The 243,793-nt window shown below is 46.4% G+C and overlaps 7 protein-coding genes and 1 long non-coding RNA gene across 20 annotated transcripts; 4 read left to right on the forward strand and 4 right to left on the reverse strand.

The window, feature by feature from the left end:
• Positions 1-89,982: 89,982 nt before the first annotated feature.
• Positions 89,983-130,226, forward strand: B3GAT1 (beta-1,3-glucuronyltransferase 1). 2 transcript variants are annotated; one of them, XM_005440217.3, is made up of 7 exons: positions 89,983-90,447; positions 111,155-111,289; positions 111,424-111,570; positions 114,450-114,958; positions 117,780-118,076; positions 124,997-125,114; positions 126,363-130,226. In XM_005440217.3, the coding sequence occupies exons 3-6, from the start codon at positions 111,459-111,461 to the stop codon at positions 125,081-125,083; spliced, it is 1,005 nt and encodes a 334-aa protein (XP_005440274.1). In that variant the 5' UTR covers positions 89,983-90,447; positions 111,155-111,289; positions 111,424-111,458; the 3' UTR covers positions 125,084-125,114; positions 126,363-130,226. The 2 variants fall into 2 exon arrangements, with proteins under 2 accessions (XP_005440274.1, XP_005440273.2); XM_005440216.3 differs by having other exon boundaries at positions 111,155-111,272.
• A 127-nt stretch (positions 130,227-130,353) lies between these two features.
• Positions 130,354-155,559, reverse strand: LOC102046487 (beta-galactosidase-1-like protein 2). 3 transcript variants are annotated; one of them, XM_055728565.1, is made up of 20 exons: positions 155,418-155,559; positions 152,501-152,560; positions 151,045-151,242; positions 150,377-150,445; positions 149,965-150,060; positions 148,306-148,414; positions 147,910-148,002; positions 144,925-145,006; positions 142,361-142,425; positions 140,046-140,130; positions 138,907-139,044; positions 138,181-138,261; positions 137,841-137,947; positions 137,315-137,461; positions 136,820-136,891; positions 135,833-135,911; positions 134,535-134,622; positions 132,601-132,715; positions 131,552-131,668; positions 130,354-131,066 (listed from the first exon to the last, which is right to left on the reverse strand). In XM_055728565.1, the coding sequence occupies exons 1-20, from the start codon at positions 155,498-155,500 to the stop codon at positions 130,980-130,982; spliced, it is 1,971 nt and encodes a 656-aa protein (XP_055584540.1). In that variant the 5' UTR covers positions 155,501-155,559; the 3' UTR covers positions 130,354-130,979. The 3 variants fall into 3 exon arrangements, with proteins under 3 accessions (XP_055584540.1, XP_055584541.1, XP_055584542.1); XM_055728566.1 differs by lacking the exon at positions 152,501-152,560; XM_055728567.1 differs by lacking the exons at positions 130,354-131,066; positions 131,552-131,668 and having other exon boundaries at positions 132,605-132,855.
• Positions 155,560-156,168: 609 nt separating this feature from the next.
• ACAD8 (acyl-CoA dehydrogenase family member 8) lies at positions 156,169-163,172 on the reverse strand. Its single transcript, XM_055695876.1, has 11 exons — positions 162,959-163,172; positions 161,807-161,907; positions 161,224-161,393; positions 160,384-160,493; positions 160,053-160,129; positions 159,637-159,774; positions 159,087-159,222; positions 158,887-158,984; positions 158,504-158,656; positions 157,851-157,953; positions 156,169-157,075 (listed from the first exon to the last, which is right to left on the reverse strand). The coding sequence occupies exons 1-11, from the start codon at positions 163,170-163,172 to the stop codon at positions 157,023-157,025; spliced, it is 1,353 nt and encodes a 450-aa protein (XP_055551851.1). The 3' UTR covers positions 156,169-157,022.
• On the forward strand, positions 162,758-168,506 carry THYN1 (thymocyte nuclear protein 1). Of its 5 annotated transcripts, none has more exons than XM_055695881.1 (8): positions 162,758-162,907; positions 163,927-164,008; positions 165,036-165,265; positions 165,735-165,803; positions 166,491-166,583; positions 167,273-167,368; positions 168,014-168,164; positions 168,275-168,506. In XM_055695881.1, the coding sequence occupies exons 2-8, from the start codon at positions 163,966-163,968 to the stop codon at positions 168,319-168,321; spliced, it is 729 nt and encodes a 242-aa protein (XP_055551856.1). In that variant the 5' UTR covers positions 162,758-162,907; positions 163,927-163,965; the 3' UTR covers positions 168,322-168,506. The 5 variants fall into 5 exon arrangements, with proteins under 5 accessions (XP_055551856.1, XP_055551857.1, XP_055551855.1 ...); XM_055695882.1 differs by having other exon boundaries at positions 162,765-162,907; positions 163,924-164,008; XM_055695880.1 differs by lacking the exon at positions 162,758-162,907 and adding an exon at positions 163,157-163,295.
• Positions 168,507-169,018: 512 nt separating this feature from the next.
• Positions 169,019-179,731, reverse strand: VPS26B (VPS26 retromer complex component B). Of its 5 annotated transcripts, XM_055695874.1 has the most exons (8): positions 179,088-179,224; positions 178,122-178,305; positions 177,452-177,519; positions 175,549-175,705; positions 174,552-174,716; positions 173,588-173,763; positions 172,767-172,909; positions 169,019-172,179 (listed from the first exon to the last, which is right to left on the reverse strand). In XM_055695874.1, exons 2-8 carry the CDS (start codon positions 178,196-178,198, stop codon positions 172,033-172,035), a joined length of 933 nt encoding a protein of 310 aa, XP_055551849.1. In that variant the 5' UTR covers positions 178,199-178,305; positions 179,088-179,224; the 3' UTR covers positions 169,019-172,032. The 5 variants fall into 5 exon arrangements, with proteins under 5 accessions (XP_055551849.1, XP_055551847.1, XP_014136232.1 ...); XM_055695872.1 differs by lacking the exon at positions 178,122-178,305 and having other exon boundaries at positions 179,088-179,731; XM_014280757.3 differs by lacking the exon at positions 179,088-179,224 and having other exon boundaries at positions 177,937-178,242.
• Positions 179,712-208,779, forward strand: NCAPD3 (non-SMC condensin II complex subunit D3). Of its 2 annotated transcripts, none has more exons than XM_055695870.1 (35): positions 179,712-179,841; positions 179,998-180,152; positions 180,838-181,000; positions 181,848-182,032; positions 182,906-183,085; positions 183,473-183,540; positions 183,802-183,889; positions 185,276-185,409; positions 186,116-186,188; positions 186,798-186,923; positions 187,106-187,358; positions 187,872-187,934; positions 188,105-188,188; positions 190,945-191,018; positions 191,955-192,089; positions 192,875-193,095; positions 194,623-194,814; positions 195,133-195,230; positions 195,362-195,477; positions 196,851-196,958; positions 197,473-197,587; positions 197,683-197,790; positions 198,788-199,026; positions 199,775-199,854; positions 201,176-201,313; positions 201,640-201,773; positions 201,928-202,127; positions 202,732-202,842; positions 203,262-203,420; positions 204,172-204,329; positions 204,564-204,697; positions 204,827-204,904; positions 207,710-207,784; positions 207,899-207,959; positions 208,052-208,779. In XM_055695870.1, the coding sequence occupies exons 1-35, from the start codon at positions 179,730-179,732 to the stop codon at positions 208,173-208,175; spliced, it is 4,542 nt and encodes a 1,513-aa protein (XP_055551845.1). In that variant the 5' UTR covers positions 179,712-179,729; the 3' UTR covers positions 208,176-208,779. The 2 variants fall into 2 exon arrangements, with proteins under 2 accessions (XP_055551845.1, XP_055551846.1); XM_055695871.1 differs by having other exon boundaries at positions 203,262-203,417.
• Positions 208,780-209,802: 1,023 nt separating this feature from the next.
• On the reverse strand, positions 209,803-242,344 carry JAM3 (junctional adhesion molecule 3). The gene is made up of 9 exons (XM_055695877.1): positions 242,240-242,344; positions 217,630-217,695; positions 216,634-216,747; positions 215,632-215,784; positions 215,205-215,407; positions 214,758-214,857; positions 214,281-214,410; positions 212,997-213,051; positions 209,803-212,382 (listed from the first exon to the last, which is right to left on the reverse strand). The coding sequence occupies exons 1-9, from the start codon at positions 242,283-242,285 to the stop codon at positions 212,347-212,349; spliced, it is 903 nt and encodes a 300-aa protein (XP_055551852.1). The 5' UTR covers positions 242,286-242,344; the 3' UTR covers positions 209,803-212,346.
• LOC114016114 (uncharacterized) lies at positions 221,507-242,232 on the forward strand. The gene is made up of 7 exons (XR_008729788.1): positions 221,507-223,677; positions 224,261-224,395; positions 225,024-227,414; positions 228,470-228,586; positions 238,260-238,550; positions 238,805-239,776; positions 240,688-242,232. It is a non-coding gene; the product is annotated as an uncharacterized LOC114016114 (long non-coding RNA).
• Positions 242,345-243,793: the final 1,449 nt, after the last annotated feature.

Below are 243,793 nucleotides of genomic sequence, written 5' to 3' on the forward strand. Positions count from 1 at the left end.
CGGTGGAAAGACTCCTGAATCCAGTGGTCTGGACACTCCCCAGGAAAGGCTAGTACTACCCCTAGAAGTGATGCCTGAGATGGTCCTTATCCCCAGTTACTGCGCATAATTATCACTTAGCATTTGTTATTTATGTTATTAACATTTGCATCTATTCAAGAGCACGCACACACAGAGCATCAGTTTCTAAGAAATACAGCCATGCTGGGAGGAAGGAACTTGGCACCTCTTAAGAAACGTACAGCAGAACTAGGCAACTGCTAGAGACAAGGGAAGGGTGCTGTACAAAGACAATAAATACCTCTGTACTAGCAGACATCACCACTGGTGTCAGCCAAACACTCCAGCCATCAAAGGGAATGGAAAGGCATCCTCTACCTTTGGCAAGTGCTGCACTACAAGTCTAAGTATTTCAGCCCTTCAAAACAACTGCTCGTCTGAATGGATGCAGCTGCAGAGAACAGCAAGAGCACAAGGGTCAGCGTGTCTGCGCCACATCTCTGCAAACCCCACGGGAGTGCCAGCGGGGGCTCGTCCCTCGGTGCCCGGGAGGCCTTGCCCAGTGCCACGCCAGGGGAGAGCCCCAGGGGTCCGCGGCTCCCTGGCAGACCTCCGCAGGTCTTGCTTCATTGACTCCTGGAGGCTGCTGCACTGCAGAGATAGGCAGAGCATCAATGATTCTTCTTTGAAAAATTCATTCAAACGGTAGCGCTGGGTGGAACTGGGGAGGCAGCAGCCAATTAAGGAACCATCAAACTTCTCTTAAAAACCTCCCTCAGTAACGCTCCCCCCTCCTGCCTCCAGCCAACATGGTAATTGTGTCTAATTTCTAAATTTTCATGCAGTTGCTGCATTTGCCTCCCCTTAATGAGATGTAAATGTGTTGCCAGTTTGTGGATTTGTTTAATTGCAGGGTAGCTAAACTGTGATTGGCCAGAAGGTTCATTTTTAAATTTATTTATTTAGCACACATGCAAGGCATTTTTAAGATTCTTTTCTCCAGCTAAAAGAGGGAGTGGAACATATTCTATTTCCCTGTTACGTTCAGGATTCTGTCGCAAAGAAACCATCTGCTTTTCCATGTGTTTGCTAGTGAACTTAAAAGACTTCTGCCACGTTCCATGTGTCTGAAATATCTCTGAGAACCTCCTGTTTGATTCAGGTTCCTAAGCTGGACTACGATGCTCAGGGATCTTTGGTTCTCAATGGGACAAGAAACATACCCAAAGCATTCTAAGTAGCTTTGCCACACAACAATACCCATTCACCGAGCTCTTCCTCACCCACCTCCCATAAAGGCATTTAAAAGAAAGGATGAAAGACTGAAATCCTAAACTGGGTAAGAACAGAGTCATCACTACCTGGTCTAACTCCAAATAAGATCCACTAAAGCCTGAAGGAAATACTAACTGGTTTTAGTACCTTCAACTTACTGCGACTTTCGAGTTTGCTCTAATAGAGGAGAGCTGTAAGAAATCTCCTAAATATCAACAAAACTTGGCAAGTGTAGATAAAACCCTAATTTGCCCTGCAGAACCTTTCCTACTGAAAAGGAATATAGAAATATATAGGACATAAAAAAGGTCCAGTTTCATTTTCAGACCTCAAAACATACGGAAGTGAGAAAAATCATCTCCCACCAACTGTGTCCACGTGGTGTCAACAACGTAAGCAAAACCACAGGGCCATTTCTGCAGGGGCAGCTTTCAACCCAGACCCACACAGGAAAAGCTGAACGTTCTGGGTTTGCTGCTTTGTAACCCAGAAATCAATTCTTCCGCTCTGCTGCTACTTAACAACAGTTTGTCTGCTGAGAAAGTATAGCTTTTTCAATACTAAGACCACTGTATAAATAATATATTAATTTTCAGAATTTCTTTAACATTATGGTTTCGATCAGTTTTAATAGCACCTAATGCTGCTTTTACCACTTACCTTCATGTAATGACTCACCCATATAATTCATTGAGACTTGCACACATAAATTTCCCCTCAACCTCCCTGTAAAATTCCAAAGCAGCAGTACTTCCCTTAGCATCAGACATCTTAATACAGTGCCTAGCAAAACGGATTCCGATTACCATCATCTCTAAGCTTCAACATCCAGTCTCAAGAAGCTAAGGGTCCCTTTCCCACCCTGATGTCCTACTGGAATATCTCAGGACATATCTTGCCCCCAAAGTACTGCTCCCACAGGAGCAGTAGACCCGTGCAGACCTGTATTTAGAGCTATATGTTTCTTCTTGGGCTAGAAGGCCCAAACAATGACCCTGGACCAGAAACACTTAGCACACTCAGAAAAGGTTCATGTCCTGGCAAATCTGTCTAGGAGACACCACAAGCACCTCATTGCTAGTGACAGATATCTCCATGCAAGCGCTGAATATCTCACTGTACAAGTCACTTCTATGTATCCTAGAGAAAAGAGTGGAAGTTGATTTCAGCTCCATCTGCCTGTTATCCCACCATGAACAGATAGCAACGAAGGTAATCAGCATGTCCCAGGGCCAAGGGCATCACTTCTCTCAACCATTGTCAGTAACAGCCAATAACACAAGCCAGCAAAGTAAAGGGAAGTGACAGCAGGGAAATAATTTACCCTTTAACTGACACTTTATCCAGTTAAAAGCCATTTACCTTCTGCTGCTCGGTGTGTCATTGCTCATTTTAGTTTTGAAGTGACATCTCCCCAAGTGCCATTAACATGCCAGTAGTGAAAGGGAATTTATAGAGTATGCACCCTGGAGAATTATAGCCTGGGTGGTAGTGGCAAAGGGAAGTACTTTGTGGACTCTGTTTATCCTTACAGCTCCCACCCCATCCAATTCTAAGCATCCATATGAGAAAGTATCAAGCAACTTCACTGTCGTCACCTTCTCCCTGCAGCACAGTATGACCTGATAATGCACTTCAGCAGCAATTATTGTCTGGGAGGATCCCCTAGCATTCAACAAAGTACAGCATTTAAATTCCTCTTTCTGGAGGAAGAAGGGATCTATTCTACAACAACTGGCAGGCCAACATGACTGAGACAACCATGATAACAACCTACCAGCAAATGTAACTGTCCTGGATAAAGCACAAAGAATTATAGTGTAAAACTGAAGGGAATTTTGTGCAATAGCATGACTGAAAGTGAAGGGTTTTTTTCCAGAACTAGATTCCTGCAGCTACAGATGCCTTACATGAAACTGGATGGCCATGCAGCATGTGAAAGAGAGTGCTCTGCTCGCAGCAACTTCCTTTCTTGTATTCAGCGTAGACCTAGGACTACTATCTTCCCTTCTAATCATCCAAGCCAGCCGTAAATAGCAATGGATTTCAAGCTAGCAGACAAACCGTGGATCTTAAAACGATCGAGTCAGGGCAAGGATAAAAGACACCATTTATCATAAGCCAAGGAGTCTCAGTAAAAGCTCAAGTTATCTTGGAAGCCAGAATTACTAATGCTATCAGTATTGATACCTACAAGTCCAAATTTGATGCCACAAACAGATACCAGCCTCTTCCACCGCAGTAAGGTCACCCAGGACTCAAACCACACCTAGAGGCAAGATCCACAGCAGGCTGCGCACCTCCAGTCGCTAAGTAGGAGAGGGGCAATAGTCACTAATTGAATTCACAGTTGCCCTTTACTCAGATATATTCAGATGACAGATGAATTTCCATTAGTTTAATGTGAATCATCACGGATAATGGAAAACAATACTTATGCTAATGAGAGAACAGAGCAAAAGCTTTGCAAATGAGATGCCATTTGTTCACCAGCCGGGGTGCAGCTGATTAGAAATAGCACCATGATTGATAGCTCCATCCATCGCCGCTTCTGGCATGCCACCTCCATGGGGCATCCCCACAGCACCCTTACTTCCACAGTGCTTTCCGGGTACCCCAGAGGTGCAGCCCAGCAGAGGAGTGACACCCCAAGCCTGAAGAAGACATTCGGGGGGGGGGGGGGGGGGGGGGGGGCAGACAAAGGTGTGGGCTAGGCCATGGGGGAGGGGAGCACCCAGCTAAGGTAAAACCCCCACGCTTGCCAGCATACCTGCACCTTCCCACGAAGCCACGCGTGTTCCTTCCACCGCCGATACCCGCTGGCTGCCGGGTATCGCGTGCTGCTGCCGCCGGCAGCCACGGGCTTCATGAGGAGGCGGCGGTGCTGCCTGGCCCCAAGGGGCTCTCCCGGGGGCTGCTGCCCCTCCGTGCACCCGCTGCACCAGCTTGGGAAGGGCGATACCTTTGAAAAAAACCACACAGACCCCCCCAAAACCCCCTTGAGTTTTGGGGTGTTTCTACCACATGGCGATGGAGCACAGAGCGGCTCCCCCCGGCCTTCATCTCCTGGCAGAAGCCATCACCCCTGAGGGCAGGAGCAGTGTCCCACAGCCCAGAGTGCGGCATGAGGAGGTGTCGAGGACCCCGGTAAGAGCGCGGGACTTTGGGGGACATGGGGTCCGTTGGGGAGGGGGTCTGAGTAGGCAGCTGTGCTGCTAGAGGAGGTACAGCCATCAGCTTCTGGAAATATTGCATATTAAGTTGCCAGGTGCTGCCCAGTGCCACTGCCTGATCCATACAAGCCTGTGACCAAAAGGGTTTGAGGCAGAAATTTGTTCCTTCTGCTTCAGAGGTGTTTGCAGCAATGTGACTGGGTGAAGATTGTTGTTTCTCACTCGTACTGAGCAAAAGCCCAGTCTTCGAGTCGTTGGTTTCATCGATAAATTGCCTGATGCCATGTGACATGCGTATATGTAAGAGGGTTGTCTGCATGAGTGACCAGATAACAGCTCGTGTGCAAGGTGAACTTGTGCGAGGATTGTCCTTTTACTCAGTGGCTGGTGTACGGTGTTTAGAGAGTGCATGATAGAAGGGAAGCCTCATGAACTTACATATAAGCACACAGCACAAGAAAACATTGCAGAAACCTGGAAAATGCTGCTTGGCATTCACTGGATATTTTGATACCTTGTGCTAGAATAGGTTTGGCACCCCAGAAACACGGGGGAGCCGGGAAAGATGAGTGGAGAGTGACCTCATCAGCAAGGGGAGAGGGGATGTGGCAACAAGCACGAGCCAAATATGATGCTGGTGCAAAGGTGTGGACTGAGCAGGCAGAGCTCTGAAAGGACTTCAGAGCCAGCAGGCTACCCACAGGCAAAAACTCCAGTACGTGGGCAAAGCTTTGTGGAATAACCATGTTGTGGCAGGACATGATTCAGAGGCACTGGCACAGCTGTATAGGGATTTATAACCTTTCATACTACTGAACTATAATTGTGTTGGACTGTATGATAGGAGTTTATTTTGCTCCTGCCTGTGTGAGCTCTGGAAATTTGTCAGTTCCTTAATTTTCACACCCACTAAGAAAGATTTAAAATACCTATGTTTTTAGGAAGGGAACAAGGAAGCGGGTGTATAATAGCATTGCTGGCTTGGCTTACTGTACCCAGCACTGTACTTTCATCATTTCTTGCACAGTTATTACCTTTGGCTTTTAATATGTTATTATATAAATATTCATCGAATACAAAAAGCACACCAACCCAGAACAATGGAAATCAGCATCTCCTGGAGGAGGACTGGGGTAGGGTGCCACATTATTTTGGGATTTCCTTGAATATTTGCATTTAATTCCTGAGATTTCTAAAGCAACTTAATAGCTCCAGACACGGGGTAGAACAGGAGCGAATCTGTTCTTCTGCTAGTTGTTATTTCAGCAGGGCAAAGATCCGGATAATTGCGTGCTTGAGATATGTCTGAACTAAGGAGGCTTGCCCTACCAGGAGATGCTGACACAACTCTTTTTAAGTAATGTAGCTGCATGTTTCCAAGGGTGGAGGGGTAACAGCTCAACAGCAGAGGAGGATGCTGCTGGGAAGGCTTGTCCTGTTTTGCCCAGTTCTCTCCTTTCCATTCCTTTCAATAGTGTCTCCTCCTGTGATCCATCACACAGGGTTAGGCAAAGCTTTTTTGGCTTCTACTCTCTGTGACTTCTTTTCTCACAGTAATAGAGTCCGGCTGGCATTGTGGCCTTGGGTGGGGGCATTTGGCAAGTTTTATGATGTTGATGGTTTGTGGATAAATGGCTCTTCTAGCAGTGTTTTGCTAGAGGCAGTAGTTTTGGAGGAATGCGGAGGCATTTGTGAAAGTTGCTCACTGGTGTTCAGACCAAATGATGCAGACGTATATAGCCCCTTCCCTTGGAGTTCTGCCAGCATACTCAGACCCGCCACTGAAGTCCCTGTGGCTCCTTGGAGGCCGTGAGCAGCTGCGAGAATATACCGCATTCATGAGCTCTTGCATTTGTTTCGTCTTGTGTCTACTACAAACATCTGCACCGGAATCTGGATCAGAAATGCTAAACTATACTTCAGGGACCACTGAATGAACCGCAGCCTTGACCATCACAAAAGCTTCTTCTATTTAACTTTCTGGATTTAAATTTTGAACAGTAGCTTCTCCAGTGTCTTGCTCCCATGCTCCTTCATAGCACATCCCCTCAGCAGCCAGCCAGAGTTGTTCTCCTGAAGCCCTTTACCCTCTTATCTTCCAAGGAAAAGTTATACTAGAATGGAATTTGCATTAATCTAAACACATGGTACCTAGGACTCTCCTGGGACCTTGCTTTTTGTTGAACCCATTTTTATTCATCCATCAAAAAGTATTAATTCTCTCTTTTGCGTTATGCTCTGCCTGGGTTTTTTATTTTTTCATTATCTTTTAAAGCACTGAGGAACCTCTTCCCCTTCTGCTCAAGCCACAAGATGATAAAGTTGTTTTTCCCTCCAGCTCTTTTCAATGCATCATTTAGCAGACCTCCTCTAACATGTTCTGAAAAGCCTCTCTTATCCCAGGTGGAGGGCGGGGAGGAGGATCTGTAGGCTGGTGGGACTATGGAGTTGAAATCCATCTAGGTTTAAATAGCTCAAGGTCAGCTCGGGATGGAGAGGACAACAGCAGATTTCTCGAGACTTCATTCAATGAATTGTTGATTGGAAACACTCTTTCAGATCCCTGTGGAGCAGAATCTGGAAGAAATGTGTTTTCCGAAAGGAGGACAGCGGGTTAGTTGTTAATGATTTCAATAAAGCAAGAGAAGGCACATTAGGAGGTTGGCCATAAGGGTAAAAAAGGAGGCTGGTGTATTGCTCATTAGTGGTTTGCTAAAATTAACTCCATTACTGTGTTTGCTTTCATTGCAAACCTTCCATTTAATTGCAATTACCACTGAACTGCGAAGAAGGGACCCTGCTTCGTGCTACAGGTCGTATCAGTATCAGGAAAGAACCCAGAGTGAGATGTGTGAACTGCTGTTTCGGGGACTGTCTCGGTGATATAGTTGAGCCTGTTCAGCCTGGTTTTGCTATGCCGATAACTTGGGGGGGAGGTGGGGATTTACCGTTGTTCCTTTCCAAAGGTATCACGTGTATTATGCACCAGCATGGGCAGGAAGTTTGAGTAAAAATACAGAGGACCTGATCCAGAGGGTGGTGAAATCACTGACAGCTGTGCTACAGTTTTCTTTCAGCCTTGGATTAAGCCCAAACCCCTAGAAATTTAGTTTCTGTGAGAAAAAAGTGGAGGGGTTTTACCTTTTTCCTCTCTGTATGCTTGCATTTCCTTTGATGTTCCTTTCTCTTTCACAAGCTATTGATTCTCGTCTTGTCTTTTATTTACTGCCAGTTCTCTCATTATGTCAGGAATCTTACACTGAAATGATGTTCTGTTTTCTGCATACACCATTCTGCTTTCTGCATTCATAATCTTTAAATAAAGAAAAGGCTTTGCTGTTCTCTGTGAAGGTAGCTGCCAGTTGGCTAGTTAGTGTTTCAGTTTATAATGCAGAATGAAAAAAATGGAATATCTGGAATGCTCTTCCAGCACTGGGAGGTATTTTGCTTTCATCATACAGTTATGCAGTCCATTCAGAAAATGATGACAGGGACACTTTTGGCTAAAGACGTTAGGATATGTTGGGCAGCTTATTTCTTTGCAGTAAAATCCATGAGGATTTCAGGAGTCGTATCTGCAGCATGAAGACAGGGCGAGAGTTAGCCCTGTGTTCTTAAGGGCTTCTCTGAAACCTCCGAGGAGGTCGGCTGCTCGTTTCAGCAAGTTCAGAAGAGAGAAGGGCTAAATTACGTATGTGTAGTTTTGAACTTGTGGCTTCATGGTGTGAGGTTGCCGCAGGTCTGCTGTTCCCCTCAGCCTCCAGTTATCCTCCTTCACCGGTCACAGGTAAGTGTAGGTCCGTGCGGTGGCAGCTTTTTCAGGAAACAAAAACCGGTTTGGGAAGGGAGACGCTGCAAAGGCTGCAAGTGGCAAAGTGAATGGAAGGAGAGAAAAAGAAAAGGAGGTGGTAACAATGCTTTGATGGAAGTAGGTCAGTCTTTAATGCTATGGCCTATCTCTTTGGGCTCCTTAGGAGCAGTTACAGCTACAGTTTGTGATGGAGATTGCACTACAAACAGAAAGCAGATGTTCTCTGAAGGCAGTTAGCTACTAGCAATAAAATGCTAAGCGTTCAGAAAATGCAGTAATTCAGTCATGTGATTTTTATTTCTGTACTTTGGTCACTGACCCTACCATGGCACTGAAAAATAGGAGTGGGTTGTATTTAGGAAGAAAATAGAAGATGGCTGTCAAAAATAAATAAAATGAAGTGGCTAGGCCCATTTTAATTAAAACTCAGGGTGAAGTAGTTATCTCATTCTTGTAGATGGTTCCAAAGCTCTGCTTCTCACTTCATGTCGATGCTTTGTGTCTGTGGATCTGATGCAGATCGAGTTAATTCATGGAGTGATACAAATATGAAGCTACTTCTGGTAATATACTGTGTAATCAGCAGAACTGGCTGCCAGGAATTATGTTGCTTCTCTCACCAATTAGTGCTAACGTGGGGTAGTCATAAATATAACATGAATTGTGGGATTTTGATTACCTGACTGTACAGGAATATGCTCAGGTAGCGTGGAGCTAGGACAGCATTAGAAGTGACTTGCCAGATCCCTGCCACAGGTTCAAGAGGGACATTAATCAATTGGTATAGCTCAGTAGGTAGAAAAACTGAGGAATGGGGCAGGAGGGAATGACCGTAAGTGAGTCTTCCTTCTCTGCTTAGCCAGGAGTAAAAATATTCTGGTTTTAGCTCTAACCTTGTCAAACAGTAGATACCCATTTTCAATTGTGAAAGCTCAGCTTATCTAGCTGGTGCCCTGAGAACGTGGAACATTTTCTCCCTGTGCTCCTAGGGCTCTGCAAATGAGCTTCAAATGAGCTTCAGATCTAGCACATTGTTTGTGGCAAGTGGATACGGGGTGTGTGGGAGAGATATGGCCAGGGATCAGCAGCTGGCTTGGTAGGCAGAGAGCTGCCACTAGAGAGGGGTGCTGGAGCTTGCTGTGTAGCTTTTTTTCTGACTGCAACAGGTTTGCCTTGCTGTGCATTGATTTCCCTAGCAAAAAAAGTAATAAATGGAGCTGCGTAAATAATCAGTGTTTATATTCGGCAATGTGCTGAAAAGCAGAAAAAACACTTTGGGGGAAATCAGCATTTGTTACTTTCCCAGGGGGTGGGGGGAAAACAAAGAAGGAAATATGTGTTTCAGGTTGAATGAAACATTGATTTGTTTTGGAGGAGGGGGAGGAGGTTATCTATTCTATTACAATTTGGCACATTTTAAAAATAGAAGATCCTGGTGATGGAAAAAGGAAAATGTTAGTTTAAAAAACAAAAATGCTGAAAATGTTTCAGTTTTTCTGATTTGTTTTCTTTTGTTGAAAGAATTTATAAATGTGTCATGTGCTAGTCCCTCTGTGTATATCTATCAATAAAGTCTTGAGCAGAACCACCTCCCCTTGTCTATTAAGAATGTTTTCTCTAAGGGGTAGTGGTTATTTAGTGCCAGCAGAGGTTATTCAGTTAATTTTTGTGTGTATGCGAAGTGAAGAGGCTCCGATGTTTCAAAGCACTGGCACAGATCCAGCTGGAATCAAAAGATATAAACAAGATCTGTCCCCACTGCATTTATCCCTGAGAGACCTGATAGCTGCTGGAGCTGACAATGGCTGTATCGTTATTAATGCTGAAGGGGACTCTTAACGTTGTTATGCAGGTCCAGAAACCACTTATTTTTTGTGCTTTCTGGGTGTTGCTCTTGAAGGACAAGTAGCTTTTGAAGCAGACCGAGGTTAGATCTGGCGACCTTTACTGATATTTTTTCCTGTTCTTTTGCCCCCTTCCCTGCCACCTCCTCCTCTCTTTTTTTTTTTTTTTTTTTTGCCTTAGTTCTGTGTTGGAGGCACATTGTGGGTTGAGAAAATCTCTGGGAAATTGTTTCTCAGCTGGGGAAGGATAAACAAGGGGCCCGCACATGTCAGGAGCATGAGATTGGCTGGGAGATACCGTTGGTTAGCTAAGACACTTGCAATTGTTTTCAGCAGCACTCAGACACCCAGGGAGAGAGCAGGAAGAAAAGCACATCTTGGGTTGAAGTGGGGATCCCGTGCAGGTAATGAAACAGAAGGGACCTGCATCAGAAGCAAATAAATGAGCTGTTAAGTCCTGCAGTCAGTAAATAGGGGAGTAGATGGGATCAACTGCATGAAGTTCAGTTGCATCTCTGCCTGTTTGCTTATCCATATGGATGAGATGAAGCGGGGAAGGGAATGGGTGGTGGTGGTGAAGGCAGCAAACTGCAGGCAGGATGGATGCAAATATAGGAATACAGTGGAACAGTGTGAGTGTTCATGATTAGGCCTGGCAGTGCTCTGCATGAAGTCCAGCAGAAAGACAGGATATATGAAGTCTAATTATTGACAAAACCAATGGAGGAAGAGTAAGGAGCTGTCAGCTGTTGACCTCACTGAGGTGGAGGAGCCTGCAGCATTGCCAGGGCGTGCTAGTGTTTTATGGCCTCTTAAACATGTGGGCACCCGAGGCTGTCTTGTGATGCTCTGGGTAGAAAAAGAAAAATGAGCTGGTTAGGAGAAAGAAAGAGGGACTCACAGCCAAGTTTGCACTTTGGAGCTTTCTGTAAATTTGCTTCTACCTTGACTAATGAGAGGGGAGAGGATGAAGTAAGCAGATGATTTAAAAGTAAAACCTTTAATAAGTGCAGATGAAAAGGGCAACGAAAGAGTGACCAGCGGCTTTGTAGCTGTTCCTAACTTACAACCAGACGTTTTCCAGCCCAGCTTGAGCAACAAACTGCTTATGCTTCTTGCTTCTGGTTTCCTGGTAGCTTTAGCTCTCTGACTATTACTGCAAATAAATGTCTGCAGTCCAGAGCCCATTTTAAAAAGGCATGCAATGACAAAGGTAAAATAATGGAAAGGAGGGAATGGGTCCTGGCAGAGAGAATTAATGGTCCACCAGGCTGGTCTCCAGTGAGCTCTGAGCCCTGCTTTGTGAGAAAGCGAGTGGAGCCTATGCACACACGAAGGGATAGGGGGAAGGATGAATATGCGCTATGTGGGAGTGATAGGACAGCGGGATGAACGTAAGGAGGCAATTGCAGCTGTGGAGTTGTACAGGGTCAGCATACAGAGAACGAAGATAAACATTCAGAGAGAAAGTGATACAGAAGGTGAATATACAACTGTGATTTCTAAGAAAGGTTCAGGGGGATATTTTAACAAGGCCTGAATATCTGTGTGTGTTCAGGCTGAGCCTGCATTCTTTCACTTCCAGGTCGTAGCCAAGCCCAGCAGTAACTAAAAGTTGGTGCCATCCTGTGCCCCAGATTGAAATGAGTCAGGAGGTGGTGCTCACATTCCCTAAAAGATTAGTTCTGCTAGGTGTTGTGTGTTTCAGCTTCAGGGTTAAATAAACCTGATGCAGTCTATTTCACTATGGAGATGGCTGCTGAAGGGCAGGGTTGGGTCAGAAAGGCACTGGAAGGCAAAGGGCTGCTGTGACAGGTCCTGGCTTAAAAAAGGCTCTAAAACTCAAGCCTGGCATTTCCCGTCTTTGTTGCTGGTTTAAACAAATGCATCTTCCGTGGGTGACCAGTGAGCCAGCTGGAAAATGGTTAGAAGAGAGCGGTGTGCGACGCTGAAGGACAGTTACCTAAGCTCCTCTGGTACCAGCTGGCTTTGATGTGGTTCTGAAATCAGCTCTTGCCGGGTCTCCGAAACAAGACACTGCTTGAGCCGTGCAAACTGCTGTTCCCTGCAGAAAATTAATAAGGAGACTTTGAATTCCACCCTGCATCTGACCTAAGCAGCTAAATAGGTTACACTAAGTTTTAAGAATCGCCCCAGTTTTCCTTTTAATAGGCAATTTTTCTGCTTAATTTGCAGAACAAGCAAAAAGCTATTATGTAAAATTTATCAGCGGCAATTGACTCTCATTAGAGATTGGGAGCAGGAGACTTTGTCGTAAGGGGGGAGGATCCTCTAAATTTTCATTTATCATCCTTAGTTTCCCGGCTTTTATGCTGACCCCTACCATGAACAAATTCAGACACTTGAGCCATCAACATTTCTTTCCTGTTCTCACAAGAGCTGTTCTCACCTTCCTTGACTCTGGTTTTAGAAGTCCTTCAGCAGTCAGTAACCGGTTCTGTTTGAAGCACACGATCTGGGCTGAAGAAGCGCCTGTAAATTGCAGTGCTGTCGTTAGAGTGTTTGAGCAGTGAAATCTGCCATGTTGAGCAAACTCAGCTCCAGTAGAAATACTCAGTTCAAGGACGTGAGTGTGCAGAGCTCCTTGCTGGGCCAATGGGTTGGGCCGTGGGTGTCTGATTGTGCCTTGGGACATAGGCAAGGTCAGCCTTTACACGCCACGTGGACTCCAGCAGCTTGGGTCTTGAAACTCATTCCCGAGTCTAACATCTTTGCCACAAGTGCTACAACTGCTGATACCTGCAAGGCTGCCTTTTCTCACCACTCTTTTCTCCTAAGTCCTGTGCTGGATATAGCAGACAAAGAAAGAGCTGCTGTCCATATTTTCTGGAGACGAAAACACATTGTGATCTAAAATTGCTCATGTTTTCTTCATGCTGCAGTAGCATCTTTTGGCTGCAGCTGAAGACTGCTGTGACTCGCTTTCTGTGGGGGGACAGGTAAACTGTAATACACCTTCCTATGAGAGACATTAGGGAAGTGGAAATTATTACTGACATTGAAACATTCAGATGGGGATTTTTCCTTTCCTTTTCCTCCTACAGGAAATGTAAATTATACATGAAGGTTCATTACAGCAGAAGGGATTATAATTAATTTATAATTGAACTATAATAGATTTCACTACAAACTGCATTTCATTGCAACAAAGTGTATTATGACTGTTGTTTGCTGCTAGCAATTTACATAAACTGGCCACAAAGCATTGCATCCATTAATCCTGCATTAAGGACAGCAGCAGGAAGATAAAACTATGAAAAAAAAAAAAAAGGAAAGACTGTTTAACTTGTGAACAGAGACCTTGTAGTTATTGCAGAACCTATGTAATCTAGCCTGAGAAATGCAAGGTGTGCATGGGACCACATGAATTTGTAAGGTAACATTTGGATCCAAACCCATGTCTGAACTTGCTTGGAAATCAGAATATATTTCTGTGTTCTACTTCTACTTTAAACTGGGAAAAAAAAAAAAAAAAAAGAATCCATCTGAAAGAAGAATAACCCATTGTTCTTCTTGGTGCCCTGTGTCGCTGGTCAAAGCAGTATGAAGACAGTTGTGACCTAGGGGACAGGCAAGCAAGTTTTTATTCTTGACCTGATGGAAAATCATTTCCTTTCCTGTGTGCCTCTCTCCTTTCCCAACGTTACCTACCTAGTTTTATACAACGGGATCTTCTCCAAGGCAGGGATTACACTTACAAAGGTAGGCTGGAACAACTCTCAGAGTCCCTGTCATAGTGTAAGTATTAAACCAGACAGAATATTAAAAGCATAAGGTGGCAAATCGATAACTTTTAATTGGTGCTTTCTAATTTATTACTGCTAACACACTAACCTCACAGTTCTCCCTCCTTGTCATCTTTTTCTGATGTCTCAGTGATATCAAGTCTTGGACCTCAGTGTCTTTGCCATCAGGCATACCCTGACACCTTACAGCCCTTCACTGGGGAGTGTATCAGATTCTGCTGATGCTATCTGTTGCACTGCATGCTGTCGCCTTCTGTCTCTGAACATAATATAACAAGCTTTCGTCCGCAGACAGGAGCTTCATCCCTGATGACCCAATCTCAGACTGTAGAAAAGGGCAAGACGGCTTGTCAGGGACTTCAACAAACAGCTTGACAGCTGTTGTAAACAGCCAAGAGGAAAGGTCAGAGCCAGCCCTCCTCTGCCACTGATGAATGTTTCCTCTCCTGCACTTCAAGGTTTGGCCAAGCAACGTGAACTGCAGCAGAAAAGGCCAGGGGAGAGAAGAGTCAGAAACAAGCAACACAAATAATGTCAGTTTGCCCAACAAAGAAGAGAATTTGGATTTTGGAACTGTGGCCAGCCTTTGCGAAAGGCTGAGGCTGTCTCTCAAAACAATGAAGACTTTCCAGAGGAAGGTTTGATGGCCGTTTCAATGAACGACCAGGTCACTGATCATCCCTTTGTCATTTATTTTTACAAAGTGCCTTGGGATTCATTTGGCTGTTACAACCAGTGCTCTGTGGGCTTCCCACTTCTTTTCCTGCTTCGTTTGAAAGCATTACAGAACAGCTTTGCCTGGGGAACACAGGACATGAATGAGGCTTGTGCCATCTTCTTGGGAGCTTGATTTCCATCTCCTCAGGCCAGGCACTCTCTCCTTTTGGGGTATCCAGTGTATGACTGGCAATAAGGAGTTTCACTGTCTGCTTTTGCTGTGCCAGTGTAGAAGCAGCATGCATGTGCATGGTTGACCCTAGTGTGGCATGACTGTGAGTAGCACTTCTTGGACTGTGTTGGTAGCCTGACCTAGGAACCGGTGTCAGGCTCTGGAGATACAAGTCACCCTCACCTAGAGGAGCTCAGATGATTGAGGGAGTTACATGTCAGCACTTCTGTCTTCCACAAAGGGCTATGAAAAGCTACGCTGATATTGCAGCTGCGGTCTGTGTATGGAGCACATCTGGATATGCTCAAGCTATCTTTATACTAGAGAGCTTAGGCACCAAAAAATCAAAACTGCAGGAGCACAGCCCTCAGTACCATCAGCACTGTCTGAGAGCCTGGAAAATTAGCTGCTATTGTCCTTAGCTCCCCTGCACTTCAGTCTACCTAGATGAAGCAAACCTATGTCACTGTCTTCTTGTGGCAGTGATGAAGCACACCCTACACTGTGGCATTCCTTGCCCAATCTGTTCTTTCTTTGCACTCTGGCTATTCCATGGCTATGCTGAAGGCACTCATGGCCACTTCAGCGAAGTCTGGTTTGCTTCCAAGAGCTTTCTAACACAATTCATACTTATACTCTAGCTGTAAAATTAACAGACTGTTTTATTACATAAGCTTTATTATTCAGGAGGACCCATCCAAAGCCTAGGAGCAGTTTTAATCCCAGCAGAATGACACCTTGGCAGTAAAACCATTTTGCTACTAAGATTTTGTTGGAGGTGTTTGCTGAGAAAGGGAGAGAAGTCCTGAACAGGCTACTCCAGCTCCACTTGACACAAGAAGATGAAGGATAGGGTGTCCTAATTTTGGAGCAGCGCAGAGCAACGAAGCTAGTCCCTTCCCAGAAGATGCAGTGAGAAACAGAGAAATGGAACCCTGTTGGCAGTATTGCAGTGCCTACCGTGTTGAGGAGAAGCCAATGCAGGGATTGTCATGATGCTGCGCTTGTTAAAGACCTGGAACCGTTTCCTTCCCACACACCCCACAGTGTGACCCACGGAGTAGTGAAAAATACCCACAGAAATTACTGTTCCTGTGCTGTCTGAACATGTGCATTGTCCTAAATTGAAAATTGCTGTAGTCTGAGGTGGCTCCCAGAAATTCCTTCTGTGCTGCAGTGAGACAGAAGTGACAGTTCCACAATAGCAGGCTGAATGGGAGCGAGTCATCTGCCCCCTTACTTGCTTCTGAGTCAGCCTCTGAGATAAAAAGACCATTTCCAGAAAGGACTCGGGGTGAAAATAATTCAGTTTGCTGCTGCACTTGCCAGTCTCACTAATTTCTACTCTGATGTCACCAGCGGTAGCCCTGTTAATGTTATTTATAGTGTTTGTGCCGTGGGCTTTGGTTGTGCTCAAGGCTCTGTTGCTGGTCTGCAAGGAAGGGAAGAGCAGCTCTAACACTTCCAGTGCCATATGTTTCAGCCTGGAGTGTATTCCAGGTTCTTCATATCACACCTGGGCTGCCCAGATCTACCCCACACTCCTGTCTGTACCTTGCTTTGCTCCAGCAAACTGAGCCATCGTGGGGCTTATTTTAGTTATTTAGAACCTAGTTTAAAAAAATGCAGTAAGTCATGAGACCAAGCAAATCCGATAAAGATGCTTCAGGGGAAAGCAGTCTGCAGAGCCAGATGCAAATGCAGCCAACCAGAAACCAAAAATATATTAGTACTGAGAGAGCAGGCAATTATTCTCCTATCAGAGTTGCAGGATTTTCAGTGTGTATGACTTCAGTGCTACTTCAGGACAGCTGGGCATCCATTTTTGGCTCAAAATGAGTAGTGGCCATGGTTTCTTCAAAGCCCATGTCTTTCCCTGCATGACACCCATGAGCTGCAATTAACTGACGCATTTAAGATGCACATGAAAGTCTATGTGAGAAAGACGTTTGCAGCTGCTAACCTGAAGTGTTGAAAAATCACGAGTCAGGCTTTTTATCTGATCCCATTAATCCTAAATAAAAAAAAAAAAAAAAAAAAAAAAAAGTGAAGAAGCAGCCAGGGCTTTGGTATTTACCTGCAGAAGTTTAAATCTCTGGAGTTTGTGTCTGTAAGCTCTTCTGCCTGAAATTTCTCAGGCAACCTAATGACTCTGGGAGATAAGGCTTTTTAGAAAAAGCACCAAATATCACCAGAGACAGTACATCTGTAAGCACTGGAAAGTGCAGTCAAAAAATATGTCCCAGAAGAGCTATTTCAGCACTTAAGCTGATCTCCAGTATGACGTGTGCACTGAAGTCAGCATATAGGAGAGATGCTTGGGCAGATAACGTGTCTACAGAACAGGCCCTTGTATCTTTAAGACATCCCATAAACCACATGGCCTGGAATCAGTCCCTGGGTGAAAAATTTTTTACTATGAACTTGTGCCCTGTTCCTTATGCATTTCAAATTTTTCTGCAATATTTCAGCTTGTAAGAAGCCACTCAATGTATTAATGATCAGGAAATAATAATGTTCTCAACCCAGGGCCAAGTGTCCTCCGTCTCCCTGCCATCTGTAATAACAGCCTGTATAATGGATGTGTGCGAGATGGTCTCTTAGGAACCCTCAGGGAAGCGCAGAGCTGCACCGAAAGCACAGTTGTTCAGCTTTTGCTGGAGAATTTGAGACTCCTTCAGTTTTTCAGTGCTGGTTTGGTGACTTTCCCGGTGACGTGAGTCTCTGTTACCTGCAGCAAGTTCTGTGTTGTTTCCCGTCTGATCTGGGACCTGATTTCTCCGTCGGCACAAGGATCTTGTGCATGTGCTGTGAGCCTCCTACGGTAGAGATTGATGGCAGGCAGCAAGAACCACATGGTTGCAGACTCTCCAGGCAATTGCCATGCATGATGGAGGAGGCTGTCAATCAGCAGTCAGCAATATCAGTGTTATGCTAAATCAAATATACCAGAGTGGCTGCCTATGCTTGTAAATTGCCACTGGGTATCAATTACAGTTTGCCAGATCACTCTCTAACAGCCTTGCTCCACGCTGCTGTTATTGCATCGTCCATGCTGCATGCCTCTTGTGGATCTAAAGCAATGTATGATATTGTCTCCCAACCCAAGAGAAAGCCTGTTCTGAGGGACACTTTTCAGAGTGATTGGTCACAACCATTAGACCTAACACATAGCTTGTTCTGCCATATAATTCATCTTCTGTTCTTCAAGAGATTGGCACTAAAGAAAGCACAATTACTGGACTTGATCTAAGAATTGCAGACTTAAAGCTGATGGCCTTTTTAAGTGGTATGAACCTAACAGCCTCCATTAGGTATTAATCACTATGAGGCTTCGAACACAGGACCTTGGGCTATTTTTTGCAACCCTGTCAAGTGTGAGCCATGTGTCTTTGGGCATGTCTTTTCCCTGTGGCCCAAAACGTTCCCCAGCTGAACATAGCATGTAATACACCTGAAGTGTCCCTGACGTCCAGGTCATTGATGAATGAATTCTTACAGCATTTTTTTTTTTTTTTGAGATTTTTGGATGTCAACTGCCATTTTAGTGCAAAGTAGTATTGATTATCATCATGCATATATATTAGTTATTATTCATTTCCTTATTGCTTCTCTTCTCTGACATGATGCTTATTAGGTACCTCAGGGGGCAGGTTAATAAAACTGTCTATTTACATTAAATACTAAAGGAAACATTACCCTTAGTACGGTCCCACTCACTGTCCTAGCAAAACCCATCCATTTGGCACAAGGCTCCAAGGCACCATTCCAGCACATCTCCTGAGCGTCAGACAGGGATTCTGCAGTGATGGATGTTTCCTTTCTTTTTCTTCTGCTGTATTTTGTAACTGCTAGTCTGACCTGGCATTGCTACCTATCATAGAGAGAGGCTGCTTTTTTCCTGGGTAATTTCACAGTACTTATTTTTATAGCTATATTGAAGATAATGATCCTGCTTCTGAAATGGGAGATAAGAGTGAGACAAAGACAGAGCTGCTGGCTTTTAACTTGCATGAAAAGCTTCCGATACTACTGCAATGAGGACCATATATGAAGACAGGGCGGTGTCATGACTGGTAAGAGAGTGAGCAATGTGGCAACTTCGATATGAACAGCGACCTTATCAACATAAGGCATAGTGCATCATGTTGCAGGAATGTGGCTGAAGACCCAGACTCACAACGGTGACAAAGTGAGGCTCATTTCAGCCGCATTTGAGCACCTAAATACCTTTGTAGATATGGACATATATGTCTTATTTAATCTGCATTAATGACTGGAAAAGTGGAACCTTAGCACGGGGAAACATGCTCGGTCTGTGGTTGTGTCTCCACTTTCCACTGTAACTGCCATTCTGTATTACGGGTTGCACATGTTGCAAGCCTTGCCTCAGGCAAGGTTAATGAGTTGCAGTTTCCTGTGATTTGCCTGGCTTCAGAGAGCCGCACCATCTCTTGTTGAAGGATCATCACTGGGAAACTATCGCAAGGCAATCTGGAGCCATCGGCTTTGATTGTCTCTCAGTGGCTGGCCAAATGCCATGATCAACAGATTTGCAACGTGGTGATGCCAGTGTGGTGGGTGTCTCAGTCGCTTCTCAGCCCAACACATGGCAAAAGGCTGAACAGAGCAGGGAAGCCAAAAATTGTGAGCTGGAAGCAGGGCAGTGCAGGAGACAGGGCAAGTGGGATGCTGCCAAACCTTAATACCCATCAAGCTCAGAGTGACAGAGGGAGACTATTAATATAGATTTTTCAGATAGTTTCTTTCCTCTTTCCTTCCTTTTGTTTCAAGTATTTCCTATTCCCTGTCTCCTGCAAGAAAAAGGTTGGCAGAGCTGGGAAACCTGTCTTCTCACCACACCACTGATCAGATTGTGTCTGAAATCTGGAGTGAAGAAGCAACCAAAGCAATTTCACCAGCATTTTACCTACCTTATGCCAACTGTAGTGTGCAAAGGACTTGTTTTATGACTTTGCCATCCTTTACCATACAGAGAGGGAGAAGCATTCACATTTAATATTAATCTTCCCTCCATGGATTCAGGCTGCTTCTGACAGTGTATCAATTATTTAAAGTTGTTTAAAAAAATTCCAGGATTAAAGAGATTAGTTTCTTGTTGATTTTGGTAATTCCTCCTGCTTTTGCACCTCTGAGGCTGAGCGCAACTCTGCTACTGAGTTCCTACTTGCTCAGAGTTGGCCCTATCCAGGGGCAAAATGGAAATTTTGTTTCCATTTGTAATTGCCACGTTCATGTCTGAGAGGTAAACAGCTCTGGGAAACTGGGTATTAGCAAAGCGATTGGAGACCTTTTAGGTGGCATTGCTGGTGAGCAGTCACTTGTACCACTACACAGGGAATATTAATTGTATGTTTGTGTGTACAGTTAGGATCTTTCTGCAGAATTTTGCATTATGAAAGTAAATCCGAAAGGGACAACAACATTTGGAGTTTTCCTCTGTGATGGTTTGCATTTCTCAGCTACATGAAGTGACCAGTCCTTTCCAGCAGACAGTTGAGGTGACTCCACTGTCAGATCAAAGAACCTTATGTCCTACTGTCACAAGTTTAAACAACATCTAAAGATCATCCGTTGTCCTCTGCATAGTGTGTCTTTGTTAGCTGTGGAAGAACAGTTCACCTGCTTCAGCTGACAAGTTGAAATTAGGGCTGTAACTGACACTTAAAAAAGTCTAGAAAAAAAGGATTAAGGAGAATAATCAAAGAGCTTTAAACATCAAAAAGCAAACAGGTCTATGAAATATACATGAAAACACACTAAAACTTCAATCCCAGCATTATTTGTCTCCCATCCAATCATTAATTCATGTTTCTTTGCTACCAGGGGAGGTGAACTCTTTAAATGGGTTCTTTGACTAGGTCTTCCCTTGGCTAAGCCAGACTGCCCCAACAGTTCAGCTCCTCACTCTGGCAGAAGGACTGTTTGTGGCTTCCTGTGATATCCCATAAGTATACCTTTGCCTTAATTAACTGGTCAGACAATCTTGCTTAACAAAGAGAGGGCCTGGTGATACTCATATCTAAAACTAAGATTCCATAATCGCAAATTCATCAGGAAAAAAACTCAGAAAGCTTTTCTCACTAAATATTCACTGTTAGAAAGAATCAGATGGCACATTATTTTTCTTCCCAACTGTTTCATGCTGCATGATAGACTTTATCAATCAGCCCAGAAACCAATCTTCTCCCAGTCTCCAGCACAGTCACCATCAATCACATCCGTGAGCAATGGTGCTAGAGCCTCATCACAACCTTTCCCTTGCTAGCAAGCATCACAGCTCGGAGGAAGAGGTGGAGCTCTACGTTTCAAATATCGATCATTCTCTCCTGCAGTGAAAGGATGGTGGGAGGGGAGAAAAGAGAGATATCGCATGTGTTAAAATGTTTTATTTTTGTTGTCAGTGCCTCTGGCTAGAAACTGATAAGCTGCGGGAGCTGAGAGCACGGAGAGAGACTGGCATGAATGGTGTGTGGGAGGAAGGTCAGAAAGGGAGGAAAATGAAACGTCTTGTTACTACCATTATTTGTATTACAGCAGTACTACCAAGCTTCTAGATTGCACGTTCTGTCCACCTACTGTAAACATCTTTACAAAGGTCAGGATCATTATCTTTGTTTTCCAAATGGAGAAACTGAGGGAGATTTAACTCATACAAGGCAAGCAGGCCCCAGACAAAGGTGAGAAAAGAACTGAGCTTTCTCAAGATGTAGAATAGCACTCTGTCCCCCAGGTTGCATTGCCTTCCCTTTACAGAAGCGAGTGAAGCTGGGATCAAGGCCCCACTGGGCAGAGTACAGTACAAGAAATACAGATTTCTTGAAGGTCCCTGCCTTCTTCCAGTTTCATGAGCTCTCTCTGTCATAGGTCATTAGTCATCATGTGGTTTTCCATCTCAAATCTTTGTTTTGTGCTTTGTGTACACACACTCAAGAAATGTATTCCAGCTGTACATCATTGCAGTGGGAACCAGTGGGAACCCCAGAGAACTGATGTACTGCTTCAAATGTAATTAATTTCCTAAGGTGAGGGAAAGAAGAAAAATAATACAAAAATACTGATTTATTTTGTGTGTATGTTTCACACTTCATTGATTTTACTTGAGTTGTTCTTAATTTACATGGAAAGGTAAAGCTTGGTCCCCTGGGTCCATTCATCCAAACTGTATGTCTGTAAATCATGCCTGTAATCTCTGCAAGGGAGACAGAGAACAGGGTGTGTTTCTGTCTTTCCTGTGCCCTGTAACACTGTTGATTCCCTTTCCAGCACTGAGGGAGCTTATTCACTTGAGGTTTCTTTACGCCATTCTTAGATGCTGAGAATTTAATCTCCAAGTGTTTCTAGTTGTCTGCATTAACTGCTTGAGGAAGTCAGGCTGAGGCTACACAACCAGTTGAAATACTGCTCCTTCTCAGGTTGAAGGAGACTGAGAATTGTGAAGCATGCATTTACCATCTGCAACATCACCATGCTGTGGGTCTGCAACTGTCCCTGACCAGACTAATGCAACCTGGTTGCATGGAGCTGTACTGGATGTTGTACTAGCATTTGAGTTTTGCTTCAGGAACTTTCTGGAGAATGAATGATGCCTGCTGCTAACTGGCTACCTGTATTTGCAAAGCATAAATGACAGACAACTCAGAGCTGGAGTACAGGCTTTGGATGATGATATAGAGCTACAGGCTTCTGTCTTTGTCCCTCTGAATCACAGATGTTACATTAGGTCAAAAGAAATTGCTTGCATGCATACCTCTATATCTAAGTTACATGTATCACATGTGTCTTGTGCTGGAAATCCACTGAAAAGGGATTTATCAGCCTTTTCCAAACGTGTGCTTTGAGCAGTACTACGTGCAAGGTATTTCACAAGGCTTGTTTTTTGCATTGGTCAAATATTTGACACTTCTTATCCATCTGTTTGTTTCCACCTGTGTTGGTCTGGTTTCCTGCTGATCTCAATTCTGCAAAACCCCAGCAAAGCCCATTCCTTCTGTCATTAGGCTTCTTAATTACAAAGAATGTGTATTTTGTCCAAAATCAGCTGTGGAATTAGTAGCTAAGATGTGCAGACTTCCCAGTTCCTGCTTCCTCAGGTACCTGTGTATGATGCTCTTTGAATGACATCCCATTCCTTCATCATCTAAGCAGAATAAGCTTTCTGTGGGACCAGTGAAAAGCAATGTTAAGAAGAAAGTGCCCAGGAAGGGGATGGATGGAGATGCAATGGTAATTAAGCTGGCAAAGAAAGTTACGGGGAATCAAATCACCCCATGCTTCTGTGCCTTTCTGTCCTTAAAAAAAAAAAAATACTCTGGGTGCCAGTTTACCCTAATTGGCTCTTCATTCTGGCAAGCCAAAGAGAGATCAGCTTCTTTTTCACTGCCTTTGTGTCCCTGCTTCCCGTCCTAACCTAGTGTAGTCTTCTGTGAAATTGTTTTCTCTGCAGAGACGGAGTTGCCTCGTCTCTTGTACTTCCACTAGAATAATCCTTGGCTCTGTGCTAGAAAAGCGCTGAGCATAGTCACTGAAGGGAACTCTGGGGAAACATAGTCATCTGCACACATACACCTTAGTGCTGGGGGAATTCAGGCAACTCAGAAAACACGGAAGATGCGCAAATATCTCTTTCTTTCCTTTAATGTTTGCTTTGTGGTAAAGTTGCAAGGGCTCGGGGAGCAGGAGCCAAGAGGGTGTCTCAAGTGAGCAGAAATAGCGGGGCACTGGATGCAAATGCTTGGGGAACCGGTGCTTTGTACAGGACCTCACCACATATGGAGTGGGGTGGTTTGGGGGCAGGGCACGCAGAGACCTGGGACTGCTCAGCATCAGGGCTGCATGCAGGGCCAGACCGTCGGCATCATAACTCCACTGATCTTACTGCAATTAGTACAAGAGGTTGTGTCCCAGGGTGCTTATGATGTCAAGTGATGAAAATAATAACCTAAGACTTACCTGTCTGTGTAACTCCGTGCTACAAGAAAGTCTTAGTCGTAATCATTTAACTAAACAAAGGATCCTCATCAACATGCTTTGACCAAGATAAGCATTGCCCTCATTTTTACACAGACACGTGCAGAGGTAAAGCATGGTTCCTTTAATAGATCTTACAATTCTCAACTCACCATCTGAAGCCCTAACCGTGAGGTGCCGAACCAAAAGGAGGCATAGCTATTCCATGTGTGTGATCTACAGCCAGAAGGGAACACTCTGGTAGGCCTCCCTTATACAACTGAGGAATTCTTTTCCCTTGCTAGATAAATGATGACAATAATACCGAGCTTAACAATTCCCAGTTACGCTAGAGAGCATCTCTTTCTGAGAGTTAGCCAATAGCGATTTCAGATATTATTGACAAAGCCTACAGTCCCAGCCATATCACACTAGAGTCCCGGCAGACACTTCTTTGCTCCCTCTGGAAAGAATAGGACTTCTTTCAGAGTTATTGTCACTGTATCGGTATTGCGCCTCAGGTTATCAGCCAGCATCCAAATGACAGTGTTGAGGAAGATGCTTATCCTTGGTCTGATTATTCACTGATTTCCTGTTATTATTCTCTTGTATTTGCTTCTGAATCCTGGCCACTGCCAGCCAGGAGATTTGAGCTAGGCGTGCTCCAGTTAGTACGGCAGTGCCCGCGTTCATAACCGGGTTGTGACCCATGACACACTGAACTTTAATGAAGTCTGATAGGTAGTTGAAAATCTTCTGTAGTTGTATCAGCCAGAGTAGATTTAAATCTGAAATCAGTGTGTGTAGACATGTCTTTGACATGGTTCAAAGACAGAAGGATGTAGAGCAGGAACCCAGGAGTAGGGAGACAGCAATTGCCATGGAATTATGGGGTCTGTCACTTAACATTTACGTGATGGGTGTCCTAAAAGACAAGAGGTTGTCATTTGCATTATGGATATGCTAATTTGTTATGCTGACAGACAACAGAATCCCAACTCATACAGCCATTGTAACTAATTAAACAGACAAACCAATCAACAGACATGGCAGATGAGAATTTTAATGTGAAGAATTAAATGTATAAAGTGACCTTGCAACGGTGCTTAGTATAATTTTGTTTAATACTAAAGTTTTAGCAGGAAATTACCTTAAAGCACACGTAAAGCGTGACAAGGCAGTAATGACAATTTTTCAGGGTTCCATAGCAGCTTTCATCTGGAGGGATCTCAAAGCATTTTGTCAGCTGCCTAGATTCACTTCACGAAAATGAGAATGCATGAAAATGTAACCTGGATACCAGTGTGCTTGACCAGTGCTTACTCTCTGCTGAGGTCAGTTCAGTTTGTGTTTTACTTCAGGCGTTGAAGATTAACTCTTTCTTCCTTTGTTCATCTATCTGCTGGGTCTTTGTTTTGTTTATTGGAGGTGTACCGTACTATGTTTAAAGTAACATGAGGAAGCGTTTTGTACAACCCTCAATTTTTGTTTTTATTTTACTTCTTTATTTCCAAGCAGTCGATACGTGTATCTCCTGTTCAGGAAAAAGGATCCAGTGACATGAGGATTTACTTCTCAGCTTTGTCACTTTAAATGTGGTGAACTGGGCAATCCATTCCCTGTCTCTCTCATTCATAAAGCCATCTGGGTACATCAGCTGTGATGGATCATTTCAATATTATGCCTTCTGTCCTGGAAATGGAGCCTTCCCTCCCCTTTTAGATAAAAGCTGCTAATATTTGAGTCCTCATTCTAGTCAACCAGGCCATCAGACATAAGGCTTCCTGACAGCATATTTGTGTCTTGAACATGTGACACTGCTCCTTGCTTCACTAGCCTGGACAATAAATATTGTGGAGCGAGAGCAAGAAATGAGAAGGGGGATTTACAGTGCATAGCATCATATGGCTTGTAGGCTAGGTTCATCCCTGGGTTACTGCTGTTCAATTCAGAGGAATTATCCCAAGCAGTGAATCTGCTCTAATGGCAGACATGCAGGACTGGAATTTCAGCGGTATTTTTTTAACTCACTCTTCTCCAAAATACATAGAAGAAAGGATGGTGGTGCACCATCCTTGGGTCGAGGTGAGGATTTATAGTGAGCTTGGTTAATCCATTGCAGAGGCTGGGAAGAATTTTGAGACTGGGATTTGACTTGAACACAGGTGCTATTGAGCTTCTAAAGCTGTTCAACTTCCAGAGGGATTCGGGTTACAGCTAGGATGTGAACATTTTTACAGCTGATACGAAAAGGTTTTACAAAGCTAAAGGTTGAGGGAAACTGGGGGAAGGTCCCCAACAAAGTTGGGTGAGTGGGCAGATCAATCTCTCCATTGAGAAATTCAAGGTAAGTTAAAAAAGTTATTGTTCTACTTGCAAACCTCTTGGAAATTTAACTGAGCTTTAAAAACTCAGTTTGTTGTTAGATAGCTCAACAAAATGTTCTTTGAGCACTTGGAGCAGCCAGCCAGCCAACGCTTCTATGAGACATAAGGACTAGGAATAGAAAATAGTATTGGCAATACTGTAAGTCATTACATCCCTCAGCAGAGAATCTCTTTCGGTTGAGAAAGTAATGAAGCTGGAAGGAGTTAAATGTTCAAACTTTCTAATCAGCCAAGGGTTTAGAACCAATAGTTTGATGTATGATCTGCTCTTCTTTTTTAGTCAAGTATTAGTTTCTTTAGAGTCATTCTTATAATCTTCCTGTGCACATAAAAAGCAGCAAAAGCATTTAAGGTCTGTGAGTGTTTTTTATACAAGATGAAAGGTGTTCATGCATACAGTAGCTGTGCAGTGAGCTCCCAGTGGAATCTCAGGCTACGTGGAATTTACCCATTAGATTATATTTTGAAGAACACTCGTTCATATGTAAATCACTGAAATTTATCAGATTGTCAGTTTTGCTTGTTCAGAAGAAAATTAAACCTTATGATGTTTGCAATGCCTAGCAATTTGGACATACAATCCTACAGTAACATACACTCATGCACACCCGCACCCCCCTGTAACATGAAACCCTGTGCACTTAAAATTGGGGGTTCCTGAAATCAGAATTCAAAGGCAGCCCTTGCCAAAGGAGGTGTATGGAATGGGGAGTGAAAAGAAAACGACAGCTATCCTATCTCTCGGAATACCTTTGTGGCCTCTGTTACCATAGCATCTGAGCTCTTCCGAATTGCTAACCAATTTTGACTGCACAACCCTCCTGTCCAGGGTAGAAGCAGTTCCACTACTCTAAATTCATTCTTCCTATGGAGAGTTAAATGGAGAGGAAGGGAGGGAGAGAGGTGTGGAGAGGCCAAATAAATCAGCACCATTTACAAAAAGGTTGAAAATTAAAAGAGAGGGAGGGGAAAGAGGCAAGTGCTAACAGTAAAACGAAAAATGAAGAACTGCCATGATAAAAATGATACAGTGTCCAGGCAACCCAGTCCCCAACCTTGAAAACCCCATGAGTAAAACATTGCTCAGTGAAGATGAATTCTTTCAGTTAACCTTGTTCACAGCAACATCTTTGCAGGTCAGAAAATTATTACTTTCTCACTTTCCAGCTCTCAAGTGCATTCCTGAATATCTCTGCATATAGATGGGTAGATTGGATTGGCTTAGGCTGAACTGAATTGGCAGACAGATTCCCTAAATCTAGGAATACTGTGCAGTATCATTCTTTTTCAATAAGAATATAATGAGGAAAAAATCTTCCCTGAAACAAAAGGACCACAATACATTGCCATCAGGCTGTTTTTTAGCCATTGACCGGGTTGAAATAGCTGCACTGCAGCAGAAGTGCCTGGAAAAATTATGAGGACTTCAGCAAAACCACAAAAGCTATAGGAGCAAGTTGCTTGTGAGTGCCTGCTCCACTCCCATCCAAAAGTATTCAGGCACCTTCCTTCTTTGGAGCTCAACCCTGGCTGTGCTTTCAGCTTCACGCTGCAACTATGCAGTATAGAAACACTCGTCTTCCTTCCCCTTGTCCACTTTTACTTGGCAGTTGAGGTCTTTTGACCGTTGAGGCTGGATGCTTAGGTTCTCAGGAAATGTTCTCCATGGGACCCTAGATAAAATTAACAGCTTTATGCATTTTCATGTCACTGATGTCTCCAAACTGATGCAGTGGGGCTGTTGTACACCCATGAGTTAGGGATGGCACTCCATCCCTAAGCAAATGCAAACCGGTGGTATGCAAGGAAAGTGCTTTACAAGGCAGTGCGCTCCCCCTTCTCCCTCCAAGCAATCCAGTTGCTTCCAAAAGGCTAGTGATTTAGCCCAGGGAAAACAGAAAAATCTCATAACATCTTGCCACTTCTCGCATCCCAGGCAAAAGAGAGATGGGGGATAATGGAGTGTCATGTTTTTCCAATGACCTTATTACTACTTACCAATGCAATTTCATCATCAAAAGTAGGCAAAAATTGATAAAGAGATAGTGAACAGAGCACCGCAGCTTGGTGGTTATTGATAATCCTTGCCCACTGGATATGTTTTATCCTGAGGCAAACACGAGAGCCAGAATGTCCTTAGGCATTTGCTTGTAGGCAGATCTACAGCAGCTACTGAGGGATAAGGATTCTTAGCTACTCTAAACACAGGCTGTTCATTTAGGATAATGAGGTCAGCTGGTGAGACCTTGCAGATCCTGGCGTTTCACTAAACTGGCTTTAAAAGGGTACCAGTTGTTCAGGTCTCAGAAAATTAGATGGTTCTTTGCCACAGGAAAAACAAACAAGCAAAAAACTGGTCTGCCACCAGTGTCCAAAGTGCTAGGGTGAAAACTGACAAGAAAAGCCTGAGTAAAGGCAACAAGAAGCAGGAGAAATTCTCACTGATCCATTTGGGATCAGATTCTTTACCTGAAGAACACAGTAATAGATTGTAGAACCCTAGCAGATCACTGGGGGAAAAGCTAGACAGAGAAGCAGAAACATATGGCAATGAAAAAGCCTGCCTTAAGAAATGGAAAATAGACCTATTCTGTTTTTAATAATGTGCCAGCCTTTGTATGAACTGGCCTAGAGCCCAAAGAAACGGACTGTTGCTTCCATTTACAAGAAGACCAGGTCTGGCCTTCTGATGCCTCTATAAGTAAATGCTCCATTATCTCTTACAAATATCCTTCCAATATTTTACCTGACCCCAGGTTTATTCATTCACAAATTTGGTCATCTTTTATAGCAGAAGCTAGTCCCTTACTTTTATCCAGGAATTTCAAAGTGCTCCACACATATCAGTGATTGCAGCTTGTTAAATGTTACCGAAAAGGAAGATGAGGCATGGAGAAAATGAAATAAATGTATCCAAAGTCATGCTGTGAGTCAGAAGCAGAGCCAGGAATAGACTGGCAATGAACATTCCAGAAATGATGAAAGGTCAGGACAAAACCCAGGACTCACTAGTTAGATGAAGCTGCCTCTTTGCAAGGCAGGACACTTGCTAGAGCTGGGGTTCTCTGTGTGCATGAAGAAAAGCTGATAAAATGGGTATTCTTACATTGCTTACACTGTTTTTGTCTGTATTTTTCTCTAATTTCCTAGTCTATATATTTGTATCTTTTCCTCTCATCACAAGGTATGTAGCACTCTGTAATAAGTATTTCGCTGATAGCTTTGAAACACTGCATTAATTTTAACCTTTCAAGATCTGTCATTCAAGTGAAGGAAGGAGATGCCTTAGATGGTCGTTTCACTTTATTTTTCTTGCAGAGGTTTGTATTGTGGGCAAGCATATTACATAAAAGAGTCACTGCTTGATGCAATTTGTGTTAGTTCATTAAGCACAAGACATGATTAACATGAATACTTCTTTAATCAACCAAAGATGCTGTTACAGACACTTAAAAGCCCTGTGCACTTTTAGCTGTTCTTTTCTCCATATTGCTGCTGTGCCCAGATTTGTAGGACAGCAGGCAGTTCACAGTCTCTACACGCCAGCATAGAGCGATTTTGAGCCGTGGTAGTATAGCACTTTCAATACTGGATCTGAGAAACTGCAAAAGAATCTGCCTCTTCCCTCCAAGTAATTCCCTGGCTTTTGCACTTAAACCATGTATCTGGGTTGTTGGGCACCAGGAAAGAATTATTAAGCAGGATGTGGAAGGTCAGATTACCAAGACCCCTGTTTCACCCAGGAAGCCACTACAATGCAGGTGTGTGCAGGCTGACCCAGAAAGAAACAAAACAATCTTTATTATCATCTTCTTTCTTGGTTCCCTCTGCCTTCAAGCCAGTTTGACATGCCAGTTACTGTTTCCATCATTAACTCCATAAAGATTTGAACAGACATGGTCTTTTCTTGCATCTTACCTGGTGCTAGCTTGTCCATATTTCAGTACTCTTTTGTTAACCAGTCTTGTTCTTTAAATAAAGAATGTCTGTCTCCTTGCCATTTCATTCTTCTTTTCCTAGGCTTAGACTAGAGGCCAACTGCATCCGTCCCCGGCTGCAGTGGCTCAGACGTGTGGCTTTGTGTCGTTGCCACAATGGGAGTTACTTGGTGCCTCTTTGCCCAGCCTGGTATTATCAGACCGTGGAGCAAGCTAAACAAAGAGACACAGAAGCTGCTTACAATTCACTTTGGCTACTCACTGCAGTCTGGTGATTCTCCATTACATCTCTGCTCATTATGAATACAGATAACAGACTATCATAAGCTGAGTAGCCTTATCCTTAAGAGATAAAACTAATCTATGTGCTTAGATCAGCAGCCTTGTTCTTGCCTAATCTCACCTTGGGAAGCACAGTAATTGCAGAAACATAGAAAAGAAGTAAGGAGTAAGGGGGTGAGAAATGCAGTGAATATATCCATCTAATTCTACCCTCTGAGCCTGTGGGCTTGCACTTGTTCCTAGCCACATCTTTTCTCAGTATTTGTGCATTTACACCATGCATCATAAGGAAACAGTCTTTACAAGAATTCTTTTGTTCAAATAAAAACAGAAGTAAACCTCATGCATGCCCCCAAGAATAATCACGCTGGGTAAAAGAACCCCTTGTACTCAAACCTTAACTGGTACAATGGGCACCATGTGCAAAACACTTCGCTTTCATACTAGATTTCCTCTCTTTCCCCTGTTTTGGCCTTCGTTTGTTGTTGGTTTTTTTTTTTTCTCAGAACAAAAACAACATCCAGATGCTCTGATGGCCTTCGTGTCAAACAGCTGTCTTTGACCCTAGTCTAATGCAAACAATGAACGCAATAAACCCAGGGTTGTTCAAGATGGAGTTCAAGCGCTAAACCAACCAGGTTCAAGCAGGTGCACAGTCCCGCTAATGCTACTTGTAGCTTGCGCAGAAACGTGTGACCCAAAGGTCTGCATTCAGCTGCAGCAGACAGATCTGGGTGGATGTTTCCTAGATGAGTTTCCCTTCTTACCGTGGCCTAGGCCAGACCTCTTAATCTTCCTTTGAGCTTGTTTTTTGGACAGAAATCCAATATGATCTGTAATCCACATTCAAATTTCCTTCTGGGCTGACTTTGTAGTGGTTATCCTAAAACCCCGGTGATTTGGCCATTCCCAAAGTCAATGCCAAAAACTGTCTTTTGCCTTTGGTGAAAATTTATAGCAAAGCTTTTGAGACACAGTCTTCTCCTTTCAAGTCATGCCATTTCAGCCTCCAAATGTGAGCTGAGACTGCAGAGTTATAAATGAAAAAACAAAAAGGCATCCAGTTTGTAAAATCTATGACTTGATATTGATTTTGGACATCCCATGAATTGAAACAAGCCTTCTGTGCAGAAATCCTCCAAAGATGCCATGTTCACCTCTCCTCTTGACACAACATTCTATCGATCTCCATGTTTGTGCCACATGAATGATGGATTATCGCATATCAAACCTTGCAGTATTCATTTAATGCCTTTGAATAAAACATTTCTCACAGATTAACTGAGCAGTTTTACGTGAACAACCGTTTTCATCTGTTTTAAATTTTCATGGGTGCTTTTCTGGAGAACAAGTACATTGTTAATTATTGAAGGGAATGAGACCTTACTAATCTCTTTGTATTTTAATAAAGTCCTGTTGCACCCCATTCACTTATTTTAAAAATACCAGCATTTATAAAAAGTAATTATTTTTTACTTCCCTACCTTTAAAATTAATAATCCTGGGATTACATGAAAAGAAGTGATTATTTATGTACCAGGAAACTGGAGTTGTTGTGTCCAGATAGCCATAAATGTGGCTTGTGATGGGTTGAATGGATGAGAGGAGGGAGAAACACTTTTCAGTGGAAGCAGAGATGCACTGGAAGAGCAAGTTTAGAAAGAGAGGAAAGTGTGGAGAGACAGAAGCAGGAGGCTAGAAGAGAAGGAATAGGGAAGCAGTTTGGTCATAGAGAGAGATGAGCGTATAAAGACAAGATAAAGTATGGGGACTTAAATATGTGTACATGGATGAATGCATACTTCTCCCTGATCTGTTTTTTTCTCTTATTCTGTTCTTTCATCCCACTTTCTAGGATGCTATTCCAGTAACCTGTGTGACTCTTCCTCCAGTTCACCTTTGTCTTCTGTCTCTCTCTGTTAATCTTTTTCTGTGCCTCAGACTCCAATTCAAATCTTCTCTGCCTGGGCCTAGAGCTTCTCAAAACTTGACTTTACACAGTCCCATTTCTCTTTTTCAAATACAATTACTTCTTTACACACAGCCTCAGGATTACGTTTCAAAGAGAAAACCCAATATGTACATGATCTCTTTTATCACTGTCAAGACATGTCAACCCTTAGAATGCCAGTCTCAAAAATATTTCATTCCAGCAAGTATCATTGAATTCAGTGGTCAGATAGAGCCTGTGTGGTACAGAGATCTGATAAAGAGTCCTGAAGGCTCCCAGACATGCTGTACCTTAGTCATGCATGGTCAGAACAGCAAGTGAGTGAAAAGTCTTTGGCAGCAGTAGTGAAAAAAACAAAATAAATGGATTAGGTGCCCTCCTCAGAGGATGTTTGTGCACACAGAGAGAAGGATTAGTTCTCTAACTCCATGTTAGCACAGATTTTTGTGATCAGTAAATTTTTGCTGATTCCAACCACTCTTGAGCTATTCCACTTTTAGTTCTACATCTGGTAATTGTCTTCTGGTCTGAAGGGGCTATGTTGAGAGGGTAGTAATCAAACGCTCATGCCATAACCTAAGATCTCTGCCTCCTCCAAGAATCTTTTTGAAATGTTGCTTGTAAATTGCTTGTTGATATTTGACCATGAGTCACCTCTGCATAAATCTTTGCCAGGTGTTAAAACCATTGAAAAGATGCTGGAATGCTGAGAAAGGTTGATGTATTAGTGGGAGGAACAGAAATTGAACTGGGCAGCACAGCTTGCATTTAGATTGACAGCTTTTCGTGTGAGTGATTTCAAGCAACAAGTTGTGAAAACCTGTTGTGGGAAGGCGCTTAAAACAGCTCTGCATTAAATCTTCCTGTAGAGGAGAAAATCTTTTTTCACATTTTTAATCAAGTTTCTGCTTAGCTGTTTACTGATGAGCTCGTGGTGGGGGATAGAAAAGGCAAAATCAGTGCATGAAAGATTTTTAATGGAGCTGCTATTATTTAGCTAAGCAGGTTGAGGTTGATCAGTATTTAGGGTGGGACTTCTCCAAAAAATTGCTACTGTACTGCTAGAAAGATGTCGTTCAACAAGAACATCAGTGTATTATGTACCTCTAATCAGGTCCTTGGCAAAGGAGTATGGTCACGGAGGGTGGTATCAGTCACTGCCATTTGGTTGGATATAAAACTGAATGTCTGAGTACTAGTGATCTGGGACGCCTTGCCATTTGCAGACTAATATTGTTCCTTTCTGTATTCCCCTTGGATTTGCACGAGTTACAGCTCCTTTCACTTCCTATCCCACTGTTTAGCATCATCCTTAAATAGCTGTCATATTCCATCCAAGGTGGAATTTGCTGCATTTCAGTGGTGGATAAAGTGCTTTCAGTTTTCCTGTAGGAGAGAGATCACATGGAAACTGGGCTAAGTTCTGGGCCATGCACTAGCAATTTATGCTACTTCTGTGGCACAAAGCAGTTGGGAAATTGGATTATCCATCCGCAGACAGGCTCCCAGAAGCACATGCAGCTGGCATAGCTATTTGTAACACCCCATGGCCCTGCAAGGGCACATGCTTGAGATTCGTCCTCAAAGCATTCCTGACTACTGGAGTGCCTCTGGGTCATTGTCACTCATGCCATGGGCTGGTATCTGGTTGCAGCCATCACAATGCAAAGATTGGATTTTTACATCAGTTGGAATATTATCATTTACATTAAATGCACAGGACCAATTTCATCTGGGGCATAAGCTTCCCTGAACAGCCAGGGAAGAAGGATACAAGAGCAGTTAACTGATGAGATAGTTCACACATTCTCAGTGTTTGTCCATTTCTGTTGTTTGGTAAATCAGTTCCAAAACACAGTCAGGCAGCACCGAATGCCCGGGGAAATGCCACCTACTTTGCATTTATTATTCCTGCTCTACCTCCAATTATGGTCTTTGGCTCATGCATCTACAGACAGTGAAGAAGGAGGTTCTCTCTTAGGGCAGTAAGTAGCTGGCTTGTCCTCTCCTTGGAAGTGAAATAGGGGCCAGTTTTCATCTTTCCATTATGAATTTGTTTAGAGCAGTTGCCTTTCTGCAGGTCAGCAGTTCATCCCTATGTACCTACTTGTCTCTAAAAGATATGGACTGCCTCTTTCCTGCAGTCCAGGCCCAGCTGACCGTGACTGATGGCTTTGTTTAGACCTTGGGAACTTCAGGCCAGCGGTACATCTTAGCAGAAATGAGGATTTAGCCTTTTTAGAAAACAAATGTCTGGAAGAGACTGCTGCACGCATTCCCTGTGACCACAGGCTGGAGAGTAAGGCAAGCCAAGGCTCAGCTGCAAACCCTTTGTACTTCAGTGACATGGGCTTACTTGGGCTTGAACTGCAAGTGATGTCACTGCTCTTGTCACTTGAAGCTCTGGCCTCCTGATGATCCTATTTTTGCGACTGGCTCGTCCCAAGCCGACCTCCTTTAGCTGCAGTCACACACACCCCGTGACACCTGGGCATGCAGTCACACAATCCAAAATTCATATGAGCCAATTCATTCTTTCTTGTTAGACTTATATGCATTTTTAAAATCTTACAAACAGAAGCATGCGGGTTAAAATCTCTCCAACACACAGGCTGTTGTGGGCACATGCCTTCCTGCTTGTAGATGCAGCCAGACACACAATCCCAAGTTTACAAGCAGTTAACATTCAAAATACAAATATTCATACTTTCCTTTCTTGTGCATGTTTACACACACTTATATAGCCCAAACACAGTCACATTCATCCATATGCACTCTGCATCTCCAATTTCCACAAAGTCTCACAAGCCCTCAGACATTGTCTCGCAGAAGCAGAGACAGTCCCTTGAAATCAATAGATTTATGTGAACACCAGTGCACAATACGCACGCTGTATGACAGGTAGCGTTACCCAGGCCACCCTCCTCTGCATCACACATCACACTGTCAGTGCAGAGATCACATGAAAACATGTTTTTATTTTTACTTTGCTTAAGATTGACGGAATTAACGAACTGAACTTCACTCCAGGATCAGTAAAGCATCTGTGGGAATGTTTTGAAATCATGTTACACTGAAGGTCTGTTATTTTTTAATATCGCGATCTCCCCAGGTGTATGTTCAAATACCATCTATGGGTGAATATGGAGCCAGTTGTAACCCTGACAACCGTGACCCAGGTGGTAATCAGCAAAATGGACTAATTGAATAATGTTGAGTTAGAACCAGTGCTTTGCAGATCTCTGTTAGACCCTGCAGTAACTCAATATAAATTAAAGATCTTTAGTGAATTTCACATTCTCCATTGTGATCCCACACCTGGAAATGCTGGAGGGGACTTGCATATGGACAGCACAGACAAAAGAAGAGAAACAGCCCAGTGCGGCAGTGTGTATCTGGGGAGATCTTTCTGGAATTGAAAGAACTGGATTTATGTATCCCCATAAAACTCTTTGAGGCCCTTGAATAACCTAGAGACACATCTATTCATTGCCAGTCAAGTCATAGTCAGGGACAGATCTGCCCTATCCCTCAGCAGAGTTACAACACCGTGGCTGCACATTTTTTAGGGCTTTCTGTTAGGTTGTGAGGCTTACCTGTGCCCTGTAACAGGAAGGCCATACAGCAAGTTTGTGCCTGATTTTTCTCTGCTGGAATACTAACCCAGATTGTCAATGTGAAACCTCATTTTATATGTGTAGTAGAATGAAGCTGGGTTAATTAGCATTGATAATATACAACTGTGGGCTGGCTTCAGGGGTGGTGGGTTGGTTGATGTAGATGTGGTGCAGGTGTGGCTGGTTAAGTTAAGACATTGGGCAGCCAAGGAAGAGAGAGGAGGAAGAAGCAGAGAGAAGAAAGAGAGTGCGCACGTGCCTTGGGTGAGGAGGGACAAGGAGAAGGCAGCAGAGGGACCGGCATGAAGAGTATGTTGGTATGAGATGGTAAAAGACCTTGTTGCAGCTTGATAGTTTGGAGAGTGCTGTGACATATATGTAATGTGCCACAGCGCTGCCCAGGCTGGAGGTGTTGCAGGGGCACTCTGAGCATCGTCAGTGCTCGCAGGGGCAGGGAAGGCTGGTAGGGTGAGGTCCCTGTGGAGCTGATCGCATTTATACTGAGGGCCACCATACCTCTGACAGGACACAAGCTGGAGAAGATGTATTAAATGAGTCAGCCCATCTAGAGAAACATGACAAATATCTGGAGGGAAATAGGAGTCAGAGTGTCAAAGCGGCTGCTAAAAAAAGGGGATGAGGTGCTAGGTCAGACCTCCCTGCCCATTGAGGCTGTAGCAAGCACACAGAGCTGAAAGGCTGGGCCCAGTGTGGAGGGAAGAGATCTGCTCCTGGTGTGGACTGGGAGGTCTGGGCTAGCAGTGAGTGTGGGAGGCTGTGATTCAGCCCCTCCAGGGAGTGTGTTTCTGCAAGCTTTGAATCAGCCTAAGCTGCAACAATGGAGAGGGATGACTGGAAGCAGAAAACAAAGCATCTGGGTATGGGAAGGGGCATTGACTTTCTGTCATTAATCTTTGAGACCCTCTTTGGCAGCCCAAGCAAGAAGGAGAATAATGAGCAATGGCCAGTGGCTGGGCAGAGACCAATCCAGCCAACTGATTTATGGGGCAACTAAGTAATTCAGCCTCCCCCTGCAATGCTGTATTAATTCTTGTTCTGTCACCAGGACTGAGGTGGGCCTGGGACATATGGGTTTAGGATGGTTGCTTGACAAGCTCCTCTTCCTCACTGTACCCGGGACACTAGAGCTGAGCCAAGACGGAAGGGTACAAAAGAAAGGGTCAACTGGAGTAGCAGCCGAAAGGTGCTGCTGGTGGGGAGTGTTGAAAATAGTTCTTGGATGAATGGGAAGCCCAGAGTAATGCAAGATAGTTGCCAAGAGCGAGACCAGGTCAGTCCAAGCCTGGAGCATCCATCATTTTAGCCATGGTAATTGCAGCAGACATGCATAACTTTGTCCCTGCTTGAAAGCGAAGTCCGAGGGAACCTCTTAGCTGCAAAGGTCTTAAGAGCTTTCTCCTATACACAGTCATTTCATCTGTGGTGATTGCGTGCCACTAACTCCACAAAGTGTAGCAACTCCAGGAATGCTACAGCTGTAATAGTATGCTACCCCCAGTAATGAGTCCATTTGTGAGAACTACAGTCCCCAGTGTGAAAAATGTTTTGAGACCACATTCATAGGTCCATCAGTGGATAGGGGGTTGGAGTGAAATGTCGGGAGAGGGATGAAGACACCCAGGTATAGAGGATGTATGTGGGGGAAGGCTGATGATGCGCTTTTGCCAAGATAGTCTGGGTGGCATCTGACATTTCAGAAAGCTGTAAAAAGCCAGAAAGTAAACAAGCCTCATTAATTCCAAGAAAGGGCAATGTACATAGCTGCCAGCTTCTGCTTTTCTCTTTAGCTTTCCCCCTTATTGTTAAAGGGCTTCATTAGTGTAAACAGCTTCACAAATTGCATAACAAATAGAGCCTTAAAATATTTAAAGAATAGTCAAATGCTAGGTCATATTCCACAGAGTGAGTCTTTTTCTTCTTTCCTTCTTTCTATCACCATAGATCCCTCCTTTTCTCTTTCTCCCACTTCACTTTGTGTTTCTGCTCCCTTGATCTCTTGCTGTCTGCTTCTGCTCCTCTCTCTGTCTCCTTCTCTCTCAGCTGCTCGTTTTGCCAGATAGCATGCATGTGTTCCTAGTGGTTCCAGTGTTTAGCACAGTTTTTCTCCTAGCTGTTGGGAAGGAAGAGATTTGGGCTAGAAAAAATAATGAGGTGATCCATAAGCCAGTTGTTTCCCATTTGTATTTGTTTCTTGCTGGAATGAGCTAATTTGTACGTTTACTCAGCATACTGAGGGACAAAGTGTCAGAGTGAAGCTCTTGTGACACGCTCAGGCTTTCATGTGCTTTTGCTCCTGCAGGATTTGGGAGATGCAGTGCTGCAGCCCAGGGTCCCAGCTAAACTCAGGCTAAGCTCCACCCCAGGCTATGCCCAGCATGAAGCTGCCCAGGAAGAGATCCGTGGGCAGGGTGCCTTTCAGGCAGAGGAAAGCAGCTTGAGAAAGCAGCTGACATCGAAGAGCACAGGCAGCAGTGACAGACCTTACTTGCAGAAGTGCCAAATCGTTTCTGCAGGCTATTTCGATTCAGGGTAAATGTAGCAAAACCACACTGCCTCATAATAAGCCATCCAGCACCCAGATACAGATGACAATTCATGCAGGGGTGCTCTCCCTCTCTTTTCTTAGGGCAAGTCTGTTGGCCCACATGTAGTATTAGAATACGCTGTATTGTTAGATATGAAGCATCATATCCAGACATGAATTTATTTCTAAAAGTGAAGATCTGTAGTCTGTTCCTCTTTGTGGGCAAGTCCCTTTTTGAATGACCCAAACCAAAAAAAGGTAAGAGACTCACCTATGGGTACTAGAGACCACTCTCCCACTTGAGAGAGCTTGGTTTCTTTCTTACTGCTAAATTCTGTGAAATTCAAACTGGGCAAAAGTTAATATTGCTCAGCCAAGGATGGTTTTATTATTTAACAAGCCTACCCAAAGTTATAATCAAAGTGAAGAGCAACTTAGGAGTGTATGTTTAATATCATGCTCCAGGATTATGTCACACTGTCTAAGGCTAAGATGGAGGTTTGGTTACTCCATATCCACTGGGGTAGGAGTTCATACTCTGGGTGATCAGAAGAGACAATGTGACAGTCTTAGCTTGTGGCTGTTGGCCTTCTGCATAAAGGAAAGTAGGTGCAGAAGTCCAGCTGTTCTCCTTTTAAATTAATCCAGCACAGATATGTGAGATGAGAGTAGCTGCACAGAAGGCCTGACTCCTTCCCTAGGGTGCAGGAATGGTCTTCTCTGTGGCCTGCTTGCCTGGGCTCTCTGCTTCTGCTCTTGTCGTGTCAGCCTGTGACACTGAGACTATGCAGCATGGAGGAGCTACTTCTTTGGTCCAAGGATCAGCCTGAAAGCAATCTCCTGTCATCTGTGGCTCACCTGCTACTGCTTCAGACATTCCCTGATACACGAGCTTGGAATTCATTCTCTGCTACCACAGCCTGTGGATAATAGTGCTGCTAACTTCAGCACCACTGGGATCTTTCCTCCAGCTGGAGAATCACCATGGAGACCCCTGATGTGACTGTGCACCCAGCACACCTCTTGGCCCTAGCATTAATCCTTTTGCAATGTACCACAAAGTCCGCTTTAGCTTGGAGGAGCGATCAAATAAATATGAAAACTGCTCCCAGAGGAGGTAAATATTCGCTAGAAAAGCAGAAAGAAAAGCAATAATATACCATGTAAGCTACTGCCTTTTATTAGCTCAGCTCCCTTTTCTCCCCTTGTAAAGTATTGTTGTATTGTTATATTAATCTTTACTCTGAAGCAAATTAAAGCAGGGACAGTTGTCAGAGTATTATTAAGAACATCTGTTTAATTAGGGCTGCCTTTGCATCCATTTGAGAGAGAAATGTAACACCCCTGTTCATCCACTCCTGCTGTCTCACTCCCCCTTCCTACCCTTCCCCAGCTACGTTGCGTGCCAGAGGAAGAACGTGTAGTGAATACAGGAGCACCTGGGGCCTTTATTACCTTCCATTTCCTCTGCCCGTAAGAAGTGTCAGTTCTTCCTATTAATGCTGGGGAAGGAGGTGGGGCAGGCAGGGAGGTATAGCTGTCATGGGGATTTTTAGTGATCTCTGTCTTGAGAGCACCTATCCCTACTTTTTTCCCTTCAGAAAATGATTTGGAATTCTGTAAAGAGATCATGAACAACTATTAATTATCATTAGCAATTTGCCATTCCAGGCCAGCCTTTCATCTGGGAATCTCAGAGCAGTTTTACAAATGCTAATTAATTGAGACTACTTCATGAAGTAGTCTGTTAAACTCATTTTACAGGGGTAAATCAAGGCCAAGAGATATGAAGTGACTTGCTTTGCGTTGAAGATGATGCTGCCAGTCGAACCCAGTCTTCCCAGCTACAAATAATGTGTTGCAACCACCCCACAAGCGAGGTTCTCAAGCTCTCCCACTCCCCTGCAATGCCCCAGATAGACAGTGGCAGGTTTGGGGTTTTTATCATCAGATGATAATGACAGTCACCAGAGCTTTGGCCTTGTCCATTTCTTTGTCTTCATGAGATGGTTCGCAAAATACAGGTTCATTAATAGCGATGAAATACGATGATCTAACTGCAGTCAGATTGCCAGAATTTGAAGGGAGGTACGAGACGACTCTGAACATACTCTGCTCATCCTTAAACACTTGCTACTGGTCTTTGTCAGGGCTGTGATCCAGCAAGGCTTTTGCTCTGACCCATTCAAAACCGTTTTTACAATCTCATGCCTGTCTGTCTCCCTTTTTCCATGTATCTCCGCGTTTCTGTGTCTTTCCACATTGCAGTATCTGATTGTTGAAGCACCATTTCTTCTGTATTTATGTAGCCATTTACCCAGGCAGCCAGCAGTGAATTAATCATTATGTCTACAGTCTCGGCTGGGAGAGGTATTGACTCATAGATTCAAGTCCAGGAGGCCAAGAGCTTGTTTGTTACCTGATAAGACTAAACTTCATTTGGGGCTGCCCAAGATGTCACGGGTGGTTTAATGAACTAACTTCATGAACTATGAAGGTCGGAGCTTAGCTCTGCGCCAGTGCACAGGAAACACAGTCTGTGCGTCTGATCGGTCCTGTGCTGTGTGCAGCAATTCGGCGTGCTGCACATCGCAGCAGCGCAAGGAAGCGCTTACAGCAAAGAGCGATTATGAATTCATAAGGGTTGAGAGAAACAGAACTAACCGCTCCTCCACAACCCTTTCTCTTCTCCATGCCCTATCTGTCCCATCGTATGTTTTTGAAAATTAGAAATTTCAATTGAGTCAAACCTTTTTCTCCATTTAGCACAGACCATTTTCCCCTAAGAGTACATTCCCTCAAAGTTCTGCCTGTTCAGTCATATAAATTATCCACCGACTCAGACTATCTGGTGAGTTAATCACGTTCAGAGCCATGTCAGGTCACTCAGAAGTTCAAAGCAGTCCATACCTACATGTGAGTCCAAATTCTAGTGAGCAGTCTGAAATACTGTAGCAAGAGCTGTTCTACATGCTCGAAATAGTAAAAAACTCATAAATCCTAGCTCAATTTGCAAGTGCTTGGAAATATCTGGGATAGTCTAAAAAATCTGGACTCTAAGTATTTGAGGCTTTCCCAGCATTGTAAGTATTAACCCTATAATTAGGTATTATCTGAGAATTATCCATAAATACTCATCACAACATGATATTTGCTAAGTAATAATTAGGCTATGAAAGGAACTCAAATAATACCTTTGTCTAGAAAATTAAAGGCCCTGCACTGCATTTATACAGCACCATGCTGAGGGGGTAATAGGGTTTAAAATTGCAGAAAATGACAGTTAGGCCAAATCTCAGCCCCCTTAAGTGTAGAGATGCTACAGGGCAAAAGAGTGTCAGGCCTCCAAAGAAATTTTAGAGAAAGCAATGTAGGTTACAGTTCTTTATGGCAAGTTTGAAATCCAGTCAGTGAAAGATGCCAGGCATCACCGTGTACTTTCCCATCGAGCTCCATGTTCATGCCGGTCTGATGCCAGGTTAGACGCTGTGCAAGAGTTTGTCCTGCTGTACCCAGCTCCCTGGGCACCGCACGGAGCCACGCACTGGCAGCTCTAACATCCCCCATCGATGGGTTGACCATATTACCAAAAAATAGACAGGACAAGGCACTAGGACTGTTCACAGGGGCAGCACCTGTGGACTCCACCTCCTTCAACATTTTCATTTTAATTGAAGTCCCCATTTTCCAAACTCAGGTTCTTTTCAGAAGCACAGGATTTTTATTCTCTAAACTTTCACTGGTTTAGATTGGGTGAAATGAGAGCTACCAAGGGTGGAAATTATTTTGAGGGGATTGAGTTACATTTTGCTTTGGTTTGCAATGTTTCAAAACTCTCCTGATGAGCGCAGCAGAACAGCATGTATTTGTTTATCATCATTAGAGATTTTGTGTTGAACCTAAGGAAGAAAACCACATAAATTTCATTGAATTTCTTATTCCCATTAGCTTCATTTCAGAATCACAGGTCACAAGCGTATTTAGGGCAAGCCTTTGCTGCATAGTGTCTCAAAGCAGACTACAAAATTAAAGGAGCATTTAAACACTGGATCATTTGTATTTCAACTTTGCCCTCCATCCCTCCCTCTCTGGACACAATGGAAACAGAGATAGTAACCTTCCAGATGAACTCCCACCTCAGTTTTATAAATATAAATCCACTCATCTTTGTGTAGATGTGTATAGATAAGCACTTCAGAAGAGATTGGGAGGAACTGAACTGTTCTGTGTGCATAGCAGAGCTTGAAAAACAAGCTGCAAATAAGCCTTAGGGCCACAAAAAGAGCTTTAGAGGTAAAACAAAACCCTGAGTAGCTGCTCAGTTGAGGGGCACCACGTCTGCTGGACAACGACAGAATTAGCTTTGGATGAGGAGGATGGGGTCACAAAGATATAGCGGGACACTAGTGACAAACTGATCATAGTGCATCTGCAAAGAGAGCTAAACTAAACATGGCTGGGTAAGCTTGGTTCTGAAATTGTCTAATGTTTGCATGCAGGAGCTTAGAACTTGACCATTAAAGGTAGTATTTAAGGTTTGGGTTTACTTCTCTTTCTCAGTCTGATAGGATCTTTTAATTTTAGGATGGGTGATCTCTATGTAGTAGAAAAAGCCTTGGTGTACTGTCTGAAACTCAGGATTTACTAAAAGCTCATTGTGTCCTAATGGTTGGTGGTTTATGACTTTTTCTAGAATAAAAAGCAGCATTTAACTTCTGGAAATGGAAAAGAACACGAGCGCACTGCTTATGTGAGGCTTCCTTACTCCTCTCCCTGCGTGCTTTGCTTGTGGGATTACAACACATTTACATTTCCTTTCCTGTGCAGCCAAACCTATAAATGGATACTTTGGTATCTGGTGCATTTTGATCAATAATACTTGCTGTCTCTTAGTTACTTGTAGAGAGGGGCTATAAATGAGAACAAGCAATACAACAGGGTGCTCTAAGCACTGGCATAAGTCACCATCTGCAGCAGCTGACACGTGTCCCCTTTTGCCCTGAGGATGTTTGCCTGGGTATAGTAGTGCATTCCTGGTCACTGCATTCTGAGTCGTGATTTTCAGTGGGTGAGACCCAGCTCTCATCTTGTTTCTTGTTTGATGGCTACTTGAGCTCTCTCCTTACGCAAGAGAGAAAGAAAAGACATTTTCCAACAGAGATGTCTGCACTGAATGGAAATCTAGCCTTTATGTGTTTTAACCACTTTCATAAATAGAAAGGTGCTGGTGCAGTGGTTGTAGTGGTTGGAATCCTCAGCCGGAGGGGAACAAAGTGAGCAAATCCTCACTCCACACCTTGTACCATCACAGTGCCTCAAACTGCCCCCTCTGGTCTCTGCATCTGAGAAACGGCTCCCATTTCTGGTCAGCAGAAGCCAGTGGGATGGAGTTAGTGCGACCTGAAGGGGGGATTTCTTGGTATGGGGACATGCCTGTTCACGCTGGAAGTGAGCCTCACCAAACACAATTCATGCCATTACCCAGCCGCCACCAGTCAGTGCCAGTCTGGATTGGTACAGGATTGGGACCTGGTTATCTCTAGCTTGGAGCAATGACAGCTGGGATGCTGGCATGTGAATTTAACGTTAATCTCTTTTACACTTACCCTCTGGCAAAGATCATTGGCTTCAGGAGATCTGAGTTCTGCCCTGGTCGTTTAGGAAGACAGGCTATGAAATTTTCATACCATTAGGAAATAACAGAGCTGAAGAAACAAGACAATTTGTCTAACAGAAAAAAAAACTGTTTGAGGGCAACAGTGGTGCTTAAATCTGTGTAGAAAGTGCAGTATAAACATTAGCTGCAGTGCAGGAGGCTGAATCAATCGAAATCTCAAACAGATTAAAAAAAATGCTTTTATTAAAGTTCACCTTTCAGCCTTTTTATTGTAGGTTTTAAATTCTAATGGGCAGAGAGGACAAAGTAGGTGACTTAAACCTGCCACTGCCTGGTGAGCTCTGGCTCTTTATATAGGGAGTCCTCTGCCCAGAAGGCTTTGAAAAGAAAATATGTTTTGGTGCTGTGATCCATGAAGGATCTGTGCTATGTTTGTTCACTTCACCAAAGTAAACACCTGTGTGTTGAGGACAGAAAATATAAGGACAATGCCATGTCGTTAATTTAAAACACTTCTGAATTTTGCTCAGGCTGTTTAGAAAACCCAGTCCATATTCCAGTGTACACAGTTATACCAGTTGGACTGTTCAGATCTGCATCCTTCCTAAGTTTTGGATGGGAGGCTGTAAAGTAAAGCATATACGTATGGTGGGACCCTACAGTTAATAGCTGTTCCTCAAATGTCTGATGCAAAGGGCTTTATGCTGGTAAGCCTATGGCTTGTTTATTTTGCAGAGCTCTGCAGGTTTGAATGCTGCAGCCCTGCCCCAGCTGTTTGTAACCCGTAACTCTACCAAAGATTACTGTCTGCCTGTCTGTGGGAGCAACGTTTCACATGAGTGCTCTGTAAGCTGCTTCCATCAGCCTCAGCCAGGTTAGTGCAAACATATCATTTATGCTATTTGAGCTAAGCTGACCGATTATGACTGAAGTGGATCAAGAAATGCTCTCAGGAAGCAATCTGGCTGCTGAGCTGCAGGAATGGTACCTTCTGACAGCAGGGCAATAACAGTGCCGTGAGGTAGGGAGACATCATCTTAAACTTCTCCAACTGGTCTGTAAAAGGGCCATCTTTTGGAAAAGGCATTCTGGCATGGATGCCAGCCTGCTAGCTGAAGTTCCTCTGCAGATGCAGGGCCTCCCAGCGTGGTATCAGTATAAATCCCATAGCAAGTTTTCCAGGTCTTATTTTGTGAATTTCTGCTATCTCAGACAGGTTTCCCCAGTGAATTCAGGTAGATAGGTGAGGGTTTTTCACTTGCCATTGCAGAATTTTCCATATTGCAACCATCTGGGCTTTTGGGAAGAAATTCCACAGCTTTGCAGTGGCATAGCCCTAGTTCAGCATCCTCAGTAACCAGTATTCTTTACTCTGTGGCTTCTCACAGCCCCAGTGCTGGGAGATGGGATGCTGCACTCTGCCTGAGCCTCGGGTCTCAGGCTGTAGAATCAAGCAGCTCTGAACTCTTATTGCCAGAGATCCCGCATGGCGATAGTGAGCAATCAGCACCATCTGCCACTGTGCAAAGCCTTGTAGGCTTTTCTATAGCTGGAGGAGGTTTCTCTCCACTGCCACCTGTATGCCATTTAAATTATGTGTGTGACCTCTCCCTGATATCTTTGTTTCCGAATGGAAGGCAGAGATGAGACAGCAAGGTATTGCTGATCTGCCTGCCTTTCAAGCACTCTGAATCTGCCATGAAACATCTGAAGTGGTTCGAGCTTGGTTCTTGCATGGTTCCCACTGGGGCAAAAGCAGCAGCATCCACCTCGTTGGGTCAGACTGCCATTTTACCACATAGGCCGTTAACTAAAGAATGACATTCACTCTGCAGTGCATCAGCCTGGGTCAAGTCCCTTTATAATTTTCCATTTCTTGAAATCTTCTTCCCCACCTTATCTCTGATTTCTTTTTTTTTTAAACTTCAAAAAATCAGGACATGGTACTGAGTTTTGGAGTCAAGAGTCCCTGGTGGATTATTAACACCAATAATGAAGAGCACAACTCTACGAGGATGAGGAGATTGTTAAACTCATTAATTTTATTCATAATAAGGAATTAATGTGCAGAAAGGCAACGCCAGCCTGGCAGTAATTGCTTTTTGGTTTTAAAACGCTAAGTGAGAAAGTTAAAAGTCAGTTCCAGCTGCTGCTTCCTTTCTCTTCCCCTTCACTCCCCCCTTACTTCTCTTACTCTTCCTGTCTCTTATTTTTGTTCCACAAGAATTGGTCTTCTTTTTTTTTTTCTTCTGCCTCTTCTTCATTACGAGTCATTATATTTCATCGTTACAAGACTTCGGTCATATTTCATTGCTTTCCCATTATGTTTTCATAATTCTTTCTCCCACTATTACCATACAGAGCCGAGCTGGGCAGAGAATTAAAGCAGCTCAGATCTATTTCAATGCCTGAGCTCTTGTTGGAGTTAATGAGCAGCCATATCTCTGGCCACTTTTGGCCTTTGAGCAAGCAGGTGCAATTTGTTTTCCCTCTTTCCTCTCACTAAATACACCACCTCTTTCAGGCAATGGGATGTCCTGTGCTTCAAGGTTAATGCTTTCTGAAAATGTAAATACTATTTCGTATTTCAACTTTAAAGTTGAAATAACTCTTGTCTTCTGTAGACTTAAGAATGTGGGAGGAGGGAAGATTATTGAATAAAACAATTGAAGAGGAGCACTGACCAGCCTAAAGCTTGCTTGACATGGTCAGGCATTGTGATCTTTTGTGCTCTTGGAGAGGAACATCATTTGATATTTACACTGCAAGGAGAAAATCTACTGTGTCAAGCTTGCTGCTGTTGCAGTGCTGTAGCTGTGGACTAAACCCTGGACTTTCTTTTAGGTTTGATATCACTGTCATGAGTACAGTTTAGTCCTGAACTGAGCCCAGAAGTTCATAGTCTTTATGGTCTGACTCATCTAAGTTTTATATAGAAGATGTGTGATTTGGTCGTCAACGTTTCACATACACGTGTACCCAAATGCATGCAGTCAGCTTCAGCTTTGCTTAAAGACAGAATGGAAATGGTGTGAAAAAGGCACACTTCAATTTGAAGAGAGGAAGGAAGGAGTAAAAAAATCAGCCTTTTTCATTCAGTTTTTATTGTTGTGCTACATTTTATCAATTGCCTAAATGCAAGCAGATTCTGAAAACCTAAATGCAAAGTTCCCAGAGCCTTACAGAACTGGATACTTTAAAGGCAGCTTTGTAGCACTTTTCGTCCAGGGTGGTAAGGTGATTCAGAGGAAGCCTTGAGAACTGTTCTCAGTCAGACGCAGTCTCTGCTAAGGAGTCTCAGTTTGGGCTGCTTTTAATTGTCTAGACCAGAACATTAATTCTGAAAAAGTCCTGTGACCCAGTTCCAGGTTCAGACCTTGTGACTCATCTCAACTGCACCAAAATACAAGAAGAATCAGTTATTGTCCTTTTCTTGTTCTCTCCCTCTTCTTCTTTATTATACCTTCAGTGTGTGTATGGCTTAATTTTAGTTCTGATAAAAGCAAATGACATTTTAATTTTTATAGCATGATTTATTGTCATTTGGGTTTTAATTTATGAAAAAATAACTGAAAAGAAAGACAGATTTAACCCTGACTGGCATTTCTGATAGCTATGAGCCATAGCTATGAAACTGTAGCTATTTCAGGACATATTTTATTCACCCAAGCAGGGCAGGGATGTATCATTTTCTGATACTAGTTCTATGCAAAGGCCTAATTGTTTGCTTGCTGTCTGAAAGAAGATTCGGAAAGAAAAATAATCTGATGATCATAGTGCACATTTTTTTTTTTCTACTCCTTTTCTGCAATCAAAATGAATTATCAAGGAAATATACCTGGGTTTTATCCTATTTCTCTGCTCCATCACAGACCTTCTCTGTTGCTTTGTGGTATGACCGCTCTGTCTGACTGTCACTCCATCTGATAGTCAAGAGTGAGGAAATAGATGTGTTTCCACCCAGCGAGGCCTACTACTGGCCTTGACCCATATGAAGATATCCTCACCTGCCCCTTGAAGGCTGCACTTCTCCTTTTCTACTCCCTGACACATCCCCATGACTGCAGAGTGCCAGGACAGAGAAGATAAGGGCATTGCCCCTCCTCATCCACCCTCCAGTCATTTGGGAAGGATGGGGTCTCCTTTTTGTTCCTTTGGAAATGGTAAATTCTGTTCCTTATCACCAAAGATTTGTGTCTGCTATAGTTATAGCCGATTTAGAGAACTCTCTATCTTCCGTCCCTCCTTTCATGCCCTGGTCCTGCCAGTACTATCTGGCAAGCCGGTAAGACTTCCATCTCTGGCTGGCTGCAAGGACCGCAGTTCTGTCCAGGTCCTAAGCAGACGGTGGCAGCCTCATTGTCAGGAGTCGTCTACGCTTCTGCCACGAGCAGCCTGGCCGGCCAGAAAATATGGTTACCAGGCTGCCTTTCTAACTCCTGCTATGCTCCTGCTCTGTGAACTGCAACTGGATTCCGTCTTCTGCAGGGCTATGCCTCTCGGAGTCTGACCAGGACTTGGTGGCATCCAGCAGTGCCCTAGAAGCCCACAAAATAGCACAGACACATCTACCGGCACCTCTTTTGGTCTGTGGAGACTCACACGGTGCCTCATCAGAGGCCAGTCGTGCACTGATGCAGGGTCAAACCCTGATAGCTTGCCAGGGATCCAGTCTCTATCAAATGGGGCAGAAAGCTGTGCCCCCCAGCCCTTCTGCATCAGCTTGCTGCCCTAGCTGGCTGCAGGAGCATGTGCTCCGCTCCCTCTTAATGGAAGGTATCACTGTGGCTGTGCTCCATAGCATGACCACAAGGCACTTGGCAGCCGGAGAAGCAGCATGAGTGCTTGGACCCAGCCCCAGTGCGTGCCGGGGCCTAATTGGCATGGCTGGGCCTTAAATATTAATCAGGTTCCTTATTAGCATCACCCAGCAAAGATGCTGGGGAAGGAGGGGGAATAGTAGTAAAAAGGAGCATAAGGAGCGCTACCCGAATCTATTGGAAGGGTCTGGCTAATCCTGTCCTGTCTAAATAGCTGGCATGCACTCAGCTGCCAAGAGGGATCTTTCCTGTAATGCTTTTCTTTATCTTTTATAGTAGCTGAGGCCAAGCTCAGTATTTATATTAGTTCTTTTCAAAATCCTCTTGGTCTCTATTTTATCTGGTGATATTCTACAGCTTAATTATGCATTTGAAAAATGTAGCGATTTACCTGTATTCATCATAAATGTGATGCCCTTTCCTTGCTCCCCTCCCCCACGACTCTATTTTATGTAGCCACAAGTTTGCACGTCTTTGCAAGATGCTGTTGCACGGTGGATGTGATAAGAGGGTTTTCTTTGGTGCCTACTGTGTATGGCGCAGCGCGCACGTGCCACAGTGAGAGACGAGTATGCACAGGGCTGCAGCTTCCTTTTTTCCTCCTGGTAGATGTGTCTCTGTGCACTTGGTCACTGGGGATTTATGCATTGTTTCCCACGTATGAAAAATGCAACTCCAAAGGAGCTTGGCTTCTCTTTTGCCTGCAGAGGGAGTCCCGTGAGGGCCAGGGAGATGCTAGCTCTGCCTTTTCTGTGCAATTCTGCAGATTTATCACGTTTTGGTCCTTAGGCTGGCTGGCTGAGGCCTTTCACCAGGACTAAACTAATCTGAAGAATAAAAGCCCCTCTACATTCATTCCCAAGCAAACTCTCCTGCTTTTCTGTGCTTTCAACATCTTTGAGTAAACTGCTATCAACAGCATCCTCTCCTTCCATGAGGTCTGTCTTGTGAGCACAGCACGGGTGAAGAAGAGCGAGCAGATGTTTGGATTTCATACGGCACCTCTCTTCCCTCCCCATCTGCTAGTCCTGGAAGAAGATTTTTCACCAATAACTGCAATGGGGATTCTTAATGAACAGCCTCTGCTAAGCTATACAAAATACCCTGTGACTAGCAGGGGAAGCTGATGGATGTGTGCTGGTGTTGAGGGCAGGATGCCGGGGAGCTGCAGGCATTTCTTGCTGGGCAAACCAATTCTGAGTTCTTCCAGCCTTGTCCTTAGCAGAGCGGGTAGATCAAGGACCACCGACCAGAGCTTTGCCAGTTCTGTGAAACTTAACACGACTGTCAGTCTGTGGCCTCCAGTGTTGAAGGATTGGTGGTGTGAATCACAGTCCTGGTGCCTGATTGTCTGTGGTCTTCTAAGTGGACGAGAGGAAGAAGCTTTTTGTTTCCTTTCTGAAATGCCCACGTCCTCACCTAGCAGGAATTAAAATCCTGGGCCTAATGTCCTGACATGACACTTATTGCATTTAAATGCTGATATGTATTTGCGCAAGGAAGGAAGGAAGTGAAATCCTAACCTACATAAGCAGGCTTCTAAAGTGCAATTCTAGCAATACAACGCAATATTCTAGCAATAGATAAAATCACTGTGCTTTGCATATATTAGGGATGTGGTGATAAACCAGGCATTTAGATAGCCTGAAATTCTCAGTGGATTATGCTAGGAAATGCAGCTACTAAAATGGGATCTGAAAATGGAGTGCATTTTTCCAGCTAGTACATAGCGCAGACCTGGGATGATCTAAAGCCATGGGCATGATTTCTTGTCAGTCTGGGCATGTGTTTCTTCCCACAGAAAGATTCTCCCCCTTTGGAAACATTTTCTCTGATTGTGATTCCTCTCAGCAGTTTCTTTCTGACCTTTGAGTTTGGAAAGCCCTTAAGTACCAGAAAGAAGGAAAGCAAAATATTTGTAGTGATAAATTTTCACCCTTGCTGGCAAGTCACTATTACCTCTATTTTTGTGACATTGTGAGGCCTCTAATGGATTAAAAATGAACCTTCTTTCCAATAGCTTCGACTCCCCAAGCAGGTACCTGTGCAGTAGGCCATATTTTGTCTCCAGAATGTAATAAAATTATATAAAATTTTATAGATATTCCGTGTTTTGTTTATGTGCTTTATTTTATACATTTCAAAGGGGAAAAAAAAAATGACAGACACAAAATATGGTACTTTTGCAAACCTGCACCAAATTGCCAGCAGGATCCTAAACTAGAGTACGTGTGAATAGGCAGTATGGCATTTGGAGAGCCTTGCTGCTGGTCTGGCTTGAGTGGTCGGTGGTGTAGAGATGTTGTTTGTTTAAACAGCTCCCAGTTATGCAGCTCTACAAAGTGGCAGCTGGGACAGCCTAAGCGTGGGCACTTGGACACAGAAAACCCAGTGACTCAGCAGGCGAGTCTTGCGTGGAAGGACACCCTAAGTCGCACCCATGCTTTTCCACTAGCAGGTGCTGTGCCTGCTGAAAGTGTCCTGCATGTGAGTTAAAGACCTGGCTTGGCCAGGTGGCATGGGTCACCTCAGTGAGTTTGCTGTGGTCTGGATGGATTCTTTCCACTCACTTTTAAATCAATCCTGCAGTTCCAGACAGATGTGGCATATTTTACAGTCTCAGCTGAAGTGCTTGGTTGTCTGGCAGCGGGCTGCTGCTTGCCATGCCAGTACTGGCTGTATTTCAGTGACAGATGACATTTTCCTAGTGTATGCATAGTTTATAACCAGCTTTTATTAAAGCTTTCTCCTTGAGCAAAAGGACGTGTATTAGGAGGAGAGACTGGCAATGGAATCAGGGGTCTTTGATGCCGTCCTGTTGATTGACTAAGAACATACCACACCCTGCTCCACAGAGCACAGCAGGAGGCAAAAGCCCTTGCATCTTCAGGTCTCTCTCAGCCAGCACTTGGCCCAATACTCTCTTTTCACTGTCTTTCAGAGCCCTGCTGCTGCTGTTTCTGCCTGTGCATAGCTTCCCTCTTGGCTTCCTTAGCCTTCTTGCTACTCCTTTGCAAACATACGAACCATCACAAAAAATAGCCAACTACAAGTCTTCCTCTGGGAGTACCTTGCATGTGCATTTAGTTTCGGCAGTGATTTTTCCGTTTGACTGATGAAACTGTTCTCTGATTCCATGTGTATCTGCATAGTGGCTGGGAAAGGTAGTGTGGCCCGTGAACATACACAGAACCTGGATTTTGAAGAAGTGTAGATGTCAATATACATTATTTTTGTATGCATGCCTGCACATATCTTTAGATGCCTCTCTCAGTCTGTGCCAGGTGCAGTATATGACAAGACAATGATTTTCTACATATTTGATGCATTTCTGTGCAATGTCAATATGGCTTGTTCTTCATGTGAATTCCTGTTTTAAACAACCTTGCTTTCCTTCAATCAGCTTACTGTTTTAAGCTCTGCCTCTCTGTGAACTATGAAGGATAGGTAAATAGGGAGCCAGAGAATGGAGTGAGGCAGCTGGGAGATTATTAATATTGAAAATATCAACAAGCACCAGCCCTTTGATCACAAGGCATGTTTACAAAAGGACCTTTCCACTGCATAAGGACACTTGTACACTCTACCAAGCTAGTTGGCATTCAGTGCATGCCATAGCATCTGGTTCTGTCTCTTGCTCTGTGGCTATCCAGAGAGATATTGTAAAATGAGTCGACAGGTAGATAAATAAAGAGAGAAAACTGGGCTATCATCAGAGACAAATGCAGATTTATGTAGATGCAACTTGACAGGAGGTGGGGAGGGGTAAGTCACGTTCGCAGACTGTGAACTCCATTGCAACTGGAGCCTGTGGTCTGAAGGGTCTGGGAAGCTGGTGGAGAAGCCTGGGAAAGGGGAGGGATGAGGTGGGATAAGCACTGTCGGTTAGCTGGATGTGGTGTCCACTTTCAGCCCTTGTGCCACACCTGATGCCAGCTGTGCCACATCACTGCTGCAGAGCATTTATGCTCCCCCCAGGTCTTGATTTTTAAACTAGGAATCAACAATATCCAGCAAGGCAGTGGACCCACTTTAGCATTTCAGAGCCTTACCCCAGGTATGTTGTGACTGGTATAAAAACACCTGTAGCAGGAGATGGCATAGTGGAATCTGTGCTCCCTGGCTAAGATTGCTGGATGCTAATCACAGTGTAAATAATAATAATTAATAATAATGTATGAGTAGCTATCTGAAACTCTCCCTTGCTCAGTGCCATCCACATTGGCAGGCAGTGGCAGGAGATGGCTCGGTATTTCATAAACAGCATTTGCACGCTTTTGTTCAGACTTGGTACAGATGTTCGGTTCAGCCATGTTTGTGCCCTGTTTTGTTCACTGTTGGCTAATACACGGGGAGAGGCTGGCTGTTTGGGGGAAGGGGTTCCTTGTTGTTCAGGGCACATTTAGGAAGGCAGTTATGGGCAAGAGTGAGAACAGACCTTAGATCCTGAGTGTTACGTGGAACCTTTGCAAATGGAGAGTCTCAGGCCCTTCCAGTGTGCTCATCAATGCATGTCTGCCATGCAGGGCTCGAAACTGCACGCTCCCAACATCCCTGCAGATTAGAACATGTTTGGAAATCAGTGAATTTCTAACAATATATGAGAGGAAAATACCCCTAAGAGAAAAAACATCTTAGATTTCACTGAAGCGATCTACGCACCAAAATGATGGGACTGGAAACTAAGGAGGAGCGACAATTCACCTCTCCTAGAGGCTGCTAATTTCCTGTCTCTCTTACGACATACGGAAGAAAGGTTCCGTGTTTGTACTTCTGAATCTCTCTAGCCCTCCTTCATTCACACAAGGTATTTTTAATAGATTTAACCCGCCCTCCCCATGTCTTTTCCTCAGACACAGAGGCAGTGGTTTATAGGTTTAGGTCCTGTATCTTTCTCGCACATACAAATACCCATATACAGAAATGCGCACACAAGCTGCTTTTATAGATTTAACCTTATAGTTGAGAAGGTTCCTATAGCTTTAGTTTACACATATATAAATAGTCTCTCACATACACATGTACATGAAAGCATGCTTTATATCTTTAGTTCTGCTGTCACGCAGAAGCACGTTTTGCTCCTTTTGAAAAGTAGGAAGTGTGGGGGGAGGTTGCCTAGCTTTACATTACTAGAAATCAAATTAAAAGGCCTGCGCAACTCTTTGCCGCAGCAAACCACAGTTTAGCCCTAGCAGATGGAAATGCTTTAATTTAGCTGAACTTGCTGGACAAAATAGAGGTAAATGTCATGTGTATCGTTGTAAATGTAACGTTTGTGATATACAGGAGATCATCCTAGATAATCAGCTGGCTCCCTCTTACCTTCAAAGAAACATTGCCTTTTCTTTTTTACTGCTTATTCTGGAAGAAAAAATGCCAAAGCAATAGAAGAATGTATGGTTATAGTATTTGTTTCTCTGCTTTCCAAAACTAGAAAATGGTACTAGAAGCCAAATGTTAACAAGAACAAAGAAAAGTTCATTTTTTAATAGTAGATGACATTTTGCTTTGCAGCAGCTTTGTTCTCTTCAGGGGGTTCAATTTTCATTACACCAGAATTAGCAAAACTGTAAGCAAACAAGTGAGAAAAGTATTCAAAGGAAATCTGAGGGGGAACATATTTTCCCTTCAAAGTATTTGTCAAAAAAAAAAGACTCTTTTTTTGCCAGCTTATCCATAGACTGTTGATTTAGTCCTACATTTTTGGACCTCTAGTAATGACCTGCCGTGGTAGAATCACAACAATTTTAAAGTTATATCTCACAAATAATTGTAGGGTGTTTGTATGTCATTTCCCCCTTATACTAGCAGCAGTCTTATCCACAAGAAAAGGAGCCTTTAGTGGGAGCTACTTGCATCAGGAGGGAAGATAACTGCTGCTGAGTGGCTGGACATGAATTAACTATAAATTTCCTCAAGGGTGAATGTTATTCTAGCAGCATTTTTAGCATCCTTGCCTGACAGAGAACAAAGCTGAATAAGTGGTAATATTCTGACGTCATTTTAAATATTCTTAGGGCTATCTCTAGTCACACTGTTTATACAGTTTAAAGGTCTGAAATATAACAGTTACTGTTATCCCAAGATAAGACACAATGAAATGTAGCTGGTAAGGGTTATTTCTGTATATCAAATTATTTCATGCTACTAGGTTTTCAAATGGACTGTAATTAAATTAAAGAGCTTTTTTTTTTTTTTTTTTCCCTTTATCACCACAGGCAGATCGAGATTGTGTTGCAATTATGGAGGAAGATCTATATTTATAGTCTGGAAAGAATTTGTACAGAAGCCACAGTTGTCTCACTGCCTGGCATGACATTTTCATTCTGCACTAATGTTGTGTAACCTTCTGGTAAGTAAAACAAGCACAAAGTATTTACCACCATTGTAAAGGCAAAGCTACAGGTCTTCTCTTCTGCTTAAAATATGATAGCAGATGCTAAAAACCCTTTCTTTCTAACATGTTGGTGGTTAGAGGTTGAAAGTTGAATTCACACTTACATGAAAGCAAGAGCTAGGGCTTCAAGAGAAATATCAGGTACCCTTGGTTGCAGCAGAAAAATACAGAAGAAACACAATACCGGTAATAATATTTGCTGTGGAATTTCAATTACACTTTGGCTTTCATTTGCTATCTTACACGGTTGTATCTGAGCATCTTATATCCTTTCATGTATCTGTCCTCAGAACATCCCTATGAAAAATTGCTGACCTATTTTCCCAGGATTCATGGTAGTGATTGGCAAAAGAAGTAGTTTGTAACTTTTCCAATATCAGCCCCTTATCAATTCGCTGTTCACAAAAGTTAAACTGGAAAATTGGTTTCCCCCAGCACAAAACCAATGCAACTGGAGGCATTCACTATTGATGAAGGATGCTCTTTTTGTAACAGGCCTTGGCTAGGGAGTTGTAAAATCTGAGTTCAGTTTGTAAAAATCTGAGTTCAGTTTGTAAAATCTATTATAAATCTGAGTTCAGTTTTGGCTCTGCTAGAGACTTCCTTAGTGTATGTTCTTGGACAAAGCAGTCTTCCTCTGCATCGGTTTTTCCTTGTGAAATGCCCAGCTCTGTCTGATTAAGCACTCTCATTAGTGGTCCAGATGTACTGGGATATTCAGGGATGGAAACTGCATCAGATAGTAATTGTGTGAAGTCTAGCAGTGCTTTGCAAATAGCATTCAGGCATACAGGCGCTGCCCTGGGAAGGTTGCCTATCACTGGGCTGTCACTTGTCACTGGGCTTTTTCATTACCATAATCAATACAATTTATGCACAAAATAATCAATGAACAACTGTCAGGAGAGTTGTGTATCTAATCTTCTGCTCCAATTCTGTTCACATTTTTCTCTACTATTTGTGCTACAGCTTGCACTGTTATAAAAATTTCTAGAAGTCAAGCATAATAAAATGGAAGAAAAAATCAGATTCAGAGTTTAAGATGCAGTCTCATTTAAGGTTTCCAGAATAGCTCAGCTTATACAGACACTTGGTGTCATCTTCTGTGGCTTATGCTGTTATTATAAAAATACTTTGTAATAAATTTTTAAATACATAAAAATTAAGATAAGTAGAAATGCAGAACCCAGGTTCTTTGTGACTTTCTGGTGATAACAATTCAGATTAAGGAGAAATGAGAATTAGCCACTGAATCTGTTGCAGCAAACAAATTATATTACTAAAACGTGCCCTTTTTTGCTTTGTTAGCTTTGCTTTAACAAGCTGTGTTTTTTAGCCTTCTGCCAACACTCCACAGTTTCTCAGCGAATTGCTCAGTGGGCAACTGGCTGGTCAGCTCTCGGATCGTCTTTTAACGGCAGGAGAGGAATGTACACCAAAGCTCTCCATGGCTGCATAAGCAATATACATGATCTGTGCACACAGAGAAGATTTGATGTATCCCAGCGGTGCCAGATCCTCTCTGTGCGCGCAGATCAGCTAAACTATCCATGTGCAGTCGAAAAGCCTTCATCCTGTTCCCTGTTTGGATTCAAGGAGCACTTTGCAAAAGAAGGCTGCTAGGGGTGGCTGCTGCTCCTTGCTCGTCTAAACAAACACAGGCTCATTATGCAGCAGGAGGGAAGATTGTGGTTCACCATGACAGTTCATTTACTCTGACACCTGAGGGACCATTTAGAAAGAGGGACATCAGAAGCAGGCTTTTTGCCCAGAAAATTGTCTCTCTGTGATATATGGCCTGCATTCACAGGTGGAGCATCTCTGCCTCAGGGAACGGGTATCTTTGAAGAAGAAAACAACCGTAGTTTAAAATCATTTTAGGCTTGGCCCACAAAAAGACGTAGGGATCACTCATCTGATTTTCATGCACTGATCTCTAGGAGCCCTTGTTCTTCTAAGTGACTTGCCCAAAGTCTCGCAACAACTTCTATTCAACACTGGAAGTAGGAGTTATGTGTCCTTGGCAGCTGCTGTAACTACGAGGCAGAGCCATGCCTGTGGTTTGATAAAACCAGGGATGCTAAGCAGTATCCCTGGCACTGTGCTCCTGAGGCAGCCTCTCCTGTGTTTTCTGTTCAGCACGAGTGATACGTGGGCAGAGATGTAAAAGATCGGCTGGGTAAGAAGGTGAAGGCACCGGCTCTCCTTTTAACATCTGGAGATGGGGGTACTTCCAGATAGCTGTATGAGCTTTCCAAATGGAAGATTCATGGTCATGTTCAACTGATTATTTGCATCCAGAGAGGTCTGGGACATCTTTCAAATGCTGCCCAGATAAGCAGTAAATTAAAAAACAGTTAAGAATGAGAAGACAGAGGGAAATTATGCCAGGTGTGGAAAGCAGTGGAGCAGTGGTCTTGATCTGTTTAAACTTGATACTCTGCCTGTCACACTTCATCTGATTGCCGGCTGTAAAAACAGTGTGCTTGTGCTCGGGGGCCTCAAGGTAGCAGCACTGTTGCATGTCTGAAGCAAGTGGACACCTCAGCACTTGCAGGCAAAGCACTTCTCAAAAAGCTTCTCTCCTGCCTCATACCATTCATCACAGAGCCAGTTCTGTCCTCCCTTTTAACATTATTTTCCTTGCTATGCATCCATTGAAGCTCTCCTGGCTTGGGATTTCCTAATCAAGACAAGTCACTAATTTTATGAATCCAGTCTCATTATTTGTGTGATTTGATGTGGTCATTTTTGTCATGGTTGTGTTTAGAAGCCACTTCCAAATTCCTGGTTGTGTTCTGCATACCCAGGAAATAGAAACACCTTTCCAAACTACAAATATCTCAGGTAATCCAGATAAAGCAGGTCACCGCTGCAGCATTTTGCATCTTTCTAGTAGTCTAGTCCATCTAACTGACGGAGTCTCATGCCAAGCCCTGGCCCCACTGAAATGAGCAGGAACTTTGGCACAGGCATCAACTGGACAAGGATTTAATCTCTAATGTACTGAGTGTGATCCAGGGTAGTTAACGACACTTAGGTTTCATCTTCGTTCAGAGGGGATGAATTTGTTTACGTATCTGTTTATTTATTTGGGGTTTTGCTAATGAACAGGTGGCCTCTGGTTCCTGACTCCTCTTTGTAACGAAGCCATTTGCAAATGTGCTGCAGAATTGTTTTCTAAACACAGTCTACCAAGCTTTTGGAATATAAACTACTTAAGATGTCCAAGAGCTCCGGCTGGTGATATGCCTCATACGATCTGTTTTTCAGTAATGGATTATAATTCCAAACACGACACTACTTATTCCACTCTGTGGAGTCTAATTAACTGTCAGAAATGCATTGTTGAAGGGATGATGGATTATACCAAGGAAAACATTAATGAAGCTCATTCTGGGCAGCCCACATGAAGACCACAGCTGATGTCACCGGCTGCATGGAGAGTCCGTTCCTTTTGGTTTCCAAAGCCTCAAGCAGGGAGTACCTCAACTGCCTGTCAGTCCCACCCAATTAAAAGCCCATTAGATGCACCCTTTTCCTTCACTGTCATGATCAAGGTGATTTTTGCCTTTGCAAGTGGCTAGTAGCTTTACCGCAAAACAGACGGTGGGAAGTGAGCAATGACTAGTAGTCACAGTATGACTTTATTATTCCTGACCTGACAGTGCTGCCTACTGGCAGAGCCAGTAGTAAAGTGGCCAAGGTGAGAGAATTAACTATGCTTGGCAACACGCTCTTCCTAGAAGGTCAGGACCTGCCACCGTTTGCAGAGCTGGGGACAGCTGAAAAATCGGAGCTCTGAAGAACAAACAGCATTTGTCTTTTTGTGCTACTGTGTGTATCCTCCTGCCTCAGGTAATGTTATGCCACACGGTGACATCCAGCTCTGAAATTGTCCTTCTGATCTGACTGTGGCTTGAAGACAGCCACCTCCAGTCCAGGAGCAGAAGGCCAACACTGGCATCCCCTTGCTGTTTGTGCAAAACTCTTGCAGGATAAGCTTTCCTCCACCTCTCTTCCTGCTGCACCATCCCCAGCAGAAACAGTACAGACCTGGTAGTGGCCCGCTGTGCTTCCTCACGCAAATCGGGAAGCTATTTGGTTTGAGATGGTACTGGAGAACAGTCTTCCCAGCGGCGAGAGCTCCAGTATCGCAGACAGCCTGCAATGCCTGATCCCCTCAGCAGGGAACTACTGGAAACAGGACAGAGAGCAGCCGTTCCGCACTCACCACAACTTGTCTCCTGCTGGCCAAGGCTGTGCCATCTGCTGAAGAGAGAAGAGCATTTCTCTCCAGCCACTCTCCAGCCTTCGGGTGCCAGTTCAAAGGCAACAGCAGTAAATGTGACAGCATGTAATTAACTGGGAATGGATACCCGTGTGAACCCAGCGGACAGGGGTGAACATAAGATGCTGGCAGAATTCTTCTCACCTCATTCTGAGCAGATGGCACCAGATTAGCTTTTTTTTTTGCTTTTTTTTTTTTTTTTTTAACCTTTTAAATAATGAAGCAGCAACCTGGCTAAAATAGCCCCATCTGGATCACATAATCCTAATCTTCCGCAGGGTTAAGTGCAGGTTATCTCACCATGGGCTGAGGTAAGCGCATGGTCCCTAGCACACAAATTGCATGGCTGGAAATCAATTCTGTTAAGTGACTTCATTTCCACCCATGTTAAATCCGGGGTTAGAAGTGCTCCCTTCTAGCCAAAGACCTTTGACCAGAAACCTAAACTAGTGGATATTCCACTGCTGCCTGTTTTTTTACCGTTAACAGTTCTGTCCCCACTCAACATGTCTGCAACAGGCTGAAAGAACAAGAAAGACCCTTACTCTAAATTTATTTGAAATCACATTTGCCCATCCTTGAAGCTGGTCCTAGGCTTGCAAGAGGTCGGCTCAGAGAGCAGGTTGTGGACTGTTCTCTGTTTCTACTCAGCAGCTTGTCCAGCTACTTAATTTCATATAGTGGGATGCCCTGGGGATTTGAGTCTAAGACTTGAGCCTTCCAGTTCCTCCTTCCAGCCTCTGCAGGACCAGCCTGCGAAAGGCTGTGGCTACCAAGATAGGAAGGGACTTAAGGATGATGCAGTAAAGTCTGAATAAAATTAGTGGGATTGAATAAAGCACAGAGAGGTTTACACTATCAGAAATTATATCCTATTAGACTACAGGATAATCCCAAGAGAGGTGGCAGAATGCAGCAGACAGTCTAAACCAAATTGCTTATACAAGCTTGTGAATACCGAAAGATAAAAGGCAGCAGGTAAATTAATTAAAAATCCATAATTCAGACATGCCTTGATATGCCTGTTACTGTCCCTGGAATTCATAAGGAGAGAGAACTGTGCAAAGCAAATGGAGTAGCACAAGGGCAAGGCTACTAGCCTGGCATCTGATTATGTCAGTTAATTTAAGCCAAAGACACTGCAACACAGAAAACATTCCAGAAAACAAAAGTCTTATCTGAACAAGTAATTTTTCACTTTTTTTATGATTGCGTTTATCAGACAATCTGTGAAATAAAGTTCACCTCACATCTCCTCATGAAGACTTGGTATCTGCTGAAATGAAAGCAATTAATTGAGGCCTTTTACAGAGAGTCACATTACTTTCTGTCATGCATCATTGAGTTAATTATTTAATGACATATAAATCCTAACAGTTCAAAAGGTCTGGGGCTGTGCTGGAACCATATTGCAAAGCTGTCTTTCATCTATCTCTTCTCACGAAGAGTAACTTCCACTTTCTTGTGAAGAAGGAGCTATCTCTTTGAAATATTGTTGTGGCAGCCATCAAAAGGTGTGACATGAAATGTTTATTCGCACAAAGATACCAGATATTAAATGAAATGAAACATATGTGATTGCCTGTTTGTTTGTTATTCCCCTGTTAAACCCTAAAGACATTTTCCTATCACTCTTTCTTGTTGGATTAGCTGTTGAATAATATGAGTCTGTTTGATGTAGTGTGCTAGTTTCATTAGATATTATTTCTCATTAAGGAAATATCACAAATTAATTTGTAAAAAGACTGAACATTTTGTTAATGCTTTGGATTTATTTGGTATCTTTTATGTAGGAATCTTGGAGTGCTCTGCAGAACTGAATTAATTAATGATGAAGTTGCATTTTCTATCATACAAGTGTGATCTTGGCACCTTTGGGACTACAGCTTTTTGTTTGTCCTTTAAACAGGGTGTGTGGACCCACTCCAGGCAGATGCTGGGTACCTTCATCACTGAATGACGCAGGAGCTTGCTGACTGTTTCATGGCCTTGGGCACAGCATGTTTTCATCTCAGCGTAAGTGTACTGACCCTTATCATGCAGAATCTTTCTAGGGACGCTTTCTGAGCCATTTTTCTAAGTTCTTTCGCTACCCAGAAATGTCTTCTTTTTGTGAATAGCTAGACCACTGTGAGGGTATGGTTTCTGCTAACCCTACCTGTTGCAGTGATGCAAGACTGCTGAGGAAGTGGACTGGAAACAGTTGAAGTCCTAGCTCCCAAAGTAATAGTAAATGCCCAGTACTCAGAAGTGCCATATCAGCTCTGTATCCTTGGTCTGAATGCTGCCATGCGAGTACTTTCCCCTTCTGTCCCTAATTATGAAAGATGCCTTGTGAACAGTTTGCTTGGGCCCTTTGGCCCGTGTTGTTACGCTTTGCTAAGTATGTGAACAAGATCTGCTAACAAACTGAGCCCACAGGTTGAGGTTAGGCTTGACTTTGCTTCTAGTGAGAGAGAGGTGCTCTGAGCTGGGAGCAGCGTCTCGTATCCTGCTGCCAAAAAAAGTGGAAAAGCACATGTGGTCAGTATGAATTTCCCTGAGATAATTTTCCTTCAGCTGACTCTGGCTTCTTCTTATTTGTGGCCATTTTGCGAATGGGATCGAATGCCTCTGTTTCACGAAAAAGAAATGGCTGTTTCTCAAACCCTTACTCCAAAGGCTAGAATCAATCATTCTTCATTGTAGACCAAGCTTTGTAATGTGTAAATTATCTTGTGTCCATTACAATCAGTTAAAAATCTAGCATAGATATATCCACTGTGGCTGGGGAAATTTGAACACATTTGCAAACATCCCTTGTCTGCAACTGAAACAATAGGCTGAGCACAGCTGCCTGGAAACAGCTCAGCCACCAGTGAACAGCTGCAGCTTTTGCGATGCCTGCTTTTCTGAGAGATGACATCTGTGAAGGTACTGTGGCAGGGCATCCAGGCAGTTTTATGTGAGGAGAATACCCTCTACATCGAAATGATGCAGAAAAGCCCAGGCACCTTTAGGAGCTGCTCTGGACCTTTACCAAAAAGTTAAACGTGTTCTGGAGATCTGTTGAGGCCATGTTGTTCTGTCTTGCATGATCTTGGTAGCTCATCTGTTTTGGAGCCGCAGAGGCACTTCAATACACAGGTTGCGTGCAATGGAAATTGAAGATGAGATGGGAAATCAGCCAAACAGCCAAAGTTTCCATATGAAAAGCACCCGGAATTTCAAATGCCTACCAGAGCAGGATTTTTTCTAGTGCCAGGAGTGTGTGCTTACATGGGGGTAAAATAATGAGAGAAATGGCACTTGGAAGAGGCTGGCCCTGATTCTTTTCCGACTTGCATCAACCCCTGTGCTGGAGTACACGTATTGCTCTGGGAAGGATGACTCCAGCCACACAGCATTAGTGTGTCAGGGAACCAAGCCCACTGTTCTGGCGTACAGGGACTCCTCGGTTCACGACATTTCTGCAGTGCATTTTAGTAAAGAGGTATTGCAGCCTTGGGGGGGGGGCTCTGAAAAGCCTTCTTTTTAGGGACTGTTCTGCATGCACGTCAGCTGGCATTTCTGTTCCCTTTGCTAACTGTGCTGCAGAGGCCCTCCACATGAAAACAGGAGCTGTTCATAATTTCTGCAAAATCTACTCCCTCCTCCCTTCCCTACCCATCTAAAACAAGGGCTTTCCACAGCAGCTGGAATCATAAAGTACTGGAAAAGAGTCTGATTTGCCTCAAGTGTCTCACTCAGGTCAAGACTTGGGAGAGACAGTGAGAATCCAGGAAGACATGCAAGATTTTTGTAGGTCATTTGTACCTACTTGAAAATGACAAACCACACAGGTATACCTGCACAAATTAATGGGTAAAAAAAGGAAAAAATCTTTTGTGGCTTATGAAAGACAAAGATGCCACCTGTGATTCAAAAAATCTTTTAAATGCCTGGCTCTGGTTGCTGTGAGATTGTGTTGGTGAGAGGTATGCTTGCCCTCTGGCTATACTTTTTCCTTCATGTTTTGTTTTACCCACTCTTGAGAGAAAGTATCTTTGGCAAAGTTGATTTTTAGTGGTATTTGGTAAGGGTCTGTGGACAGATTGAACCCTTCTTCTTCCACTAGAAATGCTAGCAAATCTCTCACAGTCTTCAACAGAAGTATCACGCTTTAACCCTTGCTCAGAAAACTGAGGCAGTGATTGCCACACCAGGACTGATTTTACAATAGAACATTTTCCAGGGCATGTTTTTTAATAAAAATACATTTCCGAGGACCCCTGCTACTAAAGAGATCAAAGAAAAAGCTTAGCTGATACAAAGGCAGTTGAAGACACACATGTAAAAATGAATATGTACAGAAATTAGCAAGGAGAGCAAGGACTACTCTGAAAATAATTCATATGCCTGATAAAACAAGAGCTGTGCAGTTTTAGTAATTATTCCTAAAGCGGTTTTTAGGAAACACCCTTTTGTACCTACTTGCTTTCTGATTCCTTGTTTCAGCCACAGCTAACAGGTTCTCTTTGGTTTCCTTTCCTCAGGGAAGGGGCTGTAATTGAAAGAAAGAGGAGAATGAATTAAATAGATCCACTTTGAAAGTGAATTGTAGCTTTTCAGGTTTCCCAAACTTGTACAAGCTGCCCATGAGATAAAGCTTTTGCATCTGTGGCCAGGAGAACCACCTCCAATACATTTCAGCCACACTTTTTAAATTAAGTGTCTTAAAGATTCCATTTATATTCTGTCAGGCAGTTTCTGGGTGTTAATTAAATACTGCCTGATTATGGAAAACATATTTATGGTGATATGAGACCTGCTGATGCCTCTAGGTGTATTTTATAACACATCCTACTTGGAAATAATATTTTTTGCATTGATTTTCTGTACTCTTTTTTCACTTATTTTAAGAATATTATCATGAAAAGAAAGATAGTTCATTCTTAGAAGTTTTCCTGACATAACTTCTAAATTCTCTGCTTCTTTGTGGATGAGTAGGAGGCCACAGTTAGAAATATTCAGACTGTGGAAATCTAGCAATTGCAATGTAAAAAGAGAACCATGAACATTTTCTGATCTTCTGATTTGTGGGGCTAGACACACATTTTGCTATGAACAACTGTATTTTTATTGTGAGTGCCAGCAGGTTAAGAGTTAAAAGCTGACAGAGAGGATTAGAGATACGTGGCTCAAAAGATTTGCAAAACCTCCTTGTGGCTTCCCTGTAGGAAAAGCATTCACATAAATGCAACGAGTGTGTGTAGAATTCTGGCAATTTATCCTGAGAATATAACTCCTATGATTGCCACTGTGATGCTTCACTGTCAGTAAACAGCTGAGATAACTAGCTCTTCTTTTAAAGCTTCTGCATAATTTCTGTCTGTCTGTGGGTAGAGAGGGAGTCTTTGCGTGGCTGATCTTATAGAGGGCTCCTGGCTTCGTGTTGTGCTGAACTAGTGGCGCTGCTCATGCTGGACCAGTATGCGAGATCCTTGCACAGCCCAACCCTAAGGAGTCTGTCTAAATAGTACTGTGTGATATACCGTACCAAGGCCATCCAGATCTGACTCATACGTTGGAAGTCCAACATAGCCCCAACATTTTGCTTGAAACTATTAGAACTGAGATTAGGAACACACTCCAAAAGAACAGGAGTGACAAACGAGTATGACCAATAGATCAAATACAGCTCTTTTATGCTGGCACTTGCTCGAGAAAAAGCTAGATGAACAACTTGACTTTGCAAAAAGCATCAAAGGTCATCAGAGACACAGTTTAATGTTGTATCAAAGGAAGCGTGACCTCTTCCATAAGTACAGGTTTCTTGAATGTCACGTTGCACTGCAGATGGCCTGGTTCTGGGTCTAGATGAGTGGTGCAACCGACTGAGTAACAGAGACAACTTGATATATCATCATTTGGCTTTTATTTAATACACAATAACATTGCCTCTAAGCCTAAATTAATTGCACAGTAGTACATATGAGTCACTTAATTGTAATTGTTATTACCTTAATTTCTACAATTACAGTGGATAAACAACGGCACTTCATTTTCCAAGTGATGTGGTTTACATTTATAGCATGTTTTCTTTCTACCTTGTGCATTTCTCATAGCAATTCTCCACAAAACTTACATAATGTAAATTCTCCCTAGCAGAGGATTATGGAGCATTTTAACACATTGTGTTAAGCACTCCCCCTTCACTGTGGCCACCTCCTGGGTGGGACATGGTGCCTGATTAACACCAACCTGCCCTACTAGGCACCAACTTCAGCTAGCAGCTGAAGAACCAATGTCAGTACTTTACGCTCTCTTGTCTTCTTTTAGTGGCTGTACCCCACAGAGAGGTTTATAAATCCACTGTGCCGCTACAGTTACAGCGTTTCCAGACATTGTCCTTTTTATTTTTATTTTTTTAACTTTGAATGGCAAATACGTATTTTATAGATTTCCTGGTCCTGGATTTGGTTCTAGTAGATTATTGAGCCAGGAGCGGTGTTTCCTTGTGACTGAATGAGACAGCGCCTTTCCAGCAGCAGAGCTCTAGAGATGCATCAAGCTGCTGCACACATGCAGATCTATAAGAGAAGAGTTCACTAATAACTTTAATTCCTGTACTCTCCCTTCAAGCTACAATCCTTTTAATTACAGGCCTGTAACATTTTTCAGTAGTTCTCGCTTCCCAGCAAATAGTTTGCCTAATAGTAGCTGTATTGATGGACCCATCTACCAGAGCAGAGAAAGAACCAAAGCTCATAGATTTAAAATGAATGGAGTGTTTACCTGTACATCATTTTAATGGATGGTGAAATTCATTCTCATGATAAACCCATAAATGTCACTTTCTGTCTGCCACAGCAAAATACTTGTGTAACGAATGGCATGCTGCATTAATACCCAACAAGAGGATGTTCAAAGCAGCTTGACTTGCATTACACACGCTAATAAAGGCTCAACCTGGGATTTTTATTCATTCCGTTGGCTCAGGGAGCAGCAGAAACACATGGGTGGAGGTACAGCAACAAGGAAGATGAATGATACAAAGGCAAATATAAACCAGTCTGGCTTCCCAGAAATAATATCTCTTTGTTGAGCTTGGGTTTATTCCAAGTGCTCTGGTAAAAACACTTTTATTATTTTTTTTTTACCTGTAGCTCCCTCTTCAATTTCTACACCACCCACTGTCAGTTTGCTCAGCTAGCCTGTGCTCCAAGAAAACTCTGAGGCTGCTCAGTTTCTTACATTCATCAGTGGAAACAGTCACATCTCTGAAATCCCAGTGTCCAGGGAGGCAGTGAAATCAAAGCCCTTAGACTGACACAAGTGTGCATGAAAGAAGAAACACAGCCCTTTGTTTCTTTACATCCTGATTTGCCACAGTCTTTTAGGACTGCAGCATTGTCTTTGTGCATGTCTGCAAAGTACTTTGAACACCGTGGGCACTGTGCAAACAGTAAGCATCAAAACATATTCAGCCTTCCTTTTGCTTTCCAGTTTGTGGGTGTACATTCTGTCCAGGAAAATCTTTTCTCCATTTCCCTTGACTGGATCGCCCTGAATTGTGCAGTGGTACAGGTATGAAAGCAGCAGCACTGCTCGCTCATCAGCCTCTCCCAGGCTCAGGGGCTGGCGTGCAAACAGCAGCACTGCTGCTCAGTAGGGAAACGACCACAATCCCTGTGCCAGTACTCAGCTCTCTTTATGTCTCCCTCCTTTTAAATAAATGCTGTCGGCCTCACAAGTCTGTACTTAGGTCTTGATAGAGGCCTGTGCAATTTCAGAAGGCTGAAACCAAAAGAATTCTTTAGAATTAAAAAGGCTTCTTTAGCAATAACTCAAAACCTATGTAGTTCTATAGACATCAGGTCCTTTGTATACCACTAAATCATCCACTAGACTTTAACAGAGAATAATGTTTCATATAAGGGACTATAAAAGTAGGTTCAAAATGTAGAGAAAAATATCCTCTCTCTCTATGTCTCTCATTTCCTATAAGCAGCTGTCTTCTTGGTATTTTTGATGTACTTATTACCCTGTGATGGAAAGGACTGGATGTTTCATGAGCTATAAACAGTTCCACCACCACTTTGTGTCTGAGGCTCATCCTAACACAGAAGTCCTGTGAAAGCTCAGGAAAGGTTTTCACTAAAGATGCCTACCTAAAGAGAACGCTCGCCCTTTGTTGCATCCAGCCTTTCTTTCCCTGGCAAAGCAGGTGACAAATTGGGAATGGGGATGGATTAGGAGTCCCGAAGTGTGGGTGCCCAAACTAATCAAAGTGCAATGCTTTCCTGTCACTCAGTAACAGGATTAGAACCCAGGAGAAGTTTAACAGGACCAGCGTGACTGAGTTGAATCACTGAATTCATAGAAAGCTCCCTCCTCCCATCCCCTGCCAATTTTCTGTTATACCTTTGGTTTTGTCTTTCCTTACTTTGGTTTACTTTCAACTCCCCTGTACCTAAACTTTGAAAAGGTAGGCCTCCTCCTATTCCAAAATGCTGCAGCTCACTTTCCCAGACCTGCTCAGCTCTGTCAATCAGTCTAAATAGTTAACTGGGCCTGGATGGACTATTTGCTAATTAGAGTTTTCTGTGTTGGAGAAATGTTCCTTAATTTGCATCTTCCGATATAAATATTCCCTGGATACCAGAGCTTAAAGCTACCAACCCTTTCACAAGAAGCTGCTAGGGACAGAGCTTGTGTAAATGCAGAGTAGTTTTCTCCTGCTTGCCAATTCCCATGACCAATGGCCATCTTTCTCAGCCTTGGCTACAGCTCAGATGGCCCCAGACGCATCTGAAAGGGCGATGTTGCTCAGTATTTGGATGGAGTCGTATCTTAGGTCTCCATCAGAAAGCCAAGAGCATCTGTTAATCTCTTCAGCACTGTCATTGGATCAGGACATATGGCAATTGACAGCCCCTCAGCGGAGATGCCATCCGAAGCGTTCATCTGCTGCTGCTATTTTCTCTTGCTGAGCTGTTGTGCGAATATGTTTAAGGCAAATACCCATGCTCCACTCTGATGGACTCTCTATCTTTTGATGTGAGGAGAGTGGTAATTCCATAGTGTTATTTCAAGAAAGCTGGTTCTCTGTATTTAAGAGCTTTGAATTGTGAAGAGAAAGGGAAAATATAATCTTCTTACATTATCGTTGAAGGCATCAACTAATCCTGCTGCAAAAGGTGTGATTTGCTGATCGGAAGGAAAATATTTCTGCTGTATGGGAATACATATTGCCAGCTAATGAATGCTGGTTCCCTAGTTCCTTGAATGCTTATCTGTGTCTGATAAATTCCATATCCCTGCCTAGTTAATACAGAATCCCCACACAGCAAATGCTATATCCCCTTCTCAAAATATTTTCTTTTTTTTCACTGCTGTCTAAATTCAGCCTGTGTAAAACCAACAAACATTATAATGATGCTGGGATATAAACATGCTGCACATCAGACAAGAGGTGGTGCAGTCAGGTGGGCTAATCATCAGACCGTCAAGGGTCACACACTCAGTTTTTCATTTTGCTGCTGACTTGATCTGGTGCCTTAGGCAAATCACTTCACCTCTTTCTGCTTCATGTTCTACCCATAGGGGAAATAAATAGCAGCATATCCAGCTTTGCCCCACTCCTTTTAAAAACAGAAAAGAAGAAAAGATCTGGAAAGAAACATCTAGGCATAGCTGTGTGGCGGTGATCTTTATCTGCCTTCTTGTCCATGGCAGGATGAAGGAAAGCCTAACTCTCATTTTTGCAGAGAGACACCCCAACGAGTGAGCCACGAGGTGAGACTCAGTTGTGCGAACTCCCCGGAGAGGAAGAGGGATGTGAGCAAGGCTAGTGAGCTTCCGGGCAAAAGGATTTATGGTGGAAAGGAGGACAAGAGGTGGAAAGAGGTGCCAGTTTGCTGACAGTGTGATTTTTTCCCCATTATATGTCTTGCTACTATTGCAGGTGCAAATTGGCTAGATTTACCTTGCTGCTATGTGTTTACAACACTTCTGTCTACGGACGTGCAGCAAGTTGGCTCTGCTGGTAACACATGCTGCTTCCCTTTCCTAGTGTCCCAGATTTTTGTACAGACATCAACCGTTCTCTGGGCCTTGAGCGCTCAGTTCCGCAGCAGCTTCAAAAAAGTGTTCCATGATTTGGATAAGGAAAAATCTGAGCTAAAATGCTGGGGGATGGCTAAAATGCTATTAATAGAAATGGAGTTCCAGGTTTGGTGCAGGTTGTGCAGAAATGTGAGTCAAAGAATGCCTGTAGAGGTGTGTGGGCTGGGGACAATAACAGAGGATTGAGTTCCAGGAAAAGGAGGTTTCACAAGCAGAAGGTACATACAGGCAAGATGAATGCATAGGGACTATTGCTTGGAAGGCCAGAGGAGCTGAAACATATAATATGCAAATAAGAAATATTATATTAAGAAGCCTGAGGCTCATAGGGAACAACAGTTCTGCGACAATAGCTAAAATTGTCTTAGACACGTGGGTTGACCATCACCAAGTGCAAAGACACAACCAGCTTCTGACATTGCTGTCAGTAGACTTGGATTTTGCAGCCAGCTGGCAGCAGAGGGTAAGTCTCTATTTTAACATTTATTTTGTGCCAGTGTTTTGCAGTGCATCTGAGTGATTGCAGCACTATTTGAAAATGAACAAAATTATTTTGGATTTCCCATTCCTTATCTTTTTTTTTTTTTTCCTTAATGACTTGCTTTTAGTTAATGAAACATCTTGCTGCTAAGGAAAGAAAAGAATAGACCATGATTTCCAGCCAAATGTGTATGTGTTTGCCAGTGCCTGTCAGCAAAATATCCCATTAAAGTTTGTGCATGGATCTGGGCACAGGCAGCTGATTGCAGGATCAGTACCTGAGACTCTTCACTTGACTAGCCTTCTGTGTGTGTGAGCTGGAATTCGAATTTGGGGCTTACTTCTTGGCTTTTTATCAAGATGTGTGAAAGTGTTGATTACCGTCAGTAATCTGGGTGGGCATGCCAGGAGCTGAGCTAAGAACGCACGGAGAGGAAATCAAACTTTCTATAGCTTGGACTGCACACCTCCATCTTCTGTGGGTTGGACACAGATGACTTGTGTAATCCTGTTTGAAAAGTGGGTAGCAGTTGTGACTTTAAAATAACACCTCCTTTGTTAGCTTTTGTGGGTTTTTTAAAAGTTTTTTTATCCCATATGTGGGGAGAAAAAGGGGAAAGAATGCCTTTGAATAGCAACTGTGTCTTGGAAACAATTTTAAGATCCCTTTAAATATAAGCTACAGCATATTTCTAGACAGTATGAACTGCTATTATATTAAAAAATGTAGCAGTGGTGTTTTATGAAGGGGAAACATTTTTAATGCAAAAGTAGTGCTATTGTAAAGTGAGTTGCTTTTATGAAATGGATGGAGTGCTTTTATTAAAAAAGACCATTTGGGAGGGAAAACTGGGGCTGTATTTCTGTCCTACAGTGTAAGGCAAATCTGCGTTTTCCCCCCACCCCTTTTTTTGAAAAGCAGGGGCTAGGGTCTGATTATGTGGTGATCATTTGGCTTTTCTGTGGAGCGAGTTTGGGCTCTGGCTGCACACACAGGTGCTCTGCCGTTTTACATGAACAGCAGGACAGTAGCTGCTGACAAAGGGAAGGTGTTTTTTGGCCCAAATGTAGACCGACCTTGTGGAAAACTGTGCTTATGCAAAGTTTGCATTTAGGATAATTGTAAAGTCTTCCCCTTCTGCTCTGCTGTGCAGAAATTGCTGTGACAGCAAGTACCCAGGACTCCAGGGTAAGGAGGAGAGCAATCAAATGTCAAATACATAGCCACCACCTCTCTCTGGGAACCGCTCTGTGTCACCATTGCTGGGGTCATTACCAGCGTTCTGGTAGCAAAGGAGTTTGTATCAGCCCTGAAGGGGGAAGCAGCCTCTGGTGGCCCAGACCCTGAGCCACGCAAGTCGATATCATTGCTGATAGTCACCTGGCAATGAAGCCAGCACTGCATTCTGCCTGCAAGAGCCATGAGGCCAGATGCTTTCAATTCAGGCACAGAAATTTGCTATCCTTGCTATTGCACAGGAGGAGAAAGATGCACAGCAGGTGGTTGGTGCAGTTGAGGTGGTTGGCTGCAGCTCCCAGTCTTAGCCACACAGTCATCCTTCCTGCCAAAGGTGTGCTTCTGCTTCAGGAGAGGAAAGCATCACCCCTGTTTGGCCTTCAGCAGGCGTGCCAGCTTAGTACATCTCCACAAGAGGATTGGCAACGTAAACACTGTGTAATTCGGTTAAGTAAAAGAGAAGGCAAACTCATCATAATAGCTCAAAATAAGAAACCCAAAACCAACAACCACCCCGAAAACAACAAATAACAGCTGCTTTTTGCAGGAGCAGCAACGGCCAATTTTCCTTCTCATAAAAGAAAGCAATGATGTGTGTCTCGGAGCGTGCTGCAGCTGCAGCCATCTCTCCAAGCACAGCTCTAAGCAAGTTTCCGGAACAATATGATAGATTGTATCTGCATAATCAGAAGAATGCAGGATCCTAACCCCGCCGAACTGCTAACAGGCAATAAAGCCAGGGCACGAACACGCTCACCCCATAAAGCACCTAATCAGTTACCTTTATATTTACACAAGTGCACTGCTTATGGGTATATTTTTGGTTGAGTATAATGCATTTGTGCCTTTTTGAGAGTTGGGGTTGGAACTGTTCTGCCCAAAGCTAGGGGGATGTATACTACTTCTCTCCTGTTTCCTGAGAGCACTCCACTGTTCCCAGCTACATTTCTGTCACTTGAGACCAGCCTGCTGAACTGGGATTCGTAATACTGGGTTCTCATCTGCATCGCCTGAGCAGTTTTTCTCATTAAAAGCTCTTGTTCCTGGAATTGTATTATTTTCCCAGGATCTGTGTGCTCCTTTCTCTTCCCCACCCCTTGTCCCCCGTAGTGAGTGTCACATCTTCATGGTTTGGGGCAGAGGGAAAAACCTTGGAAATGCACACTCAAAAGATAAAAAAAAAAAAAAAAATCGAATGCCAGGAAAATATTTTTTTAAGTGCACTTTGTTGCATGAAGTTGTGAGTGTAGAAATAACCGTGTAGCTATTGTACGGAAATGTGACGCAGATCCAGGCTGACTCAGAAGGATCTCAAAGACAAACTGTGGGTGGCATAGGACCAAAGACAGATTTAATCTTTGGTTCCAGAGGTGAAATTCTGAAATTCCTCCTTTTCTAAAGTACTACCTTGGCTCATCTTGGAGTATGCAGTGGCTTGGTCTATGTCCTAGAGAGATGTTCCCAGAGAGGTCAGTTTTACCAGTCCTGTGACTGACAGGTGTTACTTCCATGGTTCTGTTATTTATTCCAGGAACTTTGTGTTACTGAGCAGAGAAAGTGAAACCACCAGACCTTTCCCGTCATCATCCCCAACACATTCCACGTGGGAACTCAGTCTCCATGATCATCTCGGTTTCCAGCAGCCAGTACTGCTGCAGTCAGTGTGTGCAAGGAGCCTGGGCTGTCGGAAAGCACCTTGTCTGCGACGAGCCCAGCAACACGTGCCGGGGCAGTGTTACACACACTGTACACATGTACACAGCACAATTGGCAGGATCTGAACCCTCCAGAAAACCCATGTCTGGCAATTCCCTGACAAGGAGCGCAGGAGAGAAAGGACACTCAGGCGCCCAAGGAAATAACTGCTGAATATACACGATCTCTCCTGACTTAAACAGCTGTGTGCTGTTGCTGCAGTCATATCACTTGTATTTCTCCCTGTCCCAGTGTCTTACGGTTTCAACAAACACTGGAAGAGTCATGAAGTATCTTTTTTCCCTCCACAAGTCTGTTTCTAGCACTCTGCAGGTATATGAATTTCTCAGCTTTCCGCTCAAATTAAGAACGTAGTTATGTGTAATAGTTCTGTAGATCAACTGGTTGCAGATAGAGTGTGCTTCAGGTTCAGTTTCTATAATTGCTGGAGTTGAAAGGCAAAGGAAAAAACTCCCAAGTGTTTGTTTTGTCTTTAATCATGCCTTTACAAAGTCAGTTTTGTGACTCCCTGGGGTTTAGCTGGGTATTTTTGCATATCTAAGAGAGGGCTTGTTGCCTTCCCTCTTCCCTCTCCATTATTTGCCTATTCCTTTGTGTCAGGTCCAGCTTAAGTTGTGAGCATTCTCTGGGCTGTGGTGATAATTATATTTATTCCTTTGAGACGGTTTTGATTTGGTTTGCGCATGAGACAGGACCTCTGAGATCCTGCTGTCTTTGGCCCTCTGATAGCTTTTGAACCATTTGCAAATTTCAAACAAATTTCTCCAGAGTGTGTCAGTCTCAAAGAGAACTCAAAGTGAATGTTATTTTTATTACCCAAAGGGACTGGCAGAATCCTATATTTCTATAGGCTTCGTAAACACAGGTGGGTAAAGAAAAGACTCTGTTAATCCCACTACTGGGGGCTGCACTGGAAGGTCACCCTTATTAGAAACCAGGATCTGCGTGGGAGATGTTGCAAATGTCCCAAGAACAGGAAAAGCTGCTTTGTGAGCGTGCATCTCGCTGAACAACAGTGCCTAAACCCTGATCCATTTCTGTACAAAATTCAGAGTTCTCTGGTTCCGCTGCTTACAGAGTGACTGGAGTGTTAATAGGCTTATATATTTAGCATATATCTTGACATGGTATTCCTTTCACTGTTTAGGCAATGTAACTGACATCACATTATTTGTTTTCCCCTGCCCTGAGAAAGGAGTACCTGAGGACTGGAAGTAGTACAATTTTGCTGCTTTTCAAATAGAAAAAGCAATAGCCAAGAAACACACCTTGTGGTTGTTTGGGAGGTGCTGAACACTCTGATCTCTCTTCCCTTTCTGGAGACAGAGATGTGTTTTGGGTGCACGATTCAAGTTAACTCAATGTTTTAGTCTCTTTCCCATCTAAATGAGCTGGTACAGCGTACCCTCTGGGATTAGCACGGATGACCTCATGTCTGGAGGAGCACAGTGCACCCTGTTTGTCTGCTTCCGCCAGGAACAAATGCACTTTCTGCATGTTTTGAGATTTGATTTTCAGTGGTGCTCTGTCCTAAGAATCTTCATCTAAGAAAAAGATGTGCAGAGCCTTATAAGTCCAGTTTTCAAGGGATCAGGAGGGTCCCAGTTTCCAGCGTGAGAAGGTGGTAGGCTCTGTGTATAGAAAAATTAAATTTAAATACTCCGTTCCTTTTAAACACACATCTAAACCAGTGAGATTTCTCGCTGAAGAATGCTGGAATGTCAGTTGATCAGCTCTTTCACCACCTTTCAGTAAACTCTGAGGGTAGACAAAAGGCCTCTTGCAGTGTGAGCTGGGAAGGGACCTGCACCCTTCCACCCGCAGCTAGCCTTGAAACACAAGGGCAGTCATTGCGCTTCTCTGTCAAAAACTCTAATTCCTAATTTAGGAGGTAATTCTAGTGCAAATTAACACGCCTTGCAGATAGAATTAGAGTCTGTGTGATGATTTGGAAAATACAATCAATTTACTCCAATTGTTTGTACATGTCAGATCTCTCCAATAATGAAGAATTTACTCCTCGTGCATGAATACAAACAATGAGCTATTAGCCATGCGAGATGAGAGAGCCCGTCAGAAACAACAATCCCAAGATGCGATGTGCTACATTTGAACATCCGTGAGGCTGTGCCCAGGTCTGTGCTGTAGCTTTTCGTGCAGCAAATCCTGCTGTGTGCCGAGGCTGGAGGTTTGAAGCGCTGAGTGTGTGACGACGGTGACTCCTCCTAGTTAGGGGATAAAAACCTACTCCCCTGTCCAAAATGGTGTGGGAGGAGGGTGAAGGGAAGGCTCTCAATCCTGCTGGCCCGTCAGGGAGGAGAACCCAATGCTGGGTTCTGGGTGGCACTGCCTCTGAAAGGGGGATCATCTCCTACCCCTGGCAGTGAGCTCTGCTCTCGCAGCGTGGCTGGAGTGGCCCTGTTACCCAGCCGCGGGCTTCCCCACAGCTCCCGTGTCCTCGAACACTTGCTCTGCCTCTGGGGCGTGTAAAGAGTGCCACTGTGCATCATCTTTTGAAGTCCCATTTGGGACTTCGCCAATGCAACCATTATTAAAAGTGTAGGTATGGTTTCTCTGCTGCAGTAATACATTTTTTGAGATTTTGGCCTGTGTGGAAGACAGACTGGATCTTCAGCCGGTTTGAAGAGCTGTGGACTATTTCTCAATATGGTGATTTACATCAGCAGAGAGTGTGTCCGGTACTCCTACCTCTTTTAGAGCTCTTACAGGCTATCCCTTTGTTCCACATCCATCCAAGGCTCATTAGAAGGTAAATGGAGAGTGACTGTTGATCTAATCCTTAATTTCTGGTCTTTTCATGGTCTGATCTAAACAGCTTTTTAGGAAGCAAACAATATGCATATTTCATGAAATTCATTTCAATATCTGTTTAATTGTGAACGCTTTCTGTGAGGCTGTGAGATGCTTACTGCTCCTTGTAAATCATTTCAGCAATCAAACAGGGAAACTGAGAAACTGATAATGAATTTCTGAGTACTAAGCCTTCTTCAGCCTCATCCTGCTCTCCCTCTTCCCTTAGAAACTAGCTTTTTTGCCCGGGTCCAGGAGCATAAGTCTGACAGCCAGACCCCCTGATTTCTTTCCAGCACAATTTCAGGTCTGATTTTTGGCTTTGGCCAGTTTCTAGCCCTCTTTCTGTCTGATACTTCCCCATAGTTACTGCATCTCCAGAGTCAGGAGGGTAAGTCAGTCATGTAAAAGCTCATTCTTGTAACATACTGAACTGCTTGCTGCCTGCAACCTGCAGTACTTGCTGTTGTTTCCAAAAGGGCAGTTTGGCCGGTCAGTTCTTTAAGTCAAGTGACAGGGAGGAAAAAAAGAGATCTCGGGTCTTACTGTCTTTCCCAAGTCCCAGGCAGTTACTGCACAGACTTCCTGCCACGCTGGAAGTGTTGGTAGTATGACAGCTTGTAAAACGTGCTCAACCATCCTCCTGTTCAGAGACAACGCGGAGGAATCTTGGCTATGCCAGAAAAAGGCCATTCCCAGAAAAAGGTTCCCTTTAATCCCCATTATGCCTAGCAGGGGCCCATGCTGGCTTCTGGGGCTGGAAGCCAGGATGCAGAGATCGACTCTGTGCTGAATCCAGGTAGGAGATTCCTCTGGCTGTGAATTACTTCGGCATGCAGATGTTTAAGCATATGTATCCTATCGCTGGGACCAGCCTTAACGCTGTGGGAAATGTATGAGATGGTAAAACCTACATTATCTGGGATTTAGGCTGTTTGCTTTGCAGAACAAGGGATTAGAGAATAGAAAGCTGAAATGACCATCTGTCTGCAGAAAAAGGATCCTGTGAATTAAAATTTCCATGGTCATTCTCCCTAATCTGCTTGACTTTATTTGATACCTTCTATCAGAGCTGATGTCCTTGTGCCCCAAACCGTAACATAGTTCATTTTCCATACATGGAAGTTTCCTTCTACTTGTCTTTCTTACAAGGACTTGCAAGGTATCAGTAGAAAGCATTTACTTATCTGTTGCTCTTGGAGTTTCCTATTGTTTGCAGCCCTATATAATCTTAGTGCTTCCAGCATCTTCTGTCTTCAAAGAATGACAGCTGTGAGTGTGCACCTGGTTTTTCTATTGCTTCTACATCTAGTATTGAAATGCAATTGCCTCTGGGGTGGAATGACTCACGCTGTTGAACCGTATCACTACACAATAGCTTAGATCAGGAAGTAAGTAGTAATACAGTGTACTTACATACTAGTGTTGTCAATTTTTGCAATGTGATTGTGGATCTAATGGTATTTGATGTTTCTCTGTAGAGCTCTGTTCCTGGAATCATAGGAACCTTGAGCTTTTGTTTTTAAATAAGCTTCTAGGCCTTGTGGCTATTGAGAAGAAATCAGGAATTGTGTTAAAAGTGTAGCCTACAGGTTCAGAATCCAGAACGCTGAAACCCCCAAGTTTATTAATTATAAATCTCATTATTTTTAAGAGCAAATTACTTTTTCCTTTAAATAGCAGAGACATAATACCTGCAAAGAGCCAGCAGATCCTCAGTTCTGTGGTGGACCTGTGCACTGTAAAATGCAGAGGCCTCTGCTCACCTAACGTAACTGATACAGGGATGCTTCGAGTCTGAATGAAATAAGGTTCTTTGTTTTTAAACCTTTCCTTGCTCTTATTCTTTGGTGGATGTGGTTCTGAAAACAGAGAGCCTGCCTGTAGGAGCTTGATTCTGGGTGTCTTCAGCCAGACAAAGAGGCTGCTGAGCGCTTATCAGTGCTGGTGAAATGACTTGCAGTTGTGCTGGTGTTAGCATGTGCTCTCCAGAGGCTCACAGGTGTCTTCAGAGTAAAACACACAAAATAGATTGGGTTCTCACCCTTGTGCAGGCTGTCTTGCAGCCTAAGAGCTTGAGGGTTTTTTTTCTGTACCGTGTGTTTTTCTTTTCTTTTCTTTCTTTCTCTTTTTTTTGGTTTGGTTTTTTTTTTTTTTAAGCACAAATCAGCATCGCCACTTAGCGTTTCCTTGTTTACAGCAAGGTGAGTCATATTTACAGTGCTGGGGAATTTGTCAGGAGCTGCATTCTGCTCGTCATCTGTTTCTTCCCCATTTCAGAAAGCAATTAGCAGGCGGAGCATGTGAATAACAAAATGTGCTGGAAGGGGCTGTTCACCCAACTGTGCGGAACGAAACGGCTGCCTGTCAGTCGCTGCAAGCCACTGACAGCTCTGACACCAGGGTACAACCAAGGTCCTGTAGACAGAGATGCCCTGGACTGGCTAGTCAGCAGAGAAGAGAGGAAGGAGATCCACATGAAAGAGCAACTGGACTTTGGGGTGCTTAAGGAGATCGTCCTGGGGCAAATAGCGGCGATCAGGGGCATATAGTGTAGAGCTTGGTCCTTCCTCTCTCCATATAAGCTGATGAATTGTGCAACCAGGCTTCTAGCAGCGTCCTGAGCTGTTACTATCCTAGAAAGGAAGAAGAGAGGAAAAACCTTTTGTACTAACTTCTGCTACTTCAGATGCAGCCTGGGCTGAGATAGCATGCATGAGTGGCATTTTAGCGAGGGGAGAGCTAAAACATGCAGGACAACGGAGTAGTGTTTTACCGACATTAATAAGAAATCCACAAATAGAAGTTACTATTTTACTTCACTTGCATGGGACGATTCACTGCACTTGGAGTTGGGATGCTGGGTTCCATCAGGGAAGTGTGAAGCACAGGGATTTTAGTTTGCTTTAAGCGCAAACGTCTGTGCAAACTTAAACATGGAGCTGCTACAGAGTTTTGAGTTTTCCATTATTCATGTATTAGATGTCTCGCTCTGAGTACGGGCTTGGTATCTCCAAAACTCATCCTCTCCTCTATACGTGTGGCTTGGGAAGGGATGAGATTACCCCTCTTGTTTTAGAAAAGGAGCGTGATAAGGCTTTTGGAGCTGCAAGGCTGAAATATGTGTATGTTCTTTGTCCAGAGCTGTGCAAGTCTCAGAAGAGCAGGTTAGGGCAGTGCCTGGCAACCATGAGGCTTGAGTTTCATTACTAACCTACTCTGGGAACTTGAGCACACTGCAAATCTAAAGCTTGCACTTCTCACTTTGCTTCACAGAGACAGGTCTGGGCAATAAAATTAATTTTTTTGCAAAACACTCAAGGTTTGGACAGGCCCTGGTCTAAAACAGAAAATACCATCTCCCCAGGGTGAAGGACCAGAAGACAAAGAAGGAGAGGAGAGAAAGAGCATCTTCTATCCCAGGCATCTGGATACTTCCAAATCTTTTCCTTCCCTCACAGATTTGTTGTGGCATCCTTCAAGTGAGTAGGTTACCTGAAAAGCAGGCCCACTTCATAAAACTTTGCATCCATCCAGCTTACTATAAAATAATAATCATACCATTTAGAATACGAAACCCGTCAGTATCGCCTGAGGGTAGACGTGCCCTTGAAAGGGAAAGTGAAGAGTGTTTGTTCAGAGCAAGAAGGCAGCAGGGAGGATGGAGCTGAATGCAGGTGACAGCTCCTGAGCCTGATGCTTTCTGACGGGCAGTGGCTGCTCCCTCCATCAGCCAGTACCTGTGGGAATCCATCAGGCTTCCCACCTGAGGCCGTGGCGTAAGGGTGAGCGAAGGTCTGGCCGCACAGGCAGCACTGTGAACAACCTGGGCACAAGCTGGCTTGTGTGTGCAACTTTGTGGGTAGATCAACGGCTTGGTCTCCGGAAGAATATGGACTGAAGAGCAGCATTCCCAGGTGTGGCAGTGGGCAGAAGCCCCCTTCGTTAATCCAGATGTGTTTATGGCAGTAGCTACCCTCGTGGGAACGGCGCTGTACATCATACAGATTAGAAACGATTGTCTTCACCGGGCCGTTTCCCAGTGGAGCATTGCACTTGCTCCTTTCATTGCAAGGGAAAAATGTTATTCCTGTCCTGTCTGTTTGTTTCTCGGCTGCTGGTGGAGGATGCTCACATATATCAGAACTTATCAGGGCAATATTTAATTTACCTGAACAGACATGAGTTGCTGAACTGTCACAAGCAACAAAAACATATCATGGTGTCTTGGTGGTACAGCTTGCAGGCCTGAAGTGAAGCATTGTGACCAGCCAAGCCTCTGAGCCCTGCTGTTTTGATTCTTTGTCTTATGCTGGCATTGAACAGCTGCATTTGTTGGAACAGAGATGGGAGGGAAAACTGGGTCAGCATCAAACACAGCACTAAACTGGATGTTTGCAGACCCAATTTTATTTAGTTCTAGGGACACTTTGAGCCAGTTTGAAAATGTCCTCTGCAAGTGGAGCCCTGTGGCCCAAGCAAGAGTCCAGATCCCATTCCTGTCTCTGCCGTCATGCCCGTGTGAGAGAAGCACTGCAGCAGCTGTGCAAAAGGGCTTTGAGATTCAGCAACAAAGTAGTTATTTAGAAGTGAGATGTTTGTTGTCTTTATAATAGTGAGTTCCTTTGAAATGATGGGCTGAGCTCCTCGGCAGCGGATGCTGCGGGATGTGAATGCCACGCACAGCCCACATGTCCGCAGACACCGGGGACATAAATGCTCTACGTGCCTGAGATGGCCCAACTTGCAAAGCTCAGATCTGTGTTCCTGCAGGAGGAGTGCACGTTTGTGCGTCTGTGCTTGAGTCCAAATGCTGTGCCTTTTCCTGCCAGTGCGTATGTCATCAGTGAATGCTGTGAATGAGATTGCTCTCAGTCTGCGTGCTCCTGCAAGCACTGTAGTTCACAGATGGAGCAAGACTTTAGCTCACTTTTGGCTGCTCTGCTTTAGATTTGTCTCTTCCTTTCTAGATGGGAATGAGTAGCTGGGAGACAAGGGAGGAAAGAGGAAAAGAACATCAATAATGAGCAAATGTTACATTTCTGTTTATGAAAAGGCTGTTCGATAAGTTGGTAGCCATTTAAACAACACCCTTAATAAAATACAGTTTCTCAGAAAGGCCAGCTTATTTCTGTGCCGTACATGGATTCGCAGTATCTGAGATGGATGAGATCTCTCCTCTGCTTTCACAAGCAACAATTTATTTACAGGGTGAGGCTGTCATACCCGCACGAACACTGCCAAACCTGGCAGGTCTGCAGAATAAGCTTTTGTTTGGTTTGTATTTCTAGCTTCTTCCTTCAGCCAAAGTGGTCCTGCTTGAGCTACAAGTTTTGTTCTGAGAAGTATTGGATGGTCAAAAGACAGGCCCTGTTCTCACCTGCCAGCTAGTCTTGACTGATGCTGCATGTGTTTAGCAGTGTGCTGTGTGGGATGGCTTGGAGCAGAAATGAGTACTGCAAAGGTGTTTTTGCTTGAACCTTCATAGAGAATCAAAGCCTGATTTCTTTCTTGAGCTGGGAATTAGTGTGGAAAATGACTCACTCTGCTGTCGAAGTAGCTAATGCTGCCTGCAGGATTATCCTGGCCACTCAGCTTGGACTCCCGACTCACATCGTTCCAGTTACACAAGTGGGTAACACTTGGCCTTACTTGAAATTTGTAATCATAGATGCTTTTCCTTCACTACTTGCTAAGCTAATGAGGTGATCAACAAGAGAGGTGGGAAGATCCACTGGGAAAAGTCAGAGATCTTTCATGGCATTGCCAGAATGCCAGAGCTCAACCTGGTCTAGCTTGTGGCATCGTTTTTTACCAGCAGAGATCAAACACCATGAGCTTTGCATCTACTGTCTGTAGGAGATCAATGTTTCTGTTCCGCTGGAGCCTATGGCTCAAAAATAATGACCTGATGAGAGGCACACCAAAATAGTGCATGGAAAGGTCGTGATAACAATTACAGGAGAGTAATAAAAGTAATTAAGTATTCACAGCAGCTTACTCCTTTGTAAGGGTGGAGATATCCCATTTTAGAGAGGAGTAGAGGTCATGCTATAGAAAGACGATGAGCATATTTGATGTGGCAGGTGATGGATGCCCTGACTTGAGCAGGGTGAGTGTCCTTTCTGTCTGTGTTCAGGGTGGTGCAGGAGCAGGAATCGGCATAGATTATGAAGAAGCCTTCCTTACACCTGCTCTGAAGGCTGCAAGGCAAGAAGCTGCAGAACTTCCTCATGCTGTGAAGGGGATGCAAGCATCTGCGCCAAATCCCCACGGTGGTACCAGCCCTCTAGGGAGAGAGAGCAACCGCAGCAGCATGCTGGAGCTTTCAACATCCTTAGTGAGAAGATGTACATCCTCTGTGCCTTCAGCATCTAAGTCTGTGGCTGCGATGCCTCTCCGTTCCTGGGCTGTATCTAGTGGATTGGGAACATTCCTAACACCAGAGGCTTTATCTGCCACGCTGCAGGCTTGTTCCTTTATCTCTGCCAAAGGGATTGCATCCTCCACTATGCAAAGGCAACATTTTGCTGCCAAGGTGATGGTGTAACTGAGATTTAAGGCCTGCGTGTGTGCAAAACCCTGCAGTGTTTGAAATGGGAGTAAAAACACAGTCATCCTCAATCTGTTTTTTTGTATGATTCACAAGGGGCCTTCTAGGCCTGGAAAATAAGATGCGTATCCCATGCCAACAGGTAAATGTTGCAACACTTACTGGTGCATTAACAGTGTTTTCAGTGCAGGATTGATACCAAAGCATTGGGTGAGTGTGTATGCACATCCCACACCAACTTTATCAGTGACAATATCGTTACTGTTGAAATGGGTGAGGAAGCAGGCGCAGAATTAAGTGCCTCGCACATTTGGAGTCAGCGGCAGAGCTGACTGAAATAGGACCCTGGTGCCTTGGCTCTCAATCCTCTGCTAATCACAGCACCGGAGGTGAAATGAAAGCCTTCGCCAGTCTTCTACTGCTAGTGCCCAGGGCTGGGAGGCACGTCTCCTCCCTGGCGGAGCAGCTGGAGCAGAGACACGGGTGGAGGGCTGCCAGTGCTGTCTGGGGCTGGAGAAACTCCTGGTGCTGCTCATCTAGGGCGCTGTGGGGATGTCGGCTGTTCTTGCAGAGTTGGAGGGACTGGAGTAACACCCCCTGCTATCAGCCCCGGACTGCTTTTGTTTAGTTCTCGGAGTCTATCAGAAAGCAGTGCGCCTGGCTCCCTTTTTGTTGTCAGTGCTGGCTGGGGTTTTTTTTTTGTTTAACAGCAATTTTGCCTTTGTTGCCAAACCTGCAAGTAGGGCTGGGCCGAGTGAGGAAGTGTAATTAAAGTTTGCTTAGACAAAGGCGTTTGGTGACGAGATGCAGTGTTGCTGAATCCACAAGGGGCACAATTAACTGATAAGAGTAAACTAATTGTTATTCATATTAAATTAGGGCACAGGTGATTTGGAAAATCTATAGACACTCCCATATGCTTTGCAATTTTGCATTGCAGATTATGGTTTTATAAAGCCCTTCTGGGATTCGGATTATAGAGGCAAAGTGTGGAGCTGTATCTAAACTGAACATACTCTTTCCTGATTAACTACATGATAAAAACATAAATGTGCACATCAGAGGATTTATCACTGTGTTTGCATACTAATTTTTCTTTTCCAGGCATGAACAGAACAGTTTTTTATAGATCCAAGTGATTCTGTTTAGTGGCACCCAGACAAGGTGAGGTGATTCCCGTGTTGTCCCGTAATAGTTTTGCGGTGGAGGTTAACAGCAAGGAGCGGGCATATGGCAGGGACATGAGCGCCACAGGAGCGGTAGGAGACACGGGGATACTTGCTGCTGGTTCTTTTCTGAGGTGCTGTCATGGTCTGTGAGTATCCATAGGCAAGAGGCAGCGGGGCCGTGCTCCCCCGGCAGGATGGTGAGGCAGCAACGAGGTGCAGTTTGCCTGCACGCTGACGGGAATGGCAGGTTGCTCGAGCTTTTGGAGCAATTCTGCATCAGGCTCTGTTTGTTTAAAATGAATAATTATGAACGGGACGTGAAAAAAAGAGTCTAAATTGCTTGTGTGATCTTGGGATATGTGAGATATTATGATTATTTATGCGCTTCTCTGTCTCACTTTATCAATTCATTGTGTTGCAATCCCAGAGTGTCACAAGCTGCTCTTGGAAAAGGTTCTCTCTCAGTGAGATCCAAAGCTGCCTGGTGAAGCGGTGGTAGAAAATGTGGGGGCAACAGAGCAGGAAAGGGGGCAGAGCATGTGTCAATGGCGTGGCTTCAGTGTTAAGGCAGAGGGAAATGCGGGCCTTTGGCTTGGACTCGCTGGTAAGTCTCCTGAGCCCTAAAACCAGAAAGGACCTGTGACTTCTGTCATCTGGGAGCCCCCATACGGGGCTGTATCACTTAACACACTGAGAGACCCAGCAATAATTCCAGCAGTGCACACATGGTTTTGCTTTCCTCTCCTCTCTTCTGGTCTCGAGCTGTGGCATCCAGAGCAAAGACAAGTTTCTGACCCCTGTGATGGGCGTGAGGACATTTGGGTGGAGAGTTTGGAAACAGAGCTTAATTACAAAGCAGTGTGGAGAGAGCTGGATCACTGTTTATGTTTGTTTGCTGAGAGGGTGCTTCCCAATAAATTAAAATACCTTAGAGAACAGTTTGGATATTGTGATTTAGCACCGTCTGGGTTGTGCTGGTCTCTGAACAATCTCTGCCTTGGATTCTGGCCAAGATAATGATCGAAAAAAGGCTGTAGCTGGACAAGGAGTCTAGGGGTTATTGAATCACTCCTGCCAACTCCCAGCAATGTGCTAAACCATTTCCTTTTAGATGTTCCCCTGGGTTAGGTTTACCTACAACGGGGTTTTTAGCCCACAAAGAGTTTCTTCCAAGATGTTAAGAAGCACCACTGTCCAAGGGAAGCTCCGTGCAAAGTGTGGCTCTCCTTTTCCTGGGCTCTGAACTGATGCAGGCTCTGTCTCTCCCAGCAGAGCAGAGAAGACGGGTCTGGCGCTAGGCTGAGGTATCTTTACTGGAGGAAATTCCAGTGGTAAAATGCCAGGCTAGGGCTTAACTTGTTTGCCGATTTGAAGGAGAGAGCACCACCTGCTGATACATCACCACGGCTTTTCTTTTGGTCTCTCCCAACACTTGCTCTAACCCACTTCTAAATCCGTGGAGCATCCTGAGGGCACGCTGAGACCCACAGGTCAGGGTGTGTAAATGCCCTTCGTGCATGAACAGAGCCTTGATGGGGAGAAACAGCTCCTGACAGGCAGTGCTGCCAGGGAGGACGGTATCTCCTGTCTTGGCTTCAAGGTGAAGATGGGCTGTACTCAGGCAATGGTTTTCCTCCAAAGACCCTTTTGGACATTCATCGTATCAGGTGGATCAGTGCCCTGCCTGTCTTCCAAAGCCTGTTGTTGGTGTCCAGCTCCTTGCGTCTGCCTGAGGGCCCTGCCCAGCTGGGGAGTGCTGCATGGTGAGTCTCTCTGCCTGTTTGTCACTCGCTTGAAGGCTGGTTGCAGAAGTCCAGCTGGGTGACGAGAAAGCATCTCTGATAACTTGTGTAGGTGAAGCCCATGAGATAGACTTTTTGAGTGGAACATAAGGAGATTTTGGATGGGATGACAGCTTTTATTGTTGCTTGCTGTACCTTTACTAGAAGAAAAAGAAACCTTGGCTTCTGAGTAGATTTGTCACAGAACTATCTGCCAGTTTCCCCCCCACTAGAAGCCCAACAGACTTAAAGACTGGTAATTGCTCTGTAGCACAGCAACAAGGGCAATAGTTGCTGGAAACAGTCTGTGCAAATAGCAGAATGTGTTGTTCCACCCCATAAGGTGCTTACGCTCTGCTTGAAAACCTGTTGGCCTCTGTTTTGCCCTTGGAGAATAATAACTGTGCTTGCGGGTGCTGGCTGGAGGATCTTTTTGCCCAGTATGCACATGTCAACCAAAGTAGGAGCAAGGATCCATTCCAGAAAGTGAGATGGACCGTGGTGCTTAAAGGGAGCACTATAAATAGGTTGAGGGGGTTTGTTGCATGGAGAGTAGCAAGTGGTTAGTCTGATTTGTGGTTATGAGCAGCTACCTCTCAGCCTCCCTTGGGAAGAGGGGGATTTATCTTAGTTTGACAAAATGGCCAAGCTGGGAGATTTTTTTTTCCTCAGTAGCCTCTCCCAGAGCCTTGGATCCCTCTCATCTGCATGACAAGTGAAGTGGCACTATCAAATGAGGTTCTCCCTAGTGTCAGGGTTGGCTCTGAAGAGTCTGTCATTTCAAGAACTGGCCCATCTCTTTCCTCATCCTGTTTCTGTAGATAGTCATATCTCAAGTCGGGTACCACAAGGTGGTAATAATCTGGAACCCAGCCTATGAGCTGAGAAAATTCCCAGAAAGCCTGAGGCAAGGTAGTTCCCATGTTCAGGCTGCCTGAGGCCTGAAAACAAGACGGCGCTTGCTTGGGGTAGCAAGCGAGGCTGCCAGCCAGGTTAGACAGAAACGTGGAGCGCATCAGCCCTTGGGCTGCTCCAGCTGGTACGCTGCTCCCTCCCCGCAGCCCAGCACTGTGCCTGCGCGTGCACCGCTGGAATGTACCCTGCTGTTTGCTCAATATTTGCCCTCACGCTCTTCCCTTTGCCCTGCGCTGCCTTGGTTAATGAGGTTATTGTTTAGCCGGAGAGAGGCATCAGCTTGTGTTTGTGCCTGGCTGCAGCACAGTTCCAAGCAGAGATCCTCCTGACAGTGCCAGATGGCAGCCGCAAGCGCAGGGGAGAGGGGGAATGGGAGCTGTGGCTCTGCCCCCTCCCAGGAAAAAGGCTGGTGGAGTGTGTCTGCCCGGCTCTGCTGCGGCGTGGCTTCGGAGTCTGGAGGGGCAGATGGAGCACGGTCGAGGAGAGGGCCTCAGGACGGTGGGGCAGGCAGAGTGCCGGGCTGTGAGCCTCTAGGTTTGGTTTTCTTGTGCCTCCAGGCCTGTGGTAATAAACCTTACATAAACCTAGCCGGAAGCCATAGCATTAATATTTAAAAAATGACATTTAAGGTATTGAATATATGATACATTCTCCAGAATTATGTCTATGTGTGTGTGTGTGCATGCACACGCTCGGGGCTTTGTTTTCCTTTTATAGTGGATTGTTTTGTGTATGTATTTTACTCGGGGTATTTTGTGCTATAATAAGAAGGGGGAGGGAGCAGGAAAATACTGCTTTGTTTATATACACTGCTGTCACAGCGATGCTGCGTGTTTCAGACTCGCATCCTCTGCGAAGCACTCTGGATTCCAGGCAAACAACACCCTTCCCCGCTTCATCCCGAGAGCCTCTGGGAGGACTTCCTGAGCCTCTCCTCCGTACCCCTCTTGCTGGCAGGCTTACCCTCTCCTGCTAATTTGGCTCTGATGGATGTGGCACACTGTACCCAGCATGCAAACAAGTCGATATGCTAAGGTTCAAAGGGACAACCTTGGAAAATGTCAGAGCAGCATCTCTCTACACCATTGTTCTGCTGCGCTGGTCACAAAAAGGAGCTCTGACTGAGGCAGGCTGTAATTTTCAGTCGGGGGAGCAGGGGAAGGACACAGCAATGCCTCTCTGTATGTGTCTATGTCCCTCCTGAGCTTCCTTGATACTTTTCCCAATGCCTTTCACCTTTGTGAGTCTTCAGAGGCACTGGTGCAGGGCTGAGCCTGAAATGTTACTGCTCATCTATAATTTTTATAAATCTCAGGTGCAGCACATCTCCTTTCCCTCCTCCCTGAGTTTTTATGTGTTTAGGTTTTGTGGCAGGACTGGTTTTATATCTCTTCTCCCTTGTTTTCTCCCCTCTCACGCAGCCCTGAAATAGTCAATGAATTTGCCGCTTCTTAGCTCTTGATATAGGCCTCAAGGGACAGTTCTTTCCTACCCATCTTCTGAATGCCATAGCAGCAGGTAGCCTGGGACACGCTGGAAAAGCGCTGGGTCTGAATCCGCCCTTTTGATATAAGTGGACATTATGCATTTTTAATAGACACGGAGTTCAGTGAAACCTTTAGTACTAGCTGAATTGGCGCAAAATTCCCAGGCAAGTAGTCTTTGGAGCTGATCTCTCCCTAGGTACCTTGCAGAAAATGAGACCAAGGACAAAAAAAGGCCATGTTCCCTTTGATTGCAAGAACTGTCTTGTTTTGCAGAGGAGGTGACTGAGCAGAAGCTAGCCTGGCTGTGCAGGCTCTTTAGCTGTGCATGAAGGATTCTGCACTGGCAGTTCTTGTTCATCCTTGTTTATCCACAGAGCAGGTGCAGCTTGAGGGGAGAGGCTGTTATAAAGCACCTTCCTTCAAGCATCGCCCTCCATGGACAGTCCTTCAGCACTGGCCTGGAGGCATCATTTCCCTGGTTTTTCCAGTATAGGCCTTGCCAGTCTCAGCAAAGCTCATTTGCACCTGAGGCGGTGGCTTGGGGCCATGCGTGGAGTCCTCCAGCTTCCTTCACTTCAGGAGGAAAGGGTATGGGGCCTCCTGCCCCTGGCACTGTGGTGTTGCAGTTAGGATTTGTCAGCGTGTCTTGATGGTTGCTACTTTGCAGGTAATGTTTTGATTTGCAAACTACGTAGCGGAAATCTCTGCTCCCAGGTTCCCCTCGAGATGCACAAGTTGAAACTGGGGTCTGAATGCTATAGGTTCAAAAAAAAAGCCTGGTGGAAATGGTGGGAGTCACTGGTGCAGATCACAGAGTCCTTCGCAACATGGACCTCAGCTCCCTGAGTACTGAAGCTTTTCACAGTAACTGGAAGGTTGTGGGTTTTCTTTGTTGTACCTTTTTTGGTGAAGCATAAGTAAATCTGTCTGCACCTAGAGGTTACCATGGCACTGTAACCTTACCAGATCTGGAAGAGAAGGAGTAACAAGGGAGTAGCTGTAGCTGTGGATCTGTGCATGTCCATTTTGGAACATATAGCTGGCAGAAGATGGTGGTATATGGAGGAGGTTGGTCTGGCTGGAAGCAGGCGAGGAGGCAGCAGTAGCAGGACAGGTACAGGTAACTCACCCCCAACCTCAGGACTGACTTCTGGCTCATGTTAAACCATCCAGCTGTGAGCGTGGCATCCAGAGACATATATACTGTGGTGTTCAGCCATCTTGGAGAGATCTGCTGCTGAGCATGAGTCAGCCGTGCCTGGGTTAACTATTAAAGGGCAGTATCAGGAGATAAGATCTCTACTCTACTTCCTCAGCCCCTTCAAGCCCTGTGTCCTCCCAGTGGTCCCTGTGAAGGCAGGGAGTGCACCTAGGGTCCTGCTGCATCGTTAAAGGTCAGAGAAGTGTCCTGTCCACCCACTGGGCTTGGTGCAGTTGTCCCCAGATTAAAGGCAGCCCTGGTCACATCCAGAGCCTCCTTCCTGGGGGGGAAGAGTGTTCCTGCTGTCCTTTGCCCAGTGCCAAGCCCCACAGTCAGCTGCCAGGGTGGACGTGGGCGTACCTCGCTTTTGGGTAGGGATGGCTGAGTGGGGCCGTGGAAAGACATGGTGCTAGATAGAAGGGGAGTTGCATGAGATCTAACGAGTGGTACCTGCTGCTTGCAAAGCCCAAGTGGATTCGGCTGGGGAGCCACCAGTCCGGGCACGGAGGCATGCACAGCGAAGAGTGGAGGATGCTTCTGCTAAACCGTGTGTGCAGAAAGTGGAGCAGAGCTCACTCCGCCTGCCTTCCTGAGAGGAACCTTGCTTCCCACCTAAGCATATGGTGACTGCTTTCTCCCAGAGAGGTGCTGAGCCTCCTCACCAGCAAGACCCTTCTCTCACGTCCAGCCCTTCCTAGCCTCACACTTTGCGTTTGCCTGCTAAGCTGGGAGATAGTCTCCCTTAGCCTGTGGCTGCAAACTCAGTGGGTGATGCCGTGGAGTGAGGAGAGCAGGAACCAATTCCTTAAGGGGCCATCTCAGAGCCTTCCCTGGCTTTTCCTCCCATCGCAGGGAGAAGTGCCCCTGCCTAAGTGGAATAAATTGGTACAGACCATTAGCAGCGCAGGTCCTTCTCTGGTGGGGGGGAGGGAAGGGGCTGTCAGCACTGCTTTGGATACAAAGCAGCCAGCCACGCTCTGGCTCCTTCCTCCCGCACCCCGTTGGCCTCCTCCTCCTCCTCCTCCTCCCTCTCCCTGTTTGCACGCTCCCTCCCTCTTTCACTCTCTTTCTTTCCCTTAACGCCACGCTGCAGAAAGGCAGACCTGGGGAACTGGAGGTCCACAGAGGCAGTGGAGGAGGAATGCTGTTTCTTTGCGAGTGAAAGGAGGAGGCAGAGAGACAATGAAGGAGTGTCTTGGTTGCTGCCTGGATTAAGAAAGCATACATAATAATAATAATAAAAAAAAATCTGGACCCAACAAACGAGGAAAAAGGGAGGAGAGGAGGAGGAGGAGGAGGTTGCTGGGGGGAGCCCACTCCAGTGGGTGAACAGCCGCTTTGAATCGTGCCTCTGTTCCCAAGGATTAAAGCATGAATGGGAGCAGCTTCCCAGCCACGATGGAGAGAGAAGGCGGTTCAGGCTATGGGAATAAGGTAACTCTTGCCTCTTGCCGGCGTTGCATGGCTGAGCTGAGCAGGACAGAGATCCTTTATGCACAGGGCTGGGTGTGTGTGTGTGTGCATGTGTGTATGCAGCGGGCAGAGAGTGGGAGGAAGCAGGAAAGACTCCAAAGCGATTTTTCTACCCCTCCCAGCGTATTTAAAGAATGCAGAATGGGTCCCGGGGCTGCAGTGCTGGAGATCACTTGGCCCCCGCTTTTTCAGGCTGGGTGCCTGAGGACACCAAGCTGCTTTGCCTGGGGAGGGCTGGCTGGGTCGTGGGGAAATACACTTGTGCCTTGCCTCCAGGAGCACTGTGCTCCCAGCCTTGCCCCCCCAGACCTGCACCTGCTCTGGGGCTCCCCTCGTGGGCTTGAGCGCAGCTCTGGGGGAAGCTGCGTGGGGACTACAATGGCCCAGCGCCCTTCCAGCCCGCCGGTGCATCCGTGCAGAAAGATGGGAGGGAGGTGAGAGGCATCTGAGAGAGTTGCTTTTCTCTTCCCGTGGTCATCCTCTGTCTTTTCTTTGCAACAGAAAGGGATGGGATTTAGTAGGAGGGGGAACTGAAATCCCTTTCATTCGTGCCAGCAGTGGCGAGAGCCAACTTTGAGGCTGCTTAAAGAGAAAAGCTTTCAGAGTGCTATCTTTTTGGAGGAATAGGAGATGGCTGAGCGATGCTTTGCCATCTGAGGAGTGATCTCTGTGTTGTGTTGTGTTGTGTTGTGGGAGTGGGTGGAGATGAAAAATAGTGATTGGAGGGGGGGGCAAGTCTGTGGTGATCGATGGAACTACCCACAAATGATGCTTTCCTTTTCCCTGCTGGGCCTCTTGCTGACTCAATTCCTGGGTCGCAGACCTGAAAGTCCTGATTTCTCTCAGTCAGACCAGAAGGTGCAACTTCAAATAGTATTGGGAGGTGGCTTGGCCCAGACGTTTGGGAAAGCACCGTGGAGAACCTGATGTTTACAGCTGTGGAGCCCATATCCTGTTAATCCCAGCACGTAGGGGTCTTGGCTGGGCAGCCCTCACTATCTTTGGCAGGATCTTGCTGCTGCAATATCCATTTGTTCTGTGCTCTCCATCAGATACCCTCTCCTCCTCTTGCTTTCGGGGGGTTCTTGGTGGGTCTTGGCATGGGGCTAGGAAGCATTTGCTTTGGTTGCTTATATAATGACGTGTCAGAGGTCCCCAGTTTTGTGCACACGGTGCAGAAAGTCATGAGCCCCAGTGTGCCATCAATTGACGTAAGAGCTTGTATGCACATCTAAGGAGCTTATGGTCCAATGTTCTGGACTGGAAGAGACTATGCAGTCTGTTGCATGGGTCCATACGTACTTGTCTAAATTGTTAGTGTCCCTGAGCATCTACAGTGAGGTGTCCTTAACTTGTGTAAATGAGTGGGGCTGGGTGCGTTTGTGTGTGCACATAAATATGGAAGAAGGGCTGTGTAAATGTACAGGGGAGCTTCAAAACATTCTTTTTTTTTTTTGGAGTAATTCTCATAACTCACCCAAGATTCATCTTACTTGCCTGGTTCGTGTAATTAGTTCTTCTCTGTACAGAGATCCCTAATGCAAATTAATCAACAAAGATTTGGCTAGAAGGTTACATTAGCTGGGATTGCTTGGCTTACCCGACAGAGTTAGGATCAAAAAGATGTAGGAAAATGGAGGCACTCGGGGAAGGAGGGTAAAATATCTTCTTTCTGTATGTAGCACCCAACTCTGTTTTCTGTGTCAGCTTTAAAGTATTGTGGAATATGGAAGATGTTCTGGTAAAAGAATTGAATAATTAGCCAGTGAAAAAGAAGGATCTCTCTCCCGGGAGGGAAATAGGGGCCAAGAGCTCTGGAAATGGCCAAAGCCAGCAGGACAGTGCGCGCTACTAGAATGGAAAGGTAGCTGATCAATAGTTTTATTTTCCTGGCTGATTATGTATGGGCATGTGAAAGAGGAAGAAAAATGAAATCTGTGATGTTGGTTCTGAGTACTTTCCCATTTCAGGCAGCTGAGTTATAAATCCCTCGCTGCACACACACACACGCACCCCAGACATTCCTAGTGAAACGCTGTCAGCTTCTCTGTTGGAGTACTGTGAACTTAGTCGTTAGCAACGTAGCAGCGGATTTAATGAGAGCTGGCTCACTCCAAGCAGGGCTGACCAGAGGAAGATGCAGGAGAGGGGACCCAAGTCTCGTGTCGTTTCGATTCCCTAGGACAGCAGAGTGAGAGGGCATCGGTAAAGGTCTCCTGCCACATGCATATGTGGGCAAAGACACATTCTGTTCTCCTGTGGCTTTGTGCTCATCCCAGCAGTGTCTCGCAGAGCTCCAGTCAACTACAGCAATGCCTGGATTTGCTCTTTCCTCCCTTGACCTGCAGCGTTGTTCTGCATCTTTCTGGCTTTTGCTTTGCAACTGTGCACCTTCTGAGGCAAGAAGAACAGTGTGTGCCTCCAGCATGCAGGGCCTTGTCGGTTTTTAGCATGCTCACAAATGCTGCATCTTTCTGGCAAACAATTGCTGTAGCTAGGAGATGTGGCTGACCAAGAAATCTTCCAGTAACTAAGTGGAAGCACATGCTCTCCCCTTGCGCGAAGCTAGCTGCTCAGTGTCAAAAGAATACCTTCTGAAAGGAAAACCGTGCATCTGCCCTTTTAATCTTTTCCAGCACCCTCACGTTGCAACAGCAGAAACCTTGGGAAATGAAAAGAACTGTCTTTTAAGGGATGCTAGGGCAAATGTTGCAATTCATTTTTTAGTGTTTCTTGGAGACTTGCCTTTTGCAATGCTTTTGCTCTCTATTGCCCTTGCTTTATTTCTACTAGCCCAAAAAAAAGTTATGCAAAAGCAGATTTTTCTCAAAACCCAGTGGACACCCTTGAATCCATAGGAAGACAGGGATATGGTCCTTTCTTGCATCACTGCGTTTTGTCTTGCAAGGATGAGCAGCACCAGAGGCTGCCTGGCTTCCAGGGCTTAACAACAAGATCTCTGACTTCTGAGGATGCAGCAGGCCTTGGTCAGCATCTTTCTCTGTGGGTGATGCTCTCTGTGGCTTTCTCACCCTCCACTTTTTCTACAGCCCTCCACTGCATGCAGCAGCCTTGAAAAGTTAGGTGGGCTGTAGCTGTAAGTCTTGTTTGGGGTTAGGGCTGAAGGTGCATTTGGAGGGGCTTCAACCCACCTGAAGGCAAAGTGAAGCAGTGGCATTGGAAGGGCTCTCTGCAGTGTCTTTTTCATGGGTCCCTGTTCTCTGTGACATGTTGTCTTTTATGCTTTGCTTGTGGAGATCCTGAATTGGTTACCTACCAGTGTTTTGCTTCTCTGGTGGCAAGAAAAGTGATTTTTGCCAAGCCCAAGGTCTGAAGAGCAAGGGTAGATTCTCCCTCTGTCTCCTGTGAGCCCCAGCTGTTTGTGTTTGGGTTGGCAAGTTGACATCAGGGATGGATTCACCTTCAGAAGTTAATAAGGGCTTTGCTGAGTGGAGATCATAGGGTGTGGCCCATAATTAATCTTCGTATCCCAATCTAGACACGTGGACCACCCCCAAGTGCTCTAAGTAATACAGCATATTAGTCACTATTGAATATATCCTCCTACATTTTTTAATGGGAACTCCACGCCTCCAGGGAACCAAGGCACCGAGAGGCTGAGGAAATAACTGAGAACAATTCGCTGCGCTAGGGAGCAGATCCCTGTCCCTTGCAGTGCTAATGGCTTTGTCCCACAGATTCAGCCAGTTTACTCCTCCTCCTGTTCTTGACCATCTCCATCTGCGGATATGTTAATTGTACCAAGTGACACTTTTCAAGGCACATTGGTTCAGAGGCTCATAAAATGACTCCTGTGCAGTGAGCTACCTTATGGCTACCTGTGCTGTGCCTGGAGCACGCTTGCACAGGCAGCTTTGTGAATCTGTGGTTTCCATCCTGGCCGGTGTATAGAAGTGTGTGTTCTTCCCCGTGTGCAGCTGTGTGCAGATGCACACGTATCTGTGTTTCTGTCTGAGAAATGCCCTGTCCTGCCTGAGTACCACGGAGCCTTTAAGCAACTTGCCAGCTGCAGCAGTACCTGAGAAACCCCTCCAGCTATCCTACCCATATGAGCCATAGGGAACACAATGCGATATGCTTGGCAGTGACAGCAGAATAAATAGGAAGTGCTCAAAATTCCCCTCCTGCCTTGCTCTGTGCTATTTTCCTAAAGACGGGACAAGAGCTAAGCTTTTGTACAAAGCTTCCTGCGCTTCTTGTGCTGTTCTTTAAGAACAGGTGATGTATTAGCTTTCAAACGGTGTGTTACTGCACTGGTCACTGTTGGCCCAGCTCCAGCCTGTATGCTGCCCTGGAATGCTATTTATTGTTAGTTCTTGAGACGTGGTTTCATACTCCAGAGTCCTTGGTGCTGTGAACATCTAGTCTCTGCGCTGGAGCATAGCATGTAAGTAAACAGGATAGACAGAGAATATGCTGCATGCTTGGTTTTGATGGAAGGGTAGCCAAATGCTAACAAGAGAAAGGTGATTGGCCTGTGATCACGTAGGGAGTCCCCTGGCAAGGACTGGGAACCCGAAGAAGAAATTCTGCCAATTAGAATGGGACAGTCATCAGAAAGGCACTAAAAAAACCTGTCTGAAATCTCTGGGGAGGGGATTCACATCTTCACGTCATGATTGAGAATTCTCTCTGTTCAGCTCTGGGCTGTTGCAAAGACATGCATCCACTGCAGAACCCACAAAAGAGAGATGTCCGCTGACCCCTGAGTTCCTTCCACAGTGTCTGCTGGAGACTGGTTATCCTCTCTGAAATTGCAACAGCTGGTGCCCTGCTAATGCGATGTGGAAAGTAGAGTTCAGACTCTCCTTCCATTCCTGCCCTGTGCACTCTAGACCAGTGGGCTGGGCTGTCAGAAAAATTTGCTCTTCTGCACTCTCTGCCATCTGGGAACACTGTCAAAGCCCAGTGGACAGGGAATTGAAAGGTGTAGCTTGGAGAACAAAGTCTGCTTACCCCCCAGAAAGGTGGGAACCCCTTTGCTTAAGTGCACTGAAGATGCAGATGTTCAGCGGTATAGGAAAGAGAAACAGGCATTTCCAGGGTGCAGCACATCTCATCTGAAGGCATTCAGCTAAAACAGGCCAAATGAATTCTCCCCGTTAATGATAAAAAGAATCTAGCCAGGAAGCTCTGCTCTGGGGATCTACCCCTATGGCACTGCCCGAAGCAGGGATGGGTGTCTCCCACCCCAGGTCCTTGCGGGTGGACCCTGCAAGGCCAGCGCAGCTCTCATCTAACCTGTTTTGAGTGGGAATTCATCTGGAGCCAGATGTCTACAACTGCAGCTGCAGCACAAAGGTCTCCTCCTGGCTAGCTGGAAGGTCTCCCTCCTCCAGCCTCTTGAATGCCACACATTATGTTGTGTGGGTGGCAGAGCCCCAGTTTCTCCAGTGCCACAGCCCACTGTGGCTGTGGGGGCCAGAGTTCATCGACAATGAGATACACTTCACTTTCTGATGGGAAAAAGGGGCATGGGATTTGTCTCAGCTGCCTTGCTGGATGTCATTCTTAAATGCCCTAGCAGTTTCTTCCTCCGATTTGGCATCTGAAAGACAAAAGAAGGCTAATCCAGAAGAAATACCTCGACTCTGCCTCACCTTCCATTCAGCTGGAAAGAGACCAGGAGCAAAAGGATGGATGCTGAGGCTCTGCTCTGGATTTCATGAATGGATGAATGTAGAGACGCAAGTGGGGATTTTGAGGGGATTTGGAAGCCTGCTTGAGGATTTGTCTGGCATGCAAAGCATTTATAATACTTCCAGCATTATCATAACATAATGCCAGCATGATTTGGGGCCCACTCCAGCTCTCAGTGAATAAAAAGCCTAACTCCTATCACTATCAGTGGGAGAGGGATCCCACTTTTGATAAGTTGTAGTTTTGCATACCCTGTCCTCTTGTCCTGGTGGCACAAAGCAAAGACTAAGACGCTTTTGTGTGCTGCTGTAAATGAGTGGCTCCGATTGCATATGTGTGTGGGTGCTGAGCAAACTGCACAAGTAACACTGCCTCGGAGCAGCACACCATGGCCTCTTGCAGAGAAACACAGTGTGACAGTGGAGTGGGTGCCTGGGTTACCTCCCCCTGGGCTTGTCTATAAATACCACCTTGGTGCTGAAGTGTTCTGGCTAAACTCCTTAGACTTCATCCTTTGTTTTTCCATCTGTTTAGCAGCTTCTGAAGCTAAAGAAGAAATGTGTTCCAATGCATTTCTCTTTACGCAGGTGGCCTTGTGAGGGCCAGGACTGTACTTACTGGGGGCTGCATGGGAAGGTCCTTGGGGGAGTCCACCTTCTCAGGGAATGAGCAAAAGCCAGCAGGTGCTGGGGAGTGACATTGCTCTGGCCACACAGGACCAGACTAGGTGACCATCTATGATTATTCCATCTGAATCCCACAGACGGTGAGACGGAGAGTAAACCTGGAGCTTTGTTGAGACACTGGTGGCCCTGCAGTGCTTCTGGCTAGTGCATCCAAGTGAGCTTTTTCCAGCTTCAACTCATGTCTTCCCCATCCAACCACAAAAACGTAGTGCCACCCTTGTATTGATGCAGCAGTCCTATGGTAGGCAATAATACCACTGTCCCAAGGCCCTCAGCTCATCCCCACACAGAAGCACCTCAGAGTGCTGAACTTTTTTTTTTTTTTTTTTTGAGTGTTTTTGAGCACTCCAGTGCAGTATTTGAGGCCTTTTTTGCAGTCTGCACTGATGTGCTTTGCTTATTTTTAGAGTGGCTCACAGTGCAACAGGAGATACACTGAGCTTGCACGTTTCCTCCTGCTTCCTCCTCTCTCTCTGTGCCTGCCCATCCAGCCTTGCACGTCGTCAGCAAAGGAGTAGCACTTCTGGAAGGATTTTTTGTACGTGTAGATGAGGAGCAGCACTGAAAAAAATCATTCATACTGTTTCATTGGATGTAGGAGCCATCGTCCAACCCAAGGCAGCTGTTACACAGTCCTGAGCAGTCCAGCACTTCCACACTCAGATTCAGACTGAATGGAAGGGAAGCATAACTTTGCTATTTTGTGTGAGCCCCTGCATGCCTGCTGTAGCTAGATGCCTTCCTGGTATGTGGATAACTCTGCGGGGGCCTGTGACAGCATGCTAGATAAGTCACTGATCCTGTGGGCACCACGTCACTTCCCATGTCCTCCTTGCCCTGCCATCCCCCTGTCCCTGGGGGGGACTGTCACTGCAAGCCTAAAGGAAAGGTTGGAGTTTGTGGAGTGTACAGGAAGGAGGTGAGCGATATTGTGCCGTAGCCATTAACGAGGTACATTAACCAGATGATGAGGGAGCGGCCTGACAAGGTTGTTAACTCCTGTCCCTCACCGTAACAAAGCTGTAAAGCCCTCCAGAGGGATCGAAGTGAGAGCAGCACTGCACTCTTCTCGGTTCAGTCCAGGCTAAGAAAAGAGCAGCTTTGCAGGAGGAATTTTGTTAGAGATTGAGTGCAGTACCTGGAACCTATTTTGATTCATGAATAAGTTGACACTCCTTCTGAATAATAGATGCACATGATGGTTGCTGAGAAGCAGATCTGTGAGTGGGCTGGGTCTCTGAAGGAGGGAGTGAGACATACGGAGCAAGCTGCAGTCCTGTTCTGGACTGGGAGCGTGCTGGATGCTGGAAGCCTGGCAGGACTGTGTAGGGATGGTGTTTGGATGGTGAACAGGCATGACTAACACGGGGGGGGTGCTTGTTTGGTCTTTTCATGTCTCCTACAGTCAGTATAGACCACTGCCCAGCTCGGGCTCCGGGGCTGAGGAAGATACGTGTTTGTAATGATGCCACTTATCTGCCTCCATGAAGGGCTCGGTGTGAATATGTGAACGGGAGGAGAATGATGCTATGACTAAATCCTACCGCAGTTTCTGCTGGGGGTCAGCAACCCGTGATGTGTGTCTGCCAGGGCAAGCAGGCAGGTTTGGGACAGCACAAAGCAAGGCTGGACGCTGAGAGCTGGGGCTTTTTGGGGGAGGCATCAGCTGTGCTTAGATTAGCAGGGTGTTTTAAGATGCTGCCTCACGCAGTGGTACTGAGAGGCAGCCTCTTGCTTCCTTGAGAGACAGGTTTCACCTGACTTTCTAGTGGCACGTTTTGCTTCTAATTTGGGAGAGAGAAGTATAATCTGGCACAAGCCTGCCACCCTTGAAAGGCTGCCAGACAGTTTATGGCACTCTCTGTCTGCATGCTCCCTACAGCCTCGGTGAGGTACAGGAATATTCTCTCCTTCCTATCCTCAGCTCTTGCAGTAGCTGCAGGGATGTAAAGCCCCAGGAGAGGCTGACTTTGGCTGTGTGACGTGGGGTTGTATGGGCATTCAAAGGTTTATTCAGATGGGCTGTGATCCACTCGGATGAACGGCAGCTGGTTATGGAGATTAGAGCTACAGAAGTCACTACTAATGAATAATTCTTCCAGTGTCTTTCTTATAATAGTGACACATCCACAAGGCGTGACTCTAACATATTCATTTTCAGAGTGTGCAGCTCCTGGAATGACCTTCTGTGAGGGTTTGAAAGTATTTGTTTCTGTTTGTCAGCTAGATGAGCTCATTTCTGGCATTATTTTTACTGGGGAAAAATTGCAAATGCTAGAATTAGGAGCACTGACAAGATTGGGCGGAATTTGAGTGGTAAGGGTGGGATTAGGAGCACTGACAAGATTGGGTGGAATTTGAGTGGTAAGGGTGGGGGCCAGGACAACTCTACCTGCATGTGCGTGAGGTGTCCCTGCAGTGGTAGGCTCTTTGGGCGGTGGGAAGCTAGAATATGCTAGCTTGGCCTGAGCGGTGAGATTCAGGTGTGGCAGGAGACAGTTCAAAGAGCCTGTTGAAGCCACCCTGTTCAGCCCACCGTTGCGTGGCTCGGTTTGAAGGCACATCTACTTTAGACAGAGTTAGTTACTCTAAGTTATTAGTTCAGCTCTGAAATTCTCCAAGTGCTCAGCCAAAAGCATTGAGAAGGGGGCCTGGCAGGCATAACTGTGAATAAAATTACTCTAAAATGAATCCCTTGGCAGCAAGGTGGAGCTGTCTGGATGCTGGAGGTGTGGATACTATCTCTGCCTCCAGCCTGGCAGACCAGCCTCAGGAAGAAGCAAAAACGGCAATAAAAGGTGCCGTTCTATAAAAAAAGCCCAAAGGACAGCAGGAGGGGGAGCTGCCAATTTCTGCCCTTTGTGCAGGAGCAACTGTCCATGGCACTGTGAGGATACCGGAGTTATTGTCACCGTAATCGTGTGAAGAGGTGCTGGGGTCAGGAAAACAGTGCACACAGTAAACCTGTTGCTGCTGAATACTTCTGGGGTTTGCACCAGAAGGACCTGTGTGGGGGAGGGGTGCTTTGTCCTGTAGAGCAGGGGCGCTGAGCTGTCCCCCTGCCACTGCCCCGTCCCCTGGCTTTGGGAAATCTGACAGCCGCGAAGCCTGTGGTGGCAAAGGATTTGTTACAATCCTCCGAAGCCGTCACCCCACACATACACCTCCTTTCTTCCTCCAATTTATTTTTTAATAATGCTGCCAACATTGTTTCTCATCCCTGTCCGTGTGCTCGGTGCTCTGCCTGGCAGTCCTTTTTGTCTCGCCCAGGCACCTCGTACCATACCGCTCTAATGGGAAGAGACTCTGGCTGCTGGAGTAACAACTCATCCAACAGCCTGAATCACTCTTGTTACAGACCAAATTGTGAACTGTGCAGCAAACCCAGGGCTGAGACCCCGGGTTGTCGGGGGAAAGGGGTTGTGGGATAGGCGAGTGTTTGCATTCAGGTTGGGACCAGCACATGCACTCCTCAGCCGCTAACGCTATGGCGCACGTTCAGCTTGTAAGTCTTGGGATGCTTCCCAAAGCAGCGTTACATTGGGTGGATGTGGGAAGGTGGAGGATCAGGGAGTCCGGGGAAACCGGTTCAAAAGGGAGCCTGCAGAGGAGGCAGAATGAAACGAGGTCTTCAGTCTGCGCTGAGAAAATCACCACAGTCAGAGAGCCTGAAAGAGGAAATTCTCTTTTTTGTCAACATGACAGCGACTCGAAGGAGCAAGTGTGTCAAGATGTCCTCACACACGTGCTGCATCCCCCATTTTCGTAGCCTGCATTCTGCATTTGCCAGGACGCCCTAGTCCCTCGAGCTGCAAAAAGGCTTTAGAGCTGCGTGCAGCTCTGAGTCCTTCTGAGTCCCGGCAGCGCTGATTTCTCCCTCTCTGTCTCGACCATCGTTACTATTCTGGCTCATTATCAACATAGTCAAAGAGTTTAGTAAGTCTTGTTTTTAAAGATTAGTCATCTGCAGGAATGACATTTGAAAGACTTGACAGTTCCAATCAAATGACAAGGGCTGCTCTTGTGCTTGAAGATATTTGTTTAATTAAAAGAAGGTAAAGTCAACCTGACTAATTAAGTGTTGTACATTGAAATACAGCCTAGGAAAGTACAGATGTGGTCCTAGTCACTTGAGGAAGCTACCAGGCTGTCGTCGCATGGTTGAACAGGCCTGAAGGGAGTGTGATGGGTCTGTGCCGTAGCTCTGTTGATAACCCAACGTAACTCTGTTCCCTCCGTGGGCAAGGGATGGCCTGCCTCTCTGTCCCTGCCAGGCAAGGTTGGTGACAGTCGTAATAATAAGGATGTAATTTACCTGGTTGATTTGAGATGCACCATAATTACTGCATGATTACAATATTCTTAGAGCAGCCATTACAAAACCCTCCAGGTTCTCAGAGCTCCCCAAGGACTTGTCTCGCTCCTCACCTTGCAAGTCAAACCCTGCAGGGTAGTCTGTCTGTCCGTCAGTCGTGCCTGTGTCTCTCTTTGTGACAGATAACGCGTGCATGCTTTCGGCCACCTGTGGATTAGAGTTCCCTGGCGCTGAGACACTCTGCGGGCCAGAGGGAATATTTCCTTATGTCCCAACTAGTTTGGTGGCAGGATGGTGCTTGGCCAAGCCGGTCAAGCTTCTGCAAGTGGTGAAGATGGTCTTGGAAGTGGCAGGGGCTGGTGAGTGGTACAGGTGGGGAAGCTGGGCAGCAGGGAGAGGCACTCGTAGGTGCCTGTTTCCCTGTGTGAGCTGCTTGTTCACTGCTTTTGTGAGTTGGGCTGTGAAAGTGCTGGCTTAATTCTGTCTCCAGCTTTTGTTTGGCTTCTCCATTTCTTATTCATATGGAAAAGATCTGGGCTGGGTTTGGCCCTTGGGTGATTCTAAAATTAGGAGAAATGACCTTCCCCAGGCATGCACACCAGGCCGCCAGGTTGGTGTGAGCGTGCTTTGCCAGCACCTCAGGCATCAGTGCCTGTGCCATTTCTGTATTTAGCCTGTGAGCTACTTGAGCCTTGTGATTCCTGTCCAAAAGCAGGCAGCTATTTTCATCTCACCTCTAGAGCAAGCTGAGGTGCAGGTGAGCCAAAAAAACTAAGCCACGGGGAAAGCCAGAGTCCGAACCAGGCTTAGATTGGAAGCTGGACAAACTGGTAGATTTAGCCCGTGCCTTTCCCACTAAGAGACAAACCAGGAGCCAAATCTCACCTCCTCGGGCAATGCTGGAACAGCCCTGGGTTTATTGGGTTGGCATACGGGATTTTTATGCTAGTAGAAGAAAAGAAATAGTTTCCTTCCAAATGCCTCTCAAATGGAAGACAGGCCGTGTTATTCTGACACGTCAAAGGTTCCTCGGCAGGCAAGAGCCTCCGTGTTCACTGTGGCAAAAGGAGGTGAAGGAAGAAGGACGAGTACCCCACCGGAGGCCCTGTGCGCTTCCTTTCAGCAGGCACAGTAGGGTTAAGAGACCCTGGAAGGGACCAGAAATTGAAGGGGGATAATTTTAAAATGACCTTCCTGTTTTCAAGGAGAAGGTTGTGTAGGTTTGTGGCTGTACTAATGGACTGCAGAACTGCAAGCAGCGATTGATTGTGTTGTAAGCTGCTGAATTATAGTTGGGCATTTGCTTTATCATTCCTGATCCACCACCACCCCCCCTTCCCTTTCCATGCCGTAGCATGAAAGAATCAATGTTAATCCCTCAGTCCCATTAGTGACTTTTGCAGAGGTCACGGGCTGTCGGACTCTCTGTGCCCTGTTTGACCACACAGCACTGAGTGGGGCTTAGGATTTGAGCCTCATCTCTTTAAAGAAGCCCTCTAACGGGGATGGAAGCTGGGGATTTTCTCCGTAGGTTGGTGTAATGGTTTTGGCTATGATTTCTTGACCGACTGCTAACCAGGGAACTGAGAGCAATGAGTGCCATGCTGCGTCTTTGCTAGATCTGTCCCGCAAGGCCATAGAAGAGAAAACCTGCAAGAAACACTTCTGTGACTGTGTCCTGCCAAGCACTGATGCTACGATATAAATATATTTCTGCAGCCTTGGGGTATGCTATGATGCTGGAGTGTTTGTTGCTAGGGCAGCAGCTGACAAGGACTCTTGAACAGGCTACTTGAGTAGGGTGCAGCAGCTGACCTGGGAACCCTGACCCTGGTGCAGGCTTGTCTGCAGTGAAAAGGTGGTTTGCAATAAGGCCGACAATTTTATGTGAATTTATAGCTCAGAAGCTCTTCAGCATGAATTACCTGCATGGCTGCTCTTAGTGCCTCTGAAATACAAAGGCACTAATTCCAGGCTTGCACAGCTGCCTCACGAGCAGCACGTGTTGGAAGTGGCGTTGTGGGGAGGAGTGCGGAGGAGAAGCCGTGTGTGAATTTGCAGCGTGCTAGCAGCACTCTGCCTCCCCTAAGCAGGAACAGCACCCTTGTGCTCCCACAGCAATGGGTGCTCCTCGCTGCCTGTCCCAAGCACCTTGAAGCCTGGGCATTGTGCATGCCGTCAAACAACTCTGACAACAGCTCCTGCAAAGCAGTTTTTACTTCAGTGGCATCTTCAGGCACTTGTGCTTACCACAGCTGGTGTTTTCAAAAGTAACAGAGAATTTGGGTGCCTGCATATTTTTTTCCTCAGCCTTCAAAAAACACATGTTTAAGATACTTGATGTTTGCTATTGCAAAAGAGAAAAAATACACTTTTAAAAACTAAATCCCTTTTTAAGGTGTTCAAGGTGCCCAGTGGTGGCGTGCTGCAGGGGCAGAGGGCTAGCTCGCTCACTAGCTCAGCAAGGCTTCTTTTTCCCCCTTTTTTATGCATTATAATCAGGTTATTAATAACTCTATAGCAGGATTAATTTTTTTTTTCCAGGGTAGGGAAGAACTCAGTAATTAAAAGTACGTACTGATGGCTATGAAGCCAGGTCTCAGGTCCAGAGCTGATGAGCTACCTTCCAGCTGATGCTGAAAGGTGTGTGGCACCTGCTCCGTGCCCTGCCTGCAGCCGAGCGGGGAGGTGGGCTCTGCTGCGCTCCCCCAGCCTCATCTCCCCAGCCAGTCAAGAGGCAACAGCATGTGGGAGGTGAGCAGTCTCATCTCCGGGTCTGGGAACGGGAACATACTGCAGAGCCAGCTGGGAGATAAAATAGGGCTTGTGTCTTGCTGGGCACAGCCCTTCATGTTTGATGGCCATACTTGTGAACTTTCCCGGGTGCCAGTGTAATGGGAGGCAGCCCCAAGCATATCCCACCAGCCCAGGGTTCTAGGTGCACCTACAGAATCCTTACACCCTTAATTCAGACAGTATATAAAAGCCTGAGGCTTCTCTCAACCACTAACAACAAAAGCTGTGAACCACATGGTGGGGAGGTAATCCTTACTACAGCGTTAGCAGGCGTCACAGTCTTTCTTCTGACAGCTGTGCCCGTTCCTTCATCACCCGGGTACGTCACACATTTGACTTATTAGACTTCCTTGGGTGGAGAAAGGCAAGTCCACAGGGAGCCTGGCGTTAGCTTGCCATGTTTGGCTCAGTGATTCAGTCTTGCACATCCCGAAACAGTGGCCTTCGCTGGCCTGCTGGTGGGACTCGCTCCGTACGGGCTGCTGCCTCTCTTCCATGAAGCACCACATGGAAGCATGTGTCTTCAAACCCTTTGGACAAAGCATATGCAAAGCCTATTATGGAGCTGTGGAATTTAGTCCAATCACGTTGAAATTGGGTCAGCCTTTGTTAATGTCACTTTTAAAAATCTATAGAAGTCAGCGGCGCACAAAATATGCAGTGCAATGCAGACCACAGAGGTGGAAATGGAGTGTCTGGAAATATGGTTGTTTCTGACAATGCTGGTGTGGCCTGAGCTGTACGAAGGAGATAATTAAGGTGTCGTGTCACCAGTTGGAGGCAACTTGATGGAGAGGCCCTTAAATGAGCTATTTGTTGGAGCACTTTTTTCCCAGCGCTCATTCAGCATTCACCCAGAAGCAACCTTAAAGGAAGTTGAACAACTTTCTGATGCTTGTTAAAATTTGGCTGAAGCTCTGAAACTCAAGGGTTTATATGTTTTCCAAACTGGTGGGTGGTTCATTCTAATTCTGGATATGCAATTTATTCACATACACAACTAATCCTTTTTCGAATCCTGTTAAGTTCTTGTTCTTCTTAGTATCCTGTGGCAATAAGTTACAGAAGCTAATTGTGCTTGTGTTGAGCTCCCTTGATCCACTTTGCTCATGCTTGCTTTAAATTTTAAGTGTTGTTCTGAGAAGCTTGGTTAATATTATTTTTTTCCCGTGAGATAATCTGTGTTCTTGATCCCATTTGTTGCAACAGGGCTCAGGGCTGGAAGGGTAGAGTAGGTCAGGTTTTGCCTCAACTGTTGCAAGGTTGGGGAAATTCTGCAGTCTCTGCGCCTCCGTTTTTCTAACAGCTTGCAAAATGCAAGGTGGCCCCTGCGTGTGTAGCCAAGGCAAGTGTAGTGACAGACCTAGGGTTTGCAGGTGAAGCTGGACAAAAGTATCGAGTGGAAGAACAGCCTCCTAAAACTAAGCTTCCTTTCCAGGCTTTTCCAATATTCCTGAATTTTCTAATTTTTGTGTTTAAGAAAACAAAAGAAAGAAAGAAAGAAGGGGAGAGGGAAAAAAAACACAACAACAACAAAAAAAAACCACAAAAGCAACTAACCACGTTGTTATTTCTCTGTTTTTGGCCACAGGAATTATTCTAATTTTTTAAAAGAAGGACACAAATGCTGGGTGAAGAGTTGATGCAAACCCTCACCTACCATCACAGACCCAGTCTGCATTAGCTCATTTTTGATTCCTGAGGATGAATCCGGTTCTCCTCTAGCTGGCAGATTGGTAACGGTGGTCTGAAACATTTCTGAATCATTCTCACTCCCTTTCCTGACTTGCAGTTCAAGCTTCACGTTGTACAGATGAGCTGTAGCTCAAGGATGGTGCGTTGCCTGTCGCGGCGGTTGCAGCTTTCTGGGGGGGGGGGGCTGGGCTGTAAACCCTCTGTCCTTTTCTCTCGGCAGTCGGGAGAATCTGAGGTTGAAATTAGCACCCCTGATTAAATCCTCGAAGAACAAGCAAGTCTGCACGCTCATTACTCAGTTCTGGCTACGTTCTGCTTAATAACTAAACAGTAATTAGCTCCACAGTTTTGCTACTACACTTATAATAGCCCCCATTAAAGTTATGGGGGTTTTAGGCAGTAATGGCTTACAGAGTAATTAACGAGCAAGAGGCTTTTATTACTACCTTTATTTTTAGCCCGTGCTTTACAAGCCTTTTCTGCCAAACACCAAAATCTTAGACAGAGGCTTGTTGTGCCTGTCTCCTGCCATGCGATGTATGCATGGAGCACCAGGAGCCACCGGTGTCCCCGCGGGGGGGGAACCCAGCACCCCCAGTGCCTGCTGTGCCACGTGATTGCAAGGGAGAGCCGTAATTACCCCGTGCCTCAGTTTCCCCATCTGAAGAATGGGCGTGACAGTGGCACGCTCACATGCCTGCAGTCATTTTTTGCAGAAGACAACCAGCTCAGGTGTGAGCCTGGATGTGAATTCAGGAGGGTTTGTTGGGTCGCAGGGGCTGTGGTCCAGCTGCTCGGTGCACCGAGGTGGGCGAAGCGGAGGGACCTGCTGTGGCTCGTGCCGCTCCTACATCAGTTTCCAGCAGGGATCAGAACCTTTGCTATTGCAAAGGTGAAAGGAACCCTGTGTTTAAGTTTAAGGGGTGCTTTGCCCAAGGGGAAAAGCTATTAGTGAGAATATACTTTGTATCCTGAAGTACAGGTGTTTATTTTCCTTGTAAAGCTTTTGTTGTAGGATTTGGCTGTGTTTGTTTGTTATTTCCTGGCTGGTTTGTAATACAAGTGTTTGGTATGTTTGTTTGGGTTTTTGGTGTGTGTTTTTCTTACATCAAGACAATATTTTTACTCCAGCGACAGGTATATATATAAATTCAACTCAAGCAATTCTTTAGTTTCACATGGTCTAAATCACTGCTGCTTAGAGTGGGAAAACCGAGGAGTAATGATGCTGGGGCTGATCAGCCCCAAAGGAAGAAGGTAAAACTGACTGTAAGCCATCTTGCAGATCAAATCAGTGTTCCCTACGGTAAGTGTGCGAGCTGACGCCAATTAACGTGATTTAAAAAAAGAACCTTCTCTGTTTAATAATCTACTATATTAATAACACGTGGCTCCAGGATTTATTAAAGCTTTTTTGTTAGATGGGTGCCCTGTTAATATTGTCATGCCTTGACAGCATTGCCCTCTGCCGGAGGATGCGAAATCTTTCACCATGTGGCATCGCCCTTCTGCTTTCAGCACATCGAAATACATTTCTGCCAAGGAAAGTCTTTCCAAACTAGGCAAAACACTTTTGGTTTTAATATTTTAACCCCCAGAGCGCTTACATTCGAGCTGGTGATTTGTGTCTTTTGCCTGATTTTTCAAAACTTGAAAAAAAGAAGCATACTTTCTGAGGTGGAAAATAGTTTGGTCTTTTTTATCAATTCGTGCTTAAATTTGTTCCTCCTCCTTGTTTTCCCTGTGGAGGAGAAGACAGCAGAAGCCTAAAAATTGACAATCTGAACAAAGCCACGTTTTGTTTTGAACATTTTCCATGGGAAAAGGAGAGTGGCATTGTGATGGGACAGGGCTAGAGTGAACGCCTTGAGGAGGGGCATAATTTTCCCCAGACTAATTTTTGGCTAGCCTCACTTGTGCCATAAACAGCAACAAAAATCATTGTTTGGCTTTGATAGCAAATTTTTTTGGATGCAGGGCAAGCCCTCTGTCTTGGGCTGTGAAGCCGTGACTTCACAGCCCAAGTGAAGTGGTGTAAACTCACAGGCAACCATCTATTTCCTATCTGATGATGTTCGCAGGAGAAAACAGATTTTACCTGTTGCAGCTTTAACACGTGACGGTTGAGGTGGGGGCATGGCTTTGTTACACTGAGAACTGGCGTCACCCTGCACCCAGGCCCTCAATTGCATTAGCGTGTTGAGAGGGAACACACTTGCAATACTTCATCGGGATCCAGATTTCATCGAGCTCCCAGCAGCCCCAAGTGAATTCTTATGACGTCCTTCAGTCAGGCTTCTCAGGGTCATCAATAAACTGAAATCGCTTCAGGGATTAACAGTGAGAAAGTGTCTTTGCTGCGGAGCAGAGTGCCTGGGATGCTGTGGGTGCCATGGGCGGCTCGGTGTGCAACAGGGGGTCAGGGCACAGCCTGCGGCTCCGCATTCTCCCCCCAGCCAACCACCGACATCTGCGATTCGGATCCACGCCGGGGTTGCGTTTCTTTGGGCACGTGGAGCACACCGTGTATAGGGAAGGGAACACTAATTACGGCCACTGCGTGCTGGGTACCTGATTGACATCTGCAGCCCACAACTGCCGACGGTGCGAAAGGAGCTCAGTGTTCAGCCAGCCCCGCGAGGACATGGGTGCAAGGCTCCTCACGGCAGAGAGCACCCACCGTCCCTGGGAGCTCCCTGCTGCCAGCCCAGCAGGGCTGTGGAGCAAAGCCGATGGCTGTCTCTGCTGGGGCACGAGTGGGCTGTGCTGGCCCTTGGCAGCTGGAGCACCAGTGACAGATGATTGACCAGGGAGCTGCTAAATGCTCTGTAGCAAATTAAAAGGAATCGAAGCTGAAGAGACCAATGCATAAATCGTTGGAGCCTGCTCGTTTTCCCCTGTGTGGAGGGGGTAGACAGCAGAGCAGCACCCCAGCTCAAAGGTGCCCGTTCTCAATCCTACAAAGCCGAGGGTCAGCCTGTCCTACGGGAGGATGCTGACAATTTGAGTCTGGATTGGCAGGAGGCAGGGAAAAGGTGTCTTAAGGTAAAAGCACTATATCTGGAGGAAGCTGCCCTTAACAAGCAGGGCAATTGATGGGTGCCAGCCCACTGTGGCAGCTTGCCAGATGCTGTGAATTGACTCTTGAGAGGCTTTTTTGGCATGCCATTTCCTCCCACCCCCTCTCCATCCATGGTGCATTTGCAGCAAAAGCACTTTCCTAGGCAAGGTGTTCAAGCTTTTCAGAGCTGCCCCTTACGGCTCTGCCCTGTAGGAATGCTCAAGGGGCATGTTCTGGCTTTGTTAGAGGATTCAGAGGATGCCAGCGCTCAGTGTCCTCTGTTCAGGCACTGACAGCAACTGCAGGGACAGCAAGGATGAGGCCAGATGCTCTTTCCTGAGGGCAGTGTGTGCTTTGGCAGTGCTAGGCCAGCGGGATTTCTCTGGCTCTCAGAGCTGGACAGGGATGTAGCAGAAGGCTGGTGTTTGCTGGAATAATTCCTCCTCTTCCTCCCTGGTTTATTTTGTCTGGATGAGGCTGCTTTCTCCATTTCTGAAAAAATAGGGACAAATCTGCGTAGCTGGGAGATGTTTCCTTGAAAGTCTGCACAGCGTCCAGCTTCACGTAACATATCCTTGGGCTGTGAAAAGGTGTTTACTGCTGGTTCCCTGTACTTGACTGCAGGAAACCCTGCTTTCCGTAGAACCAGATGTGTCTGGTGTAGGTGTTTGTTGCTGTTTCTTCTGGAGAGCCTTCCAGAAGACTAGCTCCCTCTTACCACCCTCACTAGCTGCGGCTTGCCCTGATCCCCCACAACCTCCTTCCACACCGCTGGATCCTGGCATTTCCTAAACGCAGTTTGCCCCCATATCTGCTGATTGCACCCTCTGCATGGTACTGGAGGAGGGTAGGTGCACATGAGGAGGATGGGTCCCCAGCTCTGTAGATGCTGGCACCATGATCTCTGGCACTGGCTGTTGTATGGGAGGCGGCAGATCTCTCGCTGGTGAGAGATGTCTGGGTGGGGAACTGGCTGTTTGCTAGAGTTGGCTGGAAAATTTTTGACAGGTTGGGTTTTTGTACGTGTGGAAAAATGGATTTGATGAAGCTTTTGTTGAGGGACATTTACATGTCCCTTTTAAGGGCAAAGGCCAACCCATGTTTTCCCTACCCCTTGTTTTCCCTGGTAAATTAATACCTCTGTGATTGAAGTGCTAATTTGGAAGAACCAGGTTCTGTCCAGCCACTTGAGTATCGCTTGCTTGCACTTTAAAACAACTGTGTATTGGTTTGTGGAGCCATTTCGCTCCAAGTCCTCCACTGGGCTCAGTGCTGGTGGCTGACTGTACAGCCCAATGCTCGAGGCACGGCCAAGGGAAATTCAGCTCAATCCAAGCTGGGCTAATCAGGGATTTGAACCTGGATCTCTCCACGACTGCCCCATGCAACCAAGCAGAAGCAAGCTCCGAGGTTCTCGGGGGCGGGGGGGGGGCGGGAAACATTTGCAAAGTAGGGTCGTAGCTACAGCCCAGGCTTGTGGAGCTCCCGCTGATTTAAGGAGAGGATCTGATAGTTTCCAGGGCACCACGGTGGCAGTGAGTGACCAGCCAGCCAGCGGCTGTGCTGTGGGAGATGGGTGCTTTCCCCCAGAGCAGACTGCTACCCAGACTGCGGTATTCTCTGGGCTCTCCTTTGACTGCAATGCAGCCCTTTTAGCAGCAGGCTTAATGCGTTCCCCCACATGGGAACAGTGGTACTAAACTGCTACCCATGTTTGCAAACTGTCCACCGTGCGTGTCCCTGCTAAGTGATGTACTTTGCTTGCCAAGATACTAGGATAAAATACAGTCTGCTTAAATCTTGTATGTGCTTGTCTTGAATCAAACTAAGCCATTGTGGCACTTTAATATACTCCAGTCGCAACACCTCTGAGGTGGAAGAAATGAACCTGAACAGGCCACTGGAAGCCTGAGTTAAAACTGGCTGCGTCAAAGATGCCAGCGGGGGGGTCTGAGCTGAGGGGGTTACAGTGGTGGGCAAAACACAGGGTCACTAGCTTCACTGGAGCCGTGTTCCCAGGAGCATAGGTACAGCGACTCAGTGCTGTGCCTGGCGGAGGGAGGGGGTCTGGCTGGGTCTGAGCACTTGCTGATGTGTCAGACAAGTAACGTCGTCATTATGGTCCCTGCTTCCTCCCAGGGGCTCGGGCCTGGCGCGTGGTGTTGTGAGGCTTGGCCAGCGTGGGTGAAGGGTGCTTTTCTGCTGGGGGATGGCTCAGACATCGTGGCACTGAGCAACTTCAGCTTGGCTGAAGCAAGGGCCTTGCTTGACAAGTGGGACGCAAAGGAAAGCAAGGCTCTGAACGCCCAGGAGGCATCTGTCCCTGGTGGGTGGGACACTTTGCTGCTGTTCCCTGTTCCAGTTGATTTACTCTTCCTGAGGAGGATTTGTGAACTCTCTTGAGCAGCTCCCCGCTACTTTTCTCTGCCTGCTCACCTTTGCTCTGTGTTACAGGTTTCCTTCAAATGAGTCCCTGAAGTTCCTGCTGGCAGCTCCAGCAGTGTCCTGTAGAAGTGCCCTCCTGCTCCTGGTCTCAGCGGCCAAGGCCCCTCCAAACCTGCTTCTGCAATGGGTGGGTTGTAAGCACTGGTAAGACCTACGAGTCGTGTCGCCTTCGTTGCTCTCTCTCTCGCGTTCTCTCTCTCTGTCCTTGTTCCTTCTTGCCCATTTATTTCTGTTCTCCATGTGCTCTGCTGTTCTGTCTCTGGGGTTTTCACTGTCAGGTAATGAGGAGCTGTGGGTCCAGTCAGTCTTGGAGATGCCGAAGAGACGAGACATCCTGGCTATCGTGCTGATAGTTCTGCCCTGGACACTACTAATCACCGTCTGGCACCAGAGCACCATTGCTCCACTGCTTGCAGTGCACAAGGGTGAGAGAAATCAAACCAGCCCATGCCAAGTCTGTGCATCCCTCCCTCGTCCTCATCTCCTCTCTCATTTCATTTCTCCATGGCAGCCATGCTCATCTCAGCTCCCAGTCCATGCTCATGCAGAAGATTCCCCACTTCTGCTGTAGGAACAGCCCAGCGCTCGTAGGGGTTCTTCAGAGGCATCGGTCTGCAAGCCATGAGATATTGGCCACACTTGGAGGGTTCTTTATGACCTAAATCCAGAGCACTGAAGGAAGATGCTTTTCCTTGTTCCCTGATGATGCATAAGAGAGGAGTACCTTCCTGCTAGCCTTTGCAGCGTTCTCCACACAAGTTAGTCCAGCAGGAAAGCTGCAAAAAAACCAGAGAGCAGAGCAAACAAACCTGCCACTTGAGACAGCTGCTCTGGGAGACGTGAGGCAAAGAACATTTTTTAAGTGTCCTCAGCAAAGCAGCAAACTGGTGCTCTTACACTTGAAAGAGAAGGCAAGAGCCAGCATCTCACCTGATTGTCTGATGGAGTTACAATGCTGTAAGAGTCAGCTTCCACACTACCTGTAACACAAAGCATTAGATCCCTGGCCCAAATCAGATGAATGCAGGAAGTTCTGAGGGATCCTTTCTGGCCAGAAGGGTCCTAGTTTTTATTGTGTTCTTTGCATAGCAGCAACACCTAAGGGTGTGAGAGCTCTTGGAGGCTGGAAGAAGCCAGGCTGCCTACTGCTGTCTTCATTCTTGGTTCTGCCCTTCTGCTGAGTGCCAGGGCAGGTGGGTCGGTTTGGGGAGGCTTGTCTGTGGGGAAGAAGGCCAGCTCATTTTCTCTCCCACTTCCCTTTCCCTGGGAGGTTCTCTCCCCTTTTCCTTTTAATGTTTGCACCCATCCTCCACAGTTGCTTATCCTTTGGCTGAACAGTCTGATGTGCAGTTTGAATTTTCAGAGTCTGTCCTGAGCAGCTTTACATTTCTTCCTGGAGTACTGACAGCCACCCATGAAGCTTTGGGCAGTTCCTAAGGGAAAAATGACTGTGATCCCCTCTGGGAGGTAGACAGTGTTTCAGAGGATGAGGGATCTACTGGGCTCTAAAAGAGAACTTGAAAGACTACTAAGAATACACCGTCTATAAACCAGTTTAATTCAATGCCCTGAAAACTAGGAGCTGTTTTTCGTGAATGGCCACGGACACTGAGGTTAGAGCACAGAGATTGCTCTGCTCTGACTGTCGTGAACTTATCAACGATGCTGGTAAGACACATCCTCTGCCACTGCTTCTCTGAGCCCCTAGTGGAAAATGAGTGGTGATAGAGACCAACCTGAAAGCTCTTGGGAGAAATTGTTTTGTTCTTTTGTAACAAGTTTGTGAGATCCTTGGCTAGCAGGTGCTAAAAAAGAGACATGCATCTATACGCTAGCGAGGGCAGAATGGCAGTCCTTACACATGCCAGGATTTACAGCTGAGGGTTTGACCTGCAGGGGTTTGCAAACTGTCTCAAGCACCATCCTGGCTAATTACATTTGTGTCTGTGTCCAATGCATTCTGCAGATTTATTTTGGAATTGATTCCAGTGTTCTCTGCTTTCAGAGAGCTCTGCTATGTGATGCTGATGTGCTTTGCCTTACATAGGGCCCGACACAAACGTGTGCAGGACACCTTGTCCCCGTCCACCCCACCAAATCCAGACCCTCCCTCCACCAACGCTATGGCGTACAAGGCCTTCATTCGGTGAAAGGCTGGTATCAAAGTCTGTGCTGCTGGAAGAGTAACATGCTATGAAAAAACTATAGGTAGTACCCTGCTGGGTCAGATCTAATGTCTGTCTGTTCCTGTTCTTTCTCATCTGAAGTTCCCGGTAGTAGCTGGTTTTGCAAAAATCTATGGCTCAAAGTATTACATGCCCGCTAGAGAACAGCTGAATGGAGGTGCCCCTTCATCTCTGCCAGTTCCTAACTGTAGACCATGGTATTCCTGCTGGTCCACAGTGGTACGGAAGTGTGAAAGTCGCACCCTGGAAAAAAAAATGACAGCGACAGGTGCATGAACGTTTGGGTTTTTTTTCCTTGAGCTGATTGTGAACAAGTCTCTATTTGCAAGGATTTTGTATGTTTGGATCAGTGTATTTTATATATGTGATGTTCATTGTTCACACGCACACTACTGAATGGGCTGTTATTTTCAGAGACTGGTAGGATCTTTTTGAGGAGAGGTTAGTCAGAGGCAGGTGAAAGCCTCTGCAGGAAAAAGCCTACAATTACAGGCTTTAATTTCTACTCTCCATTTCTGGATTTGGAGAGTGTCTTTCCCCACTTCTCTGTGCCCCATCCCAGGCCTGTCAGGAGAGCAGTGGGGTACTGCGGTATTCTGGCCAGATGCTGCTGCTGGGGGATCTTTACTGACTTGTTTTTTTCCACCAGTTAGTTCCCTGCCTCCCAATCCAGGCAATCCAGTGCTTGAGTGCAGAGCCATGAGTCCTGTCCTACTGAGCATGGTGCCCAGAGCTCTGGAGCTCTACAGGAATGACAGATTGTCAGTCCTCGTTGCTGTTTTCTTCATCTAGATCTAATTGCTCTACAAGGCTGTCTCTTCTGGGTGCTTTTTGAAGTTGCTTATTCTGAGCACTCAGCTGCAGCATTGTCCTGGGCTCTCAAGCCTTGTTTGATGCTGGTTTTCTAACAGCAGGAACTTCTTTTCTCATGTGTGTTTGTCCCTGATTCCTTTATTTATTTGTGTACTTATTTATTAAAGCCTCCATCTGAGCTTGTTTCCTTTCCTCTGAAACCATGAGGGCGATCTACTATTAGCAAGCAGCCTGCTGGCTCACTCGGGGGGTGTTGGAGGACTGAGTCCATGCGGCTTTTTCTTCTCTCTCATACCCTTGCTCAGATGATGGTGGTGACTCCCAGCGTGATCTCACTGCAGGCTTGGACTCCAAGGAATACTGCTTGTCGGACCGGGACATTGTGGAGGTGGTGAGGACAGAATATGTTTATACCCGCCCACCCCCGTGGTCAGACACCCTTCCCACCATCCACGTCATTACACCCACCTACAGCCGGCCTGTGCAGAAGGCAGAGCTGACGCGCCTGGCCAACACCCTCCTGCACGTGCCAAACCTGCACTGGATCCTGGTGGAGGACTCCCAGCGGCGCACACCTCTCATCACCCGGCTGCTGCGGGACACGGGGCTGAACTACACCCACCTCAACGTGGAGACACCCCGCAACTACAAGCTGCGGGGAGACATGAGGGATCCCCGCATTCCCCGGGGGACCATGCAGAGGAACCTTGCTCTGAGATGGTTGAGAGAGACCTTTAACAAAAATAACAGCCAGCCTGGGATTGTTTACTTTGCTGATGATGATAACACCTACAGCCTGGAGCTCTTTGAGGAGGTAAGATGCTGCTGGGGAGGGCCCTGCCGGCTCAACACAACAGATTAGCACGTGGGGTGTAAAAGGTGCCGTGTACTGAGCTGACGAGATGCTGTTGCACATCCTCTCCTGAGCTCGGGATCAGTCTTGTCTTTATAGTGATCCCACCACAGCTGCCCTGAAGTTTTCTCTGGGGGTCGGTTACCACGCTGCGAAGTGCATGTTTCCCAAGGGCATCCTTTGCGAAGTAATGGGACCCCCAGTTTATCCTGTGGCATGTGAGCAGGAGGCAGATAGTTTTCACTGTAAAGGAAAGTAATGAGGAGCTGCCATCCCCTGTGGGGAGCCTTGTTAGGGTTGGAACGTCGCCTGCTGTCTGACATGCATGTGTGGAAGCACAGTGCCTAGCAAAAGAAACCTTGGCCGTCCTCCTTCCATGCTCCACTCTGGAGATTGCCACCTGGTTCCTGATCTGATGTTATCTACCTTTCTTCTCCACCACCCCTATGTATTACACTTGGCTGGCTGCTAATTCACGTTTGTTCTGTTTGAGGAGTCCCTGGGGGGACTTGCTTGCTGTTTGCATTTGTTTGCTGTCATCCCAGAGTGTCCACTGGTTAAACTCTGCAGCTGTCAAGAGCCTGGTGGCTGCTCTGCACAGATCCCCAGCTGAGGTAGCAGCGCCCTTTCAGAGTTACGCCTGAATGGTGCCAGCACACTCACAGCGCTTGCAGGACATCTTGTTCAGAGATACTCTGGGCAATTGGCTCTGGCTTGCTGCACACAGGAGGAGCGTGCATTTATCAGCGTTTGCTTCTCCTCCCAGAAAAGTGGAGCCCTTCACGCACCGCCTTGGAGAGTGCAGCGCTCCCCTCGGAAGCTACTTTGCTCGCAGCATCAGGGGATGGAGGGTCTCTGAGGCTGTTTGAAGTAGGCGATGGGGCCGAGACCTCAGCCTGGAAGTTTGCAGCTCCAGGAACTGTGATGGCAGGCTGAATTTCAGCATGTCCTGACAATCCTGTCAGGCTTGAGCAGGGGAAGGTTCCCATGTGATTTTCCCATCAGGGGCTCTGAATGAACTCCTGAGCCTTTCCCTGTCTGCAGGTTTGCAATGGTGTTACAGTGCCAGGTACCTGTACCTCAGCTGGCTTCCAGCTCAGAAATTCCTTGTTCCCTTGCTCTCCTGAGGCCAAGCTTTTGCAGCAAGGAACAAGAAAAGGAGGGTTGCTTCCTTCCCTACCAGTTGCCAGGTTTTATACCAAGGATCTCCTATTTATTTGCGCCATATCTGGCCCCCTTCCCCTCCCTGGTGGTTTCCCTTCAGCTTGGACAGCCACAGGAATATACATGTTTTTAAAGGTGAAAGGAAATTCAGACCGAATGTCTGTCTTCCACAGTCCCCTTTGAGGCTGGTTCTGGCAGCATCTTGAGACAGACACTGCACATTAATAAAGCAGAAAGGGTTCCTTCCTTCACCTGGTGTGCTTTGCTGGTAGAGGCTTCTCCTCCTTGATGTGTAGCTGCAGTTAAGGTCACATGGAGCCAATGAAATGTGCTGTGAAATGCAGAAGACGTGCACTATTGTTCCCTGTGGACAGGGCTGCCGTTAGCATGTGTATAATGCAGAAGGGCAAGTGCCAGAGCTCTTCTGGTCTCGTTTGCAGTAATTAACAGTGATGAGATTAGCTCTGGGAGATCCCTGATCTAAGAGACTGGGCTGAGAGCAGAACGTGAGGCTGAGCCTGCCAGCAGAGCAGGGCAGGGTGCTGGCGGGGGCGAGCAGGCAGACTGGCATTCAGAGCATCTGCATTGGCAAGTGCCGGTATCTGAAGTGTCCCCTGATGGCTCCTGTCCATTTCGGTTGGCTCTACAGGGAGCAGAGGCATCCAGCGTCCTTCCACTGGGTAGCAGGAGCAGCTACGAAGCACCGTCCTGCATGCTGGGAGTTTCTGAAGAGGCTGTGCTTCGCAGCTGTCCCTGAGGTTATGGGCTACGGCTGCAGTGCCTCGCTCTAAAGATGCTTTTAGCCTTACTGCAGCTCACAGGCTGAAACTGCAGCTCAAACTACTTCGCGTTCAGAGAACACACCTTTCTTCCTAGATATGCCACTCCTGCGTTTCCAGGTGGCCTCGGGCAAAGTGCTTCTCTGTGTCCTTGTTTCCCCCACTGTCCATGTGCAAGACTGATGCCCCACAGCTCTAAAGACCTTTGAACAAAAACCCCCTCCTAAATCTCAGTTAAGTTTATAACTGGCAGCTTTGTTTTTAGCGCTGCACTCATGCTTGGCTCCGTGGCTACCCATTACTATTGCTATTGTTAGCTGCCACTTTCCAAAGCACTTTGCTGCTCAGGCTCCAGGGTGTGCATCCTCTGAAACCCAGGGCCATCCGTGTCCTGCAGGACATCCAGTGAGCAGGGTGAAGTCATTCTGCTGGGGTGCTGGTTTGTGTCTTGGAACTCGTGGTGCTGGTTTGTGTGTTGGCACTCATGGTGCTGGTTTGTGTGTTGGAACTCACGGTGCTGGTTTGTGTCTTGGAACTGGTGGTGCTGGTTTGTGTCTTGGAACTGGTGGTGCTGGTTTGTGTGTTGGAACTGGTGGTGCTGGTTTGTGTCTTGGAACTGGTGGTGCTGGTTTGTGTCTTGGAACTGGTGGTGCTGGTTTGTGTGTTGGAACTCGTGGTGCTGGTTTGTGTCTTGGAACTCGTGGTGCTGGTTTGTGTGTTGGAATTCGTGGTGCTGGTTTGTGTCTTGGAACTGGTGGTGCTGGTTTGTGTGTTGGAAGCCGCGTGCGGCCGATCCTTCTGTGTGCACCCACCGTACCCTTCTCTTTCCTTGCCTCCAGATGCGCAGCACCAGGAAGGTGTCAGTGTGGCCAGTAGCCTTCGTCGGTGGCTTGCGCTACGAGTCACCCAAAGTGAACGCCGCAGGGAAGGTCTATGGCTGGAAAACTGTGTTCGACCCCCACCGCCCCTTTGCTATAGACATGGCAGGGTTTGCTGTGAACCTCAGACTGATTCTCCAGCGATCTCAGGCTTACTTCAAACTGCGAGGAGTGAAGGGAGGCTACCAGGAGAGCAGCCTGCTCCGGGAACTAGTGACCTTGAATGACCTTGAGCCGAAAGCTGCCAATTGCACTAAGGTACAGTCTCTTCTTCATACATCGGTTGTAAGGATCCAGAGGTAGCAGAAGGCCCGTTCAGCCCTACCGTTCAGTCACTTGTCCTCTGCGTCTGATGAGGGCAGACCCCCATTGCAAGGGGGCTGAGAATGGGTCATTAGGTATTAAAATGTGTGGAGGGCAGTTGTCTTTCTCAGTTTTGGGCTGCTAGCAGTTGCCATAGGCCCTGAAATATGGAGTCTTCTCTGCCCTGTAACTACCTCTAGTATATATCCTTATTATTTTCAAGATGGACTTACCTATGGCCTTGCTAAGCCTCTGGAGCAGGGAACACCATAGGTGAAATGTACGTTGGCTGCTTTATGCGAATTCCTGCTGCTTTTGATTACTGGTACTCCTGGGAGAAGCTAGCATCACATAAGATATGGCCCTCTGGAACCCATCTGAACTGTGACCCTGGAGTACCAGCCACAAAAAGTGGTTTTTGGCTGTAGGGGAAGACTGCTCACACAATCACTGCCTTAGTGCGAAGTTGCCTTCTCCCTCTTGGCATCTATGCAATATCACTGTAGTTGTCCACAATAACCTGGATCTTTCTGTGTCAGAGGTAATGTGGAAATGTTTTAATGCCTGGGATATTGCTCTGAGCTCTAGGAGGCTTCCAGGAAGTGTCATTTGGGGGGGATGTTACTGCTGTCAAAGTGACTGCTAATTATTTAACTGTACACATTGCTTAGGAGCCACCAAGTCATGAAGCAGGAGCCCTATGTACTAAATAACGTAGAAACTCAGAACACAATGATGGTTCTTGCCCGAAAGACTTCCCAGTCTAAAATAAGAGACAACAGACGGATATCTATCTGGAATGACAGGGAAGTACGAGAGACAATGTTGGCTAGTGTGACAGGCATCAATCATAAGACAACAGCAAGAGAGGTGCTGTCAAGTGCTTTTGAAAGCTTCGTGAATGGGTCTGCTGGGCACTGTAGGTGTGGAGAGGGTCCCTCTGAGATCACAGACCCCTGTATAGCACTCTCATGGCACCAGGCAGCCTGACTTAGGGAGATTTTATTGCTTAATTATCCCAGGAGGACCATTCTTTTTTTGCAAATAAGCTGTTATTGGCAAAAAAACCCCAGTGTTTGATCAGATCTCCATCCCTTTTTGGGATAGGAAAAGATTTTGAATAATACCCTTTTTCTCTGCTTTCTATCTGCACTGCTCTACAGCCCCCAGCCACGTAAAAAAACAAGGATCTCAATGTTCGGCAGTGCTCAGGCAAGGAGTCTGGGAATAAGGAAGAGGAGCTGAGAGGGAGGAGCAACTCCGTTTATTATCTGATACCTGCTGTGCCTTGTTTTATAAAATCTACATGTCTGTGGTTATGGCTGTCCAGCACTGGGATAAATAACACAGATGGTCTCCCAAGGGTGGGAAAAGAGATTGGATTAAAATTAGATGTCTGTTCTTGGGCACTGCGTGCCCTGCTAGCTAAGAAGAAAGCACCGGCTGGAAACAAATGTGTTTGCAACAGGCGGAGGGAGTTGCACGGGTCACTTCAAGGCTGGTGGTCAGAAGATTAGGGGTGTTTACTCCGTGGCCACTTACGCAATCTTCGGTATATTGTGCCTGCTGTAAATAACTATTGGAGAGACCTGCGTTAGAAGTCTGGGGGTAGGAAATGACAGTTGTGGAGGAACACATGGAAGAAGGAGCAGAAGAAAAAAGTTGTTTCCAGGCAGGAGGAAAAAAAATGGTGCTGTCAGACAGGCTGCTCTGCCAGTGCTGTCACACAAGAGCTGCAGGTCAGAGATGGAGAGGAAGCAGGAACTGCTGGCCAGGATTTGAAGCAGACTGTGTTTCTTTTTTTGGCTAGGCTGTGGAGATCTTACAAGGGTCCTTGTTGTGAACTGAATGCTGTCTGCTCCTGGCAAACTCTGGCTGCAGCTTTGCAGGTTGAGCTTTGCATTTCTGCTTTTAGCTGATGCCAGCAGCCTCCATTTCCCAATTGCTGTTGTGCTTACCCATTTTATGAGGAGGAGAGTCCAGACAAGCAGTAGAGAAGGACAAATCTGGCCTGTGGTCTGGGGTCCTCCTGCTCAGAGATCAAAGCACAGACTTTTTTCTCATTGTGCTAGTGCGCTTCCGGCAGCTGGTGGAGTTTGCTTCTGTTAAACATAACCATACTCCTTCTTTGCAGTGAGATTTACATTAAAAATTGTGATATGCTCAGATAGAGTCATTAAGGAGCGATCAGAGAAGTATGTAAGGTAAGCACAGACATCTGAGCTCCATAAATGCTGCCTGCCCCGTGTGCAATGCTGGTATTTGTAGTATTTATCAAAATTCAGCCCACAAATGCACACTCCTGCAAAAAAAGCTTAAGCTTTGGCCAAAGACATATATCCTGCTTATTTTCTTTGATTTGGGAACTGCCCAAATGAAGGAGAAAATTAAGGAAGTCAATATTAATTGCCAAGGAGAAAGGAGAGAGTTATCCCTCCTTATCAGGAGGGAAGGGTTAGTTTATACTGGAGTTGTAAAGAAACAAGGCTTTGGAAGCAGGCTATGTATTTCTGTGTAATGCTGCTCCTGCGTTCCCCCCCAGCCTGCCCCCCGCAGCACAGACTACACTCTCTTCAATCCATTGACACAGATTAGAGGTCTGAAATTCTGTATTCCCACGAGGTCGATGTAACTGGGACATATTCTGCTCCTCATTTTCTGTTAACACCTGAGGAAACAAGCCGCAGTATGCTCAGCCAGGGAGCCCTTCAAGGAGAGAGACTTTGAGTGGCCCCAGCTATGGAAAAAGCTTCAGCTTAAACTGGCGCAAGAGGACAGACCACAAAATACAAGGTCATTGGAAATCAGATGTCTTGTTCCAGCTGCTCCTGGAGCCGCTTGTTTCTCCAAGGAGATGGACATAGGTACATTTCTTTGGGTGAGGCAGGCTTTTGTGCACTCGAGTGGTCTTGGTAGCAATTCACTGGCATTGAAGTGGTGGCTAGAAGTAGTCATTCCTCCTCTCTCCTTATCTCTTGGCTGAGTCAAGTCTGAGATTAAATCTTCGAGCTAGAGCTTGGTGTTTGGGTGGGTGTTATGGAAGGGAATTGGCTGCCTCTGAGCCTTAGAGGCGAGGTGCTCGTGGGCACTGTTAGATGCCACGGTCGGTATCTTAAATATATATTGCTGTCAGACACAGGCAAGAGGACAGGGGGAAAAGAGAGCTCTCCCAGCAGTACCTGAGCCACATACCAGCACGGTGGCTACTGTGGATCTTGGAACTGGCTCTGGGAGGGGAATAAATCCTCGTGCAGATGGAGGAGGCCAAGCCTTTCAGCCCAGCAGCAGCCAGGAAACTGCGCAGCGAAAGGCAACCCAAACTGGCTGCTTCGTGGTGTGTCACAGATCTAAACCAGCTCAGACTGGCTCAGAATGGGCAGAAGAGAGAGGAAACGTCAGCCGAAGGCAAGAAGGCTTGAAAAGGAGGACTTTGCTTCCTCCTGATTTTATCCTGGGGCGTTACGTATGGCAGGCAGGGGCATCAGCTTCGTGAGCTCTTTGTGCCTTTGAGGGGCTGAGCAGCAGGGTACAGACGGAGGAGATCTGTCCCCTTTTGGGTTAGATTGGGTTAAATTCCTGAGACTGGGTTCTTCTTCTTGGGTGGGTTTGTGAGCAGTGGTTGGCAGTGAACTTTCGGTACCCTGGCTGCTGTGTGACAGCACTCTGTCGGTTAAGCTTCACACGTGCACCAGTGAAGACACCAGTGCTCGAACTGTTGGTTTTTACAACCGACATGCAGAACTGGGAGGCTTCTTTTGGCTTTGTCTTGACTTGATTAGTCACCAGAACTGCTGTGCTGACGCCATTCCCTGTACCAAAGCTGCAAACTGTAATTTACATCGGAGTGGTGTGGGTTTTGCAGCGCTGTCTTCCTGCACTGCTCCACAGTGGACCTTCGGATCTGTGCTGCAGCTGCAATAGCTCAGATTAGACCGCTGTGACCTTTTCTTCTCTTGTGGTCTTGTCTGTTTTGCCTGTAATACCCATCACAAAGCACAAATCTTCAAGCTGGTGTAATTACACAGTTGAAGATTACTGTCAGAGCTCTGGCTCATTTAATAGCAGTGGCATGAGAAAAGCAGGAGTTATAGGGAGAAGCAATCTTTATTTGTCATACCAATGGATGTGCTTTTGGGAGAAGAGGGCCTCCACGGTGCCTAAGAGAGCCTGCAGAAACTTGGTTTAGCAGTAGTTGGGAGGAAGCAAATCTGTCATTTCAGCTCAGTGTCTCTTTTTCTTCATGTTGTGTAGTCTCCATTTCAAATAAGAACTATTGAAACCCTCCGTGGAGGGTCGGTGTCCTTAAAACCCTGTGGTCGCCTCCAACTGTAGGTTAACCTGCCTGTTGGGTTTTTAATTTCCTGTTAGAAGACAGTGAAGAAGTCTGCTATGGAGATGAATTCTTATAATCTCTTAGCTCTTTTTTGAGTCCTGTGATTTTGAACGGCAGGACTGGAAAGGATTGGAAATGTTCTGCAGCAGTAGAGGTTTTTAAAGGGGACTCCCTCAGGTGACCTATGTGAAACCACTGTTCAGGGAAGGGCAGACACTTGGTCCTCCTCACTGTTTACTCCCTTGCAAGTTGTACGTTTTGCGCAAACCGAAGCTTGGGGCATAAAACAAACACACAGCTTGTGGACAAAATCAAGCAATTAGCTGAGAGGAAAAGCAGGTGGTTTTGCGCTAATCAGTGATTTCCCTCCCAAGTTAAAGAACACAGCATGAAAAATGGTAGAAGCTGCTCTATCAAGCTGTGAACTCTGAAAACTGGTCCATTTTAGTTAATTTAGTATAGCTGTCTTTTACTGCACTTGGCTTTAACAGTGCAGAAGTGGGATCCAGTTTAAAGAAAAGCTAATAATGTGTAGTTGTGGTCTTCTGTTTATGGAGTATGTGGTTAGAGTTGCTGAAGTGGGAGTCCTGTTCCTGGCAGAGTGCAGCCCTTGGCCTTCAGCAGGGTTGAGTGTTTATGTGTCAGAAGTAGAAAGAGCTCTTACCTGCTCCTGCTGGAAAGGAGAATTGGCTACAAGGGTTTTCTAGCACCTGGACTGCATTAAGGTTTGCACATTCTGTTTATTGGATGAGAAGCCCATAACTGATGCTGGTGTAGCCCCGAGAGCCACTTGTACAGACCTGTTTGGGTTTGCCTTTTCATAGGAAAGTAGCGCCGTAATTGCAGCAGCGTTGCTGCAGTGGGTGAGCAGGGCTGTAATAAAAGGCGAACTTTGATGAGCGGGCTCTGAAGTGGTTGTGGGGGAGCGATTAAATGGGTTTTTGGACCCACTCCAGACAGCAGTTGGTCTCTCCTGCCTTAGTACTAACAGGCAAGATTTAAGCCCTGCACGGGAGGTGACTGCTCACATCAGAGACAAATTTGGTCAAACAGCTTCTTGGGAAGGTGTGGGTGCTCTTGTTTAACCAGAAGGGTTTGAAAAGTGCTTTGTTCATCCTTTAGAAACAGAACGTGCCCTCATTTTTCAGAAAAGCAGGGACTGGGTATGAAATGGTCTGCAGATACTTGGATTAAATGTGCGGAGTATTGTCATAGCAACCAGAGGGAAACCCCCGCAAGGTAGGAAATAGCCCTGCGAGCAGGTGAAGGGAAGCAGGAAACTGTAGCTCTGAAGGAACGAAGCTGCTCCCAGCAATTCAGCTTCCAGGAGCAAAGCAGTAAGTATAACTGAGTCTAGTGAGGGGAGAGTATTTAAAACAGCTTCCAGAGCTGTCTGTGCCAGCAGTATAGCACAGCTAGTAGAAACTGTTTACCTACAATACTACCCCCCCGCCCCTCCAAAAACGTCAGGCCACCTCTTCAATTTATATTTTTTCCATTTCTTCTCCACAGATGTGTTCATCTATATTAAACTCTGCTGCTAAGACTGAGGGAGGCTTTTAGTAGAAGCTTCAGTTCTGTTTTAAGCAAGTTGGAGGGGGGCTTTGAAGTGATGCAGCGTATTGTATTTGGTACGGAATAGTGGGTGGCAGCGTGGGGCCAGCATTTCAAAGGACCTGCGTGGGGGGGGGGGGTGGGGTTGAGGTGACGTGGTGGACTAACGCGTGCTGGGTTATGAAGGGGCCATGTACAGCCCAGAGTGTGTGTGGGAGGAAGGGAGTGTTCTGTAACCAGCTCCTGCATCTTGCAGCTCTGAGGCAGCAGAGGCTGCAACAGAGAACTGTAGCAGCGGTAAGTACTTCTCCCATCAGTGTCACTCTCATCTCTTTTTAGGGTCTTGAAAGAATTTAAAAGCGAAAAAGAAGTGACTGTGAGGGTAGGGAGCAGACTGATGTCTTCCCTCCAATAATGGATTTTCAGCACTGAAAAATCCTTTTTAATATTTCACACAACCAAAGGCAATGGTGACACCTGGAGCAGCTGGCGGCACTCGCTGTAACTGCCTCTGCCCTCCAACACAAGAGGCACAATGTGACCCAAAGTGGCAAGAATTTGCATTTCCACTCTGAGCCTCGCGAGTAACTCCACACTGGCCAAGGATGTAGTCACATAATAACCAAGAACCAGAGTGAGGAACTCGGTCTATGGGGAAACATGCATGTGATTCTGTGGTTATAAAGGAACTGCCTTACCTCATTGAAAAGGTTGATGAGCCTTTTGAGGAAGATGGTTGATAACTACATGGAAGGAGCAGGTTAATGTCCCAAGACAGTACACTGTAAAATGGGTAATTTCTGTGCGCTGTGCATTTTGGATAGCGGTAGGCCTGCCTAAACGAAGTTTTATGCAAACCTCCTTTCAGCTGTGAATGCGCCATTAGGCTCCAGGGTAGATGGTTAAATTGCACTATTGATTTAATGTGCAAGAATATTTGTTAGTGCAGTGAAGAGGTGCGGCTAATGACTGCTGTTGGCTTCTTCAGATTTTAGTCTGGCATACAAGGACAGAAAAGCCTGTGCTGGTGAATGAGGGGAAGAAAGGATTCACAGATCCCAATGTGGAAATCTGACTGTGCATGGCTGAACGGACACCAACACCAGGTAAGACCTCTACATTTTTGGACAGTAATGGGAAGCAACAGTAAAAAAGGAAAATACTTGACAACAGCAGGAAAAAGACAAAAGCTCTTGTAAACGTGCTTTTTATTTTCCATTTTTCACATCTCTGACCTTCCCTTACTGCAAAACTTCTCGAGACCATTAGTTAATCTCTCTTTTTTATCTGTAAGACAAGCTGCTAAAGGGAAAATACCTGGTGAGAGGTTGCGGGGAAAAGGTATCTCCGGGGAGTGAGAGTTTAGGCAGAAGTTACATGGTTAAAAAACCAAACCCTTGTCTAAACAAGAAGGTTGCCTTATCAACTGTACTAATATAGCTAAAGCATGAGGGTGAAGGATGTGAATTCATCCACTTGCAAACACCCGAGGAAAGCTAAAGTAATAACAGTGAAAGCATTTTTAAGTCAGGCAGAAGCTTTCACTGAGGGAAAGAGTTTAATTTATATCCCCATCAAAGCCACCCAAAGTCAGTGACAAGTGAGGGAGAGCGTGGATTAAACGCCACGTGAGGTGTTTGTTTACTTAGGGTGAGCGTGGAGTGTCTTCTTCAGTGGAAAGGAGGCGAGGCGGCGCACACTGATGGCTGACCTGCTCGTTTGTTCACGCCCTGGCTTCTCACCCTTAATTACCCCAGCACCCTGGTGCATTTAATCCGCTCTGTTTCCAGAGTGCACTCTGCGGTTGGTTTGCTCGAGTGGAGGATGGGCTGTATCTGCATCCAGACTCTGTTGCTGTGCTTCATTATTGTGGGGGGAAAAAATAAATGGACAACTCCCTTTAAGTGGAGCGTAGAACCGGGCTTGGAAGGGAGAGGCGGTTGCTGCTTGTTCTCTTTTCCTTTCAAATACAGAGAAGTAAGAGCAGCAAAGGAAAGGGGTAGACTTGCTCAGCAGCAGTATATTTTTAACAGTAATGAGCTCTCTTATAGCACATTCCCTCGGGCTAGCTGGATGGAGCCCTGCCTGCTGCAGTGGCTTGCCTTTGCGGCCCGTTGGCAGGACAGCAGAGGAAAGCCTGCACTGCATATTATCTGTGCTATATATAGCGGCTTTGCAGAGGGGCCATAGCTCTTCAGCGCTGTCACAACTGCTTTCCACCAACACCCAGTTGCCTAGCAGCAGCACTCACAGATCTGCAGTCTGAGGTGGGTTTTGGGGTAGTTCCAAGGGGTGGCAGCTAACTGCAGCGAGGCAGAAGGGTAATACACATGCTGGTTGTGTCTCTGTTGCAGGAGATTTCTTCGTGCACAGCCTGCAAGGTTCCTCTCCACAGCATACAACCAGCCAGACATGCAGTAGCCAGGACCTCTGCTGACTTCCAAGAGTTTTAGCGTACTGAAAACAAGCAACACTGCATACATAAACTACCCGGATTCCCCTGCCCTTCCTCCTGGACTCTGAGCAGAACCAGACGCTCTGGAGGTGGAGAAAAAGCACAGAAAATACAGGACTGACGTCAGCTTCAGTACAAGACCAGCTGCCTCGTGAGGTGCTCAGTTTGGGAGAAGTGCATGCAGGGCATGACGCGCTGAAGACGTGGCCCAGCTGGAATGGCTGTCTAGACTGAGGGGGCAGTTTTACAGGACCTGAAAGCAAGGGTGAGAATGCCCGCAGGAGTGTGTTGGCCCCCGATGACTCGTTTTTCCTGAGACACACGTACCTTGCGGCTATGTGTGCAACAGCCTAAGCAGCTCTCTGTTCGTGGAGGGGACAGCTGCCTTCTGAGATGGCACCTTAGCCCTTAATTTTAAACCTACTTTAATCAGTGTTTATTACGCTGCACAAGACAGGAAGGTTTCAGGGAGGGTGAAAAGCAAGGCAGGTTAGAACAAACCCGTTCAGTAACTCTGTTCTCTTTGTTCTCTTTTTTTTTTTTTCCCCCTCTGTCCTCTCCCTTCATTAGTTTCACGGTTTGGAGGGCACTCTTGACATACCTCTGTGCTCACAGAATCACAGAACGGTTTGGGTTGGAAGGGGCCTTTAAAGCTGATCTAGTCCAACCCCCCTGCAATGAACAGGGACACCTTCCACTAGATCAGGCTGCTCAGAGCCCTGTCCAGCCTAACCCTGAATGTTTCCAGGGATGGGGCATCTACCACCTCTCTGGGCAACCTCTTCCAGTGTTTCACCACCCTAATTGTAAAACATTTTATCCTTATATCTAGTCTAAATCTACCCTTTTTTAGTTCAAAACCATTACCCCTTGGCCTATTGCAACAGGCTCTGCTAAAAAGTCTGTCCCCATCTTTCTTATAAGCCTCCTCTGACTACTGAAAGGCTGCAATAAGGTCTCCCCGGAGCGTTCTCCTCTCCAGGCTGGAGAACCCAAACTCTTTCAGCCTTTCTTCACAGGAGAGGTGCTCCAGCCCTCTGGCTCTCCTCTGGACTTGCTCCAACAGGTCCATGTCCTCCTTATGTTGGGGGTCCCAGAGCTGGACGCAGGGCTGCAGGTGGGGTCTCACGAGAGCAGAGCAGAAGGGCAGAATCCCTTCCCCTGACCTGCTGGCCACGCTGCTTTGGATGCAGCCCAGGGTACGTACGGTTGGCTTGCTGGGGTGTGAGCACACGTTGGCTCGTGTCCAGCTTCTCATCTGCCAGTACCCCCAGTCCTTCCCAGCAGGGCTGCTCTCGATCTCTCAATCCCCAGCCTGTATTGATACCGGGGGTTGCCCTGACCCAGGGGCAGGACCCTGCACTTGGCCTTGTTCGGCCTCGTAAGGTTCACATGGACCCACTTCTGGAGCTTGTCCAGATCCCTCTGGATGGCGTCCCATCCCTCAGGTTTGTCAACCGCACCGCTCAGCTTGGTGTGGTCTGCAAACTGGTGAGGGTGCACTCGATCCCAGTATGTCATCGATGAAGATACTAAACAGTACTGGTCCCAGTATGGACCCCGGAGGGACACCACTCATCACCAATCTCCACCTGGACGTGGAGTTGACCACTACTAGCTGACCACTGTTCCCGGATGGAGTTACGTTTACAGCATGTGGTTCTTTATTCATCCATGCTAAAATAATTGGAAGTGGGTTTTAATGAGATTGTTGTGGCCACACACCATAATACTTCATCCAGGCTCAGATCTTGGTTCTGTTTAGCTCTGATTGGGTTCACATGAGCACTAGGTGTGGGATTCTCTGAAGGGTGCTCCTCCATAAAGCCAAATTTCCATTCTTAAAACATAGAGTTAATTGCTTAAAACCAGGGATTGAATAATCAAAGCCGATTTTAGTGCATTTACTATTCTACTGGAATGTATCCTTCAGCCCTAGCCCCTTTTTCAGGGCCATGCCATATTACTGCAGAGCTACTGGCGTGAAAAGCCACACTGGAGCCGTTTGAGAGTTAACTTCTGATGGGTCAAGCAGCACCCTTGTGAAGGGGATCCTGTGCTTAGTGCTCTGTTTCTTCAGCACCTGGCTTGAGGCAGGTTGAAAAACCGTCTATGTAGAACATTAATCATCTCATCCCTGTTCTGTAACATCAAAGGACCTGAGATAGCGTTGATGAAAGGGTGCTCTCTGACGAAACTGTATTTTGTTTCTCAGTGAGAGACACAGGACTGACCAATGCAGAAGAAGAACCTGGGTGCTACTACCTTGGTTGACTCTGTATTTGAGGTGACAAACTTGCCTAGGAAGAAACTGAGGTACAACATACCCCTTCTCCCCACCTCCAGCCCCTTAAAAAACAAACAAAAAACTTACCTCCCCGTTCATAGTTGTCAAAACTTTGATCAATCCCCATTATCCCAGTTCTTTCAATCCCTATTATCCCAATTCTTTCCAAAAAGTCTGAAGCACAATTTTATGTTTGAATTGAGGGAAAATGTAATCCTGGAAATAGACTTTGTTATCTTTAGCCCTAACACATAGAACTATTAAAATGCTATAGATCTGATTGTTAGTTTCACAGTGCAGAAGTCTCCCCTTGGACTAATGACATTGTGTATTTCATATATTTAAAAAAAAAAAACCAAATTTTTTTTGGTAAGTTATTTTCTCTCAGTGTATATCAAAACCATTGGGGAAAAGCTGCATTCTTTAGTTCCCAGTCACAGAAGCCTTGCGACGTAGCCTTTACAAAAATGTTCCTTTTAGACGTATTGGCTGAAGCACGACTTGGATAGAAAAGCATTTGATGCTACTGGCTGCTCTATGGGAACGGGTGTTGTTATCTTGTATTAAATCAGTAGCTCTGCACTCCAGCAGATATATTCTGTTATTGTACTAGCCTTCCAAGTTCCCTTCAGTCTGCAAACCCTAGAATGGAAAGAGACATTTTTCAAGGACTACAAAGTTTTCATACCATTTAAATAGTTGCCAACTGCTGTCCTCTCCTAGCTGCATGTTTTGTTTCACTAATCTTAATTCCAGTCCCTGCTCGGTTGCAACCTTCCCTCTTTGGAAGGAACATAACTTTCAGGAAAACGTCAAGGATCGAGTCCTGAACACAACCCTGCACATACACTCCACTCTCCTCAAGGCTGGTCACACGAGCCTGGGCCCTTCCAGCTTGCATAGAGGCTACCGTGGTCCTCGGGAGCAGATACCCATGGTCAGTAAGACCAGCTCTGGCCAGGATGGAGTGTATTACAGCTGCACTGTCTGTTCTCAGTTTTAAACAAACTGTATTTAAATTTGTTAAATAAAATTATGGTTTCTAAGAGCCAGAATACCCTGAAACTCCATTATCAGAGACAGTGCACATGTTTGGTGTTTCCCTCATAGCCTGAATCCTCTGGTTACTGGAACAGAAAACAGGGGCTGAGTGACTTCTTGGAGATACTGAGCAGATCTGCAGCTTGAATTTGAGCTCTTCCTCTCCCTAAAGACATGGCAGCTTCTCAGTGTCTGTGGAGCCGGTGAGTTAAAAAAAAAAACATGTGATGTTTTCCTAAATCCCGTGTTTCTGTTTTGAGAGACAAAAAGAAAGAAAACAGGACCCAAGTTCCCAAGATTTCACAGCAGGTTTAAATAGAAAGTATGGGTGTGCTCTCCCATTGCAACTATGTATGCAACCCCTTCTATCCCAGCCAAAATCTGAGCCCTGCTCATTTTACAAGGGAAATTTCATCTTAAGGTGCGTCCCAGTGAGAACAGGGAGGGGGTGGATGACTGGAAGACTAACTTGTCCTTTTCTGCTCCTGCACCTCCTCCTTGGACGTTCTCATTCCTGCCTGGGCTGAAACACCATGGTATCTTTGATAGAGGACAAAACACGTTTGACTTTTTAAAACTTTTTTTTTCCCTTTTTGAGAGAGACAACCTCCGTAGTAAAACTTAGTGGAAAAAAAGCTTAAATTAAAGTAATTTGACAACCAGCTTGGCTTCCAACAAGTGAACAAGTAATGACCTTTTTGCAGAGTGAGTTGCTAAATTCTGCCTGGAAGCACAACAAAATGTTTTTCCACACCTGGTTACTCACATGTTCACCAGCTATTTTCTCCCTATCTAATTATAAAAATGAGGAGGCCAGCAATAACACATTTTTAAAGTCACTAGAGAGCTGAGCTCAGCTTTCAGTTCAGATGGCTCCAGTTCTTTCTCTCTCCTGCCTCCAGCACCTTTTTACTCCCCCACATTCATCAGACAGTCCGTAACATCATACACAGCCATCCAAGCTGCGGGTCCTCAGTAGTCCAGGGAGACGAGCTTCTGCATCCATCTATGAAACAATGGAGTCTGGTTCCTTCGGGGCCCGTTCTCTCTTCTGAACTTACTGCCAAAGAGCAAATCCTTTACCTGGGTCTAGTGGAAATTAACATGCCCAAGTGCCTGGGCCATCGTGTCCCCAGACATGCAACCAGGAGTATTCAAGATGAACCAAACATGGGAAAGAAGCTCTCGTCAGTCCACATACTGGGTCCTTCCTAAATAAGGTATGTCGACAGATTGTATTATCCGTCCTGCAGTGCGTTCTTCAAAAATTACAATCTGCAGAAAGAGAGAGACATGAAGTTTCTTCATACAAAGGCTAAGTTACTTCAAATATTTTTAGGAGGAAAAGGCATACAATCACAGCAGGGGAAGGAAGCGTCATTTAAAGACATCAATCAATATGAGTCTGAACAGTAACTGTGATTCTTCTTCAGCACCACATGATGCAGAAAATGAACCAGCATCTAATCAGGTTTGTCTTGATTTTGGACTTGATGCAGTGCTTTGAAGTTTAGCTGCCATCCTCATCATGTCTTAATGGTTGTCAGAGCCACTACAGCAGCAGCTTTAGAGCAGCACCTTCCCTAATTTTCACAGATCTTGGGAGATAACAGTCTCCTTCCTCTCTGCTGTGCTGGTTTTCAGCTAGAGATAGGCAAGTAATTTACTGCATTAAATCCCCTAGCTCTTTGGGACATGACTCAGAGCAGGATCTTTAATAATACCAACAAGCAAAGAGAAATCCCACCAAAGCCTCTTACCTCATTGCTCCCTTTCCATAACCAGGGGCCAGGAAGGTAGAGTGTTTCCTGAGGTCCAATTTTCCAGTAGCGGCCCAGGTTCTGACCATTGACAAAGACAACTCCTTTTTCCCAGCCCTAGAATCAAGAGTACACCGAATTCCTGATGCAGCTGTATCACCCAGTTAGCACTCCCCCAGGAAACTCGCATTCTTTACGGCTGCTTTCTGCAGGTTTTCTGCTTGCTTTCCCTGTGCCACTCCCTGAAGCCATGAACATTTAAGCAAGCCCTGCTGAACAGGAGTTACCTTTACTGTGCTAATTAAAAGGATAAAGCTTTCCAAAATGTGCAAGTCATGATTCATGCTTGTACAGGAAACTTCATCCTTTTGAACAGACATATCTTTATTTCTTCCCAAGCACGGAATATCTCCTCTCACCTATTTCCCAGGTGACAGAAATACCGTATCGCTACTGACTAGCGTAATTTACAACAAAACATAAATGGAAGAGTGAGCAGTACAATAATGACTGGCATGAACCTTGGCTCTAAGGGAGTGAAATCGGAGGAGGAAGTTTAATAGCATTTAATATCTCATCTTAAGTTCTATGCAAAAGCAGCAATCTTCCACAGAAGGAAGATGTGAACGCTAACTCTCATGCCATGTCTACAAAGAAGTGACTCCACATCCCATTGAGGAGGCAGGAAGAAAACTAGTGCCTCCTTTGTTCTTTGTGCCCGTTACTCCTCTGCAACTAGAAAAGAAATAGCATTTGTATGTCAATAAAAAAAAGACATAACTGTTCATTAGCAGCTCTGCAGGGTCAGTATTGCACATGTTTTCTCATCAGGACCTCTACAGGCTGAACAGAATTACCTGCCAGCACGAGAAGACTTCTACACCCTCAAAATAATTCTTTCTGCAAGATCAGAGGAAGACTACAAAACTACAGACTGTAAGTCAGAGCTCAGAGCTACTACACAAGTGTGTTTTAAACCAGCTTTTAGAAAAAAACCCAAGAAAATCAAGATCAAGAAAAAATAGGGGGGAGAGAAAAATAGGACTTGCCTGTAGCTTCAAGAAAGTGTCCTGTGGCTGATGCTCTATCCACAGCCTTCCACGAAAAAAAGCTGGACCGACAAAGTAATCTGGGACTGCGCTCCATCCAGCAGTATGTTGCAAGCTGTAAAAGAATGACCAAACACAGCAGGCAAGCACCAGGCAGCACTGAGAGACACCACACCGATGTCGAGACCATTTCAAACCACTGCTTACATCGGCAGATGGATGTTGTTACAACAGGGTTGCTGTCCCCTTGCACACCTGAAATGTCAAGCAGTTGCTTTCTAGTGGTAGGGCCTAAAGGTAACACTCTTCACGCTGGAAAGGGGTGAAGTGTTCATCTCCTGTAAACATTCAAGGCAAGCACCTAGCTGATCTGAAGTGTACGGGTAGTGCGTTTCAGTCTTCATTATCCTAGGCTTGCCACATCACTGACACACCAGTTGCTGGTACAAGAAGGGGATGTACAGGGCTATCACCGTCTCTAATATTTTACAGCAACATAAAGATCTCTGCTTCACATCAGCTGCTCAAGTGCCTGTCCTCCTTCAGATATGACGGTGCCATCGTGTATGCCTTAAATGCACGTGGCTTACACAGGCTAAAGGAAAACTTGCAGAATTGATAAAATTCAAAACAGCCGTTTCTGCCCACGCTCCTACCGAGGAACACGAACACATCCTTGGGAGTGCAGTAATGAGGGGCAATCTGGCTTTATTTCTTACTTGTGGCAACAATTCGGGAGCAGGGGAAAAACAGAAGAGAAAATAAGCGTTGTAGGAGTCCCACAAAAGCCTTCAGCTTCTGGCAGAACATGTTCCTTCCGACCCTTACAAACTGCATCTCTTGCATTCAGGGAAGTTATTGATCCAGTGCAGCTTGACTGCTACTGAATTATTCAGCTAAAAGCCTGCGACAGTTCCTTTCACAGTACCATGTGCTCCAGCCTCCTGCACAGTGACTGGAAGCTGATTGTGTCTCATTGCTGCTGCTCAAATTGCCAGTAACTGATTGCAGCGTTGACTAATCTCGCTTTTGTCTGTGCATGGCAGTTCGTTTGCTTTAATATTCCTCACTGAAAATATTCTTCTAAAACCCTGCAGTCAAAGGTTACGCGAGTTACCCTGTCAGTAAGAACCCTTCAGGTAGCCCCCCAGCACCTGTTGAGATTGTCCTTAGAAATTTCAAAGTGTAGACTTTTTTTTTTTTTTTTTAAAGCCATTTCAGTTTAACATGGCCTCTCTCTCCTTCCTACACAAAATGCAGGATTTGGGGGATATCTTGGGGGATGCACATGTGTTACTTTGTGGTATTAACAACATCACTGAAAACCGTCTGGATGGTGGCCAGCGTCCGTAGGGCATCTGTTGCCTTAAACGCTTCCTAAGGTTTTCTATATCTACTAACAGGCTCCTTGGCTTACCCCATTAGATTTCTTTTTCTGTCTTTCTTGAATTAAAGCAAAATAACTTAAAAGAGAGGAAGCCATCTGGACTTGTTAATGTACTATTAGTAGCTTCCTAGAATTAATCCATCCCTTGTGAGTTTAAATAGCTAAATATATCAGCCATACTGTGAACTTCAAGAAAGACACAAATTTCTCCAACATGTGGGTGTGTTGGGAGCCACCCCTTTGGGTAAGCCATGCTTCCACCTACCCAACTTAACCCTGCTGGTACAGGCTGCGAGGAATTCTTGAAATCCTCCACAGTGGGAATACATTTCATCCCCAAATAATGGTATAGATAAAGCAGCACCATTTTCTGCGCTATTTCAGGCAAAGGCATCAGCAAGGAACCTAGCAGTGCAAAAATCCACCTCCCTCGTTTTACCTTGGGTTGCCTTTCTGATAGATTTAACTGCTACCTATTAGGTTTTGTACTGCTGGTAAACAGTTTGTTTCAAATGAGGAAAAAAAACCAAATTTAAATCCAACAAACCTTTTCATGAAGCCAGGTTTCATCTCCAAACTGTAAATCTTGAAGTTCCTCAAGGGGGTTTTATTCAAGAAGACGTCACCAATTAAGCCTGCAAGAGCAATGGGGGTAATGAAGAGCCGAAAAACAGCTAAAGCTGATAGATTTTCCTATCTGAATGCGAGGAACAGCAGGAGATGGAAAGCGGCCACATTCTGCAATGGAATTAGAGTCCATATGGTCCCATTGCTCATCCAGATTGAGTGGGGAACATTACTATACCTTGGCCTCTCCACTCTCTCCTTTGCTTCAACTCACCAAGTTGTTAAGCACCCTCCAAGCAGAAAACATTGCTGGCACACGCAGCAGATGGGGTTTTGTTGTTATTGTTGGTTTTTTAGTTAGCTGACCATGTACACATTTTTTTTTAAAGTAGTAAATCAGTTACTTCTCTAATAGGCACAGCAAAATACAACATGGGCGAGCACTGATGTCCAGTGCTGATCCCCTGCTTGCCATCCAAGGATCTCAAGACACCTTAGCAACTAATTTACCTTTAACACTCTCTTGTTAGATAAAGTTATTCTTCATGTAGCAGGCAGAGCCCAAGTCCTAATCCAGCCTCCTAACTATAGGACTGCAGCTGAGCCTGCCTAAGCAGTGCAGAGGCTTTATGCAGTAAAGTCTTCTTCTGCAGTAAAATAAAATTAGTACAGTCACGTGCCTAACTCCATTAGTCTATTTTGTATAGTTTTTTGCATACAGTTCCCCACTAAAATAGAATCCTGGGGTTCTGACCTCTTCCAGCTCTACAACTGTGTGTGATAGACTTGAACATTTTAGTAAATTCTGCTCAGCAGGATGTAAAATTCATTCCCCCTAATACTGTGTCAATTTTAAATGTTGCGATCCTCCAATATCAACCCCCTAAGGGAAAACACAGATTAAAAAAGGTATTTTCCTTCTCTCCCTGTGAAGTAACATGCTCACAGAGCAAGAGAAAGGGTACCCTAACATCACCGGGCAAATCTAGAGCAGAGCAAGACCCATTGATGGCCTTGGGCGTAGCTGTCCCCCTATAAAATAAGAAGCCTTAACACAAGCCATCAAGCAGCATCTGTGATTGCTGCAGACAGGGAGTGATGAAATGGGTTTTTTAACATTTCCTCCATCACACCGTTTCCCACCAACTCCAGACAGTAATCTGGGCTAGCACTACGATAGCTGCATTGGGTCTTCAGTTTGGTTCTGTGTAAAGCACACGAGAAAGGCAGTGCCGCAGTGTTTAAACTCAGAGAACTATCTAGGACAGTTTGACTTACCTTTCCTCTGTTCATTCAACGCCAGGCCATAATTGACACGACCGCGGTTCTCTACCAAGAGTCTTAGCTGCCTGAATCCCTGTTAAAAAAAAAAAAAAGGAAGAGCATCTGCCTGGACCAGTGCGCAGTACGTGCTCTATCAGCCATAATACTTGGTTAACAGAGGTCAGTAGAGGTGTTTTAAGAGGGGAGGTGGCACCGATACCTTTGGCAGCTGCAATTTATCTGTTCAAAGTTCTAGATTGTGTGACAGAACAGTGTCCCCCTACCTTTCAGCTGTTACAAATAGTTATGCCACTGAGGAACTCTCAGCCTTTTTATGAAAGTCTTTTTTTCTGTTGTATTTTTAAGTACCATCTTGATATCACCCACAGAGCCAGAAATGAAGTTTGACATAATACAGGCTTATGTCATATAGCTCTCCCACAAGTCATAAGAACAATTAGTGTATTAACCCACCCGCCTACTCTGAGGAGCCATGCACAGCGCTGTTGACATGCATTCAATCAATATATGAGTCTTATTGCCAACTTCCACCAGGGTAAGACTACTCTCAGAGCTAGAGGCATTCCCCCTCATTTCATTTGAGACCCAGAAGGTGCAAAAGCCCCCAAAACCCTTAAAATATGCGTTGTGCTAAGGAAGATGAAGCCTACACAGACTTAATCTGCACAAGCAGGGTGCCAGTACTCGATCTCTCCAGTTGTGGGTGTGGCAGGAAAGCTGGCAAATTTTGTGCAGCAAGCATGACAATATGAATTTTCTCCGTGCAAAAGTATTCAAAAACCCCTTCTCAATCACAAATAGTAACTTGGCAGTAATTCATGCTGTATTTCACTACTGAAATAGGGTTTAATGAGGGTATATAACAACTGCTCCCTGTGTCAGGCTACCGTATCAGCTAGTTAAATGGAATAGGTGGGAGGTTGGGCGGTCTTGGTTCTGTTATCCACATACTATTGCCGTGAGCAATCTCCAGTTATTTACCTGTCCTTCAGGAAGGGAGAGCTCCACTGTGTTGTAGTCCAGCTCACCAACGTACATGGTGTTAACAAACACCTGCAGAACAGAGCACAAGAGAGGAGAGCAACTTCTCATCAATTATGCTGTAATCACGCGTTGCGTAGGTTACCGAAGTTGTATTTAGGGAGGAAATTGTCTCTACTTGAAACTAGAACTCAGCATCCATAACGGTGTCACTGATCCAGTCTAGGTGGGGAAAAAAAATAATCACAACATTTCTCAGAACATTCAATATTCTGATGTTTAAAGATATTGTAAGTTTTAGTAGACTGGAACCTCAAGCTGATTTATGATTTATGATAAGGACTGGAGTTTAGCTGAGAACTGAGAAGGGCAAATCACACTTCTAATCTAAAACTTCCCATTTTCCTTCATGGTTGACCCATTTCCTACCTAGCTGCCAAGAACAAAGCATTTACATCTGACTGAACGTAGTCACAGTTACCCTCTGCTCCTTACCTGTGCTCGGTCACGGACATGGTCCCTTGAATGCAGATGTCCACCACCGAATATGACAGTCTCGTAGAGCACATACCCATATGACTGCCCACTGCTGTCATTTAGATGCAGATTCTCCATGTTAATGGGAAACTCTGACTTAATGGGCTGCAAAGGAGAAACAAATGCAATGGCAGAAGTGGCCTCCCCGCATTGACAGGCCACGTAGGAGCAATTCATTTCGGATCAGTGTTCCACTCTGCCACAGGTCACATTTACCCTGTAAGCCTCCTGAGGTCTGTTCCAACCTGAATTACCTTACGACTCTATGAAAGCTACAGCAATGAAACCAAGGTACCAGAAAAGGGTGCCAAGGACCTGCAAAAGTGGAATTCCAAGAGAACAGAAGCACCAGTAAAAAAGGTGAAGTAAAAGATTTGCACGTCCTTGGCAAAACATGGGATAGCAAACCAGCACACTAATCACCTTTTCCACCTGTGAGGTGACACCTTTTACTACTGAGATGCATTACAATTGGTAGTACTACCTGTAAAAGAGATGGCAACACATCCCAGAGAGGGATATATTGATGCAACAGGATAGCACCATATGACGCCTTGCTTTCAATCATGGGAGGGAGAGGAAGAGGCTGGCCTGTGATGCAAAAAGAAAGAGAAAGATGGAACAACTATTTCAGATGCAAAAACCCAACACAGATTTAAGCCCCCTCCAGGCCTCCTTTGGCCCTCCCTCCCATCCTTTGCAAAAAACACCCAGCCAGTCGACCAGGCAGCTTCAGAGGGCTCCAGCAGAAGGGCCAGTTTAAACAAGTCTCTAATTTAACACTGTAGGTAAAACAGTATTTTGGTTCTTGGATTTATAATTACCAATGATCATGCTGAAGAGTTGTCGGAGCTTGAAAAATTTGGATGTATAGTCTCCAGCCTCCGTCAGCACAGCATCGTAATCTGAAAAAGCAGTACACGTGTTTTAAAAACATACAGCAGCTCTGGGACACCCTTCATGTATGCTGTCACCAAAGAAGTAAAAGCCCAAGACACAATTTTCTTGGCACCGTCTGTACTGTGGAAACCTGTACGCTTTTATCTGTGCAAATGTAGCTAGACAACCAGAGATGAGCTTAATTTGGAGACAAGGAGCAATGTACTTTTAGAGATCTAATTTGCATGTATCCAGAATAATCACAGGATAAAGTCAAAAATTAACAATTTTAACAAAGGGCTGTTGGGATGAAAAGAGCTTTACGGTACAATTAAAAACCAGAATTGTATCTTGGATCACCATCTTTCCCTAGAAGGAAGGGCCAGCATGGAGATAACATGAAGCAAAGTCATCATCTGCACCTTCTGTTTCCCGTTGGGAATGAGGGGATGCTCCACATCCTGGAAGGGGTCTGGAAATAGGAGACACTACTGTAAGCCCCCTTTGAGACAGGCATTTGCTTCTGAGCTATGCTCCAGCTCGTCTCTCCATGACAAAGTGGTTGTACTAATAATTTCTCAGTGCTTCTGCCAACTGTAACTAGCCCAAAGGGTAGTCTACACTGCACTGTCACAATAGGTGCATGGGCAAGGCAGTGACAAAAAACTCACCGTAACTGGTGACATCTGACTTGTACTCATCAGCCTCCAGAGCACCGTTCATGAAGCCAAAGTTGGTGCCTCCGTGAAACATGTAGAGATTGATGGATGCGCCTAATTTGAGGACGCTTGCGACAGTATTCACCATTTCTGCAAAGGAAGGGCAGTGCCAGGAAGGCCACAGACCAAGAAGCTAGGCTAACACTTCCAGTAATTCAAAGCAGACACCACAAACATTCTGGTGGTCCTTGTCAGTCAATCACGCCTGTGTAATTACAACAATTTGTATTTTGCCCTCAGTAAGGGCAGCACGTCCATTGACACATCAGGACATAGTAATACATTCAAATATATCTCTCCTATAGGTGAAAAAGGGTAAAGCTCATGTACTTGAGCTGGAATTTTGCTTTGAAGCACAAGAGTTTTAAGGACTACTCAACCAGACTCCTAAGCTCAACACACTAATGACCCAATTACAAAGACAATTGCAGGAGAATGAGAGAGTCATTAGAATAGTCTTATATAGCTCTGTTTTCACTGTACTTTAGATGCCCTAGAGGTTCTGGGGTTGTTGGGGTTTCTCAGTACTTGTCTTCCTTCCTAGTGAGCTTTTAAACTAGAAAAAACCTAACGCTTTTCAGAAGGTGCAATACTTGCAAAAGGCTTAGGTTCATCATCATTTATGAGGAGTGTTTATTGGCCAGACAAGTAACGCTGTTATGGATGCTTCACAAAACTTGTGACATCTTTACAAAATACAGATAAAGTCTTCACAAGATTTAGATTAGCTCAGGAGGTGAAACAGATGATTTAAGTCATTCGGCTGCATTTTTTTAAATCAACTTAGGCACAAGGTCTTAGGACATGTCACTAATATCTTCAGATGTTTGGCTCTCTGCACGCCCCACAGAGTTCCTCTTCAAGAATTTTTTTTTTTTTTTTAAAAAGAGCTGCTGTTTACTAACACTACTAAAGAAAATCCAAGGCACAGCAATGTGACCCACTCGCGGAGAGATTATTCATTTACAAAGAGTCACACAAAGCAAAGGTTACAGTGGGACAGAAATATGTAAAAGTTGTATCTCATTTTTCTGTGACCGTTTGCTGAGCACTAAGCCCCCCTAGCTACCAGAAGAGTATACGGTGCTCACCGTCTGCATCAAAGACATAGTGAGGGCCTCCCCAGTTATCAAACCATCCGGTCCAATACTCCATCACCATCTTTGGCTGATCTCTCTGTACCAAAACAAACCCAAAGAGTTAAAATGGAGATCAGTCTTGCCCTCATCCCTATTTTCTAGAGAAGCACTGTTCAACTGCAGTTTGGCAACGCTGTTTACAAGAGTGTTTTCTTCTCAAGCTGGCATAGAAAAGAAGCTAAGAAGCTCTGAAGAAGATGCTGTGGGCCAGCAAAGCCCAGAACCGGTAAGCAAAGCGGACTACTCCTCTGCTAGGCACAAAGCAAAAAGCACAGCACACAATCGGGTGATACCAAACAGTTCTGGATACTGTTGTTTGGTAGAGCTGTAGCAAAAAGACAAACCCACTGTCACTGTTTAGCTTCTGGTAGAAATACACATTTATAAATGTCTGCTTATCAGCTACACCACTGCCAGCGGAGGGTTTGCAGGTGCACCGCAGCCAGCGCTTGCCAAGGTAGGAACAGCAGACCTTAGCGGCTTAATGCCTTTTTAATGCCGCATATGGTGTTGGCAGGAAAGAATTAGCCTTTGCAGGAATTAGGTCTTCATTAAAAAAGCTGTGCACACAGAGCGATTGCTTCCCATTTGTCACCGCTTGCCAGCTCCCTCAGCTCCTGTAGAATTCCACCCAGCCCCATCACACCAGACAGGACAACATGTGCTCAGCCTGGCTGGCACTCCTTCCTCATGGTATTTATTTCTAGACAAGGCAATTTTGCCCTTTATTTGATAGGGGCTTTATCTGATGCCACGTGAAATGGCCGAGGTAAGTGGCATTAAAGAAACTCATGTTTCATTAGGAGAAAACAACTGCAGGTGCCTGTAATAATTTAATTGTTCCAGGTTCAGACCAGCTCTTGGAAATACATTTAATCAATCCGTCCCCAGTAAACTGCTTGAAGAAGGAGTTTTATCAGCCTCTGGAATAAAAGACCATAACAAGGCAAAGATAACATAGCTTCATAATCCTTACAAATATGCATGACAGGCTTCCTATCTTGTCATTAGTAAGTGTGGCAAAGGAGGAGCTGCTTTTATTGGGCCGTGTGGCATTCAGCTGGTGGGGAAGGTGCCACCTTCTGTTCATTTGCAGGGTTTGGGGAATTTTGTAAGACCTAAAGAAGGCGAAAGCACCTGCAGCAGAGCCTCTTTTGCCTGTACAGGAAAAGAAAACAAATTAAAGCTGCAGGATTCAACGTTCAGCATGCCAGCAGCAAGGTTTCCTTTCACAGTCCAGGCAAAAGACAAGGGAAGAGATCAGAAGAGAATTGATCACGGCCAGGGGCAGCTGTCAGTTTTTCACATCTTTCCAGGCTGACATTCGGAGCAAGCAGAGCAACAGGGAAGGCAGACGACAGAGGATGCAAGGAGAGAGAACCTGTCACTAAAACGCAAAACTTGTTATTCCCTCACTACTCCCTCAACGCAATCAAGATGCTTTTTGCATCAAGTGTTCATTAGGCAGTTCCCTGCCCCTGATTCACATCTCTGACAGCACAGGGGGTTAAAGAAGCTCAAGCGACACACAAAACTGGAATGTTTTTCTGCAGGGAGCACTGTTAAATGCCAGGTAGGCTGGGCTGCGGAGAAGGCAGGCAGAGCCTGAGACCACGCTGTGTGGAAGGTGTTTTGTGAAGTTACTGTGGAAGCATATGTGAAATTAAAGTGTTCCTCTGACTGAAACAGGACCAAATGCCTAGTGGAGCCAATCCTCTCTTCTGCACAGCATGCCATTAATACAACTTCACATATCTACACTGAATAGGAGGCACTGGAGAGGACAGAGACAGCCCTCACAGCGTACACTGAAAGAACCACAGCAGATCACACCCAGCATTTGAAGACTACAGTTTTCAGACATGCTCTTGACGGCATCCGCAGCATCAGGCTAAAAGAGCCTGGAAAAAAGATGACTGAAGTCCAAGAGAGAAGTCTGACAGTTCCAAGGTAGGATGCTACTGGGCATCAACACTTGAAAGCATGAAGAACTCAAACCCCCGACAGCTAAACACAGGCCACAGCTGAATGGAAAGCCTTTAAGAAGGTGCTGGATTAACAGCATGCTTAAAACCTCCCTCATTTTCCAGAGAAATCATCGTAAGTATCTTCACGGATTCCAGAAGGATTTGGGCCAGTGAGAAGGAAGCCCAAACATTTGTTCAAAAAAAGCCCCAAACCAACACACAAAACCAAAACAGACTGGCAGTGCTTCATTTCTAATGCTGACCGGGAAAATCTAAAAAAAAAGTTTTTCTGCATCTTACCTGTACTGTGTCCAGATATTTCAGTAGCCCAGGTTCCAGTTTCTGAAAGTTAACAGTGGCCAGTGCTATTGGGAAAAGAAAAAGGTTTTATTAATTCAGACACAAAATGCCCAGGAGACAGACTGCTTAGGCCTCAGCCCAGCACAAGCTCGGGGGAACTGGAACATCTTCTGAACCACCAATACAACCTCCTCAGACATTTACCATCAAAGTCTTCACTTGGCATGCAGAATCCAACCGGACCACAGCACACAGAGGAATACTTGCAGGCCATCATTTTAGCTCTAACACTCACTGATACTTAGAAAGAGAGAGCATCAGAGCAGCTCATGGGGTGTCACAAGCTTTAATTAGAGGCTGTAAAGCACTTGGAGATCCTCAGATAAAAGGCACCACATGAAGGCAAACTTATTATTAGAAAGTCATATCTGGATGCCACACTGATCTCCCAGGCTTTAGCTGCAGGAATAGCTACCCTGGCAATATCTTACAGCTTGTCATGTCTGTGGGGGTGGATGAGAGAAACCACAGTACAAGTGAACCAGATAGAAACTGTAATTGGAAGACTTATCTGTGCTTCTGCCCTGCACAGCACGGAGGAATCACCAACTAGTTTGTGTGTGCTGCATGTACAGCGAAAGCTGCTGCATGATCTTCAAGCACCGGAGTGGGAAAACCTGGCTGCAGGCACTGATGCACCAGAAGACCCCAACCCGGTATCAGTGCCCCAGCCCCTGCTACACGTTTGAACCATTTTCATACTTTTCTAGCCCTCGGTCGCATTGATATTTCTCCCAAGAAACCTGGAAAATGCAGGAGCAATGATATAATTGGGTATTAAAAATTGACTTCTTACAAGAGAGCTGGTATCAAATCCAGCCCCAGTTGTGTCAGAGCACTTCAAACGGAATATTTACATAAGCAAAAGCTCACTTCTCACTATTTATACCTTGATTTTAATAGGCTGACCTATGTAGTGTGCTAAGCTGAAAAATTTCACACAGGCAAACACAGTGGGAGAATAAAATAAAACGTGGGTTTAGCACTGATGTAATACATTAGCTGGCAATCTTGAAGGCAAACATGCCCGATTCTGCTTTTCATGCAGATTAGCAGCACACCATTGAAAACGGTGTAAAGGTGCGGAGAACCAGTCCCCAAAGCCTGATTCCTCGTTTCCCCAGTGGGTGGTTTTCACGCGCACACAGCTTTCCACTGTGGCGTTTCAGCCATGGCTTGGAGGCAAACCAGAGGTTTTATTTTGTCACCCGTGAGCTCTCAGAAGGGCCGTACGGGTCAGACCAGAGCCACCCAGGCTGGGATTCTTGCCACCAGCTGTGCCTGTGAAGGGAGGGGGATTGCAGGTGCTGCACAGGTACTTGGAGGCTGACTGTGATTTTTTTTCTATACCTATGAGCCCGAAGGGACCCACAACAACAAAAGCTTTCCTCCCTGTCCCCTGAAATGAAAAAGCTGCTGGAGAAGGGCTACAATGCTGTAGTCGCAGGTCCTTCTACAACAGACAGTTTTCTCTGCAGAGCACCAGGCTGACTGCTCCTGGCATTAACAGGAACCTCCAGATGCTTCTTGGAAAGGAATCAGTACACCACTGATGAACAGAATAAAAAAAAAAATAATCACAGAATCACTGCACTAGTTTTCAGCTCCAGGATGGAGTCTTCTCTCTATTTTCTTACGCATTTCGACAGTGGATTTTGTTCTGTCTCCTTTACAGCTTTTGTAACCACCTTGCTGCTATACCGCTTTGAGCCCTAGTTATTCCACGCATCTGATTACTTGACATGCTGACTCTAATGAGCAGATTGTTATGACATCTAAGAGGCAAATTGGTATCAAAGAGCTCTCAGCATGCAACACACTGGAAAAGACAACTCCAAACAAGAACGAGCTCTGAGGCAGTAAACATTCCCAGAGAAGATGGTGAGGGCTAGGCAGGGATTGCAGCCCAACCCTGCTGCATGTCAGCTCTCTGGCAGGGAGAGAGTGACTCTGTGTGGTCAAGGCTGAAAACTACTGCACATCAAACAAAAATACCATTGAGACCACTGCTGTACTGGTGAAGGGCCACGAACTTCAGCGTTACTGAATTTGCCCCTCTCACGCTGACATATGAAAACGGGAGGCAAAAAAAAAAAAGAGGAGGGAAAGGTCTTTCCCTTTAATCATCTCCATGCCTGAGATTACAAAATGAACAGTATTTATGACTGAGCGATGACAGGGGCACTCAAAAGACTGCACCCTGCAAACACTTAATTCAGGGAAGCAATTACTACTCAGGCAGGCAACTGGCAGAAACAGAGGAGAGAGCAGAGGCCAAGCACATAGTAAATCTCAGCTGAGCTGGATGTGGAAATCTGAAAATCAGTATACACGATGCTCCAAACAGTCAGATTTAGGGCCCAGTGAAACTCAAACAGCTGCACCTCCACTTCTTCACAGAGAAAAGCAGGAGGGGTGCTAAGCAGCATTTTTAAACACTTGATAGAATTACACTTTTTAAAAAGCAAAGGGAAAACGGACATTCTTTTGCATTATGCACATACCTCCTTCCACTAAGCCAAATGACAGCCCGTTCTTGTTGTCTGAGGTCATTAACAGTTCCACGATCCCTCTGTTTAACAGGGCCTAAATTAAAAAGAGGAAAAGCCATTGTGTTAACAGCCTGAGTTTAGTATTTGTCAGGATATTAAAGCATTAAAGTCCACGATCACCTTCTCTGGGGATAGCTTGAAACTGGCGGTGGCTTGGTAAGAAATACTATTCCTGTGACATCTCCCATTCCTGCTGAAGCATGCCTGCCTACTTTTTCCAGCTTAAAGACAACTGAAAAATATTATTTGGTTTTAGAAAGCTGGATCGGTTTCTCACTGATGCATCAAGCTTCAGGATTTTCTCTTCTTCTTCTGAGATAAGTTTAATAAATAGCTTCACAGCTTTCCATCAGAAGAGGGCTTCAGGTAGAAGAAGAAAAAGAAAAGCTGCTCGCCCTTCCTGCCTCAGCAATGGAAGCTGAAAGGAGAAAATAGCTGGTTTGCCAGTGAATGCCATCACAGGACAGCTCAGGTACTGATGTTCTCAAATAGTCAAGTCTGAACGCATCTACTGCTGCTTCAATATCGCAGCACTGTATGAAACAGCACTCTAAGGTTCTTAAAAAGCACATGCACACACAAGGTTCTTCCTGACAGGATTGTTCTCTTACAGTTGGTTTTTTATGGAACAGTGGCTGATGTTTGAAGGAGGGATTAGGAAATCCTAGTTGCAAATTAACCCCCCTCTTCACTGAACCTGCCTTGGAAGTCACTCCTTCAGCTTCAAGGAGCTTTGAAAACAAGCCTTCATTCTCTTAATTGTAAATTACTAACTGTAAAATGGTGGTAAAGATGCATCAGCTCGCACAGGAGTTACCTGTGTCGTGCACCAACTAGCTAACGCCTGCTGCGTGTCTGAAGAAACCTTCGCGTACTGCACACGCCTGCACACCCTGTGCACAAAGAGTAGACTTGAGCATGACACACAGTCTCCGTTAGAGAGGCGTTACAACGTGGAGTTTAAAGACAAACCCAATTCAGAGTTAGTGTTTAGCCCGGTTAGTCTATCAACATATCGTCACTAAATCAACACCTGAACAGATGCTGGTATCTGACAAAATTCAGCTACTGAGGGAAACGGAATTTCTAACAAATTTTATTGAGAGAATTCTTTGGGCACTGCATTAGTAATAAGTTTCTTCCCCTCCCTTTGAGTGTAAGTGCGGAATGGAGAAAAGGCAGGGAGCTGCCACACATTGAAATGCATTACAGGGTTTCAGGGTGCAGCAGAGAAACCAGGAATAGAAACAGCGTCTGAGGCAGACACAGGTGTGTGCTCAGCTAATCCCAGCTCCTGCATTCTGGGGCGAGGGAGGTGCCAATACACCCTTTCATGGCCTTCACGTTTTGGAAGGCAAAGGCGCTGCACCCAAAAAAGTGAGATAAAGACAGGGATTTCAGGTTTAGTCTTGAGTTGTGGGCGGGTTTTAATGGGTATATTAGTTCCAGGAAGATTGCCACACTTATATATGCTAGACGCAGATGTGAATTAATCAGCTTGCCACATTCAGAGCTCAAGACCCAAACCAGAACAAGACTAGGAGCTCCACCTCACATTAGATACCACTCCAAGCAAAAAGGAAGCCCTGTGAATCCTGCTTTCCCACATTTTTATCTGTAACCACTATAATAGGCTTCCTCAGCTGTAAGTTGCACGCAACACCACTATATGACGAAACAGCCCTGCAAAAATACACCCACGGGCCTGGCAAGGAGATCTGTTCTGACAAGTCTGTGAAACATCAGAAGCTCTTTCATCGCTGAGATATGGAAAAGCAAGCCCCGAGCTGACGTGCTGTTCAGGCACAACAGTGTCTCTATGCCCCATTCGTTCAGGGCTCTGGAAGCCATTTGTTTATAGGCTTGCCACTGGTGGGACACAGGGAGGGAAACTAGGCAGACAGACAATTCTGACATTACCAGTTCAGAGGGGCAGCTAACCCTTTAACTTGTTGGTATGTATGCTTCATATCTAACCTTCTAAGCAATGTTAACTCACTCCATGAGATGGAGTTAGTGCAGGACAGACAGCACTCTAAGCAGATGAGGACTCCTGCCACACGATGGATTTGAAGAGCCTCTGTACACCTCAAGCAATAGGACACCCTCGGCCAGAGCTAACCTCAGGCTGCTCAGGGCGAAGCTGAGGTACCCGAAGGGTTTCAGAAGGATCTCATAATGCTGTAGCAGAAGAGCAGGGAACACACAATTTATAGCACATAGGCACCACTGGATGGATAGCCCCTTCACGTGCAGCAACGCTTTTAAGCACTCAGTGAGAAGAAAAGAAACGACGCACCTTGTAGGACATACTGCAGATCTTGTTAACTGTCTGCCTTGCAATTGTGCTGGGGGCAAACGAACAAGTCAGACTCAAGTCAGATCCACCAGGATATTTCAGTCTCTTTGGGCACTGGCCAGCTCTTTTATCATTCAGTTCAGAGGCAGGAGCCAGGGCAAAGTCTAGTCTCTGTTTGACAAGGGTAAGGGAGGCATTAGGCAAGTTAACCTGCCTGATGCTGAGCTCCAGGTTACACAAGTTTAGGAGCGTGCTGGTAGCTTGTTCACATACACCTTCGCCCCAGGAGTGTCAACAAAGAGAAACCTTTCTCTAACATTGTCTAAGAGAAGCTAAAAAGGACCAGCTGCAGGCAGCTTCCTCAAGGCCAGCTGTGTGTTACAGACACTCTCCCATCTCCCTGTCACCCTCTTCTCTGGAAGACATAAGAACACAGGCTTATCAGTGCTGAGAGGGTCACATGCCATCTCTTCCACTCCAGGAAGAAACACCAAGGAAAATGCACTGGATTACGCACTGACACTTTCAAGAGTTTCTGAAGCCATGCACAAAAGTTTTTCAAAAGAAAGAAAATAGTATAAGGATGGTGGTTCATGAGAGAGATTCACCACAGAAACAAGTAAATGTGCCAACGTTACCATTTTAACATAGGTCATGTAGTTTGGGTCTTTGGCGTAGGAACCGTATTCGTTCTCCACTTGCACTGCAATGATGGGACCTCCCTTCTTGTACTGTTGGGAACAAAAAAGAGTTGTTCACCATGATTTCTAATCAGAGGGACCGAAATCACAGTGGCACTGGCTTGCAGCAATGATGCACAAGTCTCAGACGGACCCAGCTCCACCCTCTCGTCCTCCCGAAGTCTATGCCTAACGGTACAGCTAGATCTGGAGAGCTGACAGGCTACAGTCCATACTGGGTCCTGAAGGGATAGATTTGCTGGTGCTTCAACCTGCTGCCATTACACACAGCTCACACTCATCTGTGCAGACAGTCCCCACTTGGGGACAGAGAGGGCAACGGATTGTACTTGCCTGGAGAGGGACGACAAGAGGCATTAGATGATCAAAATAGGCATCCACAGCTTCTGTGAAGCCCTTGTACGTTGTCCTCAGCTGCATCTCTGGGTCTTGTAGTAGCCAGCTATGAGAAAAGCAGCAAACAGAGTCTGTTAAGAGTCTCCTCCAGTCAAGGCTGCCAGAGGTGACACCACCCACCGACATCAAGTCACTTCTGGGCAGGAATCATTGATCTTTCTGTGTCACTTGGCTAAGCTTGCAGCGCAGGTATGGACCACATCGTGAGCCAGTGAACGGCACCATGTGAGGCTATCTGTCACTCACACTTTTAAATGAGTCCAGACTGCACTTGCCAAACTGTTCCCCTTCTTTTTGCTCTATATTTTGTGCCTAGGTTCGTGTCATTAACTTTCCCACTAAGATTTCAGAGGCTAACCTGGTTACTCTGGAATACCCTGCATCCCAAAGGGCCCTCTATAACCAAGTGCTCCCTCATAACCCCCCAACCTTCGCTCAAAACAAAGCTTCTGGTAATTGTTCTCATGGTTTCTGTTGCTGATTTACAAGACTTAGTTTGCTGGTTTGGGATTAGCACAGAAAAGGGCAATTTGTTTAAGAGCAGAACAATGTAGTTCTATAACCACTTAAGCAGAGCGAGCTTGTACCTTCCTTGTCTCTGCAAAAGGAGACAGTAACTAACAGTGCTTCCAGAGGTCTGAAAGCTTCAACTCCTGTATGCTATACGCAGCTCAGTGAGCTTACAAAATCATGACCTCTTTATCTGTAAAATGAGAATAGTACTGTCACTCTTTATCAGAATTTTTATCCGTTGGATAAAAAGAATACACAGGTGATGTGGCAATGACTGACAATATCTGCACTTCCCATAATATAATGTGGAGTTAGCTACTGCCTCTGGCCACAAGCTCTCAGGAGTAACTCCCTGACACACCTTCACAGTTCTGCACCTGAACTCTCTGATGCCACAGGCAGGGCATTCTAAAAACTGAAAAGAATAAAAGAAATAATCCTCAAATTTTGTCAAGTGTCTCCACTGAGGTTCATGCTCTGCGATGGTAAGGAAAACAAGTGGTACGTAACCTGGCACTGGTTCCACTGGGATCTAGTAACCAGGCAAGTCTCAGTGCTGATGTATACAGCTCAGCTCTCAAAGCCGCTCACCAGCAAGCTCTGTGCTTTAGAAGAAAATACAACAGGAGGTTGGAGAAGTTATGGGTCTTTATTACTGCCAGCCATATAATATGTATGTTCTAGTAGGAGTTTTAAATGGACCCGAGATGAAGCAAATTCTTACATCGAGCTGCAAATTCTACTATTGATATTACAGAGTCGAGTTGCAACAGCAACGGAAGATAGGTTTCCCCAATTCTGTTTTCTTGCTGTAACCATTATGCCATAACACAATTATTATTTTAAAAAATAACCACTCAAAAAAAAATCTGGTTCCAGGCTTACTATCTGTACTGCTTAGGAGAGCTCAGTAACATAATGAATATTTGCCTGCTTTGGGGACGCAGAAAATAAATATTCCCACCTAACAGCCAGCCATTCTAAATTTTTGAAGGAGGCTCAACTGTATGATCAGAGGTTTTTGTTTGGGTTTTTTGTTTTCCCCACAGCCTTAAACGCTTGCCTCAGCTGAACAACACTTACCTGGGCAGCCCACCAAGGTCCCATTCAGAGCAGATATAAGGTCCAGGACGCAGAATCACCCACAGTCCATTTTTAGCTGCCAGTGAAAGGAAGGCCCTAGAGATACAGACAGCATAATTATTGTTTGACTGCAAATTCCTACTCCATGCACTCCCAATACACCAATCACCATGAAATTTAGGTACCAAAACCAGGAGAGAATTGTTTGATGAAGCAACTATACTGAACTGGTACTAAACCTGCAGGTTCCCAGGACTCCAGATAGCAGGGGAAGGAATGAGAGCTGCCACTGATGGAACAAGGGACGGGCTTCACTTCAGAAAGTGGAAATGACACCTTCAGCTGGAACCAACACACCCACCCTCCCCTCAAAACAGAGGTATTTAATAATAGAGCTGTCTGTACCACATACTCTAGATCCAGGTTGCGACTGAAGTCAAACTTCCCTCGTTCCTGTTCATGAAGGTTCCACGGCACATACCTGAAATGCAGAGTTAGGGCAGTGGAGGTAAAGGGCTGCAAAGGCCGTTGCATTTGTGAAGCACAGAAAAAAAACCTATGCACTGCCTTTGTTAGTCAGTAACAGATCCAGAGATGACTGCATGTAGACATTGCAAGTGTCTATTTACATATAATTTGTGCCTTCCTTTCGTTTTTCTGACAAGTCTTTACTTTGTTGCACTCTTTTCCTATGCTCTGCTACATCTGAGTTTCTCAAGATTGTCAAATGTGGTCTCTAGGTGTATCTTTCATTCTCCAAACCAGAGCAATTTCTAAATGGCAAGAGTGCTGAGCGACTGTTTCAGAGCGTGACCCTTCTGCACTGCGCCAGCATTAGGGTGGCACTTCCCCAGTACGTCTGACAGCTGCCTGTTCCGGCCCGTATTTGAGGATACTGCAGTGTGTGATGCTTAAAGAAAACCTGAGTCCCCACTACTCTTTTCTGTGTCTTTCTCATAATAAGTACAGAAAGACATTGCCATGGCCCGCTGGAATTAATGACAAAGTCCCACCAACTACTAGTGAAGAGGGGAGAGGCTGCAAGGTACGTGACAGAGCCTAGGGAGTGAGGACACTTACGTCGTGAGGGTGTTTAAGCCACACGCTTTCATTTTAAGCATGCGATCTTCCCAGTATTCCCTGGGGACTCGGAAATAGTGCATCGAGCCTCCAAATATACGGAAGGGCATGCCCTCCAGGAGGAACTGAGAGTTTTCTGTCTGCAAGCCTAGGGTCCTCCCCCATAACTGCAGAGGGATCAGCTCACTCCAGTTAAACCTAGAAAAGAAGGAGAAGTATATGAGCATCCAGGCTGTAGCGAAGGAGGAATCTGTCCCCCTGAGAGAGGCTGCTTATTTCACTCTACCTGGCAGGACCAGCTCTGACCTTCCTACTTCTTATATAAATCATGCTTTTTGTCATATAGAGCAGGTAGATTTTTCAGAAGACTATAAAACAGATGGAAGATCTGCTTAAGATGAGCATTTAATACTCATTTCACTAGTAGCTTCCAACCTGGATGCCCCAAGCCCCTCTGCCACACTCTACAACCAAGAAGTAGCACTGCTCAGGCACAGAATATGAAACCAACCTGCTGAAAATATAAGATGGGTAAGTTTTCACTCAGAGTATCAGCAAACACTTTCATAACTTATGAAATGTAAGATCTCCCTGTTTTGCAGTGGGATCACACATGCTGGCTGATTTCCAGCTCCCTGTTCCAACAGCAGCTGCATGTCAGCATTGCTACCCTGAATGCCTTGTGGTCTCTGGCACCTTCCAACTCAATGCGTGGGAAAAATAAAGACCCCACCATTCACTGTGAACAGAGAACCTTCCCCTTAAAGAACCCACCTGGATGATATTCATCACTCAGGAGAGACTACGCCAGCTGTCACCACAAACTTACCTCTGCCCGCATTGCTGCTTATACTAACTCCTTAATATGTTATTTGCCAAAAGAAACAGAACAAAGGAGATGGCAGGGTCCACAGCACTTACCAGCTGTAGTACTCATGCTATCACAGCCCTACTCGGGTCTGTTCCTGCATGCAAAAAACTACCTCTATTGCCTTACACAGCTCCCTGGTTTGTGTTGGCTGAACCAAGAAAACATTTTATCAACAAGTCCAGATCCAAAGCAGTTACACTGCCTGCACCAGACCATCCCAGTTCCACAACCCTGAATACACAGAAGAGTTAGACAATAGCGGCTTGTTCCTCTGAGACGTTATCACAGCCAGATGCGAGAAATGAATTCCTGTCTCAGCAAAGCAAGGGTGGCCCACACATTTGAGAGAAATGTCACATTCGGAGAAGATGGAAATATCTAGGCCTCCAGCTGTTTTCTATACTACACGTCGAGCGGGTATGTGCAGAGGGTGAGGACTTCTCAGAACGCAGAGTTTACAGGGATTGCTAACCAGGAGCCTTCAGCGATTAGCTGTCCTCCAACACAAGACAAGGAGACTACAAAGGAACTAAATCTAAGACTTCCAGGATACTGCACAGGCTGGCTGACAAGCACAGAAGGTACCTGTATAGCACAGCATTCTCACAGGGCTCTGAAACGACCGGCAGCAGGCATGGGTAATACCTGGAAAAGGAAGCCTAGATTAGATATTCACTGCCTTCAATGAGCACTCACAGGTATTTATTGTCAAACCATTTACAAAAAATAGTGCTGAGCGAGGAGAAAGTAACATATCCCATTCGGAAGGTGGTGCACTAATAACAGAGCTTTTACGACGACAGTGCAGCTCAAAGTAAGTAGGAAAAATAAGCACGAAATACCTAATTGTCATATTTAAAGGATGACCGCCTGAGTAGAAGCAGGATGAAAAATGCTCATCTACACAAGAAACTAGGTACAGTCAGAGAATGATGATGTAAGGCTAGGAAATGGTGGCATTGCTCCCAAGGAATTATTGTGAATTTTTCCAGCAGAGGAGGTGGTTCTCAGTCCACACACAGGATATCCTCTGGCTACTTGCCCTTCTATTGTCCTAGAACTGCATCTTCCACAGATTGCAGCTATTGCAAATCAGAGCTCAAAAGAGCAGCTATACCTGCTTCTGTTGCTTGGTGGCAAGCCTGAGGCAGGAAGCTCAAAGGGGTCTGGAGACACAAAACTCCAATTTTTAAAGACTACGTTGGAAAATACCTAAGTTTCCAAATTGCTTCTGAGCTAGGTACAGCCCTGAATTATCCCTGCACACAACAGTACTGCTAACTGCCACTGGTGCCAGAATGAAGGCTGTACTCAGGAAGCATACACAGGCAGATAAAAATAACAAATCACTTAAGCTCATCTTCTTAACCTTGGGCATAACTTAGCTGGCAAGTTTCCATCAAGTTTCCTACCTTAAAACTCCCCGGCTCCAGTGTTTTTTTTCATGAAGGTAGGAAGCTCCCAGGCTCCCAATGTTTTCAACATATTATCCTGGATATCCTGAAACCCACATGTCTCACTAGGATCTGTTCAAGTGACTCCTGAAAAAAACTTCTGTAACTCAGCAGAGCTTCATCCTGTTACCAAACTGGATTTCCACCGCTCAAAGCCCACCTGGGCCCTGTGCTTCCTCTTGAGAGCATTGTATAGCTTCCTGTTGATTTTTTCCTCACTTCTATAATGACAGCACAGGTTGCAAGAATCTTTTTTTGTCTTTGCTAAAGGTTACTGGCCTACTTTGGTCCCTCACTTCCTCCCTGCTTCAGGAAAGTCTCTTTTTTGGCAAAAAAATAGCATGGGATGACCAAGTTCCCCTAGAACAGCAGCTTCAATATTGGGTTGGACAAGTTAGTCCTTCATGAAATGATCTGTCTTTATAAGATGTAAGTTGAAGTGCAAAACACTCCAAGCAGAATAGGAAAGTCACAGTTAACTGCCAAACCAGCTACGCTAAGGCATCCATGCCTGTAAAACAAAAACCTAGCTGAAGTCACCTCTACGTGAGATAGAGATTTAGCTTTGATGCTGGTCTACCGCATATCCAGAGCGGGGAGAAAAAGGTAACTCAAAAGACAGACAAAACAGGGCAAAAAGCATGTATGGAGACCATTAGTTGCTTTGCCAGTACTAAAGGATGCACTTCAGAAGACCTGGACTTTACAGTTAATCCCTAAGCTCTACTTAGACCTGCCTCAGAGGGCTTTGCTGTTTATTCCGGGCTTCCTCTGGCCAGGGAAAAGTGAAAGCTTGGAGTTGCCTTCCCCCATGAGCTGCAGCCGAGGTCCTGTGCCGGTCAGGGGAGCCCCAGGTGCTCTTTCAGCACGGCTGCGCCAACCAGCACTGCATTTTCCAGTAGCATTTATTCTCCGGCACCCTGGGCCACCCAGGGAAGCACTGGATACCCACGGAGACAGTGTTTTATAGATACACGCTCACAGGAGGCAGACTTCCATGCTTTTATCAAGTATCAGCTTGCAATAATCCTCAGCTAACAATCTCCGTGGCACAAACCCAAGACCAGCTACAAAAGAACTTTACTTCTAATTGTGCAAAGATTTATCAAGGCATTTCTGTAGTTTTGAGCATCAGGTAACTTGCTACTATGAATTAAAGAACCCGTCATAAAATATCCAAGTTATAAAAGGGATCTGAGTGGTAATAAATAACCACATCTTCCCTTGCCTCAATATTATCTCCAGCACTTTGGGGACTTCAGGGACTGAAGAGCTCCCGTCACCTGGCACGGAGAAGCTCCCGGTGCAGACATACCCCTCCGGCAGCATCACGGGACACGCTTGTTGGGAAGAGCATCATCCCCCAAACGACCATGACCTCAACCACACGGGACTGAAGCAAGAACCTCCAGTAACTTCTTGTTACTGCAGGTGGGCTCCAGAGGGACGGCCCTCGGCCTGGAGCGTGCAAAGGGGCCCAGAAGCAGCAAGTCCAGGGGGTTGTGGAAGGCGAGGTGGCCCCCAGGCCTGACGCCACCGGGAAGAGCAGCACTGGGGCGAGCGGGACACGCGATGTGGGCGTCGGAGGCACCGGTGGCAGCCTCAGAGCCGCGGGTGTGATGGAGCCATCGCTCCGCCAACTGCACCATCCGCGGGATGGCCAGATGGAAAGGCCGGGAGCGCGCAGGCTGGGGGCAGCGTGAGCCGCAGGTGGGACGGGATGTGCGGCGCGGCCGCCTGGACTGCCCGCACCCGTCGCTTCGGATGGGACAAGAAGTTGCGGGGACAGGTGACAGGTGACATTTATGTGAAGCTCTCCAGCCCGCCCTGCGCGGAGCCAGCTCCCCCCCCGCCCTCCCCACGCCGCTGCCCGCGGCCAGCCGCGATGCTCCGCTCGCCGCCACCCTGCGGGGCCGCAAGGCAGCCCCCGCCCCCCCGCCCCATCCTGGCGCCGTGGCCCCGCACCCAGCCCCGGGTCCCAGCGGGGACCTGCGCCCAGGGGCCAGCCCGCCGCCCCCCGCCCTCGCCGGGGCCGTGCCGACTCTCACCTGCGCAGCACCAGCCACAGCACCAGGAGGAGGAACGCCGTGCCCCCGAGGCGGCGCTGCCTCCGCCCGCCGCACGGCCACATGGCGGCCGCCCGGCGCGGCTCCGGCCCCGGCCCCGGCCCCGGCCCCGGCCCCGGCCCCGCCGCCGCCGCCGCCGCGCCCCCCCGCTCCGCCCGCCGCCTTGGGCCGCTCCGCCCGCCGCTCGCCCGCCATTGGCCGCCCGCCGCCACGCTCCGCCCCCGTCGCCCCTCCGGCGCTTTCGATTGGCTGCCGCCTCGCCCGCCCGCAGGGTGGGGCGAGGGCGTTCGTGCCACTCATGAGGCGGCGGGGTCACCTGCATCGGTGGCAGGTAGCGCGGCTCGCTGAGGTAATGGTCTGTCCCCTCAGGCCGCCTCCCGCCGCGGCACCCGCGCAGGCAGCCCCGGCAGGCGGTTTTGCGCCCTGGGAGCGGGTCTCGCCGGGCGCCGCCTGAGGCGTGAAGAAGCCCCTTCGCAGGGCCTTCAGGTAACAAGGGGAGGAGGCGCAGGGGGCGGCCGGCAGCAGTCCAAGATCGACAGCCGTCCCTGTGGGCTGCTGATGCTCGGCCGGGCGCCGGGAGACAAGAGCAGCTGGCCCACCTGAGGCAGTGAACAGGCGCTAAAACCCATCAGAAGCTGAACGTTTTTGCAACCCCCGACTTCAAAAATCGGTTACCTCTGGTAAAATGCCCGAAATACCCCTTCTGACAGAAATACAGCTTCTGACAGGAAAGTTGCCGTCATTGCTTTATTGATTTCAAATCTGAGGGGAAAGAATAATTTACCGGTATTTTTACTCCCCCTATGTTGTATGCAGCAGGGAGTCCTGATCTGAGGCAGCAGTTCAGTGTGTCTGTGCAGGCCCTTAGCTTCTGAGATCTGTGCCTCTGGTACTGCAGAGGCTTTCTGGAGATTAACCACCAGTATGGGGGAGGGAGTGTGACGAGAACAAGCAGTTGGTACATTAGGAAAGGTGCTGGGGAAAGAGAAAGGAGCGAGTGCCGCTGGATAACAGAGAGGCATCCCGCTCCCCAGTTAAAAAGCCCCTGCACCCCGCAGGCAGTTAGACCTGCAGTACTTTGGGCTTCTGTTCCCAGGGGTGCAGTCAGCACCTAGCAGAGGTTTTTAAGCAGATCAACTAGTTCCCTCGAACTAAAGATTTCACCGATAGAGGAGGGATCCCATGGGATTAGGCTGTACCTCTGCCTGAAGTTCCCCTTTCAGTCCTGATTTAGCAGAGATGACCAACAGGTCTAGTGTTTCCGAGAAGGATGGGTGGCAAGCAGCCCATGATCAAGATTTGGAGACAGAGGCTCACATTCACAACTGCCATTTCTATCTTCACAATATCTTCACATATCTGCACAATACCAGCCTAGTAAGGGCTGCTCTGCCAGGCACAGAGTGCAGCTGTGGCAGCGTGTGGCTGGCGTCCAGCTGTGCTCCTGGTCAATATAAGGCAGAAAGGCTGTTTCCACTGGGGTATCCCCCTCTCCGCTCCCCAGGAGAGAGCTGGTGAACAGGGGAGGGAAACAGCCCAAACTGTAACAGATGGAGGAATTTTAAGGCTGAGGATTGGCTTCTGGCTTCAGCCCTGTAGCAGGCTCCTGGCCACAATCATCCGCATAACCTCGTTGGTACCTGCAGCAGGACAGATGGTTAAGGGATGGTCCAATTTTTCCCACAATAAAGGCAAAGAGAATTCTTCCCTGATCTGCAGTCTACAGCACAGAAAAGCTCTTCCCACCAGCTGAGGTGGCATTTAGGTGTTGGGCCAAAGCGCCAGCATGTTGCTTGGGAAGGCTTCAGAGTGGTAGATGCTGGTACTTCTTTTTATTTGGGCATTGAGAGGATACGGGCACCAGGCCTCAAGCAGAACTGGATACATACCAACATCTGAGTTTTCTGCTTTACTGTTTAGCACATACACAACACACAGAAAGCCTGTAGACTCACTTAGCATTGGAAAGAGTATATCCCTTATCAGGTACCCTGGCTGTAGGTGAAGGGATTTCAAAGGGGGAAAACTAAAATGGTTAGGAGGCCGAACTGAGATTAGAAAAGGCCAGACACTGTTAGAGACACAATGTCAAAGAGTGAAGGCAGACCAGAATATCTCAGGAAAGGAATTCTTGGGGAGCGGAGTCTGTAGGAGTACTGGGATGAAACTGGACAGAGGCACCGCTAACATGATAACTAGCTATCTCCCCCTGCTGTAAGACTCTTAAAATGCACAGTAACTGCTCCAAAACCAGGGGATTCACACACGTGACATCCAGGGACACCTCATGCTCAGAGCAAAACGGGATTCTGAAACCCAAGAATCAGAGAGTCATGTGGAAAGGCGGGGGCCTCCGGAGGGTCTGTTCTCTCCTGCCTCCACTGCTAAGTCACTGGTAGCAAAAGTGTCTTTTACCTTCCAGGATCTGGTGGACTCTGATGTCTCGCACAAACTGTTGCACAGCATAATCCTTCAGGTAGCCGTAGCCCCCATGCATCTGTAGAGCCTGGTTACAGATCTAAGGAGATAGCATCACTGGTGAAGTGACTTGCGTGGTGTGGAGGACAACTCGGTGACAGAAATTCGGTAAGAACCCAGGAACCTGGCCTCTTTTTTTTTCTGCTCAGCTAATCTCATGTCTTTAACAAAGCGTGGTGTGACAGCAAGGCACTCGCAGTCCCCAGCAGCGCAGCTCTCAGTGCTATCATGTTACCTAAGTGCTCTTTCATGCTAATGGTGCATTTATGTGAACATGATAGCATAGAAATACCCAGAAAATGCTATACTTAACTAAGGCAAATTTTGCTGCATTTCTGTGGTGCTGCTGATGCAAAACCCCAAATGCCAGATCACTACATCTACCAGTCAGGCAGGCAAGGAATCTGTTCAGGGCTCTGGTTTCTCCTGGAAAGCACCAGAAGCCAGGAGGCCTCAAATGACCTTTCTGGCTCAATGAACATGCTTGGATCTGGGTCACCACCATGTCAAACTTCTTTCTGACATCCTGGCCACCAAGAGGGGTCTCCAGGCTTCCAGTTATGCCACCAACTGACACTCGAGTTGCTTACCGCAAAGCATTCATCAGTAGCAAAGAGCTTGGCCATGGAGCACAGCACAGCCGCGTCCTCCCGTCCCTCCTGCAGTGCTCGCGCTGCATTGCGAACCATGAGCCGTGCTGCCACCAGGTGCGTCGCCATCTCCGCCAGCCTGAACTGCAGGTACTGCCAGCAGACAGCAGGAGAGGAAAAATTAGGCCAGCATGTTCGGGGGGGCCTGCACCCTGAACCACATCCCCACTACCTTCAGGCAGGTCTCAGGCCTGACACGCTTTCTTACTCAGGAAAAACATGTTCCTGACTTCTCCGGGGAAGACTCTGTGAAGTGAGCTGCCTGTTCAGCCAGGATCAGAAAGAGCACAGCTCTGAGAGCACAGATCTGATGGAGAGCTTACCTGATTGTTTGCTAGGGGTTCCCCAAACTGTTTGCGGACAGTGAGATGTTCCTGAGCCAGAAGAACAGAGGCATGAGCAGCTCCTAAGGAACAAGATGCTGGTGGGAGAAGCCAAGGACATAAAGTGAACATGAAGCTCATGCAGGCAGGTAACAAGATAATCCTGCCCTCCTCCCTTCGCTCTCAGATGTCTTTCTTACCAATGTTTATCCTGCCTCCATTCAGTCCCTTCATGGCAATGCTGAAGCCCTGCCCTTCAGCTCCCAGCCGGTTGCTGACAGGAACAACACAGTCCTCAAAGATCACAGCCCGAGTTGGCTGGGAATTCCAGCCTACCTGGGAAAAAACAGAGCACCTTCCAGACTGCCTGAGGAGCAGCACGCCCCCAGCTCCCGGCAGAGAACTGCCCAGCCTGCTCTCAATCCCTCAGTCCCACTGCCAAGCTGCCACAAAGCAATTGTGGTCTGTGTGGTTTGGTCTTAGTGTGCTGAGCTGGGAACTGGAATGCACGTGTTTGAGAAGAGGCACAGATCCAATGAACCTTGATGTTCCTGAGACTAAAACCCTTCACTTACTAAAAGGACAGACTTTGGGCAAACTTCACCAAAGCTGGACTTGGCTTGGAAAAAACATGCCAGGCTGGGACTCCGGTCCCATCCAAGAAGAGATCCCTAATGTTTTGCACAGACGAGCTCATCTCTGTCCTGCACTTCCCTCAAGCAAATGGGAAGTAAAACCAAAGCCTTTTACCTTCTTCTCCTTCTTGCCAAAGCTGAGCCCTGGTGTCCCCTTCTCCAGCACCAGGCAGGAGATGCCCTTGGGGCCTGGGCCTCCTGTGCGACACATGACCACGTATACATCGGTGTCACCTCCGCCACTGATGAAGGCCTGCAGAAGGGCATGAGAAGAAGGAAGCGGCTTTCGTGTGCTAACCCTGAGCCTGCAGCAGCAGCTGGGGTACAAAGATGGAAGGGCAAACACCCCACAGCCAGGAGGAATTTAGGGACCAACTGTACTAAGTTCTGGTGAACGCTCTGCAGAGCACATCCTACCTTGGGAGAATACACAGAGGTGAGGAGACAGTAGGAAATGGAAAGGATGGTGAGACCCAGGCCCCCTTGTGCATGCAGTGCCATCCAGCAGCTTTAGGAGGAGCAAAGAGGTACCTTGGAGCCATTCAGGATGTAGCTGTCCCCTTTCCTCTGAGCTGAGGTCAGCAGGGAAGCTGCATCACTCCCACTTCCTGTTCGGGAGGTAAGGAAGCAGCCAGTGAAGCAGCAGGTCCAGAGCCTACAAAATCTCTCGGGGATCGTACCCATCGACGCTTGAGTTTGTACCACAAGCATCTCAGCAATCATCATCTGGCCCTTCCCCACTTCCCAGTGATTGCCCAAATGAACATGAAACTTTTCAGCTCCAGCTCTGCGCAGCATTCATGTCCAGTTAAAACTACATTCGGAGTATGGGAAAGGAGATTTCTTGGTTGAGGATGCTCACCTGGCTCAGTCAGGCAGTAAGAAGCAAATTTTTCCATGCTACAGAGCGATGGGCAGAACCTGCGCCTCTGCTCCTCATTGCCAAAGGTGTCAATCATCCAAACACACATGCTGGAGCAGGAGAGAAGGTGCAGCATTACAGGAAGTGAACACAGCCCTGGGCAGAACATCTAAGAGCATCCCTGGCTAAAGAAAACAAAGCTCCATGGGGTTCAGTCAAAAGCACTGAGGCTTGAAAGCATATTGCTCTGCCTCAAAACAGAATGATATTAGGTGCCACAGAAACCAGAAGGAAGAAGACTGCCTTCCAGTCACCACAGGCTTGCTGCCTTGTGGAATAGCAGGTTCCTATTTAATAGCCTCAGCATTCCCCTCAGCGCTAAGCCCTACCATCTCTTCAGAAAACCTCACCTGGAAGGAGGAGGCATCACCACCGCACCTTCCCGTGCAAAGCGAGCCTGTCACTGAACATGTCTGTACAAGCAAGAAAGGGCCCCGGTATCAGCTGGTGCCTCTGGCTCTGTCACCAAAGCACAAAGGCTTTTTCCAGGCACGTTACTATCTATAGACAGCTTAAGTGAAACAGCAGGGAACAAAATCCAGAACTTAATCCCATCTTGCATGCCACAAAGCTAAAATTACTTCTTGGTGGCATCTCAGTTTTTGTAGCCTGTTTTGTTTACTGCCATCAAGAGATCCTCACAGGGACTTGTCTCCTTGGGGTGCCAACTTTAAGTAATAAGCAGCACCAAGAGAGCTGTCTCCAGCTGGATTTAGAGCCCGCAGAACAACTGTGTTTTTCAGCCAGGCTGACACCATCCACCACTCCGCAGACACTCACTTGTGGATGCTTATATAAGCAGTGGTGCTGGTACATCCTGTGGATAAAGCTTCAAAGATTATGGAGGTATCAAGGCGTGACAATCCAGAGCCACCAACATCTGGTTTCACATAGATCCCACCAAATCCTAGCTGGGCTGCCTTCCGCATTGTTTCCACAGGGAATATTTCCTGTTGGGACAGGCAGAGATATCACAGGTGAATATTCATGATCGCTTCAAGCTCAATATTCAATCTCTTCTGGGACACCTGGGCTACCAAGTCCAGTCCCAGACTCAAGCAGAGTTTAGGTTAACTGGGTGGGTTAAAGAAGATGCAGCTACCTAGACAGAGCCATACCATCTTCAGGGGTAAATCCAGGTGTCAAGATGATTGAATAGCCTGGCTATAGCCTGAAGCTATAGCTTCAGGGTCTTTCTGATGGCTTCCCACCCCAGCTACAGCAGCAGCTTTGGAGAAGATCTCTACAGATGGCATTACAGCACCGAGGCACTGTTGCAGGAACCCCTCTGATGAGACCCAAGGACCATAACATCCTAAGAGAGGAAAAACTGAACAGTACAACCCTTCTGAGGCTGTCATACCTTTTCATCCCACTCAGCCATGTGAGGAGCCATCTCCTTGGCAGCAAAATCAAAGGCAACTTTTTGGAATTCTTTCTGCTCCTCAGTCAGGCCGGCAGATGCTAGGGAAGCAGGAAGAGATCAGAATATGTGTCTGTTGCAGGAAAGCAAGCACCACCACCTCTTCCATACACCAAACAATTTCAAAGCATCCCTTAACTTACATGAACAGTTGAGGGTCTCTGCTGCAGAGACCATTCCTCTGTTCCTTGGGGCCACCACAAACTGCTGACAGGGGGCAGTGGGCTTTGGGAGGGGCTGCCTTAGGGGAAAACAAAGCCAAGGTCCCAGCTACTCAACACTTAACCACGCTGGAGGACCGGGGCAGGGGCAGCACAGCCCATGGCAGCTGTCACTTCATCGCACTGGGTCTGTGCTGCAGAAACACCAGGACACAGTCCTGGGACTTCAAGAAGTGATGCTCTTGAAGCAAGCAAAGAACACAGCAGCCCTTTGGAAACAGCGTCTGAGCCTTTAGTTAGATCCTGCATTTGAAATCTGCTTCCTTTGCGCATAGATCCAACATTGTTTTGTTGGTTCCTCTCCCAAAATTCATCGCGATGCTGCTGCTTCAATCCTAACATTTAAGCATTGAAGCAGTTCATCTGGGAAGTGTTCAGGAATCCCGTAGGAGGAGACCGGCTCAGACACAGCTGTTATCCCGGTCACCAGAGGCACGCTCAGTGATCCGAGTCATCTTCGGGTACCACAGGGTACCCCGGACATACAGAGGGGTACAGGCAGCCTGGCCGCCCTCCCCAGCGAGCTTTTCGCTATTCCTTGACTCACAGCAGAGCCTGACTAACCGTGAAGCTCTTGCGAAGGTACAGGGAAGGGGAAGGAGCTTCTCGCCGCAGGTGGGCACCGTCCCACCCACCAGCCACCGCGGGTGTCCGGAGGGCCGGGCCCCGCGCCGCCCTGCGCACAGCTGGTGACAGGCGACATCCGCCTCCCGGCCAAGACTGGCGACCCTCGCTCACCGACCTGCTTTCAAGCCTCCCCCGAGCCCGCCTCCCTCCCTCCGGCCGCAGGGGGGGACACGCCGGGCAGCCCCCCGGGCAGGTGGGTCCGGGGCTCCCCCCGCCGCGCTCGGCCGCCGCCGCGGAGCCTTACGGTCGATGCAGGCGGCGATCCCCCGGCGCCCCGCCGCCGGGCAGCGCAGCAGCGGCAGCAGCAGCCGGGCCGCCAGGCGGGGGTGTCCCGGCCAGGCCATGGCGGGGCCGGAGCGCAGCGGCTGCCGGTGCGGGGCAGGCTGGGAGCTGTAGTCCTGCCCTCGGTACCTCCCGCCCGCGCGGGGGCTGCGGGGAAGGAGCAGCCTGCAGGCCATGCCTTAGCTTTTGCATAACGGTCACCCACTTCCGAGGGCGGGGGGCGGCGTGTTTCCTCCTCCTGCGCCGAGGCGAGAGCATCCTTCTCCCCAGGACGAGGCGAGGGGGCTGCTGCGGCCAGAGCCGGTGAGGGGGAGCCTGGCGGGGGGGGGTGGGGGAGGGTGGGGGGTGGGAAGAAGCTTGGCACGGAAGGTGGAAAAGTTGATGCCACCCTCTCTGGCAGAAGCAGGCCAGCTCAGAGCCAAAAGCCTCCTAACGGGCTGCTGGCAGAAGGGGGCAGGGGTTGGACCAGCCAACTTGCTCCCTTTCGCAAAGGGACTTTGCACGCGTGATCTCTGCGAGCAACAAGCTGAGCCAGACGCCCCTGGCACAAGGCTGGCCTGAGCTCTGGAGGCAAGCCGTTCTCCTTCTTCCAAAAGCACGGCTCCTTTTGCGTGGGACGGAGGGGCCACACTTTGTCCAAGCACCTTGGGGACTTCCCTCCAACAGCTGCGCCACTGTGGAGAAAAGCAGCCCTCCTGCTGATGTCCATCAGAGCCCTGCTGTGGAGGGCCTGCCTGCCTCCAGCGCACCAAGGGTGTGGTCCTCAACTAGTGCCAGCTTTTGCACTGATAGAGGAAATGGCTGAGCTCAAGGAAGGAGATTTATTTACTTTCCACTTACTGTACAGCTTTTACAGCGCTCAGTCTCAGATATTGCTACTTTTTTCAGCCTGCCCGAATAAGCAGTAATTCTTCCTCTTTCATTCAGCAGGTGCTTCTCAGTGAAGAGAAGGTAATTCAGAGACCAGAGATGCCCTGGCCGAGCAGAAAGAGAGACAAAGGAGCGGTAGCAGGTCTGTGCTGACATCCTAACTAATTTAGCATCTCTCACTTGAGGTTCCGCACTATAGTGAAACTACCGACAGTCATCTTAACCATCTGTCTTTCAAAGCCACCTGTCTTACAGACAGCATTTCCTCTGTACAAATGGGCTGAGCATCCATGTGTGACTGACAAGTCTGCTAGATACACAATAGGGACAACGATGTCTTCTCACCACAAGGTAGCTAAGAAATGTAGTTCATTGCCATTTATGAAGAGCTTTCTGGTCCTGTGCATTAGAGATTGTCATTCAAAGTATACCCAGTGTAGTGGCAGGAAGCTGATGTGGTACTGTCTGCAAAAAAAACCCCAAAAAAACAAACAAAACAAAACCAAAAAAGCAAAACCCTTGCACCTGAGGCACCATGTATGTGGCGTTTAAAGCAAAAGATGAGAAATCGCACTGGGCTTATTGGTGCCACTCATCTGCTTAATCGAATCGACTCCAGCAACTAACCACCTTCTTATCCTTTAATCACTTCTTACTGGGGTTTTTTTGCTGTCTTGAGTGCTGGACAAACAGGGATATGGACCCCCTCTGAACAGGTAGCACAGTGGAGGCTTAATCTATGGTTTCCAGCTAATGTAGTAATTGAAGTAGCTTGCTTTGCTCCCAGATTTTCCTGTTACTCACCAGACTCACCTATATAAACTTGGTTGCCTGCAGCCGATTTCTTGGTGATAAATTAAAAAAAAAAAAATTACACTTCATGGGGGCAGCATGGTCTGTCCCGGCTTTCTGTATGATTAACTATGACAATTAAACTACATTTGCGTACACCACACAAAACCATATATCCTTATTCCAGATGAAAACTAGAAATACCCAGAAACAGTGGTGCATAATGCTTACCCCTATCATCTGGGGTGCACCAAACTGCTGCTGCGATCAAATACCAGTATGTGAAACCAGCTTGGACAACCAAAACGCTTCACCACCAGTCTGTATTGGAAACAAAATGTGTTTTACCTGAATATTCTTTTATTGTTTCTTTTAAGATAAAAAAGAGCCCGATGCTAAAATTGCCAAAACTGAGGAGGAGACTCCAGATAAGGAGGAGGAAGAGAAGTCTACAAAACCTCCAGCTGGGAGTTCCAAGTCAGGATGGAAGAACTGGAAGAAGACAAAAGAATCTGACTCTGGTGGGGAGGAAAGCAAGATAACATATTGTCACTGGCTTCTGAAGTCAGAACCAGAGAGCAGACTTGAGAAGGGAGTGGATGTGAAAGTAAGCACCAACACCCATCCTTACTCAGCAAAGTACAGAAGCAATTTCACTACTATCCAGGGTGTTAGTGCCTGAATGTCGAGTTACAGGATCAGGCAATTCAGATCGTTTGCAGGATTAACACTGTTGTGACTTCTCAAAATCCATTTGCCTTCCTGGAAATAGACGTACCGTTTTTCTCTTCTAGGGTGACAACCCTGAGGTTTGGTACTTGTAATAGAAGAGGAAATTGGGTCCTCAGGATGTGTAGCTGCTGATCACAGGGGCAGCTTTTACACTCTACCTTTAGACTGCTGCAGCATTCCTCCTTTGAGAAGGCTTTTCTTTAGCCCTCGCTGTGGGAACCAGAATAATTGTGTCAAGTTTGTATTATAATTGAAGGAGCTACTAGGAACAAATGTTTAGGCACAACGTAGGCAATGACACAATACCTCCTGAACTTAACCTGTATTTTCATTCCATTTGGCAGTTCAGCATTGATGACTTGAAAGCTCAGCCCAATCAGACAACCTTTTGGGATGGAGTAAGAAACTACCAGGTAAGGAGCACATGTCAAAGGTGAAGTCACTGAAATAGCACTAGAAAAAAGGTGGCTCTCCCCCACAGATTCTTCCCTTTGCCTGAAGGATTTCCTTTTGAGTAACTCTGCCTTTTTTTTACAGGTGCATTTTGTCAGGAGTCAGAACTCCTGCGTAATTGCCTCTAAGTCAGAGATAGATTCAGGCTGGATAATAGTGTCAAATCATTCAGTTTTTCTTTAGCTTAGACCAGCCTTTATTTCCCTTGATGCCTTTTAGCAAGTCCGTACTTACCCAAGGACTATACCTTATTAGCATACAGCTCTCTTTTTTCCTCTGCAGAAGAAATCCACGCATGTTTCCCCTACTATACATGATCCCCTTACTATACATGCTTCTCCCCTATGTATGATCCACTCTGCTGCTTGTTTGCTGACAGCTAACTTAAGTCACCTGCTGTCTCTCAACGAGGGCAGCTGAGCTGTTGAATTCCCACATGCTTTCTAAGCAACAGGATCTTGCTCTTTAGCCTGGTTTTTACTTCATTGCAACACAAAACTTCCATACAACAACTGTAGGAAACCTTATCTGAGTAGCTCTGAAGCAGATATACCTCTCTTGTTGTTAGTTCTTGTCCCTAGCTGCTTATAATAAAACCCTGAGAGCTTGACACAAAGAGCTCAAAGTCTCTCATTTACACCTGACAGGCAAGGAATTTCCTGAGAGCCATGAAACTTGGGCAGCAGGCCTTCTTCTACCACAGTAACTGTAAAGAGCCTGGCATTGTTGGCATTGTCAAGGTGAGTGCCTCTTTCTCAGTCTGTGTTTCGGGCTGGGGGGAAGGCAATAGCCGATGGGTTATCGAACAGCTTGTTAGCCCTGCTTCTGTCTCAGCACCAAAGGAGTCCAAAAGTTGTCTGATCAGAGCAGTGAATGAGCCTAGGGCATCCAGGCTCAACAGTATGTCACAGCAGGGCTGACCCGGGCATCTTTCATGAGAGAAATGGAACTAAACTGCTGTTTTCCTGCTGACATTTCAGAGCACTTCCAGCCAAGTCAAGAGTTGCTCCACACTCCAATTACAGTCTGATGCACTAAATTCTAGTCAGCTGAGCTTGCAAGGCAGCCATGTAAAACCTAGGGCACAGAAAAGCTTTTTCTTTAAGAGGAGAACTCATCACAAAAGACTTATCATCATCTGCTCAGTTTTCCTTTGTTGCCTCTGCTTTTTCCCCATTGCTTTCTGAAGAGGTGATGGTGCTTCATGGACAGCCATACTGCTCTGCAGTGCTTTCACCCAAGAAATGTAAAGAAAGGAAATTATCTCTCACCATTAGAATGGCATTCAGGGAAAACAAGGCTAGTTTTTGCACGAGGATTGTTCCTTATGTCTAGTCACAGCTTGCTCAAGGGCATTTCGTACCCTTTGCTGACAATAGTTTTTAACTGATGGGAACTTGTCTCACATTCTTCTCCCCTTCTGCTTCAGATCGTAAAGGAGGCATACCCTGATCACACACAGTTTGATCAGAAGGATCCTCATTATGATTCCTCCAGCAGAAAAGAGAACCCCAAATGGTCCATGGTAATGTAGTAAACTAAATACAGCTGTTTCAAGGTGTGTGTGCCAGCTGAATGAAGGTAGAAGCCTCTCTGCATCGTATTGCATATCTTCTCAAGCTTCTGTCCTGCCCTAGCTACCTTTTTCTCTCTCTTGAGAAAATCCAGTCCTATTGTTTTCTCTACCTTTCCCCCCCCATCTCATCCAGGAGGCTACCAAAATATATCTCCCTAAATTTTCAGACCTTACTTGGATGCAGAGCTGACCTCCATACATGGCAGAATTGTGGGTTAGGAAAGAGAACAAACATCTTTAAGTCCCACGCTCAGTCTACAGCAAAGCAAGCTGTAGTTTTGAGGCACACTAAATTATAGGGAAGTGACTGTTCACAGGTTGGCTGCATCCCACATTTTAATTTTTTATTGTCTGTGACAACATGAATGTATGTTGCTGGTGCACAGCACTAAGATTCATGTAAACAAATCACCTGCCAGAAGTATCTGAAAGTTCTTGTAGCCTTCAGCAAGGAAAAGCTTCCATATCATTATAGGTAGTAGCCATCAGCCATTTGCTTCGGTTTGATATCTCTGTCCCCCCAAAGATCTTATGTCACACCCGGAGGCTATATCCTTCTCCAAACATGCTCCTTTGCTGTCCATCGCTTCCCAGGTGGATGTCCAGTTTGTGCGGATGACAAAACGTTTCATCCCCCTTTCTGAAATCAAGGCTCACCACCTGGCACATAAAGCAGACGGAGGCCCCCTAAAGAACATGATGCTTTTCACAAGACAACGTCTTTCCATCCAACCACTGACAAAAGGTAAGAACCTTCTTTGGACTTTTGGTGCCGTTCCCTCCCAGAGGCAGCCCTCACTCAGACAACTTGTAAGTTCCACTTACGGCTTTTTCTTCCTTACCTTTTCAACGCAGAGGAATTTGATTTTGTCTTGAGCCTGGAAGAGGAAAAGCCACATTAAGAAACTGACAGCAGCACAGCTTCTACCCAGCCCGCCGATGCCTCCTCCTAAACCAGCATCATTCTCAAGTTACTTGCTCAATCACAGCAACAAGAACATGCCCGCACACGATTTGCAGCTACATGTCCCTTATTCTGACACACTGTTATTTTTGCTTATTTTTAAATAAAGCCTTTTAGAATCAATTGCAGCTCCTCAATTTTTAATAGTGGAAAAATCTGCGATCTCTCTCGAAGGACAAAAGAGGTACATCCTCCTTGAAGATGTTTACTACAGGATCCAGTGCAGTTCCATGTACTGCAGAGGGACATTTTTCCGCAGAGAGGTATAACTAAGCTTCTGTCTAGAAGAAAATTTACATGTATGTACACATTCAACGTGATTGCTGCAAAGCAGATCACAGGCACAAAACTTCTCATGTTATTTTAGTACTGACATCAGCAAAAAAGAAGAAAATAAAGCTCGCTTACTAATTTTTAAGCTGCATGGGTCCTCCACCAGCACAGCTTCTAAGCAGTGACACAGCTTAAAGAAAGCCAAGAATTTATGAAGAGCATAAAGGGCAAACTCCTCAAGTATGTTTGGAGGGCTGCACAGTATGGCACTACAGAAAAATGCCTTAATACTGTAAAAAAAACCCAAAACCAACACAAACCAGACCCGGGCCAGGCAATATAAACCATATCAGACAAACTCATGCACAGCATTTGACAGCCAGGGCTGGCTCTTTTTAATTGAAGAGACAAAAACCCCAAGTTTTAAAATACAGCCATTGAAAAGACGACGAATTAAGAAACATGTAAACACAGCAGAGGCTTAATTACAAGTTGCACTGCTTGGTACTTGCGCACTCCCCCCTGCCTGACTCTGCCTGGGAGAGAGGGAATGACCCAAGTACTGAACAGAACCACCCAGCTCAGGGGGACTGCTCTGCCCCTTCCCATGCTAATGAAACGCTCTGCTATAGTACCTTGTCCCGGAGTGACCTTAAGCTTCAACTTCTCTCTAAAGATGCTCAGCATATCTGCTCCACCCCAGAAAAACAGAGGGCATAGTAGGTAATGGGTTGAATGGTCCATTTAGATTAAGTAAAAATGGGGATTGTTTCTAAATTCTGGACACGGGAGAGGGGCACAGAGAAGGAAAAAAACCAACAAAAACCAAACCCCCAACCCAACATATAGGCTCATGCGCCTTTTCCAAGTAAACCCTCCAGAAGTGATGAACAGATGCTCAATAGAAATCTCCTTACAGTGCATTGTCTTGTCAGACAATTGTCTTACATCCAGTACTGATGCTGTTTGGCCAGTAAACAAAGCACTCCTGGAATGCACAGACACCATCCACAGCATTTCTTTAATACCACATGGCCTACAAACAAGAGGAACAGGCAAGGAAAAAAAAATGTAGGTGGTATGGGAGTTGAGGGAAAGCTGGAGGGTGGTTAGGGTGCTGCTGTGCTCAGCTCAGCCATGGAAAGCTAAGTCTGCTATCCCCAGAGGCTCCCAACTGGAGCTTCGCTTTGTCGCCAAGAGATTGTGTATTGCCACAGCACAGGTGGTGCCCCCTACACAGAGCGGGGAGTAGAGCGAGTGTCAGGAGTAAAACATCCAGATTCCTTAGCCATGTGAGACCTGTGGCAGGTTACCACCCCCTGCCCTGGCATAACAAGGTAGTTGTCTAAAGTAAGCTTTTGCTTCAGTCTTAGGAAGACATGGCTCCAGCCCATGGCACAGACTTCTCATGTAAAGAAAAGCAAGCCACGTCTTCACTATTACAGAGCAGAAACATGGTGTGACACAAGCATTCAGCAGAGATGAGATCATTAGTGTCCTCTACACAGAGCAAGACTGTCCAGCTCTACTAAAAACCACAACCTTACACGTGGTGAGTAAAAGATAACTTACTTTGGCAAGCAGAAACACACATTTATCACTGAAATACAGTAGCTGTCTTATTACATAAAAAGCTCCCCTTCCCACCCAGGCCCCACTCCCTCCACCAGCACTGTTCCACTAAACAAAGCAGAAGATACTTCCATTTCCCAGCTGCAAGACAACCGTTCTACATTCAGCTGCAGAACAGAGGCAGAGGACATTCATTCCAGAGTCAAAAGGAAGCTGGACAAAACCCTAGCGAGCCACAAACTCCCAGAGAAATGCAGACAAATCTCACTTGATAAGAGCTCATACCCCAGCATTTAGTGCAGGCTTCTCTCTCCGTCTGGTCGGAGGTCTAACCGCCTGCTTCCTTGAAGGGCATCTAAACAGGATGGATATTCTCCAGACTCTGCCAATCAAGTCTACAAAGCCACGACTAATTTTTAATGGAGGAGCGACTCCCTTCTGGGAGCGTTCTCATGATTCTACTTAGCTGTAGACTAAAAGAAGCTTATTTTAGAAAATAAAAAACTTGTACTTGGGTTCTCAGTTCATGTCATACCCTCAGACCTCACTGGTGACTTCAGCTCAGGCCTCAAGAATGCATCTCTGGAATCAGAGCGCTCTACCATCCTTCCAGTTGCTGCCTGGCTTCATCTAGCAGCATACACAGGCCATGAGCTTCTTAAAACAATTGCATCCACTTTCTGTCCTTACTAATAACCCTCATCCCACAGGTGTGAGGGAACAAATACAAAACAATACACACGTTTCTATACCGCTGTCTGTCCCTAATACAAAGCCTGCTCTGTCACAAGGACACAGACACGAGCAGGGCAGTGTGTGCAGCATAAGCCCACTCCCAAGAGAGCCCCCATTTATTTCTCACCTTCCAAAACTATCCTCTAGACCTCTCAAGGCTGCTCTGCTCCTGCTCTGCAGCAGCAACTGGGATCTCCATGAGTGCAGCAACCAGAAAGACTGAATCTCAGGGGCACTCAGGCAGCTGCCAGGCCAAGACCAGGAAGGCACTGCTCTTGGCCAGCTGCCTTCCTGCCCACCCAGCAGCGCTGGGACCTTCACCGCTCTGCCCAACCTGTGCCACCTACTACTGCATTTGCGTGCCTCACTCCCTCCTACCAGCCACAGCTCTCCCTTGATGCAACAACACAGTCAGGAGCTCCACAGCAAGGACACAACAGCACGCCTGCTGCCCGTGCTCTGCGCGGCTGTGTGGCAGTCCCAGGGCTGAGTCAACCACGTTACAGAACTGTTTGTGACCAGGAATCCAATGCCAGCATGAAGAGGAAGGGGAGGCAGCGAGGGGATAACACTAAGCAATTTAAAGTAGGCCACACCTCAGCCTGACTCCCTCTATCTTCCAGCTAATCACTGTGTCATTTTCCCTTGTGAAGATTTCAGAAAGGCAAGAAAAATATCCATCCTACACAGCCCCAAAGCAACCTCCACACCGCTCGGAAGCAGCAGCAGATTTGGCCTTCACTTGCTCTCTCCCTCCCCGCTGCCACACCAAAAGGGTCTCGGGGCAAAGAGGAGATCAGGCAGCTCCGCAGCCTCCGGACACATGCCTCAAAGCAGCCAACCCCAGAGGAATGTAGTTGATTGGGAAGCACTGAGGTACCTTCAGCTTCGCACCACCAGTGCTCCAGCTTGCCTTGCCCTCCCCTCCCCTTCCCACCCTAGGAGTCCTTTGAAGAAAGGAATTAAGTCAAAAACGGTTATTTATTTCCATGAAGTCTCTGAAGTGTTTTTTCTTCCTCCCTGCTGCTGTCCCCAGTGGCTCCACAGCAGCCTTCCTCTGCGCGGCCTCTCACTGCCGGCCGTTGTTCTCTGCAGGCTGGCTGGGGGTCTTGGCCTCGGTGTGCGAGGATGTCCCCTCAAACCGCTGGGACGCGATGGCTGCTTGGTGGGACATGCTCTTCCTCACTATGTCTCCTTTCCGCCAAAGCACGACCTCCTGCAGTAACACAGCCGGAGGCCTCGTCAGGGCTTGTGAGACCTTCTCCTCGCCCCACCCAGACCCAGAAGCTGAACCACGCTGCCCGGCGAGCAGCTCGCACCCAGCAAGAGCTCGGCCTATGCTGCCACATTCCACCCATGGCCGTGTGCGTGAGGCCGCTCGCAGCAGCACGTGGAGGCCTCGCAATGCAGCCATCCCGAAAATTTGGGTAGAGCGCTCCTCCCCAGGATCTGGGCGCACAGAAGGACCCACTGGCCATCTAGGGCAGCTCTGTCCTATTGCCCTCAGCTACCAGATTCGAATTGATAAGGTGAAGCACAGAAGCTTCACCACAGGGCAACAGAGTGGAAAAGAAGTCCAAAGTAGGCACCTTCTGCGTGCATCCCCACCACCACACGCATCTGACCTGTGTGGACCGTTCCCTCTAGACCATCTCTGCCCACTCTAATTTGCCTAGTCTTTGCAGACACTGTCAAGGACATGATTTTTCCCCCACAGGAATCCCAAATTCTCAGAAGCTCCTTAGGACATAGTATCCCAAGCAACAGTCTACAGGTCTGAGAACCAACAGCTCCGTTTCTCACCTGCTGCTTAAAGTAGCGTCTCTCTTCCTCGTCAATCAGCACCAGATTGAGGTAATAACGCACCGAGAACTTCTTATTGATGTCCCTCATCGTTGGAGTCAGCTCGTAGCCAGCCAGAAAGAGTCTGATGGGAATGGACTCCCCTGCAAAGTGCACAGAACCATCAGCACAGACAGAATGCACAGATAACAACTAGCAGAGCACCAGCAAAACAGAATCTCACTAGGCCACAAACTTTGTGACCATTTCCACAAGTGGAGTAAGATGAGCTCCACTTCCTCCAGCTCCCTTCCAAACCAGCATGCATGGTCCATAGCCAGATCCTGCCCTTGCTGACAGCAGTTCCATCTCCACTTTAACAGCATAAAGACTCAATTTGTGACCTGCATCTAGACAACACTGCCAGAAAAAATGAGTAAGGAGACACTCTCTCTGGCAGGTGACTCTGCTGGGCAATGGAACTGGAAAACAAGTGGCACAGGAGATTGGCACAGAGCTAAAACACCATCTTTCTGGCTCCAAGTTGCAGCAATACCAGCTGGTGACCACACCAACAGTGAATTTACATCTATTCCTGGTTTGCCACTGCATCAAAAGAATTAAGTCACTGCAACTCATTATGCCTCAATTCCCCCTCAGCATACCACAGAAGGAAGGGGATCATATTTAATCACCTACGTAAGCTGCCGTGAGTCCACCAGTGCAACAGGACACATGTTACTACTGAGCACATGGATTCAGCTGAAGATACTGCAGGACTCTTATTCCCACCCCAAAAGACTTCAGAAGAGGGATGCTGCAAGGTTCATCAGCCTTCTCACCTCTCACAGGTGCCCCATCCATGATCTCGTATTTAGCTATTGTGTCATTCTCATGATACACGTTGGGGCCGGTCCCTGTTGTTTCTCTCTTGATGATATCTATCTCCATGTGTTTGATCTTGATTCGCACCAGCAGGAAGTAGATCTTTCCAACAATCACATCTTTTAAGTGATACCTAGCACATGAAGGAAGAAAGCACCACAATCAAACACTGTGTAGCAGACCAGGACTCAGACCTGGAGCGCAGGAACTTGCTTGTCAGGCACTTTGCTCTTATCTGCGGCCCCAGCTGTAAATTTCAGATGGCCTATCAACCAGCTCCATGAGGCTGCTGTAAACAGCGCTTCACCTTTCATCCTCTGGTCTTTTGGAAATCACCAAGAACGTTTAGCATGATCTGATAAATTAAAAACAGAATTTCAGGCTGAATATCTACAGGAAACCCCTGCGACAGCAATGCCTCCCAAACCAATTTTTTAGGTCAATTAAAACTAACCCAAATGTTACACTGAAGGGAGATTTGCTAGCATCAGCTGGGAGAGATGCATTAAAAGTAGTTTAAAAGAGCTGTTTCCAACTTCTGTGTCTGAATTAAGGTCCCACTTCAGCTGTATTATCTGGTAAAGAGCAGATGTTGTACTTTGAAGACACTTGGAAATACTGATCTTGCTGAGGATACAGGGAATGCGAAGTTACTGCAACAGCCTTGCACTGTGCTCCAAGCTCAGCAAGCCACAGCCACCGCTTCTCACTCCTTGGTCCAGAAAGCACATCTATGGGGCAAGGAGTGGAACCCACACATCCTTAACCAGCATCTGAACTGCCTGCCAGCCTCGCTGGAGTGCAGGAACAAAGAATCCCTTTAAGGATCACATGCAAGACACATGCCTTGGGCATCCAGACCAAACTGTTCCCTGTAGCACATGGTTCCCCACAGCCACTGGCTGCTCTTGAGACACTTACTTGGACTTGTTATACTCAAACTCAATGTGCAGGCAATCCTCAATCCCCACCTCCATCTTAATAGAGGAGTTGAGCTCTGGGTAGGTGCTCAGGGTGTGCACAACTATGTCCATCTCCTTCACCACATCGTTCAGTCTGCGGCTGACAGTCGCTCGGAGGAAATACCTGCAAGGAGAGTCCCCCTCCTCTTAGGGCTGTACGAGCAGCAAGAGAGACGAAGCAGGGAGGGACACGGGGCTGAGCAGATTGCACTGGACTATCCAAGCAGTCTTATTGGTGCCCTGGCTTCTGGAACAACCAGAGCCTCATGTTGGAAAAGACAGAAGGGAATTTTCAAATGGAAAAGCAGGCTCTTAGCTCTTCACTAAGCTTTCATGCATTTGTGAGCCTGAGTTGCCCAAGCACCATTTGGGGATCTGAATAACACCTTGCACACGTTAAAACCACTGCCCTCTTGCAAGAGATTAGATCACATCAGTCCCCACAGACACACCTCTCTCGGCAGATCTCAGAATTTTCCAACCTCCCTTAGAAGCCAGTGACTAGATTTCAAGTCAACTGGAGTGCCTAGATGTGAAATACAGTTTGCAACACATGAACAAGATTTAAGCTAGGCATCTGCTTGCATATAGAGCACAATTAAAAGTTGGCAAGGCTCATTACAAGACAGCGAAAATGTTCCCATTGGAGACTAAACTAAAGCATTCCTTCTGGGATTTGGATCACCAAATAAATTAGGAAGTATTTGGCTGATTCAGAGGGGGCTGATTTCTCCTGTCAGTTAAATGGGGCAACACAAGTTCCCTGAAGCCTGATGCATGCTTATAAAAGCAGAGCCTTTTATATCTCAGTCCACCAAAATTCATTTTGAGTGTCATCATCAACATGCAAGGATGTCTGGGAAGAGATGCTGCCCTCCAGTATCATCACAGTAAATATCATTACTTGCACACTGCACAGAACCAAGAACAGGGGTCAGCAAGGGGAGAAGACTCACCGTAACTTCACATTCTGCCCCGTGTAGGACTCGTAAGGTTTTTCCACATGGGTGAATTCGAAGTCAAATGTCTGCGATTGAGTGAATTCACCAGGACGGGCCAGGTCTTTCACCAGAGACACGAACTCATGGTGGTTTCCTCGGTCATAGTAGAGTTCTAGGAAGATATAAGTCCAGGTTAAGCAGCAGTGCTTAATCCCACATGACACCATGAGGAAAAGCAAGAGATTCCACAGCTACAAGCAACCATCTTGTCCGGATCTCTACTTCCTTCACCACCATTCAGAGAACCTACCAGGGGAGCCTGTGGCTGCAACGTACTGCACTTGTTCACTGCTCTCCGGCGGAGGCAGGTGCCAGCCAGAACTCTCCTCCCTGAAACAGGAAGGAAAAGGCCAGCACAGCCTCACATACTACAACGAATCAGGAACTCGCTTTGCCTTAAGAGTGACATGGGTCACCTATTATCAATATTCATTATCTTCAGACTGTTTGAGAAGAGGAGCCGGCAGCTCACGCAATCCCTTCCAGCGATTCTCTACACAATATTGCAGGCCAAAGGCATTGCTACGGTAAAGAGAGGAAAAAACACGGCTGCTTCTCTGGAACAGCAAACAGTGACGGAGCAAAAAAACAAGAGCTGAGGTTTCCAACTGTTCCTGCTTATCCTTTGACAACAAAGACTTTGAGTGGTCTTGATTCACACTGGGTACTGCGTAACCGTGGAGATCCTCACCGATTCTGCACAAAGCCAGTGTTCGGCACACAACTACCAAGCGTGTGGGGAGGCAGCAAAGGCAACTGCTCCACCATCCCCTGGATAACATGTCAACGGCCTTGTGAACACCGACGAGGGAAGAGCATTCACCTTTGGAAGCACTGCTCAACTAGCTCAAGTAACCAACACAGTCACATTGCTTCAGTTTTCCCCACAACCTTCTTGCGTCAGCAGGAAGCTACTACAGGTTTCCTCATTTAATGGAAGTAATCCTCTCTACACTCCCACAAAGTTTTCTCCCGTAAGTCGAAGCAACAGGAACTTAAACCTCTGCCATTTGCATTAACAGCTCTGTATCACACACAACCATCAATGAAATCTGCCCTTCCCAACCCTGCGTGTGAGCGGTGTGACTACAAGACACCTACACAGTCCTTCTTAAAAGGTAAGCCTTAGCCAATCTGATACGGTTAGATGAAGAAACAAAAACCTAAGTCATCAGACAATCGTATACACACACACAAGTTCGCTGTCAGCACTAAACTGTGCAGAGGAGGATCCTGAGAAGTATTAGTAGCGTTCAGGAACTGCAGCCAGCCTTGCTTCTCCACTCCTTGAGACGCAAGATGAGATTTCAGCTTTTAAGTGATGTCTGTTTCTTATACCCCTTTCCTCACCTTATCTCTGTAATGGAAATATTGGCACTGGAACACCTCTCACACAAAACAGCGAGTGCCATCAAGCCCTTTAGGCTGGGCAGGCAGGTGACATAAATAAACCAACTCTGCATTGAATACGTGTCCATTGAGAGGAAAGTGCTTGTTGATGTGACAGGGAGAAGCCACGTGCCACATAAAAAGAGGGATATATCATCTTGCCACACAATGCAGAAGGCAACAATCAAAATTAAAGCAAGGGGACGCCAATGTCAGCAAACTTTTAAGTTCTCTGCTGTCTCGGAAGGGCACAGATTGGCACTCTGCAGCCTTAAGAAGAGGCAGGATTGACATTTCCCACACTTCAGAAGACATTAGCATATCAAACAGGTATAAATGGTAATTTCAGGTTTCCAGAGCTATAAGGTTTCCAGATTAAGAAAATAACCTGCCAACATCTTGGTGGCATGCTCTGGACACAGTAACCACAGGCGAAACGAAATCTTAAACTGGTTCTAGAAATGCTCACCGGAGACCACGCAGGACACAGCGTTCACAGCCTGGACCCTGGTACCCGGTCTGCAACATCCCTCTTCCCTGCAACACATCACTCCGTTACATCTCAGTCTCCCTTGCCCGTAAAATTGTCACGTGTAGTTACCAGCCTCATAGCAGCAAGAAGTCAGACGGTAAGGCAAGCTGTTTTGAGATGGAAAGCATTAAGGAAGCGCCATCAGCGGTACAAACTTTAGCAGCGTTTTATATTAAAGGGGCCTAATGGGCAAAAAGAAAGGACTAACGTGCAGCCACAGCAGGTCCTAATACACCGTGCTTGGGCAATAATCTGAATTCAAAGCAGTTATTGTAAATACACATGGCTCAAGTCTTCCAAAACGGGGGACGAGAAGCACAGAGGAGACAGAGCGGAGCCGGAAGCAAAGTTCATGCTTAATTTCCACTGACAATCATAATCAAATAGGAGGTCGTAAGGTAGCTCCTGACAAACGGGCTTACCTACACTCCATCGTATACAGGCTCACGCTGCCTGTGCTCCCCTTCCCTTCCAAAAAGCAGCATCATGTACGAGCAAGGCCAGCAAAAACACTGAACGGCAGCATCGGGGTTGGGTGGAAAAACCTCTAGTTCACTTTGGTACACCGCACGATTTGCAATGCAAAGGCTGCAGGCCCACAACTCATGCAATGATTTGGAGTGTTAAACCCGAGTACGGCGAGCCACCGACGTGAGGCACCGCACACCCCGAGCACAGCGGCATCACTGGGAATGTCTTGAACTTATTTCGCCTTGCTAGACTTGTGCATGTCCATGAAATACGGCCATCTCCATTCCGATGGAAGAGTGGGTGTGGCAGCTACCTTTCTTCTAAGAAAGCAGGAAATCTTAAATCTGAATGGGTTATGCACAGACAACCACAAGTTTTGAACAACTTGAAGCCACCGGACTAACTGTGCAGGGACGCGTGGGCAGTCACAAGAGAGTAAAAGATGGAACCAGCCAAGCTGAGCCCGTGGGCCTCAAGAAAGCTGATCTTCTGGGGTGGAATGTGTTGTGGGGTATGGGCTGGGGGGGTGCAACCGGTGACCTGAGACATATGGGTGAAACCCACCCAATTCACCATCCTCAGCAGAACCGCAGTGCTAGCTAAATCGATAGGCACACAACAAACGCAAACAGAAGATGCAGCCTGGAGACCACCACCCGACAGCTGGTGTTACTGGGGTGTCTGCGCTCAGACCTGCGCCTGCGGGATGGAAACCCAGTTCCACCCTGCCCCCGGGCGCGTGCGGTTCGGAGCCGAAACCGGTGACCGAGCAGGAGCGAGAAAATAGGACGAGAGAACAATGACCTGGAAAAACACTGGAGCTCCCTCCCTTCCGCTCCAGCCGCCAGGATGAGCTGGGCCCAGCCGGGCCGGCGGGTGGAACCGCTCGGGGCAGCCGTGGAGCACAAGCTGCCGGGGACCCGCGTACCCGCGCGCATTCCCAGGCCCCGGTGCACCGCGCTAACGCGCCTACGGGCCCGCAGCGCGCAGGCAGGCGCCGGCCCCGGCTCGCCGGGAGGCCCCGGGGCCGGGGCGGGGGTCCGGGCCCCGCAGGCCACCTCCGGGGCCGGGCCGCCCCAGCCCCGCGCCCCGCCCCGCTCACCGATCTGCCCGATGAACTCCACTTTGATGCCCTGGTGCTCCAGCCGCTTGTTGAGGTGCTTGAGGGTGAGCACCACCCGCCCCGACACGGTCTCCCCGTCGTAGAAGAGGAAGTACTTCTCCTTCTTGCCCTCCTCCGTCTTGTGCTCCACCCGCCGCCGGCTCTCGGCGTCGCTCAGCACCAGCTCCAGCTCCGCACTCTGCCCGAACCCGAAGAAGCTCATGGCCCCGGGGCGGCGGCGGCGGCCCGCCCGCCCTCGGCCCCCGCGGAGCCGGGGAGGGGGCTACCGCGGCCAGCGGCACGGCGCCCGGCGGCGGGGCGGGGGGCCCGCAATGCGGCAGGGAGGGCGGGCTGGGCGGCGGGACCCTGCGGCCCCGGTGCCTGCCCGGCTGCCGCTGGAAGGAGACCGGGCCGGGCCCCGCAGCCCCCCCCCCGCCGCCTGGCCACGCACGATCGCCGCCCGCCGCCTCCCGGCGCGCCCCGCCACCGCCGTCCCGGGCCGTGCACCGCGCATGCGCCACCCGGCCGGCCCGGGCCGCGCCACTCCCTACGTCCCGCCCCGCGCCCCGCCCCATTTCCGGGCGGCCGCTTCCGGTCGGGAGGCGCACGGGGATTGGTCCTTTCGAAGGGCCGGCGGGCGGCATGGCGGCGGGCGGGCGGCGGGGCCAGCGCTCGGGGGAGCTACCGCCGGCGGAGCGACCGGCCGCGCTGCCGACCGCCCTGGCGCGGTGGCAGCTGCGGGACGTGAGCCCAGGTGCGGCGTGGTGGGGCGAGGGGTGGGTAGCGCGGCGCACCGGCCCGCGGAGGGGGCGGCGGCCCGGTGGTCTCGCTGCTGCGGGCTGCTGCCCCGGGGCGGTCAGGCCGCCTCCCCGGGCGCTTGGCTCACCGTTGGCAACCCTGTGTCTCGCAGTGTGGGTGGAGGCGGTGTGGGACCTGGATTTCACGGACACCGAGCCCCTGGACGCCAACCTGGCAGCCGACATCGCGGGAGACGGCCTCGATGCCTTCACCCGGCTCTACCAGTGCCTGGCGCCCTTCGCTTCGGAGGCGCAGGGCAGCAGCGAGGTGAGGCCGCGCCGCCGGGCCAGCTCTGCTCCCGCTGTGCCACCGGGCCAGCTCTGCTCCCGAGGGTGTGAGCCGGGCCTGCTTTCAGGCCTGCAAAACAGGCTGAGGCTGCCCAAGGCAGTTCTGGTCATCTGTGCTAGAATGCTCCAGAGGGATGCTCTTCCCACACTTAAAAATGTATTTATATAGTATTAGGTAGAAGCATAGAACTACTTCTGTTGGAAGAGACCTTTGAGATCAAGTCCAACTGTTAACTGCCAAGGCCACCACTAAACCATATCCCTAAATATTGCATCTACACATATTTTACACGCCTCCAGAGGTGGTGACTCCACCGCCTCCCTGGGCAGCCTGTTGCGATGCTTAACCACCTTTTCAGTGAAGAAATTTTTCCAAAAACCGAATCTAAACCTCCCCTGGCATAACTTGTGACCATTTCCTCTTGTCCTGTGGCTTGTTATCTGGGAGAAGAGACTGACCCCCACCTGTCTACAACCTCCTTTCAGGTAGCTGTAGAGAACAATAAGATCTTAAGATAATAAAATATTATAACATAATTATTAAAAAAATGCATACTACAGTATATATAGGGGGTTGGTTGCAGTGGCAAGCGTTAAAATGTGAATAATGCCCACTTGTGGAGAGCTATGTTATTTCTCACTACTACACATGTGTTTTGCCTCAGAATATCTGGACCGTGTTTGCTGAAAACAACTTCTCTCATAAAGCGCTTGTGGCTGTGCTGCATCACTTTGTCCAAGCAGGGCAGCATAAAAGAGCTCAAGCACAGCAGAGAGTTTACGCTCTTCATGCTGCTGGGTTGTACTTCTTACTGCTGGAGATCCCAGGTGAGCAAGGGATGTGCCTCTTTATTGTTGGATAAATCGTGGTTCAGACAAAATCGGCTTTCTCACATTTATAAGAATTGCAGGTGGAATGCATGATGGCTTTTGAACTGTTCGCTCGATCTCCCTGAAATCCTCGGGGATCAAACTCAGCCGTGGTGTTGAGTGCTGAACAGCTGTTATTTTCTGATAGCAGCTTGGTCTCCTGTCATAAAGTGGCTTGATGGTCTCAGGCTGGGTCTGTGTGGCCGTACATCTCAGTAGCTCTGTGACAAGGTTGACAGAGGAGCCTGCACAGTACACAGAGCTGGAACCACACGTAGCCTTCTGGTTTGACATAATATGCAGTGGAGATGGGAGCTTATTCCTGTTCCCGCTCTGTAACTAGAGAGGATTTCACTGTGCAGTGTGCTTTTGGATGGGTTCATTTGTGAAAACAAAAGTATTTGTTCAAAATAACCAGCAGTTGAAGGTTTCTAGCAGGTTAATTCACAGCAGTACTCTTTTGTATTCGAGGCTAACGCATATTCTGCGGTTTTGCAGATCTTTGTTGTGCAGCACATTACCAGCTAGAAGGGGTCAATCAGCTGGTGATCCTACCTGATAATGTCATCGCTGATGACCTGTCATCCTGATGCAGTTTGCCTTTGTTCAAACAATACTTCTTTTTTCTACTTTTTTTTTTTTTCCTTCCTTACTTCTTTCTTCTCTTGAACTTTCTTAGGCTTTCAGGACAATGCCTTTGGCCTGGCCATCTCCTTGGCTGTCAAAGCAAATGGAGAGATGGCCGGATGATTTGATGTTCTCTCTCTCTGTCTGGAAGATAGCTGATGTTGTCTTTTCTGGGCAGGCAGCGTAGTTAACCAGCTGTTCCATCAAGTGATGTTTGATAAGTGTCTTCGCACTCTGACAAAAAGTTGGCCTCAAGAACAGGATCTGATGAAGAAAAGAAAGAAGATGCATACTCAAAGCTCTCAGACCAATGCAAAAAGAAATAGAAAGAAAGGAAAACCATGCAGGAATGGCAAATCCGATGTAAGACGTTTGTGTAATCTCTTTGGATGTAAGCCGCTGTTAATAAGCAAATTGTTGGCAGGCTATTTCACTTCTATGCCTCTTTTTCAGCTCTTTTTTTTAGTTCTTAACCTTTTATTCAGCAGTTCAGCTGTGCTCTTGGTCCTCTACCTATTATTAGGAATTCCAGAAGTCTGCTGATTCAGAATTAGCTGCAGTTTTGTGGCTGCTGACTAAGAAAAAATAGTTTATTTGTCTGTGGCATGTTGTTAGGTCAGTAGCAGAGGGAGGAACTAATTTAGATGAGCTTCTTCAACAGACCTCCAAGTTACTATGTGTGACCACCTTGCAAATGGCATTTGTGTTTCTTTGCCAATTTACTGATGGGAAGTTAAGGGCTAAATGCTTTAGCTAGCTGTACTCAGCTGCTCGTTCTAACATTTATATGGTTTTGGTCTGTGTTGGTTTGTGGGGTTTTTTTGTGATGGAACTGAGGATTACACATCAGGAATCCTGTGGGAACATTGGTGCCACGAGGTCATGACAAGCAAGGGGGGGAAGGTCATAGGTGCAGTGGGAATTACTTTGAGGTGAATCTCCAGGTGTCAGATTAGAACTCAGATAATTGTCTTCAGCTCTGATGGGCTTTCTCCTTCAAAACAAGAACAGGCTGTGTTGGCACTTTCTTTTTTGTACCCAACCTTCATTGGTTCCCCGCCCCCCCCCCCCCCACTGTTAAGTCTGCTAATTAATCTGAAAGAAAAGGTTTAGAATTTTTGGTGTGAAATTGTGTAGGACCTAGCCTGAGAACTCTGTGAAGCACTGGAATGTGCAAAAGAGATCAGGCAGTGCTGTGGGACAGGATGGCACCGTTTCTCTTTTCTACCAATGTAGATGGAAGAGTCATTGGAAGAGGAGCATGAGGATGAAGAGAATTGTGAAAATGCTTACTTTTCAACGGATGATCTTCTACAAATTCGCAACTCAATCTTCATTCTTCTGAAAAACTTGTTAAGACTTCTGCCTAAATTATCCCTAAAAGAAAAACCTCAGTGTGTGGAGAACTGCCTGCAGGTAAGAAGATTCAGCTCAAGGAGCCGTATGTCCCCTAACACCACCTTTTGGTGGGTGCAGAATGCTCCACAGCCACAGGAATGGTGGCAGCCCTGCCTTTCATAAGCTGGCCCCTGATCAGACCGTTGGTGTAAATCTCGGAGCAGAGTGCCTGCTCTGTGTCTGCCTCTTGTGCTTACCACTTCTGAGGTGCTTAACCCTCACTGTACCCAGGGGAAGGAGGTGCGGTATGGAGCCTCTGGCTTTGGGGTGTGCTCACGTTCTGCTTCAGGGCGGGTGCTGTGGTTTGAAAGTTAAGACTCAAGTTCTCTGTGGTCTGACCCCCAAGCAGACCTGCACATCTTCCCCTTGTGTGAAGTAGCTAAGCTTGGCTTTCTTTCCTTGCAGGTCTTCCTTGCAATGGCAAGGTTTGAGCCGACGGTACAGGAGTTTGAGTTCGAGTTTTCAGTAGCAACGTGAGCAAATAATTTTTAATGTTTATGTGGCGCTTTGAACAAATAAAGTGCTCAATGATTGTGTTATCCTGTTTATATGAAAACGAAAGCGGTGATTTGTTTTGTTACAGATAATTAGAACATGTTCTACATAGCTAACAGTAAATAACATTTAGTGCATATTGAATGTTTTCCAGTCAATGAGCATGTTTATTTGTAATGGTTGTAGTAAATGTTTCTCTGATGAGAGATGAAGACTTCTCTTTGTCTTCTTTTGCTTAGGAATGTCGACAAAGCCAAGTACATTCCCGAGCTGGCGTATCATGGGCTGTGGTTACTGTGTTCCCTTCTACACGGTACAGAAGATAAGGTAAAAGTTGGGAAAAAAAATCTTCAAAATCCTCACTGCAGCATTGAACAGAAGTGTTGTTTCTTTCCTTCTCTGCACATCATTTTTGCTTGCAGTTTTTTACTTTTCACATTAGTTTTACTTTTTTGTGCTTGTGCATGCTGCACTGGGTTTGCAAGATGCTTTTTTCCACCCCAGTCCTTATGTCCTTTGGCTTGTATGATGATGCATTTTGTGTGCATTGAATTCTGTGCTCCAGTGATTCTTGTGGCAAATGAATCGAAAGCAGAGGATAGCTACAGTGGCATTAGATCTCTGTATCTTAAAGAGAATTCCAGGTTGCCGCATTTGCCTGGAATTTTCTTGTGTCCTGCTAGATGGAGCTCCAGCACTGCTTGGAAGGTGCTGTGGCATTGGGTTGTGCAGCATGATGGGAAAGTGTTATGCGCAGATGATGGTAAGCAAGGTTGATCCTTATTCAGAGAATACTCTGTCATCATGGAACATCCAGTTCTACCAGAAATGTGTCTGCAGCTTTACATTTTTATTTTGTAATTGTAAAAAAAAAATTGTAATTTTTTTATTTAAATTGTCAAGCACGCTGTGTCATCTCCTGCTTCCCTGCGTGTTGCTCCAATGGATGGGGCTTTGAACTTTGGGTGTGACCATGCCGCTGTGTTTGCACGTCTGTGTAAACCCATCTGAACTAGCTCTGAGCTAGCAAGCCAGGGTATTAGCAGCTGTCTAGTCAGGACAGCCTGAAGCTTAGTACATGTAAACCTGACGTATACCTGAGTGTCTGCCCACATTTAGCAGCCTTAGACCCATGTGTTTCAACCTCCTTGGTTTCTCAGTGCAGCACAAGCACAATTCAGAGCTGTTGATATTTGTGGTATTAGGAAGATGTAGCAGCTCCCCTGCCAAGACCTGCCTCATCTTCCCTGCCTCTCCTGTTTGGCTGCTCAGTGAATGTCAGGATAACAAGGCATGCCGTGGTCCCAAAAGTGTGGCAGGAGGAAGCTCCCAAAGTTAAGTGCATGTGGTGGTAAAAACGTGCATTTAGTTTAAGATGTCTTCTGTGCAAAAAACAATGAATTCCCTCAAATTCCGAACATTTCTGGTGAATTGAAGCCCACTGCTTTGGTGGGCATCTGTTGATGTTTTCAGGAAGTCCTTCCTAGGCCTTACTGAACTTGTATGAGAAATCACAACTAGGGAAGACATGTGCATTAAGAATGGGTCCCCTTTGAATTATTCTGCTAGGAGTCATATTTTGAGAGGTGCTGTTATTTGGGTCTAGGTTTACTTGGTTCAGAATTATTTCATGAACCTGGTCAGAATGCTTGTCCGTGGGCTCCAGTTGCTACTGAAATTAACTTGAAAATAACCTGAACATTTTCTTTCCAGATTCTTCGTTGTGTCTTCCAGCGAATCCTCAATATCATTCTTATGCTGGAAAGCGATGTGTCTTCCAGAAGTGTAGTCCTTGCAATCACGCCGGCTGTGATCAGTGCCAGGAATCAGGCTATAAAATTCATCAGGTGAAGTACAACAGGGCGCTGGCACTACCCTTCCTGGGTATGTCTGCTCGCTCTTCTGGCACGCCTTCTCTTTACTGTTCAGTTGATAAAGGGATGAGGCAAACTGGCACTGACTTTGAAGTTCTTTGTGCAAATGAGGTTTAATTAAAATGTCTGTAATGGGAATTTACTGAACTTGCTCGCAGAAGGGAAGGCAGGTGCCATTTGACAGAAAAGTGGCAGTGGGTGGAAGGGACTCTGTGTTTTGCTTTGTGTCAGTTTTTCAGGTCTTGGGGTTTAGTACAAAATATTGTGAAGGAAATGAAAGATTAATATGGAGCTTATTTCTTAGTTCTTTGCATTCTCCTGCTGCAAGATATGTTTTGCCTATGTTTATTACTCCCCCTGGGTAGGGGTCTATGTTATTAGAAAGTGTAGCTTGTGCAGAGATCGCCAGGCAACATATAGTAAGTAGGGTGAGAACAGAGAAGCTTTTCATGTTGTCCTACTTGTAGAAAGGTATTGGGAGAAATGTTTGCTGCCTGCAAAGCCAAGTTAATGTAGAAAGTAAGTAGGTCTGTCTCCTGTTGCACTAGTGCTTGTGATTCCAGAACGTGCACTTTTCCCAACTTTTGAAATGCATTCCAAAAGGAATGTCCTTGATTTGATTTTTGCTCTGTTGTAAAGCCAACCCTATTAAAATCTGCTTGTTTTGTCTTCTGTGCAGTTCTGTAGTAGATGAGCTGAAAGAAGTTGTATTTCCTGTTCTTCGAATATTGCTGCAACATATCTGTACCAAGGTATGCTACGCTTTGTTACATCTTGAGCTGAAGAGCTTAGGTATGGATACGTTGCAGTACCTGTAACAGCTAGGAGGTCCATTTTCACAACTTTTTGTAAGGAGTGAAAAGATTTTCACCATTTGCAAATTTCTTGACAGCCTGATTATGTTATGTTTTGGTCTTTTATCAGAATTTTCAGACTTCTTAAAAATAGTGTCAGGCCCTAGGAGAATGCTGGAAGTGAAATGCTTCCCCCTGCCTGTTCACAATTGGTTGTACCCCACTTGTGACCTTTCCAAAATTTGTAGTTGCTTTTACCATGGTACAGGAAAATGAGGGTTATGAGATCTCTTTGCCTAGCTAGCTATCTGAAGATTGCCATGTAGAAATACTGCCTCTGGATTTAATCTAAGCTCCACCTTTGCCTCTGGGGAGCTTGCTGTGTGACTGTGGGTAAGTGCTGAAGTAATGACCAAGGAAGCCATAATTTTTGTCCCAGTCATTGCTGAATGTGAATGTATTGCCTCGTTAAATACAGAAATACTTCTCATAAGTCCTGAAATGCGATTCTGGTTTCTAGAGCAGAGCATCGAAGTATCACACCACGCAATTGTCCTTGTTTTTCAGATCCCAGATAAGGCTGATTATCGCACATACGCTGCACAGGCCTTGGTGAATTTGCTGAATAAACTCCCTTGCGTAGAGTTTGCTGACTTCATCGCTTGGCTTTATAAGTACTCACACCACACCAAAGTGAGTACATCTCCTTGATGTTCCAGGGTTCAGATACAGCAGTGTTTTGAAGATGAAGGCTTCGATGTCAGTACCGAATAGCATTGTAGTTACTGCTGGTACCTAAAGGCGGGTGAACTGAGTAGGCAATGCCTGTATCTTTGTTTACATTAACAGAGCACCTTGTGTGCTTTCTCTTCCAGGTTGCCTACAGAATGTTTGCTCTTGACGTAGTGTTAGCTCTGTTGGATGTGCCAGAGAGGAAGTCGGACAGCTCCCTGTCCCTGGATCATCGGAAGTTTCTAGATCATAAGTTTTTAGTACGGGTCATAGTGTTTGGCAGGTGTTTGGACAAAGCAGCCGTCATCCGTAGCAAAGCTTTAAGTGTCTTTGCCCACTGTCTTGAAATGAAAACTGCTGCTGACTTGGAGAGTGTGCGGGGCTTACTACAAAGCTGTAAGTATTATAGATAAATTAGATAGTGAAAATATTTCGTGAACTTTCTGGGGAATAGTTACCGGGAGACAGGAGAATTGGTTGTCAGGAACTTAAATCTGCATGTGTCCCTGTGTATTGTGTCATAATAAGAAGTAATAGATGAGTCTTGTTACTCGTGAAGCCTTATATTTGCGAGGGATTTATTCTTGTATATTGGTTCTAAATAGATTCTTCAGTGAGATACATTTGAAGGATATTTACAGATGACTGAAATTGCTTGGGGGGGGGGGGGGGAGTTCGTTCTTGCCTGACAGTTGATTAAATCTTGAGTTGGCTTTTGCTTCTGCTAAGTTTTTTGTTCATGATTGGCATTCTGAACTCCCTCAGGTGTGGTAAAGGCCAGATGGTACAATTCAGAAGTATGCACTTAGCATCCTATGGTTAGACTGCTTGCTTGAAAAGATTTGGAATGACAGAATATGCGGAATGAAAATATTTCATTTAATTTCTTTCTTTATTTCTTTTTGGCAGCTTCTGACTGTACAGGCTTGGAAGAAAACACAAACACTGAGAATTTGACAGTCAGTGCAGAAGGTATAGAGCTGTTCTCTTATAGTAGTTCTCAGGCTTATCTTGGCATGCCATTTTCTAAAAATAGGCATATCTGTAAAACTTTGGGCATGCATGAGCCTGTTTAACAGTGAACCATCTTGCTCGGTGAACATATGCCTTTTTTATTCTGAAACATCTAACTTCTCTTTCAGCTACGTCCAACCATACAGTGAAGACCTTAGCAACTTTCAGAACTATTGAGTTGACAGACAGCAGTGATACTACTGTGCTTAATGGTATGTCAGAATTATACTAGCCTGTTCAGATAACTTTTCAAAACCTTAATTGAAACTAGACTTTCTGAAGTGTATTCATTGTCCGTTTTTCAAAGAAAGTGGAGAGAGTTGTTAAAACACGCTTATGGGTGACGGAGGGAGTGGAAGTTCCAGCCATAAAGAAATGCTATTTCCACTCAAGTCTGAAAAATATATTTATATATGAAATACTGATGCTCATTTTTACTAATGTGGTGGCAACACTTGTTGAAAAGCAGGTAATTTACTGTTTCCGAAAAGGGTGATAATTGATGCGGGGTGTAATACTTGTAACTCCATAAATTTAAGGGTAATTAAATCTCTTGCTCCAGTGCATAAAGAACTAATACACTTTTGCTACTTAAAACACAGTACCTCTGACTAGCACTGTTAGGTAGAGATGAATTCACTTCTCTGTAGTGTCAGGTACACTGGCGTTGAAAGCAAAGCATGAGGTTAAATGCACTGATGCAGAATGGCAGGCAGCTATTTCTGATTTGTTGGTAGCATGAAATCGGCGTGTAGGTTGGCTTTTGTGGCCACATTGTACCTTCTTTGAATCTCTTCCTTTCTTTTCCTCTTCCGTGTAAAAGCTTTTCTTCCTAATCTTTAGGCTTCTGCCAGTATCTTTGCTCTCAGTTCTCGCTGTTCACCTCTCTTGAACTGCTGACAATTCAATTTGCTGCTTGGTTCACATCCTGCATTTGTGTCTTTGTTACACATCTCATGCTGCTCTTCACATGGGATCTCTCTCCCTATCTCCATGAGCCAGACTCCAGCCTTCTCCACTGAAAGCTTTTAAAACATTTTGCTGATAAATTTCATTAATCTGCTCTCTCAGATAGAAAGTCCTCCAGGCCACTTAAGGTTTTGTGTATTCCCTGTTTAGTTGCAGACTCCTTGTGGCAGGGGATGCCTGGTTTTGTATCTGATACCCAGCTGAGCATACACTTGGCAAAACAAATTAAGAAAAGGATTGGATGAAGAAAGACTGTCCTCAGCTCAAGAGGATAGCCGAAATTCAGGGCTCTCCCAGTCAGTCAAGGTGCATTAGCAAGGCTGGCTGGCACACGCCTCTGTTTGGCTTATGCCTGTGCTAATTTTACACTCTGGTCTGTGAAGACCAAACAGCTCATATTTTAGAAGCAGAATAAATTGTGGGTGAAGATAAGAAGGATGGGGATTATCTGCAGGGCGAGGTGTGCACTGCAGAATTACCACTGCCCAGGATACCAACGCTGTGTTCCCTTGATGGTTCTCTCCCATTTAGAACTTTTTTTTGTTTGTTTGTTTGTTTGTTTGTTTGGTGGTTTGCCTTGAGGTTTTTTTATCCTCTCTTCTATATCTCTGTGAGTATAATCACACTTTGCCAATTAACATTGATGATTTTAGCAAATTTGGTCACCTTCACCAGAGCTAGACTATCTTAATGGCAAAATATTGCAATAAAAAGGATCTGTGCTTTTTCTGTCAAGCTGTTCTCAGCAGCAGGATGTGATTGCAGTTAGGTGCCCATTAAGAAAGCACAGATCAAAGTCTCTTTGCTTCCTTTGGGAAAGATTTATTTTCAAACTACTTTTTATTAGATCCTTGTGACTAACCCTATGAATGGCAACAGAGTGAATCTCCATTTGAATCTCTCTTTAAGTAACACATCTCTGAATTTGGCATATATTTGAGAAATCTTAATGCTCTAAAAAGTTTTACAGCAAAAAGTAAACAGCAATAAATAGAAACCTGAAAAGTAACGGTAAAATGCTTGAAGTCATTTTCAGTCATTGTCAGGTTGTCAGTAGTCCATTTGAATGATTCAAAAGGTCAGAAATAATTGATTGTGGCTCTGTGTATTCAGTTGTGTCATTTAATAAACTGCTGTCTCGATTATGTATTTTCCTGAGAATATGCAGAAATAAGTAGGAATATGGCCACGGAAAGTACAATTAGAGGCCTAACTTGCCATTTGGGGAGGGGAGATGAGTTCTGGTTTCCTTGTAGGGGAGATGTGTTCTCGTTTCCTTGTAGACTCTTGCGTTCTTCTTCGCAGCTGCCATTCTGCAGCCTCAACAAATTCAGTCAATTCATAAATGGAGTACTTTCCCCTCTCTGAACCACAGCAGTTCATACAGTAACACTTTATACTGTGTGGAGCTCGGAGGCGTAACTCACAAGAGGTTGTAGGCATCCTAAGCTCTCGGCATACAAGTCTGTGAACTTGAGTCTGTGCTGACCCGTCTGCCCTCAGCACGCTTCTCACAGCGACGGCAGGGTGACCCGCGCTAGACCTGTGAGAGCTGTGTGTGATTTACCTGAGGAGCTTTCCAGCTGGGAAGGTAGCCTAACGTCTTTTATGGAGGCAAATAAATAGGTCTGAAATGACGGATTTTTAATTTATTTTTTTTCTTTCTGCTGCGTGTATCAAATTATTTGGTGTGTCATTTACTTTTGCAGGGTGTCCTAACATACATTTTCAAGTGAAAGAACTTGGAAAAATGCTTGAGTGTTGTTTGGGTGGTTGGTTTTTTTTTTCCTGGCTTTTACTTCATTCTGGATTATTCTAAGGGGGGGGGCGGTTTATTGTACTTTGTTGAGTCCTCCTCTCTTGCCCTCTGAAAGTCTCAGGCAATAAATTGTCGCTCATTTGAGTTCAGAGCTGTGTTCTTGCTGCTGCACCACATTCAGTGTCTTAGTGCTGCTAAACGATGGTGGGGGTTATTTCTTTTTATCACTGTTTTGGATAGGAAAAGAATTCATGGCCATGCTGAGACTGAGAGCCAAAGATGAGAAAACCAACGTGAGGAAATCTGCTCTCCAGGTACGGCGGGGTTTGTATGCTTCCCTGTTCTCGGTGGTTACCCAGAATGCCGTTACATAAATAATTAGGCCATAGCACTGTAGCAAACTCTGTGTAACTTCGCCCACCCGTAGCTTCCTGCTATTCCTGCGGAGTGCCTACAGGCCTTAAAAAGATCTTGTTTACTAGCTCCTGATAGGTAAATAATGCAAGCATGATGATGGAAAATTTTTCTAGTACTCTTGCTGGCATTCTCTTATTCTGTCATTTAGAAAGAGAGGCTCTTTTCAAATGTCAATAGGCATTTCAATTAAGCAGCTTCCTTATAAACTGAAGCATATTAGCTGCTTAGTTTGTTTTGACCTTGTTAACAAAGCGATTAGGTTATATCCAGCCTCTTTTTGCGGTATGTGTTGGTTTGCTTGTTGCTTCATTTTTTTAATGAAATCATTAACTTTTAAAGAGATACGCTTCAATGACAATGTCATCATTTTAAAAAATACACGTCTGCTGTTGACTGCCTGCCTCTGCTAGTCATCGTCACCCCAGCTCTGCCCCCTCTGTTCATGTCCTGATTTGAGCTCTCCAGATAATGTTTTACAATCATTTTGTTTTAATGCTTTTTGACTAATTAATAAATAAATAATCTCCTCTTCCTTATTACCAGGTAAAAACCATGGTTTGTACAAGACACACGTTATTTTCAAGGGGAAATTGTGACATTCATTCGATCCAAATGCTGTTATAAAAATGAAATGACTGAAAAGATGCTTCCTGTTTCATTCCACACCTCTGGTGGTGCCCAGTACTCATAAATTGTTAATGTGATGCTTCGCTCTCTGTGAGATAAATTAATCTCTAGTTAAAGTTGGTAGGGGGTAGATTGTATTTTTTATTTGCTACTTTGTGCGCATGGCCTGTATTCTCAACAAAGTCGTGCTGCTGTTTGACATCCAGGTTTTTATGAACATCATGAAGCACAAAGTGATCCCTTTTACTGCAGAAGATCTGTCTATTCTTCAGGATCGTTGCCGGGACCCTGCTGTTTCTGTGCGGAAGCAGGCCTTGCATTCTATAACAGAGCTCCTTGTGGTGAGACAAAAATATCATGAATTCTTGTGCAGAGCTGAGATGAGTGAACTGTGGGTTAAAAGGAGGAGGAAACAGACAAATCTGGTATACCATCAGTTAGTTATTCATTCAGCGCATTTCATTTTATGACTGTGTTTTAATTTTTTTTATTACCTTTCGACTCGGAAGTCATGACTCATTCTTATACATACTTGTGATTTATGTAGAATACTTCTAACTGTTGGAAACATTTATTTTCCTGGCTGTTGATTTATGTGTCATGGAGAAAATGTTTATGTTGCTGGCCTTCTCAAGTTAAAAAAAAAATATCTGAATCACTTTATGAAGGTGTAATGTGGAGATGATAGCGCTGCAATTTTTTCTTTCTTTATTTATTCACAAAAGGTTAGTAACTTAGGCTTGGAGCATAGGGTTTATATTAAGCAAAGCTCTTTTTTTTTGGTTTTGGGGTTTTTTTGTTTAAATGATCTGCTGTACAGCTTTATTGCGATACTGTCATAATTATTTATAGGGTTTCAAAACAAAGTATTACAGTACTTCAACAGAAGCAGCAGGTAGCTTGATCATAGATGTGATCAAATACCTTGTGGTGTCAAGGAGATATGAGTTCCCTTGTCCCATATGCTGCCACCTGGCAGTTGAGCAGTATGCTGAGGTTTATTAAAATGTATTTTCATAGTTGGTAGCTGAATCTGGAGCTTTCTAGGCCTTTGCTGATCTTACCCATGCACGTAGGATCCCCCTTAATGATTTTAAAAAGTTTCTAATGCGTGTGTCTCTCTCAGGTTCAGCACAACAATGTTCTGGTGCAGAAGGCCTGGTTAAATGGGGTGGTGCCTGTTGTGATGGACACTGAAAGTTCTGTCCAAGAAAAGGCCTTGGATTGCCTTGATCAGCTCTTGTTGCAACATATAAAAAATTACAAAAAATTCAGCAGTAAAGATGCAAAGCAGGCTTTAGCGTGGGATCTCCTTACCCTCTTGACTTCAGAAAGCCAGGAGATAAAGTAAGTGCGTTTTTCCCTTCATTGTGGCTCTGATGGCTTTTCCATAATAACCCTTTGTCTGCTGCATCAGATTTTTTTATTGCCTTTACTATGTTAGCATTCAGGGACAAAACCCAGAGGTTTTTTTTTACTTTTAATCCCATTAGAATACACGGTTCTTCCCTTACAGAAGGAAATTGTCTATTGACTGGAGGACTAAGAGTATGAGTTTGTACTCTCAGTGCTCTCATTCACTGTGCAGCCACAGACCGTTATAGAACCATAGAATGGTTTGGGTTGGAAGGGACCTTAGAGACCATCTAGTTCCAAACTCCCTGCCATGGGCAGAGACACCTCCCACTAGAGCAGGTTGCTCCAAGCTCCATCCTTGAACACTTCCAGGGATGGGGCATCCACAGCTTCTCCAGGCAACAAATTCCAGTGCCTTACCACCCTCATAGTGAGGAATTTCTTCCTAATATCTAATGTAAATCTACTCACTCAGTTTAAAGGTGTTACCCCTTGTCCTATCACTGCATGCCCATGTAAAAAGTCCCTCTCCAGCTTTCCTGTAGGCCTTTTCAGGTACTGGCAGGCCACTCTAAGGTCTTTCTGGAACCTTCTCCAGGCTGAACAACCCCAACTCTCTCATCACCCTGTCTTTATAGGAGTGGTAGTGATGTGTTGGTAGCAGCATGAATATTTAAGTCAAATGGAGGTGTTCTGATGACAGAAGTAAGAGAGGATATATAAAGAAAGGAGAACATCGCCTTTTATTAATTGTGATGTACAATATGTTACTTGTCTTATGACAAATAGAATTATTCTGCCTTTTGCAGAATGCTGTGGGAAGAAGCAGAAGAAATGGGATGACACACAGTATGACAAGGACACAACATTGATTAAAGGCAGCTGTATGTTTATTAGTCAACAGGGCATAATAGCTCAGAAATAGCAAATGAGATACTGGTTGTGCTGCCTTGCCAATCTGTGAAACTGACAATGTTCTAATTTGGACTATTTTATAACATAGTTTGCAGATTCATGGCACCTTCTTCTTCAGGACCTTAGAGTACCTTGCAGCTTGATAAATCTCAGAACTCTTTCAACATGAAGTCGGTAATTAGGGTTAAATAGAAAAATGAGCAAGGTATGATGCCTTAACATTAATGTATCCTGTCCCATTATGGATAATAAATAACAACTACCAGAAAGTCTTTATTACAGATTGCTGAGATTATATTTTCTTGATGCATCATGGTATCAGTTGGGCCTTAGATCTTACTGACACAGAGTACTACATCCATGCATGTAGGCCAGGTCTGTAGCGCATCCAGGTTATGAACTGAAAGACTGAAAATGTTGGTAGTAAAATACATAGTACAAATCTCTACGTATTCTGAGTAGTGGGAATGCCAAGGAACAGCAGCTTTGTTGTGTTGCCCAGTGCATCCTGGACAGGGATGTTGGGTTTTACTGCCAGTGTCTAAGATCAAGTGTTTTGTTTAACCCTCCTTTAACTTCTCTTTTCTTCTTTCTTCCTTGTAGCCGTTACTTGAACAAAGCTTTTCATATATGGTCCCAACAGAAGAAGTTCACCACCACTTTTGTTAATAATGTCATGTCTCATGTGCAAACGGAGCATGCTGTATCGGCTTGGATGTTGCTTGCGAAGGTGGCAGCTTCCTCACCCCAGCTGGATTATTCCAAGGTCATTGAATCCTGGGACAATGTCAGCAGGTATATGTGTGCTTTGAACACCTTCCATCCTGCAGGAAGGAGATGAAGAGGAGGAGTGAGCACTTTCTGTCCTTCCACAGGCAGATGGCTGTTCAGCTGCTTAGATCGCAGCTCTTTATTGAAGTTCTGCAGCTAGGAGGCAAGCAATGGCCTGCAGATTTGTATATGCAGTAACCAACTCTTACCTTAACCTGAGTTTTCATTTGGGTTGAGAAGTCTGCCTCAATAATGCATATCCCAGATGAAAGGATTTTTCTGCTGTGATTTGGTGTTGTTCCTTAGTGTTAACGTTAGTTTATCTGCTCCACTGTTTTTCAGGCAGCAGGACATGAGCGCTGATACTACAGGACATATACTGTGTGTCATCGGTCATGTTGCAAAGCACCTCCCTAAAAGCACCTGTGAGAGGCTGATTGGTGAGTGGCCCTGAGAAAAACTGCAGAGGGAAGGCAGGGTTCGCACCTCCCATCGTAACAGTCATTTCTTCTCTATAAGTAGTTGACAAGCTTAGAAAATGCTCATTTTGTACGTGTGATCTCCTTTTCAGGTAATATCAAGTGCTGGCTGTGGGAATTTCAGTGTCCCTTGGAGGTGATTAGCCCAGCTGTAGAAACTCTGCAGAAGCTCTGCCATGTGTGTGCAGATGTGCTGGAGGAGGCACAGGTGTGACTTAAAATACTCTTGGTTCAGACTTAGGAGGGCTGTCTTTTGAAAGCGGCTTCTGTCTCCAGTCTGTAGCTTGATCAGCTCTCTAAACAAAGAGGATCTGACCCCAGCATCTTGAGTCTATTCTGCTCAGCTCTCTGACTTGCTTTACTGCTGTTGTGCTGGAGAGCATCCTGTAGCTAAGGATGGACTTGTAAGAAATCTTCTTTCTTCAGAAGGATTTCTTCCCCACCCTGAAATACCTTGCATTTGCCTTCTGTCAAAGTTTACATAATTCCTAAAGGAGACCTTTGTGGTATCAGCTATTTTGCAGGCTCGGTCCAGTTTGAAGCTATAGGTTTATACTGTAAACTCTGATTATTCTATACCAGAGCTTTGCAGATACACATCTAGGTCTAGCTTTTTCATGGGACCAAACAAGGAGTTAATAACACATCATTTGCACATTTCTCTTTTCTGCCCCCATTTGTTTTATGCCATAGCTTTGTTCCACTCCCATAGTGAGAAGGTAAGCTATCTTTTGCCGGTAAAATAGACATCTCAGCCTGAGCACAGTTGCAAAGAAGCTAAAGCTGATGCAGGCCTCTCTTGCTAATGATCTCTTTCTGCATGTGTTATATTTCTCTTTTAGTATTGATCATAGCTATTTTATAATAGGCATCCCAATAAAGTTTAGTAAATCGTGTGTAAAACTGCACATGCTAGGCTTCAGAAGCCAGGGCGGATCGATGCTTTCTCATTTTATAAATTGACAGTCAGAAAATCCTCCCTTGTATCGCAGTATGTTGGCTTACAATCAAATGCAGGTGTTCCTGTACACTGGTCACTTTATCAGATCTAACAGCTTACCTGCCACACATAGATGTATTAGATTTCTTAGGTAACCAGTTTTAGATGGTAGAAAAAGAGAAATGATGCTTTATTTTCATCGCAGCCTGGTAGACAATTAGCTTTTTTTGTTTCCATTCCCTCTCTTGGAATTTGCATCGTGTTTTCATGTGAATGGAACTGCGTTTTCCAAACAACATTTAAAAATCCACACAGACAACCTCAAATGTGTTGGATATACATGAAACAGTTGCCTGAATCCTTTTTATTTAAATCTGTGTGATTTTTATAATGAAGTACACTTAGTCCTGTGGATCATTAAAAGCCAGATTCTCCAAGGTGTTTTGACACTTGCATGCATCCTTTGATGTGCAGGCAGAATTTTAAAGCTCTATGGCACACTGTCTGATTGATTTCAATAGGACCTAGATTATTAAAAGCGTAGAAGGACTTTAAGATTAGGGCTTCATGTGTGGACAGATATTACAGCTACGTTTTTGTTTAATTAAGTGCTGAATTAATTTTGTTTAATTATGGAACAGGAGCTGCTCAACCAGGTGTGTGGAGATTTAGTATCCACCTGTGAAAGCTATATTTCGAATATAGTCTTCAAAGAGGGTGGAGCAGAGAACCTGCAAGAAGATCTCTTGGTAAGTTTGGTTCCCCTTCACAGACTGACCAAAGGATGTAGGTGTACTTGAAATTGGTGTTCCTTCGAGGTCACACCAGGAAGATACCGATGTGCATGCCTTGTGTGTAAACTGTAATGAATTCTGGTATTTATGGGCCTGGGAGCATAGAACGGTTTTATACATCAGCAATTGCTTTACAGATATGATAGCCCATGTATTTTTAATAAAATGACATGTTTTTTCTTTGATTTTCCACTTGTCGATGAGCTGTTTGAGAAATAAGTCTGTAAAGCACATAGAATGCTTTGACGAGTACTTTAATATTATTAGTAGATGTGTGGGAATTACAGCGTATGAAACACGCACACCACTTCTGTTTCAAAGCTTCACCTTCTGTTCTCCAGCCACTGTCGTCTTGAAAGGACTGAGGGAATTTCAAGTCTATTTTGGACAAGTACCATGCCAGCTCCTGCTGACTGAATTTGCAGCTCAGCCGTTGCCTTTTGACTGCGGTGTTGTTTTATCTGTGTAGGTGAGACACCTCTTCATCTTGGGAGAGGCTGCACAGCTGTGTCCAGCCAAAGTGGAGAAGCGCATCTTTCTTTTGATCCAGTCCATTCTGGCCTCTCCTGTCAGTAAGGACCAAGGTGAGGTGCTCTCCTTACTGCCTTTACTTTTGCATTTACAGACAACGCTGTGACCAGAAAAAGCATGTTTTCATGCCTGACTTGTTCTTTCCTAGTGTCTGCTTCTCCAGATTGTGAGGAAATTCCAGCTTCTCAGCCACTGTCCCAATTCAGAGGATCGGTCATGCCTTCGGTGGTCAGAGCTCATGCGTTCATTACTCTAGGTAAGTGCCGTCCTGCAGTAGAAGTGTGCCCTTGTGTATCCAGTTCTGAACCTTTTTGGGTTAAAGTTCTGCTCAAAAAAGTTCTGTCAGTTGTAACAGATAGCCAGAGCGCTCCATGTTTGCTCATAGCTTTTAGCAATGCAAATATCCATGGTAACTAGTTGCACACACCATAAAAAATACCGCCATCTGCGTGACTGCTTCGCCGGGGGTCAGTGCATTAATGGTGATCAATAATTAGCAAGGCCCTTCGGAATTGTACTGTCTCTGTACTCAGAGTTGGTTGCTGGCTAGCTGGAGGGTCATCTTACACGTGGTAAGGTGCTCTACAGAGGATGGAGAAAACCTGGTGCTTTTGATGCAGTTTAGAGCAGAATGACTGCGCATGCTGCCTTGTTCTCCTCAGCATGATTCAAGAGCTGCTTTGCGAGAAGCCTGGTCAGCCTGTGCCTCAGTGTTACGGAGAGTACTTGGTGAAAGTTCTGGTTTTGTAGTACCTCTGTGCTTAGGAACAAGTCTCTTCTCTTCCAGATAGACAATATTCTTTCCTTAACTGCTTTGGGAAGCTTAATACTTTTGTACAGAGCTTAGAAGCAGTTAGGGAGAAGTAATGTTAGAATGCAGGCTATTTTATTTTAGGTTGGCTTAGTGATGCTCTTAGAGGTGGGTGTCTCCCTGCTATGCCTATGACAGCTGGGGCTGTTCTTTTTAGCTGCTTTGAATAATACCCTGTACACAGAAATAGTTTGCTGTGAAGGAGGGAATTTGGCATGGAGACCCACACTATAGGTCTAAGAGGAGTTTGGAAGAACTCCTTGAAGTATCATTTCTTTGAGAGATCGTGCAGATTGCTCATCAAGTTTCAGCATGTGTTTCTTGTTTATTTCCTGATTCCTTTCATGCTCATATTGGCCTCAAGGGGGGCAGTAAGTTGGGCTCTGGTGGTTAGGAAGAAGAATATATTCACAGCACTGACAGTCTCGTCCCTGATTCACAGGTAAATTGTGTTTACAGCACGAGGATCTGGCAAAGAAATGCATTGCAGCTCTAGCGCGAGAGCTGGAGGTGTCGCATGATGTGGCCGTTCGCAATAATGTTGTCATCGTTATGTGTGATCTCTGTATCCGCTACGCATCCATGGTGGACAGATACATTCCCAACATTTCGCTGTGTTTGAAGGACCCAAACCCCTTCATCCGTAAGCAGACGCTGATCCTGCTTACCAACCTTCTGCAGGTAAACAGAGGTGCTAAGCACGCACTGACAGCCCGCTGCAGTACCTCTGTCGTGCTGACTACTGGCAGCCTGTCCAGTCGCTGTATAGCTTATGCCTTGATTAATCTACACTTGTCAAGAAGACTTTATGTATTTTGTTACTGCTTTTTTTTTTTCTTTTTTTCTTTTTTTTTTTTTTTGCTAGCTAGGCAGAAATCTTATCAAGGACACTTAACACAATTAGATAATGATATTCTTTTCAGTCAGGGGTTACCTCTTTTCTTGTCTTATCTTTGTTTCTTTGAATTCCCTTACAATTTCACTCCTGCTATGAATGAATGAATATAACAAGCATCACAGCACCTTTTTCTCCTGCTGTCTCTGCTTGTTGTTCTAAAGATATAAGTGTTTACCCTCTCAATGTTCATACGAAGCCAGTCAAGGCAGATTTGGAGTGCATTTGGTGCTGAGTACAGTATCGAAGGGCATGGATGCTTTGGCATGAGAGAACATATTTTTCATGTTTCTATATTTTTATTGATATCTCTGGTATCTGCTGCTGTGGCGTTCATGCTGTTTAAAGCATCCTCCAAAACACTGTCATCTTGGGGGGGTTATTTTATGTACCTTCAGCTGAAGTTTTTTGACTTGCTCACTTGCCTGGTGTACATTCTGCTAGGCTCCCTCAGGCTTTGTCCTGACTACAGTCTGAAGGTTCACGTTAGTTGTGATTCAGGTTGATCATTTATTGTCTGCTGGTTTCTTACAGGAGGAGTTTGTGAAATGGAAGGACTGTCTCTTCTTCCGTTTTGTCAGTGTCCTGGTCGATCCAAATCCAGATATTGCCAGGTAAAATACTCATCTGTAAAATAATGAAGGAGTTGAAGACCAGAGATGTACTCAAAACCAGTCTTAGTCTTGCACCTCCAGCGCGTGAAGAAAAGTTTCAGTGAGAGAGCAGATGATTATCCTGTTAAACCTCTTCACTTCCATAGTTGTACATGCTTTAGAGTCTGCAACAGTAGCAAAGGAGCGGTGACCCTCTTTCCAAGTCATTTGAAGGTCCCAAAGTAGCAAGCTTTGGCTTGCTGTTCTTGGCTGTCCTCAAAACATTCAGCTCTGCTCTACTTTTGACTCTCAGTTATCCAGAAAAGAGGAATTTTTGAAACAAGCCTTTATGAAATCTTCCTCATGGTTTTCTAATAGGCTCTGTCTTGAGTGCTGGTTTTGTTTTAGGAATAGGATTAAATACTCTCTTTTTTCTTATATGGCATGCCTTGCATTTTTAAGCCTTCTACCACAAAAGTGGTACAAAGGTAATACTCTGGCACGTAAGAGGATTTATGCGTGCTGACTTTAAGTGCATGTTTATGATGGTTTTGTAGGTTTCAAAGTTTCAAAGCTGCTCTGTTAGATGAGAAACAAGAGTGAGGCAAGTTTCTCAAAGAGCGGTAGATTGTGCAGGGATGCTGGATGCCGAGGAGGCTTGGACACCTTTGCTGCTTGTTTCTACCTGGAACAATCAATCTGAAGCGTGGTGTGTCCAGGGCCATCAACCTACCGTTGCTTACGAGAGCATAGCCACCATTTCTTTTCTCTTCAGTGATGTTATTTTTTTCTAGTATGTAAAAATGTCTTTCCAGTAGATGGTGACATTGCAACATCACGTTCCTAGAGCTAAGGAACACGGTGCTATTTCTTTGGGAGCCTTTTTCTTTGCATCTGCATTCAGCGGCTGCATCCAGACCAAAAACGTGTTCTTAAGTCTGGGATTGACTTGCATCTCTTGCAGCACATTTGGTGATTAACTTTTTGCAAAGTTCTGTACGTGTCTCAGCCACAATGGAAGTTAAGTTATTTAAATACTGTTGTGTCTGGATTCAAGTTCAAATTTATTCCTGTTTCTGTTTACTTCAATGGCAAAGAAATCAAGTAGTTATTGTGGATGCTGAAAAGGTCGTGTCTCTTTCCGGATGAAAAAAGCTCAAAGTCAGTGAGCTGGTATCTTTGTTCAAGCCCAGATGGAGCTGGGCAAGAATTAAATGAGATACTGGGGGAGACTTAGCAGAGGAAAACCATCCTCTTGCTTTACGGCCTGTGAACCCTACACTGTGTTTTAGGGGTGGCTTTTAGAAGCTGGTGGTAAGTTCTTTCTTTTCCTCCTTTCCAGATTTGCTGAGTTCTGCCTGGTGCATCTCTTACTGAAGAGGAATCCAGTAATGTTCTCCCAGTACTTCATTGAGTGCATCTTCCATTTCAATAGCTATGAGAAACATGAGAAGTACAACAGGTTCCCCCAGAGTGTGCGGTCAGTTGAGCACATTTGTATCTCCTTTTTTGCTAGATGATGGGATGTCTGGCCATGCAGCAAAGCGCCGGTGGCACTTGATAATTATGTATGCAGTAGGGTGAAAACAGCTAGGGGAAACAGTGTTAATTTAAGAGTGTCCTGCCTTCCCTGTGACACTTCTGGGAGGACTTCTGCATGTAATTTGTGGGAGTGTGTGGTATCCTAACAGGTTTATGGGTCTTGAAAGTGACATTCAAATATTCCTTGCTGATTTAAAGTCTTATTATTTCTGTGAGTTCGCATAATGTGACTTGGCCCTTGTAAAATGTCTTGTTCTGCCACAGGGCAAAGAATCTCTTCTCTCTGAAGGGGAAAGATAACAAAGAAAAAAGGATGCATATCTACAAGTTCCTGCTAGACCACTTTACGGATGAGCAGAGGTTCAGCATTACAACGAAGATCAGCCACAGTGTCCTAGGTAGGGCTCTGTCTTTAGAAATCTGGCAAAGAAAGAACTGCTGTCTCTATAAAACTATTAGGCTCTCTCTCATTCCAACCATGTTATCTTCCTGTCTTTACTGGCACTGCTGTTCCCAGTAAGATCCTTCTTATTTCTTCCCTGTGTGTTCCAGCGTACTTTGTGGATAACGTCCTTCCATTGGACCTGGAAGCCAGTGAGCTGCTCTCGGATACGTTTGAAGTCCTTAGCTGCAAAGAAATCAAGCTATCAACGATGAGATCAAAACCCGATGAAGACATTCAGCCTGATGAAGATGAAATGGCAATGGCCAATGCTGTCATACAGGCAGCACAAAAAAAGCTCATCTCGCAGGTGAATGGCGCTTGATGTGGTGTGGGAAGAGAGCTGGCCACCATACTGCGGGGAATTTTACCTTTCTGCGATGGAGAAACGCGCAAAAAATACCCGAGTAACCTAATAATGCCACAGCATAGAGTGCCTACAGGCTGTTATTCAGGCTCTGTCTGCAGCCCAGTGTGATCTGAGGGCACCTGTGGAAGCCCTGTGTTGGAAAAACAAACCATGAAGGGTAGATTTGTGAAGGATGCTTGTACTTGAGGGGTCGGTTGTAGCGATCAGAAACGTCTTTCCTCTGAAGTCAGTGAAGCTATGCTAGGGTGAGTTTATTCCACAGATCTCTTATTGGTAAAGCATTTGAGCATAACAACGTGGGTTTTGCTGCGCCTTTTAGCAATCTGCCTTCAATGTGAGAACTGACTTGACTTAAGTGATATATCTTGAAAGACTCCACTTAGGTTAAAAGCCTACGGGCGTGCATGCGATATAAGAGCAGGCTTAGCTGTGGCAATTCCCTTGCTGTGGAGTGGCGACTCCTCTCGCTTAGGCCATTCATCTAACCACAGAGTGGCTTCCCCTTTACTGCATCATGTAATGTTCATGCTTTGTTCAAACCAAGGTCCAAAAGAAGAACTTTATAGAAAACATCATCCCAGTAATCACGTCACTCAAGTGTTTGATGGAGCAGAAGAGGATCCCAGCTCTTAAGGACCTTATGAATTACCTGCGGGTAAGGGGAAGTCTTTTCTTCTTGAATTTTTTTTTTTTTTCCCTCTCTTCAGTTAGTGTTAGATGTGCAACCAGTAATGGAATGAACAGCCTTCTTGGAAGGAAATTTGGAAGGCATAGGATGTTGTGACACTGCCACTGTGTTAAATAATGTAGGAGGTGGAGGGATTTTAGATAAGGATCTCGCAGTGTGTTACGTGTGAGCCTCCTCAGTGGAACGTGGGCAGAAAGCTTGAATGCTGGAAAGCTTTTTCATGTTCTGAAGTACAAATTGGAATCGAAACACTTAGTCTGTTAAAAACACCTCGGCTCTACCAACTGGTATTTCCTTTTGCGCTTAAGCAGCTGCAATCTGAATGGGGAAGTGAATCAGTAGTCAGGAGAGATTTCTGAGAGTTTAAACATTCCTTATTGCTCCAGGAAATGATGCAAGATTACCGAAATGAAATCAAAGACTTCTTTGCTGTGGACAAGCAGCTGGCAGCCGAGCTGGAGTACGATATGAAGAAATATGAAGAGCAGCTGGCCAGGGAGAAGAACGCAGACCAAGAGCAGGACTCGGCAGCGCAGCCTGAGGTGGTTGGTGCCATTAAATCTGTACCCGTACTGCCTCCTCTGCTAAAGTTTGTGTACACATGACGCCCAGACTGTGTGTCTGTGGACCCTGTTACATGTTTAACAGAATGGTTATGTAATGTTCTCATACTTCTTCACATTTGCTGACGGAAGCTTTCATTTCAGTCATTTTAATATGCTTAGAATGACAACAAACAACACACATTAGGCAAAGAGGAGCAGCAAACAATTAATGTAAAAAGAATTCAGTTTAAAAGGAAAACTAAGTCTAATTTGCCACTGGCTCTGCTTACATGTTGCTCCCAGAGTGATAAATATGACAAACAGGTCAAAAAAGGCTTCATTTTATCTGACTTTAGGTGTATACAAAGTAGCAACGTATCTGTCCTAGTCATGCAGATCCCCTTTTCAAAGTCAGTGTAAAGACACAAGTATGTGCTTGGGTCAGTTGTCCTGAACTATTTTAGATACCTACCTTAAGATGAGATGACTTCTACCCTGGAAGTACCTTTCTGCTGATTTTAAAAGAGCGCCTGTATATAGACCTCTAAAGTAGGGTGTGTCCCATCAAAATTTCCTATTTGTTTCTTGTTAAAATTCTGGCCAATAAATTCTTTCTCCTTTGCACCCCTTTACATCCATTACAGAAAGGGCCATTCTTAATCACGCAGTGTGTCTAAGTGTCTAGTATCTAGAGGTTTTTTACGCTTGTATCCGTTGTTAGACAGATGATCTTTTCTTCTGTTCTCTGTAGCAACCTCCGTCTTTGGAGAGAGCTGCAACTCCTGGTCGCTGCAGTAGTAATGCAAGTGGGAAACGGTCCTCGCTACCTAGATCAAGTCCTTTCTCTGTGCATTCCGAATTTACTGCGCGTAGTCCTGGTGTTCCGAAACACCCACTACTGAGTCGCAGGTATGGGTTTCCCTTTACGTTACTGGTGATGTTTCTGCAGGGCTGTTGCTTTGCTTATCCGCTCCGTACTTAGTGGTATGAAAGTCACCAGTGTTGCAGCATAATCTTCTCCCTTACATTTGGTGTTTAAGATCATAAGGATCGGGAGGGGACAGGTCTCTCTCCTCTTTACATGCGTCTCATCAGGGCTTGCGGAAGGAAATCACTGTTTCTGTCATGCTTTGTGCCCTGTAGGCCAGCATCCTTGAGCACATTGTCCATCCTGAACTCTGCCAAGAAAGAAACAGAAGCCAGAAGCAAGCAACACAGCAAGAGCGTCGGAGGAACGGCTTCATCACTTCCATTAAGCACTGCTGGCAGCAAGCAAGGTAGGAAGCTGGCTGCAAACTGATCTGGCGTTGGACTAGAAGACCTAGTTGACACAGCCTGATTGTTAGACCCTCGAGGTCTCTGAGTGAATACATTTCTAGCCTTAATTATTTCCTTGTTATTTCCAGTGTCCTTTCAAAGCCTGAATCGACAGTCTACCAGAATAAATGATTCTGTGGTGGGCCGTGCAATAAGCACACCAAAACGTAAGTATAACCCAAAGGGACCCTTCCTAAACTGGGCCTGAGTGCTCATTCTCTGAGAGAGGTAGCAACGCATGGCCCCCCTAAATAGCAGAGAAAATGAGTCGTTGTTAGCTATAGATTCTTTGTTTATCTAAATGGTAGTAGTAAATAAGAACTATTCTGAAACTGAAGGTCTCAGATGAATGATGTACATGGGAAAGGACAGTCCAATGTGGTCTCCGTTTACATGTCACGGGATTTTTGGGCTGCTGAAGTAACAGAGCTACTGCCCTTTCTTCCTCCTTCAGCTCTGGGGTGCCAAGGAGGCATGCTGTCGTGGCTCCTTAATAGCCTGCGTGGCCCAGTGTGCAGGATTCTGTTGCGCCAAGGCACCGCGCTCTGGAAGCGTAGCTCAGCATTTTTAGACTGAATTACAGAACCCTGCTGCGGAGGGAAGTATTCAAGGTCTGGTCCTTTTCAGCCCTAAGATAGGGGATTCCTGTTGTCCAAACGAAAGATCTTGGGTGAGCTACAACCTGTTTCTAGAGCAGGCAGTGAGCTGTGGCAGCTGCAAGAGACGAGAGACCTGCTCGAGTAGGATTAATAACCTGCATGGTCGTGTCTGAGGGGGTGTGTTCTGCCCTAAGAAAGAACTGAACTGAGCGTTGGAGAATGGTTTGTTTTTCTTACTCTGCTGTGGAAATTAAGGTAAAAATACACAAAGAGGAATCTCTACTACACAAATCGTGAGTCTGCTATGCTTATGTCCATTGCAGCTGAACTGCCATTCCACAAAACCTGACCTTCAAAAGTTAGGTTTTACTGGAATGCTTTCTGATGGCGCTGCAGCATTCTGCAGTGTCGCTTTCTGCGAGCATAAGAGGCAGCTACAGTAAAACACAAATGGAGCCAAGTTCCAGCAGTAGATTCCCTTCCTTTATGTCAATTTGCTGCTAAAGTCCTTTAGGGCATCTCTGTTGTGGTGCGAATTGTGTGATGAGAGCTCCTGTTCGGTTGGGAGTACGGGTGAGTGCCTGACGGGCCACCTCTCATTCGGCAGGTGTGAGCTGTTGGGGGGAAGGGTCAGCGCTGCAGAAGCGTAGCTATCTGGCTGCACTCTGCCTGTGTCTCTGCAAACACCTGACCTGCGCACACAAAGGAGAGCAAACGCCACGTAGCCCATAAGGCAGGCAGCAAATACCTGACATCCACAAGCAGGCAGGAGCAAACCAGCGGCAGTGATGTGCATCCACTGGAAAATCTGACCCTTCTCTTCCTGTGTGCTCCACTGTTGGGCTAGATTTGTCTGCCTCAATGTTTCTCTTTGCTGCCTGAGCAACAAGCAGTGATCTTTGTGCAAAAAAAAAAAAAAATCAGGGGCATGTTTTTTAGAGAGCAGAAATCTTTAAGCACCATATCTCTGTCTGGAAGTTTGCATGGCTGTTTCACTTAAGCACCATATGGTGAAAAGGGAGGAAGAATGTTAATCTGCAGCAGTACCGAGGTTGAGTTCTACTTTGCTTCAAGGCAGCATGTGTCCTTCAGCAGGGAGACAAACTGTACAGAGCAGTATCATCACTTCAGTTAGCGGGTGCTGAGCCATCTGCATGGCGGCACCAGGTCTTGCAGGCTGATAGACAATCAAAATAAAACATTTTTCTTTCTCTGGCGTATCATTCTGAAACTATTGGAGATGGAGTTCTTTGTAAACCGCTTTGTACTTGAGAAGTTAAGAACAGCTGTCTCTTTATTTGACTGTTCTGGCTGTCACGCTCTCCTGCTGTCTTTGGGGCTCCTCAACTCCTGCTTGTTACTTTGAGAATGGCCGGGTGGGTCTGGGCAAGTGTGGATTGCTTCGTGGTGGTACAGGAAGACGTGTTGTGAAGACACCACCTTTGGTTGCATGGGCAGCCCTTCTTGATGACAGTTCTTTACCATTTTCATCCTTTCACATAAACCTCTCATTAACCAAGGTTAAGGCGCACACTGTGCAGTCAGGACACTTGCAGGTCAGCCTGGCGAGGTGCAGAGGCCAGCTACGGCGGATAGATCAAGCTGGATTTCCACTTCAAGCGTCAGCAATTCCTTTCGAGGACAGGGAAGCAGTTCAAGAGCAAACCCAGTTAGTCTGCAGAGGGAAGGCCTTGTAGCAGAGTTTCCAGCTCCTGCCCTATAAAGCACTTTCTCCCTTAATTCCTTGTGAAAGGTTCTGGGAAACGTAAGCGTAAAACAGAGCGCTGAGTAAAGTAAAATCTGAATATTGTGACATCTCTCCTGAGATAAATGACAGGAAAGAGACAGCTGACAACTACAGCCTCTTCAGGCAAGCTGAATTCTACCTAGCTCGCTTGTCAAGAGATTCCTTTTGTCTGGCTGCAGGCAGTTCCTCACGGAGCGGCTGTTCAGGTCCTCTGTCCGGCTTCAGGGGCCCCACGTTCTGCCTTGACTGGGCCAAGCAGCTGGTCTGCACCAGGCGTGTTGTCAGAGATGGCAAAGCTTCTGTGGGAGGTGGGGCTCTCCCACCTAGGCAGGACAGCCAGGCGCGTGGCCGAGCTCCCGTATTTACATGAATTTCCGCCTCGTACAAGGAAGGCTGTAAGCGTGGAGTGTGAAGGTGATGTGCACCACTGACCCATCGCACTCAGCGCATCGTTTTGAGGCTGGATGGGAAATACTGAGAGCTGCCAGGCTGGTGAAGCGAGATGTGTATGTGCTTGCAATTAGCTGGGTATACTTGCTCTGTGACACTTAAGTGTTCTTTTACAGCATGTCTTGCCCCTCTGGCTGTGTCACAAGCAGACTGCTAATACGTGCTTTTTCTTTCAGAGAACATTAATGACTTCACTTTTAGTGCGGGGCTCAGTAACATCAGATTGATGGAGACACCTGGTTCAGCTCTAGGCAAGTTATCTCTGTGATTTAAACTTGAGGGGTTGGGGGTGGGGTTGGTGAGTGATCCAAATGATCGAATTGGTGGCATTTTTTGACATATAAAAATATATGCATTATTTGCAGAGAATAAAGAGGCTGACTGTGAGTCAAGAGGTATCATCTGTTTGCTAGCACCAGAGAAACCGTAAGTTCAATGTAGTTCTGAAACAGCAATCGCAGTGAGAAAGACTGGTAAAGTGTTTTACAATAAATGGTGACTCTGCTTCCTCCTTCTAGCCCGTCCCTGCCACGGGAGTGGAAAGTAGAATCCCCAGCAAGGAAAAAAAGCAGCCAGCAAGTCCCTCTAAGACTGTCCCGGCGGCGAACTCCACTGAAACCAGACAACTGTTGCTTTCCTTGAACATTTTTTGTACAGAATCACCATGTTGCCTAGAATCTGTCCTTTTCCTCTGCAATTATAAATCATTGTGGGCACGTCATTCCTTCTTTATCTATTCTTATTTGGTTTTTCCGTGAAACTGTCTAGAATACGGCCCTATACAAAGCCTGCATTAACAGATGTATTTATAAGCTGCCGCTGTTGACAAAGCTTACTGGAGTGCTAGAACACTGCGGTATAAAGGGAGGCTTGCTCTTCACTCGCAGGATGTATAATTTGTCCATCTGGAAAAGTAAGAGCATAATGCTGCCACAAGCTTAGCATTAAATTCATTTATCACAGCTTGCAGGGAAGTGAGTGGCTCAGCTTTGTTCCCTCGATCCCTCATTGTCCCTCTTGGTTATATACTAGAGTTGCTTTAATTTGAACAAAGGTGAAACAGCTTGTCACTGCCACACCCCTAAATCTGGTAATTGCACGCTACATCACCTCTTATTTGTTGTGCAAACTCCTGTGTGTATGAACAGCGTTAATGTTCTTTTATATGGAATATTTCCATTCTTGAACTATGTTATTTTCAACTATTAACATTTTATGAAAATAAATGGTTACAGAATTAATTCCACCCACAGCTTCTCCCCTCTTCTTGATCTGAGAGAGAAATTTTTTTCTATAGATTTCTACAGCCTCTAAGTCTCTTCTACTACGTCGCTGGTATCTTAAGCACTCAGTTCAATTAATGTTGGGCTTTTAAATATAGACTTACTTGACTGCAAGCAGGATATGAGTAACTCACTAAAATTGAGGTTGGTAAGTCATATGCATACTTTGTTCTCTGTGCAGATAACTTGTTCATCATAAATGCACTGTGTAACTGCTGGAATCTGACCATTCCTGAGTATCTCTGATGCCATGTGAAACTAACTGAAGTTTTTCCACTGTTGACTTCTATTGCAGAGCTCTTGCCCTAGATTTCATTGAAACTTGAAAATGGAATCTTTTATTCATGCTGCTTTGTCTTAATCAGGCATGAATAACAGAAACAGAGTAGGCTTTTCTGCACAAGTGGAAACAAAGAAGCTGAGGGAGCTTTTGCCACAGCCCTTGCAGAGGCACTTACCTCTTATGCTGGAATCCCATAATTTGGCCTCACTTTCCCTACGCTGTTTTGAAGATCAGAAAAACGAAGCTTCAAGTGCGGTTAAGCTTCGTTCTCAAAATCGAAGTCTAAACCTGGGAACAGGGGACATAGGGAATGCCTTCAGCTTAAACGATGGTCAGTTATGGCCATGTCCATTCATTTCCTACCTTCTCTCCTGCCTTAAAATACTATTTAACCACTTCAGATGGTAAACTGGAAGGGTTTATTTCCTGACTTGTGCTTTTCTAGTTTTTGTTCTGTCCTCCGGCAGTATTTGAGATGAGCCCTGCGAGCATTAATCTGACCTCTCTAGGGAAGAACCAGGGATACACAAATGCCCAGGAATAAACTGATAGCAACCTACCACAGACTTGCTGTAATTTTCAGCCCGATACAAGTAAGTGAGTGCTCTGACAGAAAAGACTTTTCCTTATTTCATTGAACTGAAAACAGAAGCCTCCAGTACTATGGCTGTTGAAAAAACAAAACCAAACCCAAACAAAAACCCCTACAAGAATGCTTTATAGCTTGGTATTTATGTAAAACATTCTTGGCAAAGTTAAACGTAATACATTAGTACAAACCTGAATATTATTCACAACGATACAAGGAATTCCATCAATCGGATCTCATGAGCTGTATCAGGGGGATCATCGCCCCTTCTCTCGTTAGAGATGCCACTGTCACATTTTAGAACTGAAAAATAAGTCTCGATTCTTAGCTTGCTGGCTTTTCACGTGAAGGCCGCCTTTGGCTCATGGTGAGACTGTAGATTGTGCTCCCATAGTGCCCAGAGCTACCCTGATTCAACCCTTTTCTTTCTCTCCCTTATTGTAGGTATCCTACAAGCAGCACAGAAAAGGAGTAGTGGATGTACGGAAGGTGCAAAGGAATGTTACGCTCACTACTGTCGTAACAATTAGAGGCAGCATGCAGCCAGTGAGCAGTACTGCCCGGCTTGGCCGAAGAGCACATCTTAAAAGGTAACCATAATGTAGTTGCAAGATAGCAGTGGTAACGTCCGAGTTACGCTCGGGTTATTGCTGCCCCATCCTTCTTTTTACTGTCATTAGCAAAAGGAGAAGTGGTAATGCTTTGTTTAGGCAAAACAAATGCAGCAATGGCATGTCCAGCGAGGCCCCTAGGAAACAAAGCAGATTAATGCAGAACACTAAAAAATAACACCGACAGTCCAAATCGTCAAGTATCCAAAATACTGTATACAGGAAAAGTTAAGACAACTCAATTCATATTGGAAATACAAGAACACTAAATTATGCTACATTTAAAAAAAAAAAAATTCATAAACCACAGCACAGTTCTAGTGTTGCATCCACATCTTGCAGTCTTATATTACCCAATGCTTTTCAACACGATCAACATGTATGTTTCTGGGAAACACGTGTTTCCAATTATTCCCTCTAAAGCAGAGAGAACTGGATATTTATTTTTTTTCTTTTTTCTTTTACCATCTAGAGAAAAGTTGCAACTGACACTACAGAAGTGCTTTTGTATCGAGCTTTTTGCTTTCCCAACTCCAGAAACAGTTGCCTTGGCTATGTAGTTTAAGCCTGTAAAGTTGCCGTAGCTGTCACGCTGTGTTAGTGCTTTAGGGAACTTGCAGAGGGGTAGCAAACGTTGAAGTCACTCTGTCACCTTGTTGGAACTGAATCCAAAAGCCATCCCTGGATATTTCTTGCAACAACAAAAACAAAGTGTTGGTCACTGGCAAGAAAAGTAAGTTTTCTATATAAAAAAGTTGATAGCTCCTGCCATAAATTTAAAAAACTATCCCTGAGTGACTCTGTTCTGTGTCTGGTAAGACCTCTTGTGACAAGGAAATTGCTGAAGCTAGCTTAAGAGGAAAGAGATGCTGTTCCACCTGCAGTTTATCACGCTTTGCAATAATACTGATATGCTCTGACAGTGCCATACTCTAGCAACGTTTGAGCTCCTCTCAGTAGCTTAAAAAGTAAAAAAATAGCTACGTTACTTAAACACTGCTGGCATCACGTATTTACACTTTAAATAGAAACGTTACCTTTTCTGAAGTAATCAAAATATATCTTTGCAAAAAATTTAGAATGTGGGATTTTACAAAATAAATGGAGAAGGTAAAAAAGCTTGAAGATATCTCAGTACCTTTTACGGCAGTCTTAGCCCATGAAAGTATTTGGCTTTAATTTTCCTGAAAGGGATGTCTTAGCACTAGGTTCTCTGCCTCCACTCTAAGCCTCTTTAAAACACCAAAAGACGCAAGAGGCGAGCCTGCTTTGTGCAGATTAGAACGAGGGGTTACCTGCGTGCAGTGAGTTTTCTACAAAGCAGTGAACAGAAGCAGTCCTTCTGGCCTGATGCTGCCCGTTGTTTCATGTTAAATGGAGTTAACGAGAATTCAGTAAGTTTACAAAAGGGCTGAGAACATTAGTAGCGTTTACCGTATCGGTATCTGGCACTGTAGGCTATTCAGATACCCCGTTCTGCACCTGAGCAGTCAGAGTCAAAAGCGCAAGACAATCACAAACGTGTAAAAGTCACCAGCCAGGCCTGGGCAACAAGCTGCTGAGAGGAAAAGACTCCCCCTTGCATGGATAAATCTTACTCTTTGAAGTCCGTCTATTGCTGTACCAGCACCTTTTTTTCCTCTACTAGTAGTACGTACTAGTAATGTCTACTACACGTTTCCCTAATGCTGTTCCCCTGGTTGGTTTGCGCATTGTGGCTGTGTCCCTGCAGCACAAATAGAAGGCAATTCCACAAACTTCCACAGCCCAGCCTCTTGGAAAGTATTAAAACGCTTCCTTAGTCCAAGGAAAGGTTTAGGCGATCCTGTTGGTATCTCCGGAGGCAGGGGAGACGCAAGTTGGGCAGTGAGGAGTTACTTTAAACTTTGGCAAAGAAAAAAGAGATATACAGATAGCTAGCTATCAAGTTCTTGTGTGTTCCAAACTCTTCCAAGCGCACTTAATTAATCTTTTGCTCTTGCTTTGAGTTCCTGGAGGAGGTATTTTCACACTTGCTTTTGCTGGTTTGCAGTATTCTTTTGGCGTCTTATATGACAAATGAAGACTTGTGTCTGAAGTCACCCTGCAATGAAACAGTTCTGGATGTAGGGAGGATCTAGCGGCTTTCCGGGCAGCTCTGCTGCTGTCCCCAGCTGCGATCTGCCCGTGAAAAGGCAGATCCAATCTGTAGAACTACTGGCATTCTGTGTAGGTAGCATCCCCCCTCCAGCTGGTCAGGAGAAGGAGGCACCGGCCGCACTGGCCAGGTGCTCCTGCTCCTCCTGTCCTCCGCACATACCAAGGCACGGCAGGGGACTTTCTCATTCCCTCTTCCATGTCTCTGCTAACAGGGAGAGGCTTTTTTTCTGATCTTAAGCCTAGTGATCTATTCAAATCCCAAAACGCAAATTCTCTTATAAAAGCATCATGGCCTGCCCACTTAATCCAATGAAACTCATCCTAAGGGGGTCAAGCCAGAAGATAACTGAGACAGAGCTGCGTTTGATAGCTCTTGGCATCGGTCGCTTAAGGCAACTTAAACTGTTCATCATTTCTAGGGAAATGACTCAGCCTTCACCCTTCTGTTTTATCTCTGTTCTGTCTCCTTGGTTCTGAGCGGTGCCCTAAAAAAGCCAGCAGTCCTCTGCCCACCCTCTTCCTCTCCTCGGCAGAGAGATGTTACATGCAAATCATTACCTCGTCATCTGTCCGGATATAGTTAACGCCATCAGGTTTTGCCGGAGTCTTGTAGCTGAAATAAAGGAAAAGATCTCATTTCTGGGATGAGAAGATTGCAGGATTTTGGAGGGGAGGTGCTGAGAAAGATGAAAATGAGGAGGAGGAACAGCTGAATGAAAAGACAGCACAGAGAAACCCAGCTCGTTGCTGAAATGATCAATCTGTGCTTATTCCATCATCCGTCATGACCAGGATTTTTTCTAAATTCCCCTTCAGCACAGGGTAAAAAGATTGCTGTACGCTTCCACGAGGCCAGCTCTGCAAAGAGATTAACTGATTCTTTTCTGGGCTCTCCTGCTCTGCTCCCTGTGCGCTACCTCTCCAGGTGCCTCCTGCATTGTTTTCTGTGGCAATTACAAAGTTCATTTTAAACCTGCACTGCCAGATGCCTTCAGCGTTTTCCTTAGTTATAAGGAAGCACCACTTGTTTGCAATCTCATAGGAATTCAGAATTTATATACGACTGTCAAGTTCAGTGTATGCCAACCCTCAGCTGCATTTAAATAGGATATTTGGAGCTTTTTCTGAAAAGCAAACCAAAAAAGACAGGACTTCTGCTGAAAATCAACATTTAACATGGAACACATCCATCTGATGAGAATCTTGGTTTTACATATATTACCTCCTCTATGGATTCTGTAAGGACATCAAGGCTTGTTCCTGATGCTAATGCTGTTTTTCTTAACATTTTAATGTGCATTCTAAAATGGTTGGATTTATTCCCAAATTTAGGTTCTCACAACTAGTGAGATTTCCTGTAGAGAGCCTACTTTTCTGCATATATTTTCTGTGCATAATCTGCTGCTTTGAACTACTTCTGCAGTGAGCTCTGTTCATTACGCTGTAGACCTCGTTATGCCAACAGCACATAACCTATTGGACAAACACTGCCTATATATGCCTATAGGCATTTAATTGTGCTCGTGCTGCCTTCTGGTGCAAAGTATGAGGGTGTTAGAGCACAGCTTTCACTCCTCTTGCCTGGTCTTGGCAGCAAACACAAGAGGAACCATACCAAAATTCTCCCTTATGCAAATAAACTTTGGGCATGGTGCAGGGTTTACGGTGGGGAACCAGATACTTCAAGAACTGGGTTGGCCTGTCGTCCTTAGTAGGGAACTAGGAAGAAATATGCCAGTCAGGCACTGAAATGCATTTTAGCCGCCAATTTCTGCCATTCTTCAGGGTACTTCATGCTGGCGGTGGGCGCGGGGTGTCAGACCACTCTGAAGCCCAGCTTACCTTTCCGCGCTCTCTTTGCTGTTGGCAAAGTAACCCCGTCGGTAGGCGCAGCAGATACCGAGAGTGATGAGCACCAAAACTGCTACAACCACCAGGACTCCACCAATTATCCCACCGATATTCAGGTCATCTGGCAAAGAGAGAAGCCATCATCCAGTATTTCTTTAAGACAGTAGCGATATTCTAGCTTTACACACACTAAAATGACATCTCTCAAATATTTTAAACAAACCTCAGTAATTCTTAGGGAATAAGTGAGTCCCTGATTCCCAGACTAAAACTGTTCATGAATCTGACAGTGTTTTAATGTTTCCCTGAAATTTTAATTTTGGTTTTTTTCTTCCTGTGTCTGGGGCCATGAGAAAGCAGTAAAGATTTAATGCTCTAGGATGTCCCCCTTCTTTCCCTATGGTGACAACAATTTATTTATGGTGAACTGTTAATCGGCATGGATGAAAAACAGGTGCAGCCACTCACAGACTTCCATCTCCTGCTCCTCACACTTGGCAAAGCCAGCATCGTTTGTGGCTATGCAGGAATAACGGCCTGTGTCGCCTTTGTGCACAGCATGGAAAACCTGGTGAGGAGAAAAGGGAGGGAGCAGGACATGAGAAACAGAGGGCACTGTATAAGCACATGTAAACAACTCTTCCAGGCTTCACAGTGTCTGGCTGTGAGACATCTTCCCTCCCTCTTTCTAAAAAGGCAAGTGGTGTCGGCAGTGACCAAGTCCAAACAGCTAGAATCTTCTCCCATCATTGATCTTCCCCTTCCCAACTCGCCCAGCTCCTAGAACACCTAACCTTCTTCAAATTATTCCTTCCTTGAAAGCCATGCAATGGCTATTTTCTTTTACAAGCAACCTTAAAAATAACCCGTCCAGCAAAACAAAACAAGTCTTGAACACGTCTGTATGGGCATTACCAGAGTGCCTGTGGTGGGATTCAAGGTGTAGGAGGAGTTCTGGAATTTGGCATTCGATTTTGTGTCTGGTGATAAAGGTTCACTGTTGCGGTACCAGCTGTAAGTGGACTTTGGGTAACCTTCGTTCTCGTGGCAGTGGAGAGAGGCTGTCTTCCCAACAGGGACAGCTTTAGGCACGGTGCATCTGGGAGTCATAGGTTTCACTGCGGGAAAAACGTAAACTACGTGAAAGGCCCTGCTGAGTAGAAGTAAATCATTTCTGACATACTTTCTACGATGACTGTGCTACAACAGTATCAAAACTTTCCGCTGTTTCCAACTGGTTTTAAACAGGTTCTAGAGTGCCACTATTTCAACGCTGGAGAGAGACACAGCCTCTCCTGTTAGTTAGCAGTGCTTGTGGAGTATCTGGGTTTTAAAGTAATACCTTGGACTGTGAGCTGGATATTTATCTCATCTATGGTTTTAGTATCAGAAGGCGCTGCCACTTCGCAGCGGTATGTGGCAGTGTCCATCCGGGTGGTGTTTTTTATCACCAGCGATGTCCGGCTCAGAATTTCTGCACGAGTTGCGAAGTCTCCTGATACAGAGGAAAGAAAGAGGAAAAAAAATCAGGGTAGTCACAGAGTAATTTTAGGCACCTGAATTAAGTGGTTGATCTTGGACTCTTTCTGGAGTCCAGAGAACCACCTAAAAGGAACTTGATGCTTGAAAGCCAAGAGCCTTCCTCTCACCAGTGACCACGAAGGAAACAAATACTGCTAACCATGTAAGAGGATGAACCGCTCCAAATCTCAAAAACGGTGGCAAAATCAAACTTCCAAGACAGCCTCAGGTCTTGTCTCCTTTGGAAGATTCCTTTGGATGTGGCTGTTGGTCCCATCTAAAGTGCTGCAGTAATCCCAGATGGAGTCAAGCCCTACTGGCAGTCCGAGTTTCACCATCAAGCCCAAGGGTCTGCTCTAATCACACGCTCCCAGGATGCTGCAAAGCACCGCTCTGCCTCAGCAGCACGCACCGACAGCTCAAGCCAGAGATCCCTTCTGCTCAGGTGGAGCCCTCAGGTGTCATATGGAAAGACGGGAGGGGGGAGTGTCTGGTCCTGAGAGCTCAGACACCCAGCGACTGTGTGGGACCAACAGGTGCTGGAGGAGGGAAGCTGCGGCATTCGCTTTCTTACACAAGCAGTATCTCCTACCTAGGATCTTACTCCAGCTTTTTGTGGCTCACTACTGTGAGCTGTCAATAACGAGGGCAGAGAGCAAAGAACATGCTGCTCCCTCTCCATCCTACATTTCGACTGACGAACTCTAGTTCCAGAAGAAAGCAGCAAGACAGCCACAGGTCCTGCCTTTTTACAGACCTGTTTGTTCTCAGTTGTATTTTTTCTGAGGCTGTTTTGGAAGTCTTAAGAACAATGAGTTCATACCCTGCATTTTGTTGTCAAAAAATACATAAGAGGTTTCGCCATCTCGGATTTTCTTCCACTCGATTCTGGGATCTGGTGTTACGGTGGATTTAATAATGCAGGACAGCTCAACACCTAGTAGGAGAAATAAAGGAAATACAGATTAATAGGAAGCAGCTGTATTTTTGCTCTGCTTTAAGCAGCCTTGTGCAGTGTTTTAGTAGGAGATGCTGCCCACAAAGCAAAGCCCTTCTCTTTCATCTGCCTCACAAACAGAAACACCGCTGGGTTCCAGGAGCTATTGGGGAAGGTGGATTTTGGCCAGCAAAAATAATAGTCGAACAGATATCAACTATGGAGAGAAATGAACACGCTGTTCTCTACAGGCTCTAACTTAGGACAAACAAGACCTTATGACAGGGTGAGTCCACAGCAGTGTCTTGCTGCTAATCAGAGCCTACAATGTGAGTCAGGGATGCAGAATCTCCCTGGGTGGTGTCTGGTAATGTACCAAGGCCCATGATGCCTGGGGATAAATTCAGCAAACCCTCTCCCCTTTGAAGCAGGCACTGTCATGTCCACCTCCTCTGCAGAAGAGGGCATCGCAGCAGGGGGGAAGAGATGGCTTACCCAGTATCGCATTGCACGTCTGTCGGACGGCCAAGATAAAATATAAATTTCCCGACCCCCTTTTCAGCATATTAATTGCAAGGCAACTGCATTTCCTCCTTTTGGGATCCAGTTCAAAAAAGCACTTAAGACAGACACTACGATGCCAGTGGCTTGCAGGGGACTTCAATAAGCCATTTCAATCAAGTGCTCTGCTAAACAGGGAGAGATACAGACATATTCTCAAGTGCTTTTCTGAATCTCGGGCTCTCAGTAGTCCTGCTTCCCCCAAGAAATGAGATACCATGAGCAAGAACTGAAATTTTTCTCAATTCTTTGAACAGATCCCCAGGCAGAGGGCATTGCAGCCCCCGTGTCGGGCAGCCAGCGCACCCCTGCAGCACTCACTCTGGAATTCCTGCACCACGGGCTTGGTGTTGCTGGATGTCAGTTCCACAGCCAAGAGTCTGCAGCCTGGAAAAACAAACAGAAGGTAATAAGAAATAGCACAGCTCATAAGCCACCCAGCTAGAAACACACTGCCTGCTGAGCAGTCTTCTCAGCCAGCTACCAGGACTAACTTCCCTAGATAAAACCGGGCTACTAATGCCAGTCCAGCAGGCCGAAGTTTATTTAGGAGATCTGGTGTAAATACAGGAAAATGTTAATTGTCAGAGGTAGCAATTTAAGAGAAGGATTAACATAGTGGCACAAAAGCAGTGCCAGCACAAGCCATTTCCTTGTGCCTTACGCTTATTTAGATGGTAAAGGAACTCTTACTTGGATAATGCAAGGCTGAAGGTATTATTTTGCAAATTAATTTGATGATCAGGAGAAGACAGGAAGCAGACCAACCTCAAGAGTTCCAGGCAGTTCCTGGAAGATGAAATGTGCCAGGCCTCTAACATCTGCTAATTAAATCTTATTTTAAGACTCAGTGTGGTAAAGTAAAATGTGAGGTAGTGAATCATGAAAGGACTGTGCTTCAGGAAAAATGAGGAGTTCAGGTCTTTGGGCAGAGTCCCAGCCAGACTGACACTGGGACAAAAGCTCAATCACGCAGTGCTGCAAGGCATCCTTACGCCACAAGTTATTTCTGTTTTCTGTCTTTGCTCTGAGCACCAAAATGTTTCCAATTAATACAGTCTTTTCCCTTTTCTGTGTCTTATTTTGAAAAATCTGCCCCTTCCATGTCTTTTCTGCTCTGCATTTCATCAGAGCAGGTACCAACGGCATTCAGGTACCACAGGCCAACAGCTCTCTGGAGGGAGAAGGAAACAAGCAGGCAGTTTCCAGCACGGCACAGTGGGAAGAAAGTGACCCGGAGAGGAGAGGCAAGCCATGCCTTCATCGCAGAGGGTATCTGGGAGCCGGGTGTTCTGGTTGTTGCAAAGCCTATCGCCTCTCAGTCAGACTATGGTATTCACAAAACACAGGCTGCTCCAAAGCCCTGTCTTACAGGAGGAGGATGCATACTCTAATTAGTGCCAAATAATCAGCTCCGGGGGTGTTCCATGGCCCCCTGTGCAGCTTCCCTGGTACAAATCCCATCAGAAGTTTGTGGACATCTAAAGGAGGATGCCTACTGACTTCCCCGGGCATTCAATGAGACAGCAAATTAAAGATGATGGAAACCGGTGCCTCAGTGACATGAAAAGAGATATATCTAAAGGTTAAGACTGTCTTACTTGGATTAAAAAGGTCCTATCAAACCTGAATAGAACAAAAAAAAGGCAGCTGAAGGGAGATGTGGAGAAAGAAAGGATCTCCAGCATCACAACACACAGTTGGAAATTCCTGTGTGCTGACCTTCAGGGTGGAAGCTTTTTGGACAGAGAGAATCTGACCATGAAGGGGCAAAATTCCTCTGGAGTGGATCAGATACGTGTAACAGAGCAAGGCAGCAGCCTGAGAAATACCCAAGAGCTGTGAAATCACTCCCACTGAAATCTCCAGGGCCTTGAACACCTAAAATCCTTTCAGCATTTTTCCAATGTTCCCTGCCGATTCTTATCCCTCATTGTTCAAGGCTGACACTTTCCACTGTGCCTCTGCTCTCAGCCCTTACAGCCCAAGGACCACTGGGGAGAGCTGAAGTTTGGCACGGTTTAGAAGCTGCCTTTGTGTACAAAATAATTGTTAGTCACATAAAAGCCACCAGCTGATGCAAACTAATAGCTGGCCCAGCCAAAACTGCTCTTAGCAAGACCTTTCCACCCTTCCCCCCTCCTGCACTTGAGACTTCCATGGAGCATTTGGGAGAAATCCAGTATCGAACTAAGATGACAGTGCTCTGGACTGTAGCTGTTTGGGTGAAGTCTTGGCTATCAGAGTTGAAATAAGTAACAGGGCAGTGCACTTTGCTTTCAGTCTGCTTATGCTTCGCTTCAGAGAGCCAGTGGGATGATGCCGTTTCCAGAGCTGGCTCTCGGCAGGTCGAAGCAGGTGCTCTGGACTTGGTTTCTTTCCATCAGGAGGTGGTCTGAGCGGCCACAAGTTATTTGTTCAAGTCTGCTGCGAAGCAGAGTCTGTTTTCATCAGACCTGGTGCTTCCAGACCTACCCCTTGAAAAAAGGTAATTATGCCACAAGATACCGACACATTCCTTTCCCTCTGCTCATCCTCTGATCCTCTCAGGTGCTCATCTGGGGTTGTGATCCTTGCTTTGCTCCCTCCTGAGCATAAACAGTTTTCACAGATCCCAGCAAAACCCGAGAGCATCAGAAGTAGCTAGTCACCAAAAGACAAGAAACAACCTTGGGGAAATCTTTTTGAAATCTTTGGACACGTTTTCAACAACAGCATAGGGCACTTGATCAAACAAGGCGTTTGATTGCTTCTGCTGCCAGATTCCTGCTTCTGGAACCAAAAAAGCTTTTCTTGTGGAGATCCTGGTTGGCTTCCTTGGGACAGGTGGCTCTGATAATACACTTGGCTCCATTTTCAAACAGGGGAAGAGTTGTAGGTTCTGCCTTTTTCAGGGACCAGCACCTTCCTTCATCAGAGAGCTGCGTTACCAAAGATGCTTCTACAAATGATCGCTTTCTTCCAGGACCTGCACTGCACCTGGAGAGCCGCAGAAAGCAGCTTGCCAGTGTCCACCCCCTCTGTACTATCCCATAAATCCTCCTTTTGGAAAAGCTAGAGAAAGATGGGGAGGGAAAAGGGCTCCTCATTCCTTAAAAAAGCTTGATGTACTGGTTTGGTTTTTGTTACAGATCCTTGCTTACACATGATCTTTTTCCAGAAAAATTGTGTTACATCAAGAGTCCTACCAAAGTGCACCTACTGTAACTACAATGTAAGTTCCGTTGAAGGTGGAGATTGTAATACCACCGTGTTGTGTTTCTGTGAAGGAGTTATGATTCTAAAAGTATTTACTCCAAGACAGTGGGACTCCATCAAACTCCAGCCCCATCTCATTTCTCGGAAATTGTTCACAGCAGGCTTTTTCCCACTCGCTAAACACAAGAGATTTAGATCTCTCCCTCAGGCACAAAGCAGGATGGCAACAAATTTTAGACAGAAGCCGAGTCCTTGGAGACTGTGTGAGAGGTTCTGACATTATTACACCTATTGACTGTGGGCAGAGATCAATGTGGCTCCTTAAATCACTGCCAAGACAGATTTATTCTTCTGTGTGTGGCAGAAGAATACTGCAAGTAGCATGTTCTGAGTTACAAGAAGGCCACAGCCGTGCAGGAAGCAAAGCAAACCAAAAACCTCAAGTGACCACCAGATTGTGGAATGGGAGCAGAACGCCTTTCCAGCTCTTCTCAGCATTGCCTTGGGGTATTCCTTGCTCACCAGTCTCCCTGGGGCTGGAGGAATCTGCCCCAAGCCAGTGCTTCCCAGCTGTTGGCACTCTCCAGTTCAAGGAGCCGGGGCATCCATGCCTGTCCCATCTCCCTGCTGCTGGCAAGCCTTGGCTCTTGGGTGACCACACTCAAGGGTTGCTTTGTTTTGCCTGTTGAATCATTAATGGCCAACTGCCACCTTTTACAAAGAATATCCCAAAGATGTTCCTTCAGGCTTCTTTCAGCCCAGTGCAAATAAGCAGCAAAGGGTTTGTGTTATGTAAATCTCACTTCAAAGGCCTCAGCACCCAGGATCTGGAGAATAGCCGGGCACGGACACGCATTCCTCTGCAGAGCAGCACGCATGCCACAACAGAGGCACCTACCAGATCTGTATGTGCTACGTCCCTGAATACCTACCAGATCTGTATGTGCTACAGACTCAGCCAGACATACGGTTGAATCCCAAATGCCATCAGTTCTCCAAAATAGAATCCAGGACAAGGCAGTGAAGTCTATATCATATTCTTATGGCACTTCTTTCAGCTAAAGAGATCCAGTCCGTACTTGTTCTGTGACTCATGTTATCTGAATCATTTTAAAATGCTACAACTGAAACTGTATTTTCAAAAAAAACCCTAGCAGCTCTATAGACAATGATACTGCGTTAAATCTTCTCTCTGTACCGGGTTAAAGTCAAGTCTGACCTTCCATCTCCTTCCATTCCAATCTCTTCTCTATTTAAAAAGTCTAGGCAGAAACAGAAGAAGAGGTGAAGTATCCCTAAAGTATTATAGGCAAGGTAAAAAAAGATGACCAGGAAACAGATCAGATAAGTTGGTGCCAACAGTCCATGCCGCAGTATCATTCAGTGCTTCTTTGCCGATATTGCAGTTATCTGATACGGTAATTTTAGTTAATGCACTGTCAGGCACAAGCAGTACAAAAACACGCAGCTGTATTTAAACACCTGCCCACTAAAGCAACAAAAATATGCCTCGCTTGAGGTGTCCATCATCACTAAGCCGTTGCTTGATTTGCAATTCCAAATGCATCTAAGCCACATGGGAATGCTGCTATAAACCACACGCCTTGTTAAGCATCTTTGCTTTCTGGATGGTTACTCTGTGTAGCACTGCTACTGAGTGAGCGACTGATATATTGTTAGGTGTTAGAAACATGTTAGATGAACCCTCTGCGTGTCAGCGTGTCGATGGCTGCCAGTCTGGAGATGCCCCCTAGAGCATCCACCCTCAGTGCTGTGAGCTGCAGTGAAGGAAACGGCGACAAGGACAGGAAAGCAGAGATGATCAGAGCAGCAGCAGGAGACGAGCATTGCTGTCAAGGGCAGCCCAGCTGACCCCAGGACTGTCCCTGCTTTAGAAGTGGTGTGTGTACGCGGTGTGGAGGAAGCTGTTACATGTGTGAGAAACCTCCAGGGAAAGAGCACAGTGCTGGACTGGGTAAGACAAGGGAGAGGGAGACCTGGTTTCTGCCCTCGGCATATTTTGAGGAAATCATCACAGACCCTTACTTCCAGGAACATCCAACCATCTGCACCTTGAAGTATCCATCCTGTCTCCTGGCGCTTCAGGCTCTTTATCCTTCCTCCTCTCTATCCCCAGTGCATCCCATTGTGATTCCAAAATGTAACTTAATGTCGGTGTAGACAAGGTGGTGTAGGATATGCAACACAGCATGGCACAGGAATGAGATACCAAAAAATGCCTAACCCGCCGTGGGAAGTTTTTTGGGGGGGTTGTCTAACTGTCCTTTGGCTGGGGTTTTGGGAATAGCTTAAGGGACTTAAATGCACTTGTGAGATATAAAGACTGGACTTGTAATGGGTGTGTAAATGTTTTGTAGTACTCAATCTTCTAACTTTCAGCCCCTGCCTCCAGCCCAAGGAGCTGGCTGTATGTTTGCTCTGGCATCCAAGCTGCAGGTTGAAAGCCCTTCAGGCTGATAGAAGGGAGAAGGCAGGTGGACCATGCTGGGCAAGTGACCAGAGCGAGCTGCGTGCTTTTCTTTTATTCCAGTTTTCCATGGCGCCTCCCCAGCCGAGGTCAGCAAGCCAAGCCTGACTCACGGGTGGGCTGCCCTGCTAGAGAACAATGTAGATGTGCAGCGAGAGATTAGTTAACAAAAGCTTAGGAGTGTCTCCGTTCAAATTAAGTAACAGATGGACCTGGTCTGTGTGGGAGCTGATAACGGTTATAAAAAGGCCATCACCAGACTGTGGCCAGCCCACCCTGGAAAAAACCCACTCAGTTGTAAATCCTCTGTGCTGTTATAGCTGCTTGCGCTAGTAAGGCTTTATTTTTACCAGCTATCATAAAACAGCATGACTTATTTTAGATGCATGGCTTGTACCACTCAGTTAAAAGGGTGCCAGCTCTCTGATAGACACCTACAAACAGAGGAGATGTGCCCGCCTGGGCCGGGAACATGAAGCATAATTAACCTAGAGAAGGCAAACGCAACATCACAGAGCAGTGTTTGGCATTCCACATAGTTCTGGCTTTTGCTTTTCTCCTCTCTTCCACAGCTAGCCAATGGCCCTCATTTCTTCTGAAATGCTGATAATTAGGGAGTCGCTGGCGGTCTCAGCAGTACCAGGACCCCACAGGACAAAGTTGCCTGGAAGAGCATTGAGCATGTAGGTTCATCTGAAGATACAAGAATTTCAGATTTTGCTCTTAATTCACTCTTCCAGCTCACCACTAGAGAAGGCACAGGTATGCCTGTCTGCAAATAAGAGTACGTACAGTTCTGGAATGAAATCTTAACCTGTTTACATCTCCTGATTTAAATCTCCTGATTTTAACTCAGTCCTAACTTTCAGCCCTTGCCTCCAGTCCAAGGAGCTGGCTGTATGTTTGCTCCAAGTTGCAGGTTAAAAGCCCCTTCAAGCTGATAGAAGGGAGCAGCAGGCAGGTGGACCACACTGATTTAAACTGGGACCTTAAAGACCTGATTGTATTTGCTGCAGAGAAGGTCCATTAAAATCCAGGCCATTTGTACAGGTTTTTTTAATTTCCCCCACTCCCTTCAGACAGGAGGCTTTACTGTTCTACCTCCTAATCAGCCAGCAAAGGCACTGGTACACACACAGCCTACACCCCCACCCTCAGTAGTGAAACAGGTCGCTAGCAAGGAGATACGGAGCCCTCTTAAGTCAAAAGCCTCTTTGCAAAGCAGCCTCCTTCCGCAGACAAACGTTCCTCCTCTCTCCCATGCAGGGAAGCCAGCGTAGGTGTTGCCTGGTGAAGACCACACGGCGCTTTCTGATGGTTTCCCAAAGTTTGCTCGCGTCACGTTGGGATGCAGCTGCAGATACACTGGCTCACGCATCCATCTGACAAGGGCTCCTGGAGGTAAGGATTTCACAATCTTTGGTTGCTGTTTTGCTCACGGCGTTGCAGCGTGTTTAGAGATGAGATACTACAGCCCTGCATATCTGCACCTTCACAAAAATGAGACAGCCTGTTCTCAGGATCAGACGTGCACGCCACCCACTTTGCAAATCCTTAGGCCCACACTAGGAGGAGGCACCATGAGCCATGCTGCAGAGCTGTCTGAACAGGAAGACTCCAAGCTTACTCATGGTCTTAGCATAAGTCTGAGCTCTTGGCTGGACATGTTGAGCTTGAACCTAGTCCACCAGCAGGTTCTCATGCTCTGCTCTCCCTAAGGGAGCACAGATGCTTTAGGAGAGAGCCAGAGCTGAGCCGATAGCTGGCAACCTGGGGGAAAAGCTCCCAGATGAAGGGCTAGACACTTAGCCCGTTGGATTGAAATAGCTTTTTGGAACAGACATAGCTCAAGAGACCAAGAGCCAGTTCCACAAAGGTATCTCAATGCTGTTGACATCGATGGGCATTTAATACTTTGCCGATATGGCTGCACGTGTCTTGCCCAACATCTTAATCTGTGCACGATCTGGTCCTAGCTCTCCTGTTTTCCCACACTCGTATGCTGGTTTCTGGCTTTTCTCCTGGACAGGACTGAATGTACGTGCAAGACGGGAAGGTAGCAATACTTGGGTGGATGACTAATACCTAATACTTAGAAGAGATTAAGATGGAAGCAGCAAGGCCAGAGAGCTTCCAGCACGTCGGATTGCATCTCTTTCTGTAAGGTATTTCGGGCCATCTTCAGCTCAAAGAAAAGATGGAAAGAGTTAAAACTTGCCCCTTAAAACCTGGGATGAAGGGTAATGGAGAGGGACCAGAAAGGAAACATGAAAAGGAATGCTGTGCATAGAAGAGGCTGTTATTATCAGCCCTTGCATTCCTGAATAGTTTCTCCCTTCCCAAGAAAGAAACGCAAGGCTGAACCGATAGTCTCATTTTCCTTGGGTAAGCAACACGGAACAGGGCATGAAGCTCCTGCGTTGCATTAGATACCACTAACCGGGGGATTAAGTCCTGCCCAGATAATTTATTTTGCCTTGCTACTGGCCTCAGAGGTCAAGCCCCTGACACAGATGCTCTGGGCTCACAATGTTACGCTGACTCTCCAGGAGGAAAAAACAGGGGCAGGTGGCCTTGCTGTGTGGCTTTGAGGGAAGGTCGTTAGGCAGGAGAGCTTCTAATTACGTCTGCACCAAGACTCTGGCAAAAACCAGAAGAGAAATAAGGCAACAAGGAAACAATTACAGATCACTTGGCTAGGAAGGTATCAAAACAGTCACGTTGTACCAAGCGCCGTTCTTGCCGTTTTCATTAACAAATGGACAGCATAATTACATCTTCAGACTGGTCTGGCTCACAGCCAACACAGACCGTGAAAATTAGTGCGTTCACAGAAAATGGGACATGAGGGGATCTCAGGAGGCCAGCGCATCCCCACCTCTGCTTCAGGGCAGGAAAACCCATGGGATGCAACTGAATTCTGCCCTGGATGTCTGCCGAGGTTCTTGCATGCGGTGTTTCCCCGTCATCGTTTTTATCTGTTAAAATGCTGTACATTTACCAGTTGAAGCCTCAGTCCCTTCAAATTCAGTGTCCCCTGCAATTCAGTAAAGATGTACGGTTCCAGTTCACTGGAGGGAAAAACTGAGGAATGGGAAGTCACAGGAAGAATAAGGAACACGCTCTCTCAGCCGGCAGTGGATGTGACATTCTGCGATCTCTCTACTGGATGAGAGCGCCTTGCAACAGCAAAAGCAAAGCCAAGGAACAAAAATGGTGAGCGCTGAAAAGAAGTGGGAATATTTGCACAGGGCAGATTTGAAACCAACCCTTCCTGCCTATTCCCACTTGCCTTCCATTGTTTCCCTAGCCAGCCCCAAGAATTGCCACACAGGCGCATCCTACGTTATTTCTCACTTCAGCAAGTCCCTTTCCTCCCCAAAGTGGCAGATGCTGATACCAAATTAGTGCAAAGTGGGAGGGAACCAGCAGATAACTGTGATGAGAGCCAGGGGCAATGGTCTTCCTCCTGTCCTTTCCCTTCCTCCTGGCAGGGCTCTTGTTGCAGCAGACAGATGCTAAGGGAAGTCTCCAGGGCAGTCAGGCCAGTGAGACATGGCAGGGATCTCTGGCCAGGATCAGGGAGACAGAATGATCCATAATGGGAAAAGGGGCAAGTTCCTTTATTTTTGTCTTGTGTGGGAATTTGACTCAAGGATTGCTGTGAATCTCATAAGCCAAAGTGACGTTTTCCAGGCTGAGCGCCAGCCAACGCACAGACTTGATCTCAGCAGGTATTTGACTTCGACAGGAGCTGGGATGCTCGGCACCTGCCTGACCCTGGCTTTTGATGAGGACACATATCTCAAAAGCTGCCTGAAATGCAAAGACAGGAAATAAGCGGATATGCTATCAGCACCGCGCTTTGCAATACTCTTTAGTGGCTGGCTGTGTCCCAGCCATCAATACAGAGACTCGCAGGGTTTTAGCCTATAATCCTCTATTCCTCTGTCTGTGACTCTAATCTCTTGATCCTCCGTTCTCCTCCAGCCTAGAGCTTGACCAGCAAAACACAGATCTGAAGTTCTGCTTATCAGCCACCGACCATGTCATCTTCCTGTGGAAAATGGGAGTTGGGAAGAGAGTAGCAGTCATCAGAGCCAAGAGCTGAGAGTAGGCTAGAGAAGGGAACAGGAGAAGGCGTGAGCAAGCACACAGAGAAATCATTTATGACATGACTGAAAACAGCTCTCTCTTTAAGAACATTTTCTCCAATTTTACAGTATTATTTTTGTCTTTTTTGTGTGCATAATTCTAGCCTCGGGTATAAACCACAATTGTCTAGTTAATGGCGTTGCACAAAACGTACAAATGAACATTGCAAGAGAATGACTGCAGGCGCCAGGGGAACATTCACATCTGCCTATGAGCGTGCGACCAAGAGCCTGTGAAACTACTGCCGTCATTCCATGCTGGAGAGGTGGGGCCGTCTTCTGTAAGGCAGCTTTGAAGCTTTGCAGTGAATCTGTCAGAACAAAGGATGCAGATCTACGAGGGAAAGAGGCACGCAGCGGAGAGCTGCGCGAGCCATGTGCACGCCCGCAGACGTGCGAGTTGGGGGAATCTCGTTCTAGGGGCAGCCCCGAGTCACGCAAACAGATCTGCAAAGACTTACCTTGTTAACATCAGCCTGAGCACAGGCTGCAAACCTGCAGAGGCAGTTGCACTGCCGGGTTCAACAGAGATTATTTTCTTAGGAAGTACATGGGGAATTAAAGGGAGCCCAAATGAAGTCACAAAGATGAAAAGCTTGACAATGCGCACTATTAGGAAGATGCTGACATAAATCAGCAGGGGAAAAGGGAGGAAAGTAATGCCATGTCAGAGCAAAGAGTGAGGACAAAAGCCACTCTGGCTTGTCCCAACCTGGATTCCTGACCACGGCAAGCTTGTTTAATAGAGCAGAAAGGAGCCTTGCATGGAGGGGTTAAAAGATTACTTGTCCTGGGGGAGCTGAATTAGCCACATATCTGGGAACTAACTTCTCCCAGACCATGACTTGTTTTTCTCCTTAAACATCTCCTGCTGCTATTTTTAGCAGAGAATTTTCTCAGCTGAATGTTCCCAGTTGAGTCCTGGTCAGAGGCCCTTTTCCCAGAGAGATGCCGGCCCAGCACCATGTGCTGGTCCCCAGTTCAGCTGAGCTCTGTTCCACTGCCCTGGCAGCTTTGGGGTTTACCTGTTGTGCTGCCAGCTCTCTCCCAAGGCAGGGGGGGACGACAGTCCCCCTGCCCAGCCTGGGGCAGGAACGTTCAATGCTCTCACAGACCCCGAAAGCCAGGGGAGGCTGCGCTCTGGTCCACTGTTTCAGAAGCAGCTAAAGAAGAGGCTGGACAGGACTTGAGAACCACCTGCAGGCTTTTTTAGGAGTATGAATGGCAAAAAAGGTGGGAAGGAGATAGAAAGAAATTATTAGGTTGACATTAATAACAGGATCTGCTTCTCGGCACTAAAATCTGTTTGGATTCGTTCCAGTTCCTCCAAGGGAAGCCGGTATTGTTCATAAAAGTTGCAACTAAAATCGGACTGGATACAGCTTAAGGAAATACCTCTCAGAGGAGAACCCTGCCTTGGCTGCTGGAAACAAACGAGGTAACTCCCTTCCTCTTCTCTGGTTTTCTTGGGGCCTTTATTCCTCTTTAGCCAAAATGCTAACCTGTCCATCTGTCCATCCATCACTCCCTTCCCTTGGCTCCTCGCTGCTCAGCCTCCAGCACAGAGCGAATTATCTGTCTGCTCAGGCTGCCTGCCCACGTGCAGTGAGCGCTGTGTCACTCAGTGGGGCGGTTTGCAGGGAAGCGATGCTTGTGACTTCTTTTATCTACAGCCTGATTTAATACCCGCCTGCCAGAGAGGGGCATGTCAATCAAAAGGCCACGACAGGGCACATGGATGGACAAATCGAGCAAAATGGGAGTGAACCCCTGACTTGTCTGTGCTGATGTGCAACTAAAGCTGGGGGACCCAGGAGGATCAAGCGCTCCAGATCCTGCGAAGGAAGCACGGGTGAGGCTGCAGTCCTGCGCTTGGAGAGCAGCAGCAGTCGGCTGGTTACAGCAGAGCCACAGTCAAGAAGGTCCCTCTAACAATGGCCCCTTCTTGGTCAGTGTATCTGTTGCCTGTGTGTCTTGGAGTCACGTCAGTGAAGCAAACAGATTGGGAACATATTTGTACTCCCCACAGCAGTACAGAAGCCAACCCAGACACAGAAGAGCAAGCTGGGCTCTTTTCTGCTCCTCGCCTCAGTGCCAAGTTTCCAACTCTGCTTGAAACCTGTGGCCGAGCCCTTCTTTGGCAGGGGTGAAGGGAGAGGACAGGCAGGGTCAGGAAATACTGTGCTTTCAGCTCGTGCTTGCAAAAGTTGGCGGCTGGCTGCAGGAGAGGGGAGCCAGGCTGAACTGAGCCGCGCACCTCTGAAGGTCCCCACGAGAGAGACGCAGTCTGGCACGGCACGGCTTGGCCCTTCCCCCTGGTTTGCTTCAACAAATGGGGCCAGAACCGCAGTCACCTGGACAACCCACAGATGCTGCACAAGGGCTTGTCCCAGTGGCCAGAGCTACCTTCAAAAAGCTTCCCCAGGCCCAGCAGGAATCCCAGGAGCGCCGGATTTCTCTCTTGACCTTCACATACACATTCCACCACATGGGCACTTAACCTTTGAGGCTCCTTTAAAAATGCCAGCGCCAGCGTTTTACAGATGAGTATGTTTCCCCTAACATCTGCCCCCTGTATCAGATGCTGCCAGAGCCTCTCTCTCTCCTGGCTCTGCTCCCAGCTGAAGGACAGACAATAGGCGTTTGAATGCTGTCTCCAGTTCCCCTCCCGAACAGCCTGGGGGACATGGCACATCAGAGCCAAGGCAGCGCTGAGCACAGCTTGCCAGCCAGCGACAAATCTCTCCGGATCATGCCCTGCCTTTTCTTCCCCTCCCAGTAGAGCTGAACCACTGGCTAGTTGATACCGGGCATGCAGGCCAGCTCTGCTGGGCAGGTCTTGGCAGCACCCAGCTAGCCAAGCTGAGGAAGTCATTTCTCAGCGCAGTACTGCGGGAGCCAGCCTGATCCCTTTCCGAATGCTGCCAAAATTGACTGACATCCTGGATTCCCCACCCTGCCGACCAGAGCACGGGATAACAGACCCCTCCTGTACCGCTCTGCCAGGCCAGCTCACCTTGAAACACCAGCCACCTCCTGGACTTCCCCTTGCTCACTCTCAATAGCAGCATCTGGCTGCGATTAACTGATCCTGGCTGCAATTAACTGATCCAGGCCGTGCACGGGGCACAGAGAGGAGCAGTTCCACCTGCAAGAGGTTCGACAAGGGTTCGGTGAGAGCTGGCTTGGATTCTCCTGAAGAACCACTGTTCCATCTTTCTAGATACAGCTCTGCTTCTCGCATCCTGGAGCCGTTCAGCCTGTTTGGCACCGCTTCTGCTGCTTCAGAGACAACAGAGAGTGAGAAAAACCTGTCCAGACACCATTTACCTTCCATGGGCTCCCATTGCCACATCAAAGCACCACATCAAACAAACCTGCAAACTGGCCAAGGAATAATCCCCACCCAGCTCTCCTGTGCCAGCCAGAGGCTGTCAGACCCATCCCATCATGCTTCAGAGTTCACCTTTAATCCAGGCCCTTCTGATAAGGGGAAGAGAGGCAGGATGAAAAATGTCATTACAGGACCATCCACAGAAGTTACCTGGCTTCAGCCTGCTCTAGTGGGGGTTGTGTTCTTTCTGCTCGGCATCCAGTACAAGCAGAAATCTCACCTGTCTCCTACCCATAATCTGCAAAACTCCATCTCCTTTCAAAACCAGCTATACAAGACAGTCCTCCTGGCAGTCCCACTCGTCCCGCCTGCTCAGATGCTGGATCCCTTACCTTTCCAAAGCCCCGTGCGTGAATGCTGAGCAAGCTTTGCTACAACCCAGGGACCAGAGAATATCTTCCTATGGCACCCAAGGAAACGGAGGTCACAGAGAACTACAAGCAGCCTGTCCGCCATGAGCAAGTCCTTATCAGAGCAGGACAATGTCACAAGAGCTCAGGTCGATGCTCAAGATACCTTGAAACCAAGGGAGCTGGAGAGGTTTTTAGGTCACTTGAGCACAAGCTGCTTGAAGTCACTGCGATGGGGAAGCACCTGGCACTAGCATCAAGCACTGACCCCATGCAGCCACCACAAGAGCAACATCTAGCTCATTATTTTAATAAGGGTCCTTTGAAATACCTTCTGTGTGAGAGACAGCTAAGAAAATCCAGTCTGGCTTCATTCTGTCTCAGGCAGAAACAGCCTTTATTTAGCAAACTGCTGCTAACAGCTCTGTCTCATTAGTTAGTGTTTAAGGGAACCAGGCTGCAATTGTTCTGAAGTCTGGCATTGGAGAAAGCCTTGATAATGAGGTCTACAGGAGACGATTCCTCCTGACAGGCCCACAATGACCTAGAAATCCTACTTAATTCCCTGTCAGTGGAAAGTGCTGAGTAACAGCGAGGTGTGGAGGCACTGGAGGCTGCTTTGAGAGGGCGGCTGCAGCCTCTGTTCACACTTTGGGCTGTGATGCAAGAGCTCGAGGGTGGAAAAGCCAGCGCCGCTCAGCTCTGCAGCAGCTCCCCAGATAAAGCTTGCCCGGCAGACAGACAGGGGTTTGCTCTGGGAAGGTTTGTAGCCTCATCTGGAAAAGACTTGCCACCACACAGAGCACGCAGAGTGCTGGGGGCAGAAGCTGCTGTTTAACACAACAGTAGAGAGAAGAGGAGGCATTTGGAAAGAGCCTGGTGCTAGCTAGAGCTCCTTTGGAGCCCCCTCAACAGCAGCGCCTGGATCTGGTCTTCTCAGAGCAGTAGGCATTGTCTCCTCTGGATCACGCTGCTTGCAAACTGTGCTAAAACCCTGCCAAAGGCTTTTAGCTCCCTGACTCAAACAGCTCAATATTTACCTACGCCCCTGGGTCTGACATGCCCAGCAGCTCGGCAACTTCACCTGCACGGCTACTGTGGCTACCAACAGAGACTGTGCAGGCAGCTTCCCCTGCCACATCCTGGAACTGCACGGGTGCCGGTCTCATCTCACCTGAATGTGGGATGAGCAGCGGCTCTCTGCCACACCAGGCAGCCTGCGTGCCTTGGAGGCATTGTTGAGCTTTTGACACGTCCTGCCCCAACCACTTGTCCCCGTTTCCTTGGAGAAAAAGGCAGCAGGCTGGCCCAGGCTTGGGCCACTGACACACTACTTTCAAGTGGTTTGTTTTCAATGAGCAGCGTGTGTACCACAGCTGGGAACCTCTGGGCTGGATGGCCGCAGCCAGCTAGGTTGGAAGATGAGGCAGAGGGACTCAGCTGGCACGTGGGCTGCATACAGCTGACCTTGGAGACCACCCCCAATAAAGACCCTTACAGGCATGTGCTTGCCACCTGTTTCAGCCAGCAGATGAGGGACTAAACCAGGAATTCTGGAACTCAATGCACACTCTGTTAAAAAAATGGTCTGAAGACTGCCACTCACGTGAAGCTGCCGCTGATGCGCGCTCTCTTACCGATCCTTGCAGATGCAGCCACCTTTGCCCATCATGTGCACAACTGCTACTCCCACACTGCAAATGCAGCCCTGTTTAAAGTACAGCACAAACCTGCAAAGAACTGCTGTAAAAAAAAGAAATGTGGAAATGAAACCACCAGCCAAAACAGTGTCTAGAGACAACTCAAGCCAAGTCCCTCGAATGTCAGCACCAGAAGGAAGGCTCTGAAGTGGAGAACCTAGCTCACTCTGCACCAGCTCTGCTGGCACAGACAGAGGATCTGCCTCAGAGACATGAGGAAAAGACATATGCTGAGAAAGGAAGGACCAGCTTTATTTTACCAGCCTGTGTTCCCACCAGAGATGTGCTTTAAAGACTGCCTTGCAAAGTAGGAATTAGATCCAAAGGTGCCTATGCATCTTCCTTGCTGTCATCCCCTTACCAGTTATCTCCAGCCTGCTCTGAGCCAGAAGATGAAAGGATCGTAACACCACTTATCTTCCCACTTAAGAACATGCTTAATGGCTTGCTGTTAAAGAGGAGGACACTCAAGCCCCAGAAAGCAGCTGTAAATTCTGCAAATGGGCTCCCTTGCATTTCTTTGAAGGAGCTACTGCTTCTCAATGAGGGACACAATTAGGAAAAGAAAACTAGGGAGGGAGGAAAAGCAGGAAGCCTTTGCAGCAAGGAGAGGCTTTGCCTCACGTCCAGAATGTGGAGCTGAGCAACAGATGTGAGACGTATGGCATGTGTGCCTCAGAAGTGACCGAGGATGAGCCAGGAATTTAAAAGCTCCTGGGAAATACTGAAGCAGCCAGAGTTTTGACATGTTTGTCACTAGACCGTAAGAAGCTCCAAAAACACGCTCTCCTCGAGACTGTGCGGTGCTACAGCCAAGAAGGTTAGCGGTCCCCTTCCACGCTGCAGACAGAACCGCTGCATGCAACCCTGCCCTGGCTCTAACAGATGAGACCAGGTCACTGCACATCCTCTGGGCTTCTCCGACAGAGCCTGCTGCCTCATCGCCGAACCTGACCCTCATCTCCTCTCCATCCTGGGGAACCTGGGGTCAGCTTGCCTTTGTCATTTAATAGCTGAGTCAAACCCTCAGAACGGCCAAACAGGATCTGTTCCAAATATTTGCGGAAAGAGGAGGATCTAGGAGCCTGCAGCAGAACCCCAGGAGCCTCCCCGGGCGAGGAGGACAATCCCTGTTGTTGACCACCAGCGGGCTGCCAGTGAGCAGCGGGCATGGCTTGGCACAACGTCAGGAAAAAGCCCCCCAAGTCCTCCCATGCTCGCAGGGCACCGGGAATAAACCGGGATGTGGAGTCCCCTCCATCCCCTGGCACAGCCCCAGCCACCCAGCACCACAGACTTGTCAGACCCCACCGTAGCTCAGCTGTTCATCTGGAGAACTCCAGGCACAGCTGGCAATGGGGAGAGGGGGCACCCGAGCGCCTTAGAAGCCGCTGTCAGCCCAACCGTGGACTTCAAAGGGCTCATCTTGCCCCGCTGCGTGGGAGAGCACGCGGTGCCTGTGGGTGAGGACAGCTGCGTGTTGGCCGGGCCCACCAGAGGGGTTTGGATGGAAGCAGGGAGAAGTCGGTACCTGGTTTAACCTCCCCTCCAGCACGCATGAGGCAGCTCCGGCAGGCAGAGCTGCCCTGTTATTTATGGGATGTTGAAAACCGGCCAAAATGAAGGGAGAACTCCAGATACATAAGGATGCTGACTAACCCAAGTAGCCCGTTCTGCTCGAGGGAGAGCCCCTGAGATTCGGGAGGTGATCACAAGGCACTCTGCCTTTCATCTCCAGATCGCCTGTTCAAAGGGAGCTCCATCAGCACCGACCGAGCCGTAGCTAACTAAGAGCTGTTTGCTCATGCACAAGAAATGAGATAAGTCATTGCCTCCTTGCTCCCTGAGAAATCAGACCAGCCCCGTCCTTACACACTGTGCAATCTCAGCAGGGTAGCTAAGACCAAAGAGGGAAAGAAACCAGCACCTCCTCTACTGCAGGAGCTACTAGGTCAACCAGGAGATCCGTGGTGGTTGAAGCTAACCTGTTCCGTGGCATGTGAATCCAGTCCTGACATCTGCACAGATCCTTCATGCTAACCAGGGGCTGGGTGTTACTCCTTCTGCTTTGGTCCCTGGTATCTATAAACACCTCAACCAAACCAACCCACTCCCCCAAGGACAGGGGGCTGGTGGCCGGGGAGGTCAGCGCTGCTCCAGAGGTGCCAGTCGCTGCAGTGCACGGAGCTGGGACTTCCCTTTCTAATGCGTGTCACTGAGGCACAGGACCTTGCTACTATGAAGCAGATGTTTTCCAGGCTCTAAAAATAACTAACTCCAAACAACATGGTGGGTATAAATAAATATTTATCTTCGGGCTTTTGCAGAGATCAATGCAGAAGGAAAAGATTAAAGTCAAGATTTAAGTGTGTATTAAAAATAGCTGTTGATAAGATCCTTTGAGGGGATAAAAGCTGTTTTACAGAAGGCAGCGAGAACTGCAGGACTTCGCAACACCTTCCCTGCCGTGAACTGTGTAAAATCCCGGAAATCATTCAAGAGAGTGTTAGCAGCCAGAGCCCTCAGGAGGAAGTCCATTAGCAGGCAGCAATCTCCTTAATGGACCCTCGGGGTATGTGGTAGCTACCTCGCCTACGGACACTCCGCTTCTTTCCACTGCTGCGCTTCCAAGGGCTGCTCACGCAGCCATTAGCATCCAGCACTCTCAGGGATGCTCCTCATCTTTATGGCAGCCCAACAGTGCGATGAATTAGTCTTTTGGGTGGCTTTCATTGAGTGAGGAGGACACAAATTGGTATGGCGAGGGGTTTTTTGGTTTTGGGTTTTTTTGTCTGATATCACCTAGCAAAGACAAACATTGATCTGCAAACAGAAGCTGTACATGCTACTGTAATGCAGGTAAAGGCAGTAACATCTGTCACGGCGTTTTTTTTCCAAGGATGACATCCTAGCAAAATGAAAATATTGTCTCCATGGCAGACCTTGGCCTAAAAGATCAAGCAAAGCCTTGTACGTTTATGTGCAGACAAAATCATTACGTCCTCAGCTGTGCAACTGGCTCCACTCGAGCGGGTCTGAGAGAGCATGCAGCCACCCCAGGGAGGTGGGAAGTGGCAGGAACCTTTCTGCAGGGAATGCAAAGCAGGGAATGAAAAGCAGGACTGCTGTGCAGAGCACTGCTGGCTCTGTCAAAAGGTAAGCTGGGTTTCCCGAAACAGCTCTCTGCCATGACATTGCTTACCAGGCTTATTCCTTACTGCTAATGAAACAAAAATTCTGACTTAAGATAATATGGGCTCCTTCAGCAACCATTGAAGGACTTCATGGTTACACATCTTGAGACATACTGGACCAGACTGTCAAAAACGGCAAGTGAATGAGGTATCTCAGGTGGAGCAGGCAGGGAAGTCGGACGCTTTCAACGAGCTAAATTTTTAGAAGCATTATACTTATACCCTCCAGAACAGAGTCTAAACCAAAGTACCCCAATTCACATCCCACCTGTAAAATGCCAGCCGCGAGAAGAAGGGCTAAGAAACTGGCCCAAAATTTTATTAAGGTGGGAATTTTCAGAAGAGCCCACAGGCATTAGAAATACAGCCCAGTAACGGGAACAAATCCCCTTGGATTTCAGTGGGTTTCTCCAGCTCAGCAGAAAATCTTACCTAGGCCACCAAAATAATTTTTAATGGTGCGATTACAAATCTTGAAATACTGCTGAACATTGTCAACTGCTACCTTTTAGCCGCGTGCCAAAGCTAGAGTAAGTCCCTGGCACACTGGAGTTTTCAAGCCCAGTGTGTTCAAATGGGCCAGCTGCACCCAAATGAATTAAGAGGGCTCCTAAAAACCTGCTGATCTTACATTTGTGTTGTAATAATCAGGTACATCGATGGGAGTAGGTTCTGGCTTTAACTCTGAAATCCCTGGGATTTATGACTTTAAACAAAAAAAAAGAAAACCTTAAGCATTATCTGAACACAATTTAATTTCATCTACTTCATCTATCGCTGCACTGAAACCTTCATTTCCCCTTGTAACCGACCCTGTGTTAAGCCCTGTGCTCTGTTCCACGAGGGACACTACATAACTCCATACATTATATTATTTATACTGACAAGCGATTCTTGCGTGACAGAACAATTCCTTTTTTTTTTTTTTTTGAGCTTATCTGAAGTACCTGTGGGCTGTCAGGTTACAGCATGTATGTGGCTGGGTTTCTTTTTAATTAGTTAATGCCGGCCCAGTGTTGACTGGACTCCCGTTTGACAGCTCTCAGCAGTTTGCAGGTGAGTTCATGGGAATCCTACCCAACTGTGCTCTCAGGAACAGGGGAAATTGCAGAGGTCTGGGTGGTGGTTGGGGGTTTTTTTGCCAAATCCCCTGTATAAATTTTGCTCCTGCATCTGCTGCTCTTTTCTCTGCCAGTTGCCTGGTTTGGAACATGTACCAGAAGCAATTTCCTTTGATACCCAACGCAGCAGAGAAGGAGCTTTGACAAAACACTGCAGAACTGCAGAGGAACACCCCCTCTAGACCTTGCTTCTTGCGTGTTTTTTCTAAGAAATCTGGAGGCCTGGCTTAAGATGCTGCTCTAATAAGCACTGGGCACCAGCTCAGTTACGCAGCTGTCTTGGTTTTGCACTTTGAAGCTGTGTGTTAAACAGCTGAGCTTCTGCACAGGAGCCACACAAAGCTTTCTTACAGCATGAAACACAGCAAAGCAGTCAAAGTTAGTGACTGCCCAGAAAGAAGTGATAACAGAACCTCAGCTGACCATTCTCCTGCAGGAAACATCTTTAATGTATAGCTCCCTCAATGTGTATCCCCAGAGGAAGGCTGCTCAGCCTCCGCTTATCTAAAATGAGATGCAGAAATCTGTGAGGAGCTGGTTATCCTGGAGACCCACGTTCTGGCGAAGTCCATGGAGCACCTTGCTGTCCTGTTCCCCACAGATGGGACTCTTTCGCTGGCTAAGTCTCTAGAAAAAAAAGAATGAAACTCTCTAAACAATACCTCTGATCTCATCTCAAGTTAATACTGTGGATGTTAGCACTCTGAAGGGTCATAAGCAAACAGAGACCTGAGCTTTCCAGCCAAAAAAAAAAAAAAAAAAAAAAAAAGGGGGGAAAAAAAAAAGGGCAGTTTTTATGTTACTGTTTATTTTTCTGAAACTGAAAATTCTCCTTGCCAGCGTGGGAGTTGGAGAACTGCAGCCCAGCAGGTATTTCCTCTGCTCCAAGAACAGCTATGGACAGAACTGCACCCAAACAGCAATCCAGCCCCTTTGGGTGAAAATTAAAACCGTGTCCAGAACTTTCATTACTGCAATTAAAGCCATTAACTGGTTCTTAGGCCATGTCCTGACTCAGCGAAGGAATGGCTTTTGCTGCACACACCCTTACTCCTCCACTACGTGCAACTGATGTTTAGTGGTTGATCCTGTGTCTCGTAAAAACATGATACTCCCTGGGGGCTCAGAGCGAAGGCAAACAGCCCTTATCAATTGGAAAAAGATGGTGTAGTTCATATTCCAACTGATAGATAAACCAGATTGAGAATGTAATTATCCTAATTAATTTTATATCTCGAATTAATCTCCTTATATAAACAGCAGTTTCAAAGCAGGCCACCAGCTTTTACGCAGAGAGCAGTTGTTTTATCTTGTTGAGGGGCATGTTAGCAATGCACGCTCTTGTTTTGCAGGAAAGGACTCTTGAGGACTCGGGATCCTGGTTGGTCTCCGGAAATCTTTCCCCTTGCTAACTCCCTCCCACCACTTCAGGCCTGCTCCGTAAGGAGTTCATGAACCTTCTCCGGATCATCAGGGCTTGATGCAATCAACTGTGAAGCATTAGCTCTAAATATACGACTGGGAGGCCAATTCTGCTTCAACACACAAAGACTCATCGCAGAAGATGGTAAAGCAGCAAGCGCAATTTGCAAGAGAAACTTAAATAATAATCCAAGCCGCAAGGAAAGCAGGAGCAAGTGGGGGTAAGGAATGGTTTACCCCTCGGTATAGTATATTTATATTTATATTTATATGTATAAAGCGCCTATCACCATATCGATAAACATTCTTTGGAACCACTCTTGACGGTTCCTTTGAGGTGGACTGAGGTTAGGGGCATACCGGCAGGAGGCTCAGAAATCTGGCCCACCCACCCACAGCCCTTATGCAGAGCAGCTTTTGTCCTTATGTGTGAAGCTAAATGCAGGAGCTCATTCCGCTTTATTTACTTGTTTAGGTGATTTCTGGCGATTCAACATGTGTTCCCGGTGCAAACCCTCAGTGTGTGGACAGATAATTGAAAAACAGCTGCAGCAGGCCAAGAGACCCAGGATTCAACTCATACAAGGAAAATAAACAGGTCAGGAAAAGAACCTAAGTTCACGATCAGAGCAACATCTCAGTCCACCGAGCTCTTTCTCCTCACTAAAGAAAACACATTTTACTCTTTGAATCTGCTTGTGCTTCAGTAACCGAGTAATTCCCAGAAGTATTCAGAGCAAGAGGGAATGTGCTGGTGTCACGTTCTTTGTCAACAGCTGTAAAGTAGATGTGCATCCAACTCCTCTTTGGTGGTGATGCCAGATATTGCTTACCCAAATAGGAACACCAAGCCCTTCCCAAGAATTTTTTTGAAGAGGTTATTAAGTGTCTGATTTTGGCATGGCTCTCAAAGCCGTTCGTCCCTACTTTTTACTGCCTGTTGAAAAGAAAGCAATACTGCAAATACTTCCCATCAGAAAATGCCAACAAGCAACTTATCATAACTGCAATAGAGCTAACAACATTTCCACCAAGTGATTTTTGGCACTGACAGCTGACTCGGAACAGTTGTTGGTGGCTGGGACAGATGGATATTAAAAAGAAAAGAAAAAAAAAAAAGAAATGAGAACTTCTACTCTGTACAGAGTTTGAGAAACCTTTTGCAAAATCCAACATATTACCAAAACCTCAGATTCAAATCAAAGGGAGATTTGAATATACTGAGCTTTAAAACTGAAACGTGCCAAGAACCTGCCCTATCTCCCTATCAAGGATTATAATGTATCAACATGTTTTATTTTCAATAGAAAATACTTGAGAGTTTTAGGAAAGTCTCTACAGCTCTGCCTTCAGCACAGCATGCGAAATCCTCAAAATCCAAATGTTTGTTTCCACGGGGAAGCTTGCAACAGAGACCTTGAAGTAGGACGTAACATCGATATCAACTGTAAGCCCCACTTTCCATCACTGATGCCAGTAACTTCCACTAGTTTAATTATGACCGTGGCTTCTCCCTGATGTGCAGAAGCTTTAGATGCCTGCAGTGCCCGGAGCTGGGTATGCACCGAGTGCTCCACGCTTCATGGGCTACTGCTTTGTGGCAAAGTGTTCAGGCCATGGTCAAGAGCAGGGTCTGTTCTGGCGCCAGTGCTGCAGGAGGGGGCAATCCCTGCCCTGCAGCACTTACAGCCTAAGCAGCACCGACTGCCTAAAGCATACAGGTCAGTCTTGCAGCTTGGGATCTCAGCATCGTTAGCTTTGTCACCTTCCTTCTGTGCCTTTTCTTGCACCAAGTAGTCAGCTGGCATCAAACACATCCTTACAGTCACGCTCCTATCCCACTATCCATCACCAACCCTGCAGTACATGTTTAATTTTATGTACTGCTGACAGCGTAACCTTAACTTAGGGGGATGTTCCCCAGTGTGTAAAGTCAAGCATAGTGGAACAAACTTCTTTTTATTCTCGACCTCGCTTCTTCCCACTCTTCTGGGCTTATGACCACAAATCTGAAAACAGCTGGAAATCACTACAGGACGAGGCACTTCGATTTGGCCCTAATCCTTTGTATTTAAAAGGAGAGCAAAGCCTGTTGCCACTTGGTTCGCTCACCAGATAAATGTTCTCAGGCAGAGGTATGAAATGAGTGGTCTTTGGCTGTTTTTAGCAACTTTTGTGTGTCTAAAGAAAGGCAGAAGTATCTGTAGTTCATTTCCAGCCTGGCTATCTTTTAGGCCAAATTCAACAGGACACTTTGGCACTGCTCACGTAACAGAGGAGGGAAACGGGGCGGCTTTCTACCTTGCAGCCCCACTGTAAGGAAGAGTTGTGCTAAGCTGGTCATTTTTCTCCTTCAAGGGGAGCATCCCAATCCAGAGTTAGCACCTGGAAGACTATGCGGTGCTCCAGGGTCAGGAACTCCCAGTTTCTTCTGCTGAAACTGTTTCTGCTACAGACCACAGCAAAGCAAGCGAACAACAGACCCTGGAGCCCATGACACCCGTCTCATCGCAAATGTGTGTCAGAGTCATCTTCTCACCTCTCCACTCACTTTTTTGGTAAGCAGTGCCCAAATCTCACTTTATTGGAGGCCCAAGAGGCTCCGCGAGTTTTTTCAACTCACTGGAGAATTTTTTTGTCCTTAGGTAAACTGTTGGAAATATTTCAATACACTTCAGTCTTGAGTCGACCCGAAACAGTTATCGGGGGTGTGTAACACACGTGCATGCATGCACAGCCCCGTGCATTTTAGTAATCAGTTGCTGGTTGTCACCCTAACCCCACTCTGTCCCGTTTTCTCCTCCTGCCATCTGGGCGTGGGGGGGGGGGGAGGGCAATGCAAGCCCACCGGCTGCTGTCCCCCTCCTCGTCCCCCCACTATTAATAGCCAGACAACAAATGAGCCCAAATTCATTCCTGAGCGGAATTAGCAAATGTTTTTGCAATTAAAACTGCAAACATTCATGCGGGGCCCCCGGAACAATAGGCGCCTGTGCCTGGTCTTGAATAGGCACTAGTGTCCGCCCTGCCTGCCTGCCGAGCCTGCACATTCCTGGCACCCTCAGCCCTGGGCCCGCTCCTCGCTGTGCTGGGGGTTTGGGATGTTTCCCCCCTCTCTCGTCCCGTCCCGTCCCCCCACCACCACTCCCCGCAGCACCACGCTCCCGCCGGGGGAGCCGGTGAGGTCGGGGCTGGCCCCGGACCCCACGGCACGGCCCGACCCCCGGCCCGGCGGTGAGCAGCCCGTCCCTGCATCTCCCCGGGCCGGGGTGCGCATCCTCCCCCTCCCTGCGCCAGGACAAGGGCCGGGGCACCGCATCCCCCTTCTCCGGTTCCCCGGGACCCCGACCGGGGGCAGCGCAGCATCCCTCTTCCCCAGGACCCAGACCGGGGGCAGACCATCCCCCTTCCCCGGGACCCCGACCGGGCCAGCGCATCCCCCTTCCCCGGGACCCCGATCGGGCCAGGGCATCCCCCTTCCCCTGTTCCCTGGGTCCCCGGGCAGCGCATCCCCCCTTCCCGGTTCCCCAAGACGCTGACCGGGGACAGCGCATCCCCCTTCGCCGGCACCCCGACCGGGCCAGCGCATCCCCCTTCCCCGGTTCCCCAGGACCCAGACGGGGGGCAGAACATCCCCCTTCCCCGGGACCCCGGGCAGCGCATACCCCTTCCCCGGTTCCCCGGGACTCCAACCGGAGGATGGACATCCCCCTTCCCCGGTTCCCCGGGACCCCGACCGGGGGACAGGGCAGCATCCCCCTTCCCCGGGACCCCGACCAGGGACAGCGCATCCCCCTTCCCCGGTTCCCCGGGACCCCGACCCGGGGCAGCGCGTCCCCGGGCCGCGCCGCGGCGGGTCCCGCGGGCCGGGGTGTCCCCGCTGTCGCCTGCTGCGGTGGCCGGGACTCACCGAGCAGGGGCAGGAGCAGGAGCAGCGCCGGCCGCCGCAGCGCCATGATGGGGTGTGCGGAGCCGAGCGCGCCGCGCCGAGCCTGCGCACTGCCCGGGCGGGGGGGCGGCGGGGGCGGGGGGGACCGCGGGGCCCGTTGCCGCGGAAACCAGGCGGGGGGGGCGCGGATCCCGGCGGGGGGCCGGCAGCAGGGCTTGCCGGAGGGGGCAGGCCCCGGAGGGCAGGGCTGGAGCGGGGAGGGGGTACTCCCCCATCCCCATCCCGCAGCCCCGAAGGCGGGCGCATCCCGCGGGTCCTCCCGCCGCCTCCCGGGAAAACGGGCCCGTGCGGGTGGGAAGAGGCGCCGGGGCAGCGCTCGCTGGGCGCCGCCGGGGGAAACTGGCCGCCAGTACAGCGCTGGGAGGGCTGTGCGTGGTGCTGAGCCGGCAGAAGCTGGAAAAGGAGCTTGAAGGCAATGTTTGGCTGAGCAAAACCCACCCAAGTTTTGCTCTAGAGCGGGTGCTTCCCCCTGGGTTTAATAAGAGACCCTAAACCGAGGGATTTCTCGGTGAAAACCCCCTAAAATGCTGCCTCACGCTGAGCTGTGCCTTTCACTATAAACTTTTGACCAACTCAGAGGAAGCAAGCCAGGCCAACAGCCAGCAGGGCAGAGACTTTTCCCAAGGAGCTTCCCCAAGTCCTCAAGCGGTACCCAACCCTCCGGCCGCAGCCACGTGTTTCCCTTAGGGATCCTGCCCTGGCAAGGGGCTCTGCACAGGGAGCATCCCGAGCCACTGCACAGCCCTTGCAAGTGTCCCAGAACCTTTTTTCTTTGATTAACAGGAAAAAACAAAAATTATCAGCACCGGCCACTCACCCCAAATGGAGCGAGTCAGCCTGGGTTAATGCTGGCTCCTGCGTCACTGTCAGTAGCGTGTGATGGGGATGTAATTAAGATGCTGCTGAAGATGAAGCAGCTGGAATGAAAGCCGAGCTCTTCTCTGTTCCGTAAACCGGCTCGGCAGAGCTGGTAGAAATTAAGGGATGTAAAAATGTATTTAACTTGATAATGTAGCAGATCCAACTCAAGATGCTAATGAGTAGATTTAAAGGGCTGATCTGAGCCTGGTGAAATTAATACAGAGTCTCATCAATTCTAATGGCCAGATGGGACATTTCACTGGGGATGAAGGGGAAGGAATCGCCTAATAACACTATATGGCTTAAAATCTGACTCTACCAATCTTTGGGTTGGGTCTTTGTTGAGCAAGGAGTCATTTTAACACAGTCCGTTCAGACTGGCCTGACAGGAGGTGTAAAATATGATGACATAGAGTATAATCAGTGAGAAAGTGTAATCACTGAGCTGCCAGCTTCCTCTTCAACTTCCAGCAGCAGCTTGATCAGGAAAGAAGTGGAGCTGAGAAAGGGGGAACAGGGAAGGATTGGGGGGGGGGGGGCAGGGGGGTCTAGCCCCTGTGCTCCTTCTGGCCTTCCAAGCTGTATGTACAGGGCCAGGTGAAACGTGGACCTGTGAACAGCCTGCAGCACCTTGGGCTTTCCACATGGGAAACC

This window comes from Falco cherrug, chromosome 17 (assembly GCF_023634085.1).
Source record: "Falco cherrug isolate bFalChe1 chromosome 17, bFalChe1.pri, whole genome shotgun sequence".
Lineage (NCBI taxonomy): Eukaryota > Metazoa > Chordata > Aves > Falconiformes > Falconidae > Falco > Falco cherrug.

Bases quoted from the DNA above. Each gene is read 5' to 3' on its own strand.
- B3GAT1 (XM_005440216.3), top strand. The intron at 111,571-114,449 runs GTGAGAGAAATC...ACCCTTGCTCAG, and splicing joins ACTGCTTGCAGTGCACAAGG to ATGATGGTGGTGACTCCCAG. The intron at 114,959-117,779 runs GTAAGATGCTGC...CCTTGCCTCCAG, and splicing joins GCCTGGAGCTCTTTGAGGAG to ATGCGCAGCACCAGGAAGGT.
- LOC102046487 (XM_055728565.1), bottom strand. From the start codon at position 155,500: ATGTGGCCGTGCGGCGGGCGGAGGCAGCGCCGCCTCGGGGGCACGGCG. The intron at 139,045-140,045 runs GTGAGCACCGTA...CTTCCTTTGCAG, and splicing joins CTATGTCTTTGATGCAGACG to AAATGGTGAATACTGTCGCA. The intron at 131,067-131,551 runs GTAAGAGGCTTT...CTCTTTCTGCAG, and splicing joins TATGGAAAGGGAGCAATGAG to ATTGTAATTTTTGAAGAACG.
- ACAD8 (XM_055695876.1), bottom strand. From the start codon at position 163,172: ATGGCCTGCAGGCTGCTCCTTCCCCGCAGCCCCCGCGCGGGCGGGAGG. The intron at 160,494-161,223 runs GTGAGTGTCTGC...CTCCTGCTCCAG, and splicing joins GCTTATATAAGCATCCACAA to CATGTGTGTTTGGATGATTG. The intron at 159,223-159,636 runs GTAAAAGGCTTT...GTTTTTTCCCAG, and splicing joins TTGGCAAGAAGGAGAAGAAG to GTAGGCTGGAATTCCCAGCC.
- THYN1 (XM_055695881.1), top strand. From the start codon at position 163,966: ATGCCCTGGCCGAGCAGAAAGAGAGACAAAGGAGCGGTAGCAG. The intron at 164,009-165,035 runs GTCTGTGCTGAC...GTTTCTTTTAAG, and splicing joins AGACAAAGGAGCGGTAGCAG to ATAAAAAAGAGCCCGATGCT. The intron at 165,804-166,490 runs GTAAGGAGCACA...TACACCTGACAG, and splicing joins ATGGAGTAAGAAACTACCAG to GCAAGGAATTTCCTGAGAGC.
- NCAPD3 (XM_055695870.1), top strand. From the start codon at position 179,730: ATGGCGGCGGGCGGGCGGCGGGGCCAGCGCTCGGGGGAGCTACCGCCG. The intron at 183,086-183,472 runs GTAAGAAGATTC...CTTTCCTTGCAG, and splicing joins GTGTGGAGAACTGCCTGCAG to GTCTTCCTTGCAATGGCAAG. The intron at 192,090-192,874 runs GTGAGACAAAAA...TGTCTCTCTCAG, and splicing joins CTATAACAGAGCTCCTTGTG to GTTCAGCACAACAATGTTCT.
- VPS26B (XM_055695872.1), bottom strand. From the start codon at position 179,731: ATGCCGCCCGCCGGCCCTTCGAAAGGACCAATCCCCGTGCGCCTCCCG. The intron at 175,706-177,451 runs GTGAGCATTTCT...ATATCTTCCTAG, and splicing joins TGTGTCCTGCGTGGTCTCCG to AACTCTACTATGACCGAGGA. The intron at 172,910-173,587 runs GTGAGAAGGCTG...TGCACTTTGCAG, and splicing joins GGATGGGGCACCTGTGAGAG to GGGAGTCCATTCCCATCAGA.
- JAM3 (XM_055695877.1), bottom strand. From the start codon at position 242,285: ATGGCGCTGCGGCGGCCGGCGCTGCTCCTGCTCCTGCCCCTGCTCG. The intron at 217,696-242,239 runs GTGAGTCCCGGC...TTGTTTTTCCAG, and splicing joins CCTGCTCCTGCCCCTGCTCG to GCTGCAGACTCTTGGCTGTG. The intron at 216,748-217,629 runs GTGAGTGCTGCA...TTCTCCTACTAG, and splicing joins CGTGGTGCAGGAATTCCAGA to GTGTTGAGCTGTCCTGCATT.